Raw genomic sequence first — 288358 nt, 5'->3', positions numbered from 1 at the left:
GACTCTCTTTAGCTCATTAGCCCATATATTAATTGGGTTGGTGATTACTTGTGGGTTTAGTTTTCAAGATCTCTGTATATTCTGGATATTAGGTGGATGTGTAGCTGGCAATAATCTTCTGCCATTTTGCAAGTTCTTTTTAGCTTGTTGACTATGTTCTCTGCCATGCAGAAACTTTTCATTTGACGAAATCCCATTTATCATGTTTTCTTTCTTTATTTATTTTTTGTTGTTGTCATTGGTCATAGTGCTTGAACTCTGGGCCTGGGTGCTGTCCTTCAGCTCTTCAGCTCAAGGCAAGTGCTCTACTACTTGAGCCACAGAGCCACTTTCATGTCTTTCTTTGATTTGTTTTGACTGTGAATCTACAGTTAAAATTTTTGCCTGTGCCAAAAGTCCTAATGTTTCTTCTCCTACTTCCTGTAGTAGTTCCATAGTTTTGGGTTTTACATTGAAATCTTTAATTCATTTGAAATGACACTGGTGCAAAGTGATATACAGGGGTCCAATTCTGCATGTGGATATTTAGATTTCCCAGCACCACTTGTTGAAGAGGCTGTTTTACAGCCTATAGTATTGGCTCCCTTATCAAATACGAGATAGGTATTGATCTGCAAAATTGTCTTATCTGTCTCAGTGAAGAATAATTTTGGGAAATAAGTGGGTAATGTATTAAATTTATAGATTGCTTTGGGCACTTTTGTTAATTTCAAGATATTAATTCTCCCATTACAGGAGCATGAAAGTTCCTTCCGTTTCCTTATGAGTTCTTCAATTTCCCTTTTTGGAAATTGAAGAATTGGATAAATAAATTGGAATTGGATAAATTAATTCCTAGGTATTATGTTATGCAACTATTGGAAATGGAGTTGCTTTCCTAATTTTAGTTTCAATCTTCTCTTTTAGCATGTGGAAAAGCTACTAATTTCTACTATTTTGCCAACATTTTTAATAAGTTCTAGTAACTTGGGGGAGGAATTTATTGGGTTATTTAAAAATAAGATCATATCATCTGTAAATATGGATAGCTTTATTCTTCCTTTCCTATTTGGAGTCCTTTATTGCCTTTCTCTTCTTTATTGCTCATGGTTGGAATTCCAGTACAATAATGGAGAAGAGTGGAAAAAATGTCTTGTTAATGATTTTAGAAAAAAATTATATTTTTACCATGATATATAATGTTGGCTGTACATTTGTCATAAGCAGTCTTTATTACATTGAGGAATGTTCAATGAATTTTAGCTTCACCAGATCCCTTTAGTTTGGTGGCAGTGATAGAAGACAAATACTAAGCAAGCACTGAGGTATATTGCTAGACAGAATTTGACATTTCTTATCTACATGAGATATTCCCATGATTAGAAAATTGATTATACAGATATCTTATGGGGATTTGCACCTAAATTTTCCTGAGGTCAAAAGACGAAAACAAGTTATTCAATCCCCTTTTTTCCCCACTCAACACATATTTACTATGTTTAGAGCCTATCAAGAATACAGCAATGGATTTCAGAAAAAGAGTTAACGAAACATCTTCATCAGAGATGTCACAATTAATTAAACAAACCTAAAAATAAAACTGTCTTTGTAAGACATATGGATAACATAATGGATAAGAATTGATAAAATAAAGCCATGATATGTTTTGTACAGCTATTTATATATCTTTGTAGAGTAAGTAAAGAAAGTACAATATTTTAAAAATGTGATATTACTTGATTGTTTACCTTTTAATAGGATAATTGACCCAATTAAGTGAACTTTTTGTGTTTTTGTCTATGATAATTTATTCAAATATACATTTACTATTTTACTTATTCATTTGCTTTTGTTTATACTTTCCTGAGATTTTTATCTACAACAGTAATAGTAATAATAACAATATTATAGAAAGGATTGAAATCATATTAAGGAAAATTAAAAAATGAAAAAAATAAAAATCACTGATGAATTTTTTAATCTTAGTGAAATATAATCTAAAGTTCAAGAGGGTAAGGGGGAGGCTGGGAAGGGAGGTGAAGGGTAAACAAAGGAGGAGGCTGCAATGCTTGATAAGAAATATACTCATTTTCTTGCCCATGTAATTGTAACCCCTCTGTACAGTATGTTCACAATAAAAAATTTAAAAAAGAAATACTTGACCATGGCATTTAATAAATTAAATTATAATATATAAAATTATAATATAATATAAATTATAATAAATTAAAATACCTTTGTTTTTAAATCGTTAATTTGAAAGATCTACAAGTTATTGAACCATAAGGTTTTTAAGTTTTATTGTGTAATTAAAATAAAATACCACATATGCATTCATGAAATATTGTAAAACCCTATTAAATAATTGGCTGGCATTAAAAAAAATGTGTGACACAAGTGTAAATAAGTCTTGTTCAGAGCTTTAGGTAATGTTGGGATGGAAGTGAAGGGAGATGGTAAAGTAGGTTCAATATGGTCAAAATACTTTTTGCAAATATATGAAAACTGAACGATGAAGCTTGATGAGATTGATTTGGGAAGAAGGATGACAAAGAGTGGCAAAGTACTGAGTCTGATCAAAGGCACGTGTATCCATATATAAACATGTCCAAATGAAACTCAACTCCCTTGTACAACTAATTCATGATAATAAAATGTGGAAATAATCAAATGTTGTAACATAAAAACGTTAACAAATATACAAATATAGAACTTCTTAACCAAAAAGACTATTGTGCTGTCTTTTAATTGTATTTAAACAGGTATTAGAATATTATAAATACATTCCATATTGCTTATTTTTTGAACACCAAGGATATCTAATACTAATCTAATACTAAAATATCTTATGATAAGAAATGTTTGGGGTAAGCAACGTGGTTGATGAAGAAATAAAAACATGCATCATAAAATATTCCCTTGAAATTTTTACCTGTTTTGTCAGAAAGATATTATGCTCCATTTCCTTTGTAAAATATTGCCTACAGTTATTAATATACACATTTATAAAAATATAAAGTAAAAAAACAGTCATTTTGTACTTCAATAAATATTTATTGTACATTCATTTGGTACTGAGCTTTGTGACATAATGTGGAAATTGATGAATGAGCTATATTATCTCTATATCAATGGAATTTGCATTCCAGGGCAAAACAAATTTTAACAAATATTTACTCTCCTGTGCTTAAATGATATGTATGATAAATATGTGTGGTAAGTACCTTAATTGAAAGAAATACCATCAGAGGAGATGACTTCAAAAGTTAAGAAACAGAAATAGAATTTTTTAAAATATAATTTTAGCGTCATTATTTTTTCTTCTCTGGTTTTGTTATTAACTTTAAGTATTTGTACAAAGGAGTTACCATTTAACAAAGTAGTTTATGAATTTAATACATCTTGATCGATGTCACTTTTTTTCAACATTCTCACTCATCCCTCTCCTACATACTCTTTTCCTCAATCTTCTTAATTTTGTGAGATATACGTTGGATTTTGTCTGCATTTTCCCTCTGTTCTCTTCATCTGTCTACCTCTTTGTTCTTGACCCCATGCCATACCTTTAGAGTCCTCACTACCTAGTGTTTCATTTGCTGAATATTCATTTTAACTTTTAAAGAATTACAGTATTTGAGATCTCCACTGAATCTATCATATTTCAGTTAATACATATGTGTATACACTTGTATACAACCCAACATATTTACTTAAGCATTTGTAAGCTAAATCTAGCTCTGATATATAAAGAAAAACATGAAAACATGTATCCTTTGTCACTCTCGACCTTATTTACTTCACTTGACATATATTTTTTTTCTAAGATTGGAAAGAAGAATACAGGTTCCTAAAAATTTAAACTCATAGCTACCCTATGCTCCAGTAATTCCACTCCTGGACATTTACCAAAATATAACAAAGCAGAATACAGTAAAGCTACCAACACAGGCAAGCATTTTGCAGCTCTATTTACCATAATCAAATGCAGCTCTTTTCACCATAATCAAAGTGTGGAATAAGCCCTCAATGAATGAATAGATCAGGAAAATTGACTCAAATTCATTCTACTAATCCATTAGAAAGAATGATTGAGTATCATTTGTAATTAAACAGATCTTTGATTGCTAAAGTATACCCAGATATTATTATGAGATTTTTAATTATGCTTTCTATGGAGGTTCCTCAAAAGATTCCACATAAAGCTCCCTTATGACCAAGCAATCCCACTTTTGGGAATTTTCCTGAATGATCATAAACAAGACCATACTAAAGCTGCCAGTACAACTATGTTTAGTGCAGCATTATTTACCATAGCTAAGATATGGAACTAACCCTGATGTCCCTCAGTAAATGAATGGATCAAGAAAATGTGGTACATATAAGCAATGGAATTCTATGCCTCCATCAGAAAGAATGACATTGCCCCATTTGTTAGGAAACGGAAAGACTTGGGGAAAAAAATATCTTAAGTTAAGCAAGCCAGGCCCAAGGATACATAGGCCCCATGGTTGCCCTTGTTTGCAATGAATATTACATGTCTAGGACAAGCAGACGTCAAAGGCTATGTACATATGACCACATGAGATAATGTCAAGCAAAATGTATACCAAGACAGGGACACAGGTGTTTTTTTTTTTCTTTCTTGCTCTTGCTTTTAATGTACTTATAATGCACTACATGATTATTTTGTTTCTTTTGTATGTTCATCCCCCAAGGTATAACCTATGTTTTCACTGGGTTTGATGCCGATGTTCTGCATCTTTTTTTTGGGGGGGGGGAGGTCTGGTCGTGGGGCCTGTACTCTGGGCCTGGGCACTGTCCCTCAGTTCTTCATCTCAAGGCTAGTGCTCTATCATTTGAGCCGCAGCACCACTTCCAGCTTTTACCTTTTTGCTTATGTGGTGCTGAGGAATCGAACCCAGGGCCTCAGGTATGCAAGGCAAGCACTCTACCACTGAGCCACCTGTTCTACATCTTGTATATACATTTTTGTAATTTGGGCAAGGGAAGGTATATATCCGAATGCTTAAATGGGGATGCAGGTTGACCCATTGTGATGACGAGATGTACAGGACACTGTTGAAAATGAACTTTACAATGTCGGGGTTGGGGGACAAGAGGAATTGGGGAGGTGGGGAGGGAAGTGAAGTTAGGGAGAAAACAATGGAGGAGGTAAAAATGCTCGCTACAAAATGTACTCATTACCCTACTTATGTAACTGTAACCCCTCTAGACAATATTTTTTACATTAAAAATATTTATAATAAAAAAGAATAGCAATCATGTTTTTTTTTGTTTCTTTTTTGTCGGTTGTGATGCCTGAACTATGGGCCTGGGTGCTGTCCCTCAGCTCTTGAGCTCAAGTCCAGAATTTTACCACTTCAGCCACAGGTACCATTTCAGGCATTTTTATCCTTATGTGGTGCTGAGGAATAGAACCCAGGACCTCATGCATGCAAGGCAAGCACCCTACCAAATGAGCCACCTCCCAAGCCCAGCAATCATATTTTATTGAAGTTCTTTTTAGCTTTGAAAATAGAAAATAAACACAAATTATTTAATTATGTAATTGTGTCAAGTTGATTTCAGAAAAATAACACAGTCTTAGACATCAAATATTGTTAAATGCATGTGAATACAAAAAGTATAATCATCTCTTATTAATCAAAACTATATGATTTCATCACAAAACAATGAGAACTGATCATTTCTGTTCTTTCCTTTTTGCCAAATGGAGCTAACTCTAATATTTGGGAATATGTACAGCCAAATAAAATGAAATTCTTGCTTTAACCAAGATTATTTTTGCATATAATGCCTTGCCAAATGATTCAAATTTATATTAATATGTTATACCAAAATCTCAATTTTAATTTTGTTACCTTAATTTTTCACCAATATATAGCAAATAATCCTCTTGTTCAGAGCTGCAATATATTATATGACTTTTTAAATTTTTGTTAATTCAAAATAGGACTTTGCTTATTGTAACCATTTCTATACATGATAAAAGGTAATTTTTATCATATTCTTCCTCTCTATTACCATTTATTTTTTCTCACCATTTTTCTTCTCCAATATTTCTAATAAAGTCTTTTACTTTCAAGGAATGTGTCTTCATTTCCTCTTGATCACATAGTTAAGAGAATACACAAAATGCTTGTTTCCACTTAACATGATGATTATCAGTTCCATACACTTTCAAGAAAATAACAGTTTTCTTTTTTCTTTATGCTAGAATTTTGGTGAAATATTTATGCATCAATTAATCAGATAATTTTAACTTTGATTCTATTTGTCTGCCATATATTATTTATCAATTCACATATGCTGAAAAATCCTCATATTCCTTGTTTTTTGCTGTTGACAAAACCTATACAAATTTGTTACACTCACAGTCATTGGTTTAGATTTAATTTGTTGACAATATTATTGTTTGATCTGTCACTTACTAGACAAGTACTCTACCATAATTGTAATACACCAGGCCTTTTGCTTTCCTTTATTTGGGGATATAGTTTCACATTTTTACCGAGACTAGTCTTGGGGCATGAACCTCCACTACTATTGACTCTCACATTGCTGAAATTACAAATGTCTATTAAAATAACCAGCTTATTTGTTGAGAAAGATTCTCACTTATTTCTGTGAGGGAGAACTGTGACCTGTGATTCTCTCAACCTCCAAGCTAGGTTGATGCTTTTTTGAGAATGGCTCTTCCTACTTTTGCTTGGACCGATTTCTAATGTTTAATCCTGGTGCCTCCTTTTCTCCCAGAATAGCTAGCATTACAGGTATAAGCTACCTTTCCCAGCCACTTGGTGTATAAGCTATAAGTGGTTTCAAAGAATTTTACTGAGGATGTTTATTATTAGCATTGGTGTTTTATTTTATTTGTTGTTGTGGTATTCTTAATCAGATTTGCAATCAGAATTCAAAGAATGGGTTTGGATATGAATTTTTAAATTTTTATTCATGGAAATTGAATTACAAACATTGGTGTTCAGTATTATTTAAATATCTAGTGGATGTGAACTATACCAGTGGTCTTAAGTTATTCTTAGTTGAGAGTATACTAATGATTTATTGTCATTTCTCATTACAGTTATTTTGGTTTTTCTGTATAAGGTTTATTTAATTTTGATTGACTAATTTATAACAATTTTTTTTTGTTGGCCATGGGTCTTGAACTCTAGGTCTGGGTGTTGTCCCTGCTCTCTTCAGCTCAAGATGAGAGCTCTAAGGCTTGAACCACAGCACCACTTCCGGTTTTCTGGTTGTTAATTGGAGATAAGAGTCTCATAGACTTTTTCTGACTGGAATAGCTTTGAACCATGATCCTCAGATCTCAGCCTCCTGAGTAGCTGGGATCACAGGCATGAGCCACAGGCACCTCTCTGTAACAATTTTTAATTTATTGGACTACAATTTGTCAAAACATTTCCCAATCTTTCAAAATGTTTCTTTCTACTTTTTTGTGGGTCACCTACTCTACTACTTGAGCTATGTCCCCAGGGAGTCTCAATTTAGAAGTTTAAGCCCTCTATAGATTTAGGATCCTCTCAATTCGTCTGCATTTGTTGTACCTTTTATTTTCCATCTCTAATAATCTTAATTTAGCTCTTTACTTTCTTTTACTTGGTTTGTGTAAGGGACTGTCAGTGTTGTTTATTTTGCCAAATAATTATTCTCTGTTTCATTGATATGTTGTTCTTTAGTTGTCTATTGCATTGACTTTAAAATTAATAGTAAATATTTCTTTCCCTATAATAAGTGAAGGTTGGGTTATTTTTTTTTATTTTCTAAGTACTTGAGGTAAGCCATTAAGTTCCTTGTATCTGCTTAGCTTCTTTTTATTCTGTTTGTATATACATTGGTACTGAGAACTGAACTTGGCACAACTCACTGTATCTAGGATTGGTTGCTCATGGGGGATAGTGAAAGAAAGCACTAGAGGTCTGAATCACAGTTGCCAGAAATAATTAGTTTATTCTTTCAAGAAATAGAGATGGTTTTTGCTATATTACTTTCCTTCATTACTTCATTTAGTTACTTTGGCTTTACTGGAGTTTGAGCTCAGCATTCACATGTCCTAGGCAGACAATCTACCCTTTGAGCGTCTACAATGCCTGTCACCTTCTTGTGTTTAGATTATTTTATAGATAGGGTCTTTCTTTTTGCCTGGGCCAGCTTCAGACCACAGTCCTCCTACTTAAGGCCAGAAGTGTAACTAAATTAATAGTGTACACTAACATGCCTGGCTTATTGATTGAAACGCAACTTTGATAGCTTTGACCTAGACCTATCTTGAACTATGATCCTCCAGTTCACTGCCTCCTGAGTAGCTGGAATTTCAGATACAAGACATTGTGCTCTTCTCTTTCTCATTATATATTTATTTATTTAGGGTCCCATCATGGGGCTTGAACTCTGGGTCTGGGCGCTGTCCCTCAGCTCTTCATCTCAAGGCTAGCACTCTACCACTTGAACCACAGCGCCACTTCTGGCTTTTTTCTTTTTGATTATGTGGTGCTGAGGAATCGAACCCAGGGCCTCATGCATGCAAGGCAAGTGCTCTACCACTGAGCCACCTTCCCAACCCCCTCTCATTATTTTAAATACTGAATAAATTTTGCTGCAATATCAAATTATCCATAAAATCTACCCTGATAAATGTGTTTAACATGTAAAGTATAAACAAAAAAATCCACTCTCATTCTACTTACAATCTCCCCTACCCTAATATACATATTTTAAATACCACTTGTTTTCTTCTTTCCTATTATTATAACTTAAGTTTAATGTCTGATAGGCTAAAATATCCATTCAAAATTAACTACAACATAGTATAAAGACCAAAATGAATAAAAACAATGAAAGAAACTATAACATAAATGTTTCAATTTATTGCAATGTGCAATGATAACTTGCTCAATGATACAAAAACCAAAATAACATCACTAATGGGATTATATTATACTTCAAAGCCTATGAAAAGCAAAGAAAACAAACAACAAAATGAAGAAAAATCTCAGAGAATGGAGGAAATGTTTCCAAATTATGCATCTGATAAGGGGTTGAAAAATAAAATATATGAAGACTTCAATAGGATAAAAATAGTCTGAGGCTAGGCACAGTATATCGTATTTGTAATCCTAGTTACACAAGAGGTACAGGTTCGACAGATCAGTTTTAATACCAGACTGGCCAAAAGCTAGTTAGATTCCTCTATCTCAAAATTGGGATGAGCATAGTGATATGCACCTGCCCTAGGTATGTGGGAGGTCTAAGAGGGTAGCAGTGCAATATAGGTGGGCAAATCACACATGACACTACTGGAAAAATAACTAAAGCAAAAATGGCTAGGGGACATGGTTCAAACAATTATTGCCTGCTTAAAAAGCCAAGACCTTGAGTTCATGACCAACTGTTACTACTAATAATATTCTAATTAAAAGTGTTAATTTCACATGCATCAAAAGAAGATGAAAATGTATGTTAGTAAATGCTCTAAGAAAATATTATTTGGAAAAATTAAAATAAAAGCGAAATGAAAAATCAACTCATCCCAGAAGTAATGACTATTACAAGAAGAATAAAGATCATAAGTTCTGATAAAGATGTTAAGAAACAGGAATACTTGCACAATGTTGATGAACTAGAAAATTAGTATAGCACCTATAGAAGACAGTAAGAAAATGTCTCAAAAATCTTACAATCGAACTTACACAAGATTCATGATTCACACCCCTTGATACGTTTGCAAAAGAAACGAAATATGTATATCAAAGCGATATATGCTTTCCTTTGCTCATAAATGTCCAAAAATAAAAATATCAACAAGTAATTTGATAAATGTGGCACATAAACAAAATTAGAGACAACTTATCCATGCAAAAGCATAGAATTTTCACGTTTAGCAACTAGTAAGTCAACTATGGGTAGGCAGTGATAGAAAGAGTTTGATCAAAACCCCTTCTGCCCCTATCTTTTGGTTCATTTCACTTAGGATCATCTTATGTGGTCATATGTACATATCTTTTCTGCTTGTCTTAGACCTATACTAGTTATTGCAAATAAGGGAAACCATAGTACCTATGCTTCTTTGGGCCTGGCTTACTTTACTTAATAAAATATTTTACAATATTTCCATTTCTTAACAAATGGGACAGTGTCATATTTTGTTGTTGTTGTTTTTAATGTGCTTATAATGTACTGTGCGATTTTTTTCTTTCTTTTGTATGTTCTTCCCCCATCGTATAACCCCTGTTTCACTATATTTAATTGCAGTGCCCTGCATTAGGTACATACATTTTTCTAATTTGGGGAGGTGAAGGGAAATAACAAAATGCTGAAATAAGGATACAGATTGACCAATTGTAACAATGAGATGTACAAGACAGTATGTTGAAAATAAATTTTACAGCTTCTGGGAAGGGAGGTGATGGAGAAGATGGGAAGGTGGGGACCAAAGGGATGTCTGGGGAAATACAAAAGAAGGGGTAAATTTCCTTAATAAGAAATGTACTCATTACCTTATTCATATAACTGTAACACTTTTGTACAGTATCTTTACAATAATTTATATTTCTAAAAAAGAAAATTAAACATCTAATGAAAAAGTTTGATCAATGTGTAAAGATAAGATGAAGCCAGAAATTTTGCGATATTATTGTGACTTTAGATAACATTTTAGAAATACAGTAGGAAATATTTTATCTTCCCGCAAAGGAATGAAAAACATTTGTGGAGATAAAGGTGTTTAACCAGATTTCATTCATCAAACATTATATACTACTTCATTAATATGTATAGAGTTTTGTATTTAATATCAGTTAAAAACTTAAGACTTATTGCAGATTTTAAGCAGAGAAGTATCCAAAAACTGAAGAAAGTACTCAACATCAGACCTAGGGAAATGTAGGAAGGAATCTGGTGAAGATCTCAGAGTTAGCAAGTGGACCCTGGATCCCATCCACCTGCTGGGCAGCTCTGGAGGAGGAGTGGACTCAGCAAACACTGCCATTGCAACTGCCAGAAATCCTCACCACCTGGTAAACACCCCAAGTCACAGCTGGAGCCAACATAAGGTCCCATGCCAGCACTGCTGGCAGGATCCTCATGGACCCCTGCCACCTCTGCACACAGCCCACAGGACACCAACAGCTACATCCAATCCCTCCTCCCACTGGCTAAATAGCCTGCCAAATGGGCGCTCTGCTGGGTCCCACTCCCTCCATGCTTCCACTTGGGCCAACCCTGGGCTCCCACAGTAACTGCAGCATTACTATGTGGGCTCTGCCGACCCTACACAAGCCTGCTCCTTCACCACTGCTGCAAGCATAGTCCAGAGCTGCTTTGGACAGCACCACTTGTTGAACTAGGTGGCCCTGCCATGCTGCTGTTGACACAGCCCTCAGCCTTGGGCAGCCACCCCACCTACCACTGCCTCTGCAGCCCAGCACCACCACAACCCCCTGCAGCCCGCCCTCCCAAGCTCCACTGGGTGCTTCCAGCACCAGGACTGACCACCTGGCAGAGCAGAGCAAGATCCTTCAGCTGTTGCAGAAGCCAACCCTCCCACCTGGTCCTACCAATGCCCAGGCCCTCCCACTGAGAACCTGCCAACACCACCCTAGATGCCACAACACACACTCTGTGGTCCAGTGCACCAGCAGCTACAGATCTTGTGAGTAACTCAAATTGAGGCCACTCCCTGGAGGTGGCAATTCTCTGTCTGGTCCCAAAGACCTCTGACCCAAGTCCTCACCTAAAAGGGATGGATCACATCAGAAGTGAACACAGATCTAAGCTCTGTTCCTAAACCTTCTGTGGCAACCTGGGAAAGCCTGGAAACACAGTTTTACACCTGGGATAGCAGACTACAAATAGAAATCCCCCCAACTCCACACCATCAGGCCTGAGAATGGGATTCTAGGTAGCAGTAACCTTTCCTTGTCAAAAGGCCATCTGGATCCAACCAAGCCACAAGGAAAGCAGACCATTGCAAACCATGTAAAGTTTTATCAGGAATTGGCTTGAAGTACTACATGGAGACTCAAGCTCACCCAAATAAGCAGAAAAACTTGTTCTTTAGATTTTTTTTTTAGTTTTTTTAATATTTTATTGTTTGTTGTTTGTTTTTGTTTCTTTGTGATATTTTTATTGTGTTTTTTGGATTTGTTATTTTACTTAAATCTTCTATTTTTCACTGTTATTTAGTTCTTTCTTCCACTTTTCAACTTCTATCCTCATTGTACTATTACACTTTCAGAACTGACCTGCATAGCTCTATACACAAATTAAGGGTTCCCATGTTGTAAACATAATAATTATAGGAATTATCTTAGATTAATCAACTTTCAATAAAACTTTTTCTAATATCAGCAATTCTCCCATAAATATCTTCCTCAAGATTTCTAAGCTATTCGTTACATAATCTTTCTTCAAATTCGTTGCTACCCCTTATACTCTATTCTCTTCCTACTACACATACCTCTCCTCTAAGCTGTTCTTACGTCTCTACTCCCATTACACCCAATTTTTCTTCTTAAATTAAACCTATATCTTTCCAATCATAACTCTTCTCTTTTCCATTTTCTTTAGTCCATTGATCCCTAATAGTTGATATCTGAACCAACTTGCAGTTGGTTCAATTTGATTGCTTACAAGGTGCCCATCTTGTTAACCTTAAGGTGTATACTACTCCTCAGTCAAACCTAGACCGCCTCACAAGTTACAATTATATGTAGTTTCTACCCCAGAACCACAACATCCCTCTCCAAGCAAAGAAAATGATAACTAACTATGGAAACACCTATCCATAATTTTGAAACCCTAAGTTCTATTCATTTACATAGCACCGGGTTGGCTCCTGCCCTAAAAGGCTGTCCTATTGTTATATTGGAGCGGCTACTGTCTTCAGATGGGTAGACCTAACCACAGAAACACAAGAAACATGGACAATCAACTAACCCAAACTTCATCTCTATTGCTATAGAGCAGTCCCAGAATGACTTGGAGGATAATGCTCAAGATACTTCAAAAGACACTCCGGGAAGATGGCGGAGGAGAAGCTGGAATCTGAACAAGCTCTCGCATAGAAAGCAATTTTAGAGTTCTAGTGAACAGTCCTAAGCCAGAGAATCACACCAAGTGTGCAATCACAGGACAGAGAGTTAGACAAGAGAGGGGAAGCCAAGGAAACATATCAGCTGCCGCTACGGCGGCAGGGTCGTGGCGCCGACCACCGCCGCGGGGTCATACCTGAGACACAGTGAGTCCGGGACGAAGGAGCCAGACGCAGCAGACGAGCGGATTCTACTCAACACCAACAAGAACCGACAAGGAGCGGAAATTTTCATCCTGCTGTTTGCAGACCAGAGACGACCCGGGATCCAAGACTCGGCGTGAGTACAAGCCCGACATCCTCACTCCTTCTCAGGAAGCAGAGGAGGGAAGGCTACCCCTCCCGCCCCAGCACTGGTGATCTCCATCTTGGATACCGACAAAGCTCGGAGGAGCTGCTAGCTCCAGCTCAGGCCTTGGAATAAAACGAGTCATTTAGCAGGTCACAAGAACTTAACGGCGAAGTGACCTGCCAGACTCAGCACCATCCAGGGAAAAGTCACCCAGCTCAGGCGCCAGCCATAGGAGTGCCTTGCCTCACTGGGTAACCAGAGCCAGAGGCTGCCCCTCCCTCTAGCAGCCACCACAATCAATTGAAAAACAGAAACCCTGAGAATGGCTCCAGGCTGGGCGCTGTGAGCTTTATCACAAAATAGCCCCTGGGAAAAGCAACTGTTTGTTGAAAGGCCTCAACTCTACCCAGAACCTAGCCCCATCACCACATCCCCCTCTTTTGTGACTCTCAAAGCAGATCACCCTCCCAGAAAACTAACCTGGGAGGGGGATCTCAAAATCTTGGGTAAAGCAGAGCATTTTTCTGCCTCTTCCAACCAACCGACTTAAGAAACCAATCAAGCCACAGGACCTCAAGCTGACCAGAGACTCCAACAAGAGACTGGTTAGAGACAAAAGGGAGATACAGGATTCTTCCCACTCCTCCCCCTCCCCCCCCAAAAAAATCAAAAGACTTTTTTTTTTTTTTTTTTCTTCTTCTTTTCTTTTTTTTGCTTGTTTTTTGTTTTTTGCTACCTTATATATATATTTTTTCCCTTGTAAAACTTTCATTAATCTTTAATTTTTGCCTCTTCTGAAAAAATAATTGTTTTCCAGTAACTTTTTTTTTTCTCATCTTATAATTTTTATTTTAGGAATATGTGAATGAGCGTTTTCCTTTCTTTTCTTGTCTTCTTTCTCTTTTTCTTTCTTTCTTAATTATCTTTTTGTTTTTTGTCTAGCTCTACTGAACTTCTGATCTTTTCTTCTCCCTTTCCCATCCTTAAAGCTTGTCATATCTCCTCTATGTCCCTCCCCTTCTCGGAACATATTCACATTCCTCTCTAAATAGATGGTCTTTTAACTTCTATAATAACATTAATTTTTATGTTTCTATTTTTTTCTGGTCTCTCTCTCTCTCTACTTGCATCCTACCCAACCCATTTCCTGCATTGTGATTAGGACATAGTTAACTCTCCCTGTACCTCCCCACACCAATCTATTCCTATTTTTTACCCACATCTCTCCCTAATCCTAATAATTTCTGGTTTTCCAAATTCGTTTCTGCGGTTCGAAGTACTTTAACATATAGTTGTTTGATGTTGAATAGATGTATCTGTTGAACTAGATTGTATCTGTAGACTATTGACTGTACAAACGCAAACTTTGGTTGATGGTTGCCTTAAGATAGTGTTCTAGCATAAAACTGGTGCAATCTTCATCTCAAACGGGCCGAGTAAGCCGGAAAAACACAAGAAAAATGGCAAATTCGGTTATCTCAATTCCCAATCTTGATAATCAGGGATTAGAACAGATAAAGAATAATCCAGAGGAGAGTTCCCAAATAGCTCTACAAACACTAATAGCAAACATGATAAATGAGAAGTTTGACAATGTACAAAGGACTCTGTATGAGCGTGATAGGGAGAGAGAGGAGGCATCCCAGAAGTTTATACAGGAATATCATAAGCGTGAGGAAGCTACTCAAAAACTGATACAGGATTCGTGTGAACAACTTGAGAATGCTCAAAGAAAAAGGGAGGAATGGCGTGAGCAGGCAGAGAACACTCAAAGAGAACTGCAGGATTCCCACGAACGGGAAAAAAGAGAACTGCAAGAAACCCACAGACAGGAAGAAGCTAATCAAAGAGTAATTCAGGAATTGAGAGACCAGGTAGAGAATACACAAAGATCACTAAAGGCATTCATGGAATCCATTAACAAAGAGCTGAAGGAAGTCAGGGAGACCACAAAGGGAATGCTGAATGGAACCCAACAGAAGGAATGGGAGTCCAAAGAAACCATAACCAATCAACTAAGTGATTTGAGAACAAACACTGAACACCAAATTAAGAAAGTAAAGAAATTCATACAAGACCTAAAACAGAGCTTCAACAAAGAACTTGAAGCCATCAAAGCTGACCAATTAGAAGGAAAAGAGATAAAAAACAAAGTAGAGAGTCTTGACAGCAGGTTAGACCATGCAGAAGATCGAATCTCAGGGATTGAAGACAGCCTAGATATTATAGAGAAAGAACATACAACCATCCAAGACAAGTGCAAGAAATATGATAGGTCTATCCAACACCTGGAAGACACCATCAGAAGGCCCAATCTAAGGATAATGGGTGTAGAGGAGCACCTAGAAACAAAAGTTAATGGTCTAGGAAATTTGTTTAACAGGATCCTAGCAGAGAACTTCCCAAACATACAAAAAGATAGGCCTATTCAGATACAAGAAGCTTTTAGAACCCCAAATAGACCAGACCAGAATAGGACATCCCACCATCACATTATAATCCACACAGGATCAACCCAGACCAAGGAAAAGATCCTTAAAGCTGTCAGGGAGAAAAGGGTAATCACCTACAAAGGGAAACCAATTAGAATTACCTCAGATTTCTCAGCAGAGACAATCAAAGCAAGAAGAGCCTGGAATGACGTATGCCATGCCCTAAAAACAAATAATTATCAACCAAGAATACTGTACCCAGCTAAACTGTCCTTCATAACTGAAGGCCAAATAAAAACCTTCCATAGCAAAGAAAAATTGAAACAATACATCTCCACCAAACCAGCCCTGCAAAAGATTCTTAAAGATGTCCTACACATAGAAAACCAACAAGACCACAACAAAGGCCAAGAAACTGCACCCAAACTGAGAATCCAAGAACCTTAGGAAGAACCCAGTTTCCGCAGCCCCCAAGAAGGTGGATAACATGGCAGGAACTCCCAAATACCTCTCAGTACTATCTCTTAACGTTAACGGACTGAACTCTCCAATTAAGCGACATAGACTGTCTAGTTAGATTAAAAAACAATACCCTTCTATCTGCTGCCTGCAGGAGTCACATCTTGCCCATAAAAACAAACACATTTTCAAGGTTAAAGGCTGGAACAAAATCTACCAAGCAAACGGCCCTCATAAACAGGCGGGAGTTGCAATCCTAATATCAGATAGAATAGACTTCAAACTAAAATTCGTGAGAAGAGATAAAGAAGGTCGCTACATAGTAATTAAAGTATCTCTCCTTCAGGAGGATATTACAATTCTAAATATCTATTGCCAAACAATGGAGCACCCAAATTTATCAAAGAAACACTACTTTCCCTCAAATCCCATATAGATCCAAAGACATTAATTGTTGGGGATTTTAACACACCACTCTCCCCACTAGATAGATCAACTCGGCCAAAACTCAACAGAGAAACCGCAGATCTAAACAGCTGCATAGATCAACTAGACTTAACAGACATTTACCGAACATTTCACCCAGCAGCATCAGAATACACGTTCTTCTCAGCAGTACATGGAACGTTTTCTAAAATAGACCACATTTTAGGCCACAAAGCAAACTTGTCTAAACTCAGAAACATTGAAGTTATACCTTGCATTCTCTCTGACCACAAGGGAATAAAATTAGAACTCAACACCAAAAGCCACCAAAGAAAGTCCGGTATCACATGGAGGCTGAACAACACACTGCTGAATCATGAGTGGGTCATGGAAGAGATTAGAAAGGAAATTCAAATGTTCATGCTATTCAACAAAAATGAACACACAAATTACCAGCTCCTCTGGGACACAGCAAAGGCAGTATTCAGAGGCAAGTTTATAGCTCTGAGCTCCTACATCAACAAATTGGAGAGATCGGAAACTAGCAATTTAATGACACATCTAAACCTCCTTGAAAAAGAGCAGCAAGATAAACCCCAATCCAGTAGACGGAAAGAAATAATCAAAATTAAATCAGAATTAAATGAATTAGAATCCAAAAAAACTATAGAAAGAATCAACAAAACAAAGAGTTGGTTCTTCGAAAAACTTAACAAAATTGACAGACCCTTAGCAAATCTAATCAGAAAAAGGAGAGAACACACCCAAATTAATAAACTCAGAGATGAGAATGGAAACATCACCACAGAAACAACCAAGATTCAGAACATTATAAGGGAATACTTCTCAAAACTTTATGCTAATAAGTTTGAGAACTTGACAGAAATGGACCTTTTCCTAGCAAATATTGACATGCCAAAACTAAACCAAGATGAGTTAAACCAGCTTAACAGGCCCATATCAAGCATTGAAATAGAAACAGCAATAAGAGACCTCCCAGCTAAGAAAAGTCCAGGACCAGATGGTTTTACAGCAGAATTTTACAAGGCCTTCAAAGCAGAGCTCACACCAATACTCCTCCAACTCTTCAATGAAATTGAAAGAGAAAGCTCACTACCGAACACATTCTATGAAGCCATCATAACCCTCATCCCAAAACCAGGCAAGGACTCATCAAAGAAAGAGAACTATAGACCAATTTCTTTGATGAACATTGATGCAAAACTTCTCAACAAAATTTTGGCCAATCGACTTCAACAATTCATCCAAAAAATCATACACCATGATCAAACAGGATTCATTTCAGGGATGCAAAGCTGGTTCAATATACGCAAATCAATTAATATTATTCATCACATCAACAGGAGCAAGAATAAGAACCACATGGTTATCTCAATAGATGCAGAAAAAGCATTTGACAAGATCCAACACCCCTTTATGATGAAGGTTCTGGAAAAATTAGGAATCCATGGAACATTCCTCAATACAATAAAAGCTGTATATGACAAACCTACAGCCAGCATTATACTCAATGGTGAAAAACTAAAGCCATTTCCTCTTAACTCAGGAACGAGACAAGGATGCCCACTCTCTCCACTTCTCTTCAATCTAGTATTAGAATGCCTAGCTACAGCAATAAGACAAGATGCAGACATAAAGGGGATCCAAACAGGGAAAGAAGAAATAAAACTCTCCCTCTTTGCAGATGACATGATCTTGTATTTGAAGAATCCCATGGACTCCACTCCCAAATTACTCAAGCTGATTAAAAACTTTGGCAAAGTAGCAGGTTATAAAATTAACCCCCAAAAATCAATGGCTTTTCTATATGCCAACAATGAGAAAAGTGTGGCTGAAATTAGGAAAGCAATTCCATTTGTAATAGCCCCACAAAAAATAAGATACCTAGGAATTAACTTAACCAAAGAAGTTAAGGAACTCTATGATGAAAACTTTAAAATCTTGAAAAAGGAAATCAACACAGAACTTAGAAAATGGCAAAACCTCCCATGCTCCTGGATTGGAAAGATTAACATCGTGAAAATGGAAATACTTCCCAAGGCTATCTACAAATTCAACGCGATACCTATCAAAATTCCACCCTCATTCTTCAAGGAAATAGAGGAGGCAATCCAAAAATTCATATGGAACAATAAAAGACCCCGAATAGCAAAAACGCGCCTCAACGGAAAGAACACTGCTGGAGGAATATGAATACCAAATTTCAAACTCTACTATAAAGCCATAGTAATCAAAACAGCTTGGTATTGGCATAAGAACAGACCTCAGGACCAATGGAATAGAATTGAAAACCCAGAAATGAACCTACAGACCTATAGCCATCTAATCTTCGATAAGGAAGCTAAAACAATAGAATGGAAGAAAGACAGCCTCTTCAGTAAATGGTGCTGGCAAAATTGGTTAACTACATGTAGAAAACTAAAGCTAGATCCTTATATATCACCCTGCACCAGAATCAACTCCAAATGGATCAAAGACCTTGAACTCAAAGCAGACACTCTGAAAACATTACAGGATGGAATAGGAGAAACCTTAGGTCTCCTTGGCTCAGGCCGAAAGTTTCTGAATAGAGACCCAGAAGCACAACAAATCAAAGAAAGGTTGGACAAAGGGGATTGCATATGGTTGCAGATCTTCTGCAGGGCAAATGACATAGCTAGCAAGATCAATAGAAAGCACACCGATTGGGAGAAGATCTTTACTAGCCATACAACGGACAAGGGTCTCATATCTAAAATATACTTGGAACTCAAAAAATTAAACCACCCAGCAACAAATCCTCAAAGAAACAACTGCCCAATAAATAAGTGGGCGAAAGACTTAAAGAGAAGCTTCTCTGAAGAAGAAAGAAGGATGGCCAATAGACACATGAAGAAATGTTCAACATCCCTAGCCATAAAAGAAATGCAAATCAAAACAACATTGAGATATCACCTCACTCCAGTTAGAACAGCAAAAATCAAGAACTCTAACAACAACAGATGCTGGAGGGGATGTGGACAGAAAGGAACCTTACTTCATTGTTGGTGGGAATGTAAACTTGTTCAACCACTTTGGAAAGCAGTATGGAGGTTCCTCAAAAGACTTCACATAGATCTCCCCTATGATCCAGCAATCCCACTTTTGGGCATTTACCCAAATGTTTACAAACAAGACCACACTAAAGCTACCAGCACAACTATGTTTATGGCAGCATTATTTACCATAGCTAAGATCTGGAACCAACCCAGATGCCCCTCAGTAGATGAATGGATCAAGAAAATGTGTTATATATACACAATGGAATTCTATGCCTCCATCAGAAAGAATGACATTTCCCCATTTGTTAGGAAATGGAAAGGCTTGGAAAAAATTATATTAAGTGAAGTAAGCCAGGCCCAAAGAAGCATAGGTCCCATGGTTTCCCTTATTTGCAATATCTAGTATAGGTATGAGTCAAGCAGAAAAGGTCAGATAATGTGATGTTAGGAAAATGAACCCTTAAATATGTATTTTAATGTTTTCGTTTCTTTCTTGCATATGTTTCTAACGCATTTATAAGATTATTTCTTTGTTGCTTTGTATGTCCCTCCCCCACAGTGTAACCCCCGCTTTCACTATATTTGATGTCAGTATAACATGTGGAGGAGATGGGGGCAAACAAGTCATTTAAGGATTCAGGTGGACCTGCTGCAACAATGAGAAGTACAAAATGTCATGTCAAAACCAGGTTTACAATGTCGGTGGGGGGGGGAGGTGGGTATAATTGGGTGGGGGGAGGGGGGAGGCTGGGAAGGGAGGTGAAGGGTAAACAAAGGAGGAGGCTGCAATGCTTGGTAAGAAATGTATGCATTATCCTGCCCATGTAATTGTAGCCCCGCTGTACAGTATGTTCTCAAATAAAATAAAATAATATTTAAAAAAAAAACAAAAAAAAGATACTTCAAAAGCATGGCTGGTAAATATGCTGAATGAGAAGGTGGACACCTTGCATAGGGTTAGAAGAGAATGTGATGAGGCCAGCCAGAAACTAATAGGAAACTTCATGGCCTCTACAAACGAGATGAAGGAATTCCAACAGAAGGAGTCCAATGAAAAAAATAGAAACCCAGATAAAGGAGTTAAAGACAAGTCCAAAAACCAATTCCAGGAAGTAAGGCAATCTATTCAAGACTTAAAAGAAAACCTCAATAAAGACCTGGCCACCATTAAAAAAGACTAACAAGAAGGAAGGAAGGTAAACAGCAAAGTAAAAAGCCTTGACAAAAGAATGGAAAAAAATGGAAAAAAAGAATGGAGGATGCAGAAGACAGACTCTCTGAGGCAGAAGATAGAACTTCATAGAGAGAGAGTGCACAGATATTCATAACAAAACCAAGAAGCATGACATATCACGGCAAAAGCTACAAGATATAATCAGAAAGCCTAATTTGAGACTAATAGGTATTTATGAGGGCTTGGAGAGGGAAGCCAATGGATTAGGAAATATATTCAGCAGAATCCTAGCAGGGAACTTCTAAAAAATAAAAAAGAACCTGTTCATCAAGATACAAGAAGCTTTTAGAACCCCAAATAGACCAGACTAGAATAGGATATCCCACAGCCAAATTATAGTCATATCAGGAATAATAGAAACTGAGGAAAGAATTCTTAAAGTGTGGGGCACAAGGGCAGCAAAGATGGCACTGAGAGCAAGTTGAGAGGGCAGAACCCGAGTTTTTTATGATAAAATCTCATTGGATACCATGATCAGGTGAAGTGAAGTCAGTGCATGAACAGCTTGTGGACAGCAGGGATAGAAAGCTTAGGCGCATGATAAGGTGACCTTTATATTGATTGGTTGGTTCACTTTCCTCCCCTTTTATGCCGTGCATTTTTTGCTTTAAAAATGCTTGCTGTGTGATAATAAACGAGATCCTGCTTGACTTGACTCCCCGCTGTGTCTGACTGTCTCCCAGGCTAAGGGAGGCTGGGGAACAGACCAGTGGTGCACTTATCTTTCCTCGGAACCCATCCATCTTCTGCAGGAGAGATGAAGACCCAACTCTGGATCCCAACGTGGGGCACAAAAGGAAAATATACCAGCCAAGGCTAAGTGGTCTCTCAGGGTAAGTGAAACCCTTAGTATGGGTAATTCTATCTCACAGAAGGAGGACTTCGGAAGTGAGGAGGAAAAATAATGGGTCAAATTCGACTGAGAACGCACTGATCAGACAGAAGCATGCAAAGTGGAGGTTAAAATGAGGACGAGGTTTGCCCCCACCGACTCGGGTGCCCCTGATGGTCCTAGGCCCCCACCCTATGCCCCTGAAAGGGGGGAAGGTACGGCACCCTGCGCAGCCCTATGAAGAGACCTGCGAGACCTGGACCCCTACCGTCCCTCCACGGAGGGGCCAAGGACCTGGGAAGTAATCTATGTGGAAGCTTACCCTGTAAAGGAGGGACCACACAGGATCCCGGACCCTAGGCCACAGAATTGACGTCCACGAGCATATCTGGTCAATCTGGCATCAGGAGCTATCAGAACCTTGGAATGGTATGCATGGGAAGACAATGATCTTAAAGAGATCTGCAAGGCGGTGGTGGAGGATGGCCCAAACTCTCCTTGGGCCCAGACCCTATTACAGGACATTGCTTATCACACATGTGTCCCTAAGGACTGGCTGGATGTGGCCAAAGCCATCCTCACCAGTTCTCAGTGTATTAAATGATGTGCCTTCTTTAAGGAGGAATGCAGAGTGCAGGTGGAGAATACTGTCAGGCTCAAGGCTCAACCTGCGATACCTATTACTTATACTATGTTAACAGGGACAAGGGAAGGATACTCCACTGGCATCCAACAGGCGGCAATACCTGACCCGTACCATGACCAGGTGAGGCAGGCAGGGCTTGCCGCATAGTACAAACTGTATGAAGGGCCCACTGAGTCCCCCATAGCAAGAGTGAGACAAAAACCGGGTAAGCCTCTACCTGATTTTATAGACTGAGTCCAACAGAGTTTTCATCATAAGCTGCCAGCAGAGGACCTCAGGGATCAATTTGTAAAGCTACTGGTTTGGGAAGGTATGAATGCAGACCACCACACAGCCTGTGCAGGATTGAGAGCTAATTCCCTGAGCAGATGGGTGGTGGCTTTGCAGGATGTGGGAACGCAACAGCACCAGTCCCAATCACTAGCTTTAGCTTTACAAGCTCAGTCATCTGCAATGACTGAGGTTATCACCCAGGCACTGGCAGCCTAGGGCCAAGGAACCCCAAGACCATTGGGGAGAGGGACTTTTTTTTAAATGCGGACAGGAAGGGCACTTTAAGAGGGTCTGTCCACAACAATTTCCTCTCCAAGTGGTCTGGGGAGTCCAAACTGCCCCCTACACCCTGCCCCAGGTGCAGGAAGGGACACCATTGGAAAAAGGATTGTCAATCCAAATTTGATTTGGATGGGAAGCCTTTAAACTAGGGGAGGGGCCCCATTAACTCAAGGAGGAACCCCTCTGCTGTAAGGCCCATGCAACCCCTTGTCAGGACAACCCGGGTCCATTGGACCATCCCCCTGGTGGAAGGACTCCACCCTAAAATGAGTATTTTTATAGGTGGGAAGCACTTTCACTGCCTGATTGACACGGGGGCAGGTCAAACCATACACAGGGAGAAGGAGGTACCCTCAGACTGGAAGCTTGCACCTGGGCCCCCGATATTGGGGGTAGGGGGCAACTCCCATTCCAAAGAGATGGTCGCCCTTATGAAATGGACTAGCCCAGATGGAGAGCAGGGACAGATACACCCTTTAGTGGCAAAAAACCTCACTGCCAATTTACTAGGGCAAGACATGCTAGGACAAATGGATGCCGTGGTCGCTACAAACCATCGAGCATTCTGTGATGATATACTGGATGGAGAAGAAGCACAAAGGCTTAAATGGGATCTGGAAGGAGTTAAGGAAAATGATTTTTTAACTTGCATAATTACAGAGAGTAACATAAGGGACCCACTCGGGTGCATCCCCAATCCTAAAGACCACTGACCCCGGAGTACCTCCCATCAGGTGGAAGCTAGGAAGCCCTATCTGGGTGGAGCAGTGACCATTGACCAAACCTAAACTTGTAGCCCTCCACCTTTTGGTGGAGGAACAGATAAACCTTGGGCACATATGTCCCTCTATGAGTCCTTGGAACACACCTGTATTTGTTATCCATCCAGGGCCTGGCGTATGCTCCAAGACCTACGTAAGGTAAATGAAAGGATGGAGTTGGTAAGAACGCCCCTAAGAGGTATGGCATGGACTCCCGCTATACCTTCAGAATATACCTTGGTTGTGATTCCACTGCATCTGGATGACTGTGAATGGATCTTCAGGACATTCAAAAACTCTTTAATTTGTACATGCAAGCCCTTTTTTAAAGTACCCTTGCTACAACCATCAGGAGTAAATCCCAGAGGCCTCAAACCCAACGTCCTTTGGCAAACTGATGTTACTCATTTCCCAGCCTTTGGTAAGCTTAAATATATCTTTGTCTCTATAGATACCTACTCAGGAGCATGCTGGGCCACAGCACATACAGGAGAAAAAACTAAATATTCACAAGCACACTTTCTTCAAAGCTTTTTCACCTTGGGTCTACCAGCACAAGTTAAAATCGATAATGGACACTGATGTAATCCTGTTAAAATAACTTTTACATAGGACGGAAAAAGGATAACTAACTGGGAGGTGGGAAGGATGTGGGGGTTGCGGTTATATCAAAAAGGATAGAGCCCCAAAGATCTAACTCATGGCTCTCCGCATCCATTATGATAAGCTCAGTGCCGAAGATTACCCCCTACCTTAGGCAAACCTCGGAAAGAGGAGGTGCCAATTGGGCAAACCTCATAAGAGGTGCCCTGACCCAAACCTCAGCAAGGAGGTGAGTCTGCCATTAAAACAAAAAGGGGGAATCTGTGGGGAACATGAGCAGCAAAGATGGTGCTGAGAGGATGTTGAGTGGGCAGAGCCTGAGTAGTTTATGTTAAAATCTGATTGGATACCACAATCAGGCGTGATACCATGTCAGTTCACGAACAGCTCATGGACAACAGGGATAGAAAGCTTAGGCGCATGATAGGGTGACCTTTACAGTGAGTGGTTGGTTCCTTTTCCTCCCCTTTTATGCCGTGCATTTTTTTTTTTTTTTGCTTTAAAACTGCTTGCTGTAGGGCTGGGAAGGTGACTCAGTGATAGAGGGTTTGCCTTGCATACATTAGGCCCTGGGTTTGGTTCCTCAGAACCACATAAGAAAAAAGAAAAAAGCTGGAAGTGGCGCTGTGGCTCAAGTGGTAGAGCAATAGCCTTGAGCTGAAGAGCTAAATGACAGCACCCAGCCCCAGAGTTCAGGCCCCAAGACCGGACCACCCGCCAAAAAAAAGTGCTTGCTGTGTGATAATAAACGAGTTCCTCCTTGACTTGACTGCCTGCTTCTTCTGACTGTCTCCGTGGTTAAGGGAGGCTGGGGAATGGGTGAGCGTCACAATAACCTTTCCTCAGACACCGTCCATCTTCTCCGGGATGGATGAAGACCCAACATTAAAGCCGCCAGGAAGAAGAGATTAAGAAGGCCATTTCATACAGAGATCACTCCTTCAGGTAGCATAATACAATTCTAAATGTCGACTCACCAAGTAACAGAACACCCAAATTTACCCAAGAAACACTACTTTCCTTCAATTCACACATAGATACAAAGACAATATTTGTTGGAGACTTTAATACCTTAAAATCCCAGCTGGATAGATCAACCTGGAAAAAAAACTCAACAGAGAAACCTAAGATCAAAATATCTACATAGGTTAGCTAGAATTGAAAACATGTACTGAATATTTGACCTAGCAGAATGAGATTACGTGTTTTCTCAACAGCACGTGGAACATTCTCCAAAATAGTCCACATTTTAAGTCACAAAGCAAATTTATCCAATATCAGTAACATTGAAATTATGCCCTGCATACTCTCAGACCACAAGGGAATAAAATTAGTATTCAACACCAAAATTCACCAAAGAAAATCCTGTAATTCATGGAGCCTGAACAACATACTCTTGAACCACCAGTGGGTCATAGAAGAGACTAGAAAGGAAACGTGAATGTTCATGATAATTAACAAAAATGAGCACACAAAGCACCAGCTCCTCTGGGACACTTCAAAGGCAGTATTCAGAGGCAAATTTATAGCTCTAAGTTCTACAACAACAAATTGGAGAACTCTGAAACCAACAATTTAACAATGTACCTAAGGCTCCAATCCAGTAGACGGAAAGAAATAATTAAAATTAAATCCGAATTAAATGCATTAGAGTCCAAAAATTAAAAAAATAGAAAGCAACCACAAAACGAAGAGTTGGTTCTTTGAAAAAAATAACAAATTTGGCAAACCCTTAGCAAATCTTATCAGAAAAGAGACCAGAGGAAGATGGCAGATATATTGCCATCTCTCCAAGAAACCAGCTTTTGCCATGCAGGGAATAATTCACTATGGGAAAATGACCCCAAGTGTGCTCCAATAGTACAAAGTTTCAGCCTAGTGAGAAAAAATTCAGGCAATTTGCACCAGAATACAACATGAGTTGTGGCTGTACTATAGGTGGCAGCCTTAAGACCAGCTTGACAAGTCTGAAGCAAACAGCTGGAGACAGAGGGCCACATCTCTTTATCTCCAGCATGGACTGAACAATCAGGAACAGAACTCCATATCCTGCTGACCACTGGTAACTACTGCATTGCTGAGAATTGTCTTTTGTAATAATTAAAATGTGCCTATAAATCTACAAGTACACCCAATCGATAGTAAAAGACAAATAATTACAATTGTGAGTACAAAGGAGGATATTTTTAGGAGAGGATCACACAGGCTCAATAGCTATGTGCATATAAAATGATCCATATTAAAATGAACTCCAAGAAGTGGAAGTAAAAGGTTTTCATTGTACTCTTTCTGGTTCTCTTTCCCCCCTTGGTTTATTTCCTTTTATTGCTGTTTTTTATTTCTGTATCCTCTTTGTTGTAGATAAGTTTATTTGACTTGGGGATGGGAAGGTTAAGCACAGAAACAGTGGGGAAAAGGGTGAACAAATTCAGCAATGAAACCCACTAGACACGACGTTGGAAATGAACTATACAACTTGGGGGACAGGAAAAATTTGGTAGAGAATGAGGGAAGGTGTGACACTTTTCAAAAGGAAATGTACTCACTACCTTACTTATGTAACTGTAACCCTCTGTACATGACTTTTACAATAAAATTTCATGCATGATCACCAAATGAAACCAAACCGATGTTTGTGACTAAAAATAACAAAAATCCACTGGGACCTAGTTCAGAGAATCAGACATGAATACATTTGCTGAATAAACTACATTTAATTTCTGACAAAATTTAATAATAAAACTCAAGTATTATTATTAATAACATTCAGTTATTTACTATACTTTAAAAAGATTATACTTAAGGTTAACCATGCTAGAAAATGTACAAGTTTGTTTATACATAACAAACTTGTATAAATGTATGTGAAAGCATTTTTTCTTTTTTCTTTTTCTTTTTTGCCCTTCCTCGGGCTTGAACTTAGGGACTGGGCATTGTCCCTGAGCCTTTGTGCTCAAGGCTAGCACTGTAACAATTGAGCCACAGCATCACTTCTTGTTTTTCTGACTAGTTTTTTTGGAGATAAGATTCTCACAGACTTTTTTGACTGTACTCGCTTCAAACCATGATAAACTCATGAGTTGCTGACATTAAAGGCACGAGCCATCCACCCATATAAAAACATATTTTGAGGCAGACATAAAGGGGATCCAAATAGGGAAAGAAGAAATAAAACTCTCCCTCTTTGCAGATGACATGATCTTGTATTTAAAGAATCCCATAGACTCCACTCCCAAATTACTCAAGCTGATTCAAAACTTTGGCAAAGTAGCAGGTTATAAAATTAACCCCCCAAAATCAATGGCTTTTCTATATGCCAACAATGAGAAAAGTGTGGCTGAAATTAGGAAAGCAACTCCATTTGTAATAGCCCCACAAAAAATAAAATACCTAGGAATTAACTTAACCAAAGAAGTGAAGGAACTCTATGATGAAAACTTTAAAATCTTGAAAAAGGAAATCAACACAGAACTTAAAAAATGGCAAAACCTCCCATGCTCCTGGATTGGAAAGATTAACATCGTGAAAATGGAAATACTTCCCAAGGCTATCTACAAATTCAACGCGATACCTATCAAAATTCCACCCTCATTCTTCAAGGAAATAGAGGAGGCAATTCCAAAAATCATATGGAACAATAAAAGACCCCGAATAGCAAAAACGCTCCTCAACGGAAAGAACACTGCTGGAGGAATATCAATACCAAATTTCAAACTCTACTATAAAGCCATAGTAATCAAAACAGCTTGGTATTGGCATAAGAACAGACCTCAGGACCAATGGAATAGAATTGAAAACCCAGAAATGAACCTACAGACCTATAGCCATCTAATCTTCGATAAGGAAGCTAAAACAATAGAATGGAAGAAAGACAGCCTCTTCAGTAAATGGTGCTGGCAAAATTGGTTAACTACATGTAGAAAACTAAAGCTAGATCCTTATATATCACCCTGCACCAGAATCAACTCCAAATGGATCAAAGACCTTGAACTCAAAGCAGACACTCTGAAAACATTACAGGATGGAATAGGAGAAACCCTAGGTCTCCTTGGCTCAGGTCGAAATTTTCTGAATAGAGACCCGGAAGCACAACAAATCAAAGAAAGGTTGGACAAATGGGATTGCATAAGATTGCAGAGCTTCTGCAGGGCAAATGACATAGCTGGCAAGATCAATAGAAAGCCCACCGATTGGGAGAAGATCTTTACTAGCCATACAACGGACAAGGGTCTCATATCTAAAATATACTTGGAACTCAAAAAATTAAACCACCCAACAACAAATCCTCAAAGAAACAACTGCCCAATAAATAAGTGGGCGAAAGACTTAAAGAGAAGCTTCTCTGAAGAAGAAAGAAGGATGGCCAATAGACACATGAAGTAATGTTCAACATCCCTAGCCATAAAAGAAATGCAAATCAAAACAACATTGAGATATCACCTCACTCCAGTTAGAACAGCAAAAATCAAGAACTCTAACAACAACAGATGCTGGAGGGGATGTGGACAGAAAGGAACCTTACTTCATTGTTGGTGGGAATGTAAACTTGTTCAACCACTTTGGAAAGCAGTATGGAGGTTCCTCAAAAGACTTCACATAGATCTCCCCTATGATCCAGCAATCCCACTTTTGGGCATTTACCCAAATGTTTACAAACAAGACCACACTAAAGCTACCAGCACAACTATGTTTATGGCAGCATTATTTACCATAGCTAAGATATGGAACCAACCCAGATGCCCCTCAGTAGATGAATGGATCAAGAAAATGTGGTATATATACACAATGGAATTCTATGCCTCCATCAGAAAGAATGACATTTCCCCATTTGTTAGGAAATGGAAAGATTTGGAAAAAATTATATTAAGTGAAGTAAGCCAGGCCCAAAGAAGCATAGGTCCCATGGTTTCCCTTATTTACAATATCTAGTATAGGTATGAGTCAAGCGGAAAAGGTCAGATAATGTGATGTTAGGAAAATGAACCCTTAAATATGTATTTTAATGTTTCCATTTCTTTCATGCATGTGTTTCTAACGCATTTATAAGATTATTTCTTTGTTGCTTTGTATGTCCCTCCCCCACAGTGTAACCCCCGCTTTCACTATATTTGATGTCAGTATAACATGTGGAGGAGGTGGGGACAAACAAGTCGTTTAAGGATTCAGGTGGACCTTTTGCAACAATGAGAAGTACAAAATGTCATGTCAAAACCAGCTTTACAATGTCGGTGTGGGGGGGGAGGGGGATATAATTGGGTGGGGGGAGGGGGGTAAAATTGGGTGGGGGGAGGGGGGAGGCGGGGAAGGGAAGTGAAGGGTAAACCAAGGAGGAGGCTGCAATGCTTGGTAAGAAATGTATGCATTATCCTGCCCATGTAATTGTAGCCCCTCTGTACAGTATGTTCTCAAATAAAATAAAATACAATTAAAAAAAAATTGTTACTTATGACACCTGTGGTGATGTGCTTCAAGAGTGCTTGCCTGGAACTGAAGAATGCAGGGACAGAGCCAAAGCCCAAAGTTCAAGCTCTATGAAGACCAAAACAATTTATATATAAGTATAATGTATTTTATACATAATGTATAGTTAAAGTATTGTTTGATAGCATTATATAAGACATATATCTTTATGACTTAAAAATCTATAAAATTTTTAAAAGGAACTTCAAAACTATAACTGTAAAACTAACTATTGTTTTTCAAATTATTCTCTAAAATTAGTGTTATACTTGACTGTTACTCAGGCTGACAGCTAAATCTGGCCAACTTGTAAAACAGGTATAATGAGAAGGCTTGTCTATACACACAAAAAAATTTAAATATTAAAAAAAATTAATTTGTTTTAAAATATAAAGTCATAAATACTGTTTGAGAATGAATTCAGGTTTTATTATTCTACAGAAATATTAGCAATTATTCACTGCTTGTTTATGACAGGCTATCAATATATAATACATACAGGTACAAATTTATACACCATTTGGCTCTACTTCCTTAATACTGAGATTATTGACATGTGCTTCTATATTCAGACCTCAATATGATTTATTTCATTTACATAAGTAAAGTGGTACCTAAAATTTTGAACAAATTACCAGTAATTAGTATAAGATTAGACTTATAGAACATAACTTTACATAACATTTATTAAATACATTCTTTTTTGAGAAGAGCAATATAAAAGAGAACAGATTCATTTTGTCATTCTGATTTTTCCTCAGTTGGGTAAAATTGTTCCTAGGATGCATGAAAACTATATAGTAAATTTACATGTAACGACCATCAGAAATTTCTAAAAGCCAGTTATTGTCAAGGCCCATGTGAACTGTATTCATATTTCTAAATGAATGCCTACATTTTTACTGAAACTGAAAATAACCAACATATATAACTGACAATACTTAAAATATATACAATTGTACTTCAAACTCTACTACAAAGCCATAGTAATCAAAACAGCTTGGTACTGGCACAAGAACAGACCTCAGGACCAATGGAATAGAACTGAAGACCCAGAAATGAACTCACAGATCTATAGCCACCTAATCTTCGATGAGGGAGCAACAGAAATAGAATGGAAGAAAGAAAGCCTCTTCAGTAAATGGTGCTGGCAAAAATGGTTAAATATTTGTAGAAAACTAAAGCTAGATCTTTATATACCATCCTGCATCAGAATCAACTCCAAACGGATCAAAGATCTCGAAGTAAAAGCCAACACTCTGAAAACATTACAGGAAGGAATAGGAGAAATTTTAGGGCTCCTTGGCAGAGACTGAAATTATTTATTTATTTATTTATTTATTTATTTATTTATTTATTTATTTATTTATTTATTTATTTATATTGTGAAAATATTGTACAGAGGGGTTACAATTACATGGGCAAGATAATGAGTACATTTCTTATCAAGCATTGTAGCCTCCTCCTTTGTTTCCCCTTCCTATCCCTTCCCATCCTCCCCCCATACCCCCCATTCAATCCTCCCCCCCCACAACAAAGTTGTTAAGTTCATTTTCGACATGACAACGTGTACTTCTCATTGTTGCAATGGGTCCGCCTGCATTTTTATAGAGACCCAGAAACACAAGAATTCAAAGAATGGTTGGACAAATGGGATTGCATGAAACAGAAGAATTTTTGCATGGCAAAGGACATAGTAAGCAAGATCAATAGAAAGCTGACCAATTAGGAGAAAATCTTCACTAGCCATACAGTGGACAACGGTCTCATATCTAAAATATACTTAGAACTCAAAAAATTAAATCTCTCAAAAACAAATCCTTAAAGAAACAACTACTTGATTAATAAATGGGCTAGTGAAGTAAGCCAGGCCCAAAGAAACATAGGTCCCATGGTTTCCCTTATTTGCAATATCTAGTATAGGTATGAGTCAAGCGGAAAAGGTCAGATAATATGATGTTAGGAAAATGAACCCTTAAATATGTATTTTAATGTTTTCGTTTCTTTCATGCATGTGTTTCTAACGCATTTATAAGATTATTTCTTTGTTGCTTTGTATGTCCCTCCCCCACAGTGTAACCCCCCTTTCACTATATTTGATGTGAGTATAACATGTGGAGGAGATGGGGACAAACAAGTCGTTTAAGGATTCAGGTGGACCTGTTGCAACAATGAGAAGTACAAAATGTCATGTCAAAACCAGCTTTACAATGTCGGTGTGGGGGGGGGCGAGGGGGGTATGATTGGGTGGGGGGGAGGGGGGAGGCTGGGAAGGGAGGTGAAGGGTAAACAAAGGAGGAGGCTGCAATGCTTGGTAAGAAATGTATGCATTATCCTGCCCATGTAATTGTAACCCCTCTGTACAGTATGTTCTCAAATAAAATAAAATAAAATTTAAAAAAAAAAATAAAAATAAAAAATAAATGGGCTAAAGACTTAAACAGAGACTTCTCTGAGAAGGAAATAGGAATGGCTAATAGACACATGAAGAAATACTCAACTATTCTAGACATAAAAGAAATGCAAATCAAAACAACAATGTGATTCCACCTCACACCAGATAGAATAGCTATAATTAAGAAATCTAAGAAAAACAGATGCTTGAGGGGATGTGATCAAATGGGAACCCTACTGCATTTTTGGTGGAAGTGTAAACATATTTAACCACTTTGGAAAGCATTATGGAGGTTCCTCAAAGGACTATACACAGAGCTCCCTTATGACCCAGCAACCCCAATTTCATACCAATGCTACCAGCACAGCTATGTTTATTGCAGCATTATTCTCCATAGCTAAGATATAGATCCAACCCAGATGTCCCTCAGTACATGAATGGATCAAGAAAATGTGATACACACACACACACACACACACAAACACACACACACACACACACACACACACACACACACACAAAATGGAGTTCTATGCCTCCACCAGAAAGAATGACATCACCTCACTTGTTAGGAAATGGAAAGACTTGGAAAAAATTATATTGAGTGAAGTAAGCCAGGCTTAAAGAAACATAGGTCCCATGATTTCCCTTTATTTGCAATAACTAATATATGTCTAGGACAAGCAGAAAAGGTCAAAAGCTGTGTACATATGACCATATAAAATGATGTTAAGTGAAATGAACCCCAAGAATGGGACACAAATGTTTTTATTCTTTCTTGCTATTGTTTTTAACCTATTTAAAATGTACTATGTGATTTTTTTTTTGTTTCTCTTGTATGTTTTCCCCCAATGCCCTGTTTTCACTGTATTTGATGTAGGTGCCCTGCATCTTGTAGACACATTTAAAAAAAAAATTGGGTAGGGGCAGGTAAATAACAAAATGCTGAAACAAGGATACAGCTTGACACATTGTAAGAATGAGATGCACAATACACTAAGTTGAAAATGAACTTTACAACTTGGGGCAGGGAGTGAAGAGTTTGGAGAGGTGAGGAGGAAGGGACGGTAGGAAAAAAAAAACAAAGGAGGAGGTAACAATGCTCGTTAGAAAATGTACTCATTACCTTACTCATGTAACTGTAACTTCTCTGTACAGTATAACATAAAAAAGAAAAAAAAAAGAAGGATTTTGGAATTATGGTACTTTCATTAAACTATGGAATGAGAAGAACTTGTATAGATAAACAATCATGTTCAAATAATGATAAAGCTCTTCATAGCTGATTTGCTCTGTTCTTTTATTCTACAGTTTCAATCAACTTTAGCAGGTCTGATTTCTCCAGACCCCTAATACCAAGGATTAGTGCATACTTTCCTTTAATGGACAAGTAAACATTTGGATACTTAGTCACTTTTTTTGTCTTGTATAATAAAGAATGAAAAACAATAAATTTAGTTGGGGCTGGGAAGGTGGCTCAGTGGTAGAGTGCTTGCTTTGCATGCATGAGGCCATGGGTTTGATTCCTCAGCACCACATAAGCAGAAAAAGCTGGAAATGGCTCTGTGGCTCAAGCAGTAGAGCACTAGCCTTGAGTTGAAGAGTTGAGGGACAGTGCCCAGGCCCAGAATAAAGGCCCCACAACCAACAAATAAAACTAAAATAAAATAAAATAAACTTAGTTTGCATGTAACATGTTATTATAATATAGAATATACATTAAATATATTTATATACATATAAAAGATGCATATTATATGTATATATATGATACAATATTCATGCATACAATATGATATGTAGTATTTAATAAATATATAATTATATAAATATAATATGTTATATTATTTAGTATAATTATAATATATTATATTATACTATATATTTATAATTATAATTTAATATAATTATTATATAAGTATAATACATAATATTATATTCATAATATATTTTATTATAATATATAATACAATACACATATAATGAGTATATTATATATACAAAATATATGTATATAATATTATATATGTATATAATTATATAAATATTATATAGTAGTACTGTCATATGAAATATTTTAGAAGTAAAATAAATGTTAGTTAGAGAGAATTTTGGTTTATGTCCAACATAAAATTTCAAAAATCATGTCTCCATAATACTGTACAATACTGAGTAAACTGAAAATAAATGATTTTAGACCCAACACAGAATTTGTGTAACATGACAAACAAAAAGTTTTAGGAAAAATGACTATAGAGATTCAGTAATTATCTGGAAACTTAGAACAAAAAGGGTCAGAGCTATTAGCTGATAGGCACATTTATATAGGAATTTTTATGCATTGCTGAAAACTACATATACACTAACCTGTGAATTAGAAATTCTTGTGGGCCATATTATTAGATCTCTTATTGTCTTCTGGAGGTTTTTAACTGTCACTTGTTCAGATATTATATTCTTTGACTGCAGCATGACAATATTTGTGGTGGAGTTTAAGGGAAATTTTTAAGTTATAATGGGATTATTGCCAAAGAAAATGTTAGTATCATGGTCTCTTTCAATTGCTTTCATTTCCCAACCCCCGTGATAAGGCCGGTGTCTTCCTCTGCAACACACTCTTGCCGTAATATACTAACTTCCAACTTTCTCAGAATCAGTAGATACAATTGACACTGAAACTATGAGACAAAGCAAACTTTTCTTAATTCTTATTTAGATTTCTCAGACAGTTTACAATCTCCTAGTTTTAGAATATTTTCCCTATAATTTATTTAATATGAAGAAAATTTGAGACGTATTTCATTAACAAGAAAATGTATGCGCAATTATCACAAAAGAAAACTAGAGCTTGCAACATAACAAATGTCTTCTCTCCTGGGGAAGATTATATCTTCTGTGTCAAATAGGCAAAGTTTAAGCTCAATCTAGTCCTATTTGTACTTGCTGTCTCTCAATGGGGCCTGGGATTCAACGATAGTAGAGCTTTAAGGAATGGTAGAGACATTAAATATGGGTCAACAAGAAGTATTCTATTAATGTGATAACCAGTTTGGAAGTTATCATCCTGAGACTACAGAAACAAATAGAATACGTATATAAAATGGACATGTACTCATCAATTAAAAAATAATAATGTATCATTTACAGGGAAATGGACAGACATAGGAAAAAATTATATTCAGTGAATTGAGTTAGGTCCACAAAGTCAAGCAATGTCTGCTTTCTCTCAAATGTGGAAGCTAGATCTAAAATAGAAACCTGCATTATAACATGCATAGGAATTTATGCATTTGCACAAAAAACAAACTACCTAAAGGATGGTATACTTATGGGAGGAATACAAAGGTTTAAATCCTATGAACAGCTATTGTGCTATTTATAAAAATGATAACCAAGAAATGGAAACACATTTTGGAAGAGATAACAAAAAGATGGAGACACAAAATAGAGGAAGTGAGATTGAAAAAATTCAATGATTATATTCAATGTACATTTTTTTAAAAAAATGGAACTACCTTAGTTGAGGGCAGAGATGGAAGGGGGAAAATGGAGGAGAACTATGGAAGCAATGACATTGACCAAAAAACATTGTACTAATAACCTGACTTTTGGAATTTTAACTCTTTGTACAACCACTTAATAAAAAGAAAGGGAAAGAAACTATCAAAGCTAAATGAAGAGCTAAGTATATATAAAATTGTTATGGAGCAATAAATTTGTTATAAACCTCACAATTAAAATCTGCTATAAAATAATAGTGGATTAACGTTGAAGAACAACCAACCTGGGCTTTCTCTAAGAAAGAATAATTAGAGAAGTCAACATTAACTGGAGACTAAAACAACAATATTAGAACAAATTAAATCCTTTGGCATAGGCAAAGAAAATCAGAGACAAAGTATATAGTAAGCTGAAATTTATCGGCTCATGTTTTAGGGTCTTTCAAGAATGGCAGACTGCATCTGGTGAAGAACTTCTTGCTGCTATATCAAAACCTGGTCGAGGGCTGGGAAGGAGGCTCAGTGGTAGAGCGCTTGCCTTGCATGCCTGAGGCCCTGGGTTCGATTCCTCAGCACCACATAAGCAAAAAGAAAAAAGCCGGAAGTGGTGCTGTGGCTCAAGTGGTAGAGCGCTAGCCTTGAGCTGAAGAGCTGAGGGACAGAGCCCAGGCCCAGAGTTCAGGCCCCACTACCGGACCCCCCCCCCAAATAAAACTGGTTGAAACTATCACATTGATAAAGAGAAGAGACAAAGATAGAGAGAGAGGACAATAACTGCATTGAGGACAAACTCATCCTTCAATTGCACACCCATGTTTATTGCTATGTTATTCACAATGGCAAAGTTATAGAGACAACTTATATGTGCTACAACTGATGAATGGATCAAAATACTAATATATGAATATATTTCAAATGTATTAATTATACGTATATATACACATACACTTACATGAAATTATATTTTTCTAAGGCAAAAAATACTATATTTTTTTTAGGGAAAATGGAGGGACCAGGAAAATAAGTCATATTTGACTGAAGTAAGCCAGAATCAGGAAAGCAAAGAGTAACAGGCTTCCTCTATAAGTGGAAATATTCCTAAAATATAATTATATATGAAAGCATACAAAAAGTCACATGAATATATAGATGGTCATATACAGAAGTGATATTTTCCATGATGTAGCCTTCTGAATAATTAATAGACTAACACAATTAACAACAAGAATATGAAACATGTCTTGATATTGAATTGTGGAGACTAGTGAGAAGGGAATGAATAAATGAATAAAGAGAAAGGAATAAATAATATAGTCATAGTACTCAATGTACATATGTCAAAATAGAATGAAGAAACTTGATTAGATTAATAGAAGAACAGGCAAGTGGGAGATGGGGAGGATGATGCCTGGTGCACTGATGAAGATTCATTGTACTTATAACTGAACATACCAAATTTAAAGCCCTTTGCACAATTTTTGAAGGTAATAAAAAATAATTCACTATTGAGATAATGACTATATATTTATGGTAATAGAAAAGTCATGATTTAATCTGTTCTTGAAATTTTTACCACTCAGTATTATTGCATCTTGGATTAAATTTTCTAATGTACTATGAGCAGCACATTTAAATAATAAGTTTCTGACCCTAGAATAAAAAATCAATGTCTTTTTCACATACAAAGCACATTCATTACATCCATCTAATCTTAATGACTTAACTTGTCTCAGAAAAACTCAAAAATTATCTCATGTAAATAATACTTGACTGATAAAAAGTTACAGATACACATCCAGCTATGGTGCCATATAACCAAAATAATAAATATATATTTTCCAGAATTAAATAGTGAGACAAGTACAGAAAAATTCTACTCAGAAGGAAAGACAAAAGGAAAACAGAGAGGTAGCTTGTTTCAAGTAAAAAATTCAAACTGCAGGAAGAATGACACCACCCCATTTGTTAGGAAATGGAAAGACTTGGAAAAGATTATATTGGGTGAAGTAAGCTAGACCCAAGGAAACATAGGTCCCAGGATTTCTCTTGTTTGCAAAAACTAGTACATCTATAGGATAATATTACCAGACAAGTAGAAAAGTTCAAAAGCTAGGCACATATGACCATATAAGTTGGTGCTAAGCAAAATGAACCCCAAGATAGGGACACAAGAGTTTTTATTTTTGTTGTTGTTGTTTTTAATGTACTATGTGATTTCTTTTGTTTCTTTCCTATGTTCATCCCCCATGATATAACCCCTGTTTTCACTGTATTTGATTTCTGTATCTTGCATCTTATATACACATTTTTCTAATTTGGGGAAGGGAATAACAAAATGCTGAAACAAAGATACAGGTTGACCCATTGTAACAATGAGAGATACAAGACTCTATGTTAAAAATGAACTTTACAACTTTGGGAATGAGACGGAAGTGAGGAGTTCTGGAGGTAGGGAGGGAAGGGATTGTTGGGGAAAAACAAAGGAGGGAGTAACAATGCTTGAGAGGATACGTACTCATTGCCTTACTGTAACCCCTCTGTACAGTATCTTTAAAAATATATATATTAAATTTTTAAAAATCCAAAATGGAATACTATATTATGTCGTTAAGCTACAGGCAGATCTTTGACTCATTGTCCTTTATCTTGTGTATATTGATGCTGATATTGGATATCCTATGTCTCAGAAATTCTACTCTGGTGAATATAACTATGTTTGAGTCTATTGCTTACAACTTTATCAGTCTAGGGTTACAGAGTGGTCCACTGACAGTTATATATTCTGAGGGGCTGGCCAATTCATTTTCTGCATATGTTGTCCTGTAGGTAGATAACTCTGTATGGAAGCTAGATCATTAATACTCTACTAGTTATTGTTACAGCAATGCCACTTTATGCTGTCTCTTTCCTTGTACCACATCATCTGTGTGAAGACTGTCATGGTGCTACCACTAATCTACTATATACAGGCAAACAACAAAGAAATATATAATCTCAAGAAAAAAGAAACATCACTACTACATTCAGATATGATATAGACACTGTAGTTGTGAAAAAGAATATAAAATATCTATAACTAATATATCGGGGACATCACAGGAAAAGAAAGCAGGCAGTATAAATAATAAACATTGTCAGACTTATTAAGAGACTATTAAGGGGAAATATAGAAATCAACAAAACTGTAACATAAAGGAAGGCCATTTACACACTCATCAGTGGACAAAGAAAATATCAACAAACATAAAGATAAGCCAATAAAAACTTCTCAAAATAAAGTGCCAAAAGAAAAAAAAAACCAACAAATGAAAAAGAAAGTCAGAGAACTGAGAGACAAGCTCAGTGGTGTGATATATGCATAATTAAAATTACAAAAGTAGAAGAGAACTGATGAAAACTTTTGAAATAATAATGTCTGACATCTTTCAAAATTAATTAGGGCAAATCACAGTTTGAAGAAGTACAGATAACATCAAGCAGGATAATTAATGGGAAACTACCAGGCATATCATGTCCAATTTGAAGCAAAGGAAAGAATAAAAAAAAAAATCTACTCTTGAAAACAACAAGAATTACAGTGACTATTAATCAGAAAGTATTACGAAAGATCAGAATGAAAAAAATTCCAAATGATGGAAGAAAAATGGTCACTAAACTAAAATGGTACATTCAAAGAAAGAGAAATGGATAATCTGATACAAATAACATTAAAAATTGAATACCAGCCAATTTGCACTTCATGAAGTATTCAGAGGAGCACATAAATCAAAAGGAAACTTAGAGGTCCGCCAGGGAAAAATGGCCTCTTCCCTTTGCTTTCTCTGTGTGAGTACATGGCCCCTTCCCTAGAAGTTTCCACCTAGCACCTACATAAACCAGGTGACTGGTGTACCAGGGGCAGTGGGAGGTCCCCCAGGCTCTGAAGTCACTTCCTCCTTCTCTGAGGTCACTTGCTAACTACCCCAAGACACACCTCCTGGGGTTCATTTTAGTTCCCAAATAATGAGATCCCATCCATATCCACAATGGCCACTCCTCCTCTCTCCCCTCTCCCTACACAACTTCAGTCTCACCATGAGTTACTCTTTGCACATCTCCATCTTGTGCTGGGCTGGAAGGTTTAGTTCTTCGAGTAAACTCACCTCTGCCTGAACAATCACGTGGAGGTATCCTTTCTACAAACTTTACAGAAATAAAAAAGAAAATTTAAGCCGGATGCCAGTAGCTCCTGCCTGTAATCCAAGCTACTCAGGAGGCTGAGATCTGAGGATCATGGTTCAAAGCCAGCCTGGGAAGGAAAGTCCGTGAGGCTCTTATCTCCAATCAATCACTAGAAAACGGGAAGTGGCACTGTGGCTCAAGTGGTAGAGTGCTCTCCTTGAGCTGAAGAGCTGAGGGACAGTGCCCAGGCCGTGAGTTCAAGTCCCACGACTTGAAAAATAAAAAAAAAAAAATTTAGATCTTAAATAAAGAAAATAAGAGCATTAGGGAAGAATATGAATAAACTATATTATTTTGCTTCTTAGATATTGTAAAAAATACTTCTTAACATACTCATGATTGCAATAGAGACAAGAAGAAGAATTAGATCTATTCAATTATTAACTAACTGCACTATATATGAGATAATATAGTGACATTTAAAAAGTAGAATTCAGTTACTAGATATAGATATACTACATAGTATATTCATAAATATTACATAGTCTATATATCTCTATAGTATATATAAACTATATATAATACAGTGTATACTATATATACTACATAATACTGTATGTAGAATACATACTATATAGAGAGTATAGATTATATGTATAGACTATATATACTATAAATACACACTATATTATATTGTGTAAACATATAGTATATTTACTATATATACTTTATATCTCTATGAAGTTTGTCTATATATACTATAAGTATGGTACCATTTACCATCGTAATAAGATTGTCATTTGACTAAATTACCATCTGCATTGCTAAATTTATATATTAATATGGCTAGTTATTTTATAAAAAACAAGACTAAATATAATATATATACTATGTATATGATGTATAGATAGTCTATTTATATTGTATACTTTAAGGCAAGCATTATTTTAATGAAGTTTAATACACATGATAAGAGATGAACTAGATTAAAACCAGATACATGCTGAGTGGGAAGAAAAGAAAAAAAACCAAATGCATTGTACAGAAAATATATACAAATATGTTATATTTTATTTTCTCTGTACCAAGAATCAAATGATCATTATTGTAAAGAAATTAGAAATTTTTAGTCCACCAATTTAAAGGTTGATAGAGAAGAAAAAAATGTCTATGTATATGTTACTATAAGAATACTGTATTCAAAAGCCAGGGCATGATTCATCAAAAATCTTAGGTTCTCAGGAGGCTCAGATTTGAGGATTGTGATTCAATGTCAGCTTGAGCAGAAAAGTCTTTGTAACTCTTATTTCTAATTAACCAACAAAATCCAGATGTAGAGCTGTGCTGAAGCTGTGTCAAGTGGTAGAGTGCCAACAATGAGTGGAATAAGCTAATGGGCTCCTCTTCTGAGTTCAAGCTCCAGTACCAGTTAAATATCTAGCTAGCTAGCTAGCTAGCTGTTTGTCTGTCTGTCTATAAATCTATGTATGTGCATATATATAGGCATGCATAAGTATATATATATATATATATATATATATATATATATATATATATATATACACTATGCTGCATGTATAAAATATAAAGAGGCACTGGGAAGGTGGCTCAGTGGTAGAGCGCTTGCCTTGTATGCATGAGGCCCTGGGTTCGATTCCTCAGCACCACATAAGCAGAAAAAAAAGCCAGAAGTGGTGCTGTGGTTCAAGTGGTAGAGCGCTAGCCTTGAGCTGAAGAGCTGAGGCACAGCACCCAGGCTCAGAGTTCAGGCCCTCGACCGGACCCCAAAAATAAAATAAAATAAAATAAAATATAGAGACTATATATTTATAGTCTCTATATATGTATGTGTATATCTATTGCATGTGTGTGTGTGTGTGTGTGTGTGTGTGTGTGTGTGTGCACTGTAAACCCAGACTCATGTACTAAAATATTGGAAATAGTTACATTACAGCAAACCTAATAAACAGAATGATTAGATAACTTCATTAAATTGAAACAAAGCCAATCTCAGAATAAGGAATACTCCTTAATAAAAGTGACAACACATAATGACAAGGAACTACATTTCCAAGAAAGTATAATCATTTTAGATATGTATTTAATTAAAAACTATGAATTAAAACACATTAAGAAAAATTCTACATTTGGGATTAGAAATAACTTATCATGATTGAAAATTCTATGACTCAGGAAAGATAAAGTATTAAAATAAGTTGATAAGCTAATAAATGAATCAGCATAAATGGTACTATTTACCAACTTGATAAGATTGGTATTTGTCTAAAATACTATATGTAATTGCTAAATCTGTATGTTAACGTGGCTAGTTATATTATGACAAACGAGTATAAACTTTGCTATGAATGATATTTTTAAGATGTTCCTAGCTTATGTATCAATGGACTTTGGAGTAAATAACCTTATTCTTCATAAAGTATATGCCCTCAAGCACGGTGCTGTTGGTTCATGGCTATAATACTCACTATTCAGAAACCTCAGATCTGAAGATCATGGTGCAAAGCCAACCCAGTCAGGAAAGTCTATAAGACACTTATCTCCAATTCATCATGAAAAACCTGCAAGTGAAACTGTGGCTCAATTTGTAGAGTGTTGGCAAAAAAAAAATCCCTCAGGGACTACACCCTGGCCCTGAGTTCAAGCCCCCAAAGGGCATTCTCTCTCTCTAACTCTCTCTCAGACACACACATATACACATTCATAGATACACAGGTGCATTTATATTTTTGTCCACAAATATAACTTTGAAAGCTTTAAAAAAAGATGGAATAAGATATTCTAATGAATAATTATTGATACTACTTTTAATTCAAGACTATATCATCAGTTTTCTTCAGAATTTCCTGAAAGAGTCCATGGCATGTTATACCCTTGTAATTTACTAATCTGTATTAACCCTGCTTCTAGTAAAGCATTTCTTCCAACTAGGCTTCACTTTACTTATGCAGTTCCACCACTTCTCAGTTCACACAAAATTTGGCTTTTTTAATAGATTAATCTAGTGATTAAGACAGATCTTTCATGACCTAATCCTCTCTGGAAATGCTGCCACAGATCTAACCAGAAGTGTGATTTACTAATCACCTCAGCATTTCTCAGCCTAATCAAGTTGCCAATCGAGATCAACCATGTTAACAATTAAAGGAGAAAAACTGCAAGTTTTCTCACTAAGATTAACAAGTTAAGGGTCTTCTATGACTTGACCCATCACTTTTCCTTAACCTTGTATAAGAAAGTCTCCCATGAGAAATAAAATATTAGAAAAAGTAATAAAAAATCTATAGGTTGGAAAAGAAGTAAGAATAGTGGCTCCTTACAGATGATATATTGTCTATATAGAATAGCCCAAATAATTTCCCATATTCCAAAGAATTGACAAAATAATTTACAGAATTGTTAAGGGAATATTCAGGTTCCAGAAAATAATGACAATAGTTCACACGTATTTGGTGACATTTTTTATCGTTTGCTTTGCTTGCTAATGGATACTTATTTTGTTTCCATTTTCAGGATACTAGGAATAAGTGTTATTTTTTCTCTCTCTCAAATATAGCAGTCTTTTTTAAAATATGTTTTTATTGTAAAAATACTGTATAGAAGGGTTACAGTTACATGAGCAAGGTAATGAGTACATTTTCTATCAAGCATTGTTACCTCTTCCTTTGTTTCTCCCCTATCATCCCTTCCTAACACCTCCACAAATACTCTCTTCCCTCTCCCCCTCCCCACCTAAATTGTGAAGTTCGTTTTTAACATAGTGTCTTGTACATCTCATTGTTACAATGGGTAAACCTGTATCCTCACTTAAGCATTTTGTTTTTTTCTCCTTTCCCCTCCCAAGCTAGATATGTATATATACAAGATACAGGGCACTGACATCAAATACAGTGAAAATAGGGTTATAATGCGGGGGAGGAACATACAAAGAAAGTAAAAAAAAAAATCACATGGTACATGATAAATATGTTAGAAACAAGGGCGAGGAAGAAAAAAATGTATTTATGTCCCTATCTTGGGGTTCATTTCATTTAATATCATCTTATCTGGTCATATGTGCATAGCTTTTGATCTTTTCTGCATATTTCAGACATATACAAGTTGTTGCAAATAAGGAAAACCATAGGACTTATGTTTTTTGGGTCTGGCTTACTTCACTTAATGTAATTTTTTCCAAGTCTTTCCATTTCCTAACAAATCAGGAGATATCATTCTTTCTGATGGAGACATAGAATTCCATTATATATATATATATATATATATATATATATATATAATTTTCTTGATCCATTCATCTACCGAGGAGCATCAGGGTTGGTTCCATATCTTAGCTTCAAATTTAGCAGTCGTATTGTGGCACTTGACATTTGCTTTTTGTTTTTTAAGAAAATCTCAGCTCTCTGATCAGGGAGTCCCAAGAGATTTCAGGTGTCATTCTTTTGTCTAAAGGTGTTTATGGATGTTTGGAGATTAAATTTCTTGATTTTTATATATTGGTTAGCTACTGTCAGGTCAGTCAAACGTGGTCCAATCTATTCTTTCTACTAGGTGTTCATTCATCTCATATCCAAGCATGTTATTCATCACACACTGCTCAGAATCCATCTGTACTGGCTAGGATATAGCAAGAATTGGATCTTTTGCCAAATTAACTGATCATTTGTCATTCACACCATGAAGCTCATGATGTTTGTGGACTTGGGCTACTTTATGCATGAGACACTACACTACAAAAGGTACTTCTGCCTTACATCCCTACAACACCTTTCAGTTACCTGTGATTTTTAAATAAATTCATATTGTTCAAATGACAATGACAATATTTTATCATATATACATATGTATGGTAACGTGTACATATGTATAACGTGTACATATGTATATATATATATATATATATATATATATATATATATATATATATAATACACTTTCTCCTAGTCTTGGCTTTTGTCTAATATTACTTTTTAATTTGGTTTCTTTATTCTACCTATTATTTTAAAGTCTAGGTACAGAGGGGTTGCAGTTACCTAAGTCAGGTTATGAGTACATTTCTTTTTGAACATTGTCACCTCTTCCATTGTTTGCTTCCACTTTTTCCTTCTTGATCCCCCCACATAAGATGTATGGATCATTTTCAACACAGTGCATAGTGCGTATGATTGCTTCATTTGTTCACCTTCTATCCCAGCATTTCTGTGTCCCCCTTTGCCCTCCTCAAGAAAAACTTTCATAGTAGACAAAAGGAACAGAAAGGCATGAATGTGGCTTAGTGTTAGATTGTTTGCCTAGAATGTATGAAGCCCTGGATTTTATTCCTCAGTACTACATAAATAGAAAAAGCCGATGTGGCGCTATGGCTCATGTGGTTGAATGATAGGAGCAAATGAAGCTCAGGGCCAGGGCCTAGAACCTGAGATCAAGCACAAAGACTGGAAATTTTTTTTAAAAAGGTACAGAAATCATAGCTATAAAGGAGGGAGATAAAACAAAAATGTCTTGTTTCAAATTCTTGGAGTTCATTTTGATAAACATCATTTTTAATTTAATTTTTATTTATATTTTATTGTGAAAATACTGTACAGAGGGGTTACAATTACATGGGCAAGATAATGAGTACATTTCTTATCAAGAATTGTAGCCTCCTCCTTTGTTTCCCCTTCCCATCCCTTCCCATCCTCCCCCCATCCCCCCAATCCTCCCCGCCCTCACCCACCAAAGTTATAAACTTCGTTTTCGACTTAACAACTTGTACTTCTCATTGTTGCAACGAGTCCACCTGTATCCTTATTTAAACGACTTGTTTGTCCCCTTCCCCTCCACAAATTATACCAGCATCAAATACAGTGAAAGCAGGGGTTATAATGTGGGGGAGGGACATAAAAAGCAACAAAGAAATTAGGTTACAAATGCATTAGAAACAATTGCATGAAAGAAAAAAAAACATTTGAATACATAACTTAGGGATCATTTCCCTAACATCACCTCATCTGACCTTTTCTACTTGAATCAGACATATACTAGATATTGCAAATAAGGGAAACCATGGGACCAAACTTTCTTTGGGCTTGGCTTACTTCACTTAATATAATTTTTTCCAAGTCTTTCCATTTCCTAACAAATGGGACAATGTTATTCTTTCTGATGGAAGCATAGAATTCCATTGTGTATATATACCACATTTTCTTGATCCATTCATCTACTGAGGGGCATCTGGGTGGGTTTCATATCTCACCTATAGTAAATACTGCTGCAATAAACATAGTCCTGCTGGTAGCTTTAGTGTGGTCTTGTTTGTAAACATTTGGGTAAATGCCCAAAAGTGGGATTGCTGGGTCATATGGGAGCTCTATGTGGAGTTTTTTGAGGAACCTCCATACTACCTTCCAAAGTGGTTGAACGAGTTTACACTCCCACTGACAATGAAGTAAGGTGCCCTTCTGTCCACATCCCCTCCAGCATCTATTGTTATTAGAGTTCTTGAATTTTGCCATTCTAACTGGGATGAGGTGATATCTTAATGTTGTTTTGATTTGAATCTCTTTTGTGGTTAGGGAGGTTGAGCATTTCTTCATGTGTCAATTGGTCATCCTTCTTTCCTCTTCAGAGAAGTTTCTCTTTAATTTTAGCCCATTTATTTATTGGGCAGTTGTTTCTTTGAGGATTTGTTGTTGGGGGATTTAAATTTTTGAGTTCCAAGTATATTTTAGATATGAGACCCTTGTCCGTTTTATGGCTACTGAAGATCTTCTCCCAGTCCCTGGCCTTTCTATTGATATTGCTAGCTATGTCCTTTGCCATGCAGAAGCTCTGCAGCTTCATGCAATCCCATTTTTCCAACCTTTCTTTGATTTCTTGTGTTTCTGGGTCTCTATTAAGAAAATTTTGGCCTACGCCAAGGAGAACTAGGGTTTCTCCTGTTCCATTTTGTAATGTTTTCAGAGTGTCTGCTTAGACTCCGAGGTCTTTGATCCATTTGGAGTTGATTCTGGTACAGTGTAATATATAAGGATCTAGCTTTAGTTTTCTACAAGTAGTTAACCAATTTTGCAAGCACCATTTACTGAAAAGCCTGCCTTTCTTCCATTCTATTTTTTTAGCTCCCTTATCGAAGATTAGATGGCCTTTCTTCCATTCTATTTTTTTAGCTCCCTTATCGAAGATTAGATGGCTATAGGTCTTGTAGGTTCATTTCTGGGTTTTCAATTCTATTCCATTTGTCCTGAGGTCTGTTCTTGTGCCAGTACCAAGCTGTTTTGATTACTATGACTTTATATTAGAGTTTGAAATTTGGTATTGATATTCCTCCAGCAGTGTTTGTTTTCCATTGAGGAGCATTTTTGCTATTCGGGGTCTTTTATTGTTTCATATGATTTTTTGGATTGTGTCTTCTATTTCCTTGAAATATGAGGTTGGAATTTTGATAGGTATCACGCTGAATTTGTACATAGCCTTGGGAAGTACTGCCATTTTCACAATGTTGATTTTTCCAATCCAGGAGCACGGGAGTTTTTGCCATTTTCTAAGTTCTGTTTTGATATCCTTTTTCACGTTTTTAAAGTTTTCATCATAAAGGTCCTTCACTTCTTTGGTTAAGTTAATTCCTATGTATCTTATTTTTTGTGGGGCTATTACAAATGGAGTTGCTTTCCTAATTTCAGCCACACTTTTTTCATTGTTGACATACGGAAAAGACATTGATTTTTGGGCGTTAATTTTATACCCAGCTACATTGCCAAAGTTTTGAATCAGCTTGAGTAATTTGGGACTGGAGTCTATGGGATTCATTAAACACAAGATCATATCATCTGCAAAGAGGGAGAGTTTTATTTCTTCTTTCCCTATTTGGATTCCCTTTATGTTACCATCTTTTCTTATTGCTGTAGCTAGGCATTCTAATACTAGATTGAAGAGGAGTGGAGAGAGTGGACATCCTTGTCTTGTTCCTACGTTAAGAGGAAATGGCTTTAGTTTTTCAACATTAAGTATAATGCTGGCTGTAGGTTTGCATATACAGCCTTTATTGTATTGAGGAATGTTCCATGGATTATTAATTTTTCCAAAACCTTCAAATAAAGTGTTGTTGGATCTTGTCGAATGCTTTTTCTGCATCGATTGAGATAACCATGTGCTTCTTATCCTTGCTCCTGTTGATGTGATGAATAATATTGATTTGTGTATATTAAACCAGATTTGAATCCCTGAAATGAATCCTGTTTGATCGTGGTGTATGATTTTTTGGATGAATTGTTGAAGTTGATTGGCCAAAATTTTGTTGAGAGAAGAATTATGCTGTAAAACCAGCTGGTCCTGGACTTTTATTAGATGGGAGATCTCTTATTGCTGTTTCTATTTCAATGCTTAATATGGGCCTGTTAAGATGGTTTAACTCATCTTGGTTTAGTTTTGGCATGTCCATATTTGCTAGGAAAAGGTCCATTTCTTCCAAGATCTCAAATGTATTCGCATAAAGTTTTGAGAAGTATTCCCTTATAATGTTCTGAATCTTGTTTGTTTCTGTGCTAATGTTTCCATTCTCATTTCTGAGTTTATTTATTTGGGTGTGTTCTCTTCTTTTTCTGATAAGATTTGCCAAGGGTCTGTCAATTTTGTTAATTTTTTCGAAGAACCAACTCTTTGTTTTCTTGATTCTTTCTATAGTTTTTTTTCGATTCTAATTCATTCAATTCTGATTTAATTTTAATTAATTCTTTCTGTCTACTGGATTGGGGTTTATCTTGCTGCTCTTTTTCAAGGAGGTTGAGATGTCTCATTAAATTGTAAGTTTTAGATCTCTGCAATTTGTTGGTGTAGGAACTCAGAGCTATAAACTTGCCTATGAGTACTGCCTTTACTCTGTCCCAGAGGAGCTGGTAATTTGTGTGCTCATTTTTGTTGAATAGCGTGAACATTTGAATTTCCTTTCTAATCTCTTCCATGACCCACTCATGATTCAGCAGTGTGTTGTTCAGCCTCCATGTGTTACCTGACTTTCTTTGGTTGCTTTTAGTGTTGAGTTCTAATTTTATTCCCTTGTGGTCAGAGAAAATGCATGGTACAAGTTCAATGTTTCTGAATTTGGACAAGTTTGCTTTGTAGCCTAAAATGTGGTCTATTTTAGAAAATGTTCCATGTGCTGCTGAGGAAAACGTGTATTCTGATGCTGCTGTGTGAAATATTTGGTAGATGTCTGTTAAATATAGTTGATCTATGCAGTTGTTTAGCTCTGTGATTTCTCTGTTGAGTTTTTGCCAAGTTGATCTATCTAGTGGGGAGAGTGGTGTGTTAAAATCCCCAACAATTAATGTCTTTGGATCTATGTGGGATTTGAGGGAACGTATTGTTTCTTGGGTAAATTTGGGTGCTCCATAGTTTGGCAAACAGATATTTAGAATTTTAATATCCTCCTGAAGGAGAGATACCTTAATTAGTATGTAGCGACCTTCTTTATATCTTGTCATGAATTTTAATTTAAAGTCTATTTTATCTGATATTAGGATTGCAACTCCCTGCCTGTTTATGGGGGCTATTTGCTTGGTAGATTTTGTTCCAGCTTTTAACATTGAAAATGTGTTTGTTTTTACGGGCAAGATGTGACTCTTGAAGGCAGCAGATAGAAGTATCTTGCTTTTTAATCCAACTAGACAGTCCATGTAGCTTAGTTGGAGAATTAAGTCTGTTAAATTTGAGAGATAGGACTGAGAGGTATTTGGAAGTTCCTGCCATCTTATCCACCTTCTTGGGGGCTGCAAAAATTGGATTCTTCCTATGGTTCTTGGATTCTCAGTTTGGGTGCAGTTTCTTGGCCTTTATTGTGGTCTTGTTGGTTTTCTATGTGTAGGACATCTTTAAGAATCTTTTGTAGGGCTGGTTTGGTAGAGATGTATTGTTTCAATTTTTCTTTGCTTTGGAAGATTTTTATTTGACCTTTGGTAATGAAGGAGACTTTAGCTGGGTACAGTGTTCTTGGTTGATTGTTTTGTCTTTAGAGCATTCCGGGCTCTTCTTGCTTTGATTGTCTCTGCTGATAAATCTGAGGTGATTCTAATTGGTTTCCCTTTATAGGTGATTAATCTTTTCTCCTTGACAGCTTTAAGGATCTTTTCCTTGTTCTGAATTGATCTTGTGTGGATTATAATGAGACAGTGGGACTTCCTATTCTGGTCAGGTCTATTTGGAGTTCTAAAAGCTTCTTGTATCTGAATAGGCCTATGTTTTTGCGTGTTTGTGAAGTTCTCTGCTAGGTTCCTGTTAAACACATTTCCTAGACGATTAACTTCTGTTTCTAGGTGCTCCTCTACACCCATTATCCTCAGATTAGGCCTTCTGATGGTGTCTTCCAAACACCAGTTTTGTGCTAGAATATTATCTTAAGGCAAGCATCAACCAAAGTCTGTATTTGCATAGTCAATATTCTGCAGATACATTCTAGTTCAACAGATACATCTATTCAACATCAAACAACTATATATTAATGGGCTATGAACCGTAAAGAAGAATTTGTCAAGCCAGAAATTATTAGGTTTAGGGAGAGATGTGGGTCAAAAATAGGAATAGAGTGATGTGGGAAGGCACAGGGAGAGTTAACATAATTAAGTTCTAATCTCAAACAGGAAATAGGTTGGATAGGATGAAAGTAGAGAGAGAGAAAAAAAGAAGAAAGCAGAAGGGAAAAAAAGAGTCCAGAAAAAAATAGAAAAGTAAAAATTAAAAATATGCAGAAGCGAAAACGAAATATGCAGAGAAGAACATGGATATAGTGAGAGAAGTGGTGGGGTATAAAGGAGATGTGAAAAACTTAAAAATAAAAATACTTAAAATATTATATAGGTATAAAGAGGTAGTACTGATATTAAGGGATTTGAGTTTAAGAGGTTTTGAATTGAGTAATAATTTTGTTGATTAAGTGTGTACACAATGTGGGATAAGGTCTAATAATCGACTACGGGTATATCTGAGGATGCACAGGTCAACAATTAAGTCACATAAAGAAGAACAAAAGAGAAGAAAAGGTGAAAAGAATAAGAAATAAAGAAAAAAGATCAGAAGTTCAATAGAGCTAAACGAAAAACAAAAAGAAAATTTTTCAAAGTAAAAAAAGAAAGAAAAATGCACACACACACATAGCACTAAGATAAAAATTATAAGAAGCAAAAAAAGTTACTAGAATACAATTTTTTTCAAAAATGGTTAAAATTAAAAAAAGTTTTAGAAAAAAAAACTTTTTATAAAAGGTACAAAAAAAAAGAGAAAAAAAATGTCTTTGATTTTTTTGGGAGGGGTGGGAAAAATCCTGTATCTCCCTTGTGTCTGTAACCAGCCTCTTGTTGGAGTCTCTGGTCTGCTTGTGGTGTTTGATTTTCCTGTGGCTTGCTTGGTTTCTTAAGTCAGTTAGTTTGAACAGGCAGAAAAATGCTCTGCTTTACCCAGGATTTTGTGATCCTCTTCCCAGGTTAGTTCAATGGGAGGGAGATCTGCTTTGAGTATCACAGAAGTGGGAGATGGCTTTTTCCTCAAGTTTGGAGATTCTGTGATGAGGCTAGGTACTGGGTAGAGTTGAGGCCTTTCAGCAAACAGTAGCTTTTCTCGGGGGCTAGCTTCTAAGATACTCACAGAGCCCAGCCTGGAGCCACCCTCAGGGTTTATGTTTACTGAATTTTATTTGATTGTCAAGGCTGCTAAAGAAAGGGGCAGCCTCTGGCTCTGATTACCCAGTGAAGAAAGCCACTCCTGGGGCTGGCACCCGAGCTGGGTGACTTTTCCCTGGATGGAACTGAGTCTGGGTGGACAAGTTAGGTTCTTGTGACCTCTAACTGACTCTAGTTTTCTTCCAAGGCCTGAGTTGGAGCTAGCACCTCCGCCGAGCTTTGTCAGTATCCAGGATGGAGATATCCAGTACTAAGGAGGGGTCACCTTCCCTCCTCTGCTCCCTGGGAAGGAGTGAGGACGTTTGGCTTCTACTCACGCCGAGTCTTGGTTCCTGGGTCGTCTCTGGTCTGCAAACTGCAGGATGAAGATGTCTGCTCCTTGTTGGTTCTTGCTGGTGTTGATTAGGATCCACTTGCCCGCCCTGTCTGGCTCCTTCATCCCTGACTCTCTGTGTTGCAGGTATACTGCCACCACTGCTGCCGCAGCAGTGGCTGCTGGGAAGTGCTCAGATCTTTCTCCTTGCCTGGATTTTCCCTCTCTGGCCTAACGCTCTGTCCTATGATGGCACATTTGGTGTGATTCTCTGGCTTAGGGCTGTTCACTGGAACTCTAAAACTGCTTTTTATGTGAGAGCTTGTTTAGCCTCCAGCTTCTCCTCTGCCATCCTTCATTCCACCAATAAACATCATTTTTGTGATCATATGTGCACATATCTAGTAAACATTTGAGATTCTCTCCTAAGAATATATACCTTTAGTCTCACCATGTGAATGTCTAGAGTTTTGTATAATTCATCATGTCCAAGTGTATTTTTTTTTTACCATCTCCTGTTTCCACTTGTAGATTTACAGGTAACATTCTAGTTACAACAAATAAGGGAAACCATGCAACCTTTGTTTCTTTGGGTATGACTTACTTCACTTAACATTTTTGCTAAGTCCTTCCATTCCCTTATTTATGGTACAATATCATTCTTTCTTAGCATAGAACTGAATGGTCAATAGACAGATGAAAAAGCGTTCAACATATCTGTCCATAAACGAAACAAAATGCTGAAACAAGGACACAAGATAACCCACTGTAACAATGATACTAACAAGACGCTATGTTGAAAATTAACTTTACAATTTTGGGGAGGGAAGGAGTAGGGAAAGTGAGGGTGAGAAGGGATAGTAGGAGAAAAACAAAGGAGAGGGTGACAATGGTAGACAAAAACTGTACTCATTACCTTACTGATGTAACTGTAACATCCCTGTACAACATCTTTACAAGAAAATTTTAAAAAGAAAGTCAAATCAAACCACATTTAGATTCCACCTCAGCCCAGTTAGAATGGCTACTATCAAGAAAAATAAAATAGCAGATGCTTGTGAGGATGAGACCAAAAAGGAATACTATGACTCAATTGATGTGAACATAAACTTGTTCATCCATTCTGGAAAACAGTATCGAAGTTCCTCAAAGAAATTTAACTGTGCTTCCCTACGAGCCAGGAATCCCACTCCTGGGCATTTATCCAGTAGACCACAAACAAGGCCACACTAAAGCTACCAGCGCAACCATGTTCATTTTTACCATAGCCAAGATATGGAATCCACCCTGATGCCCTTCAGCAGACAAATTGATCCTATAAGAATCTTAACAATGTTTTGTTCAGATGCTTTTAATTTTAATGAAATATATTTTTCAATATTTTCTCTGTTCCAAGTACATTTGGCTTCAATAAACTAATGGAGATATTCTACTAGAGTAATATTTTGCCATTGTGTTTTGAAATTTTATCTTTTTAAAAAATTAGGAAAATTAGTTGTAAATACTTGAATATATTTTGACCAAAAAATACCCTGCTATATTACACTATTTTATCTTATAGCCTGCTTTATAACAATTGTTATGTTTCATTTTAATATTTTATCTTCAATTCTGTGACATCTTAGTTTGTTTATGTCTGTTATTAGAAGTTGACACTGATTTATCTTATAAATATGGAGTAGTTCGACTCTCATATGTGGAAAAATCATGCAATATTTGACCGGATATATCAGTAATTTTAAAATCCACTTCTGAAAGTTTGTTATTCTTTAAAAAAGTGTTCAGTAAAATTAGCTATAGCCTTGTTTTATTTCTGATCTTAGGGGAAATGTTTTTAGCATTTTTTGTTCTTTCTTGACTCCCATAACCTTTCTAATCTCTCTCATCACCAGTGGTGCCTTCTGCTTGTGAGCATTACAGTTTTAATTCCTTGTTTATATTCATGACTTTTATTGTGTAGAGTGGAATTCTGTGTATTCTTAATTTGTAGTTAATGATAACTTATTATATATGTGAAATAACTAAAAGAATTGATTTTACCTGTCATATTAACAAGAAATGTTATTTGTTGTAATAAATACTTAATTAGCTAGACTTGTTCATATCTCATCTGTATATATGTAACAAAACATCACATTTTAGTCTGTAATATGTATACAATTATTTGTGAATTTCCAACAAAACAAATCTTGCAGAAAAGATAGTTCCAGCTTCTTTTAATACATTATGAATTCAAATCCATAGTCAATTTCATATTCAGTTTCTTCCTCTATCTCTTCTTCGTATCTTTCTGTCATTCAACATACTTCTCCAGCAATAATTACACTATTAAAACAAACATCTGGCATTCATTGAACTCATATGTGCCATGTAGTGAGTAAAATACATGTACACATATTATACTTTATCCATTCAATAATTTTAGAGATTACGTAACACATCTACAAGATTAGGAGCCATATCATTCCTGGCTAGAGCTATATACTCTAGGAGACCATTGATGCCTACTGGGAGAAATGTAGTGGAGCATTCATGTTACTCTTTCATATATTTGTGTATGTAGAGTCTGCTAAAGCCTGATATAGCAGATACCACTTCCATTTGAAGAAATAATACTTCAGTTGCATAAGTTTTTGTCCTAGGTAATTCCTTAATGGTGAGCAGCTCGGGTTTAATGGTAAATCAATAGTCCATGGTTAAGTAGTATTACTGAAGCTAAATAAAAAAAAAAAAAAAAACGTCTCTCAGGAGCTGGGAAGCTGGCTCAGTGTTAGAGTGATTGCCTTGCATGCATGAGGCCCTAGGTTTGATTCCTCAGCACCACATAAGCAGAAAAAGCTGGAAGTGGTCTTGTAGCTCATGGTAGAGAACCAGCCTTGAGCTGAAGAGCTCAGGGGAAATATCCAGGCCCAGAGTTCAGGCCCCATGACTGACAAAATACAAACAAAAATAACATGTCTTTCATAATGAATGTAACTATCTGCAGGATATGGCATGTTTTTCCCTTAAGCTCCAAAGTGGTGCACAATAATTTATTTATACAGGCCTCCCTAAGTCTCTAAAGAAAATCTCTATATAACAGTGACATTTTCAGCACAATTGAGTCTGCTATATCATGTGGCTCAAAAGACAGAGTGGCTTTCACAAAAGCTGGGGCTTGTTGTAGATTCATCTCTTTCCTGCCCGACACAGAAAATTAGAAGGTTTTCAGGCCACTTGGTAAACCAGTCAAGGTAATGCACAGGAATGTGGAATAAGTTGCCTATAAATTCCAAAGGGGCCCACTAAGTATCCTGCCACTTTTGGATTGTGAGAATGGTCAGATGCAACATTTAACCCATTTATCTTAATCAAAATATATTGTTATGCCTCACACTACTGGATCCCAGCAGTTTTCACAGCAGCAGAGGTCTTCTATTTTCATAGATTTTCTTTCCTGTCTCTCATAAGAAAATTAAAATAGATAAATGTTGTGCTTATAGATCCTGCTGGTATAATGCCATCAGTATAAAGAACCAATGTGCAATTTTGTGGAAGAAAAAAGTGATCAAGTTTTCTGTAAAATAAATTTATATAGGAGTAAATAGTAAATATGCTCCCTATTTTGAACTGTGATATTTTTGTATCAACTGAAATAAACTACTTGTAATAGTTTTTACTAATAGTCATGAAGAAGACATCATTTTCCAGATCAATAGGTACATTACAAGTATCAAGGGATATGTAAATGCATTCAGTGAATGAAAGCATTTCTGGTGTAACAGCTGTAACAGCCATCAGCATCAGATTAAAAGTACAACCTCTAATCTACTTTAATTATTTGAGCTCTGCATTGCACACTGGCAAAATAAGGCACGTTGAATTGAAGTATGGTGATTATAACCATTCCTATATATTTTATATCACTGATGGTGACATTGATTGTTATAGTCTCGCTGGAAACATGGTATGGTTTTCTGTTTCCTATTCTAAGTACAGACATTTCTGTTGATTTACATTTGACCTTTTCAACCATAAAAGCTCTCACTCTACCTGATAGGGCTCCATGATATTATCCTTTCATATATATTTAAATATATCTATAAAAGTCATGGATTCCTGAATTGAGGGAGGACATCACAGGATAATTTTGGAGACTTTCTAGACCATGTGAGGTACATTCTGAGTTACCTCACTATTGCTATATGACATTCATATGCCCTTACTTTGAATAGTGCAAAAGAGTAAAGTTATCAGTGTCATTGTGTAGTAATCTCCCTCCTCCCCAAAATTGTGATTGTTGTCCTTTCTTCAAGTCAAACATATCCATCAAAGCGATTGTAGCATCCTTTGGGTACAAAATTTGCCAACTAAGTTTAACTACATAAATTCTTCACAAGATAATAGGGTATTTCCTCAAATGGACCTAGAATTTTCTTCTTTCAAAAAGTATTGAATCTATAAATTTCTACTGTGGGATATGAGGAATAAGCCACAAGTTGTGTCTCTTGACGTGATTCAACATAGATTTTGATTCACTTTAAATAGTTCTATTCTTAAGTAGATCAAGTAATAACCAAGAAGGCTTTGTGCCTACCAAACATTAAAATATCCATGGCGAATAAATCAACTTCGTAATTCTATCTCTTTAATTCTGACTATTTTGAACACACCTTTGAGTCGGCTATCTCGTATGACATCCATACCTACTTTGATATTGAAAATAAATTTGCCGCTGGTCTTCCAGGATTCAATTGAACAATTTGTTTTTATTTCATCTTTTAAAAATATTTTTTTATTTTCTTTAAGTAGTTTACAAAGGAACTGTCATTCACAGAAGTAGTTTATGAATAATGTGCATCTTGATCAATGTCATTCTTTCAACATTCTCATCCATCTTTCCAATCCACCCCTTCCCTTACTTAATTTTAGGTTATGTATTGATTTTTTTTTTACAATTTAACAAATTAGTTTATATTTACAATGCATTTTTATCCATGTCACCACTTCAGCATGTTCACCGCTGGACTTCACCCCTTCCTTTATATTTCTGAATTCTGCAGTATATAAAATAAATCCCAAAGAGCAAAAGCAATCCTCAGCAGGAAGAATAGTTTTGGTGGAATATCAATATCAAACTTCAAACTCTATTACAAAACCATATTTAAAAAACAGCTTGGTCCTGAAGACCAAAGGGACAGAATACCCAGAAATGAACCACAGACCTATAGCCATCTAATATCTGATATGGGAGCAAATCATAGGTTGGAAGAAAAACAGCCTCTTCAACACATGTTCCTTGGGAATGCAATACACCTTTAATTCAGTAAGATTGCATTTTTACTTAATTGGAACATGATGGGATTTGAGTGCGCTAGTAAGTCTAGAAATAGACAGGTATATTGAATATGGATTCTGGGGGAAATCAGGACTATCATACATGAAATCTTCAGAATAACCATTGCAAATTGATCAGGCAATATAGGGTTAAACTCCTTGGATGAGATCTTGGAAGTGGCTCTATTCACAAATAAAACTGATTACAATTTATAGAATCAATGAAACAGCTCCAGGCTATGAATGATGATGTAATCTCAGGACACTTCAAATGTGATAAACATAAACATCTGCTAAGCTGGAAAAAAATCGAATGATATAACAAGAGATTTAAGGTATTAGCTCATATTACTATGTAACTATGGAGACTGGCAACTGTGAGCAAAGAGAAGACCTAGGAAAGAAAGGAAAAGAAAGAAATCCTGTTGCTGGAGACTAATAACAGTTTACTGGCAGAATTTCCTTTTTCATTTGGACATAATCTTTGATTTACAGTTTATTTTATTTTGTCTAAGTTCTTTATCATGCATTCATGTACATTTCTGTTCTTTGTATTCTTGCAAGGGGCTTTGTAGAGAAGGCTGATGAACGCTGAGGCCTAATTAAATTATTCTTCACTCCTTGAGTTTCCCCCAACCACCCCCAAAAGCAATGATCTTCAATACAGTAATAATTGTATAATGTGTCTTATTGAAAGCATGCATTTTTAAAATGTAAGGTCTTAATGTAGAACAAAACAAATATACACAATTGATTACTGATCTGTACTACACAACACATATATTTCTGTGGCAGTACCAACTCTGAGATGAATGTATTTTTTAAGGAAATTACTTACATTCAGATACAAGGAGCAAAAATTTAAAACTAATTCATCTATAATGTCTTACAGGGTTTATATTTAGAAGAGTGTTACAAACTCTGACTTCTGCTCAGCATCTCTTCTATCATCTGCAGTATCATTAGATATGTTCACATCACCCTGTGAGATACAAACTTGCTTCTTTGTGTCACAGCATCAGATAAGTTCTTCACATAGGTAACAAAAATGCTTCTGTGAGTAATTTTTTCATCTTATTAACAATATGAAGGTGAGATCATATGATAATGGAAACAAATGATAAAAACATTCAACAACATCAAATGCCTATTTATATTAATATACTCAGAAACGTAAAAATAGAGATAAATATTTTCAAATCGATACAGTGAATGATTACAATAAAACACTGAATAACTAAAATGCCCTTACACAAAAACTGACAGATAAAATATTGAATCTTTCTTTCTTTTTTTATTTATTTCATTTTTTTTGTTAGTTGTGGGGCTTGAACTCTGGGCCTGGGCACTCTCCCTGGGCTCTTCAGCTCAAGGGTAGTGCTCTACCACTTAAACCACAGCACCACTTCCAAAATATTTAATCTTAATACCTGCATTTCCATTGTATTTAAGGACAACAACTGAATATTAGTTCTCACCATTTTCATGCAACATTTATCTGGGAGTGTTAGGTAGAACATTCTCACAATGAAGATAAATATAATTCATACCAATTGGAAAGTGAAAAAAACTGTTGTACATTCAGATGTCATAATTTTTACATAGAACTAGGCAGCCTATTAAAATTATGTAGAACTAATAACTTACTCAATAAAGTGACAGGACCAGTAGTCATCAAACAAAATTTAAATTTTTTCTGTGCACTAATAATGAAGATGAAAAATTGGAAGCTAAATTTCAAAAAATAATTTAGGTAAAATCTCACATATATACAAAATGCATATTCTAAATATTAAAAAATAGTGAAAAATCAAATAACTGAGTAAACAAAAACAAATTCTGAGACTTACTACATGTGCCTCTTTTCTACACATTGTTTTACAGGCTGAATTCAATTTCTATGAAAATCTCAGCAAGATACTTATAATAGATAAAAGCTAATTCTAAAGTATATACAAAAGATATAAACCATGAAATACAAAAAGAATTTTAAGAAAACATGATAATATAGGAGGAATCAACAGCCACATGTTCATCTTTATTTTGTAGAAGCAACAGTAATTAAGACAGAGTGGTGTTGGTAAAGTGATACATTCATAGATCAATAGAAAGGAAGACAGAAATTGATTCACACACAAACTCACTCAATTTATATTAATAAAGTTGCAAAAATACTCACTGGAGGAAGAACTCCCTTTTCAACAAATAATATTACAATAATTAGACATCTACAAGTTGAAAAGAAAAATTTAATAAGAAAAGCTTAAAAAGAAAACAAAATAGAAAATACAACAGTAATTAGGTGAAAATGTGTTTTGTGTTACCTATATAGCATTATAATAAAAACTCAGCCTAAACGAACTTTACAACTTTGGTGGGGGGGGTGTGGAGGATTGGGTGGGGGGACGGGGGGAGGATTGGAAGGGATGAGAAGGGGAAACAAAGGAGGAGGCTACAATGCTTGATAAGAAATGTATTCATTATCTTGCCCATGTAATTGTATCCCTCTGTACAGTATTTTCACAATAAAAAATAAATAAAAATTAAAAAAACAGCCTATTATTGAAGATGTTAAACCTAAATATTCCAAATTTATAATATGAATTAGATGAAGGTGGAACTGTTTTTTTATCATGTATATACATGAAGAACATGAGGATATTTGTCTATTAAAAAAATCTTAGAAGGGGCTGGGAAGGTGGCTCAGGCATAGAGCACTTGCCTTGCATGCATAAGGCCCTGGGTTCAATTCCTCAGCACCACACAAGCAAAAAGAAAAAAAGCCGGAAGTGCTGCTGTGGCTCAAGTGGAAGTGCGCTAGCCTTGGGCTGAAGAGCTGAGGGACAGTGCCCAGGCCCAGAGTTCAGGCCCGACGACCAGACCCCCCCCAAAAAAAAATCTTAGAAGGTAATTAGTAAATATCTCATTTGTTTTTAAGCTAAGAAATATTTCTCATTAGATGAAAGGTTCTACTAAACCTTAAGATAAATAGGATTGCATTAAATGTATATATAAAACTTCATGAGCCAGCGTTGGCGGGTCATACCTGTAATCCTAGCTACTCAAGAGGCTGAGATCTGTGGATCACAGTTCAAAGCCAGCCCGGCAGGAAAGTCCATGAGACTCTTATCTTAAATAAATCACTAGACAATCGGAAGTGGTGCTGTGGCTCAAGCAGGAGAGCACTCGCCTTGAGCTGAAGAGCACCAGGACAGCATCCAAGCCCAGAATTCAAACCTCTTGACCAAAATAAATAAATAAATAAATAAAACCAGGATGTTGACATTGATTAATATAAAATATTTGTACATGTTTATATAACCTTTGACTGTCTTTTTATTATAGTAATAAATGGTCGATTCTAGTGACTCTAGAGGTTTTTCTTTTTTTATTGTGAAAATACTTTAAAGAGGGGTTACAATTACATGGGCAAGATAATGAGGACATTTCTTATCAAGCATTGTGGACTCCTCCTTTGTTTCCTCTTCCCATCCCTTCCCATCCTCCCCCCGCCCCCCCCACCTAAAACTCCCCGTCCCCCCCACAAAATTTGTAAAGTTCGTTTTTGACATAACGACTTATACATCTTAACGTTGCAATGGGTCCAACAGTATCCCTATTTAAATGATTTGTTTTTTCCCTTCCTACCCACAAATTATACCGACATCAAATACAGTGAAAGCAGAGGTTATACTGTGGGGGAGGGACATACAAAGCAACAAAGAAATAATCTTATAAATCTGTTAGAAACAATCGCATGAAAGAAAAAAAATTTGAATATATATCTTAGGGTTCATTTCCCTAACATCACCTTATCTGACCTTTTCTGCGTGACTCAGACCTATACAAGGAATTAACTTAACCAAAGAAGTGAAGGACCTCTATGATGAAAAGTTTAAAAACTTGAAAAAGGAAATCAAAACAGAACGTAGAAAGTGGCAAAAACTCCCATGCTCCTGGATTAGAAAGATCAACATTGTAAAAATGGCAATACTGTCCAAGTCTATCTACAAATTTAATGAGATACCTATCAAAATTCCAACCTAATTCTTCAAGGGAATAGAAGACACAATCCAAAAATTCATATGGAGCAATAAAAGACCCCGAATAGCAAAAACGCTCCTCAACAGAAAGAACACTGCTGGAGGAATATCAATACCAAATTTCAAACTCTACTATAAAGCCAGAGTAATCAAAACAGCTAGGTACTGGCACAAGAACAGACCTCAGGACCGATGGAATAGACTTGAAAACCCAGAAATGAACCTACAGACCTATAGCCAGCTAATCGTCAATAAGGGAGCTAAAAAATAGAATGGAAGAAAGACAGCCTCTTCAGTAAATGGTGCTGGCAAAATTGGTTAACTACTTGTAGAAAAATAAAGCTAGATCCTTATATATCACCCTGCACCAGAATGAACTCCAAATGGATCAAAGACCTCAGAGTCAAAGCAGACACTCTGATAATATTACAGGATGGAATAGGAGAAACCCTAGGTCTCCTTAGCACAGGCTGAAATTTTCTTAATAGAGACCCAGAAACAACATAAATCAAAGAAATGTTGGACAAATGGGATTGCATGAAGTTGCAGAGCTTCTGCATGGCAAAGGACATAGCTAGCAAGATCAATAGAAAGCCCATGGATTGGGAGAAGATCTTCAGTAGCCATACAACGGACAAGGATCTCATATCTAAAATATACCTGGAACTCAAAAAATTAAATCCCCCAACAACAAATCCTCAAAGAAACAACTGCCCAATAAATAAGTGGGCTAAAGACTTAAAGAGAAACTTCTCTGAAGAGGAAAGAAGGATGGCCAATAGACACATGAAAAAATGCTCAACCTCCCTAGCCATAAAAGAAATGCAAATCAAAACAACATTGACATACCACCTCACTCCAGTTAGAATGGCAAAAATCAAGAACTCTAATAACAACAGTTGCTGGAGGGGATGTGGACAGAAGGGAACATTCCTGCATTTTTGGTGGGAGTGTAAACTTGTTCAACCACTTTGGAAAGCAGTATGGAGGTACGTCAAAAGACTGCACATAGAGCTCCCATATGACCCAGCAGTCCCACTTTTGGTCATTTACCCAAATGTTCACACACACAACCACACAAAAGCTACCAGCACGACTATGTTCATGGCAACATTATTCACTGTAGTTAAGATAGGGTACCAACCCAGATGCCCCTCAGTTGATGAATGGATCAAGAAAATGTTGTATATATACATAATGGAATTCTATGCCTACATCAGAAGAATGACATTGCCCCATTTTTAGGAAATGGAAAGGCTTGGAAAAACTTATATTAAGTGAAGTAAGCCAGTCCCAAAAAACATAGAGATTTTACTTTCTGAAGTAGAAATATTATTTAAAATAGCTAACAAAATTTGATACATGGAGTCCTCTTATACATTTAAAAATAATTATTCCTTAACTTATATTCTACAAATATCATGAGTTGTTGTAGTAGACTGTTTGCTACATTAATTTTTTTTTAAATAAAGAATCTTCTTTAATCCACAGTGCATATGTACCTACTAATCGTCAGAGAAGTGTCTGACTGTTGCTACACTACTACTTTTAAAAGATGATTAGGTATTTTGTCCAGGTTGGACAGCATGCAAAAAATAGACATAAACATTCACAATATCATTTCTCATATAATTTTCAACCTCATTATTGTAAACAACTACAAAGGAGGTGTATGCAGAACATGGAAGAGTTAATTTGGTTTTTTGCATTCCTTTTTGTCACAATGTGAATTTATGATTGATTGTTTTATTAATAACAATAAAAATAAGAGTATGATATATTCCTGATAGTCTGCATTGGGCATACAGCTGGCAGAATGTAAGTCAATGTGAATCAAACATTTCTGCATAAACATATATGTAGCAGAAATATTCATAATACCAAGCTAAATAATCAGCCTAAGTGCTCAATAACTTATGAAAGCAAAAACAAGTTAAAAAATTATACAGGGCATGGTGGCTCACTCTTGTAAACCTATCTATTTAGGAGGGTGAGATCTGACAATTGTGGTTTGAAGGCAGCAGGAGTAGGAAAGCCCATGAGACTCTTACTAAATAAGTCAGAAATACAACTGTGGCTCAAGTGGTAGAGTGCTAGCCTAGAGCATACCAAAGTTTATGGACGGATCCTCAGGATAAGCACAAAACAAAAGAAAAGTGAAATCATAGAAACAGCCCAGATGACTGCCAACATATCAATGAACAAGAACGTGTTGTCTATTTATCATCTGTTTGTAATTTTGTTTGGTCATCAAGAAAACTAGAATTATAATTTTAAAATAATTATTTTTCATATAGACAGACCACAGACAAAAAATACTGCATTCTGTCTAAACACACATATGTTATATGACTATCTATCTATCTATCTGAAATATATATGAAATCAAGTTGGCTATAGTATAATATGTACCAGAGTGAAACACCATGATGTAAACCCTATGACTAAATAGCAGAGAGTTAAAAAATTAATCCTAGGCATATACTAATCATTACAAATGAAGGAAACCATGGAGCATATGTTTCTTTGGGTCTGGCTTACTTCACCTATTATGATTATTTCCAGTGTTTCTATTTCTTTATGAATAGGGCAATGTCCTTATTTCTGATGGAAATAGAATTCCATTGTGTATATATACCACATTGTCTTGATCCATTCAGCTATTGAGGGGCATCTGGGTTGATTCTCTACTTTAGCTATGACAAATAACACATCAATATGAACATAGTTGTGTTTGTAACTTTAGTGCAGCCTTAAATTAGGCCTTTTGATTGTGTCTTGTTTTTCTTGTAGGGATATAACTTGTTTCTTGGTTTTGTTGTGAATATTTTTTTGCCATTTCTCTATAAGTCAAGTCTATCTTCAATTCCAGAGATTCTACCTTCTGCACTGTATATTCTATTGTCAATACTTACTAAATTTGTTTTAATTTCCCTTCCTTATAATTGGTCATTTTTATGGCTTCAATTTCTTTGTTGAAGCCTTATTTTAGATCTTGTATAGATTTGTTTACTATTTTGACCTGATTTTCAGTGTTCTCTCAACTTTTTTACATGAGTGGGTGTATTTTCACTAGACTCTGATTTCTTCTGTTGGAATTCATTCAGCTTTATGTGGATTCCATTAATTCCTCTACTAATAATAGGTTAGCCTCATCATGCTCACACATAGCTATGTGCCGAATTTCAAATTTTTCATTCAGCATGTATACCCATATTGTTTCCAGAGCACTTTGAGAAATATCCTCTAGGTTTTTCATTGACTGTTCTGTTGCCTACTTATTTTGAGTGTGAGTTGAAGTTACTTAATTAGCCATTTTTCTTGTGTTTCTATGGCTTGTTCTGCACATTTGGAAACAAAAGCAAATCCAATACCACACCAGAGCACAAGACAAGAACCATTACAGAGCCCTGTACTTGCAGAAGTTAAAGCTTTACTCTACCTCTTCTTTTTGGACACAAAAGTAGATCCAATACTACTACAGAACACAGTTTTAAGACAAAGATGAACCCTGATCCCTGTAATTGTGCTGACTTCAGAGGTTCAAAATCATAGATAGGTATTCCCCTATCCCTCTCTCCTTTTCTTCTTTAGGGGAGGGGTATTGTGATTCAGAAGTGGGGATTAAATATGGTTGTAATCAGTGTCATCAGCTTTAAAGCAATCTGAACTGAAAGGATAACATGATGAGCTACTTTGACAGATACAGTCTATTTCAAAGACAAACAATTTAGGGATCAATCGACTAAAGAAAACAAAGAAGGAGTGAAAGACCAGAAATAAGGGAAAATGGTTTAAGGTTAAATTAGAAGAAAGATTAAGAGATATAATGAAAAGTAGAGAAGAAAATAACAATAGAGGAATATAGAGAAGGAAAGGAAAAGAAGGAAACTAAGACCTAAATTCATATATAGAAAGAAGAATAAAAAGAAATAAATTTAAAATATATGTATAAAATAATAATACTAAAATTAAAAATGGTATGAGAAATACAAAAAAATGAGTAACAAAAATATAGCCTGAATACAGGGTGCACACAATTAAGAAGAAAGCCTAGTAATCACTGTAGGTTGTACATCTGGGAATAAACAGAAAAGCAATGAAAAAGGGAAAAAAGGAAGGAAAAAGAGGGAAAAATTAAAAATATAAATTTTTTAATAATAAAATTATAATTAGAAAAAAATTCTTCAAATTATTTGGGAGACCTTTCCACAATCCGTTCTCTTGATGGAGGCCTTTGATTTTCTTGTGGTGGTCAGTTTTCCTTGTGGCTTAGTTGGCTTCTAAAATCAGTTCGTTTGAGCAAGCAGAAAAAAAGTTCTTCCTGACAAACTTGGAGTCTTTTTGTCCCTCCTCTCAACCTAACTTATTAGGGAGGAGATCTGTTTTGTGTGGTATCACAGGAAGGAATTGGCTGGTTACTATAGATTGAACACTCTGCAAGTGAGCTTGAGTGTGGGTGGGATTGTGGCATTTCTGGAATCAGTGGCTTTTCCCAGAGGGGCTAGCTCCTAAGACTATCCTTTGGCCCAGGCTGGAGATTCGCTCAGCTTTTACAGCCTACCCAGTTTTTTTCTTTCTTTTGCCAGTGGGATTTTACAGTTTTTACTTTGTAATTCCCACAACTGGCTAAGCTGCAGGCTAGACTGCTATGTGACTGGAATATGTTTGTTGCAGAGGTATGAGGCCGCCTCTCCCTGTGCCTGCTGTAGTAAAGTTGTCCCTCCCTGGGAGGAGCTTCCTCCTCCTGAGCAGGGCTATCTTCCCCTGGGTAAAGCTGTCTTTCACTGGTCAGATTATAGTGCGATGTTGAAAAATGATGCCATAATCACTGCCTCTGACTCCTGTGTTGGCTGCTAAGTGCTCTGGCCTATAGTAATTTTTAATATATGTTTTTATCTTGAAAAATCACTGAAATATATTTTAGTTGTAAGCACTATTTTTGTTTTTTAAATTGTTTTCAGTATATTCATTTGAATTTGCTTTATGCATCATTCTTTTAGAACTAACAAAGATAATTTCACTTTTTTTTCATTCTGAAGGCTTCTTAATTCTTTTTTTTTGATAAAATCTTCAGTAAAACACTACATTAAAATGATCACACTAGAAATTCTTGTATTCCAAAGAATATCACATAGTTTTTTTCAAATGGAAGTATCATGAAAAATATATACATAATTAACGATTTTGTTTTGAAAGAATACTTATTCTGGTTGTTTATTTTTCAAAAGTGCCCATTCACAGTTTCCATAAGTTTTGTTCTATACTTAGTTTGGTGATCACATATGTGGAATGACTTTGTAAAATTCTGTTCTCTGTCTATTAAGATCATAATAGGTTTTGTCTATTTCTTTTTATGATGCATAAATAGATTTTTGAGATGCTAAACTGATTTTTTGCCTGAGATAAATATTATTTTGTTATGAAACAGAATTTGCTTTTTTTTAATTCCTAGATTCCATTTAGAAATATGCTTGATTTACTTCAATTTGGAGTAATTTACAAAAACTTAAGGGAAAGATTACAGTGACTAAGTTCATTCAGGAAATACCCAGGCAAATTAAGGTCCAAGAGGGCCAGTGAGGGAATGCTGCATGCGAAGTTCAAAGTGCTTACTTGGTAGTAATGTAGCCTAGAAATAAATCCCTATAACACACACTCTCTCTCTCACATATGCACACAAGCACACACATACACACACATACAAACTATGTCTTTGTGTATAAGTGATGAAGGTACATGGAGAATGCAAGTAGTAGATTCTTTCTTGGCATACATGCTCTATGAACTTACCTAACAAAGTCCCTTGAAAAGGTCTTAACTGGATCTAGAGTTCAGTTGAAAAAGCAGAAATTGTAAAGCTTGAAAATATACCATCGAACCATTCTTAGAACCAGAACATTTCACTTCACTTTTGATAAATAATTTTCATGGGCATAACATCTTATAGAGAATTTATTTATATTTTGAATCATTCCATTGTAGTTCTGAATCTTATTTCTCTGAAATATTGAGAAACGGTGATATATGTGTTATGTTTTATAAGCTTCTTCTTCCTTTGTGTTTTAAAATTTTTTACTGTTTTTATTTAATTTAATTTAATTTTATTTGTGAACATACTGTACAGAGGAGTTACAATTACATAGGCAGGATAATGCGTACATTTCTTACCAAGCATTGCAGCCTCCTCCTTTGTTTACCCTTCACATCCCTTCCCAGCCTCCCCCTCCCCCCCAATCCCAATCCTTCTCCTTCTACCCCCTTCCCCCCCCCCCCACCGACATTGTAAAGCTCGTTTTGGACATGACAACATGTACTTCTCATTGTTGCAACAGGTCCTTATCCTTAAACAACTGTATCCTTAAACAACTGGTTTTTCCCCATCTCCTCCACAAGTTATACTGACATCAAATATAGTGAAAGCAGGGGTTATACTGTGGGGGAGGGACATACAAAGCAACAAAGAGATAATCTTATAAATGCGTTAGAAACACATGCATGAAAGAAAAAAACATTAAAATACACATCTAAGGGTTCATTTTCCTGACATCACATTATCTGACCTTTTCCGCTTGACTCATACATATACTAGATTTATTGTTTTTGTTTGTTTGTTTGTTTGTTTTCTGGTCGTGGGGCCTGAACTCTGGGCCTGGGTGCTGTTTCTCAGCTCTTCAGCTCAAGGCTAGCACCTTACCACTTGAACTATAGCACCACTTCCAGTTTTCTCTGTTTATGTGGTGCTGAGGAATTAAACCCAGGGCTTCATGCATGCAAGGCAAGCACTCTACCACTGAAGCAACTTCCCTGAATTCTTTGTCTCAAGTCAAGGGCTCTACCACTTGATCCACAGTGCTACTTTTGGCTTTTTTTTTTTTTTAGTAGTTTATTGGCAATAAGAGTCTCACAGACTTTCCTGCCTGGGCTGGCTTCAAACTGTGATTCTCAGATCTCAGCCTCCTGAATAGATAGGATTATAGGTATGAGCCACCAGTGCTTGGCTACTCTCTGCTTTTTAATGAAAATTTGACTCATCTGCATAGATGTGATTTTGATGCTTTTGTTCTCAAGACAGCATGGTTTCTCTAACACATATGTTGATGTTATATGTTGATAGCAAAGATTTCTTTGTCAAATGGTGTATAGAAAATTGGGTACTTACCTGTAGAGCACTAAAAATAAATCCTTGTCATCCCTGTGCTAATACCAGTTTGAATGGACCAGGTTGAATACTCGAGCATATACCAGACAATAAGTTCATAAATGGAGCTGTGTAGGTCAGTAAATAATAATAATGATTAATAAATGGAATTGTGTCAAACTAAAAACCTTTCTCACAACAAAGGAAACAGAATATACAAGGAGTTCAAAAGCTAAACTTCTGAAACTTAAAAAAATACAGTCCATTAATTGGCCTAAAACTGGATTGAAAATTCTCAAATAAACAAAGGCTAATAAATACAGGTAAATTTGACAAGAACTTCTTATCAAAAAGGGAATGAATATCAAGAAGAGTTTGAGATTTATTTCATTCTAGTCAAAATGGCCATATCAAGAATACATGCAACAAATAGGATAAGTGGAGTATTGAAAAATTCCAGGTTGTTGTATTTGTTCCACCATCAGTATCACTTTTGGGTAATAAGCGATTTTGCCTTTACTGGCTGACCCTATTTGGTAAACAATATTTTTTTCCTAGATAATGTAGAATTATTTTTTTTTCTTTATTCCTTTTGTGCTGGTTCTGGGGTTTGAACCAGATTTGGGATAATAATAGCTAGCATATCCAATGAAATTTTGATTTTTCCTTACTAATATAAAGTAGTTTGCATGTATAAATAACAGAAATATTCAAAGCAAAAAATGGTCTGTAATTGAATTAATTTTCTATATTTTACTCACACTGTAATATACATATATTTACGAATTCAAATATATTGACAATTGTGTAATTCATGTAAGAAAAGTAATATTAACCTGCAAATGTGTTACAAACAATGGCACCTGGGGCATCTACCTGTTAGACAAGTGTTTTTCTGAAAGTGATGAGTTATGAAAACATCCCCTCTGAAAAGAAGGATGAATAGCCTAAATGTTCATATTCTCAAGTAAAATTCTGGATAATTTTCCAGAATTTTTACCTTAGAATTTTGTACATCATACTAGATCTATACTGTCATTTATATTTTCTCTCTCTAGGTAAAATAACAAGAAGCATTATTTTGAGGTCATTTCAAATTATTTCTATAAAGCAACTGTCCTATCACACTTATACAAGATTTCTGTCATCACTGCCACAAGTTATATATTTCAAGTTATAGAGTTCATTTCCAAAATAGCGTCTAGTGGGTTTCATTGATGAATTAGTTCACCCCTTGTCCCACTGTTTATGGACTTCCCCTTCCCCTACCCAGTCCAGATATACTTATATACAAGACAAAGGATACAGAAATAAAAAAACCCGTAACAGAGGGAATAAAAAAATATAAAAAGGAAAGAAGAACAGAAAAAGAACCAAAAGCAAGTACAAAAAAATCTTATTTCAATTTCTTGGAGTTCACTTCGATAAGCATAATTTTCTATGATCATATGCCCATAGCTATTGAGCCCTTGTGTTCCTCTCCTAAGAATATTCTCCTTTGTTCTCACTGTGTGAATGTCTAGAGACTTATGTAATTTACCCTGTCCCAGTGTATTATTTTTTATCATCCAGTGGGTTTACTTTTTGATTTATAGGCACATTCTAGTTACTACAAATGAGGGAAACCATGCTGTCTATATTTCTCTAGGTCTGGCTTAATTTGCTTAACATTTTTTCTAGTCTTTCCATTTCCTTACAAATGGGGCAATGCCATTCCTTCTGATGGAAGCAAAGAATTTAATTATATATAAATTCCACATTTTCTTGATTCATCCACTGAGGGGGATCTGTGTTGATTTTCTTCTGTAAAATCTGAATCCAAGTTACCAATTCAGCATGTGTCAAAAATTTCAGGAGAAAATAGTAACGTGTGAGAAAGTCTTTTAAGTTAGTAGGAGAGTTGATTAAGAAGTAGTGGATGGGCCGGGCGCTGGTGGCTCACGCCTGTAATCCTAGCTACTCAGGAGGCTGAGATCTGAGGATCGTGGTTCAAAGCCAGCCCGGGCAGGAGAGACCGTGAGACTCCTATCTCCAATAAACCACTAGAAAACCGGAAGTGGCGCTGTAGCTCAAGTGGTAGAGCGCTCGCCTTGAGCTGAAGAGCTGAGGGACAGCGCCCAGGCCCAGAGTTCAAGCCCCACGGCCGACAAAAAAAAAAAAAAAAAGAAGTAGTGGATGGATAATTACTTGGAAGCATAAAGGACTCACTAAAGGTCTGCATTCTTTAATCATTTATTGTGTACGCAGGGTCAATTTAACAAAATCATAATGCTATTAAATGAGTATAAAAATGAGAGAAAGCAATGAAGTCAGAGAAGATAAAATATTTAGAAGAACGTAAGTAATTATAAATACTGTCAGTTATAAAGAAAGATAAGATATATAAAGGAGTTAAATCAAAATACAAAACTAACATTCATAAAATGAAATTTGACAATGCTATTGAAGAATTGGTGGACTTGAGCTATTTAATGGAGTTATATAAAAAGGAGCAAAGGGTCACAAGTTTGCAACATATTATTGAGATGATGGGAAAATTTTATCCAATAAAATTTGAGTTTGAATTTTTTGTGTTGGGAAAATTAAGAAATTGAAAATTTGACATATTTGAGAGATCATCAACATATATTGATTGTCTTGGAGCAAATGATAATCACATAGAAACTAAAACACTTAAAAAATAGAATTACCAGAAGATATGTAGATGATGGTAATTGGTGTATTCTGTTGACTTGAGAGGACTAAAGAGAAAGAATAGATTGTAAACTGTAATGATCAGCAAGGGCAAATTATACCATTTAAAGGTTAGTGGTATAGAGACTCTGGGAAATAAAAATATAGAATTCAAAAAATCGTGATTTAAATGGTTGTATATTGGATAAAATATCCTCAGGTGATATCCACTTTCCTCTTGGAATAGGAAAGCGTAAAATTTGAAAAAGAAAAACAAATCAATTTAAGAACCTGTCATTGCAGCTTATATCTCTAAACCTAGCAAATGGGGAGACTGAGACCTGCAAGATATTCAAGACCAGCCCTAACAAAACAAATCAACCAATGAAAACTTAGATGTAGATGTACATGGCTCTCATCCCAGCTATGTGAGATGTAATGAAAATATGGCTTAAGATTTTCTGGGTATAAACATGAGAACAGTATTTGAAAAATAGCAATAAAAGAAAAGAGCTGGAAACATGGCTTAACCTGAAGCTGAGATATGCTAGTACCTACTTCTTAAGAAGAGGCTTAGATTTTAAAATGCATTACCATACTTTCCTATAAAGAGATTATTAATAACTCAGATTTTTAAGATTAGTTTAATGTGACACACAATACAATGAAAATGATTACTATATGAAAACTGGGAACTCTTGCTGTAACTACATTACAGAAGGAGAGAACACTGAGGTATGTCATGTATGGTGGAATTCTCAGCAGTAGCTCTAGGTTTTGAAAATAACTATTTTGTCAGTGATGATTTCCTGTTACAAGCTCAAAATATTCCACTTCTACTTGTACATGCAATATTAACCAGTTATTTTGTTTCAGCTTGTTTATAAATCATTATTAATAAAGAAAAAAGTATTCTTTTCAATTGTCTTTAGGTTTACAATTTTGAATTACATGGAAAAGATTAACGGAGATTATACAGCAATGACTTGGTGGTGGGATGATTGCCTAACCTGGGTTCAGGCCCTGGGCTCAAGCAACAATAATTCAATGTATGTACTATACACACACACACACACACACACACACACACACACACACACACACACACCAACACACATACACACACAAATGAAAACATTATTGTTAATTTTTCCATTTATTTAATGATGTATTTCAAAATTTGAAACAGCTATCCAAATCTAGTAAGCAATATTGTATCTTAAATAAGTACTTATAACATGTAAATTTTCATGTTTTCTTGCCCTATGTAATTTTCCAACCTCCAAATTTATTTATTTATTTTTGGTCTGAGCAACCATGGTGGTTTCAAACTTGTCATAAATTGTTTCCTGTTTATACTATGGAAAATAAGTTATTCCATTGGACTTTGAATAAGAAGCAAAGCTTATTCAAAATAATGTAGCAGCATCAAAAGTACCAAATATATCATTTAAGATCTCTAAACACATTTGAATTTCTAGGAGTACAGAAATCCTGAATTTTTACTAAATTCTTGAAACAAATTTTGTAGTGTGCATGAAGTTACTCAGCATGAGTATCAACATGGTTTCCAACAATCCATTGTATTTACATAAATACCCTACTACTTCAGGCTAAACAAGATACCTGAGTTAAATTATTTGCTTTGAACAAACTGAAAATTAAGAAGTTGATAAATTAGCCTGAAGTAAAAAAAATAAGTCTATAATAGATATCACTCAGATTGGTTAATTTTTGAGGTGATAAACTTTTCCTTCTTTTTCTAGATCAGAAAATGTATCACATGTTCTTTAATGTGAATAATAATTAAAGTTACTTCTAGTTTTGTATTCATTATACTTATTGGCAAGGACCTGAGATAAATCCGTTATTAAGTGTAGGTTTGAAATAATCAATATTGACCATTAAGAGTTATTAAATATTTGTATTTTTGTTCTGATACATATTGAGCAAGGTCATCTTACTGTAAACTATATATTATATTTTCCACATGTGCTATAATCTCAATCATTATAAAGATCATTTTAGACTGAAATAATTGTATTGTGATCACATAAATTATATTTTCATTAAAAGAATGAACTATCATTTTATTTTGGGGCCATACTTTGACACTGTATCCCCAGCAAAAATTACTTCTCCCATATTTGAAATTTTAGTGCTACAAATGCATATACCAGATTCTCATAATTTTGAATAGCACAATTTGTATCTTTGCTTCATTTGTTACACCTAACATGATCTATTCTGCTTTTCTCCATTCTCATCATAATTAAGCTTACCTAAATGGTTTATAATGCATGTATATTTGTATCTGATATATAAATGAAAATATTATATGAGTTTTCCATGCATCATCCATTGTGAATTGCCTTTATTTTATTATGATGTAGTTTCCCAGACTTTTTCACTTATATTGAAACCATTATTAATTTATAGTCACATATTTATTTTTTTAACTTATGACTGAAATTGGCTTATTTGGATACCAAGTTTTCAATCTTGTGAATACTTTATTTAGTATGCCATTCTTTGTATTTACTATTACTGTGCTTATTGGTTCTTCTTAAAATTGTTTTAGTTTACTTTTTGTCTGAGACTAGGACTTAAACTTAGGATCTGATGTTTTCTCTCATTGGTTGGCACTTATAAATCTCAATCAGGATAAATTTTAATATTATATTATTAATTTTGTTTCTACATGTTTTATGTGTATTTGACTGGTAGATTGCCTTTAAGAAATATAGTTTTTCTTCCTTTTTTAACCATTTAAAGCTTTTAGTATGAATTTTACTTTTTCAAATATTCATAAAATTGTCCCAAGCTTATTAATACAGTCCACTTTTTAATTTGAAAATTTGTATATATGTGTGAATATGTGTGATTTTTATCTTTGTTCCCAAAGTGGTTAATGCAATAAAATCATAAACTTTACAGTTAACAAAAGTTTCAGTGTGATGAATCTGAAGATAGTATGCACAATTATTTGTGCTATGAGCTTTCTTGTACAGAACTACTCAATGAAATTTAACTTAAAACAAAATATCTTAAACTGACATAAACTGGATGTACATTTTGTGTAAAATTCAAATATATAAATTAAATTTTAAAGCAAAACAAAATGGCAATCATGAAAAATCAAGGAAGAATGTGGGTAAAAAAAATGAGTTCCTAGTTTGTTGAAGGGAATATTGTTTAGCGTAATCACTATGGAAAACCACATGGAGTTTTCATGAAAACTGAAACTTATATAATGCTGCTATACCACTCTTGGCATATACCCAATGGACTACAAATCAGCATGTAATAGACATAGTTCAAACCTGTTATTACAGAAGACTTATTCACAATAATCTAGCTATGGAATCAGCCTTGATACCTATCAACTGATAAGTAGGTTAAGAAAATATAATATGAATACAAAATGGAACATAATTAAGCCATAAATAAAAAGTATATATTTTCGTTCTGGTTTTTTTTTTTTTTTTGGTCATGGGGCTTGAACTCTGGGCTTGGGTGCTGTCCCTGTGCTCTTCAGCTCAAGGCTAGCACTCTACCATTTGAGCCACAGCACCACTTCTGGGTTTTTTGGTGGTTAATTGGAGGTAAGAGTCTCAATGACTTTCCTGCCCGGGCTGGCTTTGAACTGTGATCCTTAGATCTGCGCCTCCTGAGTAGCTAGGATTACAGGTGTGAGCCACCAGTGCCCAGATAGAATTATGTATTTCATTCAAAAAACTGCAAAGAAAAACCCTGGTGATCATCAAATTAAATGAAACAGCAAATGGAGTCAGATTCAGAAAGACAAACATAGTGTGGTTCTCTTTTCATATACAGAAGGTATATCTAAAAAGTCAGTTTATGAACATAAAGGGGATTCTTGGGATGAGGAGAAGAAAAAGGGAAAGAGGAAAAAGGGAGATGTGTGGGTGAAAATGATCAGTATATTTTATGTATATGTGATAAATATCATAAGGGAGCCCATGTTTAAATTACTTAAAAAATGTAAAGGGAATTAAAAAGTAATAGATGGAGTTGTGCATTATATGTACATATGGAAAAGCCACAATTAATCCAGAATATTTCAATAGATGTTAACAAAATTCAGTAAAACTTTTGTCATTCTTGTGTAATTTCTTTTATATAATTTAAATAAAAGATCATATGTAGAGCCAGGCACTGGTGGCTCACGCCTATAATGCTAGCTTCTCAAGAGGTTGAGATCTGAGGATCGTGGTTCAATGCCAGCCAGGGCAGAACATTCTGTGCGACTCTTATCTCTGATAACCACCAGAAAACTGGAAGTGGCTCAAGTGGTAGAGTGTTTGCCTTGAGCTGAAGAGCTGAGGGAGAGTGCCCAGGTCCAGAGTTCAAGCCCCATGACCGACCAAAAAACCACCACCAACGAAAACAAAGATTATATGTAGAATACCAAGGAAGAGAAGTAGATATCTTTGATTTTGCTAATTCCTATCACTCTTTTAAAATTTTTATTATCTTTAAGTGTTCTAGAAAGGAATTCGCATTCTTCAATGCGTATATAATGTGTATACAATGAATCATAATCATAATCAAGTGTTTGTGTAATCGTAATCGTAATCAAGTGTGTGTGTGTGTGTGTGTATGTGTAAGAAAGAGTATATGCTTTAGTTTAAATTCTATTTGTTGCTGTTGTTGATAGTGGTGGCTGGTTGATTTTTTTTTTTTTTTTGTCGGTCGTGGGCCTTGAACTCTGGGCCTGGGCACTGTCCCTCAGCTCTTCAGCTGAAGGCGAGCGCTCTACCACTTGAGCTATAGCGCCACTTCCTGATGATTTTTTTTTTTTGAGAAAGGCTATTATTATGTTGTCCAGGATGTGCTCAAGGTCATATACTAAAGTGATCATCCTGTTTAGCTTCTCAAATTTCGATGAGTATAGATGGATATTATCATTCTTCAGTTTTCAATATTGCTGAGTGTGAAAAGGAAAGAAATAAAAATGGTTTATTGTATTTTATAAACTTCACAATTTTGAGAGACTATATTTGCCAATTTCCATAAATACTAGTGGTTTTTGTGTATATTGCATATATTTAAATAGAAAATATTCCATAAAATTCAAAAAACTATATTTCTATCTCAGCAAAAATACTTATTTAAAATTCCATTGAATAATGAAGAAACTTCAGGACTGGATAAGCATTTTATTTTATGAAATTGCTATATCTTAACTTGGATTCCTTCAATGTTGGCTTTATTCTCAACAGATTCTTGCACAATGTAATTCCTAACAACTTTTCTAAAATCATCCTTACTTTCTTACATGAATCTTAGAAAATGTCTGTAGATTATCAGTGCATTATGTTGGTTCTACTAATGAAATTATCCTACTAGTAGTTATTGTCATCAGATGCATATGAGATAAATTAAGCCAAAGAATATATCTTCAGCTTTTATGCTGAGGGCTATAAAAGTGCTCCTGGGACCATATTTGCTGAAATGAGGGTTTATTGAAAAATCAAAGTTCGTAGCACAGATTTATTTCCACATAATGGAGTAGAAAATAATAGCTGAAATACAAAAATGAATAAAAAGACAACCAAGTATCCAGAGGACTTCAAAGTGTATTTTAATTTTTTATATTTAAAATTTGAACTTTAGTAAGAACAATTGTACAATGAAGTAATTCCTTCTTCCAACTTATTTGAATTACCTGATAATTCTGATAGCTCTAAATCTTTGTGCCCTGTCAAAAAAGTGATCTTCCTGTGATATAATTCTTTGGAATTATATCACTAAAATTAATACATTAATACATTAATTTGTGTGTTTATCTATTTATATATTTGTTTCTTTGTTTGCCAGTAGTGAGGACTGAACTCAAAGTCTCCCATCATCTCTCTTCCTGATGGCTGACATTCAAACACTTGAGAGACTTCCAGCTCTTTGCTGAAGACTGAAAAGTTCGAAATGGGGCTTCAAAACTTGAACCTCCAGGTTTTAGCCTCCTGAATAAACTAGGAAAGCACATGGCTTTAACCTTTATTAGTTTAACTCTTTGTTTAGTTTAACTAATATTGATTTAATCATTCTTTATTTTGAGAGATGTAATTCATACTTATATTTTTGTTTTATATTTGCATATTTTTTGTTTTCCTGAGACGTATTGAAGACTGAGTCCTCCAGAGAAGACTGCTCACTGGGAAGAGCCACATGTCTAAAGCAGAAGAGATATACTTGTCAGCGATTGAACAGATCGCATTAGAAAATGTCTCTTTATCCTTTCTGTTATAATACAGGAACTTTCCAAATGAGTTGCAGCTTTAAGGCAACTATTCTTGGCAAAAACAACAACAACAAAAGCAACAAATAATAAAAAGGTCTATTAAGACAAGTGTTGGATATTTCCAGAGTAAATTAGTAAAGTATTTTTAGTAATTTAACATGTCTGTGGTTAATCCACTCATTTTACATACCATAATTAAAAGAAATAGCTTGCTTCTTGAGTCTTTTAGAAATTAGTGGAACAAAATTCATTTGAACGTTTTTGAAATATAAAACATAAACAAGAAGCAAACTTATACTAGAACGTTGATTGGGGAAAGACTTACTAGAGAATAACCGAATTTATGGTGACAAATATGTTCATAATTATACATAACCATTATTGTGACCCACTATATCAGCACAGTATTTAAGATAAACCTAGTCACAATAAAAACAACAAAAATACAAAATTACAAAAACATATCTCAGTTGAATAATTACAAGTTTAACTGAAAAGGAATTTAAGGTATTGAAAATAATCATACAAAAATTTATTTTATGGTGTATTACTATTGCAAAATTGCAGTGTAATAATGAACATTGACGTATCTGACTTACTTCAAGGGTTCCAATTTTATATCTGAAACATCTTTAACACCTAAGTAGTATATGAATTTATACTGCCAAAAAATACTTTCATGTAATTATATGTAATTCCTATTATTCATACTGAAATACTTTTTACTAAAAATTTTACAATGCTTCTTCTGATTCTTTTAGTGCAGAGTAAAACTGAAGCAAAATAAATTTCTACCCGTATATTCTTTCTTTTCTTTTCTTTTTTTTTTTTCCAGGGCTGAGCACTGAACCTAGAGCCTTGCGCAAGCCTGGTAGGCGCCCTTCCGCTGGGCTAAACCCCCAGCCCCCGCATATTCTTTTTTTAAATATATATTTATATTGTAAAAATAATGTACAGAGGGATTACATTTACATGAGTAGGATATAAAATAATTTCTTATCTAGCGTTGTTACCTCCTCTTTTGTTTTTCTCCTACCATACCTTCCCACCCCACATCCCAAGAAGGATAAAAACACTTGTGTCCCTACCTTGGGGTTCATTTTGCTTGGCATCATCTTATATGGTCAAATATACATAGTTTTGTGCTTCTCTGCTTGTCCTAGATATATTCTAGTTATTGCAAATAAGGGAAACCATGGGTCCTATGTTTCTTTCGGTTTGGCTTATTCAACTTAGTATAATTTTTTCAGTCTTTCCATTTCCTAACAAATGGGGCAGTGCCATTCTTTCTGATGGAGGCATAGAATTCCATTGAGTATATATGTATATATCACATTTTTTTCATCCATTCATCTACTGAGGGGCATCTGGGTTGTTCCATATCTTAGCTATGTTAAATAATGCTGCAATAAACATAGTTGTGTTGTTAGCTTTAGTATGGTCTTGTTTGTGATCATTTGGGTAAATGCCCAAAAGTGGGATTGCTGGGTCATAGGGGAGCTCTATGTGGAGCATTTCTTCAGTTTTCTATTGGCCATTCGTATTTCCTCTTCACAGAAGTCTCTCTAAGTTTTTATTCCATTTATTAATTGGGCAGTTGTTTTTTTGAGGATTTGTTGTTGGGAGATTTAATTTTTTGAGTTCTAAGTATATTTTAGATATAAGACTCTTGTCCATTGTATGGCTAGTGAAGACCTTCTTCCAGTTTGTGGGCTTTCTATTGATCTTGCTAGCTATGTCTTCTGCCATGCAGAAGTTCTGCAGCTTCATGCAATCCCATATGTCCAACCTTTCTTTGATTTGTTGTGTTTCTGGGTCTCTATTAAGAAAATTTCAGCCTGTGTCAAGGAGCCCTAGAGTTTCTCCTATTCCTGCCTGTAATGTTTTCAGGGTATTTGCTTTGACTTCGATATTTGATCCATTTGCAATTGATTCTGGTGAAGGTGATAAATATGGATTTAGCTTCAGTTTTCTACAAGTTTTTAATCAATTTTGCCAGCACCATTTACTGAAAAGGCTGTCTTTCTTCCATCTTAACTTTTTAGCTACCTTGTCGAAGATTAGGTGGGTCTTGGTTTGTGGGTTGATTTCTGGGGCTTCAGTTCTATTCCATTGGTCCTCCAATCGGTTCTTGTGTCAGTACCAAGTTGTTTTGATTACTATGCTTTTGTGGTAGACTTTGAAATTTGGAATTTATTCCTCCAGCACTGTTCTTTCTGCTAAGTATTGTTTTTTGCTATTTGGTTTTATTTTATAGTTCCATATGAATTTTTGATTACTTCTATTTATTCAAGAATGAGGTTGGGTTATTTATAGGTATTTCATTGAATTTGTAGATATGCTTTGGCACTATTTCAGCTTTCATGATGTTAATACTCCCTATCCAGTAGCATGGGAGGTTTTGCCACTTGCTTAGTTCTGTTTTAATTTCCTTTCTCAGGTTTGTAAAATTTTCATCATAAAGTTCCTTCACCTTTTTAGGTAACTCCTAAGTATTTTATGTTTTTGTGGGTCTATTACAAAAGGGATTGCTTTCCTAATTTCAGCCATGCTGTTCTCGTTATTGGCATAGAGGAAAGCCATTGATTTCTGAGGTTTAATATTATACCCTGCTACTTTGTCAAAGTTTCTAATCAGCTCAAGGAACTTGGTACTAGAGTCCATGGTGTGCTTTAAATATAAAATCATGTAATCTGCAAAGAGGGAAAGTTTTACTTCATTTTTACCAATTTGATCCCCTTTAGGTCTCTGTCTTGTCTTATTGCCCTAGCTAGACATACTACTACTAAATTGAAGAGGAGTGAAGAGAATGGACATCCTTGTCTCATTCCTGAATTTAGAAGAAATGGCTTTAGTTTTTTGCCATTAAGTTTAATGCTGGCTGTAGCTTTGTCACATACAACCTTTATTACATTGAGGAATATTCCATGGATTCCTAGTTTTTCCAGAGCTTTCATCATAAAGGGGTGTTGGAACTTGTCGCTTCTTTTTTTGCATCTACTGAGATAATCATGTGGTTCTTATCCTTGCCCTTGTTGATGTGCTGCATTATATTAATTGATTTGCATTTATTGAACCAGGTTTGCATCCCTGAAATGTATCTTGTTTGATCGTGGTATTTGATTTTATTGATGAGCTGTTGACGTCTATTGGCCAAAATTTTGTTGAGCAGTTTTGCATGGACGTTCATCAAATAAATGGGGCTATAGTTCTTTTTGTTTGATGAGTCCCTACCTGGTTTGGGTGAGCATTATGATGGCTTCATAGAAAGAGTTTGGCTGTGAACTTTCACTTTCTAGTTCATTGAAGAGTTGCAGGACTCTTGGTGTGTGTTCTGATTTGAAGGACTTGTAGAATTCAGCTGAAAATCCATCTGGTCCTGGCCTTTTCTTGGGTGGGATGGCTTTTATTTCTGTTTCTATCTCTATGATTCATATGGGTATATTAATTTGGTTTAAATCATCTTGGTTTAGTTTGGTCATGTCAATATTTGGTAGAAATCAGTCCATATATTTCAGATTCTCAAACTTATTACCATAATGCTTTGAGAAGTATCCTGTTATAATGTTCTGAACCTTGGTTGTTTCTGTAGTGATGTTTCTATTCTCATTTCTGAGTTTGATTACTTGGGTTTGTTCTCTTTTTTCTGATAAGAGTTGTTCAGGGTCTGTCAATTTTGTTAATTTTTTGAAGAACCAAATCTTTGTTTTCTTGATTCTTTCTATTGTTTTTATTTGGATTCTAATTTAATTAATTCTGATTTAATTTTAATTATTTCTTTCCATCTATTGGATTGGGGTTTAGTTTGTTGTTCTTTTACAAGGAGCTTCAGGTGCCTTATTAAATTGTTGGTTTCAGGTCTTTCCAATTTGTTAATGTATGAACTGAGACCTATAAACTTGCCTCTGAGAATTGCCTTTGCTGTGTCCCAAGAGGATCGGATAGTTTGTGTGTTCATTTTTGTTAAATAAGCTGAACCTTTAAATTTCTTTTCTAATCTCTTCCATGATCCATTTGTTGTTCAACAGTGTGTTGTCCAGCCTGTATGTGTTACAGGATTACGTTTGGTGGCTTTTGGTGTCAAATTCGAATTTTATTTCATTGTGGTCTGGTCTGAGAGAATGCAGGGAATAATTTCAATGTTTCTGAATTTGGACAAGTTTGCTTTGTGACCTAGAATGGAGAATTTTCCATGTGCTGCTGAGAAAAAAAATGTAATCTGATGCTGCTGGATGAAATATTCGGTAGATATCTGTTAGGCCTAGTTGATCTATGCAGTTGTTAAAATCTGAGGTTTCTGTTTTGAGATTTTACTAGTTTCATCTATCCAGCAGGGATAGTGGTGTGTTAAAATCCCCAACAATTATTGTTTTTGGATCTATGCATTATTTGATAAAAAGAAATGTTTCTTAGATAAATTTGAGTGCTCCTTTATTTGGTGAGTGGATATGTAAAATCGTTATATCCTCCTCAAGAGGCATAACTGAATTAGTATATAGTGACTTTCTTTATCTCTTCTCATTGATTTTAATTTGAAGTCTATTTTTTCTGATATTAGGATTGCAACTCCCTCCTGTTTATGGGGGCCATTAGATTTGATTCTAGCCTTTCACTTTTAGAATATGTTTATTTTTGTGGGTAACATGTGTCTCTTGAAGACAGCAGATAGAAGGATCTTGCTTTTTGATCTAACTAGACAATCTATGTCACTAAATTGGAATTAAGTCCTTTACTATTGATAGTTAAGACTCACAGGTGTTTTTCTGTCCCACCTTTTTTTATCCGTTTTTTGGGGGGAAGCTCTGCCTTGGTTGCACTTGCCGATATTCTATTCTTGTTGGTTTTCTTTTCTTTATTTGTCAGTTATGGGTCTTGAGCTCTGGGCATGGGCACTGTCCCTCAGCTCTTCAGCTCAATTCTAGCGCTCTACCACTTAAGCCACAGGACCACTTCTGGTTTTCTAAGTGGTTTATTAGAGATAAGAGTCTCTGCCTTTCCTGTCTCGGCTGTCTTTGAACCAGGATCCTCATATCTCAGCCTCCTGAGTAGCTACAATTACAGGCATGAGTCACTGGCTCCTTGCTTCTTACTGGTTTTCTATGTGTAGAACATCTTTGAGGATTTTTTTGTACAGCTGGTTCTCTATCAATTTTTCCTTGCTGTGCAATTATTTTATTTGTCCTTCTACTATGAATGATAGCCTACCTGGGTAGCTTATTCATGGTGGATAATTATTTGTCTTTAGGGCATGGAATACCACTTTCTAGGCCATCCTTGCTTTTATGGTCTCTGCTGAGAAGTCTCAGGTACTTCTGAATGGCTTCCATTTATATGCGATTGCTATTTTCTCCATAGCAGATTTAAGATTTTTTTTCCTTATTAGCTATTGATCCTGTATGGACTATAATATAGCAATTTGATGACCTATTCTGGTCTGGTCTATTTGTGGTTCTGATATCTTCTTTTATCTGTATGGGCTTGTCTTTTTGCATATTTGGGAAGTTCTCTGCTAGGATTCTGCTGAATATATTTTCTAATCCAATGGCTTCCATCTCCAGGTCCTCCTGTATACCTATTAGTCTCAAATTAGGCTTTCTGAATGTATCCTGTATTTCCTGCAGTGATCTATCATGCTTCTTGGTTTTGTTATGAATATCTGAGTGCTCTTCCTCTATAGAGTCTAAACTGTCTTCCACCTCAGAGATTCTCTCTCCTCCATTCTGCTTTCAAGGCTTTTTAATTTGGTGTTTATTTCGGTTCCTTCTTACTGGTCTTTCTTAATGGTGACCAGCTTTTTATTGTGGTTTTCTTTTAAGTCTTGGATAGATAGCCTTACCTCCTGGAGTTGTTTTTCAGACTTCTCTTTCCACTCCTTTGTCTGGTTTTCTATCTATTCATTGGACTCTTTCTCCTTCTGTTGGAGTTCCTGTATCCTTTTATTTATGGAGGCCATGAAGTCATTAGCTTTTACTTGGCCTTGTCAAATTCTCTTCTAGCCCTATGCAGGGAATCCAAATTTTCATTCAGCATATTTACCAGCCATGCTTTTAAAATCTCTTGAGCATTATCCTTTATGTCATTCAGGGACTGCTCTGTAGCATGTTTGTGTGGAGGTGATGTTGGGGTTAGTTGATTAGCAATGTTTCTTGTGTTTCTACAGTGAGTTCTACCCATTTGGAGACAAGAACCACTCAGGTACAATAGGACAGTCTTTTAGGGCTGGAGCCAACCTGGTGTCATGTAGAAGTATAGATCTTATGGTTTCAGAATTATGAGTAGATATTTCCCTATTTAGCTCTCTTTTTCTTTGCTTGGAGAGGGCTGTTTTGGTTCTGGGGTAGAGATTACATATAGCTGTAAGATGTGAGATAGACTGGGTTTAGATGATAAGTAGTCTGCACCTTCAGTTAACAAGATAGTCTCCTTGTTCTCAGTCAAAATGGAACTAAGTGTAAGTTGGGTCACATATAAACTGTTAGGGATTACCGGACTGGAGAAGATGGAGAAGAGAAGGGTTAGGATTAGAGAGATATGGGAATCATAACAAGTGTGCCATCACAGTACACAGAGTTTGGCCAGAGTGGGAAAATCCAGGCATGGAGACAGATCTGAGCACGTGCCAGTAGCCACAGCTGCAGTGACAGTGGTGGCAGCTGCGGCGGCAGCAGTGGTAGCTACAGAGGCCATACCTGCCATAGCAACAGAGAGAGTCTGGGACAAAGGCATCAGACTCAGCAGCTAAGCGTATTCTACTCTCCACCAGCAAGAACTGACAAGGAGAAGATATCTTCACCCTCCAGATCACAGACCAGAGATGGCCCAGGAACCAAGACTCTGGCATGAGTAGAACCCTGACATCCTCACTCCTTCTCAGGGAGCAGAGGATGGAAGGCTGCCCCTCCCCCAATACCAGAGATCTCCATCTTTGATACTGACAAAGGCAGAGCAGCTACCTCCAACTCAGGCTTTAGAAAAAAACAAGAGAGTAATTTAGCAGGTCAAAGGAACCTGACCTGACCTGCCAGGCTCAGGTCCACCCAGGGGAAAGTCACCCCACCCCAGAGGAGTGGCTTTCTTCACTGGGTAAACAGAGCCAGAGGCTTCCCCTCCCTACAGCTGCCTAGACAATCAATTGAAATTCAGTAAACATGAGCCCTGAGAATGGCTTCAGGCTGGGCTCTGTGAGTGTCTCAGAAGGTAGCCCCTCAGTGAAAAGCTACTGTTTGCTGAAAGGCCTCAATTCTGCCCAGAACCTAGCCTCAATACAGCATCTCCAAACTATAGGAAACAGCCATCTCCCTCTTTTGTGATACTCAAAGCAGATCTCCCTCCCACTGAACTAGCCTTGGAAGAGGATCACTAAATCCTGGGTAAAGCAGAGCATTTTTTCTACCTACCTAAACAAACTGACTTAAGAAACCAATCAAGCCACAAGAAAACCAAACACCACAAGCAGACCAGAGAATCGACCAAGAGACTGGCTATGGACACAAGGGAGATACAGGATCTTCCCATCTACCCCCTCCCCCCAAAAAAATCAAAGAACTCTTTTTTTGCATCTTTTAAAAAATTTTTAATTAAAATATTTTTCTATTAATTTTTTAGAACAGCAAAAATCAAGAACTCTAATAACAACAGATGCTGGAGGGGATGTGGACAGAAAGGAACCTTACTTCATTGTTGGTGGGAATGTAAACTTGTTCAACCACTTTGGAAAGCAGTATGGAGGTTCCTCAAAAGACTTCACATAGATCTCCCCTATGATCCAGCAATCCCACTTTTGGGCATTTACCCAAATGTTTACAAACAAGACCACACTAAAGCTACCAGCACAACTATGTTTATGGCAGCATTATTTACCATAGCTAAGATATGGAACCAACCCAGATGCCCCTCAGTAGATGAATGGATCAAGAAAATGTGGTATATATACACAATGGAATTCTATGCCTCCATCAGAAAGAATGACATTTCCCCATTTGTTAGGAAATGGAAAGGTTTGGAAAAAATTATATTAAGTGAAGTAAGCCAGGCCCAAAGAAGCATAGGTCCCATGGTTTCCCTTATTTGCAATATCTAGTATAGGTATGAGTCAAGCGGAAAAGGCCAGATAATGTGATGTTAGGAAAATGAACCCTTAAATATGTATTTTAATGTTTTCGTTTCTTTCATGCATGTATTTCTAATGCATTTATAAGATTATTCCTTTATTGCTTTGTATGTCCCTCCCCCACAGTGTAACCCCCGCTTTCACTATATTTGATATCAGTATATCATGTGGAGGAGATGGGGACAAACAAATCGTTTAAGGATTCAGGTGGACCTGTTGCAACAATGAGAAGTACAAAATGTCATGTCAAAACCAGCTTTACAATTTCGGTGTGGGGGGGGGAGGGGGGTATAATTGGGTGGGGGGAGGGGGGTAAAATTGGGTGGGGGGAGGGGGGAGGCAGGGAAGGGAAGTGAAGGGTAAACAAAGGAGGAGGCGGCAATGCTTGGTAAGAAATGTATGCATTATTCTGCCCATGTAATTGTAGCCCCTCTGTACAGTATGTTCTCAAATAAAATAAAATACAATTTAAAAAAAAAAAATGAAAAAAAAAAAATTTTTAATTAAAATATTTTTCTATTAATTTTTTTCCTCTTATTTTTATTTTAGGTGTATATGTGTTTGTGTGCTTTAAAAAATCTCTACTGATGTTTTGCTCCTTTTTTTTTTCTTTCTTTCTCATTCTTTTTACTTTTTCTTCCTTTTGCCTTTTTTGTGTGACTTTTTTTACGTGCTGTTCTGCTCATCCTCAGATATACCAGTTGTCGATTATTTGAGCTCATCCCCCATTGTGTACACACTTAATCCAGAAAGTTATTACACAATTCAAAACCTCTTAGGCTTAAATTGCTTCATAGCAGTATTATTTCTTTATACCTATATAATATTTTAAGTATTTTTATTTTTTAGTTTTTCATATCTCATTTCTATTCCTTCCCTTCTCTCATGCTGTCCCCATTCTTCTCTCAATATTACTTTTTGAAACCTGCATAATTTTCTAGTGTTTCATTTTTTAAATTTCAATTTTTGTTTTTCCATTTTTTCTTGTCTCTCTTTTTTCATTTTTTCTTCTCTTTCTTCTATCATTCTGTCCAATCCATTTCCCTCTTTGAGATTAGGACTTGGTTAATTTCACTCTCCTTTTACCTTTCCACATCCCTCTAATCCTATTTTTCCCTAAATTTTCCCTAATCCTAATAATTTCTGGTTTGCCAATTTCTTCTTTGCTGACCTTACCCCATTAATACATAGTTGTTTGATGTTGAATAGACTGCATCTGTTGAACTAGATTGTATCTGCAGACATTTGACTGTGCAATTACAGGACTTTGGTTGATTCTTGCCTTAAAATAGTGATCTAGAACAAAACTGGAATTACTTTCATATCAAATGGTCAGCACAAGCCGGAAAAACACAGGAAAAATGGCAAGTCCAGCTATCTCAACTCCCATTCATGATAATCAGGTGACAGGACAGTTAATGAATAATCCAGAGGAGAGTTCCCAAAAAGATCTATGAACACTACTGGTAAACATGGTGAGAGAAAAAATTGAAAACTTGCAAAAGACTCAGTGTGAGCATGATAGGGAGAGAGAGGAGGCAAACCAAAAATTAATGCAGGAAGCTCATCAGTGTGAATAAGCTACTCAAAGATTGATATAGGAATTGCGTGAGCAGGCTGAGAATAGTCAAAGAGACAGGAATTGTGTGAGCTGGCTGAAAACAGACAAAGAGAAAGTCAGGAATGGCGTGAGCAGGCTGAGAACAGTCAAAGAGAACTACAGGAATTATGTGAATGTGAGGAAGCTAATCAAAGAGTAATACAGAAAATGCGAAAGCAGGATGAGAATAGACAAAGTTCAATAGAGGCATTCATGGAATCCATAAACAGACACTTTAAAGAAGTCAGGGAGACCAAAAAGGGAGCCCAACAGATGGGATGGGAATCCAGAGAAACCAAAACCAATCAACTCAGTGATTTGAGAATAAACACTGAACACCAAAGTAAGGAGGCAAAGAAGTTCATACAAGATCGAAAACAAAGCTCCAACCAAGAATTTGAAGCCATCAAAGCTGACCAATTAGAAGAGAAAGAAATAAAAAAACAAAGTAGAATGTCTTGACAGTAGGTTAGACTGTGCAGAAGATTGAATCTCGGGGAGTGAAGACATCCTAGACATTATAAAGAAAGACCATACAGTGATCCAAGACAAATCCAAGAAATATGATAGATCTATTCAACAATTGGAAGACAAAATCAGAAGGCCTAATCTGAGGATAAAGGGTGTAGAGGAGCACCTAGAGACAGAGGTTAATAGTCCATGAAATTGTTTAACAGGATTCTAGCAGAGAACTTCCCAAACATGCAAAAAGATAGGCCTACTCTGATACAAGAAGCTTTTAGAACCACAAACAGACCAGACCAGAACAGGACATCGCACTGTCACATTATAATCTGCACAGGATCAATTTAGACCAAGGAAATGATCCTTAAAGCTGTCATGGAGAAAAGATCAGTCACGTATAAAGGAAAACCAATTAGAATCAACTCAGATTTCTCAGCAGAGACAATTAAAGCCAGAACAGCCTGGAATGATGTATGCTATGCCCTAAAGACAAACAAATATCAATCAACAATACTGTACCCAGCTAAAATCTCCTTCATAACCGAAGGTCAAATAAAAACATTCCAGAACAAAGAAAAACTGAAACAATGTATCTCCACCAAACCAGCCCTACAAAAGATGTCCTACACATAGAAAACCAACGAGACCACAATAAAGGCCAAGAAACCGACCCAAACTGAGAATCCAAGAACAATAGGAAGAACATAGTTGCCGCAGCCCCTGAGAAGGTGGATAAAATGGCAGGAACTCCCAAATACCTCTTAGTCCTATCTCTCAACATTAATGGGTTTAACTCTCCAATTAAGCGACATAGACTCTCTAGTTTGATTAAAAAGCAAGATCCTTCTATCTGCTGCCTTCAGGAGTCACATCTTGCCCATAAAAACAAACACATTTTGAAAGTGAAAGGCTGGAACAAAATAAACCAAGCAAACAGCCTCCATAAACAGGCAGGAGTTGCAATCCTAATATCAGATAAAATAGACTTCAAATTAAAATTCGTGAGAAGAGATAAAGAAGGTCGCTACATACTAATTAAGGGATCTCTGCTTCAGGAGGATACTAAAATTCTAAATCTCTATTCTCCAAACAACGGAACACCCAAATTTATCCAAGAAACACTACTTTCTCTCAAATCTCACATAGATCCAAAGTAAATAATTGTTGGGGACTTTAACACACCACTATCCCCACTAGATAGATCAACCTGGCAAAAACTCAACAGAGAAACCACAGATCTAAATAACTGCATAGAACAACTAGATTTAACTGATATCTACAGAGTATTTCACCCAGTAGCATCAGAATACACTTTTTTCTCAGCAGCACACGGAACATTTTCCAAAATAGATAACATTTTAGATCACAAAGGAAATTTGTCCAAATTCAGAAACATTGAAATTATACCTTGCATTCTCTCAGACCACAAGGGAATAAAATTAGAACTCAACACCAAAAGTCACCAAAGAAAGCCCTGTAACACTGGAAGCTGAACAACACACTGTTGAATCACGAGTGGGTCATGGAAGAGATTAGAAAGGAAATTCAAATGTTCATGATATTCAATAGAAATGAACCCACAATTTACTAGCTCCTCTGGGACACAGCAAAGGCAGAACTCAGAGGCAAGTTTATAGCTCTGAGTTTCTACATCAACAATTTGGAAAGATCTGAACTCAGAAATTTAATGAGATATCAGAACCTCTATGAAAAAGGGTAGCAAGCTAACCTCCATCCAGTAGACGGAAAGAAATGATTAAAATGAAATCAGAATTAAATGAATTAGAATGCAAAAAAACATAGAAAGAATCAACAAAACAAAGAGTTGGTCTTTGAAAAAATTAACAAAATTGACAGACTCTTATCAAATCTTATTAGAAAAAGAAGAGAACACACCCAAGTGAACAAACTCAGAAATGAGAATGGAAACATCACTTCAGAAACAACCAAGATTCAGAACATTATAAGGGAATACTTCTCAAAACTTTCAGCTAATAAATTTGAGAACCAGGCAGAATTGGACCTTTTCCTAGCAAATATCGACATGCTGAAACTAAACCAAGATGAGTTAAACCAACTTAACAGACTCAGGTCAAGCATTAAAATAGAAACAGCAATAAGAGACCTCTCATCTAAGAAAAGCCCAGGACCAGATGTATTTACAGCAGAATTCTACAAGGCATTCAATGTAGAACCCACAGTAATATATTTCCAAATCTCCAATGACATTGAACAAGAAAGTTCACTACGGAACTATTTCTATGAAGCCATCATAACCCTCATCCCAAAACCAGGCAGGCACTCATCAGAGAAAGAGAAATATAGATGCATTTCTTTGATGAACATTGATGCATAACTTCTCAACAAAATTTTGTCCAATCGACTTCAACAATTCTTCCAAAAAATCGTGCACCATGTTCAAACAAGATTCATTTCAGGATGCAAAGCTGGTTCAATATACCCAAATCAATTAATATAATTCATCATATCAAAAAGAGCAAGGATAAGAATCGCATGCTTATATCAATAGATGTAAAAAAGCATTTAACAAGATCCAACACCCCTTCATGATGAAGGTTCTGGAAAAATTATTCCTCAATACAATAAAGGCTGTATATGACAAACCTACAGCCAGCATTATACTTAATGGTGAAAAACTAAAGCCATTTCCTCTTAACTCAGGAATGAGACAATGATGGTCCACTCTCTCCATTTCTCTTCAATTTAGTATTAGATTGCTATCTCTAGCTACAGTAATAACACAAGATGCAAACACAAAAGAGATCCAAATAGAGAAAGATGAAGTAAAACTCTCCCTCTTTGCAGATGACATTATCTTGTATTTACAGAATCCTTTGGACAACACTCCCAAATTACTTGAGCTGATTCAAAACTTTCACAAAGTATCAGAGTATAAAATGAACCCTCATAAATTCAATGGCTTTTCTGTATGCCAACAATGAGAAGAGTGCATCTGAAATCAGGAAAGTAATTCCATTCCAAATAGTCCCACAAAAAAATAAAATACCTGGCAATTCACTTAACCAAAGAAGTGAAGAACCTCTATGATGAAAACCTTAAAAATCTGAAAAAGGAAATCAAAACAGAACTTAATAAGTGGTAAATCCTCTCATGCTCTTGGATTGGAAGGATCAACATCGTGAAAATATCAATATTTCCCACCTCTCTCTTCAAATTCAATGGAATACTTATCAATATTTCAACCTCATTCTTCAAGGAAATAGAAGAGGCAATCTAAAAATTCATAGGGATCAATAAAAGAGTCCGAATAGCAAAAATAATCCTTAACAGAAAAACAGTGCTGGAGAAATATCAATACCAAATTTCAAACTCTACTACAAAGCCATAATAATCAACACTGCTTGGTACTGGCACAAGAACAGACCTGAGGACCAATAGTATAGAATGGAAAACATTTTCTTAATAGAGACCCAGAAACACAACAAATCAAAGAAAGGTTGGACAAATGGAATTGCATGAAATTGCAGAGCTTCTGCATGGCCAAGAACAAAGGCAGCAAGATCAATAGAAAGCCTATGGAATCGGAGAAGATCTCCACTAGGCATACAAGGGACAAGGGTCTTATATCTAGAATGTACCTGGAAGTCAAAAATTAAATCCCACAACAACAAATCCTCAAAGAAACAACTGTCCTCTGAAGAGGAATGAAGAATGGTCAATAGACACATGAAGAAATGATCAACCTCTCTAGCCATAAAAAAATGCAAATCAAAACATCACTGAGATACCACATCACCCCAGTTAGAATAGTTATAATCAAGATCTGTAATAACAACAGGAGCTGCAGGGGTTGTGACCAGAAGGGAACCCTATTACATTGTTGGTGGGAGTGTAAACTTGTCCAACCACTTTAGAAAGTAGTATGAAGGTTCCACAAAGACTCCACATAGAGCCTCCCTATGACCCAGCAATCCCACTTTTGGGCATTTACCCAAATGATCACAAACAAAACAACACAAAAGGTAACAGCGCAACTATGTTTATTGCAGCATTATTTACCATATCTGAGATATGGAAACAACCAAGCTGCCTCTCAGTAGATGAATGAATCAAGAAAATGTGTCATATATACCCAATGGAATTCTATGCCTTCATCAGAAAGAATAACATGTCCCTATTGGTTAGGAGATGGAAAGACTTGGAAAAAAAATCATTTTAAGTGAAATAATCCAGGCCCAAAGAAACATAGGTCAAATGTTTTCCCTTTTTTTTCAATAGCTAATATATGTCTGAGACAAACAGAAATGGTCAGATATGTTGATATTAGGCGAAAAGAACCCCAAGATAAAGACTCAATTGGTTTATTTTCTTGCTATTATTTCTAACATATTTATAAGATGAATTTTTGTTGCGTTATATGTCCCTCCCCCACAGTATAACCCCTGCTTTCATTGCTTTTGATGTTGGTATAATTTGTGGAGGGGAAGGGAGAAAACAAATAGTTTAAAAAGGGATACAGGTGGACCCATTGCAACAATGAGATGTACAAGTCGTTATGTTGAAAAATGAACTTTACAACTTTGACGGGGGAGGGAGGGCTGTGGGTAGGGGATTGTGGGTGGAGATGGGAAGAGATGCAATACAGTTTTAATTTATTTTCACTTCCATTTGCTGTCACCTATTAATTGAGGAATCGAACCCAGGGACTCATGCATTCAAGGCAAGCATTCTACCACTGAGCCACCTTCCAAGCCCTAATTTTATACTTTATAGTATTAACAGTACCAAATTATTATGGTTTTGCGTTTTGACATTTCTATTTACATGTGCCATACATAAAAGCTACAAAATTTTGTTCAGAATAATTGACTTTCCCACAATAATGAAGATATTCATGAACTAGCTAAAAATTTGCAAAGATAAACAGAAAATCTTGCTAGACTTCATTGTAAGGAATATATATGCATTCTAGCAATATAACTTCAAATGGATCTTCAGAACAGAGAAGCCCTCTTTCCTGTAATAAGCCAAAGAGTGTACCAGGTACTGAACAGCCTTAACTCAAACCAAAAAGAGGCGATGCATAGGATGTCTGCAATGCAGTTCTTTTGACCAAATATTGCTTTCTCTGGGCAGTTGATAGTGACCTCTTTTTTTGTTTTAAAAGAACACTGCATTTGTTTTAACACGCTAGTTTATTTTACAGCCTGAAGCAACAAAGAAAACCCATCAAATGTTACTGTTAGATGGTTCTGATAGGGTGTATTATAAAAAGACACTGGTAAACTGATTAAATATTCCTTCTCCAACTACATGGCTGGTTATTCTCGTGGTTTTTTTGTCTGTTTTTTAAAAATCCATTGCCTTCATTTAACTGTCCCATTCTGTTTCTTCAAACAAAAAAATGTTTATAAAGGAGAAGATTATCCAAACAAAGAAATACTCCCACCCAATTTGGTTCCTTGGAACAAAGAGGCCTTATAAGGGGAAAATATCTGCTGTTGCAATATTTTGTGTTTTTACTCCTACTCAACCCACAGTTTCAACTTCTTATAATTTCTCCAGTGTAATGTGAGAAGAGGTTAGATTTTTCAACTATTGAACTTAATGTTTGCACAACATGTTTACAAAGTATTAGTGTTTCCTCTATTTTACATTTTGGTTAAAAACATACAAAATAAACATAAAAATAAAACTAAACAAATCAAACCATCTTGTATGCACACTAAGACAAATGGAAGTATTAGCATGATACAGTATTCATTTTGTAACATCAAAAGCTGAATATAATTCACTTAAATCATAAGTGTTAAGGTTGAAATATAGACATACAAATCATATCAAGGCTTCATGAACTGAGAGCTTTCCATTAACATTTAAAAGGATATGTACTGTTTTGCAAGCAAAACAGTAAATGTGAAAAACATGGGGAGCAAAGATGGAACTGAGAGGGAGTTGATTGGGCAGAGCAGGATTTGCTTTAAGTTCAGTGCATAACCAGCCCGTGGAAGCTTATGTGCATGATAGGGTGTGACCTTGACAGTGATTGGTTCCTCTTCCTCCCCTCCCATGCCACCTGCTCTTTTTTGTTTTAAAAAGGGCTTGCTCTGTGTTAATAAAGGAGTTTTCCTGCTTTTCTTGACTTCCTGCTGAGTCTGATTGTCTCCGAGGCTAAGGGAGGCTGGGGAACAGGTGAGCGGCTGCACTTGGCTTTCCTCCATCGTCTTTCTTGGGACAGTCGAAGACCCGACAAATATTAACTTGAGCACTGATATTTAGTATTCCTACATAGGATTTCAAGTACAGGTAGCTGAGGATGTTGTATATAAGCTTCATAATTTATTTTCTTTCAGTTTTAAGCTTCTTTTCTCCCTCCGGCAAAAATGGCATCCAGAGCCAGCAATTGCAGTTCTCCAGCAAGTTGTAGTTCTTATCAGTACAATTTCTGTCAAATTACAACAGTCTAACCATATCTCCAACAAGTTTCCAAGGATGTTCCAGGCTATTTTTATAGCAATCCTCAAAAATGCAAATATTTCTCTTCCACATGTCTTTCTCTGTGTCCATATAAGTGACCAGGGTTGGAAATTCAATCACTTCCTTTCAGAAGTTAGGATTTTTTTTTCACCCAAGGCTCATCTCATTCATCTGTCAAAACCCTGCAGTTCTTGTATTTGGAGAACACTGTCTTGTCCCCGAAAATAAAAATTGAGCATGGAGAAATTCACTATTCACCATAGTCAAAGTATGGAATAAACCCAGGCGCCTCTTAATGCATGATTGAATGAAGAAATTGTGGTTATATAAATTATGTAATTTTAAATAATACAGTAGAAACAATGATATTACATCATTTGCAAAGAAATGAAAGGACCTGGAAAAAAAACATGTTTTGTGAAGTAAGTCAAGCTCTGAGAGACAAACGCTTATTAAAATTAAAAGAAGACTCTTACAGACTTATCTGCCCAGACCGTGATCCTTAGGTCTCAGCCTCCTGAGTAGATAGGATTACAGGAGTGAGCCTCCAGTGCCCAGCTTGGTTAGATGTTTTCTAATTTAACAAATTGAAATGGTTCTGCCTTGGGTTAAAATGATACACTGTAACAGCTTCCTCTTGTAAATCTAAATGATTGTTGTATATCTTTGACTTTCTTATCTATTGACTTTCTTCAATAATTTCAATTCCTACAAAGTTGAATAAATCTAAAACATCTAGTTCACTAATCAATCCTCAAAGGATGGTTAGAATCTGTAAGATTCATTACTGTTCACTCCTATCAGAGTGAAATTAGAGTGTATCTAGCCATTGTTATTTTCACATCAGTGTTGATGTTAGCAACACAGAAACAGACTTCCTTGTAGAGCAGCAGAGAAGGCTGTTTTGTTTTCTTTTTCTATGCAGTCTTCAATAAGCTTTTGCACATTACAGATAGATCATATATAGACAATAATGTGTAGTGTTCTGTAAAGTTCTCTTCCCTCTGGTTTTAACATGTCAGTCTCAGAATCATCTTCTGGATACCTTCCTCAAATTCATCAGTAACACAATTTAAAGATTCTCTATATTTCCAACGCATGTGTGTCATTTGTATTCCACTTCAGCTCTGGAGAAATTCTGTCTCTTATTCTGTTTTCATCCTTATTTCCTGACTGTATTCGTTTCTCCTTATGTATTTTCTATTTCAAAATGTTGGTTAGAAGTCTGTCCAGTTACTTGTTATACTTGTTATCTGACAGAAAACCATTTCTGATCACTTGCTATTCTATATTTTTTACTTTGGATTTCCTGAAGCCTACTAAAATAAGGATGCATTTCCCTACAACCACACTTCCTTGTATGCAGTTTCATAGCACACAGGGAATCTGAGCAGTGGAGATCTTGGCTGTTGGTTGGCATTTTGTTGACCCAACCAGAATGTGGTCTCCATCTACACTCTCTTACCCTTGCAGGCATAGTCTGATCCCAGAAGTCACTGAAGGGGCCAATGTTAGCAATATTGGCTATGAGTCATGGTACCACTTCTAGAATTTACCTGGCCAAATGAGGACACCAAATCTGAAAACGGGCATGGTAGAGGGCACAGATTAGGTCAGGTCCAAAGTATGTTAGCAAGGTTCCCACACAGATACAAGAAGGTGCATCTAGGCAAGAAGGAGTGTCGCTACCGCCTCGACCAGCAAGGAGACGTGACACCGGACTCTTCTCTCTGCCGTTTATTCAGGACCTTTTTTTAATCTTGTGACCCCAACCCCGGGGAGAATTCCCCACAGCCTTAAGTACCCGCTGGGTAGCCAATCCTGATACGCCACGTGGGAACCACCAATAGGTTCAGGTGCGCGGAAGCAAGCCAGATTCTTTGCCTTAGCCATATCAGGAGTTGTTTACCACGAGAGCACTCGCCATCGGGAAGGCGGAGGGCGGAAACCGGCACCATCTTCCAGGTGCGGCCTCTCGCAGCTCTCTACAGTTCCCCCTTTTTTGTTTAAAGAACACAGATGAGAACAGAGGTCTGATCCCTGTTGTGCAATTGCAAGGACTGCATACAAGCCTTCTCCCAGAGGGCGCCTTCTCTAGGGATGACTCAGCCTGTCCATTGATTCGTTTTTCACAAGGACGGGAAAAGGCGAATCGAACCCGTGTGCAATCAAACATGCTCTCCTTGAGGGCAAAACTCATGCCTCTCGACTGCAGTACTTTGGCTTTGCAATCTGTGTCCATTGTTTTAGGGTGGCAAGCCACGCTTAGGGGGACTGACCTGCTCCAATGACTGTAAAGGCTTGGATAATCACGGCTGCACTGCGACGCTGAGAACCTCTAATTTGGCAAATGCACCACAGACATACCAAGGAGGCTAACACCAGAAGGCCTATCAGGGCTCCCAAACCCGCCCCCTCCTTGAGATGAATCATAGCAGCGGAGATCCATGAAGATAACCCCTCCGCCAATCCGGCATCCACTCGGGTCGAGTTCACCATGACGATGGCAACCCTGAGCTGTTCCATCAGGCTGTCGAACTCCCCAGTTCAATTACCTGAAAGATAACTAAACAACTGTTTAGACAAATTTGCAGCGTTTTTTGAATAGGTTTTTTCCTGGGCCTGAACTCTGGGCCTGGGCGCTGTCCCTCAGCTCTTCAGCTCAAGGCCAGCACTCTACCACTTGAGTCACAGCGTCACTTCCGGCTTTTTTCATTTTGCTTATGTGGTACTGAGGAATTGAACCCAGGGCCTCATGCATGCAAGGCAAGCGCTCTACCACTGAGCCACCTTCCCAGCCCCATTCTTCTGGGTTAATTGCACCACAGCAGCAGCTAATCCAGCATTAGTTAGTGGTCCGCCCAGCTCTCTGCAAACTTTCATCCATGCTTCTAATACCCTGTTCTTATATGGGGTTATGGCGGCTCTGCATTCCTTAGTGCACTGCTCGTAAACAAGCTGTTTAATTAATGGCATGGCTGCGTCTGGGTCACCAAAAATTCTGCCAGCAGCCTCGACCACACGGGCAACAAAGTCCAAAAACGGCTCCATAGAGCCCTGCAGGATTTTGGTGAGATTGCCACTCACCTCGCCTTTATTTGGTAAGGCCTTCCATGCTTTTATGCCAATTTTATTGATTTGTTCATAAACTTGAACCGGGTAGCCTATCTGCTGATTGGCGAATCTCCCCTGTCCAAGCAGCATATCTCTGTCCCAAGCTGGGTTTCCCGCAGCCTGATTGGCCGCAGCCTCTTCACTAGCAAATTCAATCAAAAAGGCCTTCCAATCTAAATACTGACCTGGGCTCAAACAAGCTCGTGCGAGCCCACTCCAATCACCGGGTGTTATGCAGTGTCTGTTTAGGGCCTCCACCTGGGCTACTACAGTAAAGGAGGCTGTGATTCCGTATGTCCACACAGACTCAGCTAAAGATTTTATAACCTTAAAATCTAAGGGTTCATGATACCGCTGTCCCTGTGGATCCTGAAATATTGGACAGGCTAGATGTAACTCGGTTCTGACCGCTTTCCACACGCCTGGTCTGAAAGAACAGCCCGGGCTGCCACTTCCGGGGTCCTCCGCATAGAGCGGAGGGGCCGAAGGTGTGGGGCGGTGCACGGAGGGCGTGCATTCGTCTTTATCTGGGTCCTCTCTCTCCTTCCCTTTCCTCCTCTTTCTTATCTTTGTTTTTTCTATTTGTTCTATGAGTGATTGTAGTTCCTCTGAGTCTGTAGACTCAGAGGTCTCTAGTTCGGCAAAATCGGGGTATAACCCCCCCTGCTCTCCTCCTTTTCGCTGTCTGCCCTTTCCGGTCTTTCTTCTTGCAGCATTTCTAGGGCGGCCTGACCATTCTCTACCGCCTCACTGCAACGCTGGTCCTCGAGACAGCCTCTTATCAGTTTCCATATTGGTCTCACTCCACTCTTAAGTGTTCCTTGTTCAGAGGCAAAATCTAGGTCCCTCCCTAGTTTCTCCCAAGAGGCCACCGTGAGGCTTCCGGAGACAGTGAACCACGGGGCAACGATGTCACATTCATTCAAAAATCTCTCTAAAGTACTCTTTTTTATTTTTAACTTTTTTGAGTGCAGTAGCTCATTGAGAGCCAAAAAAATTGGGTGGGAAGAAGAAGCGCCCATGTTTTAAACATTTAAAGCTGGTAAACAAACTTTTACTTATACTTTTGGCTACTCTATTGACTAGCCCCGGGTTCTCACTCTCTCTTTATCTACCGAGAAGAGCAAAAATCCCCCCGCTCTTGTGGCGGATTCCCCTTTTACCTGGGAACTTACTCCCCGCTCTTGTGGCGGATTCCCCTTTTACCTGGGAACTTACTTCCTGCTCTTGTGGCGGATTCCCCTTTTACCTGGGGACTTACCCCCGCTTTTGTCGCGGATTCCCCTTTTACCTGGGGACTTACCGGTGCACCACCCTGACCGCAGAGAGTTCTGAGTCCTCGTTGGGGTTATGGCTGAGTCCCCGTACGGGCCGCCACGTGTCGCTACCGCCTCGACCAGCAAGGAAGACGCGACACCGGACTCTTCTCTCTGCCGTTTATTCAGGACCTTTTTTTAATCTTGTGACCCCAACCCCGGGGAGAATTCCCCACAGCCTTAAGTACCCACTGGGTAGCCAACCCTGATATGCCACGTGGGAACCACCAATAGGTTCAGGTGCGCGGAAGCAAGCCAGATTCTTTGCCTTAGCCATATCAGGAGTTGTTTACCACGAGAGCACTCGCCATCGGGAAGGCGGAGGGCGGAAACCGGCACCATCTTCCAGGTGCGGCCTCTCGCAGCTCTCTACAAAGGAGGGTGCCTTGTGTCTCCTGATCACTTGGTGTTCACCTGTGAGACCAAAACCATTATGCTCCACACAGTTGCCTCTTTACGGCCATATCTAAGAAGGGAACCCTTCTAAAAGAACGTAGTGTCCAAACAAGTGTCATAAACATTTGTCAAATTGTTTTAGTAGTTTCATAGTTTCCTGTCAATTGATTGTTTAGATTTTTACTAAGATAAGATTCAAGGTTTCATTGTTTTGTATCTGAATAATCAGTTTTCTTAGCATTATTTACAGAAAAGATAATCTTCACGTATTGGGAAATATTATTTTTATCATATTCTGTGACCTTTAAAATTTATTATTATTAATATTAAAACTATTATGCCAGCACAATAATCTTCTCTGGCTTCCTATAGCTATTGAGAATTTGTTTATGTACATATATTTATTCAATTTGTTGTTTTTGTAGGACAATGAGTCCTGCAGAGTCATATTCCATCATCTTCTCCTTATCATTTATTCTTGGAGGGCTCTACTTTGTGTACATGCATATCTGATTTTCTTTCCCTTAAACTTTATTACAGGTGCATTTTTCAAAACTTTATAAACTCATGTCTCATATTATTCAACAAGCAGAGTAGATATTTTAAGTACAAATTCTTCCTCAATACAATAATTTTCAGCCACTGAAAACCACTTCTGCTCTTGAACAATATGAGACATAAAATATAAAATCTAATAAATACCAACTTTTATATCTTTCTTTCACATTTTTCATCAGATTTCAATTTTTCCCATTACATCACTAGTGTTCATTTGCAATACTCCATTGGAACACATATGTTTTTAATAAATTAAATAAATATAATAGATATTAATAAATAATAAAATTAAAATTATTTGCCCTTATTTAACAAATTTAGAGCTTTTCTTATTTGTCCATATTTAAGTGTATTCATGGCAATGTGTAAGCTGTCAAATGGCAGGGATTGTGGAAGAAAAGTATTCAAATTTCTAGTTTTAGATAACGCTTGTCAGCTGAAATATTTCCCCATAGACTATGCTTCTTGTTTCCATATACTTATTGCACATCATGTATCTAAAGCCATAATAGTCTTAAATATACCTAGTTTTGTAAAAAGTAACAATCATATATGTGCTGTACAGACTTAGATATATTAGTAAATACTAACTATATTTCACTATCCTCTCTCAGGAGACTATAATACAGAAATACCAAGGATAATTAAAATTTTATGGTTTTTTATTATGCATTTGTTTTTGTCAGTCGTTGGGCTTGAACTCTGGGCCTGGGAGCTGTGCCTGCTCTCCACTTCTGGTTTTCCAGTAGTTAATTGGAGATAGGAGTTTCATGGGCTTTCCTGCCTGCCTGAGCTGGCTTGGAACTGCTATCCTCAGATTTCAGCCACCTGAGTAGCTAGGATTACAGGCTTGAGTCACCAGTGCCTGGTCTTATTTTTGGTATTTTTAAAGTTCATGAATAATGGGATTAATCAAACCCAAATATCTTAGTATGCATATATTCAAATGGTTTCACTGTGGTCTTCTGAATCCCAGTGCACAATTTGAAAGTCTCAGTAATATAACACAGGATAAATTGTGAGATTTCATGATAGAAAATATTGTATGTCATAGGAAATGAGATCTTACTGTTCTCTCTGAATGGTAAAAAGATATTTTTGGAGAGTTCCGGGAAGATGGCGGAGGAGAAGCTGAAGTCTAAACAAGCTCTTGCATAGAAAGCAGTTTTAGAGTTCCAGTGAAGAGTCCTAGGCCAGAGAATCACACCAAGTGTGCCATCACAGGACAGAGAGTTAGGCCAGAGAGGGAAAATCCAGGCAAGGAGACACATCTGAGCTCTTGCCAGCAGCTGCCGCCGTGGCGGCAGCGGTGGCAGCGGCGGCGATCACAGGCACCATACCTGAGCCACAGAGATTCTGGGACGAAGGAGCCAGACACAGAGGGCGAGCGGATTCTACTCAACACCAACAAGAACCTTCAAGGAGCAGACATCTTCATCCTGCAGTTCACAGACCAGAGACGACCCAGGAATCAAGACTCGGTGTGAGTCGAAGCCTGACATCCTCACTCCTTCTCAGGGAGCAGAGGAGGGAAGGCCACACCTCGCCCACCCCCAGTACCGGAGATCTCCATCTTGGATACCAACAAATCTCAGCAGAGCTGCTAATTCCAACTCAAGCCTTGGAATAAAACAAGTCATTTAGCAGATCACAAGAACTTAATGGTGGCGTGACCTGCCAGACTCAGCTCCACCCAGGGAAAAGTCACCCAGCTCGGGCGCCAGCCCTAGGAGTGGCTTTCTTCACTGGGTAATCAGAGCCAGAGGATGCCCCTCCCTCTAGCAGCCTCGACAATCAATTGAAATTCAGTAAACAGAAACCCTGAGAAGGGCTCCAGGCTGGGCTCTGTGATTTTTTCAAAAACTAGCTAGCCCCCAGGAAAAGCTACTGTTTGTTGAAAGGCCTCAACTCTACCCAGAACCTAGCCTCATCACGACACCCCCCTCTTTTTTGATACTCAAAGCAGATCTGCCTCCCATTCAACTAGCCTGGGAGGAGGATCGCAAAATCCTGGGTAAAGCAGAGCATTTTTGTGCCTGTTCGAACAAACTGACTTAAGAAACCAACCAAGCCACAGGACCACAAGCAGACCAGAGATTCCAACAAGAGGCTGGTTACATACATAAGGGAGATACAAGATTTTTCCCACCCGTCCCAAAAAAATCAAAGAACTTTTCTTCTTCTTCTTCTTCTTCTTCTTCTTCTTCTTCTTCTTCTTCTTCTTCTTCTTCTTCTTCTTCTTCTTCTTCTTCTTCTTCTTCTTCTTCTTCTTTTTTTGTTGGTACCTTATATAAAAAAATGTTTTTCTTTTCTAAAATTTTTTTAATCTTTAATTTTTGCCTTTTTTGAAAAAAAAATTGTTTTCCAGTAATTTTTTTTCCTCTTATAATTTTTATTTTAGGGATACATGAGTGTGAGTTTTTCTTTCTTCTTTTTGTTTTCTTTTTCTTTTTTCTTTTTTAATTATATTTTTATTTTTTTTTAGCTCTACTGAACTTCTGATCTTTTTTTCTTCCTTTCTTATCCTTTTCACCTTTTCCTCTCTTTTGATCTTCTTTATGTGACTTTATTCTTGTCCTGCACATCCTCAGATAAACCCTTAGTTGATGATTAGACTCTATCCCCAATTGTGTACACACTTAATCCAAAAATTTATTACTCAAGTCACAACCTCTGAGACTTAAATTCCGTAATAGCAGTACTACCTCTTTCTACCTATATAATATTTTAAGCATTTTTATTTTTAATTTTTCACATCTCCTTTATATACCTCCCCTTCTCTCAATGTATTCACGTTCTTCTCTAAATAGATTGTAATGGTTTATACATAATTTTATTAATTTTTACATTTCTATTTTTTCTGGTCTCTTTCTTTTTCCCTTTCCCTTTCTTCTTTTTTTCTCTCTCTCTACTTTCATCATACCCATCCTATTTCCTGCTTTGAGATTAGGACTTAGTTAACTCTCCCTGTGCCTCCCCACATCAATCTATTCCTATTTTTTACCCACATTTCTCCCTAACTCGAATAATTTCTGGTTTTTCAAATTCTTCTTTGCGGTTCGTAGCCCATTAACAAATAGTTGTTTGATGTTGAATAGATGTATCTGTTGAACTAGATTGTATCTGTAGATTATTGACTGTGCAAATTCAGACTTCGGGTTATACTTGCATTAAGATAGTGTTCTAGCACAAAACTGGTGCTATTTTCAACTTAAATGGGCAGAGTAAGCCGGAAAAACACAATAATCAGGGGACAGAACAGATAATGAATAATCCAGAGAACAGTTCCCAAATAGCTCTACAAACACTGCTGGCAAACATGATAAATGAAAAGATTGAAAACATAAAAAGGACTATGTATGAGCATGATAGGGAGAGAGAGGAGGCATCCCAAAATTTTATACAGGAATATCATAAGCGTGAGGAAGCTATGCAAAAACTGATACAGGATTTGCGTGAGCAGCTTGAGATTACTCAAAGAGAAAGGCAGGAATGGCGTGAGCACGCTGAGAACACTCAAAGGGAACTGCAGGAATCATACGAATGGGAGGAAGCTAATCAAAGAGTAATACAGGAATTGAGAGAGAAGGAAGAGAATACACAAAGATCACTAAAGGCATTCATGGAATCCATTAACAAAGAGCTGAAGGAAGTCAGGGAGACCACAAAGGGAATGCTGAATGGAACCAAACAGAAAGAATGGGAGTCCAAGGAAACAATAACAAATCAACTAAGTGATTTGAGAATAAACACTGAACACCAAAGTAAGGAGGCAAAGAAGTTCATACAAGATCTAAAACAAAGCTTCAACAAAGAATTTGAAGCCATCAAAGCTAACCAAGTAGAAGGAAATGAGATTAAAAAAAAAACAAAGAAGAAAGTCTTGACAGCAGGTTAGACCATGCAGAAGATCGAATCTCAGGGATTGAAGACAGCCTAGATATTATAGAGAAAGAACATACAACCATCCAAGACAAATGAAGACCAGAATAGGACATCCGACTGTCACATTATAATCCACACAGGATCAACTCAGACAAGGAAAAGATCCTTAAAGCTGTGAAGGAGAAAAGATTAATGACCTAAAAAGGAAAAAAAAAAAATTAGAATCACCTCAGATTTCTCAGCAGAGTCAATCAAAGCAAGAAGAGCCTGGAATGATGTATGCCATGCCTTAAAAACAAACAACTATCAACCAAGAATACTGTACCCAGCTAAATTCTCCTTCATAACTGAAGGCCAAATAAAAACCTTCCATAGCAAAGAAAAATGGAAACAATACATCTCCACCAAACCAGCCCTACAAAAGATTCTTAAAGATGTCCTACACATAGAAAACCAACAAGACTGCAACAAAGGCCAAGAAACTGCACCCAAACTGAGAATCCAAGAACCATAGGAAGAACACAGTTTTCACAGCACCCAAGAAGATGGATAACATGGCAGGAACTCCCAAATACCTCTCAGTCCTATCGCTTAACGTTAACGGACTGAACTCTCCAATTAAGCAACATAAACTGTCTAGTTGGATTAAAACCAAGACCCTTATATCTGCTGCCTGCAGGAGTCACATCTTTCCCGTAAAAGCAAACACTTTTTCAATGTTAAAGGCTGGAAAAAAATCTACCAATCAAACGGCCCTGATAAACATGCGCAAGTTGCAATCCTAATATCAGATAAAATAGACTTCAAATTAAAATTAGTGAGAAGAGATAAAGAAGCTTGCTACATAGTAATTAAGGGATCTCACCTTTAGCAGGATATTACAATTCTTATTATCTATTCGCCAAACAATGGATCACCCAAATTTATCAAAGAGACACTACTTTCCCTCATATCCCATATAGATCCAAAGACATTAATTGTTGGGGATTTTAACACACCACTCTCCCCACTAGATAGATCAACTCGGCAAAAAATCAACAGAGAAACCAAAGATCTAAATAGCTGCATAGATCAACTAGATTTAACAGACATCTACCGAACATTTCACCCAGCAGCATCAGAATACACGTTTTCCTCAGCAGGACATGGAACATTTTCTAAAATAGACCACATTTTAGGCCACAAAGCAAACTTGTCTAAATTCAGAAACATTGAAGTTATTCCTTGCATTCTCTCTGACCACAAGGGAATAAAATTAGAACTCAACACCAAAAGCAACCAAAGAAAGTCCAATATCACATGGAGGCTGAACAACACACTGCTGAATCACGAGCGGGTCATGGAAGACACTAGAAAGGAAATTCAAATGTTCATGCTATTCAACCAAAATAAACACACAAATTACCAGCTCCTCTGAGACACAGCAAAGGAAGTAGTCAGAGGCAAGTTTATAGCTATGAGCTCCTACATCAACAAATTGAAGAGATCTGAAACCAACAATTTAATGAGACATCTGAACCTCCTTGAAAAAGAGCAGCAAGATGAACCCCAATCCAGTAGACAGAAAGAAATAATTAAAATTAAATCAGAATTAAATGAATTAGAATCCAAAAAAAAACTATAGAAAGAATCATGAAAACAAAGAGTTGGTTCTTCGAAAAAATTAACAAAATTGACAGACTCTTAGCAAATCTTTTCAGAAAAAGAAGAGAACACACCCAAATAAATAAACTCAGAGATGAAAATGGAAACATCACCACAGAAACAACCAAGATTCAAAACATTATAAGGGAATATTTCTCAAAACTTTATGCTAATAAGTTTGAGAACTTGACAGAAATGGACCTTTTCCTAGCAAATTTTGACATGCCAAAACTAAACCAAGATTAGTTAAACCATCTTAACTGGCCCATTTCAAGCATTGAAATAGAAACAGCAATAAGAGACCTCCCAGCTAAGAAAAGTCAAGGACTAGATGGTTTTACAGCGGAATTTTACAAGGCCTTCAAAGCAGAGCTCACACAAATACTCCTCCAACTCTTCAATGAAATTGAAAGAGGAAGTTCACTACCAAACACATTGTATGAATCCATCATAACCCTCATCCCAAAACCAGGCAGGGACTCTTCAAAGAAAGAGAACTATAGACACATTTCTTTGATGAAAATTGATGCAAAACTTCTCAAACTTAACCAAAGAAGTGAAGGACCTCTATGATGAAAACTTTAAAATCTTGAAAAAAGGAATTAAAACAGAACTTAGAAAATGGCAAAACCTCCCATGCTCCTGGATTGGAAAGATTCCCATCCTGAAAATGGCACTATTTCCCAAGGCTATCTACAAATTCAACGCGATATCTATCGAAATTCCCACCTCATTCTTCAAGGAAATAGAAGAGGCAATCCAAAAATTCATATGGAACAATAAAAGACCCCGAATAGCAAAAACGCTCCTCAATGGAAAGAACACTGCTGGAGGAATATCAATACCAAATTTCAAACTCTACTATAAAGCCATAGTAATCAAAACAGCTTGGTATTGGCATAAGAACAGACCTTAGGACCAATGGAATAGAATTGAAAACCCAGAAATGAACCTACAGACCTATAGCCATCTAATCTGTGATAAGAGAGCTAAAACAATAGAATGGAAGAAAACAGCCTCTTCAGTAAATGGTGCTGGCAAAATTGGTTAACTACTTGTAGAAAACTAAAGCTAGATCCTTATCTATCACCCTGCACCAGAATCAAATACAAATGGATCAAAGACCTCGAAGTCAAAGTAGACACTCTGAAATCATTACAGGATGGAATAGGAGAAACCCTAGCTCTCCTTGTCTCAGGCCGAAATTTTCTGAATAGAGAGCCATAAACACAACAAATCAAAGAAAGGTTGGACAAATGGGATTGCATGAAGTTGCAGAGCTTCTGCATGGCAAAGGACATAGCTAGCAAGTTCAATAGAAAGCCCACGGATTGGGAGAATATCTTCACTAGCCATACAACAGACAAGGGTCTCATATCTAAAATATACTTGGAACTCAAAAAATTAAATCCCCCAACAACAAATCCTCAAAGAAACTACTGCCCAATAAATAAGTGGTCTGAAGTCTTAAAGAGAAACTTCTCTGAAGAAGAAAGAAGCATGGCCAATAGACACATGAAGAAATGCTCAACATCCCTAGCCATAAAAAAAAATGGAAATCAAACAACGTTGAGATACCACCTCACTCCAGTTAGAATGGCAAAAATCAAGAATTCTTAAAACAACAGATGTTGGAGGGGATGTGGACAGAAGGGAACCTTACTTCATTGTTGGTGGGAATGTAAACTTGTTCAACTACTTTGGAAAACTAATGGATGTTCCTCAAAAGACTTCACATAGCGCTTCCCTATGATCCAGCAATCCCACTTTTGGGCATTTACCCAAATGTTTACCAACAAGACCACACTAAAGCTACCAGCACAGCTATGTTTTTTGCAGCATTATTTACCATAGCTAAGATATGGAACCAACCCAGATGCCCCTTCATAGATGAATGGATCAAGAAAATGTGGTAAATATACACAACAGAATTCTATGCCTCCATCAGAAACAATGACATTGCCCCATTTGTTATGAAATGGAAAAACTTGGAAAAAAGTATATTAAGTGAGGTAAGCCAGGCCCAAAGAAACACAGGTCCCATGGTTTCCCTTATTTGCAATATCTAATATATGTATGAGTTAAGCGGAAAAGGTCAGTTAATGTGATGTTAGGAAAATGAACCCTTAGATATGTATTTTAATGTTTTTTTCTTTCATGCATTTGTTTCAAACGCATTTATAAGATTATCTCTTTGTTGCTTTGTATGTCCCTCCCCCACAGTATAACCCCTGCCTTCACTATATTTGATGTCAATATAACTTGTGGAGGAGATGGGGCAAAACAAGTCGTTTAAGGATACAGATGGACCTGTTGCAACAATGAGAAGTACAAATTGTCATGTCGAAAATGAACTTTATAACGTTGGTGCTGGGGTTTGGGGCTGGATTGGGTGGGGGGTGGGGGGGAGGCTGGGAAGGGATGTGAAGGGTAAACAAAGGAGGAGGCTGCAATGCTTGATAAGAAATTTACACATTATCCTGCCCATGTAATTGTAACCCCTGTGTACAGTATGTTCACAAAATAAAATAAAATAAAATAAAAGATATTTTTGGACAAATATTAAATTATTAAAAATTTTCTCTGAAAGGAAACTTATCTCATAATTTAAAAATTCTATTTATCCAACATTAAATAAGGAAGAATATAATTATGTATTTAAAAACTTCAAATATGACTCTTTGAATCATATCTACCTAAACATATATATATATATATATTTATTATACACAAACATACAGATATATCTTAAGTTTTTTTCTGGAGAGAAAGTAAGGAGGGATGAGTAAGAGGAGGGAGAAAGCAAAGGAGACATGGAAAATTTGTTTTTTGTCTTATTGTTAATACAGTTGTTAAACCATTATATCTTCTGTTTATTATGAATTAACCAAGCTACTTTTTCCTGTGCCTAACATTGTATCATGTTGGTTAGAATCAGCTGGGATTTCTGAAGTGTGAGAAAGTGCCTTAAATAAATTTAGCAAGTTTGCGCATGAGTAAGTACTTTTGCGGGGGTGGGGGGGAGAATTGGAGAGAATTGGAAAGGACAAATTGTCCATGGAATTAAAGAATCTAGGCACAGCTATTGTTATAATGAAAAGATAACAAGATGTTTCTAGTTAGTCGTTTTCTAATGTTTAGTTTCAAATCACTAGAGCTACTCTAGGACAATAAGTGTTTCGCTAATACAAAATACAGTGTTAAACTTTGATAAGGGTTAAATGGCTCAAGAACACAAGAGTAAATATTCTATGATGTGCTAAAAAAAGAAAATGGAAGTCTACATCTTAAGTTATGGGGAGGCAATCAAATACTTGATGCTTCTTATCATACAGAGACTAGAAAATTGGATAAAGTATTTGATTGGCCTGCTATAAAATGGAATTTTATCTCAAAATTAGCTCACAATTACATCCTCTCTCCTTTATTAGTAACCTAATGAAGTATTTAAAAGATAACAGCTCCACATTCTCTTTAGAGCTAAAAGAGAAATAATCCATATGCCTTCTTGAGAAAATACTAAGGGCAAATACATATAGGCAAATATAAGTAGTTATAGAAAAATTCTCTAAGTTAATGTCCCTATCCTGGCACATAAAATAAAATTTGAATACAAACTCAGTTTAATTTGAATGGCTCATGTATAGGGTAACTATTAAACTATATGTTGTACTTATCTTCATAATTCATTTTTATCTAGTAACTATAGTGTTCCTAGGCATACTGTATACTTCAACCTGAGTGATTTGTTGAAAATTGTGCCCAAGAACTAAGCAGACACAATGAAAATCCTCCTTAGAACATTAGTTTCAACACATAATAAAAGACAATCTTTGATTGTGGAGATTGATGAACTATAATATAATAGATTTTATGGGAAAAAATTCCTCCAAATTAGTATAATTCAGAGAAAAAAATCAAGAGTGTGCAAAAACCTACTGGAAGCCATCTGTTTTCTTGGATCCAGTCATTCCAGTCATACATGGAGTCAAACATATTGTACAGAAAAATTTGTATAGTTTCTTTTAAATTCTTTCCCCTCCTTTCTGTCTTCTATTTTATATACTAGTAAGGTTATAAGTGCATACTTGATTAAAGTGATCTCTTGCCTTTTTGCTTGCCTTTAAGTATGGACACTGAAATTGGAAATAATTTACTGAAAGTTTAGATGAGGTCCAAATCATTCTTCCCATTTGCTAATGATTAGGGTACTACTTTTCCATTGATATTATCTTTCTACCAAAAAATATAGCTTATGTCAAAAAGACCACTACACAATCTGTCTACAGTCTCATTCAATAAATCTTTATTCAAATGTACCATGAAGCCTAATGTTTACTACGCTCTGACATTGCTTTCCTATGTTATGTGGTTTTGTATTGGTTTCCCTTAACCCTTCTGCTATCTTTGTATTTATGCTGTTTAAAAGTCTATCCATAATTTAAATCAAAACAATACAGAGAATAGTTGTTTCTTTGCTAAAATTTGACGTAAGAGATTTATTTTTGGCCAAAGAATATAAAAATTCCTTACTTCTATCGATATAATTACATAAGAAAGTCACAGTAGATACTAAATGGCCTTTTCTGCATTTTCAGTATTCTGTATAAAGTAAGAAAATGTTGTATTTTATTTTATTGTAAATGATGTACAGAGGGTTACAGTTACATAAGCAAGGAAATGTGTACATTTCTTTTCAAACAGTGTTATCGCCTGTTGTTTTCTACTGATTTTTTTCTCCCAGCTCCACTTCTCCCCAAGTTTTAAAGCTCATTTCCAACTTAATGTCTAGTGAGTATCACTCTTGAATTATTTCAACCTTTGTCCCATCATTTCTGTGAATCCTCTTCCTTTCCCCAAATCAGATGAACTTATATACTAAACAAAGGGTACCAAAATGAAAACAGTGATAAAGATCAGATTTAACTGAAGAAAATAAATTAATGAACAGTATTAATATGTATTAAACCCGATGGCTTGCTCCATATCTAAATGAAAAAGAAGAAAGGAAAATCCTTTGCCAAAATGTACTCATTATTTGAGTAAGGTAATCTTGTTGAGCATTGTTACTTCCTTTTGTAGGCAATTTCAATAAATTATATACTCTGAATTAAAATTTGTCACTTCTGATTTCATTTTAGGATTGCCTAACTTCTTATTTTATTGTCATGTCTTGATTCATAATGGCTCACTTGGTCATTAAAATTTATTGGTCACACAAAGTTGTTAGAATATTTTCTTAAATGTCTTCTTTGCACAAATTCTACCCTTTTCCAGTATTTTTGAAAATAGTGTTTTTGAAAATATATTATTGCAGAATTCATAGTATTAAGGACTATGTACACCCTTTACATTCTGTTTCATAATGACAAAAGATAACCAAAGATATGTAACTTGTTCATTATCTTTTATAGACATTTGTGTGTGTGTGTATGTGTGTGTGTGTGTGTGTGTGCATGTGTAAATGTTTTGGTATCTAGGAATATGTTAGACTTTTTCAAATATAATTAGAACCATGTGTTTCTGTAAGACTTCTTTGTAGATTCTTCTCTAGGATCTCTTTATTGTTTCAACTTCCTTATGCAATTTCTTTCAGCAACAGAAAATTTGCCAGAAGTGTGTATTTTCTTTCAGTAATATTATTAAAGTAAGCTTCTTTACTTTCATTTTATTCTTTCTTTCTTTGTAAATACAAAGCCAAAGTGAGTCAACTTAAGTTCACACAACATTCTATAGAGCTTTCTCAAGGAATTCCAAATACAAACTGTTGACATTTTATTTTTATAGGAATAAAGCTAAAGAATAAAAAAGAAGGGGTGTCACATCTTCTTCATTGCCTACAGTTTAATTTTCTCTCTTTAATCAGTGTGTTCTTGGTGCTACAGGTACTTAACAATTTAGATTTTAATGTTCCCTTTTTGTATGGCATAATTTTTTTTTTATAATTAGTGTTCTGGTCAATGGGACCTTCCTCTCATCACAAATATGTCACATAATTCAGGCAAAAGTCTTTTTAAAAATATAAAATAATATTTTTCTGTGACTCTGTGACTATTTTCCAAAATACTATATTTGTTTGTCAAAATGTATATATCCTTTCATTTTCTCAAATAATATGCATAAATTTCATTATAGTATATTTATACTCTCAATCATTTCTAATCATTCAAACCATACATGTACTGGAGTTTCTTATTCTGATTTCTTTAAAGTTAGACTTTTCTTGTTTTTCTCTGATTTGATGAAAAATTGTTATTGTGCTCTGAATATTGTGACTTAGTATGCAGCACAGTAAATCTTATATATCATCAAGATTTTATCATATTTATTTTATGATGAAAGTCTGACTTATTATGAACACTTTAATTCAATGACATTTTAGTATATAGAGTATTTGTGATGCTCTTCTGTTTTCCCTCCTTTCTTTCCCTCCTTTCTTCCTTTTTTCTCCTTTCCTTCCTTCTTTCCTTCCTCCCCTCTTCCCTTTGCTTCCTTCTTTTCTTTTTGTTCTTTTCCCCCTTCTTTCTGTGCTGATATAGGACTCAGGGCCTTATCTTTCTCTTGATTCTCTTCCTCATGAGTAACACTTCACCACTGAGCCATGTCTCTATATTCTACTTATTTTTCAAAGTCAATCGAAAGTATAGGTGAATTTTCATGTTACATTTTTGTTTTTCTTAAGTTTTGAGAATAAGGAAATTTTGGAAGTGGTTCATTCAGTTGTATGATAAAGAATTCCCTTCAGCAGGAGATCATCACTATCTTTGCTACTTGTTTGGAAAATGTCCATACTTTACTCATTTTTGGAGTGTAATATACCCTCTGACACCATAGAGAAAAGATGTATGTCAAAATTTCCAGTTTGGTATGCACTGATATTATACTAACAGGATACAAGATCCATGCCTTAAATCAGTTAACTGAAATTGTTTGGGATTGGAGTACAGACTATGATCCTAAGGTTAGAGAATAAGAAGGCCTTCTCTAACTGCATCTGCCATAAGTGCAACTGTTTCTTTCATTAAGAAGAAAAGCAGAATCTTGAGATTACCAGATAAGTATTAAGAAATCAGAAAGTATGGTTCATCTTGTAAGAGAACTCAACACTTCTCAGACTATTCCAGTTTGTATAATATTTAAATATATGAATGAACTTGCCTTCTGTTCATGCTGATTGGAACATTAGGAGATCAACAATAACAAAAACAAGTAGTTTTTCCTATATACCAATAAGGAACTCACTGAGAAAGTTTTAAAGAACATAATCTCACGATTGTTTCAAAAATAAATTCTCTAGAAAGAAACCTAATCAAGAATGTGGAAGAATTTACAATTAAAATAACAAAATATTGAGGGAAGAAATGACACACAAATTAGAAGATAGAAAGATCACTCAAGTCGAGGTATCTGCAGAAATAATAGTGAAAAATGAGTATACTAACAAATTGATATACACAATAAAAACCATAACATATTCAATACCATAAAAGTTCCAAGGATATTCTTCCCAGAAATAGTTAATTAAATGAATCCTAAAATTCATATAAAAGCACCCAAATAATCAAAGCAATATTGATCAAATGAATTTATAGCAAACGTCAACTAACACTGCAGAGCCATAGTAAATCAGACTTGCATAAAAATAGCACAAAAAACAATGGAACAGAATAAAAAAATCAGAAATAAATCCACATAGGTACAATCATCTGGATTTTGACATAGAAGCCCAATATGTGTATTAGAGAGAGATAATACCCCTTCAAGAAAAAGTGTTGGGAAAATTAGACATGTAGTAGACTGAAAATAAATCTTGCTTCTTTCCTTACTCAAATATGAATTTTAAATTGGCCATAGATCTTAATGTAAGAAATAAATTTTTGAAACTACGGAAACAATAAAGAAAACCCTACAATATGCCTCAATGTTAATATTTAACAGAGGAATGTAGTTGTCATGGGGTTCAGTCATGAGAATGTAACACTAATGAATGACATCAGTACCCTTATAAGTCGAAATGCATAAGGAGATTTTTCATGACATGTAACGATACAAAATGCAACTATATACAAACTAAACACAGTGCTCTCATCACACAGTGGATTTACTCATGTCTTTATAAAACTACCAAATAATAAGTTCGTTTTCATTTTGAAAGCAAGGCTATAGCATGGATTTAATAATGATACACACACACACACACACATATGAAACTCTATTCAATAGCAATAAAAATGATACATTTTGTAGATGAAAATAATATTGCAAAGAATAATTCTGTGGGGCACACAGGCAGCAAAGATGGCACTGAGAGGAAGTTGAGTGGGCAGAGCTCGATTTGTTTACCTTCAGTGTGCTAACAGCTTGTGGAAGCTTAGGTGCATGATAGGGTGTGACCTTTACAGTGATTGGTTGGTTCCATTTTCTCCCCTCCCACGCAGTCTTTTGCTTTAAAAAGGACTTGCTCTGTGTTAATAAACGAGTTCCTGCTTGACTTGACTCCCTGCTGCCTCTGATTGTCTCCTGGGCTGAGGGAGGCTGGGGCCTCCCTTAGCTTTCGTTGGACCCCGTCCATCTTCCGTGGGATGACCCGATACTATTCCACATCATTTGCGATGAATATTGCCAAACAGTAAAAAGCAAGCAATGTAAGTGAAGATGTTTAACATGTAAATTTGAACATTGTGAAAATACAAACACCAACATAATAGAAAAGAATATAAAGTTCTTCAAACACCGAAAATAAAACTATCATATCATGAAATAATATCACTACTGGAATTTAAATTAATATTTAAAGGAATTTAATTTAATATTTCAAAAATATATGTATTCTAATAATTGCTGCAGAATTTTCAGAGTAACCAACTATAGAATCAACCATATTTTTCATTAATAGGTAAAAAATATTGCATTGGCCCAGAATAGAATAATATCCAGCCTTACACAAATAAATGATAATAGTAAAAGCAAAACAATAAGAAAGTTTTGTCATTTGCAACAGCATGAATTAACCTGGAAGATATTAACTTAAAGAAAGAATATCACTCATGTGTGGTGTCTAAATTAGTTAAATTCACAGAAGCAGATATGAGAACTCTCATCTCCAAAGACTTATAAGGAGTGAAAGAATTCAACTAATTGTCAAAAGACACAAAATTAAATTTATAGGAACAATAAATCAAAGGCTTGTTATATTTCATGATGACTAAAACAATTTGTTATAATTTCAAAGATAAAAAATAGAATTTATGTATGACATATTTAATAGTTCAACTTAGTGTACATACTATGGCACATATTACACACAAAAATATTAACAAGTTTGTTAATGAAAAATAAATGAAAGCCTAGTTCTGATTGTTCACACCTGTACCTCTAGTAATCAAGAGGGTGAAAATCTGAGGGTCATTGTTCAAAGCCAGAGCAGGCAGGAAAGTTTGTGAACCTCTTACATCTAATTAAGACCTCCCCAAAAAACTGGGCGCCAGTGGCTAACACCTGTAATCCTAGCTACTCTGGAGGCTGATATCTGAGGATCATGGTTCAAAGCCAGCCCAGGCAGGAAAGTCCGTGAGACTCTTATCTCCAACAGTTTAAAGTACCACATACACTTTTTACTTCCTATTTCACACTGATACAGATAACCAAAGATATGTAACTTGTTCATTGTCTTTTATAGGCATTTATGTGTGTGTGAGTGTGTAAATGTTTTCGTGTCTAGGAATATGTTAGACTTTTTCAAATACAATTAGAGCTATGTGTTTCTCTAAGACTTCTTTGTAAATTCTTTTCTAGGCTCTTTTACACATAGACAAATAACAGCTGTTGATCTCTTTCTCTGTTATAAAAATATTAAATGGCAGGATAATGGTGGCTCACCCCTATAATCCTAGCTATTCAGGGTGGCTGAGATCTGAAAATCAGTGTTCAAAGCCAGCCTGGGCGTGAAAGTCCGTGAGAATCTTATCTCCAATAAACCACCAGAAAACTGGAAGTGGCTCTGTGGCTCAAGTGGTAGAGTGCTAGCCTTGATCTGAAGAGCTGAGGGACAGCGCCCAGACCCAGAGCTCAAGCTAACCCTAAACACAAAAGCTCAAGGACATAACCCAGTCCCTGAGTAAAAGCCCCAGAACCAGCACATGCATACACACGCGCGCGCGCGCGCCACACACACACACACACACACACACACACACACACACACACACACACACACACACACATCATTCATTCATTCATTCCTTTAAACAGTTTAACTTGTAGCCTGAGTAACTTAAAATCTCTTACAAATGATTACATTAACTGATTTTTGCTGATTTCATCTATTTCTTTAAGCAGATTATTTCAACTAAGTCTGAGAGAATTGAAATGCCTAATCTCAGAGAAATCAAATAAAAGCAGTTAAAATTAAATTTCCAATCAAGACTTAAGTTACTGTCTGTTCTATGGGCTGGAAATCTAAGAGGAATTTGTTAACAAGTTTGTTTTCTATGGCATCGATACTTTTTCTTATAGATGTTTGGCCTCTTCCTTAGTATTTTTTGACTTTCTGTTTGTATGTGCATATGGAGTTATACTCACATAGGATTAAGACCTATACATAAAACCTCATTTCACATTAATGGTCTCTTTAGTGGCCAGTCTTCAAATGTAATAAATGCAATTACATTGTGAGATACTGAGTGTATAGGGTATTATCATAGGGATATTTGGAACACAACTCAATTTGTCAGTTTGATAGATAGATAGATAGATAGATATCTATGTAGGTAAATATGTATCCATCTATGTACATATGTACATCTATCTATCTATCTATGAATATCTGAACTGTTTGCATAATGTGGCTACTGTGAGTAATGATGCAACAAACAGCAGTATACAAGTATCTCTATCATATTCAGTCCTTGTGTGTTTTGGGGGCTTGAACTCGGGGCCTCGGCACTATCCCTGAGATTTTTGTGCTCAAGGCTAATGCTCCACTACTTGAGACAGAGCTTCACTTCTGGCTTTTTAGTGGTTATTTGGAAATTAAGAGTCCCATAGACTTTCTTCCTTGGCCTGTGTTTGAACCATGATCCTCATATCTCAGACTCCTGAGTAGCAAGGATTACATGTGTGAGCACTCAGCACCCAATATCTATATTGCATTCTTAATTATACTTCTTAGGATATGTTTCCAGTTTAAAAACATCATGTTAGTTCTATTTTTATTTTATTAAGTATACTCTATATGATTTCCTCAATTGTTTTAACACTTTTCATGCTCAACAATAGAGTTTGAGTGTTCTGTTTCTTTTTTCACCTGGACCAGCATTCATTAGTATTTGTATTCTTGATACTAACCATTCGGACTATGGATTAAATAATATCAACATTATTTCTATGTTTTTCATGCTAGGGTTGGGTGAACATTTGCATACACTTATTTTCTTTCTTCTTACTATGTGATTATATGAAATATCTTGGAAATGTGATAATCTATTTGAAACTGATGGAAAATACACAAAAAGAAATTGGAAGGGAATTACCACTTCAAAAAAGAAATAAGGAAATAGAAAATAGTAAAGGAGGAAATGCAAGTCAAATTAGGTTTGACACATACCGAAAATAATTAACAGAATGGTAATAATTATCCATTCTCTGACAGTTACTGTGAAAGTGTATGAATGTTAGTCCATATTCAAAAGTCATGTATTAGCCGAATTAATGAACTATCAGGAACTAAATTAAGTTTGTATCTGAAGAACATGATTTATTTTAGCTGTAAGGTGAAATTAGACAAAAGCAAGAGTTATTCACTGCAAACAATAAGCTATTGATTACAAGGTGGTTATACTGTATAAATCATAGAGATTGCAAGTAAAGAAACTGTGTTGGAACTAAACTATGCAACTTTGGGGGGGAAAAAGGTTGGAAGGTGAATACTGAGAAAGAATCAGCTACAGGGTGACACTTCAAAAAGAAATGTGGTGAGTGCATGACTCATGTAACCACTCTGAATATCACCTTTACAATAAAAATTTAAAAAATTAAAAAGCTGGTACATAATTTAATAATAAAAAGTTAGTTTACAGGAAGAAATAATAATTATAAATATATCTGCATGAAATTAAACATTATAAACCTATGAAGGAAATATCAATATAATTGAAAGCTAACATGATAGCAGATTTCAAGTCTTCATTTTTAAATGTTTGTCAACCTTATTGATTATAATCAGAGAAGAAACAGTACAATAGTGCAATAGTACTAATTGTAGTTGTAGCACAGGTAAATTCTTCAGCTTTTAAAGTTTGGACCTGAAAATTTCCTCCCCTTCAGGCTCCAGACCATGTTCTAAAAGCTTGGTTTCCAGCTAATGATACTGGACATGACCAAAACCTAAGAATAAATAGTATTTGGAGGAATTAGGTGAGGCTCTTGAAGATTGCTCTTTTCATAGGTTCATCACACACACACACACACACACACACACACACACACACACACACACACACACACACACACACGCACAAACCCCTAAAATTTGAAGTAATATAAAATATCTTTCCTGGTTAGGATAAAATTGAACTAGAAGGTAATTGTCAAGGAAAACTAACACTCACACACTTTGGAAACTATAATATACGATTTTAATTAACCTATGGATCATAAAACAAAACAGAAATTATAATGTATATTGGAAAATATTTTGAAAAAGTTAAATAAAGCAAAGAAAAATATTATTTTTGTGGAATTAAATTACATAGCAATTCACATGCTTGTGTTAGTTGGTGAAACAAATAAATTGTAACGTACAGTAAACATTCTGATGGAATTCAATGTTCTGGTTTCTGTAAATTTGAACAAAATTTATTTAGCAATTAACACTTTAACCATTTAAGTATGTATTCTCATTAATATTTAGAATGATGAGAAGGGACAGGGAAACTACATAGGACAAGACACAAAGAAATACAAAAATGGACATTAAAATACATATATAAAGTAATGTCCCATATATTCAAGTCTATCTTGAAAAGGTAAGAAGATAATCAGATATCTAATTTTATTGATTTCAAAATCCTTTACAAGATACACTAAAAACAAGGTACTCAAGGAATAATAGACAAGTCATTGCAATTTCCCTCAAAATATGAACATGAAATTATTTTTGAGTATATACTATATACCCCAGTTAAACTGATACTCCACATATCAACCGTTTCACGAAGGCTTTCAGAACTTTTCAGAATAAAGGAATTAAACCACCAAATGTTTATTGGCTTGTGAAGAATAGTATCTAGTACACTTCTCTCTGCATACACTCTTATCATATGCAAGTCACAAAGTATCGTAGACAGTTACTTTATTCTGTTAAAAGCCCAGGATATTGCAATTATTCTAACAAGTATCTAACTCAGTATACAATAATTTTATAGTTTAAGGTTATAAAATAAGGTCCTTTTCAGCAAAGAAAATAAGGGCTTTCTGTGTCAGTCTCTTGTCCAATTTGGAATCTTATATCACAAATGAAAAAAATATTTTATGTATTTCTGTTATATGAAAATATTTTTATAAGAACATGACCTTTATATTTTTGGGTCCTGATTTAATAACTGGGAGTAATTTCTTTTTAATATAAATCTCCATTTATATATCCAACAGGTATGAGTATGACCACATTTGACACAAAAATATGTTTTCATTTTGTCATGTACTCAGGGCAAGTCACATATCATTTGTTTAAGGCTCATAGTTTATTTAGCAAACTCAATTGATTTATGTTCAGTTCCATATAAGTCTGCTGGTTAATAGGGTTACATCTCAAGTCTGATTTGTGTTTTTGCTTTATATAACTAGAGTTTCCTTCAACTTAATCGCACCTGTCTTGGGACCATAAATGTGGTCATTAAGATCACCTATTTTATAAATGTTATTGTTTTGGGCATCAGAGTTTTTTATTTAGCTAAGAATTTATAATGGGTTTATATTATTTAAAATATTTTTCAGTACTCTCAGTCTTTTGAGATCAGAAACTTGTTTATTTTTAAATCACTAAATTATGATATTTTGCCTAAACTTTTTTTTATTTTTAAAATAAACTAGCAGACCTATCTTGAGCCCAGGTGCTTCTTCAAATAGCATTTCCAAACTCAGCCAGGAATAAAATATCATCATAATTCTATTCTGTGTTTTAGCCTCTTCTTCCTGGGTTATGGATCCAAATGGCTCATTGTTTTCTTTTTATATTGAATATTTTGCATAAATATTTTATAATTGAATACCATGTTTTTTATTTGAATATAAATATTTCATAACTGAATACCGTGTTTCTCAGTTCTTAATATTCAATATCGCTTCTCTTCCTACTATATCACTATCTTGGTTTATGTATGAAGGTATTTCAAACCTAGTACAAACTCATGTGAGTTAAAGTAGAATTAAGGCACACAGGATCAAACAATCCCTAACCTTCAGAGTAATCATGGAAAAACAAATATATTTCAAATCTGAAACAACCAAATAACTATGCATACAGTAACAACTTTTTAAACAAGATTGTAAACAAGGAAACAGTAAAGTCACCAGGATAACCATGTTCACTCCAGCACTATTTACCATAGTCATGGTATGGAATAGGCCCAGATGCCCATCAATGGAAGAATGGATCCAGAAAATATGATATATATATATGCACACACAATGAAATTGTACTCACTAATTTAATTTATATAATTTGTAAAGGAATGGAAAGACCAGAAAAAGTATATTAAGTGAATAATGTCAGAACCAGAGAGACAAGTTGTGAATATTTCTTATATATGTGGAAGCTATATTTAGATAATAAACATATGAATAAATAGGTTGGTTGATATTGAAGTGTATACAAATGTATTAACTGAAATATGGTAGATTAAAAGGAGAATTCAAATAGGGTTAATTTCTTAGAAAAGTAAATTCAAAGTTCAACAAAATAAGCACCAGGGAATTGGACTCGTAAGGCATATGTGGGACCAAGGAGCATGGGGTAAAGGAACAAAGTGAAGAGACAGAGAATGCAGTCAAGAGTTCAATGTATATCCTACAAAACTAAGAAGAGTAAATGTTGGGGCGTGTAGTGGAGGGATAGGTAAAAATTTTAAAAGGAGTGATATTGAGCAAGTTGAATTATATTCATAATCTGCTTTTAAATGGTAAGTATTTTGTACACTACTTAAAGGAAAATTTATAAAATAACATGTTTCCATTGTGTAGTCTTATGTTATTAAGTGTTCTCAATGTCTTCTCCTTGGAGAAACAACATAGACAAAGAGAATGGAGGTCTCTTTGATACTATATCAGTGAGCATAAATGTGTGTGTGTGTGTGTGTGTGTGTGTGTGTGTGTGTGTGTGTGTGTGTGTAAAATGTGCATGTTGGTTGTAATGAGTATACAAACCTGAGTTTCTAGGAAATTCTGTTAGGATCTTACACTGTGTAGTATATTTTTATTCTTCATAAAGATATTCTTACTGTCATTTAAATATTTATTATTGTAAAGATGATATACAAAGACATTACAGTTACATCAGTCAGGTAATGAGTACATTTCCTTTTGAACAGTGTTACTCCCTCCCTCATTCTATTCTAGTTTTTCTCCTCCCGACTTCCCTCCCCACAAAGTTGTAAAATTCATATTGGAAATGAACCATTTATTTAAGATAAGAAAGTTAAGTACATTTCTCAGAAAAGCTTCAGACTCCTGGTCTCAAGGTTTTCAGATTCAGCCTCCCAAATAATCAGAACTACAGGTACATACTGGGCTCTGATGGAAAAGCTCAAATCTACACTTGAATTCATTCAACTGAATGAAAGTCCAGATTACTTAGGAAAATCTTCTTTACTTACATTAAATTATGTATCATATACAAATTATTATCACAGCAAGACATGATTTGTTCTTGGACAACTCTACCTAAGACTAGCCAAATAAGCACATGTAAGTGATCAGCACTTTCTAGTGACCATTGTATTATGTCCCTCAATGAACTAAGCACAGTTCCCACTATCAATTCTGATCTGCTTAAGGGATTGGTCACAGAGGTCTTCAAGATAATACTGTTCCCTTCCCCAAAGTTAATTTTCCTTAATAGTAATGGTGAATGGTGTGTCTTTTGGGCCTCCTCAAGTTTGGAAAATAAGGTCTTTATGACAAAGCCACTCTAATATGCGAATTCACCGTCATACTTGAATTCATTTCTCCACACTAAACCACGGTAGGTCTAGAATTTCTGATTGGTTCATTGAGGAGCACCTTTTCCTTCATGTTTTAGTAAAATATAAATGCAATAGCACTTTCTACTTTCTACCTCTTTCAATTGTAGCAGTAAATTGTAGAATTATTCCTTACTGATACGCATCAATAACTTCATCTTGATTCAACTTAATTCTTCTACCAGTGTTTGAATCCACTGGTATCTGTTATCATACATTTTTGTCTACATTTCTGTCTGTATAAACTAGAAAATTTGAGAACTTATTTTGTAATACCTTAGTTTGTGTTTTATGCAAATAATGCATTTCTTCTCGGTCAAATTTGTAACCTCATATTTAGCACCTTCTGAAAAGTTGAATCTAACTAAATACACAAAAGCAATTGAAGTAGCATGTATATATTTTCTGGAGCACCAAAATTTGTGGCAAGCCAATTATTTCTGGATCAGCCAACACAGATTTTTCTGGAAACACAGAATTACATCCTTAGACATTGGGGAGTGGATGAGAACTTACTTCCATTGGTTAAAAAAAGACTCATCAAGATTGAAAGTCAGTATTTTCAGATTCATAAGGTTTTTAGTATACATCTCCATTCCAATTTTCATGATTTCATTTCTTCCATATCAATGTCCTTATTTTAAAAGCCGATCTAAAAAGTTGGTAGTTCCATAAACAATGTAGTTCAAGCTAGTCACAGGATGATACTGGGGTTTGACTTTCCAATTTACATTATAATTAGGCAGTCACAAAATGATACTTGAGATTGATTTTCAGCAGTTTCAGCCCTGCTTTTATAGGGAATAATTTCTCCTTCATGGCAAAGGCAAAATATTTCAAATTATCTATATTGCCTTGAGCTAGGATTTTGGATACCTTAGCTCATCCTGTTCTTATTCAACTTTATCTAACAAAATGAAGGACAAGCAGCCAATATGATTACTTGTATCAGTTTGATGAAAAATGTTCAATATTATTTTATACACTGCCACAAAGACTCTTGATTCTCAAAAAGGTATCTGAAGATGATATTTGGCAAACATCTATTGACAGTTCACCGTGTGAACTGTCACAGATCTAGTCGGTCCTGAAAATCTAATTATTATCGTGCTTACAGGTAGTCAAATTAGAGGGTCCCTTCCAGAGACCCTAGAACAATGTAGATGATTTAATCAAATCTCTTGAGAATTATTCTGAATATCAAAATCAATACTAATCTTCACAGCACCCCAATATTACATAAACACATTGCTTTCTGTATACATGTGTGTATGGTGAATCATATTGTAATGGTTTAGTATCATCATTATAGAAGTAGACAGAAGCAGACAAATTCCAAGATTTGCAGAAATACCCAGCCATCTCTATACCCAGGGGACCTGATTTTGAATTTGAGACTGAATTTAAATGCTTAAAACTTAAAAAAAAATACTATGGACAGACCAGGAGACCTGACAGCACAGAGGATACAATACTTCTCAATGAATTAAAAAGCAAGAAAAATGTGAATGTCTCAATTACGAGGAAATTAGGCAAGAAGGATTTATTTCTTAACTCAGAGGATAGTCAACTTCTTATTTTGTTCAAGTCTTTTTCTCATTGGATGTGGCCCATACATATTAAAGAAGCTAATAAAAGTTTTCATTTATTGATTACATTATTATTCCCCTTCAACATGCATCAATGAAACACGTGAAATAAGGTTCAATTTAATGTTTGAGTGCTTGATAACAATTAAATACTCTAAATTAACTATCGCAAATATGTTATATGATTTAAATGTCAGACCAAGTTGCCGCTGGAAGTGATTTAAAAAATTCAATAGAGCATTGTAGACAGAGGCCTGATTATTTGAACAATATAGGTTATTTTATGCATGCAACACCAACTCATTTTAGAAATTTTAAAACAAAAATAAAAATATTTGCATTTTACTAAATTGTGAGTATCATTACCTCATATAAATTTGTGAAAACTTTGCCTTTACTAGTGTGTTTTTGCATACTTATCTATCTTTACATGTATTTTAAAATTTCTGTATTTGTAGTTTATTTTTGCTAAACTATAATACAGTGGTAGAAAATGTTAAAGTTGAAAATACAAAGATAAAAGCATTTTTACCACACTCAATCATTGGATTAAAAAAAAACTCATCATACTCTTGTGAAATGATTCCACACATGATTTTTTTCTTCTTTTTTCCTTCTTTCAATTTATTATTATATTTAAGTAGTTGTCATTCAGACCTTGGCATTTTCCAGTCTTAAAAAAAATAAATGTTTACCAAGGCCAATAACAGCCATAAGAATTCATTAAAGAAAGAATTTCTTGCTAATTCATTAGAGACAATTTCAAAAGGGTACAGGTAGCATAATTTACTATTTAAATGTATTTGCCAAGACACTTTCCTTTATTATTTGATTTTTTTCTAGGCATAGTATAGAGGAGAGAGAACACATACTAGAAAATGCTTTTATAAAAGTTTGTGGGGAATACCTGACAGTACTGTGCTGTTTTGGTCCAGTATTTAAAAAATGAGATAAAAAACATTTTTGCACTTCTGGGATGTTCATGTTTGCAATTACTTGTTAAATAGAATCATATCATGCTCTGCTGTCCTATGTATGATTAAACAGATATTGTCTACATACTTACCTATAAATGTGAATTCAAAGGAAAGTTGTTGAAGTTCTACTGTGGTGAAAAAAATCACCAATAAAATCTTCAATATATCCTTAAGAATATTTCAGAGGCAGTAATTATCATTCTTATATTTTCATTAAGTTGTAGAAATGATGAAATCTAAGTAGATTCGTACATGATAGCCATGAATGATTGCAACCCTGTAGTGCTCGTTTATACTGTCTCTCTCTTTAACTTTCTCTTCTGCCTTATCTTCTTTTCATCTTTCTTTTTTCTTTAACATATAGTAATAACTGAATAAAATGTATAATGAGCTGTGAAAGCTCCAAAATCAACTAGATGATTGAAACTTAATATGAACTCCAGATGAACTATGGGAAATAATTTTGTAGATTATAATAACATTAAGTGTTTTTACTGCTGTTAAATATTCTGTGAACTTCTGTTTCTCTTCCATTTCCAATACTGTAATCAAAATGACAGTGCTATTGTGATGTAATAAAGTTAATATATAATAAATATTGATCATCCAGTTTGATTATTGAATACTTGAATTGGAATGTCAGTGGGTTATATTTATTTTTTCTATGGAACTCTTAAGCTAAATAAGGGTGTCCAAAACCACTTAAGAACTCATTGCTAAAACTGTATTTGTTGCTTACTCTTCTAGATAATGTTAGGGATCTATGGTGCTATATATCCACGTTTTATGTGGGAACTTGGGCTGGATTCAGAGCTTTTGTTCTCAGAGCTAACATTATATTTGACCCACACTTTAATTCTGGAATTTTGCTGGCTAATTAAAGAGTAATCTCATGGATTTTTCTGTCTGGGTAACTTTGAATTCTGTTCCTTCAGGTCTCAGCTTCCTGAGTAGACTATATGTTGAGCCACCAGCACTGAACTGGTATTATATATTCTGAGAGAGTACCTTCATAATCTGTATGTTCACCAATAGAGTAGTTATTGTTATTTATGAATGTTTTAGTTAATTATTAGAAGTGAATTAATAAAATAATAATTTAATAAAAAGTGGTTAGATCTTACTACTTTTTCAAGGTAAAAAGAAATGTGACTTAATTTTAACAGTATATTTCATTTTTCCCAATGTAATCCAACTATTCTTGGCCATTCAATCAGTATAAATCTGGTAATGTTATGATACTTTATGTTTAAAGTGCAAGATACTTAGTTCTAATAATGTTTTAGCCAGTTTTCTAAAAATAGGGGCCTAGGTAAGTGTCATAGTTATATATAGAAGGCTAGTCACACATTTCCTTCAAATGTAAGTTTCCAAGTGAATGACTATATATTAAATAGGTACTGCTTTTCACTGTTAGTTTTAACTAACAATAATAATCAGTTTTTTAAATTGTGAAAATAATATACATAGGGGTTACAATTCCATGGGCAAGGTAATGAGTACAATTCTTATCAAGTATTGTTGCCTCCTCCTTTGTTTCCCCTTCCCAACCCTTCCCACTCCCTCCCCTGACTCCCCCTCTGGCCAAAGTTGTAAAGTTCATTTTTCAACATAACGACTTGTACAACTCATTGTTGCAATAGGTCGACCTGTATCCCTATTTAAACGATTTGTTTTTTCCCTTCCCCTCCACAAATCATACCAACATCAAATACAATGCAAGCAGGGTTATACCGTGGGAGAGGGACACACAAAGCAACAAAGAAATCATCTTATAAATATGTTAGAAACAATTGCAAGAAAGAAAAAAATAACATTTGAATACTTATCTTGGGGTTCATTTCACCTAACACCAACTTATTTGATCTTTTCTGCTTGTCTCCCCTCAGTAGATGAATGGATCAGGAAAATGTGCTATATATACACAATGGAATTCTATGCCTCCATCAGAAAGAATGACATTGCCCCTTTGTTAGGAAATGGAAAGACTTAGAAAAAATTATATTAAGTGAAGTAAGCCAGGCCCAAAGAAACATAGGTCCCATGGTTTCCCTTATTTGCAATAACTAGTATATGTCTGAGAAAAAGAGACAGTTTTTTGAGTTATGCCCAAATTTCTGAAAACACGATATCTAGCAACTAGTATTTTACTTTTGCATTTCTTTCTTCCCTTACTAAGAAATCATTAAAGAGTTATATACAAATTAATTGCTTTGAAAGATTATTCCAAAAAAAGCAGTGAGAGAGTATAAAGGGAATTCAAGACCAATCCTATTATAACTGCTGAAATTCACAACTTCAATAAGTGGCAACATGGTATAGACTCATCTGTATTCTTGTGGGTGTGGAAATGGTGAGAATATTGGGCTATTTATATATTAGTATTGTTGAATGTTGATAATATCTAGAAAACATTAAATATTTACCATTTATAGTTTGTACAAATAAGACTTTGGTCACTTGAAAAGTTTTTGAGGAGTCAGAAGTTGATGTAGCACACTGTACTAATGTCATGCCTCAATGGTTCTGGGCAGAGTGTTGCCAGAAAAAATTCTTTAAGCATGGATATTCACACATAATTCATATAGATCTATATGAAAATGTTATAAATAAGTTTGTTGTTATATTATACACTGATAGCAGTCATTGCTCAGGCACCTGTGGAAGCAACAATAAGTGGAACAACCAGATATTTTCTCCTTTTCTTCATATCACAGTTTTCCTTAAAAAACCCTACTACTAGATAAGAAATTAATAATTAGGATAATTATATCTAATAACTTTTTCAGAATCAAAACAGAAGGCCTTGTCAGCAGTATTTTCAGCTTAAGATGATATTAAAATCAACAAATGATATTACCTATTCTTTTTATTATTCATTTTTATTGTAAAAATACTGTACAGAGGGCTTACAGTTACATGAGCAAGATAATGAGTACACTTCCTATCAAGCATTGTGCCTCCTCCTTTGTTTTTCCCCTACCTTCCCTTCCTCCCACCTCCACAACTACACTCCCCCCAACACCTAAATTGTAATGTTAGTTATTTTAACATAGTGTCTTGTACATCTCATTGTTACAATGGGTCAATCTGTATCTCTATTTAAGCATTTTGTTTTATCCTTTCCCCTCCCCAAATTAGAGAAGTGTATATACAAGATGCAGGACACCAACATCAAATACAGTGAAAATAGGGGTTATACCGTCGGGAAGGAACATACAAAGAAACAAACAAAATAGTACATTATAAATACATTAGAAACAATAGCAAGGAAGAAAAAACCATTTGTGTCCCTGTCTTGGGGTTTATTTCACTTAACATCTTCTTATCTGGTATATATACAAAGCTTTTCACCTTTTCTGCTTGTCGCAGACATACACTAGTTATTGCAAATAAGGGAAATCATGGGACCTATATTTCTTTAGGCCGGTTTACTTCACTTAATATAAGTTTTTTCCAAGCCTTTCCATTTCCTAACAAATGGGGCTATGTCATTCTTTTTGATGGAGGCATACAATTCCCATATACCATATTTTCTTGATCCATTCATCTACTGAGGAGCATCTGGGTTGGTTCCATATCTTAACTATGGTAAATAATGCTGCAATAAACATAAGGTGGGAGAAGATGTTCACTAGCCATACAATGGATTAGGATCTCATATCTAAAATATACTTGATATTATCTATTCTTTGATTTGATTGTTATCTGGACAAATGTAAACTAAAGTTTATTTACAGCCTAGAAGGTCACCCATTACAATATAATTTATTTTGTCATTCCCCAAATTGAATTTCTCTCTCTCTAAATTGTTTTTTGTTCTGTCTCTGACTAGTCTTGCACCATTTATTTTCAACTGGGAAGGTAATCTTTAAGTCTGCACTTAAACATGTACTTTTGACAATCAGTGATAAATTTTAAACAGTTTTAACACATAATTTTCCTTTACTTTCTTGGAACTATATTTTAAAGAATGTGCAAATTCCAAATATTTATTCTTAAAACTCTCTTTCCCTTGAAAAAACAGGTGCTATGACTTGACATTTGATTACTTAAAATCTTTCACAGCATTCATCCACAGAGATGTAGTAGTAGCTTGTGGCATCTCTGGTTGCTCAGACTATCCAGTTGTGATTCCTGTGATGCTTTGCCATCTGTCTGTGCCAAATCCATTTGCCCTTACCCCATGGAAAATGACCTCCTCCGCTCTGGGCAAATTTAACTAAACCAGTGACTCTCTTTTTCTGTACTTGGCAGGATTATAGCAGTAGCTGGCAAAAGTCCACAGCTAAGAGTAACTCCCAAGTGAGACTATGGCTGTTGAATTTTTAAAAAGAATTCTGAATAACCTGAATATGAGTCTTACAGAGATGCCTCCAGTGTTTACACTTTATAATTAGAAGTTTCTTGGCGGTAGATGTAGCGTTGGTGGTCAGGATCCAACACAGAGAGATATTTGCTGGTTTCTAAGTACTCCCCATGATTTAGAACGTTGGAGTACTTTGGCCATTTCTTTCTTTGTATATTTTTCCTGGAAGGTGGATGGTAGCATGCACAGTGGAATTTGATACTCGGTACTTTCTAATAAATTAACAGTTCACTGTCATTTGAGTTTGAAAGATCATTATTTTATTTCATCTATTGGATTGTTTTAGTGTCACATTTATGATTTTAGTTGCAGTTCATTTTACTGCGTTAGAACATAGGTATAACAAAAGACATGAGATATTTATAAAGATTATAAGGAATATCAAAACATTTTTGTCAACTGAGCATTGTTTGGTGAGGATTTATTTACTCATTTGATAATTAATATTTGCTAGATTTTGGTATTGCCTCTATTCTCCATGTGTAAATATCTGAGTAGTGTATTTCATGCCATATCTCCTTTTTTTATTTAACTCGTATGGATTTTGTAACCTCAATTATGTGGCTTAATTGTTCTAACAGGATATAAAATATCATTGTTTTTTTCTTGGAAATCAATTCACCTTTGTCATATTTCTGATAAAAATAAGCCTCATATTCGACATACTGCTTGGATAATATCCCGTGATATTTTGCTGTAATTTTCCCAACTCTTTCTTTTGCCAAACATGTTTACTACATGGAACATCCTGAATAACCCTTAGAAATAGCACACATTTTTAACTGATTTATGGGTTGTTGTTGTTGTTTTATTTTTGGTCGGTCTTGGGCTTAAACTCTGGAGTTGGGCTCTGTCCCTGAGCTCTTCAGCTCAAGGTGAGCGCTCTACCGCTTGAGCCACAACACCACTTCTGCTTTTTTTAGTGGTTTATTGGAAACAAGAGTCTCATGGACTTTCCTGCCCGGGCTGGCTTTGAACCATGATCCTCAGATCTCAGCCTCCTGAGTAGCTAGGATTACAGGCATGAGCCACTGCCCCCAGGCTTGATTAATGTTTTTGACAGGAAAACAACTTCTTTTCTAGACTTAATTGTACAAGCATTGCTACATGTTTTCTGCATGATGAGCACAGCACTAGTTGCTGGACTGTAACAAACAAGGTGACTTAGGAGTGTGAATTCCACATTGGTGCCCTTAGGGAATTTTATTTATAAGAAATAAAACTAAAACTCCTCTTAGTCTTTTTCTGTATTGTGAGCTATCTCCTTTTACTCCCTTCTCCATGAGCATAAGGGGAAAAAAAGCATTTGGTTTAAAAGAAGCAAGGAAGAATAAGGAATGTACAAGGTGCCTACAGAAAAAGGACAGATTCATGATTTTTATTAACTGAAAATAATAAAGTATCTAAGAACCTGAGTCATCCAGAAATGATTTGTAAACCACAGATGCTCAAATATGAGTATACAAGTAAATATTTCCAACTTTCTTTCTACTGTTACTCATGTGGCAAGTCTATTCAGGACTATCTTCATTCTTCTTTCAGTATATTTAAACACGTTTCATTTAACACTTTGTTCAGTTCTCATTTTAATATGAATGACATTTGAATTTGAATTTCATGCTAGGTGTCCATCCTAACTTCAGACAAATGAGGTAATATTCCACTCCAATAATAATTTCAGTTATCTTCATTTCATAAGAATTATTTTACATTTGAAAATACAGGATTTGATGGCAAGTCAGAAATGTCCCTAGTGCACTTTGAACTCAAATTGTTTTTTTTTCTCATTATGATTATGAAATCTCATTAATAGTTGTTACAAACATGAGAGTGTTATTAAATGAGTTTCAGCAAAAATTGTATATGTTTTTAACACTTGCAAATTCTATCGTACATATTTTTCATTTTGATTCAAATTTGTTTTAACTCTTTAATATTATTTTGATGAAGTCATAGTATATAAAGGGCTGATTGGAAAACTTAAATCTTCTGAAAATTACAAATTTGAATTCAGATTGTTTTCTTATACATTCAGCATCAATATTCTCAGTTCTTAGATTGAGTTGGGTGCATGCCCAGCACTGTCTTTTATTATCTTAAGTTGAAAGCAATTTTGTATCACTAAAACATACATTAGGGAAAAATAACTAAAGCCTCAAAAGGTTTAAGAATCAAAGGAGGAGGTAACAATGCTTGATAGGAAATGTACTCATTACCTTGCTTATGTAACTGTAACCCCTCTGTACAGTATTTTTACAATTAAAAAATGTGTTAAAAAAAGAATATGCTTGACTTAGTAAAGCATGTAAAAAGTAAGTACAAGAACCTGAATTCTAATGTCAGGAATGAAAAATATCAATATTCAACAGAGAAAAGTCATATTTTTGTACACTATTATTTCTAGACATGTTAAATTCTAGATATTTTAACTTCTTTGTATTTTAGAAGAAAAAGTGTTTTTCATAACTACTCAAACAAGCAGTAATAATACCATTCTTTTTGTTTAGTATAGAAGTAGTGAGAGTTTTTTTATATACCCATGGCCTTTGGTATGAAGATCATTAAATGTCGCTGATTTTCACCAACTCAGAACAAACCAGCACTGTCATCTTTAGGAGAATATTTTACAGAAATGGTTGATATTCATAGCACAAAGTGACATTTCTATATACAAATACTAATGTTTTCATTGTTGGACAAGAAATGCATTAGGTACAGTATTAAATTGGTAAAGCTGGTATTTAGAGCTTGCTATTTTGCATTTCTTTGTCTATTTCATATTAGCTCAGAGTACCAAAAGAGTGATGAGCATAGTTCATTGGAGGTTAAATAATTTGCAGGAGGATTCATACCAAAAAAGGAACTCTGGATATACAAATAGTTTATCCTAAAAGGATGTCACTATTTTGCATCTAAAACATGAGGTTTTTCATTCTTAACTGGCATCTTTGGCTGAGAGAGCACACAAGTGTTTGGTAGAAAAAATTATGGTATGAATACATCACATGCTCTTAAGAATCATGCTTCCCCCAAGGCAATAAAAGACATAAAATATATTTATTAGACCTTTACAATAAATAGACAATACTGATGAACTAAATATCAAGGATGAAAAGATAAACAATAGTGTATTTCCACAATTAAGGATTTCAAAATACAGAGGAAAAGAAGAGATGTGAAAAGAAAATTATACTCTTAGCTATTTTAAAAGTTTAGTAAATAAATAATAACGGGAAAATGAATTCCAAATGAAAAATAAGAACATATATTTTAGAAGTTATAATTAGATTTTGTTGATAGGTAATGTAGAAATGACCCAAAGTATTCCTCTATGTGAGTCAAAATATTGTTAATGAATATTAAAACACAGTGCTTGGTCAATCCATTTAGACTCTAGGGAGTATATGGAAATAAATGTAGGTTTACACACACACACGCCCGCACACACACACACACACACACACACACACACACACACACACACACACACACACACACACACACACACACACACACACAAAGTTATATCTCTTTCATTTGTTGTGCTTCTGGATCTTTACTCTGAAAGTTCTGCCCTAGGCTGAGGAGTCATTGTTTCATACTCCTTCCTTTAATAGTTTTATGATTTCAGGTCTGCTGAACAGCAACTCTGTATTTTCAAATATTTTGTAAAGTCCCATTTTACCCAGCATTTCTGTTAGTTTCTAGTATATATACATGAGTGTGTGTTGATTTGTTAAGTGGTAGTGGTCATGTTCACCATTAGCTTCTTCAAATATGATGTTATTTAAAATTGACTCAAGGCTTTGCATTCTATAAAAATATTAATAGAATAGCTGAAAAAAACAGCAGAAATACAGAATGATGCAATATATGAAGAAGATATTTTAGGACAAGCATACAGTAATTGCTCTCTATATCTGAAGTACTCTACTTACTAGGGCTAACATATTCGCCTAAAGGTAGAAAGTTCATATGCTGAATATGAACAAGTGAAAATATTTCATTTTTCCAATACTAATCTTATGATACCATATTTTGAAGTTGAGGAACTTAAAGTATTAGGAAGGTAAGTTGTCAGAAGTTACACAGAAAATGAATGAAAATGTTAACATAGAGAATATCTCCTTAGTACTGTTGTTATTTCTTTTGAGATGTCTATTTTGTTGAAATATAGGATGCAATCATTGAGTGAGAAAACTGAGCTAAGTTGGCCTTTATTGTATGCTTTATCTCTCTAAACATTCAATTATGTTTCTGTTTACTTAAGGTCCAAATAAGAAAAAAAATTCTCTATTATTATTAATTTCTGCCTTCTCTAATGTTTGAATTTTTCTAGAAATTGCTTCTTTAAAAAGTTCTAGGAGGCCATTAGAAGATGGCAAAGATCTAGCTGGGTTATATGTGAGCTCTCTCCAAGAAACCAGCTTTTGGAGGTCAGGGAATAGTTAACTAAGGGAAAATAAGACCAAGTGAGCCACAATAGTACAGAGATTCTGCATAGTGAGAAAAACTTCAGGCAGTTTGCACAAGAAGTCAGGTTTGAGCACAAGCAACTGAGGAGGCCAACGGGAGCTGCCATGTGACCTGCCAGAGAAGGCCGAAGCAAGCAGGCTGGCGACAGAGGGCCGCATCTCTTTATCCACCTCCAGCACGGACTAGACAATCAGGTGCGGAATTCCACATACCACCAGCTGACCACCAGCACAGATCAGGATGGTCTGAAAAGCCAAGGGAAACCCTTAGTATCCCCACTCCTTCCCACAGAACAGTTCAGGGAAGGCAGCTCTTCCATCTCCAACACCAGAGAATGATGCCATATTGGATACTGGCATAGACTCTGCCATAACAGCTAGCAAATAACTCAGGACACAAAAGCAGCAGGCAGCACCAGGGCAAGGAATTGGACCTGTGAGAGTCGGCTCTGCCCAAGGGAAGACTGTCCCGCCCAGGGGAAGACTGTTCCACCCAGAAAGGCAGATCAACCTTGACTCCCTTGTGAGCCCAGAAAGGCAGCCATGATCCCCTGCAGGCAGTAAAGAAATTCCAACCATACCTCAGCCCAACTGGCAACTCATCCAACTGCAGGAATCTCATTAAAATTCATTAAAAATAATAAATAAAAACTGGAGAGGCTACAAAAGTCGAGGGGATACAGGTCAGTGGCCCAAAGTGGGCTTCCTAATTTGGGAAAACACTGACTACAGATATGTCAAAATCCCAACAATGCCCAAACTCAGTCCCAGCAGCATCAAATTGCAGTCTCCAGGCACCTCCTCCTGGCAGCAAAAAGAAAAAGAAGATCGTGCCTTTTAGTTTGGGGATGAAGGTCCCAAACACCCAACCCTGTTAAGCAGAAATTTTCTGCACACACAAACAAGCTGATTTGAGAAAATAACCAAACAACTTGGAAAACCGACCACTACAAGCAAATCAAAGATGCCATCAAGGGACTGGAATGCAGACTTAGGAGAGACATAAGATATAAATAGATATAAATAGAAAATTTTTTTCCTCTTTTAATTTTTCCACAGACATTTTTTTTTTCCATTTTTTAACTTCTTTAATTTTTTTTGTTCCTTCTCTTTTATTTTTTGCAGCTAGTCTAGTTTAACTCTGCTACCTTTTTTTTTCTGCCAGTTTTTTAAACTGTTTTACTTTTTAGTTTATATATATATATATATATATATATATATATATATATATATATATATCTTTTTGGAACAATCCCGTTTTGTTTTTGTTTTTTTCTTTCCTCATTGCTGTTCTGTTCACAACTGGATACACACCCTAAGGTGACCACTATACTTCCACTCTAAGTGTGTATAGATTTAACTTAGAGTATAAATTGTTCACCCAATTCCTTACTGCACAATATTAGTTTTCTTTTTATTTATTATCAATCATGGGGCTTGAACTCTGGGCTTGGGCACTGTCCCTGCGCTCTTCAGCTCAAAGCGAGCACTCTACCACTTGAGCTACAGCACCACTTCCAGTTTTCTAGTCGTTTATTGGAGATAGGAGTCTCACAGTCTTTCCTGCCTGGGTTAGCTTTGAACCGTGATCCTCAGATCTCAGCCTCCTGAGTAGCTACGATTACAGGTGTGAGCCACCGGTGCCCTGCAGAGTATTCTTAATTTTAGTATTATTAATCCATATGTACATATTTGTACCATTTTTTATTTGTATGTATATATTTTTCCTTCTTTCCTATTAGATTTTATTTTTATTCTTTGTTGTTTTTTTGTTGTTTTTTGTCTTTTGTTTTTTCTTATTTTCTTTTGTTTTAATTTTTCTTATTTGGAAGTTAGGTTATAACTTTCCTCCCTTTGTTCTTTCTTTTGCTACATCCTTCTAATCTGATTTTTCTCCTCCTATATTTCATTTTATATCTTAATCTTTCCCCTAACTACACCTCACCCATTTACAATTATTTCTGCTCTTTCATTCCCTCTTTGTTTCTTTACTTTTTTGATTCCCAAGTGTGAAATATTGAAGTAGACTGTATCTATAGTCACTGAGACTGTGCCAAAATGGCTCAAGATGTAATCCCTTCAACCCAAACTATCCTAAACCTTATACCAAAGCTACTCATTAATTACAACTGTTTATAATCCCCATTTCTGAAACACAATACCCCTCCCCCGACAAAGATAACCAGAAGTAAATATGGGAAAGGGAATACCTATTTATGATTGGGAACCTTTAAAAGTAGTGCAAAGTTACTGCCCTTGTGTGGATTTTGTCTTAAAACTGTGCTCGGTGCTGGTATCAGGCCTACTTATATATCCAATAGAGGAGAGATAGAGTCAAATATCTATTTGGATTGTGTACCTCCAAAGCCTGTACAACCACAGGGCTCTGAGTTGTTGCTTATGCTAAAATTGTGTGCAGGTGAGGGACTGAAAATACTCTCCAAAAAAAGGAGAGATATAGGGAAAAATCTATCTTTGAGTGGGGAAATGGAAATATTTTCAATTCCAAAAAGGAGAAATAGAGTGAAAATACCCTTTTTGAGTGTGAACGTCCAATTCCTGTGTAACTACAGAGCTCTGGGTGGTGACACATGCCTTAGGATTGTGATTTAGTGTGTAATTGATATAATCTCACCCCCAAAAAAGGTGAGATACTGTGAAAACTCATGATTGTAAACCCCCAAAGTCTGGGTTACTACCATGCTCTGGGTAAGTTAGAGTCTTATCTGTGAGTTCTATTATTTAATAGGTTATAACCACACTCCCAAAAAGGTGAGATAGAGTGAAAATAACCATCATTGATTGTAAACTCCTAAATCTGTGTAACTGCAGGGTTCTGGGTAGGTGTTTCTCTTAGAATTGTGCTCTGGTGTGTTATAGGATATACACTCACACCCAAAAAGGTTGAGGTAGAGTGAAACACCCATCGTTAATTAGAAACGTCAAAAATCTGTGCAACTACGGGGCTCTGGGTTGGTACTTGTGTTCTAGTGAGGAACTGGATTTGTTTTCACTCCCAAATGGGCAGAACAAGCCACAGAAATACAAGAAAAAGGGCAAGTGAAGGAATTTCAACTCCCACACAGACAACAGAGCAGCTAATAAAATATCCAGAGGACACCTCTCATAATGTTTTACAAACACAACCAGTAAACATGCTGAATGAAAAAATTGAAAGCCTACCTGAGGCTATGCGTGAAATTGATTAGGTAAAATATGATTAAATAGACAAATTCATGGAATCCACAACCAGAAAGCTCAATAAATTCCAACAAAAAGAAAGGGAGTCCAGTGAAAGTATATCCACTCAACTAAGGGATTTGAGAGTGAACATGAAAAACCAAATCAAGTAGGCAAGGAAATCCTTACAAGATTTAAAACAAAGCTTCAACGAAGAAATTAAAGCCATTAAAACTGAGCAATTAGAAAGAAGGGAAATATAAAACAAAATAGTAAGTCTGCGCAGTAGTGTAGATCATGCAGAATTCCATATCTCTGGGATAGAAGACAGCTTAGACATTGTAGAGAAAGAACATAAAAGTATTCAAAACAAATCAAAAAAATATGATAGATCTATTCAACATATGGAAGATACCATCAGAAGGACTAATTTAAAGCTAATGGGTATAAAAAAGAGCCTAGAAACAAACCAAATATCTAGGAATTTTATTTAACAGAATCATTGGAAAGATCATCCCACACATGCAATAAGATAGGCCCATTCAGATACAAGAAGTCTTTAGAATCACAAATAGACCAGACCAGAACAGGAACTCCCACCACAACATTGTAATACACGCAGGACCAATAGAAACCATGGAAAAGATCCTTACAGTTTTCAGGGAGAAAAGATCAATCACCTATAAAGGAACACCAATAAAGATAACTACAGATTTTTCAGCAGAGACTATGGAAGGAAGAAGAGCCTGGAATGAAATATGCCATGCCAACCAATAATACTGTACCCAGCTAACTCTCCTTCATAAATGAGGGTAAAATAAAAACCTTCCACAGCAAAGAAAACCTGAAACACTCTATTTCCATCAAGCCAGAAGTACAAAAGATACTTATAGAGAACCAACTAGAACCTGCTTTCTAAGCAGGTTCTCTACCATGTGAATCATGCCTCCAGTCTATTTGTTCTGGTTATTTTTGAGGTAGGGTCTCACCTTTTGCTCAGGCTAGCCTGCACCCACGATATACTCAATCTCAGCATGCCATAACTGGGATGCACAATGTCCACTTGTTGGTTGATACAAGTTTTCACAAACTCATGCTAGCCTTGAACTAGGATTCTACTGTCATCAGTTTCTTGTGGAGCTGGGATTACAGGCAACTTTGGAAAATTATGACTCAGCTCTTGAAATATATTCCCTTCCTATTGTTCTCTCTTCTTCTGAGGCCTCAATTATGTTCAAGTTAGAAGAATTAGCATGTTCACACAGATCTTGGATGTTCTTTTCTGCTTTTGTTACACTTTTGTCTTTGTGTTCCAATTTGGCCAATTCTAAATCACAAATCAATTGAAAGACACAAATTCAAAGAACTTAAAACATTCAATAAATATATTTTAATAGTTAAAAACAAAAAATCAAAGATTTGATCTTGAAATAAACCACAGTTAAAAGAAATAAGTGAAAAAAGCAGAACAATAAGGATACCAAATTAGTTAGATTATTATAGTAACAAAGCAGATGTCTCCAAAACCATGAAAGCCAAAAGATAATGGAATGGAATCTTTCATCTGTTGAAGAAGTAAATTGTTAACCAAGAAGTCATTCCTAGTGAAAACTTCTTTCAACCTTAGAGAAATAAAGTATTATAAGACAAAAAAGTTAATGAGCATTGTGAACAGAAATAATGTACTAGTAATGCTAAAGAAAGCAACAAGAAACCTGCACATAACCTTTCTGTCCATAGCCATGGACCTCAGTTAGAAGAGGCTCCCCAGGGAAGAACAATGGAAGGGAGGACAGTGATCCAATAAACTGATATGTTGAACTGAAACAGGAAATTATTTGGGCTCAGCCACCTTACTTTGCTTTGATGCCACTTGTAATAACTAACTGCTAGTCATGCTTTTGTAACTTGCTTCTTCGTCAATTAAGAAACTGCCACTAACCACCTCGAGTGCTCCCCCCCCAAACCTCCCCCATTGACCTTGCCTTTAAATATCTTGAGCTATTTGACTTCATTGCTGGCCTTCATATTCTTGGTATAGTGGAGGTCAGCTGTCATGGCTAATAAAGGATTCCTAGCCTGTAAAAAAAAAAAAGAAATGCTCAACTTTTCTAGCCATAAAAGAAATGCAAATCAAAACGACATTAAGATTCCACCTTACCCCGTCAATATAATAAAAAAAGATTTAATATAATATAATAATTAATATAATAATAATAATTAATATAATAAAAAGATTTAATACTTCAGATGCTGGAGGAGATGTGGCTAAAAGTGAATACTCCTGCATTGCTGGTGGGAGTCTAAATTTGTCCAACCACTCTGGAAAGCAGTATGCATGTTTCTTAAAAAACTACACATATAAATCCCCTATGACCCAGCAATTCTACTTTGGGGCATTTACCCAAATGAAAATAAATAAGGTCATACTAAAGCTACCAACACAACTATGCTCATTGCAACATTATTCACCATAGCTAAGATGTGGAACCAACCCCAGAAGCCAGATGCCCCTCAGTAGCTGAGTGGATCAAGAAAATGTGATTCATACATATATATATATATATATATATATATATATATATTAGGAAAGACTTGGAAAAAATCATATCAAGTGAAGTAATCCAGTGCCAAAGAAATTTAGGTACCATAGTTTCCCTTATTTACAATACTTCTATACATATAGCATAATATTATTAGGTAAGTTGAAAAGCTCAAAAGCCATGTACATATGACCATATAAGATGATGCTAAGTGAAATGAGCCCCAAGTTATGGACACAAGAGGTCTGTATCTATTGTTATTGTTTTAAATGTACTGTGTGATTTTATTTTTTGTTGTGGTTTCCTTTGTATATTCTTTCCCTATGGTATATCCCTTCATCACTGTACTTGAGACCATTGCATCAAGGATACCCACAGGACAGTATATTGGAAACAAACTTTACAGTTTTGGGTGGGGGTGGGGGGAATTGAGTGGGGTGAGGAGGAGTTTGGGATGTGAGGGAGGGAGGGGATATTGGGACAACATCAAGGAAGGGAAGGGGTAACAATGATTGACAAGTAATGTACTCATTTCCTTACACATTTAACTGTATCCCTTCTGTACAGAATCTTTACAATAAAATTTAAAAAATAAATAAAAGTAATTTCGAATATTATATACAAGTGTGGAAATTTCATAATGAAATACAATTATTTGTGTATGTAATACACAATTACATTAAGTAAATTACATTAAGGAAATTAAGTAAACTACAACTACAGTCAACTCTAGTGAACAGAAGTTAGTGGAAGAGAAAGGATTATAAAAATAAAAGAAAAAAATAATACATGCAATAATGATGGATATGCTCTCAGATCATACTGGATGGATCCATGAGGAACTAAACTAACAGCAAGGGATGGGGAAGGAATCCTTGAAAGATAAAGTTTTTGAGTTAGCTTGGGGAAACAGAAGTAAGGAAATGAATCTCTTAGCTGTTCTTTTCTATGATTATTGATGGTAAGACAACATAAATTGTGATAATGAAGTTTTATTAGCATTATGAATAATTTTTATAGTTTTAACGATACTGTGACCTTTTGACATTCAGGAGGAATTTTCTCTTGCAGACTTTTTCTTTTGAGAAGAGACAGCTACAAAAAAAGGCGGGATACATTATTTTCCCTTCCCCTAGATTATTTCAGATCAGAGGTAAGTCAAGTAAGCTCTGGTAAAAATATTTCGTTTGAGGAAGTCCTTTCTTAAGAAGAAAAAGACGACTTGGCTATATTTCAAAATGTTTATTTCCCATGGTTTAAAGTATGAGATAATTTTCCTCTGACCTGTACTGTGGAAATAGTATGAAACTTCATTATATAAAATTCATGAATATATGCTTCTCAAAGCCCACTCAAGGCTATGATTCCACAAATTTACATATTTCAAGACAATATATGAAATACAAAAAATTCTGGTAACTTTGGAATCTAAGTGTTCCTTAAATTATTGTTTCTATGCAGAAATTGGCTTTATGTAAACTTTTATGTCTCTTATTGAGTACTCTGTCTTGGTTTATAGTTGGAATTTTGTTCACTAACTGCATCTGTCTGATAGATCAACGAAAAGTCAGAAGTCAGTGTTTAAATAATTAAATAATTTTGTTTTGACAATGACAGTTAAATTTCTTATTTTTTATGTTGGACTAGGAACTAGAATTCTGCCCATACATGTTTAATGCAATTTGCATAATAGAGACAAGAAGTTTTTAAAACATTCATTGTGAATTTTAAATGAATATTAATTATATAAACCTCATTTTCTTATGACTAAGAGGATTGTAGAAATATCTCATTTTTTAATATAAGACTCTATTTTCCCCACATTTTATGGTCTCTAAAGCTAAAATGGATTTTTAAGTCAGTGCATCATGCAATTTTCAACCACAAAGCATTCTTCAATGTAAGCTTACATACTTATTCAAAGCTGTCAATGTAAGCTTACATACTTATTCAAAGCTGTCAATATTGCCATCAATTTAAATTCTATTCATCATTGGTGTTATATATTTTGAGTTTCAATGTCATTTCAAGGTGTTAAATAAATCAAATACTGCAAAACATTGAAACAATAATTTTATTTTCCAAAAGGCATAAAGAACATTGATGAATTTATTAATTTTTAAATATATTTGAAGAATGGACTAAAGCTCTCTAACTGTTTGCAAAGTGACAACCAAAAAGTGACTATTCCAATAAACGTGTGGTTGTGCTTTATTTTGTCAATTATACATATACAAATATAATAATCATCAGAAAGTATACCTCAGGGCAAGGAAGTTCCTGAACAAAATGTGTGGGTATTTTATAGCCTTATAAGAATTTTTAACTTTTGGGAAATTAATGGGGTCATGTAAGATAAGATCTTTGTGAATGAAGATTTAGAGGAATGTGTAAAAATTGTAAGTAATGTATTTATTATGCAGTTAGTATATGGGAGGATTGTTCATGTTGTTTTTGTACCATTTATTCCCATTCAAAACTGAGGACCATCTCTTTATGATCTTTCAGGTTATACGTTATATGAAGTAGCAATATTGTTAGGCAGTGTTACCTCACTTCTATAATCCTAGCTCCTCAGGAGGCTAAGATTTGAGGATTACAATTTGAGGCCCGCCTGACCAGAAAGTCCTTGACATTCTTATTTCCAATTAACTGTCAGAAAGCCAGAAGTGGAACTGTGGCTCAAGTGATAGAACTTTAACCTTCACTTTTTAGCTCAGGGACAGTGCTTAGATCCTGAGGACCGGTAAATACACAAAAAAATATACCAAATGCTATTCTATGACTCTTAAGAATTTGTTTTATTGAATAAGATCTGCTTCCTGACTCTCATTTCACCATAATCATTTATTTAATGCTGATAAATTTATGATAATAACAAGCTAAAACCTTACCCATATTATTGAAAAAAAGAAATAATCATTTGTATTTTAGTGATACTAAATATGCCATTGCAACAATGAGATGTACAAGATGTTATGTCAAAAAACGAACTTTACAACTTTGGTGGGGGTGGGGGGCAGAGGGGAGATGGGAAGGCAGGTATGGTAAGGGGAAACAAAGGAGGAGGTAACAAGGCTTTATAAAAACCTTGCTCATGTAATTGTAACCCCTCTGTACGGTATTTTCACAATAAAAACTTAATAATAAATAAATGTTATAGCAAAAATGTACAACAAAAACCATTCATTAATATCTTCAACTTACAAGGCTGCATTCCTTCTTGGAATGTTATCCCTTACATAATGGTGACTACACTTCTTTCTTCCACAAAGCAGCCTCAGGAAGAATGAAAGGTCAGTATAAGGTGTATAAGTGAGGTGAGTGTGAGATTTATTATTAATTTACTGTGGATTGAATCTAATCTAAGAAAGCACAGTCTTATTATATAATACCAGAACAAGAGTAGATATTAATTAAAAGCCTTGGGAAAAGAAAGCATACGTATTCATAGAAACACACAAATATTGTTTAATCAAATGTCTGGACACCCAGTGGCACAGTTAATTTGATACAAACATATTTTCTTTCAGACAATATTGTACTCTATACATTAATTAATACCTCTATTCCAGTAAAAGGAATAACAAAGTTAGTTGTCTGCTAAATTTAATTCATCACATATCTTAATGTCCAGTTTAGGGATTGATAGCTAACACTATGAAATATGCATGGGTATGAAAGTACATAGATCCAAGATTCTACCATTGTTTTGTTACTACAATTTCCCTGAAGTTGTAATTTTGTTTTCTAAAGGTTAGTGGTATTTCAGTAAAATTTTAACTGATGTCATTTATATCTATAAAATCAGCGATGAAAAATAAATTGAAAAAAATTAAAATGAAAAGAAATTGGTGAAAACATTTTTGCATGACTAATGATCATTATAAAAATGATTTTGCACTTGGATTCATGTATTGCATAAATTTGTTCCATTATGAAACACTCCTGTTGCTAGTCAAATAATCTAAGTGACATGAACAATTATAAAATTGTTTTCTATACTTTATACTCTTTGTTACCTTAATTTTGTTATATGTTCCTTGAGTATGGACTGGACTGGTATAATATTTTATGATCTCAGAAAAAAAAACACAAATGGAATTAAAACTACTAAATGTCAGTGTCAGTTCTATCAGTGTCACTTTTTATGTAAAATTATTTATTTTAATGTCACTTTATTCATCACATTTTATTAGCATCAAATAATTGGACAAGAGGTTTCTTTTTAACATGTCAGTGTATAAAGACAAGCAACCTTGATCACTCTCCTTCATTCCTCTTTCTTGTCCTTCCAGATAATATCAACAAGCTTTATTTCTGATGTCTTGAGAGATGGCTTTGGAAAGAAAAATTAATCTCAGTATTTTTAAAAAAGTTTTTGGATATAAAATTCCATTTCATCCATTAGATGTCTGGTTTAGGCACCATGTAGAAAAAGAAGAAAATAAGATTTTGTAAATACAGATATTATGGAAATATTTGTACTGTGAAATACAAAAGTGTTTAGCAATGATCAAATCAAATTTATTAGTTCTTCTTATGCTGCCACTATATAGGTAAAACAAAGATTATTATATTGTTCATACTTTTACATAATGAATTGTTGTAAGTTCACATACCAGTGATAAGTATAAGGCAAAATAACTATTTTTCCCTTCTTAAAACTTTCAAAAGTTGGAGCTGGGAAGGTGACTCAGTGATAGAGCGCTTGCCTTGCATGCATGAGGTCCTGAGTTCGATTCCTCGGCACCACATAAGCAAAAAGAAAAGACCCAGAAGTGGCGCTGTGGCTCAAGTGGTAGAGCACTAGCCTTGAGCTGAAGAGCTGATGGACAGCGCCCAGGCCCAGAGTTTAGGCCCCACAACTGTACCCCCCCAAAAAAAAACTTTCAAAAGTTATTCATTATATGATTCGATTAAAATATATACCTATATTGATATTGCTTGTGAGTTTTAAGACACATTTATTCACATAAGAAAATAATATGGTTAGTAGGAACAAAAGATTTTAAATAAATACATATTCAATTATATCATAGAAAGTAGTATCTACGCATTTCACATTATTTCTAAGTAGTTATAACATTGTGCTGGATTGTAGAGATTTTAATAAATCTTACTTTTAATAATGTAAAAATATTAAAATATCAAAAATTGAAAACATTATAAAGTTCAGATTGTGTAAAATCTCATTTTAATGCTTCTACTTAAATTATAAGCTATGTACAATTTATATAAAACATTGTTTCTCCTCTTCAAAATACACTTTGTTGCTAAAAATAACAGTGAGGCCAGATATTGGTGACTTAAAAATATAACCTTAGCTATTTAAAACGCTAAGACCTTGAGTATTAAGTTATGGACCCAGACTGGACAGAAAAGCCCAGGAGACTATCTGCATTTAACCAGAAGGAATGACAACTTCGGAAGCATGGCTCAAATGGTAGAGCACCAGCCATGAAGAAGAAAGCTAAGCAAGAGTACATAGCCCAGTGTTTAACCCAAAGCCTCATAATGAACAAATAAATAAGCAAACCAATAATAATAAATTTCTCAAAGGAGTACAGACAGCCAATAGTGCTTACTATTGTTATGTATGAATTATTGTCTGAATACCTTCAAAGTACATTGTTAGAACAACCGGAAGAATGAATTTCTGTCCTCGTAAAACACCAATTTTTACATCTTGTAAAAAATTTGAGTATGCAGCTCCAAGGAGTTATATTTGAAACAGATAGTGAGAACTTACCTAATATCAGTTTTACTGGGACTTAGATAATATATTTCTTTGGTTTATTAGCAATTAAGTCTTTGCCAGTATCCAGAATAGAGTATGATAATAGTGTAACTATATGCTGAAGATCATGATTTATCAATGAAGTCAAGATTATTTTATACAAAAAGGAATTGTTGGGCTGGGAAACTGGCTCAGTGATAGAGTGCTTGCCTTGCATGCATGAAGCCCTGGGTTCAATTGCTCAGCAGCACATAAGCAGAAAAAAAGCCAGAAGTGGTTTTATGGCTCAAGTGGTAGTATTTTAGTTATGAGCTGAAGAGCTTAGGGAGAGCACCCAGGCCCAGTGTTCAAGCCCTATGACCAACAAAAGAAAAAAGAAAAAGGAATGGTTTATTATTTCCTTATAACCCATACATCAGTAAACTGTATAGTTTATGCTTCCTTTTAAAAGGCTATATTTCACTTTATATTGACAACTCCTACATGTAATTTGAGAAATATATTTTGAACTTAAAAACAAAAACAGGAAAAGGTTTCTAATTTTCTGCCATGCCTATCAACAACTCTGTATGTAGTCTTACTGCATCTTGTGCCAACAAATGAATCTACATAACAAACATACAAGTTTCTAGATCATTCTGTTCAGTAAGACCATGAACATGTCTGAGTACAAAAATTAAAAATATTTAATTGAAATCTGTTCAACATAACTAAACCATATAAACTTATATTGGTCCATTAACTGAGAGCGCAGGTATTATTTTATTGAATTTGTAGTGTGTAATATATATGCTGTACATTTCTGTGTACTAACTGAAAAAAATATTTGTAAAGAGTAGAAATATGGAACAGGAATTATAACTGGGATATATTGTAAATTTGTCAAGCTTTCATTTATTTACTGTTATTTTAAAGGGGATGTACACAGGGGTTACTGCTTCATAGAGGAGAAAATAATACATTTCTCTTTGAACTATGTCACCCTGCCCTTGCTCTCTCAGAGATTTCTCCTCCCATTCCCACTTACAAGATGTATAGTTCATTTTCAACATTCTACTGATTATCACTGCTGCATTTTTTCACCTATGCCTGACCAATTCTTTTTTGATTCTTTCTTTTTTTTATTGTGAAAATACCGTACAGAGGGGTTACAATTAGATGGGCAAGATAATGAGTACATTTCTTATCACGCATTGTAGCCTCCTCCTTTGTTTCCCCTTCCTATCCTGCCCCCGCCCCCCTACCCAATCTTCCTCCCCTCCTCATCCCCCCACCAAAGTTGTAAAGTTCATATTCGACATAACGACTTGTACATCTCATTGTTGCAATGGGTCCACCTGTAACCCTATTTAAACGATTTGATTTTTTTTTCCTTTCCCCTCCACAAATTATACCGCCATCAAATACAGTGAAAGCAGGGGTTATACCGTGGGGGAGGGACACACAAAGAAAAAAAGAAATAATCTTATAAATGTGTTAGAAACAATTGTATGAAAGAAAAAAAAAACATTTGAATACATATCTTAGGATAAATTTCCCTAACATCAACTTATCTGACCTTTTCTGCTTGACTCAGACATATACTAGTTATTGCCAATCATGGAAACCAGGGCGTTTTTAATCAAGAATTGTGGCCTCCTCCTTTGTTTCCCCTTACCATCCATTTCCATTTCCCACCACCCTCCACCCCGCTGCTACTCTCTCGCCAGCACCAAAGTTGTAAAGTTCATTTTCGACATAACATCTTTTATATCCCATTGTTGCAATGGCTCCACCTGTATCCCTATTTAAAAAATTTGTTTTCCTTTCTTCCCCTCCACAAATTATACCAACATCAAATACAGTGAAAACAGGGGTCATACTGTGGGGGAGGGACATACAAAGCAATAAATAAATATCTTACAAATATGTTAGAAACAATCGTAAGAAATGAAAAAAAAATTGAATCCTTATCTTGGGGTTCATTTCGCTTAACATCAAATTCTCTGACCATTTCTGCTTGTCTCAGACATGTACTAGTTATTGCAAATAAGGGAAACCATGGGACCTATGTTTCTTTGGGCTTGGCTTACTTCACTCAATATAATTTTTTCCAAGTCGTTCTATTTCCTAACAAATGGGCAATGTCATTCTTTCTGATGGAATTCCATTGTGTATATATACCACATTTTCTTTTTTTTTAATATTATTTTATTTTATTTGAGAACATATTGTACAGAGGGGCTACAATTACATGGACAGGATAATGCATACATTTCTTACCAAGCATTGCAGCCTCCTCCTTTGTTTACCCTTCACCTCCCTTCCCAGCCTCCCCCCTCCCCCCACCCAATTATACCCCCCTCACCCCCCCACCGACATTGTAAACCTGGTTTTGACATGACATTTTGTACTTCTCATTGTTGCAACAGGTCCACCTGAATCCTTAAACGACTTGTTTGCCCCCATCTCCTCCACATGTTATACTGACATCAAATATAGTGAAAGCGGGGGTTACACTGTGGGGGAGGGACATACAAAGCAACAAAGAAATAATCTTATAAATGCGTTAGAAACATATGCATGAAAGAAACGAAAACATTAAAATACATATTTAAGGGTTCATTTTCCTAACATCACATTATCTGACCTTTTCTGCTTGACTCATACCTATACTAGATATTGCAAATAAGGGAAACCATGGGACCTATGCTTCTTTGGGCCTGGCTTACTTCACTTAATATAATTTTTTCCAAGCCTTTCCATTTCCTAACAAATGGGGAAATGTCATTCTTTCTGATGGAGGCATAGAATTCCATTGTGTATATATACCACATTTTCTTGATCCATTAATCTACTGAGGGGCATCTGGGTTGGTTCCATATCTTAGCTATGGTAAATAATGCTGCAATAAACATAGTTGTGCTGGTAGCTTTAGTGTGGTCTTGTTTGTAAACATTTGGGTAAATGCCCAAAAGTGGGATTGCTGGATCATAGGGGAGATCTATGTGAAGTCTTTTGAGGAACCTCCATACTGCTTTCCAAAGTGGTTGAACAAGTTTACATTCCCACCAACAATGAAGTAAGGTTCCTTTCTGTCCACATCCCCTCCAGCATCTGTTGTTGTTAGAGTTCTTGATTTTTGCTGTTCTACCTGGAGTGAGGTGATATCTCAATGTTGTTTTGATTTGCAATTCTTTTATGGCTAGGGATGTTGAACATTTCTTCATGTGTCTATTGGCCATCCTTCTTTCTTCTTCAGAGAAGCTTCTCTTTAAGTCTTTCGCCCACTTATTTATTGGGCAGTTGTTTCTTTTAGGATTTGTTGTTGGGTGGTTTAATTTTTTGTGTTCCAAGTATATTTTAGATATGAGACCCTTGTCCGTTGTATGGCTAGTAAAGATCTTCTCCCAATCGGTGGGCTTTCTATTGATCTTGCTAGCTATGTCATTTGCCCTGCAGAAGCTCTGCAACCTTATGCAATCCCATTTGTCCAACCTTTCTTTGATTTGTTGTGCTTCCGGGTCTCTATTCAGAAAATTTCGGCCTGAGCCAAGGAGACCTAAGGTTTCTCCTGTTCCATCCTGTAATGTTTTCAGAGTGTCTGCTTTGAGTTCAAGATCTTTGATCCATTTGGGGTTGATTCTGGTGCAGGGTGATATATAAGGATCTAGCTTTAGTTTTCTACATGTAGTTAACCAATTTTGCCAGCACCATTTACTGAAGAGGCTGTCTTTCTTCCATTCTATTGTTTTAGCTTCCTTATCGAAGATTAGATGGCTATAGGTCTGTAGGTTCATTTCTGGGTTTTCAATTCTATTCCATTGGTCCTGAGGTCTGTTCTTATGCCAATACCAAGCTGTTTTGATTACTATGGCTTTATAGTAGAGTTTGAAATTTGGTATTCACATTCCTCCAGCAGTGTTCTTTCCGTTGAGGCGCATTTTTGCTCTTCGGGGTCTTTTATTGTTCCATATGAATTTTTGGATTGCCTCCTCTATTTCCTTGAAGAATGAAGGTGGAATTTTGATAGGTATCGCGTTGAATTTGTAGATAGCCTTGGGAAGTATTGCCATTTTCACGATGTTAATCTTGCCAATCCAGGAGCATGGGAGGTTTTGCCATTTTTTAAGTTCTGTGTTGATTTCCTTTTTCAAGATTTTAAAGTTTTCATCATAGAGGTCCTTCACTTCTTTGGTTAAGTTAATTCCTAGGTATTTTATTTTTTGTGGGGCTATTACAAATGGAGTTGCTTTCCTAATTTCAGCCACACTTTTCTCATTGTTGGCATATAGAAAAGCCATTGATTTTTGGGGGTTAATTTTATAACCTGCTACTTTGCCAGAGTTTGAATCAGCTTGAGTAATTTGGGAGTGGAGTCCATGGGATTCTTTAAATACAAGATCATGTCATCTGCAAAGAGGGAGAGTTTTATTTCTTCTTTCCCTATTTGGATCCCCTTTATGTCTGCATCTTGTCTTATTGCTGTAGCTAGGCATTCTAATACTAGATTGAAGAGAAGTGGAGAGAGTGGGCATCCTTGTCTCGTTCCTGGGTTAAGAGGAAATGGCTTTAGTTTTTCACCATTGAGTATAATGCTGGCTGTAGGTTTGTCATATACAGCCTTTATTGTATTGAGGAATGTTCCATGGATTCCTAATTTTTCCAGAACTTTCATCATAAAGGGGTGTTGGATCTTGTCAAATGCTTTTTCTGCATCTATTGAGATAACCATGTGGTTCTTATTCTTGCACCTGTTGATGTGATGAATAATATTAATTGATTTGCGTATATTGAACCAGCTTTGCATCCCTAAAATGAATCCTGTTTGATCATGGTGTATGATTTTTTGGATGAATTGTTGAAGTAGATTGGCCAAAATTTTGTTGAGAAGTTTTCCATCAATGTTCATCAAAGAAATGAGTCTATAGTTCTCTTTCTTTGATGAGTCCTTGCCTGGTTTTGGGATGAGGGTTATGATGGCTTCATAGAATGTGTTCGGTAGTGAGCTTTCTCTTTCAATTTCATTGAAGAGTTGGAGGAGTATTGGTGTGAGCTCTGCTTTGAAGGCCTTGTAAAATTCTGCTGTAAAACCATCTGGTCCTGGACTTTTCTTAGCTGAGAGGTCTCTTATTGCTGTTTCTATTTCAATGCTTGATATGGGCCTGTTAAGCTGGTTTAACTCATCTTGGTTTAGTTTTGGCATGTCAATATTTGCTAGGAAAAGGTCCATTTCTGTCAAGTTCTCAAACTTATTAGCATAAAGTTTTGAGAAGTATTCCCTTAGAATGTTCTGAATCTTCGTTGTTTCTGTGGTGATGTTTCCATTCTCATCTCTGAGTTTATTAATTTGGGTGTGTTCTCTCCTTTTTCTGATTAGATTTGCTAAGGGTCTGTCAATTTTGTTAATTTTTTCGAAGAACCAACTCTTTGTTTTGTTGATTCTTTCTATAGTTTTTTTGTATTCTAATTTATTTAATTCTGATTTAATTTTGATTATTTCTTTCCGTCTACTGGAATGGGGTTTATCTTGCTGCTCTTTTTCAAGGAGGTTTAGATGTGTCATTAAATTGTTAGTTTCCGATCTCTCCAATTTGTTGATGTAGGAGCTCAGAGCTATAAACTTGCCTCTGAGTACTGCCTTTGCTGTGTCCCAGAGGAGCTGGTAATTTGTGTGTTCATTTTTTGTTGAATAGCATGAACATTTGAATTTCCTTTCTAATCTCTTCCATGACCCACTCATGATTCAGCAGTGTGTTGTTCAGCCTCCATGTGATACCGGACTTTCTTTGGTGGCTTTTGGTGTTGAGTTCTAATTTTATTCCCTTGTGGTCAGAGAGAATGCAAGGTATAACTTCAATGTTTCTGAATTTAGACAAGTTTGCTTTGTGGCCTAAAATGTGGTCTATTTTAGAAAACGTTCCATGTGCTGCTGAGAAGAACGTGTATTCTGATGCTGCTGGGTGAAATGTTCGGTAAAAGTCTGTTAAGTATAGTTGATCTATGCAGCTCTTTAGATCTGGGGTTTCTCTGTTGAGTTTTTGCCGAGTTGATCTATCTAGTGGGGAGAGTGGTGTGTTAAAATCCCTAACAATTAATGTCTTTGGCTCTATACGGGATTTGAGGGACAGTAGTGTTTCTTTGATAAATTTGGGTGCTCCATTGTTTGGCGAATAGATATTTAGAATTGTAATATCCTCCTGAAGGAGAGATCCTTTAATTATTATGTAGCGACCTTCTTTATCTCTTCTCACGAATTTTAGTTTGAAGTCTATTTTAACTGATATTAGGATTGCAACTCCCGCCTGTTTATGAGGGCCATTTGCTTGGTAGATTTTGTTCCAGCCTTTAACATTGAAGATGTGTTTGTTTTTACGGGCAAGATGTGACTCCTGCAGGCAGCAGATAGAAGGGTCTTGTTTTTTAATCCAACTAGACAGTCTATGTCGCTTAATTGGAGAGTTCAGTCCGTTAACGTTAAGAGATAGTACTGAGAGGTATTTGGGAGTTCCTTCCATGTTATCCACCTTCTTGGGGGCTGCGAAAACTGGGTTCTTCCTAAGGTTCTTGGATTCTCAGTTTGGGTGCAGTTTCTTGGCCTTTGTTGTGGTCTTGTTGGTTTTCTATGTGTAGGACATCTTTAAGAATCTTTTGTAGGGCTTGTTTGGTGGAGATGTATTGTTTCAATTTTTCTTTTTATGGAAGGTTTTTATTTGGCCGTCAGTTATGAAGGAGAATTTAGCTGGGTACAGTATTCTTGGTTGATAATTATTTGTTTTTAGGGCATGGCATACGTCATTCCAGGCTCTTCTTGCTTTGATTGTCTCTGCTGAGAAATCTGAGCTAATTCTAATTGGTTTCCCTTTGTAAGTGATTACCCTTTTCTCCCTGACAGCTTTAAGGATCTTTTCCTTGGTATGGGTTGATCCTGTGTGGATTATAATGTGACATTGGGATGTCCTATTCTGGTCTGGTCTATTTGGGGTTCTAAAAGCTTCTTGTATCTGAGTAGGCCTCTCTTTTTGTATGTTTGGGAAGTTCTCTGCTAGGATCCTGTTAAACAAATTTCCTAGACCATTAACTTCTGTTTCTAGGTGCTCCTCTACACCCTTTATCCTTAGATTGGGCCTTCTGATGGTGTCTTCCAGGTGTTGGATAGACCTATCATATTTCTTGGACTTGTCTTGGATGGTTGTATGTTCTTTCTCTGTAATATCTAGGCTGTCTTCAATCCCTGAGATTCGATCTTCTGCATGGTCTAACCTGCTGTCAAGACTCTCTACTTTGTTTTTTTATCTCTTTTCCTTCTAATTGGTCAGCTTTGATGGCTTCAAGTTCTTTGTTGAACCTCTGTTTTAGGTCTTGTATGAATTTCTTTACTTCCTTAATTTGGTGTTCAGTGTTTGTTCTCAAATCACTTAGTTGATTGGTTATGGTTTCTTTGGACTCCCATTCCTTCTGTTGGGTTCCATTCAGCATTCCCTTTGTGGTCTCCCTGACTTCCTTCAGCTCTTTGTTAATGGATTCCATGAATGCCTTTAGTGATCTTTGTGTATTCTCTACCTGATCTCTCAATTCCTGAATTACTCTTTGATTAGCTTCTTCCTGTCTGTGGGTTTCTTGCAGTTCTCTTTCTTCCTGTTCGTGGGAATCCTGCAGTTCTCTTTGAGTGTTCTCTGCCTGCTCACGCCATTCCTCCCTTTCTCTTTGAGCATTCTCAAGTTGTTCACGCAAATCCTGTATCAGTTTTTTAGTAGCTTCCTCACGCTTATGATATTCCTGTATAAACTTCTGGGATGCCTCCTCTCTCTCCCTATCACGCTCATACAGAGTCCTTTGTACATTGTCAAACTTCTCATTTATCATGTTTGCTATTAGTGTTTGTAGAGCTATTTGGGAACTCTCCTCTGGATTATTCTTTATCTGTTCTAATCCCTGATTATCAAGATTGGGAATTGAGATAACCGAATTTGCCATTTTTCTTGTGTTTTTCCGGCTTACTCGGCCCGTTTGAGATGAAGATTGCACCAGTTTTATGCTAGAACACTATCTTAAGGCAACCATCAACCAAAGTTTGCGTTTGTACAGTCAATAGTCTACAGATACAATCTAGTTCAACAGATACATCTATTCAACATCAAACAACTATATGTTAAAGTACTTCGAACCGCAGAAACGAATTTGGAAAACCAGAAATTATTAGGATTAGGGAGAGATGTGGGTAAAAAATAGGAATAGATTGGTGTGGGGAGGCACAGGGAGAGTTAACTATGTCCTAATCACAATGCAGGAAATGGGTTGGGTAGGATGCAAGTAGAGAGAGAGAGAGACCAGAAAAAAATAGAAACGTAAAAATTAATGTTATTATAGATGTTAAAAGACCGTCTATTTAGAGAGGAATGTGAATATGTTCCGAGAAGGGGAGGGACATAGAGGAGATGTGAAAAGCTTTAAGGATGGGAAAGGGAGAAGAAAAGATCAGAAGTTCAGTAGAGCTAGACAAAAAACAAAAAGATAATTAAGAAAGAAAGAAAAAGAGAAAGAAGACAAGAAAAGAAAGGAAAACGCTCATTCACATATTCCTAAAATAAAAATTATAAGATGAGAAAAAAAAAAGTTACTGGAAAACAATTATTTTTTTCAGAAGAGGCAAAAATTAAAGATTAATAAAAGTTTTAGAAGGGAAAAATATATATATAAGGTAGCAAAAAACAAAAAACAAGCAAAAAAAAGGAAAGAAGAAGAAAAAAAAAAGTCTTTTGATTTTTTTGGGGGGGAGGGGGAGGAGTGGGAAGAATCCTGTATCTCCCTTTTGTCCCTAACCAGTCTCTTGTTGGAGTCTCTGGTCAGCTTGAGGTCCTGTGGCTTGATTGGTTTCTTAAGTCGGTTGGTTGGAAGAGGCAGAAAAATGCTCTGCTTTACCCAAGATTTTGAGATCCCCCTCCCAGGTTAGTTTTCTGGGAGGGTGATCTGCTTTGAGAGTCACAAAAGAGGGGGATGTGGTGATGGGGCTAGGTTCTGGGTAGAGTTGAGGCCTTTCAACAAACAGTAGCTTTTCCCTGGGGCTATTTTGTGATAAAGCTCACAGAGCCCAGCCTGGAGCCATTCTCAGGGTTTCTGTTTTTCAATTGATTGTGGTGGCTGCTAGAGGGAGGGGCAGCCTCTGGCTCTGGTTACCCAGTGAGGCAAGGCACTCCTATGGCTGGCGCCTGAGCTGGGTGACTTTTCCCTGGATGGTGCTGAGTCTGGCAGGTCACTTCGCCTTTAAGTTCTTGTGACCTGCTAAATGACTCATTTTATTCCAAGGCCTGAGCTGGAGCTAGCAGCTCCTCCGAGCTTTGTCGGTATCCAAGATGGAGATCACCGGTGCTGGGGGGGGAGGGGTAGCCTTCCCTCCTCTGCTTCCTGAGAAGGAGTGAGGATGTCGGGCTTGTACTCACGCCGAGTCTTGGATCCTGGGTCGTCTCTGGTCTGCAAACAGCAGGATGAAGATTTCCGCTCCTTGTCGGTTCTTGTTGGTGTTGAGTAGAATCCACTCGTCCGCTGCATCTGGCTCTTTCGTCCCAGGCTCTCTGTGTCTCAGGTATGACCCCGCGGCGGTGGTCGCCGCCGCGATCCTGCCGCCGTAGCGGCAGCTGATATGTTTCCTTGGCTTCCCCTCTCTTGTCTAACTCTCTGTCCTGTGATGGCACACTTGGTGTGATTCTCTGGCTTAGGACTGTTCACTAGAACTCTAAAATTGCTTTCTATGCGAGAGCTTGTTCAGATTCCAGCTTCTCCTCTGCCATCTTCCCAGAACTCGACGACATTTTCTTGATGCATTCATCTACTGAGGGGCATATGGGTTGGTTCCATATCTTAGCTATGGTAAATAATGCTGCAATAAACATAGTTGTTCTGGTACTATGGACAAGGGTCTCATATCTAAAATATAAGTGGAACTCAAAAAAATTAAATCCCCCAACCACAAATCCTCAAAGAAACAACTGCCCAATAAATAACTGGGCTAATACTTAAAGAGAAACTTCTCTGAAGAGGAAAGAATGATGGCCAATAGACACATGAAAAAATGCTCCACATCCCTAGCCATAAAAGAAATGCAAATCAAAACATCGTTGAGACACTACCACACCCCAGTTAGAATGGCAAAAATCAATAACTCTAATAGGAACAGTTGCTTGAGGGGATATGGACAGAAGGGAATCTTACAGCATTGTTGGTGGGAGTGTACTCTTGTTCAACCACTCTGGAAAGTAGTATAGAGGTTCCTCAAAAGACTCCACATTGAGCTCCCCTATGACCCAGCAATCCCACTTTTGGGCACTTATCCGAATGATCACAAACAATACTATACTAAAGCTACCAGCACAACTATGTTTATTGCAGCCTTATTTATCATAGCTAAGATATGCCTGACCAATTATTTGCAACCCCGTGCCCTCCAAAAGACAGGTAAATGAAAGAATGAAACACAAGGAAAAGGAGACAAAAACAGCAACAACTACAAATAATCTTTTTTCCATTCCCTGGAGTTCCTTTTAATAGATATTACATAATATGATAAGATGCACATAGCTATTTTCTTGCAGGGATGTGGCAAAAAGGTAACTCTACTACATTGTTGGTAGGAATGTAAAGTTGTTCAACTATTCAAGGAAGTAGTATGGAAGTTCATCAAAGACTAAACATAGAAATTCCTATTATTTAATAATTGCACTCCTGGACTTTTACCCAATAGAACACAAACAAGGACACATTAAAGCTACCAGCACAGTCATGTTCATTGCAGCATTGCTTACTACAACCAAGATATGGAATGAATCCAGAATACCTTTAGTGGAAAATGGATTATTTAAACTTGGTATACACATCTCAGAAAGATGGCATGGTCAACAAGGACTCTACACAGCTGTCTCTGAAAAAACAGATCTTTAGAATTTTACTGAATAGTCAGTACTCAGAGTTACACCAAGTGAGCTACAATTGTACAGAGAATTTTCCAGAGAAGATAATCACAGGCAGCCTTCTTAATAATACAAATTTAAACACAAACCAGTGGCAGCAGCAACGACCACAGGTCTGATCAGAGAGACCCTGGACAAAGGAACCAGAGCCAGGATGTTCATGACTTTTCACCAACCTCCAGTGTGAACTGGATTACTAAGAGCAGAAAACCACATCTTGTTGGCCACACTGCACAGAGGAAAGTCAACACATTGCAGGTGGCCTGAAATTCCAAGGGAAAGTGTGAATACCCCATAAGAGCTATCCTTACTGCTGCCCAGGGAATAGCTTCTACAAAAAAGCCCTCACACATACCCAAGAGAAACGACATCTGTGATACTGGCATTGAGCCTGCCAGAGCAGCTAACAGAAAGGTAGCAACGGGGCACCATTTTTTCAACAAGGAAAAGGTACCTGACCAGTGAGAGACAGCTCTGCCCCGGGGAAGGATGCCCCCCAAATAGGAGGGAGCTCCTTCCAAGGGAGACATCTTTAATAGGGTATGCACAATGAGAGGCAGCCCCGTACCTCTGCAACAATCAAAGATATTCCAGTCAAATAGCTTTACCTGCACCTTATGAGTCTACAGTAATTAAAATGCCAAAAGTCTATAAAATCTCAATGAATAAGAGAAAAACAAAACTGGTTAATGTGTAAAAGACAAGAATTGCTGCAGGCTGGGTCAAAAGAGAAACTCAGATGCTAGCCCTTCTGGGAAAAGCCAATGATTATAGACACACCATTATCCACTCATATTCAAGCTCACTTTCAGGGACTCAAAACTATAGAAACCAGCCACTTCCTTCCTGTTTTACACATGAAGCAGATCTCCTCTTCTACCAATTTAGTTTGGAAAGAGAGACAGAAAGACTTTAAATTTGTAAGGCAGAACTTTTTTCCAACCCCCTCAAAAGAACTGATGTGAGAAGTCAACTAAACCACAAGAAAAACTGATCAATGCAAGGAAATAAAAGGCTCCATCAAGAGACAGGAGAGCAGACATATGGGAGACACAAGGTTGCCCAAATAAATTCAAGAATATTTTCATTTATTTTTTCTATTTTTAAAATTTCTACTTTATTTTATTATTGTTGTATATTCCCCTTTTCACATTTTATGTCTTCATTACTTTTTTTTTAATTTTTTTTGTTTTTCTTTTTTGTTTTGTTTTGTTTTTTTAATCCAGAAATGTATAGTCTACTGTGGTAACTGGGCTTCCTCACTAATTTATGCATACTAAATTCAAGCTATAGTTTGTCTATTCAGTTTTCTATTTTTCAATCTTAGTGTTTTTAGTTTTAGTATTATTACATTGTACATGTATATTTTTTAATTAATTAAGTTGTTTTCTTTTCTCTGAATGTAGGTCTTAGTTTTATTCCTTCTGTTACTCTCCTTCTCTATATTCCTCTTTTATTTTTTTATTGTGAAAATACCATACAGAGGTTTACAATTACATGGGCAAGATAGTGAGTACATTTCTTATCAAGCATTATTGCCTCTTCCTTTGTTTCCCCATATCATCCCTTCGTCTCTCCCACTCCCACATTCCCTCTTATTTTCTTTTCCTATTTTTGACCCCTAGTTGTATGTCTTTGATATAGATTGCATCTCTATCCATTTTGACTGTCAAAGTAGCTCATGATGTTTACCTTTCAGTTTAGATTGCTTTAGAATTCATGACAGATTTTTTTTACTGATTAAACTATATATAATCCATCCTCCAGATTTAGAATACTCCTCATCGAACAAAGAAAAGTCAAGATTTTGAACCTCTGAAGTTGGCGCAATTATAGGCTGCAGGCGGTTTCTGTTTTAATACTGTGTTCTGTGGTGGTATCAGATCTTTTGTAACCAAAGGAGACGTAGAGTGTGAGGTAGTGTGATTGTGAACCTCTAATGTCTGTGCAACTACAGATATCTGGATTGGTTATTCTCTGATAATTATATTGTCGTGTGGTAATGGATTTGATTTCATTTCCAAATAGGCAGTACAAGCCATAGAAATACAAGAAAAATGTCAAATCAATGAAACTCAACTCCCACTCGAAATAAGCAAGTAACAGAGAAATCAATGAAAAACGTACAGAACAGTTCAGAAAATGTTTGATAAACTATACTGGTAAACATGCTGAATGAAAAGATTGAGAGACTGCACATGGCTATGTATGAGCACGATTAGACTAATCAAAGAATGACAGAGGAATGCACGAATTCCACAAATAGAAATCTGAATGAATTCCAACAGAAGATAAGGCAATCCAAAGAATATAGCCATTCAGCTAAAGAATAGAGAGGAAACACTGAAAAGCAAATCAAGGAAGGATTCCATACAAGATCTAAAACAAAGCTTAAACAAAAATTGAAACCATAAAACATGATCAACTAGGAGGAAAGAAAATAGAAAACATAGAAAATCTTGGTGGCAGATTAGACAATACAGCAGTTTGAATTTCTGGAACTGAAGATTGTCTAGAGTTTATTGAGAAAGAACAATTATTCAAAACCAATCCCAGAGGGGGAATATAAACAATCAAAACAAGGGCTATAAGACAAAATAGGAAGGAGTAATTTATGGTGAGTATGTATTGAGGAGGGAAATAAGGAAGCTAAAGGAATAAGAAATACAGTTAACAAAATCCTAGCCTAGAACTTCCCAAACATCAAAAAGGATAGGCTTTTTCAGATACAAGAAACCTTTAGAACCCCAAACAGATTATATCAGTAAAGGAAATCCCACTGTAACATTGTAATCTGGACAGGATCTAATAGACACCAAGGAAAAATATCTTAAAAGCTGTCTGGGAGAAGAGATCAATCACCTATAAAGGAAAACCAATCAGAATAACCACAGATTTCTCAGCAGAGACAATGAAAGCAAGAAGAGTGTAGAATGAAATATGTCATGCCCTAAAGAAAAACAACTATAAACCAAGGATTGTGTACCCAACTAAACTCTCCTTTATAATGGAGGGACAAATAAAAACCTCCACAAAACCAGCAACACCAAAGATACTTAAAAGATGTCCTACACACAGAAAACCAAAAAGAACACGTTATAGGTAGAGAAACAGCTCCTAAGAAGAGAATCAGATAATCATAAGAATTGGGGATGGACAGACCCTAAGAAGGTGGAAAACATGGCAGAAACTACCAAACACCTCTCAATCCTAACTCTTAGTATTAATGGACTTAACGCTCCAGTTAAATGACATAGATATTTTAGTTGATAATATTCATCTATATGCTATCAAGAGACACAAAAACAAACATATTCTTAAAGTGAAATAAAAATTTATCAATAAATGACCCACATAAATTGGCTGGAATTGAAATCATAACAAGATAAAATAAACTTCAACATAAAAAATTAATTAACATAGAATTAAAAAATTAAAATGGACTTCAAATAAATGAGAAGAGACCAAAGAAGGATATTTCACACTAATAAAGTGATTTCTCTTATAGGAGGATATAACCATTCTAAATATCGATTTACCAAATGTTGGAAAACTAAAATCAAACAAACACTACTCACTCTAAAATCATACATAGACCCAAACATAATGATTGTTGGTGCCTTTAACATACCAGTCATCTCTGGATAGATCAACATGGAAAAAATTTAACAGAGAAACTAGACAGACATTTAAAGTATATTTCACCCAACATCATTAAATATGCATTCTTCCCACAAACACATGGATCATTCTCCAACATAGACCACATTTTAGGTCACAAAGAAAATCTGTGCAAATTCAGAAATATTTGAACTTATTCCCTGCATTCTCTCTGACCACAATGGAATAAAATTAGAACCCAAAGTTGAAAACGAACTTTAAAACTTTGGTGGGGGGGAGGAATGGGTGGGGGAAGTGGGGGGAGGCTGGGAAGGGATGGGAAGGGGAAACAAAGGAGGAGGCTACAATGCTTGATAAGAAATATACTCATTATCTTGCCCATCTAATTGTAACCCCTCTGTCCAGTATTTTCACAATAAAAAATAAAAATTAAAAAAGAAAATTCTGTAACTCATGGGGTCTGACAAAGACCTGGTTTAATCACAATAGTTCATTGAAGAAATCATAAATCCTTTAGGACACAGGAAAATTTATAACTCTAAGTGCCTACATCAACAAATTGGAAAAATCTCAAAGTAACAATTTAATGTTGTCCCTTAAGCTCATAGAAAATGTGCACAAGCCAAACCCAAGTCCAGTAGACAGAAACTAATAGAAAATTAAATCAGAATTAAATAAGTCAGAGTCTAAACAATCCATCAAAAAGATCAAAAAACAGTCATTCCTTAGAAAAATATTAACAAAATTGACTGCTCCTTAGCAAAACTTAACAAAAAAAAAGAAACTCATCCAAATAAATAAAATCAGAGATTAAAATGGGAGTAACTCAAAAAAAAAAAAAAGAAGTTTCATGGCATTGTAAGCAAATATTTTGCAAACCTCTAGAGTAACAAATCTGATAATGTGAAAGAAATGGGAGAATTTCTAGCAAATATTGATATAATAAAAATAAACCAAGAAGATTTAGCCAACTACATAGACCGATATCAAACACTGAAATAGAAACAGCACTAACAGACCTCCCATCCAAGAAAAGCCCAGGACCAGTTGGATTCACAGCTGAATTCTACAAGGCCTTTAAAGCAGAACTCACACCAACACTCCTCAAACTTATCAATGTAATTTAAAGTGAAAGTGCACAATCAAATTCATTCTATGAAATCAGCATAACCCTCATCTCAAAAGCAGATGGACTCGTCAAAGAGAACTATCTACCCATTTGTTTGATGAATATTGATGTAAAACTTTTCAATAAAATTCTAGCTAATTAACTTCACCAACTAATCAAAAAAGTCACACACTATGACCAAATGGGATTCATTGTAAGGATAAAAATTGGTTTAGTATATGCACGTCAATTAATATAATTTAACATAAACAAGGACAGGAGCCACATGGTTATCTTAATAGATGTAAAAAAAAGCATTTGACAAGATCCATCACTACTTTATGATGAAAGCTCTGGAAAAACTAAGAATCCATGGAACATTCCTCAATATAATAAAGGCTGTGAATGTCAAACTTACAGCCACCATTATACTTAATGGTGAAAGTATAAAACCAATTCTTTTAAAATTAGAAAGAAGGCCAGGCACTCCACTCTCTCCACTCCTCTTCAATATAGTATTGGAATTCCTAGCCAAGAAATAAGGCAAGCGAAAACCATAAAGAGGATCCAAATTGGGAAAGAAGTGAAACTCTCACTTTTTGCAGATGACAAGATCCTGTATTTTAAGAACTCCAGAGGCTCCACTCCCAAGTTATTCGAACTGATCTGAAATTTTGACAAAGTTACAGGGAATAAAATTAACTCACAAAATCAGTAGTTTTTCTGTGTGCCAACAATAAGAAGAGTGAGGCTGAAATCTGGAAAGCAACTCCTTTAGTAGTATCTTCAAAAAATCCTTAGGACTTAAACAAATAGGTAGAGGACCACTGTACTGAAAGCTTCAAATACCTGAAATAAAAGAAAATAAAGCAGATTTAACGAAGTGGAAAAAAATCTCATGCTCCTGAATTGGGAAGATTAACATAATAAAAATGGCTATACTGCCAAAACTTATCTACAAATTCAATGCAATATCCATAAATATCCCAACAACATTCTTTTTTATATAATATTTTTATTATGTATATTGTATATACTGTACAGATGGGTTACAGTTACAGGAGCAAGGTAATGAGTACATTTCTTATCAAACATTGTTGTCTCATTCTTTAGTGAAATAGGGGCAATCCAAAAATTCGTGTGGAGTAATAGAAAACTGAATAGCAAAAACAATCTTTGGCAGGAAAAACAATACTAGCAGAATATCAGTACCAAGCTACACACTCTGTTATAACGCTGGATTTATTAAAAAAAATTACCAAAAAACTACAAAAAACAGCTTGGTACCGGCACATGAACCTGTCTGAGAACCAATGGAATAGAATTAAAGACATGATCTTACAGACCCATTGCCACCTAATCTTTGATAACAGAGACTAAATCATCAAATTGAATAAAGACAGCCTCTTCAACATTTTGTGCTGGCAGAACTGGCTATCCAAATGTAGAAAACTGAACTTAGAGCCTTATATATCACTCTGCCCCAGAATCAACTCCAAATGTATCAAAGACCTCTAAGTAAGAACAGATACCCTGAAAATATTACAGGGAGGTAAAAGGAATACACTAGGGTTTCTTTGCACACATTGAAACTTCCTAAATAAATATCCAGAAATGCAACAAATCTAAGAAAGGTTGGATAAATTGCATTGAATAAAACTGCAGAGCTTTTGTATGGCAACAGACATAGCTAGCAATATAAATAGAAAGCTATAATGACTAGAAAAGATCTTCACTAGCTATATAATGGGCAAAGGCCTTGTATCAAAAATATACTTAGAGCTCAAAAAATTAAACCTCCTCTAAAACAAATATTCAAAGAAACAACCACCCCACTCATAAGTGGGCTATAGAATTTAGACACATGAAATATTCAAAATCTCTTGCCATAGAAGAAATGAAAATCAAAACAATACTGAAACTGCAGCTCATCCCAGTTTGAATGGCAATTATCAAGAAAATACCTAACAATAGATTCTCATAGGGATGTGGCCAAAAGAGAATACTACTACACTGTTGGTGGGAATACTAACTGGTTCACCCAATCCGGAAAGCAGTATGGAGGCTCCTCAAAAGACTAAATATAGAATTCCCCTATAATCCAGCAATCTTACTCCTAGGTATTTACCCCAATGAACACAAACAAGGCCACACTAAAGCTACTGGCACAACTATGTTTATTGCAGCATTATTTACCATAGCTAAGATACAGAACCAACCCAGACACCTCTCAGTAGATGGATGGATCAAGAAAATGTGGTATATATACACAATGGAATTCTATGCCTCCATCAGAAAGAATGACATTGTCCAATTCATGAAGTAATGGAAAAACTTGGACAAAATCATATTTATGAAGTAAGCCAGACCCAAAGAAACAAAGGCTCCATGATTTTCCTCATTTGTAATTATTAGTATATATCTAGGATAGTCCTAGAAGAAAATCACCATAGCTCAATATCTATCTATCTATCTATCTATCTATCTATCTATCTATCTATCTATCTATCTATCTATCTATCTATCTATCTATCTATCTATCTATATCATATAAATGAAGTTAATGGAAATGAACTTCAAGATATAGAAACAAGAGTATTTTGGGATTTTTTTTAATGTAATGTGTAAAATTATTCCTTTTTTTGTTTCCTTCCCCACCTTTGGTTTATTCCCTGTTGTCAAGGTTTTCTTTTTTTTTTTTTTTCATTGTTTTTTGTTGTTTTGGTGCCCTGTGTCTTGTATATATATTTTTCTGACTTGGGGAAAGGAAGGGCAATAACAAAATGCTGAGACAAAAATAAAGGCTGAACCAATGCAACAGCAACACTCAGTAGACACTATATTGGAAATGAACTTTACAACTTGGGCTTTGGGTTGGGAGTAATGGGGGAAAGATAGTGGGAGAAAAATGAGAGGGGTTAACAACGTTTGACAAGAAATGTATTCATCACCTTACTTGTATAACAGTAATCCCTCTGTATATCACTTTTACAGTAAAATAAAATTAAAATATAAAAGAAAAGAAAAAATGTGAGTATATATACACAATAGAATTTTACTCATCCATCAGAATGTATGATGCTGTACCATTCATCAGGAAATGGAAAGACTTGGAAGAAATTCTATAAGAAATCATACCCAAAGAAATGTAGGCTGCATTGTTTTCCTCATTTTTGGTAACTAGAATATGACTATATCTACAAGTAAACTCAATGGATGGTGAAAGAAAAAAAATACACTTGCACAAGGAAAATTATATAGGTCTTTTGAATTCCATAAAAAATAATACCAAAGGAAGATATTCTTAGGAACTTTGTTTTGCATTCTCTTTTTAATGACAATGCCAAAAAGAAATCTTTTAAAAGCAGGTATTCCAAGGGCCCAGAAATAGGTTGTTGAGCCTAGTTGTGATGACAAAGATCAGAATACTTTAAAAAATGTGAGGAATTTTCATTTTCTCATGTTCTGTCTCCTCTGTTGAATATCTGCTGTACCTTCTGGTTAGTATAAACCTCTAAATTTGGTACTACTTCTTGGCCTACTTTTTCAAAATTAACTTCTACCATTATCAACTACCCCATAGTATTATGATTACTTTTGTTCTATAAGATTAAATTCAGCAAATAAAAGTAACAGGAAGTTAGCAAAGATAATTTCACACATGATTAGAAGCAGCATATGCAATTCAATTTAGTTCTTCATGAGATTACACATTTACATTCAGTGATAAAAATTTCAATTCTCTCAGCTATGTTCTGTGACTAGTTTCATACATGTTCTTAATTTTCTGACTTGTGATTTATATGTAGGTCATGTATTTTTTTTTTTCTTAGAGGCCCTCGGTATCACTATTTTACTTGACTGTGATTCATTTAATCATAGAAATGCAAGGAACAGCTGTCACAAATTTAAGTCTGAAAATAATCGTTCCTTCCTATGGAAGAGGTTTTTTAACCAGTGTTAAATTTTTTGCGTAGTGTCAGAGTAAACACATTGTGTATTGTGAAACTTGAGGCACCAATCTTTATATATTTATCAGTGAATCAAAACAGTTAAAATATAGCTGTTATAAGGAAAATATGAAATTATTATTGCTCAGTAAATAGATCTCTCCTAAGGATTTTGTCATCAATATTTTTACAAGCATCAAAATACTCATGAAAGTGACTTTCATCTTCAGTTTACAAATAAGAATAGTAGGGCCTAAGAAATATTTCTATAAATTTTGCTATTAAGTAACTAAGAAAGTATGTATTCCAGAATTATCACAACTGAAATGCAATATTTTTAATTTTTTCAGAGCATGATTTGAGACTCAGATTAATAATAGTAATGTATTAATATTATTAACACATCAATATTAACATGGTCAATAGTATTTCTACGTAACTTTATGTAATGTTGTATTCTTTTGTTTCCAATAATGCTTGCTAGAGACAATGAAATGAAATAATTGAAAATATAAAAAAATTTAAAAATACAATTCCTAGTTTATTTATTTATAATACAAATGTTTAAGACAATTACGGTTTCCCCACAAACAAAACAGGATAGTAAAATTCTGAGGCACTCTATAATATACAAAATTGATTGGCCATTCAAAGCACTCAGTATATTCTGCTAAGTAAATAATATCAAAATTGAGAAGATTAAAATTAGCATATATGTTATGTATATAGACATGTATAAAATATCTGCAACATGTGAATGAGAAAGAATAGAACATATTTAATTTATTCAAGAAACTAATGCATACACAAGGCCCTTTAAGATGAAAAATGAACCTGTGAAACCTTTCCCAAAATGCATCATATCTGAGACCATTCAACAAACCTGAGTAAATTCAAAATGATTAAGATAACTCCCTACATTGTATCTGATCTCAATGGAGATAACCTAGATCTCAAAAGCAAAAGATACTACTACTGAAAAAAAATCAAAACATTGAGACTGAACAACAAAAATATTGTTGAATAACAGATGGGTTATATAAGAAATGAAGGAAGAAATTAGAAAGTTTCTAAAATTCAATGAAAATAAAACATATCTGAAATTTTGGCATACAGCAAAAGCAGTGTTGACAGGAAATGTCATACCTCTAAAATCATAAATGAATAAAAAATAGCTCAAATATTTTACTTCATGATTCAAAGGAAGCTTCTAAAAAACAAGAACAAACCAAACTACTAAGGAGAAAGAAATAGTAAACATTAAATAATTATTCACAGAAACAAGGAAACAAGAAGCTGGTTCTTTGAAAACAATTATAAAATTGATAGATCCTTTAATCAGCCAGACAGATTTTAATCCATTGATTATGGATTATGGTAAAAGCATACATTAGGCAATTTCATTATTTCTAAAAAGCACAATTAAATGTAATTTCCAAATCCCTTGAAAACAGTAAATTTCAGTTCATCAATATATTTGAAAGGCACTTATGACTTAGCTTTTCATTTGTTCATTGTTCATCTGAAACAGCTTTTCATATACTGTAGTTTCTTGAATAAATTAACCATGTTCATCTTTCATTAACTTGTTGCTGATATTTCCTTTTTAAGCCACACTTAAAGAAAGAGTATATATAGTATATTAACACATTGGTATAACCCATTTTTTAAATTAAATTACTGTTTTTGTTAAACACATTTTCATACCTGGAATCACACACACACACACACACACACACACACACACACACACACACACACACACACACACATATTTTTTAGTGGGTCATGAGGTTTGAAGGTTGGGCCTGAGTGCTTTCCCTGAGCTCTTTAGCTCAAGGCTAGTTCTCTACTAAGTGAGTCATAGCACCACTTCCAGTTTTTTGGTGGTTAATTGCAATGGGGGGGGGGCTCACGGACTTTTCTGCCTGGGAATCATGATCCTCAGATCTCAGCCTCCTGAGTAGCTAGTATTACAAGCCAGTGCCTGGCCTACACATATGTGTTTTAATTGTGACAACTGAATTTTGCTTCACATACCCAATGACATGATTTGTTTGATCAATTAGTCGTTATTTGATGGTAGGCAGATCGCATTTCACAGTCTTTTGTAAACATGATCCAATGCTCAGGATCTAACAGAATTAAATAGCCACTTACAATATAATTTTAAATAGGATATGATTAATGGCAACTGAAGACAGTGTGCTATGCCAACCATTAGGTGTATTTAATTTTCATATTTGGTTATATTAGAGGCTAGTTATATTTCTGGTAAATACTGACAAAGATACTGAATATATTGGATCAAGTAGTAGAAAGAATGCCTCGTTTCTAAATTTACTGAAGAATCTTATTTGGTTGAATGACTCAATCAAGACAGTAGCTTTAAAGATAAATAAATACACAGAATAGAATACAATCACATTTGTATTATATATTTTTTTTCAAAATTCAGAGATATTGCAATTTGAGTGCTTTGGTGGCATAAGTTGCCATAACTTGTTTTAAACATTAAATAAATATATCAAAGTGCCCAGATCAATGACTCCACAACAATTAAACTGATAGGACAGCATCTGGTAGTCCTGTAACTTGTCTATTATTTTCTGGTATAACTATGCTAATAATGTATAGAAGTGACTTGGTATTTTCTAACTTTACAGATCCATTATTAATATAATTCATGCAGTAGTGTGAAGTTCTGTAGAAAAAATATTATTAAAGTCTCTTCAAAATATAACAACAGCCAAAAGTTGGTATAACTCAAAATAAGTAAGGCAGTGGAGGTATATTTATGTGGTGTGAATGCAAGAGGTTACTCTTTCTCACTTGTAAATGGAAAGGCAAAGACATTTTCTAGGTTAGCAGTTGTTATTGTTGATCTGGTGAAGTAAACTTATAGCAACTAAAAATGAAACTATCATAGATATTACTTTTACATTCAGTCTAGAATAGTTCAATTTTTTCCAGAATAACTTTTCACCAATTCAGTAGGGAGGTGGGCTAATTGAGATTGCCTCCATATCTGTAAGTTTAAATTATTTCTTTGTTTCAGTGATGTTTGAAATTCTTTCAGTTATTTTATGTTTAGCATCTCAGTTCAGGGCTAGAAAGCAGCTCCAGGTGCTTCTATGTGTGCCATTTAAAATAGTAACCTTGGGGCTGGGAAGGTGGCTCAGTGGTAGAGTGCTTGCCTTGCATGCATGAGGCCCTGGGTTCGATTCCTCAGCACCACATAAGCAGAAAAAGCCAGAAGTGGTGCTGTGGTTCAAGTGGTAGAGTGCTTGCCTTGAGCTGAAGAGCTGAGGGACCGTGCACAGACCTAGAGTTCAAGTCCAGGACTGGCAAAAAATAAAAATAAAAAATTAAAATAAAATAAAATAGTAACCTTAATTCAACTGGTCAGATGATTGAAAAGAAAACTTCTGTTCAGTAGAATGTCATATAATTTATAACGACATTCTACCACCAAGAAAAATGAGCAAATTTGTAAATCTTTAAGTGTAGAATGAATAATGATTATCTTCCAAATGGTACAATGCAGAAAAGAGGAACAATAATTGAAGAAGCAGGGTCAAAGTTGCCTAAGCTAATTGATCAAGCTTCACACTGAAGTGATATACAAACATATTTACACATACTCTTTATTTTTAAAATCAAACTATATCATTTCTATCTTGCTCCACAAAAAATACCAATCTAAGAAAAAATTACAGGAAACCTCCAAGTGAAGGAGATTCTAGGAAGTGTCAAAGAATCAAGAATATCAAGAAAGTAAAATCCATAAAACAGTACCATAGTCAAGAGATATATAAGGGAACATGACCTCTGAATGTAGTGTGGGTTCCCTGGTTGAAGACTGGATCAGAAAAAAATGATTTTAGGCAAGAATTGCAGATAGAAAATTCTTCTATCAATAATGTATCCGTATTGTTCATTGATAATGCTTCAAAAATATTTACAAATGTACAAATGGTAACTGGATAAAACACAAAGACTCAGTGCATACTCTCTGTTAAGTCTCTGTGTTAATTATAGTTCTCCAAAATAACACAATAGATAAGATACGTAAGAGTGAGCCATTGGAGTGTGTGTGTGTGTGTGTGTGTGTGTGTGTGTGTGTGTGTGTGTGTGTGTGTGTGCATGTGTGTGTGTGTGTGTGTGTGTGTGTGTGTGTGTGTGTGTGAGATAATGAATGAGCATAATTTCCTACACCAATAGTCCATTATATTTTTTTGTAGAAACATATTTTAGGGACTTTTATCTAATTATAATTGAAATGTTTTTATGCTATTAGTCCTAAGAATTATTTGGTCTATTTGGGTTTTAGTTGTCTTTTAAGGTGTATAGTGTTCTATCCTTTTTTTCTGACTTGTAAATTGCTCTTACAATTGTTGATTGTTCCCTTTGCTTTGCACAAATATTTCCCCCTTTAATATAATTTATTTAATTTTGCATAGCCTGAGTTGTTAGGTAATATCTGAAGAATTATTTTGCAAGGCCAATGATGAAAATATAACCAGACTTTTATACTTGTATTTAAAGGAAAAAATTTCCAAATATTAATTATCACAAAGTAAAACATTGACCAGACACAGTTGAACACAATTCTTTCTTGTCTCTTAATAGTACACGTATGATTCACTATCAGAAATCATTGCATTTTGAAATCTATATAGCAGAAAAATATTATTTATAAGCAGATGTAGAGCTACCAAGTTAAGTATGAGTAAATAGTATATTCTAGTTTTAAGATAGACTGCATACAAAGGGGGAACCAATGGAACAGCGATATACACAAGACAATATGTTGGAAATTATCTGTACAATTTTGCAGGGAGGCATTAGGGGGAGAGAAAGTAAGAGAAAAATGAGGGAAGGGGTAACGAGTGTGACAAGAAATATACTTATTAACTTATGTAACTGTAACCCTTTTGCACATCACCTTGACAATAAAAACATTTTTTAAGATTAAAAAATAAAAAAAAATTATCCTTCTGCTTCAGTCTTATATATTCACTTTATATATATGCATCTTCAAGGGTGAGGCAAAGGGAGATTCTTCTTCAACTGTAGTGCTGTGATTATAGGAATATTACACAATGATGAACTTTTTATCTACCTAAATCTTTGATTATTATAGCAAAAAGCAGGAGTATCGTTTAGATAATGTTCTTCTTCATTTGAAATAGGAAAAAAAAACTTTGAAAATCTGAGCAAGAGAAAGATTTAGTAAAAATAAAATAATGTTTTAAACATGTTCATCAGTGATTTTAATTTTTAATGAGATTAAATGGCAGAAGTTTACAGGTGACATGCATAACATGGTATCATGTCATTTGTGACATGATACTATAATATTTGGCTAATTCTAACCATAGCTTATTCTGTATTGGAAAACATGTTTGAAATCGCATATGAGAGATCTCAATAGTAATTTATTAAATAAAGTTCATAAGGGTAAATTCTTCATTATAAATATGTTTTTTAAATAATCACGTCTTTACGCATAGAGATGTTTATTTATAGGTTATTATCCATGTAAGAAAATAGCTACAAGGCAGAATGACTTAAAATTTATGAGTTACATCCAATCAAATGGCATTAAAAACAAAAATTTGAATTAGGGACACTTCATCATTTAATTAGTCAAACTTAACACTCTATCTAGCAATTATGTTAATGTAAGGAGATTCTACCAAAAAGTTTTAAACAACTTTTATGAAATCATTTTATGAAATTATGAAATATTTATTTCTATATTAATGATTAAAATATGATCACATTTGACAGTATAATTTTTATTACTTTTTTCCAGGCCTGGGGCTTGAACTCAGTGTCTGGGCAATGTCCTTAAGCTTCTTTTTCTCAAGCATAGTATTCTAGTACTTGAGCCACAGAGCCACTTCGGGCTTTTTCTCTTTATGTGGTACTGAGGAATTGAATCTACAGCTTCATGCACTCTAGGCAAACACTCTACCACTAAACTATGTTCCCAGCTGGTATACTCTTTAAAAACAGATGATATGACCAATGATGGTGAATGGAAGGAAAATAAATTCATTTGAATTTTTTTCCATGATTGTTGTTGGTATATTTAACTGAAATTATTTTCTTACTTCTGTACCAAAACTTTTCAAGAGCTAGTCTTGCTACTTATCCTTTTTATATACTATTAGTTGTAAACTTTTAAAGTCATTATATTGTCTTTAAATAGTTGTATAAAAGAGTGGTCATTTAACATAGCACTTTATAATAACAATATATCTTGACAAATACCACCCCTTTCAGCATTCTCACCCATCCCTCCCCTATGAACCCCTTTCCTAACTCTCCTTAACTTTGTAGGAAATATATTGGATTCTTGACTACATTCTCCCCCTCTTCTCTTCATTTGTCTAATCCTTTCTCCTTGACCACATCCCTTCTGAGTACCAAAATATTATTTTATTTTGCTGAAATTTGACTTTGCCTTTCTAAAGTATTACATACACTATTTCAGTTCTCCCTTGAATCTACCATGTTTCAGGTAATACATTTGCATACACTTGCATGCCACCTAACAAGCTATATCTAGCTTCCACATATGAAGAAACTGTGTAATCTTAGTTTCTTCAGGTCTGACTTACTTCAGTTAACATATTTTTCCCATGTCTTTCCTTTGATAACAAATGGTACAATATCATTCTTTTTAATGAATGAATAATATTCCATTGTATGTCATCTATCTGTCTGTCTGTCTGTCTGTCTGTCTGTCTGTCTGTCTGTCTGTCTGTCTGTCTGCCTGTCTGTCTATCTATCTATCTATCTATCTATGTCTGTCTGTCTGTCTGTCTGTCTGTCTGTCTGTCTGTCTGTCTGCCTGTCTGTCTGTCTGTCTATCTATCTATCTATCATCTATCTACCTATATCTGTCAATCTATATAATTTTTATATCTGTTTGTCGATGGCATGGCATCTGGGATGATTCCATACCTTAGATGCAGCAAATAGTTCTGCAATCATTATGATTATGCTGGTGGACTTATTGTATCCTGATTTGAAATATTGAATTACACATATTTATAAAGTAAGGAATTTTTTTGCAAGATTCAGGAAAGGTTCAAACTTTGTGTATGTATAAACTTATTGCATTGAAAAACTATGATTTCACTGCCATTATGACAAAAGGAAAATTATTTCTTTCAGATAAATTCTTTAAAATTTATCCTTTTCTTGTTGGTTGTTTTGCTTCAACTCTGGGCCTGGACACTGTCCTGAGCTCTTCAGGTCAAGGATAACACTCTACCACTTGATCCACAGCTCCACTTCCAGATTTCTGGTGGTTAATTAGAGATAAGTGTCTCATGAACATTCCTGCCCAGCCTGGCTTTGAACTGTGATACTCAGATGTCAGCCTACTGAATAGCTAGGATTACAGGAGTGAGCCACCAGCACCCAGCAAAATTCATACTTTTTTTTAAGAACATTTCTGGCTGATCACACTACACATTACATACTTTTCAATTAAACAAAATATGGTTTGGTTTCAGATCCTTTGAGTTGAGAACACTATTCTTTTATTTTGCATTTATTTATTTATATTCATTACTATATTCTGATTATAATTTAAGCATGCACTGGCATTGTTAAAGCAAACTAGAAAATACTATGCAAAGTAAATTCATTTACACTTAACCCATGCAACTAGATATACCATGACATTTTTAGGAATAGTGATTAATATTCTCTTTTGCTTCAGTTAAAAATACTTTCCACAGCCAAATAGGTTAATTTGGATTGTCTCTGATTCCTAGAAGTATTTAATATGTCTAGTACTTAACTTCTGTTGTAGCATATTAATTAGCAATAGTCCCTACTAAAGAGTAAGTTCAGAGATATAAAAAAGATTTATCAATGATTTCCTTCAAAATAAATATCTCAGGATTTCTAAAAAAATGTGTTCTTACAGTTAAATTACATATTTTAAGGTTTTGTTTTGAATGTCAAATTAAGCATGGCTTGACAATTAGAGAAATTTAAAAAATGCATAGAAGGGGTAGAGGAATATGGTGGAGGTGCAACTGGAGTATGATGTCTCTCTTCAAGAAACCAGTTTTAACAGTGAGAAGACCATGACTAGAAGTCACACCAAGTGAGCCATAATAGTTTAGAAATTATGGCCAGAGAGGAAAAGTCAGGCAACCTGGATAGGAAGACAGATTTGAGTACCCGCTGGTAGTAGAGGCTGTCATAGTTGCATAACAGAGCCAGGACAATGGCACCAGAGACACAGTATGTGCAGCTTTTGAATCACCTACAGCTTGAACTGGATGACTTGGAGCAGAAACCTGTATCCTGCTGGCCACAGATGGACGCAGATCGTGAACAGTCCAAAAACCCAGGGAAAGCATGAGTACCCCACAGAAAAGCGTCTGGAAGGTAGCCCTCCTCCCCCTACCTGAGAATAACATTATCTTTCATACTGGCATAGAGCCTGCCAGGGCAGCTAGCAGATAACTCAGGCCAGAGAAGCAGTGATTGTGGCACCATTTTTCAACAAGGCAAAGGAATCTGACCAGTGAGAATCAGCTCTACCCAGAAGAAGTTTGTCCTACCCAGGAGGAGAAAGCTCCTGTAAGGGAACTACACACACACAGGGAGAGGTAGAAACACTCCTTTGCAGCGAACAATGACATTTCATTCATATACCAGCTAAACCTGAAGCTTAGCAAGTTGCAGGAATTGAAAAGCTAAAGTCCTTAAAAATCTCACTGGAAAAATAAGTAAATTAAAAAAAATGGGTAGATTATAAACGCTGAGAGCAGCTCTAAACTGAGACAAAATAGTTTCAGATGTAGCCCCTCCAGAAAAAAACACTGATTCCAGACACACCACAATCCCACGCATATTCTAGGTCACTTGCAGAGACTCAAGCCACCTCCTTTATGTGTTAACACAAAGCAGATCACTTTGCTACCAAATTATTCTGGGAGGAGGGACACAAAGTCTCCATGTTTGCAAGGCAGAATATTTTTCTGCCCACTCAAACAAACTGATTTGATAAACCAACTAAGCCACAAGGATAACTGACCACCACAAGAAAATCAAAAGCTTCATCAAGAGACTGGATAATGGGCATAGGGGAGACACAAGATCTCCAAATAAATTGAAGTAATTTTTGGTAATTACTCACACACACACACACACACACACACACACACACACACACACACACACACATGATATTTGTTTTTCAATTTTTCCTGTTGTTTTTATTCTTCATTGCTGTTCTGTTCATTCCTTGATACATTGCCTATGGTGATTACTAGGCTTCCTCTTTAATTGTGTGCATATTAATTCAGATTATATTTTATTACTTAATTGTCTTTCTCAATCTTAGTATTTCGGGTTTTAGTATTATTACTCTAGATATATATTTTTTTTTATTTCTTTCTTTACAGAAAGGCTTGACAGTAGACTAGATGATGCAAAAGATTGAATCTTTGGAAGTGAAGCTAGTCTAGATTTTATAAAGTACAGATATCCAAATCAAATCCAAAACACAAGACAAATTCCAACAAGAGATACAATACACAATCAGAAGGCCTTAATTAAGGCTAAGTACTGATGAGGACCTAGAGAAGGAAGCTAAAGGAGTAGAAATACATTGAACAGAATCCTAGCAGAAAACTTCCTGAACACACAAAAGGATAGGCCCATTCAAATTCAGGAAGATACCATGTGGGAAATGAACTTTACACCCTGGTGGGAGGGAGAGGAAAGTCAGTGATGGGAGGGAAAGTGGGAGAGAATAAGAGTAATAATGTTCAAGAAGTGTTCATTACACCACGTATATAACCCTTAAATTTTTTAAAGAATAGATATGAGGTACAGATGAATAGAAATAATAAAAATATTTCTATACTTTAATCTTGAAATGAGGTTGTGAAAATTTGCCTGCAATATTATTAATTGCTTATTGCTTTCTCATAATCTGTATTATGTATATCAACCACATTGTATATTGAATTTTAACCTAAAGGTTAACTAAATACTTCTTATTTCTAATAAGAAAAATTGGTTGAAACAAAAGTGAATTCTACTTCCATATTTCTTATTCCTGGGGTTTCTGGACTTCTGTTTTATTATATTATAATCATACTTTTTGTATTTCAGGCAACATAAAATACTTAGCATTCTGTTAAATCATTTCTTAAGAAAATTGTGAAAAAATGTGATGATTCAAAGTGTGAAAAATACACCAACAAAGAATAAACTTTTATTCTTGGAAAATGCTTCAGAAATAACATCTAAGTTATAGGTCTAAAAATGAAATAGCTAAGATTGCATTAAGAAAATAAAGGACTACAGGAATAAAAGAGATTAAAATCTCATTTGACATAATAAAATATAAAAGCAACTCACATGCAAATCACAGCTTCATGCACATGTAAAATGACAGTATAAATGTATATTTGAAAAATAATATAGATAAGCCAGACATTGGTGGCTCATGCTTGTAATCCTAGCTACTCAGGAGGCTAAGATCTGAGGATTGTTGTTCAAAATCAGACCGGGCAGGAAAGTCTATGAGAATCTAAAAAAAAAAATTGTGAAATACCACACAGAGGGGTTACAATTCCATGAGAAAGGTAATGAGTACATTTTTTATCAAGCATTGTTGCCTCCTCCTTTGTTTCTCCTTCCTATCCCTTCCCATCTTTCCCCCATCTACCCCATCCCCCCTTCCACCCCTCTCCTCGCCCCAAGCCAAAGTTGTAAAGTTCGTTTTTCAACACAAGGTCTTGTACATTTATTGCAAATAATCCACCAAAAGACTGGAAGCAACACTGTGGCTCAAGTGATAGAGCTCTCACCTTAACCTGAAGAGCTGAGGCACAATGCCCAGGCCCAGAGTTCAAGCCCATGACCAACAAAAAAAAAATAATAATACAGACAAGCAAAAAGCAATTACTAACTTTAACATTAACAAAACTTCTAAAGAAAGGAAATACCAACATGAATTTGTATGTAATGAACAATGCTTACACAGATATGAAGTGAAAAACTGAATACTGAATATTCTATTATAAAATTTACAATGTTTAATAGATGATTAGATAAAGAAGGAAGTAATATTTTCAGAATATTGACATTTACTTTTATTTTTATTTTTTTCATAAAGAGGACAGGGCCAGATGCCAGTGGCTCAAGCTCTCAGTCCTAGCTACTCAAGAGGCTGACATCTGGAAATGAAAGTTCACAACCAGCCCAGTTAGGAAAGTCTATAAGACTCTTATACTCTCATTTATAGTTACCAAGCAAACTTTATATGTAAAACACAAAATAAAAAGTTAAATAATTTATGTCAGAAGCTACATGATTTATTATTGAAAGGTAGTTAAGAATATAAACAACTTCTCTCATTTCTCAAACTGTTATAATTAAGGTAAATGCTATTTATTTTTTAGATATGTGCAGTTGTACTAAGAAGTAATAAGAAATATTATAGAAAAATGCGGGATTTCCTTTATTCACTTATTCCAATGGAAACTGTTTTGGTTTTCAATGGAAACCAAAGTACAACACATTTTAATGTTTTGGTTGTTGATACAGTCAACATAGAAACAACCCAATCATCACAAAACACTTTTTACTTATTTCTCTTTTTGCCTTCTTACTCATTCCCCCTCTTTCTTAACAGCAAACAACTAATAATCTGTTAACGTTTTACAATCTTCTTTGCAGAATACATTATATATTTACATGAGAATTGCCTTCTTTCAAATTTTCTGGGTATTCTTTGATTTATTCCTGGTCTTTTGTAGCATAGCTTTTAAAATACTTAAATATTTTCTCATGGTTTTCCTTTTCAGACATACTTCAAATAAAATCTATGTATGGCTTTCCCTTAGTTACTTATTAATGATATATTTCAATATCATGAACTATATTGTTAGGCCTATTTATAAACCATTCTTCATTCTGTAGATCTTAATTTTAAACTACTTTATTTCCAATTAGAAGTATTGTTGGATAGCACTGTATATTATGGATTGATATGAATGTATCCACTGAAATAATGGAACTGTTGTTCTCCATAGCCTCATTAAAGAATTTGTTTTTTTTTTTAAGAAGTGGTGTTGTATTTTTGTTTCATTGTTCTGCTCCTCAATTTAACTGTCCAACATATAACAACAGCATAAGTATCCACATGGTGAATAACTGATCATAAATCATTTTCTTATGAGGAACTGACAATCACAGATAAATAAAAAATGTTATGAAATGCAATCAACCGGTAGTAAAATGTATGTGTGAAAAAACTGAAACTTTCACACATCTTCTTTGTGAACTTTGACAGTGTGTGCAGCAGCATGCATTTCTATGATTCAATCAAATTTTTATTCCTGGAATTGGGAACTGCTTTCTATGCGTTCTGATCTATGTTGTATAGACCAAAGACTTCCTATTATTCTCGTAGTATTTTTCTTTACCTCAAATAAATGAGTTAAAGAATAACACAAACAAGTTTTTTTCATGATGATCATCTAAAAGTGAATCTGGTTACCTGAGCTTTTGATTAAATTCATGCTGTGTTCTTTCTTCCTACACAGAAAAGTGATTGTATCTTTTAGGATTCAGTTGTTTTCCTGAGTTGCCTAATATGAAAAAGCCTGAGATTATTTACCCCATGAGCACACTGATTTGATACAGGGAACCTGGAAAATGTCTGAATAAATTGATAGCTTTTGTGAAGAAACTTAACATTTAAAAAACATCAAATAGGTAATTTTCAAAGAGCTGGGAACCAAGAAAACATTTAAAAATACATCTAAATAAATATTGCTTCAATTTTCTATATGTTCTCATAAAATTTTGTATCAACAGAGATATTGCCAATAGCTATGTACATGTGACCATATAAGAAGATGCCTAGCTGAATGAACCACAAGATAGGGACTCAAGAGGTTTAATGTTTGTTGCTGTTGTTTTTAATGCACTTATAATGTACTATGTGATTTTTTGTCTCTTTTGTATATTCTTCCCTCATGGTATAACCTCTGTTTTTGATTCTGGTGCCCTGCATCTTGTATATACATTTTTCTTATATAGGGAGGGGAAGAGAAATAACAAAATGCTGAAATAAGGATACAGATTGACCCATTGTAACAACGAGATGTACAAGACACTATGTTGAAAACGAACTTTACATCTTTGGGTTGGGGGGCGAGGAGTTGTGGAGGTGGGGCGGGAAGGGATATGTAGGGGAAAACCAAGGAGGGGGGTAATAATGCTTGAAAGGAAATGTATTCATCACCTTACTCATGTAACTGTAACCCCTCTGTACAATATCTTTACAATAAAACATAAATTAAAAGTCTCTATTCATTATAAACTCATCAATGACAAAATGACTATTGAAAGTAGAGGAGTATGAAATCACAGAAAGAGAGTAGATGTCTTCTTTCTCTACTGACACAGATGTGATACCTCACATGTCCAAGTATTTGTCTGTACTAATACTACCTCTAATTTGGACAGCATAATGTATGCAAGACACTGTTCACTGAGGTAGTACAACATGCTAGGCACACAATTTTCCCCCAAATGATTGGTCTGCTTCTGAACCCAACACTGGGAAGGCAGATTCTAAAGATGTCTATCCCCAGGTCTTATAACAGATAGAACCTCTCGAACAGCTCCAGTGCTGATGGAAGATATGTGGTCACAGACTATAATAATTTTATTCCACACAATATTATTGATACTAGTCACCATGCTCTTAAACAATTTTTGTCTTAGTAATAGGCAGCCTTTGAAAGTATGGGTTAACTCAATGTTGTACTGGTGTTGATGTGGTCCAGGCTTAATATTATACAAAGATTTTGAGTTAGTGGTCACAATTATTACATAGGAACATGAAAATATTCCATTCATGGTAACTCTGCATTGTATATTTCTAGCAATTCATACATTTGCCATAGGTTATCCAAATTATTGATATATAAATACTCATAATATTCAATTGAGGTCTTCTATATTTCTGTGCTATCAGTTGTAATATCATCTCATTTATTTATAATTATATTCATGTCGTCACACTATTTTCAGCTAATTATTTGTTCAATTTATTTTCTAAAAAATCAGTAATTGACAATGTCTTATTGCTTTTAGTTGTTACCTTATTTAGGCCTGCTTTGATCATTGTTATTACCTCTTTCTGATATTTGGTCTTAATATTTTTTTCAATATTGCAGGGCAAATTTAGATTGTACATTTCATCTTTTTTGACTTAAAGTAAATGATAGTGTCTGAAAATTTCCTTCTTATAATTGCTTTTGCTGATACCTTACAGTTTCATGTGTTGTACTGTTGTGTTCACTTTGAGAGACTGAGAGACAAAAAAATTAATCAACAGAATATTTATAAATACCTATATTTCTTTTTTTAATTCTGAAAATACTGTACAGAGGAGTGATAATTACATGGGCAAGATAATGAGTACATTTCTTATCAAGCATTGTAGCCTCCTCCTTTGTTTCCCCTTCCCATTCCTTCCTATCCTCCTCCACCACCCATTTCCCTGCAACCGGCAACAGCCCCCACATTAAAGTTGTAAAGTTCATTTTCGACATAACGACTTGTACATATCATTGTAGCAATGGCTCCACCTGTATCCCTATTTAAGCAATTTGTTTTTCCCTTTCCCCTCCACAAATTATACCGACATCAAATACAGTGAAAGAAGGGGTTAAACTGTGGGGGAAGGACATACAAAGCAACAAAGAAATAATCTTATAAATGTGTTAGAAACAATCACATGAAAGAAAAAAAATCATTTGAATACATATCTTAGGGTTCATTTCGCTAACATCACTTTATCTGATCTTTTCTGCTTGACTCAGCCATATTCTAGATATTGCAAATAATGGAAACCATGGGACCTATGTTTCTTTGGACCTATTTTACTTCACTTAATATAATTTTTTCCAATCCTTTCCTTTTCCTAACAAATGGGGCAATGTCATTCTTTCTGATGGGGGCATAGAATTCCCTTGTGTATACATACCACATTTTCTTGATCCATTCAACTACTGAGGGGCATCTGGGATGGTTCCATATCTTACCTATAGTAAATAAAGCTGCAATAAACATAGTCGTGCTGGTAGCTTTAGTGTGGTCTTGTTTGTAAACATTTGGGTAAATGCCCAAAAGTGGGATTGCTGGGTCATAGGGGAGCTCTCTGTGGAGTCTTTTGAGGAACCTCCATACTGCTTTCCAAAGTAGTTGAACAAGTTTACACTCAAACAATGCAGTAAGGTTCCCTTCTGTCCACATCCCCTCCAGCATGTGTTGTTATTAGAGTTATTGATTTTTGCCATTCTAACTGGGGTGAGGTGGTATCTTAATGTTGTTTTGATTTGAATTTCTTTTATGGCTAGGGAGGTTGAGCATTTCTGCATATGTCTATGGGCTATCCTTCTTTCCTCTTCAGGAATTTTCTCTTTAAGTCTTTAGCCCACTTATTTATTGGGCAGTTGTTTCTTTGAGGATTTGTTGTTGGGGGATTTAATTTTTTGAGTTCCAAGTATATTTTAGATATGAGAACCTTGTCCTTTGTATGCCTAGTGGAGATCTCCCAATCCGTGGGCTTTCTATTGATCTTGCTAGCTATGTCCTTTGCCATGCAGAAACTCTGCAATTTCATACAATCCCATTTGTCTAACATTTCTTTGATTTGTTGTGTTTCTGGGTCCCTATTAAGAAAATTTCAGCCTGCGCCAAGGAGACCTAGGGTTTCTCCTATTCCATCCTTTAATGGTTTCAGAGTGTCTGCTTTGACTCCGAGGTCTTCGATCCAGTTGGAGTTGATTCTGGTGAAGGGTGATATATAAGGATCTAGCTTTAGTGTTCTACAAGTAGTTAACCAATTTTGACAGCACCATTTACTGAAGAGGCTGTCTTTCTTCCATTCTAATTTTATAGATCCCTTATCAAAGATTAGATGGCCATAGGTCTGTAGGTTCATATCTGGGTTTTCAATTCTATTGCATTGGTCTTGAGGTCTGTTCTTGTGCCAGCACCAACCTGTTTTGATTACTATGGCTTTATAGTAGAGTTTAAAATTTGATATTGATATTCTTCCAGCAGTGTTCTTTCTGTTGAGGATCGCTTTTGCTATTTGGGGTCCTTTATTGTTCCATATGAATTTTTGGATTGCCTCTCCTATTTCTGTGAAGAATGAGGTTGGAATTTTGATATGTATCGCATTGAATTTGTAGATAGCCTTGGGAAGCATTGCTATTTTCACGATGTTGATCTTTCCAATCCAGGAGCATAGGAGTTTTTGCCCCTTTCTTTTTTTTAATGTTTATTTATTTTTATTGTGAAAATACTGTACAGAGGGGTTACAATTTCATGGGCAAGATAATGAGTACATTTCTTATCAAGCATTGTAGCCTCCTCCTTTGTTTCCACTTCCCATCCCTTCCAATCCTCCCCCTATCCCCCAGGCCAATCCTTCCCGCCCCCCCCACCAAAGTTGTAATGTTCGTTTTTGACATAACGACTTGTACTTCTCATTGTTGCAACAGGTACACCTGTATCCTTATTTTACCGCCTAGTTTTTCCCCTTCCCCTTCACAAATTATACTGGCATCAAATAAAGTAAAAGCAGGTGTTATACTGTGGGGGAGGGACATACAAAGCAAAAAGAAATAATTTTATAAATGCATTAGAAACAATCCCATGAAAGAAAAAAAAACATTTGAATATATATCTTATGGTTCATTTCGCTAACATCACCTTATCTGACCTTTTCTGCTTGACTCAGACATATACTAGATATTGCAAATAAGGGAAACCATGGGACCTATGTTTCTTTGGGCCTGGCTTACTTCACTTAATATAATTGTTTTCCAATCCTTTCCATTTCCTAACAAATGGGGCAATGTCATTCTTTCTGATAGAGGCATAGAATTCCATTGTGTATATATACAACATTTTCTTGATCCAGGATGGATTAAGAGAAACCCTAGGTCTCCTTGTTAGGAATTTTGATGTCATAAAACTACCATAAAATCATTGTGCTGGTTCCTCAAAAGGCAAACATATACCTACTTTATGAACTCACCATGCCAAACTTGGGCATATATTTAATTTAGAGAAGAACAGAAATTCGAGAAAAGGACTCTGAAAAGAGTGAAAGTGAACAAAGTTTTAAGTAGGGCAGGAGCAATATAATAAAGGCTTAAATAGCAAAATTAATTCAATAAATTATAGGAATAAAAAAAGGAATCAAAACCCATCTTTTTAACATTAACAAATTTAGACCTCACCTAAAGATTTTATACAGCAAATAGTGCACTGGATCTTCCTTCTTTCCTTCTTTCCTTCCTTCCTTCCTTCTTCCTTTTTGCCTTCCTTCTTGAATTCATGCCTTTCTGCCTTGCTGCCTTCTTTCTTTTTTTTTTTTTTTTTTTTGGTCGGTCATGGGGCTTGAACTCTGGGCTTGGGCGCTGTCCCTCAGCTCTTCAGCTCAAGGCGAGCGCTCTACCACTTGAGCTAGAGCACCACTTCCGATTTTCTGGTATTTTATTGGAGATAGGAGTCTCACGGTCTCTCCTGCCCGGGCTGGCTTTGAACCACGATCCTCAGATCTCAGCCTCCTGAGTAGCTAGGATTACAGGGGTGAGCCACCAGCGCCCGGCTGCCTTCTTTCTTACCTTCCTTCCTTTTCCTCCTCCTCCTCCTCCTCCTCCTCCTCCTCCTCCTCCTCCTCCTCCTCCTCCTCCTCCTCCTCCTCCTCCTCCTTCTTCTTCTTCTTCTTTTCTTCTTCTTCATCTTCGCTAAATCATTGAAGCAACTATAAAATGCAAATTTATGTGAAAATAATAAAATGTAGGTTATTATTCACTTATTCCAAAAAAGAAGTCTTTAAATGTAAGAAAATAAACTGAAGTTGAAAAAATGCTACATTGAAATGCTTTTTATGCCATACATATATCAAAATTATATATATATATATATATATATATATATATATCACTCTCTACATTGTTACAAATGAAGTTTAGTCTTATTTCAGTGTTACAAATTTCTTGGATTTTTACATGATAATAATGTATGAAAATAATTGAAAATTCATATAATTAAAGCTAAATTAGAGTAAAATTATATAGCACTATCATCATATATGAATGAATGATGACCTTGATGAAAAATTCAGTCGATTTTTAACAAAAACAAATGAAGACAATGAAAATTGTTATCATCTAAATTGTGTAAAATCCCAAAGTTAATATAATAAAGCCATAATAATCAATGCAAATGCATTTGGAGACAGAATAAGGAAAAAATTTAACTAATGTTAAATTATATCATAATGATGGATTGCTAAAACATGAGACTAACATATTTCTGAGATGAGAGAGAAACTTGAGGGACTATGCTAAGACAGAGAAGGTCATGAGAGGTCATAACAAGATAGTTGCCATCTTCAAATTAAGTAGAAGATCCCTTGGTGAGATAAATCAAATTTGTTGATATGGAGATTAAACATTTCTAGTTAAACTTCTAAGAGAAAATGAATTTTTGTTGTTTACAAAAATTGTATAAAAAAGTTATTGTGGATTTACATCAGCATCAACATATGATTACTTAGATTTTTTTATACTTCTGAATATTTTTGTAGTCCTCAAATAGAACTGTTTACTATAGCATATTCTACTATTTTATTTTCACTTCTTTGTTATCTATAAAATATTTCATCATTTTGCTTTTAATATGGAAAGCATCTGTTTATTTTTGAGTGGCAGACATATATAATATAGGCTTACATATTTACATGATTATACATCATTTTATTTATAGAATTCCAAATGTTTTTCTTAGTGAGTGAACATCTCAAAATATAAATTTTTATGTCAAAATATTTATGTTAGTTAAGTATAAATAATTTCTGAAACAAAAAGAGAAACTGTTACCAGTAAGACTTTGCAAAAAATAAGAACAGTTTCTCCAGAGAGAAGAAAAATCTTGCAAATCACATTCTTAGACCTAAAGAAAGAAAGGAAACATGTTATAAAAGAAATAAGTAAATGTAAAATGAAAATGTAGTTCTCTAGTTTTCAAGTTGTACAAAATAATGCCATCAATTAAATGTTGAATGATTATACCTTACTCTACCTTAAATACATAAGATGAGTGACAGAAATATTATAAAACAAAATTAGTGATGATGATTATTTTGTCATAAAATACTTATAATATATGCAAGTATACTGTTACTTGGAATAGATGTCTTGAAAGAGGATATATATTACCATTTTCTTAGACTGCTTGCTTGAGTGGTAAGTCATTGCTTTAGTCATGTCTCCATCCTAACATATTGTTGTTTAAATAGAGATTAAACAGACTAGAAGATCTAGAAATAAACCCATATATTTTCAATCATCTGATATTTGACAAAGTAACAAAAACATACATTGGAAAAAAAGACAACATATTCAAAAACTGGTGTTGGGAATACAGGATATCCATATGTACAAATACTAAAAATGGATCCCTATTTGTCACCTTGCACAAATATCAACTCGAAATTGATCAAAGACCACAACATCAGACCTGAAATTATTGCAAGTTCGAGAAAGAGAAACATTAGAGTTCATTAATATAGGCTGGAACTCTTTTAACAGCATCCTGGGGCCACAGGAAATAAGAGACAGCCTTGACATACAGGTTTATATCAAGCTTAAACATTGCTGCACAGTAAAGACTATAGTTACTAAATGGAAAGACAGTCAATAGATTTGGAGATCATTACCACTGATACATACATGGAACAAATGCCTAATATCAAAAATATACATGGAGCTCAATAATTAATCTGCCTCATAAATTAATAACACAATTAGTATCTGGGCAAAAGAGCTAAATCGAAACTCCTCAGAAGAAGAAGTAAGAATAGACAATAAACATATGAGGAAATGTTAAACATTCATGGCCATAAAGGAAATGCAATCAAAACAACATTGAGATTTCCATAATACTCTGTAAGATTGGCCACCATTAAAAATTCTAACAATAATATGTCATTTGCACGGAAATGAATGGAACAAGGACAAATCATGTTAAGTGAAGAAAGCTAGTCTCAGAGGAACAAATGGATCTTTTAGTTCTTTAAAATACAGTTTTATGTAGAAGATATATCAGAAAAACTAGGCATGATGACACATACTCATATGATGTGTTTGCATACAAAATATCTAAAGGAGGATGTATTTAGGGGAAGAACCCAAAGGTGTAACTCTTCTGATCTATTGTACTCTTTATCAAAATAATATGAGGAAGTGAAAACATGTTGCCAGAGAAGGAAAGAGGGACACAGAAATGAAGGGAGGGAGAGTGAAAAAATTTGGTCACTGTATTCAACGTACACTTTGTAAAAATTAACTATATAACTTGTGTTAAGAAGGAAAAGGGAAAATGGAGGGAGAACAAAGGAAGAGGTGACATTAGCCAAGGAGCATGGTTCTCATAACTGGACTTATAGAATTGTCACTCCTTTGTATAATTACTTAATTATAAGAATAAAAAATAATTTGTCCAAATACTTTAAAATGAAAAAAAAATGGGGATATATGTCATGACAATACTAAGGAAAGGCAAGCAAATGTAATCAATTTCATTCAAAGATAAATTCAGAGCAATGGAAATCATCATTATTACAGTCAACTCTACAAAAATATATGCGCCTAAAAATAAAGCATGGAGCTATATGAGGCAAAAGCTGATGGAACTTACAGTAGAAATAAATGAAACAGCTCTGACAATTAGAATTCCTCATTGCTCCATTAGGAATGAACAAATACAGTGATAAAAAGTCATTAATAAGTAGTCAAAATGAACATCATTAATAATAACTGGATCTAGTGTATAGGGAGGTATTCCTTTAGCATCAAAAGAATAAACATTTTTTTCTGTAACTCATTTGGAGCATTTACTAAAAATTGACCAATGTTGAGCTATAAAATATACTTTAACGATTATAAAAGTCAAAAAATACTACAAAACATTTTCTTATATCATGGTGCAATTAAGTTAAAATGAATGAGAAAAAGCCACAGAACTGAAATATTTAGTTACATCATGTTTCAAAATAATATATATGTAAAATTAATCTATAGAAGTTAAATCATTCTGAAAAAATAAACATATTTTAGTAAAATTGGTAGTATACAGGGAAAATAGTTGAGATAAAATATATAACAATGAATATATACACATTATATATATATATATATATATATATATATATATATCAGCAAGAATGCCACAAATTTTAAAATATTTATTTGTAGAGCAATAAAATTGAATCTTTGAGTTAACAGTTTAAAATTACTGATAATATGAATTACAATATCGTTAACTATGTTTAATCTTCATATGTTTGCAAGAGAACATTACAAAAAGACCTAAATTTTCACAAATTTAACAACTTATATTTAGCTGGACAATTCCTTGCAGAATGCAGTGTACCAAAATGCACCAATAGACTGAATTGTACTCGCTATATTAAGAATTGAATAAATAGTTGCTAGCTTTTGAAACAAAGCACTATTGAATGATGGGTCCTCTAGTTGATTCTATCTTATGTTTAAGTAATTCATTTTATTCAATTTTTGCAACTGCTTCCATAAAATAGAAATAGAAGCAATGTTTTTCTATAAGTATAAAAATAGGCAAAGATTATTTGTTGTGTTTCTGGGTCTCTAGTACAAAAATTTCAGCCTGTGCCAAAGAGATCTAAGGTTTCTCCAATTCAGTCCTGTAATGTAATCAGGGTGTCTGCTTTGATTCCAACATCTTTGATCCATTTGGAGTTGATTCTCATGCAGAGTGATATATAAAAACTAGAATGGAAGAAAGACAACCTCTTCAGTAAATAGTGCTGGCAAAATTGGTTAATCACTTGTAGAAAACTAGAGCTAAATCCATTTTTATCACCCTGCACCAGAATCAACTCCAAATGGATCAAAGGCCTCGGAGTCAAAGCAGACACACTGAAAACATTACAGGATGGAATAGGAGGAACCCTAGGCCTCCTTGGTACAGGCCGAAATTTTCTAAATAGAGACCCGGAAACACAACAAATCAAAGGTTGGACAAATGAAATTGCATGAAGTTGCAGAGCTTTTGCATGGCAAAGAACATAGCTAGTAAGATAAATATAAATGCCACAGATTGAGAAATCTTCACTAGCCATACAATGGACAAGAGTCTCATATCTAAAATATACCTGGAACTCAAAAAATTAAATCCCCAACAACAAATCCTCAAATAAATAAGTGGGCTAAAAACTTAAAGAGAAACTTCTCTGAAGAGGAAATAAGAATGGCCAATAGATACATGAAGAAATGCTCAACCTCTCTAGCCATAAAAGAGATGTAAATCAAAACAATATTGAACTGTCACCTCATTCCAATTAGAATGGCTGTAATCAAGAACTGTAATAACAACAGATACTGGAAGGGATGTGGCCAGAAAGGAACCCTACTGCATTGGATAGCAGTATGGATGTTCCTCAAAAGAGCTCCCTTATGACTCAGCAATCCCACTTTTGGGCACTTACCTGAATCATCACAAACAAACCATACTAAAGCTACCAGCACAACTATGTTTATTGCAGCATTATTTACCATAGCTAAGATATGGAACCAACCCAGATCCCCCTCAGTAGATGTATGGATCAACAAAATGTGGTATAAATACACAATGGAATTTTATGCCTCCATCAGAAAGAATGACATTGCCCCATTTGTTAGGAAATGGAAAGACTTGGAAAATTATATTAAGTGAAGTAAGCCAGGCACAAAGAAATATTGGTCCCATGATTTCTCTTGTTTGCAATAACTTGCATATGTCTGAGACAAGCAGAAAATGTCAAGTAAGTTGATGTTAGGTGAAATGAACCCTAAGATAAGTAGACAAGTGTTTTTTTTTTTCTTTCATGCGATTGTTTCTAACATATTTATAAGATGATTTCTTTGCTGCTTTGTATGTCACTCCCCCATGGTATAACCCCTGGTCTCACTGTATTTTATGTTGGTAGAATTTGATGTTGGTATACTTTGTGGAGGGGAAGGGGAAAAACAAATCACTTAAATAGGGATACAGGTGGACCCATTGCGACAATGAGATGTACAAGTCATTATGTTGAAAAATGAACTTTACAACTTTGGTGGGGTGGGTAGGGGGGTGAAGAGTGGTAGCGGGGGTGGGGGGGATGCGTGGGAGATGGGAAGGGATGGGAAAGGAAAACAAAGGAGGAGGCAACAAAGCTTGATAAGAAATGTACTCATTATCTTGCCCATGTAATTGTAACCCCTCTGTGTGATATTTTCACAATAAAAAATAAATAAATAAGGATACAGTTTGACCCATTGCAACAACCAGATGTACAAGATGTTATGTTGAAAAACAAACTTTACAATTTAGGCAGGGGATGGGGGAGTGTAGTTGTGGAGATGGGAGGGAAGTGATGGTAGGGGAAAAACAAAAGAGGAGGCAATAATGGATAAGAAATGTACTCACCACCTTTTTTTAATAGGGATACAGGTTGACACATTACAACAATGAGATGTACAAGGCCCTATGTTGAAAAATGAACTTTATAATTTAGGTGGGGGTGGGGGTAGGAGTGGTGGAATGTAGTTGTGGAGATAGGAGGGAATGGATGTTAGGGGAAAAACAAAGGAGGGGACAACAATTCTGAATTAAGTAATGTACTCATTACCTTGCTCATGTAATTGTAACCCCTCTGTACAGTATTTTCACAATAAAAACCTTATTTAAAGGTTGTTTTTTAAAAAAAAAATCTAGCTTTAGTTTTCTACAGGTGATCAACCAATTTTGCCAGCACCATTTACTGGAGAGTCTGTCTTTCTTCCATTCTACAAACTGATTTTCGAAACCATCTAAACCACAAGGGAAAATGACCACTACAAGGAAATCAAAGGAGCCAAAAAGAGGAGACATAAGGGAGTCATAAGATACCCCAAATAAATTGAAGAATTTTATTTCTAATTTTATTTATTCTATTTATTTATTTTTCTTTTTCTATTTTTATTTTTCTTTTCTTTTCCGTCTTTCTTTTTCTCTTCCCACTTTGTTTTTTTTTTTCTTCCTCATTGCTGTTCTGTATATTCCTAGACACAGAGCCCATGGTGATTACTAAGCTGCCTCCTTAATTGTCTGCATACTTAATTCAGAGTATAAGTTGATTACTCAATCCTCTATAGCAATGATCACATGTATGATCCAGTTGCCCTAGATGATAAATCTATTTCTGAGCTATAAAATACTTATAGATATTTTTCTTCTTTCTCAGGGGAGAAAGTATATTTGAATTTTTAAGTACTTTTGAAATATTAAAGGTTTTGGCATTAATAGAGATGGACTAAATTCATAAGGAGAGAAATATATAATTTGACTTTAGGATGTCCCCTAATATCTGCTTGTTGAAGACTCGGTTCTTTCATTAATATTATAGAAAATAGTAGAATCTGTAAGATTTGGGAAATTTCTGCTTACCAGTGGCTTATGTTAGCAACCTCCTACTTCGGAGGCTCAGATACTAGCATCACAGTGTGAAGCCAAACTTTACAGACAATTTCAAGTGGCTCTTATACTCAGTTAAACAGCAAAATGTCAGAAGAGTCTTGGCTCAAGTGATATAGAGACAGCTGTGGGCAAAAAAGCTGAGTGAGAGCATAAGGCTCTGAGTTTAAGCACAGACACAAACATGAAGAAAAGTGGAAGAGAAGGGAAGGGAAGGGAAGAGACAGGAAAGGAAGAGAAGGGGAGGAAAGAGGAGAGATGGAAAGAGAAAGGAGAAAAAGGAAGGGAAGAGAAGGGGATGACAGGGAAAGGAATGGAAAGACAGAGAGAAAGAGAAAATGAACAAAAAAGAAAATTAAAGAAAATATTTGTGGTCCAGTGAGAGGTTCTTAATTCTATGGACTATCCTCAAGGGGAATGGAGTGAGTCCAGTCATTATTTTTTTCTTGGATTACTTTCAACCATGAAGTAAGCAGCTGAGAAGACCATATGCTTTCTGAAATGAAATTCTGCCTTAAACTAGGTCCAAAATTAACCTATCAAATATGAAATAAAACCTCCAAATCCAGGAGCCAGAACAAATCTTGTACTTTTAAGGTGATTATTTCATACATTCTTTTATTGTAATAGAAGCTTTTGTAACAAAGTCTATGACTTTTCTTGCTATAAAGGTTTCTATATCTCTTCTATAGGTTTGTTTATATTGACTCAGAATCTCACTGCTTTCACTAAGGTGCTAGTAAAATGTTGACTTCAATTCAGGCTCTGTGTAGTATATTTTCTACCTTACATGAGACTAGTAAACTGAAAAAGTCTAAATTGGGAGGATTTTAATCTTCCCATATAGTAAGTTGGGGCAGGTATGGGGTGGAGAGAAATTGTGAATGATGAGAGGGATAATGTTGATCAAGATGCAATGTACTCACAAACTTACATACTACAAGTATAGAGCTTTACCCCTTGAGCTATAGCTCCACTTCTGTTTCTTGGGTGGTTAATTAGAGATACGGATCTCATGGTCTTACCTACCAGGTCTAACTTCAAACTGAGATCCTCAGATGTTAGCTTTTTGATGAGCTAGTCTTATAGGTTTGAACTACTTATGTCCTAATTGGTACAATTTTTCAGTATTACCTCAATTCTAGGGTGACAGGAAGATCTAATCTCAAAATTTTTATTTCCATGCTGTCAATTTAAGGCTCCAGTGACTTGTGCTTTATATGTTAAGTATTCTCAGTTTCTGTGTCTCAGTGGATAAACAAATCTCTGTACATCTGGTTTGCTGTTTACATCTATTCTCTGGCAAAGCCTTAAACAGGTAACTATCTCTTTGTCACAGAATAAAATTATAAACTGTATTCATTAAAAGCAGAAGCAAGAAGACCCCTAATTTTACTAAAATATTTTGGAGATAATATTCATTAGACATTATATTATCTTCTTAAAATGACCTACAGTTTTGAATATTTTTACTAAATTTTTTGTAAGTTTAATATCAATAGGTATATTTGAAGGATCTGAGGCATGTTCTAGACCCCAAGATATTACATGATGTCAATATTGTATAAGAAGTGAACTTTAAGCTTTGTAGACATTCAGAAAAATTAAAATAATAACAGTAAAAAACAAACAAAAATACTTTTTGAGAGATTCTATATCAGATTCTACTATTATATATGCACATGTAAGAAAGCTCAGTTCATATTCATTCCAACAAAAAATAACAAGCTTTGGAACTAGGATAAATTTCAAAGACTTAAATGGTATTTAGAGAATATAGTCTGCTGAAGTTTCCCTATAACTTGAAGATGGCTGCCCAGAAGTGTCAAGAATATGACATTTTACATCAAGGTGGTAAGAAGAGATTGATTTCCTCATAAAAGTACATGCTGTAATTTTTTTCCTCTTAAAAGTTGGTTGCTGGTGCCTAGGATTTTGAGATATGAGAATCACAGTTGGAAGATAGCCCGGGAATAAAAGTCCATGAGAATATTATATCCAATAAGTTGCAAAACAACAATAAAAACAGAAGTAGAGCTGTGATTCAAGTGGTAGAAAGCTAGCCTTAAGCAAAAAAGCTCAGGGACAGCATCCAGGTCCTCAGTTTTGAGTTCAAGCCCTAGGACTAGAACACACATATACACATACACACACACACACACACACACATACTAAGTTCACTGAATTGATAAAAATGCTATATATGAACATCCCAGTGCTAATTGAGGTATTATGAGGTCATTAGTCAGACTTAGGATGCATGCTAACCCTTGGAAGTGAAGACACATTACATTAAGGGAGATTACAAAACACATACTTCAAATAGGTAAGAGAAATTTTAGATCACCTTTGGATATATTCATAATTTTCTTTATCTCTTTCATCCACAAATTATGTTTCTTTATTTATTTTGATTTGAAGCACTAGCTGTACTTATACAATTATCAAACTTGTTGTAAAAGCATGTGATATTTTCATGTACTCTATGACTTAAAATCTTAATAAAATATAGACACAATTCATTATAAATTATTACCATATTCTAAAACCAGTTTCAATCATATAAGCTCTTCACAGTAATTTTAAAGACAAGTTTTATGTCTTGAATTAGACAGTAATTTTATTTCTCTAAAGTATAACAAAAATTTGAATACAAAGCAATATTTAAACCATTCAATAATTCATAAAAATTGAGTGTTCAAATATTTGCTTCTTAAGATTGCAGATTGCTGTCATTAATTTCCTATGTCTTTCAGCACAAAGATATTTGTGAAGTGTATGTAATTTTTAAGTTTTAGCATGTCATTATCACTATTATATGTGTTTTAGCAATTTTAGAGCTTATTATGGTAACTAATTACAATTAAAATATGTAAATTAAAGAATTATTGCTGGTGCTGGGCACTGGTGGCTCACGCCTGTAATCCTAGCTACTCAGGAGGCTGAGATCTGAGGATCGCGGTTCAAAGCCAGCCCGGGCAGGAGAGACCGTGAGACTCCTATCTCCAATAAACCACCAGAAAACCGGAAGTGGCGCTGTAGCTCAAGTGGTAAGCGCTCGCCTTGAGCTGAAGAGCTGAGGGACAGCACCCAGGCCCAGCGTTCAAGCCCCAGGAATGAAAAAAAAAAAAAAAAAAAAAAAGAATCATTGCTGGTAATGTGTTTTTAAAAATCTTTTTTGAAATTATTGAAGATTAAACTCAGAACTTTGTGGTTGCTGTACATGCACTCCACTACTTGACTCATGGTCACGTTAATAGTTCTTGAGTTTAGTTTTCAGACAGGTTCTTGTGTTTCCCTGTGGTCCAGGTTCATTGTGCAATCTTCTTCCCTCTATTGAGTAACTGTGACTAAAGTCACACATCATTATTTCTAGCTTGGTCTTGAAATAGGGTCTTGCTCATTATAGTCTAGCCTAGCTATGAATTAATGTCTTTGAATCTTTTCTTCTGAGTAGTTGAGATTTTATACATGTATCACCATGCTTGACTAAATCTGGTATTTCTTTTTTACAAATAATTTATTGTAAAGGTGATGTACAAAGGGTTTAGTTATGAGTCAGGTACATTTCATTTTGAACAAGGTCATGCCCTCCCTCATTCTCTACCAGTTTTCCCCCTCCCTACTTCACTTCTCCCAAAGTTGTATAGTTCATTTCCAACATACTGTCTACTGGGTTTTGCTGTTGAATTTGTTCAACTTTTCTCCCACCATTTCTTTGTTTTCCCTTTTCCTCCCCAAATCAGATAAACTTATATATAGGACAAAGTGTACAGAAATAAAAAAAAAAAGCTACAGAATGGAATAAACCAAAGGAAAAAAAAGAAAGAAGAAAAAAAGAGCCACAGACAGTACCAAAAAACCCTCTTGCTTCCATTTCTTAGAGTTCATTTCGCTAAGCATCATTTTATATGATTATATGCACAGGAATGTTGATCCCTTGTGATCCTCTCCTAAGAATATCCTCCCTTACTCTTTGTGTGAATGTTTAGACTGCTGTTTAATTAATCATGTTCAGGTGTAATTGTCTTGCCCACTATTGATTTATTTGTAGGTTTATAGGCACATTTTAATTACTACAAATGAGGGAAACTATGCAACATATGTTTTTTTGGGTCTGACTTACTTCACTTAGTATTATTTTCTACAAGTATTTCCATTTCCTTATGAATGGAGCAATGCCATTCTTTCTGATGTAAGCATAGAGTTCCCTTGTGTACATATGCCAAATTTCTTGATTCATTCATCCACTGAGGGGCATCTGTGTTGATTCCATTTATTGGGTATGCTATACAATACTTCAATGTGTATGGTTGTGCTGATAGCTTCAGTATAGCCTGGTTTATGGTCAATAAGATGGATGCCCAGAAGTTGGATGGCCAGGTCAAAAGGAAGCTCTTTGTTTAGTCTTTTGAGGTACCTCCATATTGCTTTCCAGAGTGATTGAACAAATTTGCATTCAATATTCAGTACTACATAAATATCAGTGTTAGTTATATAAGGGATGCAATAAAAATAATATTATTTTTCTCTTTAGTAAAATAGCCATTGAATTGCATGTTGCAATTCATGCATAATCAGCACTATGATGGTGAATATTGGTTGGCAGCTTGATTGGATTGAGCATCACCTAGATTATTGAAGCATAGCTCTTGGTGTTTCTGTGAAAGCCATTTTCAGAGAGAAATTCTTAACTAAAGAGTAAACTGTGTTTAAGTGTGGGCATCACCATCTTTTAATTTTTTTGGGGGGGGTCCGGTCGTGTGGCCTGAACTCTGGGCCCGGGCGCTGTCCCTCAGCTCTTCAGCTCAAGGCTAACACACTACCACTTGAGCCACAGCACCACTTCTGGCTTTAGATTTAATTTTTTAATTTTTTTTTGAGCATCACCATCTTAAAGATTGGAAACCATTATACAAAGAAGGAGAAAAAGAAGGCTAACAAAGGATTCTCTCTTTTCCGCAATAAAAGTTGAAAAATAAGGCTAACACAAGTGTTCTCTCTTTTCCTTTTTCCTGGCTTCCATTATATGAGTTGCTCTTTTCTTTCACATCCTGACTGATACCTCTGAATCAGTAAGTCATATCTTTCCCCGATAATATTTTGCTCTTTTATTTTGTCCCAACAAGAAACTAACATTGAGACTGACAAATTTTAATGAATATTCAGTCCCCAGTAAACAAAACAAGATGATTTAAATTGTAACGAAGTTAAAATATTGTAAGTATCACTTTCATTATGATACTGATTTTCCAGAACAATTGAAAATTAAAGCATATTGTTGAAGATAGAAAAAAATCAAGTCTAATATTCAAATTTTTCTTTTACTCCTCTCCGATATAATAATCTCTTTTTAATCTACAATATGTGTTTATGTGCATGTGTGTGTATGTGTAAGTGTCTGCATTTTGGTGTGTTGGTAACAATGGTCACTCAAAACTACCAGTTGATCTAAAAATGTCCAACAAGACAGTTTCATGATGTCTGCTATTTATTTGCAATTCTTTAAAGCACAATTATGAAGGAGAAATAATTTAAAGAGTATACTTTAATAATTTAAGTATCATTATAGTGATAAATACTCTAAAATAAAGCAATGGTAAATGTTTTTGACTCTTTTTTAATATACATTTTAAATTGTAAAAATACTGTACAGAGGGTTCACAGTTATATGAGTAAAGTGAGTACTTTTCCTATTGAGCATTGTTACCCCCTCCTTTGTTTTTCCCCTACTGCCCTTTCCTGCCCCACCTAGCCAACTTCTCCCCCCCTCCAAAGCTGTAAAGTTCTTTTTCAACATAGTGTCTTGTACATCCTATTGTTACAATGTGTCAACCTGTATCCGTATTTCAGCATTTTGCTATTTCCCCTCCCCTCCCTAAATTAGAAAAATGTATATACAAGATGCAGGGCACCAGAATCAAATACAGTGAAAACAGTGGTTATACCATGGGGAAAGAACATACAAAAGAAACAAAAACATCACATAGTACATTATAAATATGTGAAAAACAATAGCAACAAAGATAACACCTTTTGTGTCCCTATCTTGGGGTTCATTTCACTTAGGATCATCTTATATGGTCATATATACATAGCTTTTGAACTTTTCTGCTTGTCCCAGATATATACAATTTATTGCAAATATGAGGAACCAGGGGACCTATGTTCCTTTGGGCCTGGCTCACTTCACTTAATATAATTTTTCCAAGTCTTTCCATTTCCTAACAAATGAGGTGATGTCATTCTTAAATTGCAGAGTTTCTGCATGGCACAGGACATACCTAGCATGATCAATAGAAAGCCCATGGATTGGGAGAAAATCTTCACTAGCCATACAATGGACAAGGGTTTCGTATCTAAAATATACTTTGAACTCAAAAAAAATCAAAACCCCCAACAACAAATCCTCAAATAAATGAGATGTACAAGTCGTTTTGTCATAAAACGAACTTTACAACTTTGGCTGGGGGGGGGGGGCAAATGGGGGGGGGATGGGAAGAGATAGAAAGGGGAAACAAAGGAGGAGGCAACAATGCTTGATAAGAAATGTACTCATTATCTTGCCCATGTAACTGTAACTCCTCTGTATGTTATTTTCACAATAAAAACAAACAAACAAACAAAAAATCCAAATGCCTGATTAATAAATGGGCTAAAGACTTAAAGAGAAACTTCTCTGAAGAGGAAATAAAAATGTCCAGTAGACACATAAAGAAATGTTCGACTTCTCTAGCCATAAAAGAAATGCAAATCGAAACAACATTGAGATTCCACCTTAGTCCAGTTAGAATGGCTATAATCAAAAAATTTAATAACAACAGATTCTGGAGGGGATGCGGACTATAAATTTGTTTAACCACTTTGGAAAGCAGTATGGAAGTTCTTCAAAATACTACACATAAAGTTCGCCCTATGACCCAGCAATCCCACTTTGGGGCACTTACTCACAAACAAAGCCATACTAAAGCTACCAGCATGACTTTTTTTTTTGGTCGGTTGTGGGGCTTGAACTCTGGTCCTGAGAGTTATCCCTCAGCTCTTCAGAACAAGGCTATCACTCTACCCCTTGAATCACAGCTTCACTTCTGGTTTTCTGGTGGTTAATTGGAGATTAGAGTCTCACAGTCTTTCCTGCCCAGGCTGGCTTTGAACCTTGATCCTCAGATCTCAGCCTCCTGAGCAGCAAGGCGTGAGCCACCAGTGCCCAGCTCCAGCACATCTATGTTTATCTCAGCATTATTCACCATAGCCAGATGTCTCTCAGTTGATGAAGGTATCAAGAAAATATGGCAAATAGATAGATAGATAGATAGATAGATAGATAGATAGATAGATAGATAGATAGATAGATAGATAGATAGATAGATAGATAGATAGATAGATAGATAGATAGATAGATAGATAGATAGATATAGATGTAGATATGTGCCTCCCTCTTAATGTTGAAATCACTTCTTGATAGTGGTAAGGTAGGAACCAGGAATATAACACATAAACCTTGGTGGGGGCATTCTAGAGCCAAATTGTACATATTGTATTTCCTGGTGTTTTGTCACAGAAAAATTAACAAAATTTTATTTTAATCTTGTCATGTTTAGTTTATAATCAGAGTAATAAAAAGTCCTTGAACAAATTTGTTTTGATTAGTTAAGTGACACATTCACTATGAACTAGGACAAATCATAAGAACATTTGACAGGTGTGGTAATACATGGTTGTAAACTCAGCCATAATAGAGGCATAAGCAGGAGGATAACTATCTACAAGCTTACATAGTGAAAATCATGCTACTATACTTGAAATATAACCAAAAGCAAATATACTGGTGGCACAGATCTAGAAGTGAGACACTTGTCCTAACAAGTGTGATATTTCATGCCCCTAAATAGTAAAGAGGAGGAGGAAATGTGGACAGTTCTATAAATTATTACTGAAGTTGATAATTAATATTATACAACATGAAATGCCTCTGGGTGGTTTAGACTTAGCATATGATGTAAACTCACCTCTATCTTCAAAAAATTCTTCTATGCACTCATAAAAATTAATATATTCAATGGAATATATGTACTGTATTTTCATTATGCATTCATAAGTTGTTGAGAACTTTAGCTGATTTGTGTAGATATGGAATAAACATAACTGTACAGTAAATTACTTGTATACTGACTCATATTCTTCCAGATATCTGTCTAAGAGTAGTATTGCATAACCATAAGGCAGCAGTTTTTACTCAGAAAAAAATTAAGAAAATAAAGAAATAAAAGTAAAATTATGTCATTTGCAGAAAATCAATGTGAGATGCCACTGAGATAACCCTAGATCAAAGAGCAGATCATAACATTTTCTTATTCACTTATGAAACCTCGACCTGAAACAATGATGATGATGATGATGATGATGATGATAATGATGATGATTAGGAAAGAATTGGAAAGAAAAGTGTTCTGAGGCTAAGAGAGGAATTATATGTTTTATATTTTTTTTCTTTTACAAATAAGCGAAATATATATGCATACACATGCATATATATATATATATATATATATATATATATATACTTGTATATGTATATGTGCAGCATAAATGGGAAGAACATACCAGGGAACAGAAATAGAGAAGGGGGAAATATTGTTGAAACATTTCTTAATCCCTGTGTGGAAATATTAAAATGGAAATGAAACAAACTTGCATAATTAATGTATGGTGATTAAAAACAGAAAATCACAATAATGAAGAAAAGTTGATATATGGGAAAATACATTGTGAAAGATTCCTGTTAAAAGTTAGGATCTAGATATTCTCACTTATTATATAGTAAATACTAAACTTTGTTACCTTTTTTGCATTTCCCCAAGAGTGAAGTAAATAAATGCAATATTTAGTTGGGCTTTAGAAATGCAAGCCAGGAGGTCTTAAGGATAAAAGATTGAAAGTTGGAACAAGCGCAACCTCTAAAGAGCTAACTAAAATTATGTACAAGTCTTTCTCAAAATATTCTCATATTTGATACAATCCACAATGTTGAATACTTTATATATTAAAATTCAGCCATCATAACTAATGAAATATACCAATGGGCAAGGGCAGAACTGTTCAAAATGGTTTGCTTTATATAAACAATCATACCAAAGACATAATCTGCCCTAATTCTTCTGTCCACACAGAAGTCATCATGTAACTTCAAACAACAGGTAGAGCAAGCCTCCTTTATATTTTAAACCTGACTTCTCACTGTTCAATGTTATCTCACTTCATAAATGTATAATTCTATGCCATTTGAACATCAGAGTAGAAATTGCATCTTCTTTTTCCTGATGCTTGGCAGATTTGGGGGGTTAGGTGTCCTTGTGAAATTTTATTTTCCTAGTATCTTTATTTCTGTTATTCTAAAAACCACATTTTCAAGAATACATAAAACAAAAATAGTTAAGCTTCATTTCATGGTATAACACAACCAATGGACAGCACATATTTTAATTCTTCTACTGTCATTTTTATGTAGAACATCTTGGCTCTTATTAGTGACCCTCAAGTAGCCAAAGAAAATTAGATTATTTCAGCTTTAAAATATTTTAATATATGCCTAGGATAATCCTAGCAGAAGAGGAGAATAGTTCAATATGTATGTACATATGACCCTATAAGATGATGCTAAGAAAAATGAACTCCAAGACATGGACACAAGGGATTTAATTTTTTCGTTGCTTTTTTAAATGTATTATGTGAATTCTTGTTTCTTTTGTATTTTTTCCCTGTGGTTTATCTGCTGTTGTCACTGTATTTCATTTTGTTACCCTGGATTATATATACATTTGTGTGAATCAGGGAAGGGGAACAACGAAACGGTGACAAAGGACAAAGTTAGAACCTATGAAACAACAATACTCAAAGGAAAGTATACTGGAAATGTTCTGTACAACTGAAAGGGGAGTTCGGGGAAGGGAAGAGGGATAAAAATGAGGGAAGAGGTAACAAGTTCAACAAGAAATGAACTTAATACTTTGGTTATGTAACTGTAGTGACTCTGTACATACCCTGGATAATAAAATTAAAAAAAAGAAATCTCAAAGCATTCTCTCACTATCACTAACAAATGTCTAAGATATTAATGTAAGATACTTGCTAATTTTCAAGAATTTTTAAGTTCATGATACAAATACACAAATTGAAGTTTTAAAGGTAAGCCACATTTTTATTCTCCACAATATTTTTTTTTTGTAAATTGTATTATCTTTAAGTAGGTGTCTGAAGAGGTTCCAATTAAACATGTCAGTTTGTGAGTACAATGCATCTTGATCAATGTCATTTCTTTCATAATTTCTCCAATTCCTCCCAGCTCCATCCTTTTACTCAATTTTGCTAGTTCTATTATCACAAATATACATTGAATACTGTGAATACATTCAACCACCCTTCCTCTCTTCATTTGTCTATCTCTCCTCTGGACCTCACTCACCTGATACCACAAGTTGCAGTATGTACCATTGCCAAGTAATAGATATACCCTAGTTGCCCTTCAATGGATAAATGGGTGAAGAAAATGTGAAATAATGTATACAGTGTAATTTTACTTTTTTATCAGGAAAAATAATATATATCATTCATAGAAAAAGATTGGTCTTAGAAAAAACTTATGTTAAGTAAAGTAAATAAAGCCCAGGCAGACAGAGCACTCATGTTTTCTCTCAATTATCGAAATTAGGTTTAAATTTTAAATGCATATGTAAACATGTACATAGTCATATGAATGTATACATAAATATTTCAAATAAAGTATTGTATATGCAAGGGAGAATAAGTGAGAAAACTCTTTGAGCTGTAATTTCAGAATAAAACTATTTTTACACCACTCTCCCTGCTGGATCGATCAATCCAGCAAAACCTCAATCGTTGTCCTACATATTTTATATACATTTTTTTTTAAATTTGGGGAGTGGAAGGGAAATTAAAAATTGCTGAAATAACGATACAGGATGACCCATTGTAACAATGAGACATACAAGACAGTATGTTGAAAAAGAACTTTACAACTTTGCCGGGGGTGGGGGGGGGGTTGTGGGCGGCAGGAAGTGGAAGGTGAGGGAGGACTTAGGGGAGGTGGGGAGGAAAGGGATGGTAGGGAAAACATAGACGGGGTTAACAATGTTCAATAGGAAATTGACTCTCTACCTTGTTCATGTAACTATAACCCCTCTGTACAGTATCTTTACAATAATATATATATATATATATATATATATATATATATATATATATATATATATATATATAAAGAAAAAAACTCAACAGAGAAACCTTGGATCTAAACAACTGCATCAACCAACTTCACTAATCAGGCATCTACAGAATATTTCACCCAGCAGCAACCAAATACTCATTCTTCTCAGAAGCACATGGAACATTCTCCAAAGTAGACCACATTCTAGGCCACAAAGAAAATCTGCCCAAATTCAGAAACATTGAAATTATGCATTCTCTCAGACCACAAGGGAATAAAATTCAAATTCAACATGAAAACCCACCAAAGGAAATCCTGTAATAAATGGAGGCTGAACAACACACTGTTGAACCACCAGAGGGTCATGAAAGAGATTAGAAAGGAAATTCAAATGCTAATGACATTTAACAAAATGAACATACAAAGTACCATCTTCTCTGGAACACAACAAAAGCAGTTATGAAAGGGAAATTTATAGCTCTGAGTTCCTATGTCAACAAATTTGAGGGATTTCAAATCAACAACTTAATGATGTACCTGAAGTTTCCTGAAAAAGAACAACAAGCCAAACCCCAATCCTGTAGATGAAAACAAATAATTAAAATTAAATCAGAATTTGGCTCGGAAGGTGGCTCAGTGTTAGATTGCTTGCCTTGCATGCATGAGGCCATGGGTTTGATTCCTCAGCTCCACATAAGCTGAAAAAGCCAGAAGTGGCACTGGTTCGAGTGGTAGAGCTCTAGCCTTGAACTGAAGAGCACCCAGACCCAGAGTTCAGGCTCCACGGCTGACCAAATAATAAATAAATAAATAAATCAGAATTAAATCTATGCTGATTTCCCAGTTCAACTTCCTCTGTTTTTTTTTTTTTTTATCTCTTACCTTTACTCTGTTGTGTTCTGTCATCAACCATTTTTCCATCCATCTCTTCATCCATATTTACAAAGCATGTACTAATACAATTCCAGTCCAGTAAATAATGGATTTTTGTTGAGGTACTTTTTTGTATTTATGAATCTCTTTTTCAACAGTAACATCTCCCTTAATATAGGATATTATGATAGCATAAATTGCTTCCTTAACCCCCACTAACTGCTTCAGTGGAGATGATCGTTCCTCATCCTCATCCTTTCTTCCAACTACAGAGATGCTTCTACTACCATATTAACACTCAAGGAAAGCAACTTGGCCCTGAGTTCAGGAGCCATGACCAAATTAACCCACAAAAAACCAGCAACAACACCAACAACAATTTAAAAAAAAAACTACTATAGAACCTTGATGAATGAAATCAAATAGGCTCAAATAAATTAAAAGTTGTCTAATATCCATGATTTGGAAGAATTAATCTTGTTGGAAGAAATGTCTATGAACGATCTACAGATTAAGTATAAGCTTTTCCATTACACACACACACACACACACACACACACACACACACACACACACACACACACAGAGATAGATAGATAGATAGATGATAGATAGATAGATAGATAGATAGATAGATAGATAGATAGATAGATAGTTAGATAGATAGATAGATAGATAGACAGACAGACAGACAGACAGACAGACAGACAGACAGACAGACAGACAGACAGACAGACAGATAGATAGATAGATAGATAGATAGATAGATAGATAGATAGATAGATAGATAGATAGATAGATAGATAGATAGATATAGATTGCTGCTAGTCCTGTGTATTGAACTCAGGGCTTGGGCTCTGTCCCTGAGCATTTTTGTTCAAGTTAGTGCTCTATAACTTGGGCCACAACACCACTTTTGTTTTTGTTTTGGTTGGTTTTTTTTTTTTTTAGTAGTTTATTGGGGATAAGAGTTTCAGAAACTTTTATGCCTGTGCTGTCTTTGAACCATGATCCTTAGATCTTAGTTTCTTGACTTGTTAGATTACAAATTTGAGCTACCAGAGCCTGGCTACATTAGTATATTTTTTACAGAAAAAGAAAGCTCATACTAAATTTTTTGTAGAACAAGAGGGTATAGAAATAAGCTTTAGCAGGAACTGAGTTGGAAATACCTGACTCTTTTGAAATTATATTTCAAATTTATAGTGTTTGTAAAGTAATAAAAATAACATAGATAAATTGAATACAAATCAAAATTCGAAATTAAACCCAAGCACATAGAAGCTATTATTAGTAAGAGGGTCAATGATATATAATGGATGCAAGAATGTTAGCTTCTTCAATAAACCATGTTGAGGAAACTGAATATCTACAAGCATAGATATGAAACAGAAAAAAATTATCACCTATACGGAGAAATCATTCTAAAATACATTAGCCTTAATTTTTAGACCTCAAACAGTAAAACTAGAACAAAAAATAAAAAAGCCATTTTGAGAGTAGTCTTGTCAGTGATTATTTTCTGGATGTGGTCTCAAAAGGACAAGCAGCAAAAGCAAAAATATACAAGTGAGAATACACCAAGATAAATACTGTATAGCAAATGGAAAAGTCAGCTAAATGAAAAGGCAACCTAATAATGGAAGAACATATTTTACAAATGATGTATCTACTAAGAGATTCATGTCTAAAATACACAAGAACCTTATACTATTGAATAGAAAAAAGATATTACTATAAGAGATGTTAAGATGAAAACAGTATTTATGAAGTCATGAGTGGTTAAAGAAAATGTGGATTATACTTTCAATGAAATTCTCTTCATCCTTTACTCAAGTCAATTCTACACTATGTGAAAAGACAACATGGATATTTTAAAAGAATTCATGCTCTGGTTAATTATATAGTAACAGAAAAACTAATGATATTCATTGTTTCCACTTATAAAAAAATGTATACTCAATCTATATAGTATCAGAGAGAAAATGTTCTTTGCCAGAGACTAGGGAATTGAGAATTTTGAATTTACTAAATAGTGGCCCTACAGTTTTCATTTAGCAAGATAAATAAGCTCTAGAGAGCTACTATAGAATATTGTACACAGTATCAAAACACTAAAAATTTTTAGATTAAAAATTTTGGAGGTCCTAGAAGATGGTGGAGGAGAGGGTAAGCAAGTTCTCCCACAGAAACCAGTGTTAGTATTCCAGTGGAAAATCTAAAGCTGGAGAGACACACCAAGTGTATCATCATAGTACAGAAAGTCTTGCCAGAGAGGAAAAACTCAGGCAGCTTAGGTAAGGACAAAGATTTGAGCAACCCCAGGTTGTGGCCACAGCCATGGGGGCAGGTGTGGTCACTTGCCGCCATATTCAACACAGAGAGCCTGGGTCAAAGGTGCCAGAGCAGATTCTACTCATTGCTAGCAAGAACTGATAAGGAGACTACAGACAGTCGCAGACCATTCACACAGATGACCCAGACACCAAGGGACAGGCATGAGAAACCCAAGACATCCTCACTCCTTCTCAGGGAACGGCAGTGGGAAGGTAGGCTGTCCCTCACCACCGGACAAAACTCCATCTTTGATAGTGACACATACCGAGCCAGAGTAGCTAATTCGATTTGACCTGTTGCAGGGCTCAGCTCTGCCCCTCCAAAGCAGATGCAGCTCCACATGGGCCAGATAGACTCTTTAGCGGTTAAACAGAGCCAGAGGGTACCCTACCCAGCTGCTGCACAGGAAGAAACTACACCCCTTGAGCAATTGGAAAATTAGTACACATAAATCCAGAGATTGCTCCAGGAGGGTCTGAGTCAGTGTCTTAGGAGCTAGCCCATCAGGGTAAAGCTTCTGATCTCTGACAGGCCCCCAACCTACAACCTAGAACCAGTCACAGCAACTCCAACCTACAGGAAGCAGCCACTACTGTGAGCCTTAAAAGTACTAAACTAGCCTGGGAGGAAGGACATAAACTCCCAGGTGAAGCAGAGCTTCCTTCAGCCTGCTCAAACAATCTGATTTAAGAAACTAACCAAGCCACAGGACAACTAAACACCACAAGCAAACCAGAGACTCCACCACCAATAGACTGGCTACATACACAGGGGAGACACAAGAACCAACCCCACACTACCCCCAAAAAGAAAAAATAAAAACTTCTTTTTTGAAGAACTTTTTCTACTTAAATATTTTTTAACTGTTGTCTATTTTTCTCATTTTTATTTTTGTTTCTTTTTCTTTGTCGTTATTTTTGTTGTTGTTTCTATTTTGTTTTTTTTTATTCTTGTAATATTCTCTTTATACTCTTTTCCCTTTTGGTTCTTTTAGGTTTTAGATCTTTTTCAGTTCATTTGTTTTTTTGCATTACTTAATTATTACTTACTTCAAATATTAGACCTTATCTTTCATTGTGTGCATATTTAATTCAGATATTGATTACTCAATTCACAAACTTCCAGCCTAAACTCCATTAACTGAAGAACTATTTCTTTATACTTATATAATTTTAAGTGTTTCATTTTAAATTTTTATTGTTATTTTTCCTTTTTGTTATCTCTCTTCTCCTTTCCTTCTATACATGCTCTTTCACTGAATCACTCTCTCACTTTGCCTCTATACCTTCAGCTAATCATATTTTCCCCTCACAATTCTCCTTAAACCTATTACTTTCCCTTTGGCTGACCCCTTACTTGATTTTTCTTAGTCCATTGATCCCCAGCTGTTTGTGGTTGAACTAGATTGTACCTGTTGAATTAGATTTTATCTGTACCCATTTTGACTGGATCAAACAATCTGTGCAACTACAGGGCTCTGTTTGATACTTGCCTTAAAATAATGTTCTATCTCAGAATTGGTTGGCTATCATACCCAAATGGGCAGAACAAGACAAAACACAAGAAAAAAGGCAAGTACAGGGTATTTCAACTCCCACTCATGAAAATCAGGCAACAGAGCAGTCAATGAATAATTCAGAGGAGAGTTCCCAAAATGCCCTACAAATATTGGTAAACATGCTGAATAAAAAGTTGGAAAGCCAGCAAAAGTCTGTGAGTGTGATAGGAAAATGTGTGAGAGTGATGAAACTAACCAAAGATTGATACAACAATATCACAAGCATGATGAAGCTAAACAAAGATTACTACAGGAATATTGCAATAGTGATGAGGCTAACCAAAGATTAACATAGGTATTGCATGAGCAGCATGAGAATAGACAAAGATTAAGTGAGGCATTTCTGGAATCTACACACAGACAGCTGGAGGAAGACAGGGATGCCACAAAGGGAGTGCTGAATGAAGCCCAACAGACGGAGAGGGAGTCCAATGAAATCATAACCAATCAACTAAGTGATTTGAGAATGAACACTGAAAACCAAATTAAGGAAGTGAAGAAGTCCATACAAGATCGAAAACAAAGATCCAACAAAGACTTTGAAGCCATCAAATTTAACTATTAGAAGGAAAAGAAGTAAAAAAAAAAATAGTAGAAAGTCCTGACAATAGGTTAGACCATGCAGAAGATCGAATCTCTGGGATCGGAGACAGTCTAGATTATAAAGAACAAACAACTATTCAAGACAAACCCAAGAAATATGATAGATCTATTCAACATTTGGAAGGCACCATCAGAAGGCCTAATCTGAGGATAATGGGTGTAGAAGAGCAACTAGAAACAGAAGTTAATGGTCTAGGAAATTTATTTAACATGATCCTAGCAGAGAACTTCCCAATCCTGCAAAAAGATAGACTTATTCAGATACAAGAAGCTTTTAGAACCCCAAATAGACCAGACCAGAACAGGACATCCCACCGTCACATTATAATCTGCACAGGATCAATTCAGACCAAAGAGAAGATACTTAAACTGTCAAGGAGATATGATTAATCACCTATGAAAGGAAACCAATCAGAATAACTTCAAATTTCTCAGCAGAGATAATTAAAGCAAGAAGAGCAGAGCCTCAAATGATGTATGCCATGTCCCAAAGACTTACAAGTATTAACCAAGAATACTGTACCCAGAAAAACTCTCTTTCATAATAGAAGGTCAAATAAAAACCTTCACAACAAAGAAAAATTGAAACAATGTATCTCCACCAAACCATCTATACAAAAGTTACTTAAAGATGTCATACACATACAAAAACAACAAGAGCACAATAAAGGCTAAGAAACAGTCCCCAAACAGACAATCCAAGAAGCCTAGAGATTAGGAAAAAATCAAATGTTCAAGATATTTAACAAAAATGAACACACAAACTCTCAGCTTTTCTAGGACATAGAAAAGGCAGTACTCAGTGGCAAGTTTATAGATCTGAGTTCCTACATTAACAAATTGGAGAGATCTGAATCCAACTATTTAATGAGGCACCAAAATCTCCTTGAAAAAGAGCAACAAACTAAAACCCAATCCAGGAGATGGCAAGAAATAATTAAAAATACATCAGAATTAAAAGAATTAAAGTCCAAAAACCTATAGAAAGAGTCAAGAAACAAAGAGTTGTTTCTTTGAAGTAATTAATAAAATTGGCAGACCTTTAGTAAATATTATGAGAAAAAAAGAGAACACACCCAAATAAACAAACTCAGCGATGAAAATGGAAACATCACCACAGGGGAACAAAAAAAAAAACAAGATTCAGAATATAATAAATGGATACTTCTCAATCTTAGGTTAATAAGCTTGAGAATCTGAAAAATACGGATGAATTTCTAGCAAATATCTATATGCCCAAATGAAACCAAGCTGATTTAAACCAATTTAATAGACCCATATCAAGCATTGAAATGGAAAGAGCAATAGGAGACTTCCCACCCAAGAAATGTCCAGGACTGGATGGATTTACACCTGAATTCTACAAGGCCTTCAAAGCAGAACTCACAGCAATACTCCTCCACCTCTTCAATAAAATTGTAAAGGGAAATTCTCGACCAAACTCTTACTATGAAGCCACCATAACCCTCATCCCAAATCCAGGCACGGACTCATCAAACAAAGAGAACTACAGACCCAATCCTTTGATGATATTCCATGCAAAACTTCTCACCAAAATTTTGGCCAACCAACTTCAACAACTCATCAAAAAATTATACAACACAAGCAAACAGGATTCATTTCAGGGAGGCAAAGCTGGGCCCATATATGGAAATTAATCAATATAATTCATCACATCAACAAGAGCAATGATAAGAACCACATGATTATCTCAAAAGATGCAGAAAAGGCATTTGCCAAGATCCAACACCCCTTTATGATGACAGCTCTGGAAAAACTACGAATAAATTGAGTATTCCTCAATATGATAAAGATTGTGTATGACAAACCTACAGCCATCTTATACTTAATGGCAAAAAGCTAAAGCCATTTCATCTAAATTCAGGAATGAGACAAGGATGTCTGCTCTCTCCATTCCTCTTCAACTTAGTATTAGAATATCTAGCTAGGGCAATATGACAAGATGCAAACATAAAGGAGATACAAATAAGGAAAGATGAAGTCAAACTCTTCTTCCTTGCAGATGACATAATCTTGTATTTAAAAAAAAACTTGGATTATACTCCCAAGTTACTGGAGTTGACTGGAAACTTTGGCAAAGTAGCAGGGTACAAAATTAACCCTCAGAAATCAATGGTTTTCCTGTACGCCAAAAACAAGAAGAGCATGACTGAAATTAGGAAAGCAACCCCTTTTGTAATAGCCCCACGAAAACATAAAATACCTAGAAGTAAACTAAAGAAGCGAAGGACCTCTCTGATGAAAACTTTAAAAACCTGAAAAAGGAAATTGAAGTTGAACTAAGAAAGTGGAAATACCTCTTGTGATCCTGGATTGGGAGGATTAACATCGTGAAAATGGCAATACTGCCAAGGCTATACACAAATTCATGTGACACATATCAATATCCTAAGCTCATTCTTCAATGAAATAGAAGAAGTAATCCAAAAATTCATATGGAATAATAAAGGTCTCAAATAGCAAAATTAGTTCTTAGCAGAAATAACGGCACTTGAGGAATATCAATTCCAAATTTCAATCTCTACTATAAAACCTTAGTAATCAAAACAGCTTGGTACTTACACAAGAAACAAACTGAGGACCAAACTGAAGACCCAGAAATGAATCCACAGACCTATAGCCTAATCTTTGACAAGGAAGCTAAAAAAATATAATGGAAGAAAAATAGCCTTTTCAGTAAATGGTGCTGGTAAAATTAAACACCTGTAGAAAACTAAAGCTAGATCGGTTCATCACCCTGCACCAAAATCCATTCAAAATGGTTCAAAGACCTCAAAGTCAAAAGCAGACACCATAAAAATATTACAAGAAGGAATAGAAGAGACTATAGGGCTCCTTAGCACAGGCCAAAACTGTAGAGACCCAGAAACACAACAAATCAAAGAGAGGTTGTACAAATGTGATTGCATGAAACTGCAGAGCTTTTCATGGCAAAGTACATAGCTAGAAAGATCAATAGAAAGCCTATGGACTGGGAGAAGATTTTCATAAGCCATGCAACAGACAAGGGTCTCATATCTAAAATATACTTAGAACTGAAAAATTAAATCCCCCTATAACAAATCCTCAAAGAAAGAACTGCCCAATAAATAAGTGCCGTAACTTCTTAAATAGAAACTTCTCTGAAGAGGAAATAAGAATGGCCATCAAACACATGGAGAAATGTTCATCTTCCCTAGTCATAAGCTCCCCTATGACCCACTTTTGGGCATTTACCCAAATGTTTACAAACAAGACCACATTAAAGCTACCAGCACAACTATGTTTATTGCAGCATGATTTACTATAGGTAAGATATGGAACCAACCCAGATGCCCCTCAGTAGATGAATGGATCAAGAAAATGTGGTATATATACACAATGGAATTCTATGCCTCCATCAGAAAGAATGACATTGCCCCATTTGTTAGGAAATGGAGACTTGGAAAAAAATATATTAACTGTAGTAAGCCAAGCTCAAAGAAACATTGGTCATATGGTTTCCCTTATTTGCAATATCTAGTATATGTCTGAGTCAAGCAGAAAAGGTCAGATAAGGTGATGTTAGCGAAATGAACCCTAAGATATGTATTCAAAAGTTTTTTTTTTCTTTCATGCGATTGTTTCTAACACATTTATAAGATTATTTCTTTGTTGCTTTGTATGTCCCTCCCCCACAGTATAACCCCTGCTTTCACTGTATTTGATGTCGGTATAATTTGTGGAAGGGAAGGAGAAAATTAAGTCGGTTAAATAAGGATACAGGTGGACCCGTTGCAACAATGAGAAGTACAAGTTGTTATGTCGAAAACGAACTTTACAACTTTGGTGGGGGGGGGCGGGGAGAATCAGGTGGGAGAGCGGGGGGCAGCTGGGAAGGAATGGGAAGGGGAAACAAAGGAGGAGGCTACAATGCTTGATAAGAAATGTACTCATTATCTTGCCCATGTAATTGAAAACCCTCTGTACAGTATTTTCACAATAAAAAAATTAAAAAAGTAATGCAAATCAAGACAACATTGAGATTCCACCTCACTCCAGTTAGAATGGCTATAATTAAGAAATCTATTAACAGATGCTGGAGGGAATGTGGCCAAAAGGGAATACCTCTACATTGTTGGTGGGAATGTGAACTTGTTCGACCACTTTGGAAAGCAATATGGAGGTTTCTCAAAAGACTCCACAAAGAGCCCCCTCTATGCTCCCAGCAATTCTTCTCTTGGGCATTTCCCCAAACAATCACAAACAAGGTCATACTAAAGCTATCAGCACAGCTATGTTTATTGCAGCATCATGTACCATAGCTAAGATATAGGACCAACCCAGATGACCCTCAGTAGATGAGTGGATCAAGAAAATGTGGTCAATGTATGTATGTATGTATGTATGTATGTATGTATGTATGTATCTATCTATCTATCTATCTATCCATCTACCTATCTATCTATCTATCTAAATGGAATTCTTTGCCTCCATCAGAAAGAATGGCATTGCCCCATTTGTTAGGAAATGGAAAGGCTTGGAGAAAATTATATTAAATGAAGTAAGCCCATGGTTTCCCTTATTTGCAATAACTAGTTCATGTCTAAGACAAGCAAAAAGGTCAAAAATTATGTACATATGACCATATAAGTTGATCTTAAGTGAAATGGACCCCAAGACAGGGATTCAAGTGTTTTTTTTTTTCTTGCTTGCTATTTTTATTTTCATACTTATAATGCACTATGTGTTTCTTTTGTAAGTTCTTCCCCCATGGTATAACCCCTGTTTTCACTGTATCTGATTTCCATGTCCTGCATCTTGTATATATATATTTATAGTCTGGGGAGGGGAAGGGATATAACAAAATGCTTCAATAAGGATACATGTTGACCCATTGTACCAGTGAGATGTAAAAGACACTACGTTGAAAATGAACTTTACAATTTCATGAGTGGAGGGAGGATTTGGGGAGGTGGGGACAGAAGGGATGGTAGGGGGAAAAAAAAGGAGGAGGTAAAAATACTTGATAGGAAATGTACTCATTACCCTATTCATGTAACTATAACCACTCTGTACAGTACTTTTACAATAAAAATATGTTTTAAAATTGTTTATACAGTAAAGGAAGTACATTTACATTTCTGTATTGTGTTTAGGCTTTGTATTATTTTTAAAATATGACTGGAAAAAATAGCTAAATGTATGTTTAACACTACCTCAAACAGTATAGCTGTGAGTGGTGTCTGACGATCAGAACTGACAGTTTTTATGCTTTCAGAACAAGGGCACCAGTACGAAGAATAGTAATGGAATTATTAAGAAAATCATTGAATAATTTAAAAGCGTTTTTGCTCAGATACACCTTTGTAAATGTACTTATTTAAATATCATATAAAATAAATAACTCAAGAAAGTCTATTTTTGTTTTACTTTCCTTATTTTGTCTGTGCTTGAGAATATTTTTTCCTTATGTGTGTCTATTTCTACTGGAAATAATGAAACAACAAATATAGACCAGCATGCTCTTCATCAGATAGAAAACTATGAACTACACTTACTTTCTTGTATTTGTGCTCATTTAAATGATATAGAATTTCACATGAGCACTCATTATATACATACATATAGTACGTGTGTGTGTAGATAAATTTGTTGTGAATATTTTTCTGAATCTAGTCCCGGAATAAAAAAGCTGCTTTGAATGTTCAGATGACATCTCAACCAGCTGTAATTAAAACAAATTAGAATACTGTTAATATAGAAGTAATGCTTAAAATGAGTCCTACATTTGATTTCTGAAAATACATTCATCTTGTGTGAATAGCAAAAGAAACCAAAACTAGACTCATCAGAAATATTTCTCCAAGAATGTCACCTTCACTTTCACTGATTCAAATTAAAAACACTTTACTACTAAACTCTTTATCATTTAAGATAATTCATTACAGGATGTATTACTGTCTACAGATGCTTAACAAACAATCTCCCCTAACATTGCTTGTTTTCGCAAATGTAGCTAGAAAAAAAAGATACTACAAAGCAAATACTGGGAATATAATATGATTTTCGCTATGTAAAACCAAAAGTTTCAGAATCTACTCACATTAAAATTTAACTGTTAAATCATTATCATTGATATATAATCAAAAATATTTTGTGTAGTGCTATCACCTTACTTAATATTTTGCTTTACATATGTTTGATACACAATGCTAGAAATAATTCCACTGCCCTAAGAGGCAAACAACTTACATGTTCAGTCTGTACCTTGATATGCTATCAGCATACATGTTATTTGCTTACATTATTACAAAATGAAAGCAAGTGGGGTAACACTCCTCTAAACTGCTTTTAGTGGTTGCTACCTTTTATTGTTCACACCTTCTGTAATCCCCTCCCATTGCTCATACATTAGAAGGAATGTGAAAATAATTTCTAGAATCTAATGAAAAAAAAAATAACCCTACTACAAACTTTGGGATAAAACAAAGACAATGCTCTATATTAAGATAATGTTAAGTAAAATAAGCTATCAGTTATCATCATATATGCCATTTCTGTATTTGTATATGAAGGGCAATTTCATAATTTATATCAAAAATTTTAATAATCCTTCTTGGACTTCACTTAAAATTTTAAGAACTCATTTGATGTAACTATCAGTGAAATCATATTGGTTAACTACAGAATAATCAATACTAATGGAAATTTAGGAACTTTTCCAAAATTTAATGGAACACCTTAAATATATAGAGTATGCTAGCCACACATGTGATAAAAAAATTTTTCTACCTCAGTAAAGTATTATTATGGGCAATATAATGATTGATCTTAAAAAGACTTTATTGTTCTACAAAATAATTTGTCATTCAATGGCAAGCCATGAGACATTACTGGAAATAAACAGTGTTTGAAAAACTAAAAATTAAAATATGTATTTACATATCTACAATAAATTATCCAGAGGAAAGTACCATGCACAATATGATATATCATTGAAATAAAGATTCTATTAATTTTGACAAGATTCAGATTTCAGTCATGTGTTAGTCAATGTCACTTGAAGAATTTTGTGACTACGATTCTATGTTGTAAAATGAGAATTAACTACAGATTTATTATAGATGACCTTTGTAATTAGTAAGAAATTTTAAAATTTATTGCAAATTTTCTTGAAATAATATCAAAAATTTCTTAGATTTTTAAATAATATGCTTTCAAATATTAAACTATGATAGAAGATAGAAGATGATGGATAAATTTCACCTAGCACTCTACTATATTTCTACCAGACTCACCAAAAACAATTGGTATGCAGCCATTTAGAGAGATGAGATAGTATTCAAAAATACCATCTACAGAGAGATACTTTATCTATTATAAGATATTATGTCTATTATATGCTAAAAAATAAGAGATTGATTTTTTAAAATATCTGGTGTCATAGAACACTATTATGTTTCCTATATTTTCTACAATATCATACTGATTTAACTTGGGCAAAATTGAGATTGAGAAAGATTTTCAGCTTTTATTGGCGTTGGTAAAAAGGGTATTTATGTATAGTTCTGACATCATGAGGAGATGTAATTAGGAGAGAAACATAAACTTACATAAATAAAATTGCAAATATGCTGTTTCTCTTTTCTCTTTGTGATAATCACTACACTTTGAGCACTGAAGTACTTAACTCTCTTTAATATGTAAAACTTTTACGCCATCTAAGACTTTCTCTCTGGTCCATTTTCACATAATCTGAAATACTCCCTGCATTTATTTTTGCTAAATGTTAAGGTTGGTAAAAGCTCAATGTCTACTCATGGTAATAAATGTGAATGCTAAGTACAAGCTTTCAGTATGGGAATTTAATTCTTACAGGGAGGGGCCTTAAGGTTAGAGTGTAACAGTTTATCCTTGTAAACATTGGAACACGCAAGGTATAAAACTCTTTTGTTTATATAATCTTTTCATCCATATTGTGCAATACTAATACTGAGGTTTAAACTCAGAGCTTCACATTCCTTAGGTCTGCACTCAATCACATGAGCCATACTTTCAACCTCACATTTTGTTGGTTAATAAGATAGTCAGTTACTAGGTTGAGGGAGGGAAGTTTCATTATCTGTTATAATCAAGCAATTGCATCATAATTAACATGTTTCTGGAATTCTGTTATTTTTATTTCACTTATAAAAAGAGGAAGATGACAAGAAGGAAAATTGAGATATTTATGAGATATTCCTCGAAGTTGCATTTATTACTTCTTGCTACGTTCCATTTGCATGAATTCAACATTTTAGTATTATTCCCTAACTTCAAAAGAAAATGAAATTCTGATTAGTCTACCTGAATAAAATGAACAGATAAGTATAGTGAGCAATAATTTCAGTCAATCACATTCATTAATTAGTTAAATCGCAAATGTTTAGGAGTACAATATTATTACAGATGACTATTTTAAACACTGAGAAGACCAGTTAAGCTATACATTCATGAATAATTTGGCTGAAATAACAAAAATGCTCCATCACCAAAGAATACCTCCATTTCTTTATCTTTGAAATTCACCTTTGCGCCATTATCTGCTGCAGGATGTTATTTATTGCAGAAATCAAACATTTTTTCTTTGCTCTGAAGTAGTTATATCATTATATGAACTCCTTTATAATAAATACATTTTTCTATATGCTTTGTAAAAGAGGCAAGGAATATATTTTCTTCCTCTCATAATTTTCTGTGCAAACACACTACAATAATCTTCAATTTTCTGCACACATGAAATATTATTGAAATCACCTCACTTACTGCCTATCTTTGAGGAATGAGATTTAAAGATTCCTCCCTTTTTACAGCTCTATTAGAGTAATACTTATAATAATCAAAAGTCTAAAAAGAAACAATTAACTAAACAAATAGGATTTGACAATCACACAGATTAACTGATGGTTCTAATCATTCCTTGGCCTATTATTAGCAAAATATAATGTAATGTTACCATTTTAATCATTTAAAATATTTTTAAAACTTATATAGTATATATTTTGTGAGTGGTTTGGCATGTCTCCTAAGATAACATACCTTCACTTTTATTAATGTATGTGTTATTTAGGTGAATCACTGTTATTCATTTTCTCGAGTTCTATTTATTCAATATAATATTCACTTATACTAATTTAGTATAAAATGATTTTTTAAACCTAGATATGATTGTTTTACATTTATTTTGGAGTTTTAAGGAAATATTTTTGTGACTCATATGAGTATAGACACTTATTTTTGGAGTCATTTTGATGTTTCCATAATGAACTATAACTTTTCCACTGATATTTTTCATGAATACACAGTTAAGAAGAAAATTAACAAAATACACATCTAATACATTATGTGTTTATATGCATAGTGTTGCTCAGACCATCTTCTCCTTTCTATGCTTTTTAATGTTGGGATGCTATGAGGAATGGGTCGAATTTAGTAGCGTAAGCATTCAAATTCTACTAACCTGGTTTCCTCAGGAAATCCTTTCTTTTTTTATTGATCCTCTTTTGTTTTAAATTGAGTAATAATCTGAACAGAAATTTTCACTTTTAGTACACAATGGTAGCATATTCTTTATTGTCTAGTATTTCTATTACTATGTAATGACTGTTTTTTTCTGAATCTTTCAAATTTTTTTTTAATATTATTTTATTTTATTTGAGAACATACTGTACAGAGGGGCTACAATTACATGGACAGGATAATGCATACATTTCTTACCAAGCATTGCAGCCTCCTCCTTTGTTTACCCTTCACCTCCCTTCCCAGCCTCCCCCCTCCCCCCACCCAATTATACCCCCCTCACCCCCCCACCGACATTGTAAACCTGGTTTTGACATGACATTTTGTACTTCTCATTGTTGCAACAGGTCCACCTGAATCCTTAAACGACTTGTTTGCCCCCATCTCCGACACATCAAATATAGTGAAAGCGGGGGTTACACTGTGGGGGAGGGACATACAAAGCAACAAAGAAATAATCTTATAAATGCGTTAGAAACATATGCATGAAAGAAACAAAAACATTAAAATACATATTTAAGGGTTCATTTTCCTAACATCACATTATCTGACCTTTTCTGCTTGACTCATACCTATACTAGATATTGCAAATAAGGGAAACCATGGGACCTATGCTTCTTTGGGCCTGGCTTACTTCACTTAATATAATTTTTTCAAAGCCTTTCCATTTCCTAACAAATGGGGAAATGTCATTCTTTCTGATGGAGGCATAGGATTCCATTGTGTATATATACCACATTTTCTTGATCCATTCATCTACTGAGGGGCATCTGGGTTGGTTCCATATCTTAGCTATGGTAAATAATGCTGCAATAAACATAGTTGTGCTGGTAGCTTTAGTGTGGTCTTGTTTGTAAACATTTGGGTAAATGCCCAAAAGTGGGATTGCTGGATCATAGGGGAGATCTATGTGAAGTCTTCTGAGGAACCTCCATACTGCTTTCCAAAGTGGTTGAACAAGTTTACATTCCCAACAACAATGAAGTAAGGTTCCTTTCTGTCCACATCCCCTCCAGCATCTGTTGTTGTTAGAGTTCTTGATTTTTGCTGTTCTAACTGGAGTGAGGTGATATCTCAATGTTGTTTTGATTTGCATTTCTTTTATGGCTAGGGATGTTGAACATTTCTTCATGTGTCTATTGGCCATCCTTCTTTCTTCTTCAGAGAAGCTTCTCTTTAAGTCTTTCGCCCACTTATTTATTGGGCAGTTGTTTCTTTGAGGATTTGTTGCTGGGTGGTTTAATTTTTTGAGTTCCAAGTATATTTTAGATATGAGACCCTTGTCCGTTGTATGGCTAGTAAAGATCTTCTCCCAATCGGTGGGCTTTCTATTGATCTTGCTAGCTATGTCATTTGCCCTGCAGAAGCTCTGCAACCGTATGCAATCCCATTTGTCCAACCTTTCTTTGATTTGTTGTGCTTCCGGGTCTCTATTCAGAAAATTTCGGCCTGAGCCAAGGAGACCTAAGGTTTCTCCTATTCCATCCTGTAATGTTTTCAGAGTGTCTGCTTTGAGTTCAAGGTCTTTGATCCATTTGGAGTTGATTCTGGTGCAGGGTGATATATAAGGATCTAGCTTTAGTTTTCTACATGTAGTTAACCAATTTTGCCAGCACCATTTACTGAAGAGGCTGTCTTTCTTCCATTCTATTGTTTTAGCTTCCTGAATCTTTCAAAATTTTACTCATAGTACAATACCCAAAACATCTATGCATCAGTGAAAAGAGAAAGTTTTGAGGAATTACTGACAATTTTTCTTCTCTCTTATGCTTTTTCTTAAGATACAATATCATCTTATATGTTCTATATAATCCAGGGCAGTATTCTATTGACCATAGCTTCAGAACTTAAAGTTAAGTTAAGGAGGGGTCTTTGGTGTATAGTACCAGAAAATTCTATTCTGAATTTGTGAGAGAAATTTCAACGTTAAGAAAATTTATGATAGAAGTGTTAAATATTTAAATTTATGATCAAGAAAATTGTATTTATTTTATTTTATTTTTATTTATTTTATTGTGAAAATACTGTACAGAGGGGTTACAATTACATGAGCAAGATAATGAGTACATTTCTTATCAAGCATTGTAGCCTCCTCCTTTTTTTCCCCATCCAGCCCTCCTCCCCTCCCCCCAGCAAAGTTGTAAAGTTCGTTTTCGACATAAAGACTTGTACGTCTCATTGTTGCCATGGGTCCACCTGCAGGCAAATGTGCCACATCTCCACCAGTATCTATTATTGTCAGTTTTCTTAATAATGGTCATTCTGTCTGGGATGGGGTGGAATCTTAATATTGTATTGATTTTCATTTCTTTTATTGTCAGATATGTTAAATATTTCTTCACGTGTCTATTGGTCCTTCTTTTTATGAGATGTCTTTCTTAAAATTTTAAGCCAACTTATTGTTTGAGTTGCTTCTTTCAGGGTTTATTTTGGTGAGTTTTTTTTGAGCTCTAAATATATATTAGATATGAAGCATTTGTCTGATGCATAGTTTGTAACAATATCCCATGTTGTGGTATCACTACTGAATATCACTGTTGCATTGCTTCACCATTTTTCCCACTGTTTCTGTGATTCCCCTTCCCTTCCCAAAATAGATAAACTTATATACAAGACAAAGGGGACAAAAGTAAAAACCAAACAACTACAACAACAACAAAAACAGTGACAAAAGGGAATAAACAAAAGGAAAAAATAAAGAAAAAAGAAATAACTGCAAACAATCAATTAAAAAATCTTATTTCAATGTCTTATAGTTCATTTTGATAAGCATCAACTTATCTTATTAACTATGTCCTTTGCTGCCACGCCGACCCCAGTAGAGTCTGCTTAGCATGGGAAACCATCTATCAGACCATGATAGGGGCTTCGAGACCTATCTCTGAGTTTTGGGACTTCACCGAAGTCTACCTCAGAGAATGGGGCTTTACGGAAACCTATCTCCAAGTTTTGGGACTTCACCGAAGTCTACCTCGGAGAATAGGGCTTCTAAGAGGCCTATTCCTGGGGAAAGGCTGGAAAAACCCCTGGGAAAAGATGTGTTTCTGTCTTTCTTCTCCTCATAAGAGTGCCTATCAATCTTTTACTGTTTCTGCTGTTCATTGTACTTACTCATTGTCAACGTTCCCTTATTCAAAGCTCTTTCTTAAGAGTGTTGACGACTCCAATATCTGATGAGTGTCTTAAAAATATGACTAACTCACCAGAGTTAAGTGCTACCCTGAAACCCCTGTTATGAAGGCTAGTAGACAAGTTATAAGTAAATATAAAAGTATTGGGGGTTTCACAAAGTCACTCCAGCAGAAGGAATTGTAAGAAATTTACAAGAAGCTGTAGGCGCGGCTAGAACAGAAGGAATGCATGGCAATTGCTGAGATAACTACTTAGGAGAAAGAACTTCCTGGTACTCTCATTTACTAAGAGACTTGCTAGATCTAGGCCTCCGTGACCTTACTATTAAAGAAGGAACAGGAAAAATCTTATGGGATAATTAAGGCCTCTATAGAAATAAGGTAATTGTGAGATGGTGACAAGCGTCGAAACCCATTATATTTCTTAGAGATAAGCCGGAAACAAGTGCCTTTCAGGCGACCAGCTGGTGACCACTAAGAATGAAGCCCTGCAGCAAGATTGTGTAAACTTTTGCCCTTTCAGGCGACCAGCTGGTGACCATCCAAGAAGGAAGCCTTGCAGCAAGATTGTGTAACCTTTTGCCCCTTTTCTTATGAAGACTTCTGTTATAAAAGTTTGTTATCCTCTGCATTAAATCGCACTCAGCACTCAGCATCCACTCCTAATGTGTGTGAGTTGTCTGTTTGCCATCTCCCCATCCTTTTCCAGGTTCCTCCCCTAGGTATCCTCCGTCGTCCCGATAGAACCCGGTCCGCGGCACTTTGCCATACAGAATTTCTGCAGTTTGATGCAATCTATTACACTGCGTTTGGGAATATAAACTTGTTCAACCACTTTGGAAAGCAGTATGGAGGTTCCTCAAAAGACTAACATAGAGCTGCCCTAAGATAACAGCAATTCCATTCCTTGGCTTTTGTCCAATGGAAAAAAAAATGATATGCTAAAGCTACCAGCACAACCATGTCCATTGCAGGCTGGTTAACCATAGTCAAGGTATTGAATCAACCCATATGCCCCTCAGTGGAGAAATGAATTAACAAAACATGGCATATATACACAATGGAATTCTATGCTTCCATCAGGAAGAATGATATTGTACCATTTGTAATAAATGGAAATAATTGGGGAAAAAAACCTTAAATGAAGTAAGCTCGACCCAAAGAAACATAAGTTGCATCTGTTCCCTCATTTGTGGTAATATGGATGTGGCTGTAAATCTACAAGTGAAGTTTCTGGATGGTAAAAGACAAAAACAAAGTACACAGGGACAAGATAAATTATAAAGGTCTCTAGATATTCACACAGAGATCAGAGGAGGATATTCTTGGAGTGGATCACAAAAGTTCAATAGTTATGTCCATAAGATCAGAAAAAAATAATATTTATTTAAATGAACTCCAAGAAATGGAGAAAAGTTTTTTTTTTTACTTTCTGTATTGCTGTTTTTCTTGTCTTTATCTTTTGTCTTGTTTGTAATTTCACCTGGGTTTAGGAATGCAAAGGAAGAAAGGGAAGGCCAAAGGATAAACAAATGCAATAGCGGTACTCAATAGACATTATGTTGAAAATGAACTCTACAACTTTTTGTTAGGGATGCTATTGAAAAACTAGGAGAGAGCATGGGAAGGGGTCACATTGTTTCAAAAACATTTACTCTTTATCTGACTTACATAACTGTAACCCCTCTGTGCATCACTTTTATAATAACCATATATATATACAGATACATATATAACACCAAACACTTATATTTAAAATGAAGATTATATCAGTTTTATATATTTATGTTAAAAACTGTTTAGGCATCTAAAACATAATCTCTTGTCTCTATATGTGGCATGTATTTTAAGGTTATATATTTATTTTATATCTCTTCTGAAATCAGATTCTTGTTTAAATTGTTTCTGAAAACAGTTAGACAATATTAGCAATGATTTATCTGGTTGTAAATTTTAACTTGTATAGTAATCTTTTATATATTTTTGACATCTTTTACATATAGGTATTTTTATTGTTAAATTTGAAACTACTGTTACAACATTGTTCTTTATTTCATTTTGTTTTCAAAATTGTTTCCATAAACTTTCCCAGAAATTGTATTTTCAATTTACTATTTAAATTGAGAACTTAACTAAGAGAAAAATATTCCAAAATAAAACTATAAATATCAATAATGAGGGAATAGAGGGAAATGTGATTAATGTAGTTTGATTTAATGATTATATAATAGAATTATAAACTATTTTTATTCATATTGATAACTTAAGATCCTTTATCAAAGTATATTATTATTAATATTAAACTTTGAATGTATTTGTGACTTTACATAAATGTAAAGTAAAAATAAGAATTTATATGAATAAAATGCACTGCGGGAATTAATAAGCTATTTTTTTTCTTTGTTAAGAATATTTTAGGTCTTAAAAATACTATGTGTACTTTCACTTTTAATTTCATTGAAGAGTTGGTGGTGTATTGTCGTGAGTTCTGCTTTGAAGGCCTTGTAGAATTTAGCTGTGAACGCATTTGGTCCTGGGCTTTATTTGGATGGGAGGTCTCTTATTGCTGTTTCTATTTCCATGGGTCTGTTAAGTTGGTATAAATCATCTTAGTTTAGTTTGGCCATATCAATATTTGCTAGAAATTTTTCTATTTCTTCCAGATTCTGAAACTTCTGAAGTGTTCCCTTATAATGTTCTGAATCTTGGTTGTTGCTGTGATGTTTCCAGTTTCAACTCTGAGTTTATTTATTTGGGTGTGTACTTTTCTCTGTTTCTGATAAAATGTGATAAAGGACTACCAATGTTCTTAATTTTTGAAGAATGAACTCTTGGTTATATTGATTCTTTCTATTTTTTGGGGACTCATTCATTTTTGTATATATATTTTATTGTAAATATACTGTACAGAAGGGATACAATTACATGAGTACGGTAATGAGCACATCTATGGAGCAGTGTTACCTCCTCCTTTGTTTTTCCCGTACCATCCCTTCCCTCCCCACCTCCCCAACTCCTCCCTCCCTCCCACCGAAGTTGTAATTATATTAAGTGAAGTAAGCCAGTCCCAAAGAAACATAGGCCCCATGGTTTCCCTTATTTGCAATAACTAGTATATGTCTAGGACAAGCAGAAAAGGTGAAAAGCTATGTACATATGACCATGTAAGATGATGCTAAGCTAAAGGAACCCCAAGATAGGGATACAAGTGGTTTCCTCTTTCTTGCTGTTGTTTTTAATGTATCTATAATGTACTATGTGATTTTTTTATTTCATTTGTATATTCTTCCCCATGGTATAATCCCTGTTTTCACTGTATTTGATTCCAGTGCATTGAATCTTGTTTATACATTTTTTTTCTATTTTGGGGAGAAGGAGGGAAATAACAATATGCTGAAATAAGGTTACAAATTGACCCATTGTAATGATGAGATGTACAAGACACTATGTTGAAAATAAATCATTTCTGAATTCTTTTTATTTTATTGATTCATAAGATGAATATATATGTGTGATACCATGTGATTGTTATATGGATACTTTATGTAAAGTTTCATTGAGATCTGACATATTTAGATTCAATCATTTAAATATTACACACACACACACACACACACACACACACACACACACACACATAGAGAGAGAGAGAGAGAAGTAGGTAGATAGATAAAATTTTGAAGATAAAATTCATCAGAAACAGAATATTATCGTGATTTCCAAAATTAAACAGATGTAATTATGGGTGGCGTTGGCTCATGCCTGTAATGCTAATTATGCAGGAGGCTGAGATGTTGGGATAGCAGTGTGATGCCAGCCCAGGCAGCCTGTGATACTGTTATCTCCAATTAACAAACAAAAGGGTTGGAAGTGGATCTTTGGCTCAAGTAGTTCAGTGCTAGCCTTTACAAAAAAATGATTAGGGACAGTCCCCAGGCCCAGAGCCAGCATACACACACACACACACACACACACACACACACACACACACACACACACACACACACACACACACACACACACTTGAAAACAAGAAAAATATTTTTTTAATTTTTTAATCGCTCTTTCCTTCCATTTCTTTTCCATATATTGCCATCATAAAATATAGAGTTATATAGAAGTACTGAGACATAGTAATACCTAAGTGATAACTTACTAATAGAAGAATCTCTGAAGTTGGAAGAAAGGATGAGGATGAGCAATGGTTATCTCCACTGAGGCAGTTAGTGGGGGTTAAAGTGGCAATTTATGCTATCATAATATCCTATATTAAGGGAGATGTTACTGTTGGAGAAAAGATTCATAAATACAAAAAACGTAGATCAACAAATATCCATTATTTATTGGACTGGAATTGTATTAGTACATGCTTTGTAAATATGGATGAAGAGATGGATGGAAAAATAGATGATGATAGAGCACAAGAGAGTAAAGATAAGGGATAAAAAGCCAGAGGAAGTTGAACTGGGAAATGGGCATAGATTTAATTCTGATTTATTTATTTTTTATTCTTAGTCAGTCGTGGAGCCAGAATTCTGGGTCTGGGCTCTTCAGTTCAAAGCTAGCTCTCTACCACTCGAGCCAGTGCCACTTCTGGCTTTTTCAGTTTATGTGTTGCTGAGGAATCGAACCCAAGGCCTCATGCATGCAAGACAAGCACTCTACCACTGAGCCACCTTCTGAGCCCAATTCTGATTTAATTTTAATTATTTGTTTCCATCTACAGGAATGGGGTTCAGGTACATCATTAAATTGTTGGTTTGAAATCTCTCCAATTTGTTGACATAGGAACTCAGAGCTATAAGTTTCCCTCTGATTACTGCCTTTATTGTTTCCCAGAGGAGCTGGTACTTTGTATGTTCTTTTGTGTTAAATACCATGAACACTTGAATTTCCTTTCTAATTTCAACCGTGTGTTGCTCAGTCACCATGTGTTACAGGATTTTCTTTGGTCGCTTTTGGTGTTGAATTCAAATTTTATTCCCTTGTGATCTGAGAGAATGCAGGGCATAATTTCAATGTTTATGTAATTGGACAGATTTTTTTTTTTTTGTCAGTCATGGGTCTTGAACTCTGGGCTTGGGTGCTGTCCTTGTGCTCTTCAGCTCGAGGCGAGCGCTCTACCACTTGAGCCACAGCAACACTTCCGGTATTCTAGGGGTTTATTGGAGACAAGAGTCTCACAAACTTTCCTGCCCAGGCTGGCTTTGAACCAACCGCCATTCTCAGATCTCAGCCTCCTGAGTAGCTAGGATTATAGTCATGAGCGGTGCCCGGCTTGGACAGATTTTCTTTGTGACTTAACATGTGGTCTGTTTTGGAGAATGTTCCATCCTTTTTCCTTTTTCCCTCTATCTCTTTTCCTTCCTCTCTTCCTTAATTCCTTCTATCCATCCTTTTTTCCCTTTTCTATTTTTTAAACAAGTTTTTATTGTGAAAATACTGTAAAGAGAGGTTACAGTTACACGATCAATGTAATGAGTACATTGCTTATCCAGCTTTATTGCCTCCTCCTTTAATTTTCCCCTACTATCCCTTCCCTCCCACCCCCCCTCCACCCATGCCTCCCTGCCCGCCCTAAATTGTAAAGTTCGTTTTTCGACATAGCATCTTGTACATCTTATTGTTGCAATGGGTCAACATGTATCCCTATTTAAACAATTTGTTTTTTTCCCTTCCTCTCCTCAAATTATACCAACATCAAATACAGTGAAATTAGGAGTTATGTCGTGGGGGAGAGACATACAAAGCAACAAAAAAAAATCACATGGCACCTTATGAATATGTTAGAAAGAATAGCAAGAAAGAAAAAAGAAAACTACTTGTGTCCCTATCTTGGGTTTATTTCACTTTACATCATCTTATCTGACCTTTTCTGCTTATCCCAGACATATACTAGTTATTGCAAATAAGGAAAACCATGAGACTTATGTTTCTTTGGGCCTGGCTTACTTCACTTAATATATTTTTTTCCACGTCTTTCCATTTCTATTTCTTTTGTGCTGAGAGTCAATGTAGAAGCTTGAGTGTGTTAGGCAAGCATTTTCCCCTCAGTTATACTCCGAGTGCTGATGCCCAGATTTTGTTTTGTAAATCTTATTCTGCATTTAAAGGAACGAAGATATGTTACAAATATAGCATTCAAAAACTTATTAAGGGAAACGTAGAAGACTATATATGATGTAAGATATAATGGGAATTAGTCAAATACACAAAAACAAACTTTGAAAAATATACCACTGAAAAATTCTAATAATACTTTGAGCATTAAACAAATGGTGAGAGTAACAAATTACCTCCTATTGGATATGAAAGGAATCCATGAACATACTGTAAAAATGATGACTCAATAATGGCTGAATGAAATAAAATAGGGACCCAAATTGCATAAGAACTCCAGCAAGTAATAAATGTTTAAACAATAATATAAATAGAAAATAATTATTAAATTGTATCATAGAGTTTATTAGTAAAGATATTATTATGATTTTACTTTGAAATTATAATACGTACATAGTATACACATACTTGGAAAAATTTTTCCTTTGGAAATATCTTAAATATACAGGCATATTGTTACATTTAGGCTGAAGATACTTGGAAACTAGCCTGAATACACAATGATAAAATCGTTACAGTTGCTGAGATTGTTTTGTCTTGGGAGCTGTCTGTTTGCACTTTTCTCTCAAAAAATAAGTCTGTGCAGTGAAAGAGGGAGAATGGGGAGAGGAAGGAGAGATGGAGATAGAGAAGTAGAGGAGAGAAAATATTGGAGTAAATATAAGAATATATTTACATTTGAAAGTAAAAGACACAATAGTTCTTTGAAGTGTAATTGTAATTTTTCTCCAACACTGAAAGTATTTAAAAATACAGCTACAAAATTGGAAAGATCCTGTACTGGTCAAGATAAACTATGACAACTCTGTCTAGACATTATCTATGTATCTATGTATCTATGTATCTATGTATCTTATCTATCTATCTATCTACCTATCAAATTAAAATCCAATTACTTAAGATAGAAATGTAAACAGAAATAGATATATAATTCATTGAAGGTGAAACTTTGCTCAAGAATTCTGACAGCAAATTTTTGTTGTTTCTGAGTACTGGCTTTGCCTCAAATAAGCCCAGACAGAAGAACATATAACAGATAATGAAAATGGAAACTGGAAGAATAGTATCCATGTCTATACAGAGGATCAAGTAATAAAAGAACTATATTTCGTCCAGATGGTGCAGAAATTTCCATGTTTCTTCTTCACCTTTGCCTTTTTCCATTCCTGGCACATCTGAAGGTTTGCTCCAGACATTGAGTAATGTGTTATTAACAAATGTAGGGCAAAGTAAAAAAATACACTACAAAAAACCAAACACTGATTGAAGGCTCACCTCTGTGACTAATGAAATAAAAATTTAAACTCCTATTATGCACAAATCTCATTTATGTATATTTCTGATTGTTTTTGTATATCTGCAAAGCAGAATTTCCTCCAGGCATACAAAACTACACAGCAGCACTAGGAACAAACACTGACAGAAACATGCCTTTTGCACATACAAACTTTGAAGATTAGCTTATGGGAATTAGAAAATCCCTTAATGGCAAAAGCTATTAAACTGAATTAAGATGTAGTCCACTAACCAATTCCCAATCCACCACTGAGGTACGTATTTGTCATTAAACTACAAACATCATACAAAGCTTTGAAGCCTAAACTGATATTTGTCCTAGCACCCACAGGAGGTGGGTGCCACAGACCATGAATTCATATTTAACTAGGTTAAATTGCTTACTAAATCAAACAAAACAAAAATTCAACATGTTCTATAATAATTTAATAGGTCAATCTCATAAATGCAGTGGTGGCAATATTCAAGATATTATCCAGTAAAAGTACATTAAATAGAGCACAAAGTCGCACACATATTAGACTGAAGATAATAGATGTCTATACTTAGATAAAATTGATATTGTGATTGTAATAAAATTATTTTCATGCAATTCCCCATCTTCTTTTAGAACAAAAAATAACTGTTCTAGAAGAGAAAAAGACGATTTTATATAGATGGAATAAAAATATTTTAAAATTTAATCAAATACTTATCATAAAATTTATCATTTTGAAGCACATATCCAATTATCAGTCTTTAATCTATCTTCAGAATTGAATTATTTAATTGCATGTAATTATCAAGATTCATAATGATTTTCACTGTTTCCAATAAAGCTTCTTACTGATTAAACACACGCAGTTCCCACATCTGATAGTCTAGCCCGATTTTTTAAAATACTTTCACTATCAAATAGTAGATTTTATAGACACTACATAGAAGTAAAATATCAGTACATATTTTGCTAATATTTTCTTATATTTTCATTGTCTCTTATTATTTGATGGTGTTATTTGAAGTACCTGTATTTTAAATATTGGTGAAACTCATTTTTCCTCTTTTTAATTATCCTTTACATATGACATCAAAATTATTCTAAACAGATTCTGTATTCTGTTTTCTTAAGTACTGTTGGCATGTTCGCTGTTCATTTAAGTCAAACATCCCTTTGGACTTAATTTTTATCTGCAGTGCCTTTAAAGTCCAATCGTTTTTATTCATGTATAATATTTTTCATGTAGATATCTATTTTCTCCTCATCAGCTATTGGAAAAAAACTATCATTTCCCTAGTCAATTGACAACATCAAACTGAAAATTGATAATAATATTGTTTACTTCCTAGACTCTCAATTCTATCCCATTGATCATTTTTGTTTCATTTAAATTTCTCTTACATTGAAATAAGTTTTGAAGTTGGACATTATACACTAATTTGTACTTCCATTTTCAAGACAGTGTGCCCATTCAATTTAATATGCATGTCTAAGACATTTAAATTAGTTAAACAGTAAAGTTGATGTTTTTCAGCACAAAATATTCACCTGAGTTTTTTATTAGTTGTTCTAAATTGTACAATATATTAGAATTCATTATGGCAATTTTTATCTGCAGTGCCGAGAATCAGTCACCCAGGGTCATTATGACATTTTACACATGCGTATGAAGTATTTTGTTTCTATTTATCCCTTTCTTACTAATCATTCCATATCCCCAACTTATTCCATTCTCTAATAGTCTCCATTGTTTTGTGTATGGGTTTCACAAATGATTGAAAACACGTGATACTTATTTTCATGAGATTGATTTTTTCACTTTATGATAATCAAACGTTCCACCCATTTCTTGCAAGTGACATGATTTTGCTTGTTTTAATGGCTGAATAATACTCCATAATACATATCTGCATATTTTAATTAAATTTTTCATTGAGAGACACCTATGCTAATTTTTTTCTTGATTATTATGACTAATGACACAAACATATTGGTATGCAGTAGCATCTGTTGTGCACAGAATTTCAATTTTCCTAATCTATTCTATTCCTTTTTCATATTTGTTTTATTCAGATTTTCACCCTTAATATATCACATATATCAATATACATATGTATGTATACACACACACACACACACACACACACACACATATATATATATATATATATATATATATATATATATATATATATATATGCTTCACTCATTTTTATTGTCTAAGTTTTTTGCTATTGGATCTTCCTGGTTAATTTTTCATTTCAGTTATTATATTGTCCAGTTCTGATTTTTGCTTAGTTAAGTTTTTAAAACTTACTACATTTCTGCTGATATCTGCATCTTATCAGTTATTGTTCTTCATTCATTGTTTTTATACTTCAGATTGAATTTCAGTTGACCTATCATTAAACTTGCAAATCTTTTTGTCTGCCCGATTAAATTTGCTGTTGAATAGTAGTGCTTATTTCTGATTTCAGCCACTTTACTTTGCATATGAATTTCTGTTTATTTCTATTTATAGTTTTATAGTTATTCTTTTATTCTGACAAAGATTTCTTTTTTAAAAATTTTTATTTATTTTTTATTGTGAAAATACTGTACAGAGGGGTTACAATTACATGGGCAAGATAATGAGTACATTTCTTATCAAGCATTGTAGCCTCCCCTTCCCATCCTGCCCCATCCTCCTCCCATTCCCCCACCCAATCCTCCCCGCCCCCCCACCAAAGTTGTAAAGTTCTTTTTCGACATAACAACTTGTACTTCTCATTGTTGCAACGGGTCCATCTGTATCCTTGTTTAAACGACTTGTTTTTCCCCTTCCCCTCCACAAATTATACCGATATCAAATACAGTGAAAGAAGGGTTATACTGTGGGGGAGGGACATACAAAGCAACAAAGAAATAATCTTATAAATGCGTTAGAAACAATCTCATGAAAGAAAAAAAAATTTGAATAAATATCTTAGGGTTTATTTCCCTAACATCACCTTATCTGACCTTTTCTGCTTCAGTACTTTTTCCATCTTAACGATGCTATGAAAATTGATTTAAATTATTTTTCCAAAACATCCTATATCTAAACTCAGGGATCATTTTATTTGACCTCTTTCCCTGTGAATGAGCAGCACCTTGCTATTTCAATGTATGTCTTCTATATTTTATCATTAAATATGAAACATTTTGTATTTTGATGATAAAATTCAAACCATTTTCCTTCAAGGTGCAAGGCTTGCTTTTACATGTTGAGAAATGTTATAATGCAGTTCTTTAGAATGTTTTAAATATTTTTGAAAGATTTTGTATCCCTTTATTTTTGGTTATATCTTTCTCTTTTTTGTTATCTCAGAAGTTAATTGACAAAGTTTTTCTTAAATGCCTAGGGCAAAGAACAGATACTCAAATAATATATTTTTCTTATTTTGCAAGATGATAGTGTTCACCATTGCTTTATGTTTATTAGTTCACGTAACTCACTGCTTTATCTTTCTGTCATCTATCCACCTGTTTTAACCTAGATGTCTGCTCAGAAAAAAATATACAAAATATATATGAAAACATTATATATAGTATTTATGTATACATAGTATATATGTATATGCATATATATACATGACATATATGAATACATAGAATACATGAGTACATAGGTATAGAATATTGGGTGACTTTTTATTATGGCTGTTCAAAGTAAATGATTTGTGTGTGTGAATGTGTGTGTGTGTGTGTGTGTGTGTGTGTGTGTGTGTGTGTGTGTGTGTGCTGATACTTGGATTTGAATTCAATGCCTCTTTCTTTTGCTTAGGTTTTTTTTTTGTGTAAAGATGGCACTGTACCACTTGAGTAATAATACCTTTACTTCGGTCTTTTTTCTGGTCAAATGGAAATAAGAGTCTCAGAAATTAGTCTTCCCTGGGTGATTATAAATGTTAGTCCTCAGATCTTATCCTCATATGTAGCTAGTCTTTTAGTCATGAGCCACAGATGTTCATCAGTACATGATTCTTTATCATCTTCTGCTTACTATTAAGATTAACCAGCTATAATTTTGTATTTTATTTTTATTTATATACTTATTTGACTCCAATTGTTATAAATTCTCTTTTTTCTTCAGATTTTCTATTTTTACTTGGTCTCTCAAATTCATAATTGGATATGGTAGCATTTTATAACATCTGTTTTAAAATTCCTGCCAGATAATTCAAACATTTGAAACATACCATTTTAAAATAATATTGTTTTTTCTCATCCCTAGCCATAAAAGAAATGCAAATCAAAACAACATTGAGATATCACCTCACTCCAGTTAGAACGGCAAAAATCATGAACTCTAACAACAGCAGATGCTGGAGGGGATGTGGACAGAAAGGAACTTTACTTCATTGTTGGTGGGAATGTAAACTTGTTCAACCACTTTGGAAAGCAGTATGGAGGTTCCTCAAAAGACTTCACATAGAACTCCCCTATGACCCAGCAATCCCACTTTTGGGCATTTACCCAAATGTTTACAAACAAGACCACACTAATGCTACCAGCACAACTATGTTTATTGCAGCATTAATTACCATAGCTAAGATATGGAACCAACCCAGATGCCCCTCAGTAGATGAATGGATCAAGAAAATGTGGTATATATACACAATGGAATTCTATGCCTCCATCAGAAAGAATGACATTGCCCCATTTGTTAGGAAATGGAAAAACTTGGAAAAAATTATATTAAGTGAAGTAAGCCAGGCCCAAAGAAACATAGGTCCCATGGTTTCCCTTATTTGTAATATCTAGTATATGTATGAGTCAAGCGGAAAAGGTCAGATAACGTGATGTCAGGAAAATGAACACTTAGATGTGTATTTTAATGTTTTTTTCTTTCATGCATGTGTTTCTAATGCATTTATAAGATTATCTCTTTGCTATATTTGATGTCAGTATAACTTGTGGAGGAGATGGGGAAAAACCAGTTGTTTAAGGATACAGGTGGACCTGTTGCAACAATGAGAAGTGCAAGTTGTCATGTCCAAAATGAGCTTTACAATGTTGGTGCGGGGGGGGGGGGGGGAGGGGGGAAGGAGAAGGCTGGGGATTGGGGGGAGGGGGGAGGCTGGGAAGTGATGTGAAGGGTAAACAAAGGAGGAGGCTGCAGTTCTTGGTAAGAAATGTACGCATTATCCTGCCCATGCAATTGTAACCCCTCTGTACAGTATGTTCACAAATAAAATAAAATTAAATTAAAAAAATAAAATATTATTTTTTTTCTTAGTCATACTGTGATTTTTTTATGATAGATGAGTTTATATCCTGGAAATTCTGTTTATTATTTTAAGGAATGCTGGGTTCCATTTAGTTTATTTTTAATTTGGACGGATTTTTAGGTTTACTATAAAGTTCTGTGCCAAATTTCAGGGTTGTGTCAAAATCATAATTTAATTTTCAGAGCCTATTTGGTGCTCTTTTTCTGTGTGATAGTTTGATAGCGTAGTTCATACTACCTTTTCTCAGCTGATACTATGTTATAGGTAGGTGACAGATGTTTCAATTGAGCATAATGTAGGTGGTTGTCTAGAGAAGAATAGGCAGTTTCTATGTAAAAGAAAATATTGTTTCAGGGTTAAACTGATTTCATGATAACTCAGTCTTTTCTTCACATTTAACCCTACAACTTTCTTTGGCCTTCTTCATTACTTGTTCACTCTCAGGGTTGGCAGAAAAATTAAAACTTTTTATATCAACAAATTTAGGCAGGGTTCCTGGTTGTTACCCTCCTCCCCATTCTGTTTCAGTTCACTTGGTATTAAATCCAAAGAGTTACTGACATCCACGAGTATTATCTACTTCTTAGTTAAAAATATTCCACCTTTTATGACACAATTTTAAGATAACTTTACTTTTAAAATTTAGTATCAATATTAATATATAACTTATTATTAGTGTTGTTATTTGTGCCTCAGAGAATTGATCACAAGGTCTGGTACTTGATAAACAAAAGTACTTTACTGCTTGAACTATGCTCCTGCCTCACTGTATTTATTTTATTGTAAGAGAAGCTCTCCCTGTGTTGGCCAAGGATTTCAATTTATGACCCTGCAGTTACTCTTTCTGAGTAGCTTGGATTATAGCTTGTGTCATCTGGAAATGCTTGGAAGTTTCTATGCACACATTGTAACTGATTGAGAAAATTATTTACTCAGTGTTCCAAATTTAATTGTAATTTAGTATTTAGGCATAGAAAATACTTTCCTTTCCTTTTCATTTATCTGTGCTTCCTTTATCCATCCTTCATAATTTTCTGAGTATATTTCTCCTATTTGGTAAATTTTATTCCTTTTAAAAATAATTATTATAGCCAAGAGAGTTTAAGGAAATCTTTTCCAGATATTCTTTTTGTTTGGTAAAAATCTAATACCTTTATTTTTAATTTGATCCTATAGTTTTAACAATTCCTTACAATTATTGATAAAGTTTTAAGCTTGTTTATGTATGTAGTATTGTCATCTGTAGTAAGGATGACTTTATTTCACCATAAGTAAAGAAGAATCTATGGTTTTCTTTCCCTGAAATTTTTATTCAATTAGATGTTTAAATGTTTATGATATCATCTCTTATTCATTTACTCTGAAATTTCTATTTACTTTTTCTTAACATCTACTCCTCTCCTGTTAAGAACTTCTTTTTCTGAAAAGAAGATATTTTCTCTGACGATATAATGTGCAATGTAGGTTCTTCGATGTATATGCTGCAAACATTTGGTCACATATATGTAAGCTCTTTTGTTCTTACATTGACCCTTACAACATGTATCATTGATCTATAAAAAATTAAATAAGACATTCTTACCTATATTAATTCAAAATAAGTATTCACACATATATTAATAATTTATTAATTTATTAATATTATCAAATAATTTATTAATTTCATCAAATATTAATTTTATAAACTGAACTATTAGTATTACACTATAATATATTTTTTTAAATTTCATATGTGCATATAATATAGTTCAGTCATGTTTTCTTCCTCACTCTTTTTGTATTCCCTCAAATTTCCCCCTGTTTTTGACCCAAATACCTTCTTAAGTTCATATCCTATTTTTTAGATATAGAGCCTGCAAATGATTGTAAACATGTCTCTCTTATAAAATGATCCCAGTTTTACTAACTTTTGTGCGAATGAAGTTATTCATTACTATTTTACAAGAGAATGGAACTGATATTTGAACTCAGGGCCTTATGCCTGTAAGGCAGGCACTTTAACTTTTGAGTCACTTGTTGAACCCGCTTTGAGATTGGTTATTTTTTAGATAGGTACTTGCTTATAGCTTGGGATGGTCTAGGCAGTAATAATCCTTTGTGTGCTTCCTTGACTTGCTGAGAAGAAAAGCACATGTAAACACACTCAGCTATTGGTACAGATGAAATCTCACAATTTTTTTTTTACAATTTTGTTTTATTTCTGACTTAGCATATATCAACTATACAAGAGTGTTTTCTTTCTACTATGTGCACAGTGGACTTCAGACATTGTACCTCTGCTTACACTCCCATTGCTCCCTTCTTCACTCCCTGGTTTTTAAACAACATTTGATGGTTTCATTATGCTATCTTCATAAATGTATGTAAAATACCAGTATTTCCTTCACTTCTCAGTAACTTTTCCTTTCCTTCTCCATCCTAATGATCCCTGCCATTTAACCTTTTAAAGTCCTGTTTTATCATCATCTTCATCTTCATCATCATCATCAACAACAACAATAACAACAATAACAACAGCAACACCTCATCATTTTAGGTATAGGTCGTTGAAAAGATGTCCAACAGCTTTAAGTATAAAGAAAACCCAAATCAAAATCATATTAAATTAGGCACCAACGACTCAGGTCTGGTATCTTAGATACTTAGGAGGCTGAGAATAGGAGGATTGTAGTCTAAGGCCACCATGGACAACAAAGTTATATAACACAGTTATATAAAATAAGTTTATAACTTTGTTATCCATACTGTAGCTAAGCACAGTGACATTCACCTTTCATTAAAACACATGTGGCAGACTGTGATTGGGAAGATCACTGTACCAGACCAGGTTGGTCAAAAAACTTCATAAGACTTCAACACCACACAGGAGAAGTTAGATGACTGATGCATTATCATGACACCAGTAAACCTACAGTAATTGGATAATGGCTCAGGAACACACCAAGAAAGGAATGGAGACCCTATCCTAAAAATAACTAGTAAATCAGGGATAAAAGTATGTGTCAGCGGTATTGAATCAGTCTGGCAAACTCAAATTCAGCTGATACTATTGCCAAAAAAAGTTCACAAAACTGCTTTCTTTTAATACAAGGTGGCCTCAAACTTCTGGTATCCACCTCCTACAAAGCTAAGATGAGACATTTCACTATGCTTTTCTCCATTTTCCTTAATAGCTGAACAAATACTGCATTATTGTAAAGATACTTGTTCATTCCATAGCGTGGCTATTGTGAATAATATTTCAATCAACATGAGTGTACTTATATATCAATTCATATTTACCTTTCTTAAGGAATTTTCTTAAATCGTTCAGGAAATAAAAGCAAAAGTTAACAGGTGGATGCTTGTCATATAAAAACATTTATATGCAAAGGAGACGAATTAAATTACTTGACAATTAAATTACTAATCCATTTGACAATGGATTAGTATCCAGAATATATGACTCCATAAAAGAAATACTGAAAGAGTAAATAATATGGTTTTCCAATGGGTAAGTGACTTGAACAGAGAATTTTGCAGTTATATGACTCAATAAACATCTGAAGAATTGTTCAAATCCTTAGCTACAAAAGAAATCAAATCAAAATATGACTGAGATTCTATCACAAAAAAATCACTGAGGTCCTAGTCGGAATGATTATCATTAAGAAAATAAAAAGAACAAATTGGCAGAAGGATGTTGGTTCTTTGGCTGCCATGTGGAAGACGGACGGGGTGCAAGGAAAGGTTAGTGCGCCGCTCGCCTGTTCCCCAGCCTCCCTTAGCATCAGAGACATTCAGACACAGTGGGGAGTCAAGTCGAGCAAAAAAAAAATTTTGGTTATTATCACACAGCAAGCATTTTAAAAGCAAAAAACCGAACGGCATGGAAGGAAAGGAAAAGGAACAAACTAATCACTGTAAAGGTCACCCTATTATACGCCTAAGCTTTCTATACTTTCCCTCCTGTCCAAGAGCTGTTCATGCACTGACGTCACTTCTCTTGATTGTGGTATCCAGTCAGATTTTAGCATAAACAACTCGGGCTTTGCCCACTCAACTTCCTCTCAGCAAGATCTTTGCTGCCCATGTGCCCCACAGAAGGAGCTAAATAGAGACTTCTCAGGAGGAGTGAAAATGACCAATAGACATGTGAAGAAATGCTCAACATCCCTGGGTATATAGAAATGCAAAACAGAACAGTACAGAGATTTAACAAACATCTACAGAATATTTCACCCAGCAGCTTCAGAATACACGTTTTTCTCAGTAGCACATGGAACATTTTCCAAAATAGACCACATTTTAGGTCACAAAGCAATCTTGTCCAAATTCAAAACCATTGAAACTACACCTTGCATTCTCTCAGACCACAAGGGAATAAAATTATAACTTAACACCAAAAGCCACCAAAGAAGTCTTGTAACACACGGAGGTTAAACCACACACTGTTGAATCACCAGTGAGTCATGGAATAGATTAGAAAGAAAATTCAAGTGTTGATGATATTCAATAAAAATTACCAGCTACTCTAGAACACATCAAAGGCAGTACTCAGAGGCAAGTTTATAGCTCTGAGTTCCTACATCAACAAATTGGAGAGATCTGAAACCTACAATTTATTGAGACATCTGAAGCTCCTTGAAAAAGGGCAGCAGATAAACCCCAATCCAGTAGATGGAAAGAAATAACTAAAATTAAATCAGAATTAAACAAATTAGAATCCAAAAACCATAGAAAGAATCAACAAAACAAAGAGTTGGTTCTTGGAAAAAATTAACAAAATTGACAAACCCTTATCAAATACTATCAGAAAAATATGAGAACACACCCATATAAACAAACTCAGAGATGAGAATTGAAATATCACAACAGAAAAAACCAAGATTCAGAATATTATAAAGGAATATTTCTCAAACCTTTATGCTAATAAATTTCAGAACCTTGAAGAAATGCACCTTTTCCTAGCAAATATCAACATGGCGAAATTAAACCAAGATGAGCTCAACCAACTTAATAGGCCCATATCAAGCAATGAAATAGAAACACCACTAAGAGACCTCTCATCCAAGAAAAGCCCAGGACTGGATAGATTTACACTGGAATTCGACAAGGCCCTCAAAACAGAGATCACACCAATATTTCTCCAACTCTTTAATGAAATTGAAAGAGAAAGTTCACTACCAAACTTTTTCTATGAAGCCATGATAATACTCATCCCCAAACCAGACAAGGACTCATCTAGGAAAGAGAACTATTGACCAATTTCTATGATGAACATCGATGCAAAACTTCTCAATGAAATTTTGGCCAATCAACTTCAAGAACTCACATAAAAAATCATACACCACAATCAAACAGGATTCATTCCAGGAATGCAAAGCTAGTTCAATATACACAAATCAACTAATATAATTCATCACATCAAAAAGAGCAAGGATAAGAACCACATGGTTATCTCAATAGATGCAGAAAAAGTATTTGAACAGATCCATAGACTTTTATGTTGAAGGCTCTGGAAAAACCAGGAATCCATGGAACATTCTTCAATGCAATAAAGTCTGTATATGACAAACCTACAGCCAGCATTATACTCAATGGTGAAAAACTAAAGCCATTTCATCTAAACTCAGGAATGAGACAAGGATGTCCACTCTCTCCACTTCTCTTCAATTTAGTATTAGAATACCTAGCTAAAGCATTAAGAAAAGATGCAAGCATAAAAGGAATCCAAAGAGGGAAAGATGCAGTAAAACTCTCCCCCTTTGAAGATGACATGATCTTGTATTTAAAGAGTACCACTGATTCCACTCCCAAATTACTCGAGCAGATTTGAACTTTCAGCAAAGTAGTGGGATAAAATTAACCCCTCCAAAATCAATAGCTTTTCTGTATGCCAACAATGAGAATAGTGCAACTGAAATAATGAAAGCAATCCCACTCCTAATAGCCCCATAAAATATAAAATACCTAGAACTTAACCAAAGAAGTGAAGGACCTCTATGATGAAAATTTTAAAACCGGAAAGAGGAAATCAAAACAGAACTTAGAAAGTGGAAAACCCTCCCATGCTGCTGGATTGGAAGGATCAACATCATGAAAATGCTAATACTTCCCAAAGCTATCTACAAATTCAATGCAATACCTATCAATATTCTAACCTCATTCTTCAAGGAAATAGAAGAGGTAATCCAAAAATTCATATGGAAGAATAAAAGACCCCGAATAGCAAAAAACATCCTTAATAGAAAGAACAGTGCCGTCGGAATATCAATACCAAATTTAAAACTCTACTATAAAGCCATAGTAATCAAAAAAGTTTGGTACTGGCACAAGAGCAGACCTCAGGACCAATGGAATAGAATTAAAAACCCAGAAATGAACCCACAGACCTCTAGCCATCTAATCTTTGATAAGGAAGCTAAAAAAATAGAATGTAAGAAAGACAGCCTCTTCAGTAAATGGTGCTGGCAAAACTGGTTAATCACTTGTTGAAAACTAAACTAGATCTCTATATACCACCCTGCACCAAATCAAATACAAATGGATCAAAGACCTCGGAATCAAAGCAATCACCCTGAAAACATTACAGGTTGGAATAGGAGAAACGATGCGTCTCCTTGGCACAGGCCAAAATTTTCTTAGAAGAGACCCAGAAACACAACAAATCAAAGAATGGTTGGACAAATGAGATTGCATGAAATTTCAGAGCTTCTGTATAGCAAAGATATAGCTAGCAAGATCAATAGAAATCCCATGGATTGGGAGAACATTTTCATTAGCCATGCAATGGACAAGGGTCTCATATCTAAAATATACCTAGAACTCAAAAAATTAAATCCCCCAAAAACAAATCCTCAAAGAAACAACTGCCCAATAAATAACTGGGCTAAAGACTTACATAGAAACTTCTCTGATGAGTAAAGAAGGATGGCCAATAAACACATGAAGAAATGCTCAACCTCCCTAGCCATAAAAGAAATGCAAATCAAAACAACATTGAAATACCACCTCACCCCAGTTACAATGGCTATAATCAAGAACTCTAATAACAACGATGCTGGAGAGGATGTTGACAGAAGGGAACGTTACTGCATTGTTGGTGGGAATGTAAACTTGTTCAACTACTTTGGAAAGTAGTATGTTTGTTCCTCAAATCTCCACATAGAGCTTCCCTATGACCCAGCAATCCCATTTCGGGGCATTTACCTGAATGATCACAAACAAGACTCTTCTAAAGCTACCAGAACAATTATGTTTATTGCAGCATTATTTACCATAGCTAAGATATGGAAACAAACCAGAGGCCCCTCAGTAGATGAATAGATCAAGAAAATGTGATATATTTACACAATGGAATTCTATGCCTTCCTCAGAAAGAATAACATTGCCCCATTTGTTAGAAAATGGAAAGACTTGGAAGAGATCATATTAAGTGAAGTAAGCCAGGCCCAAAGAAACGTAGTTCCCATGGTTTCCCTTAATTTCAAGAACTAGTATATGTCTGAGACAAGTAGAAACAGTCAGATAAGTTGATTTTAGGCTAAATGAACCCCAAGATAAGGACTCAAACTGTTTCTCTTTCTTGTTCTAGTTTCTAACATATTTATAAGATGATTTTTTGTTGCTTTGTATTCCTCCCCCCATTGTATAACCTCTGTTTTCACTGTATTTAATGTTGGTATAACTTGTGGAGGGGAAGGGAAAAAAACAATTTGTTTAAATAAGGATACAGGTGGACCCATTGCAACAATGCGATGTGCAAAACGTTATGTCGAAAAATGAACTTTACAATTTTGGGGGGGAGTGTGAGGAGGTGTGGGAGCTGGTGGGATAGGGTGGGGACAGGGAGGGCATGGGAAGGGATAGTAAGGGGAAACAAAGGAGGAGGCAACAGTGCTTGGTCAGAAATGTACTCACTCCCTTGCTCATGTAATTGTAACCACTCTGTACGGTATTTTCCCAATAAAAAAATAAAGTAAAATAAAAAGAAAAAAATCTAAAAAAAAGAAAATTCAATATATATGCATAATATAATTTTACTCAACCTTGGTGAAGAATAATATTACATAATTTGCAAAATCTTAAATGGGAGCTGGGAAAGTGGCTCAGTAGTAGAGTGCTTGCCTTCCATGCATGAACCTCTGGGTTCAATTCCTCAGCACCACATAAACAGAAAAAGCTGGAAGTGGCACTATGGCTTAAGTGATAGAGCGCTAGCTTTGAGCTGAAGGGCTGAGGGACAGTGTGCAGGCACACAGTTCAGTCCCAGCGAACGACCAAAAAAAATTTAGATGGACCCTTAAAATATAGGAAAAATAGAACATGCTCAGACAAATGTATATTTTTCTCTCATATGTAGAAGTTAGCTCAAAACTATAACACATAGTAATATATATGAAAATATATTCACATATACACAAGAAAATTGACTAAAGTATATGCACTCATGGGAGAATACCAATGGTATAATTCCTTGAAACAACTAACATAGTTTAACAAAAATAATACCAATAGTTAGAATATATACTACCAGGGACTGGGGAATGTTCAGATCTTGAGAAAACAGACAAACAGAAATAGGAATGATGATTAATTCAGTCATATTAGTCAATGTACTTATGTTGCATTTGGTCAGGGTTACTAGAGGTGATGCATAATATTGAGATAGAAGGGGGTAGAGAATGATGTAAGAAATAGTATGTATCAAGGTTCAGTGTGCCCAAACACTGATATGGCGAATTGACAAATCTATGTATAACTACTTAAAGATATAAAAATAAGTAAATTTTTAAAAAAACAAATTGAACATATATCTAAATTTGATAGCTAACTCTGTTCAAAATTTAAAGTCTAGACAGGAATCTTTGTCACCCTGAGCTAAGCCAAAATTTATGGTAATTATAGCAAAATCACAATTATAAAATGGACATCACTAGATTCAAAATTTTATGCATTGTTGATCATCATGACAATGTAAACAATATATATCAAATTTTTGTAAATCATATATCTGATAATAGATTTATCCAGAATATATAAATAACTAATCCTAAATAAGAGGGCAAAAAGCTTACTTGAAAACTAGAACAACAAATGTAATTATGGTTTCTTTTAAGTAGAAAAAAGTCAACATTTTTAACCATCAGGGAAATGCAAATTAAGCAACAATAAAACACCACTTTACAAACACTAGGGTTATAATAAATTAGACAAAAAATGAAAATATTAAAAAGAATATATTCAAATAGGATCCACTGCTTGTGGGGATTTAAAAAGCCACAGTCACTTTTGTAAAAATTTTGTTTCTCATATGTTAATCAGAGAATTGCTATATGACCTGATAGTCTACTTCTAAGTCTGTATGTGCAAGAGAACTAAAATAAACACCTACACAAAAATTTCATTCATTCATAATTATTCTTAGCATCACCATTTCTTAAAGATAATTTTTAGTAAATTGTCAAACAGCTATTAAAAACTGAATAAAATATCATAGATGGTGAACTTATCCAACAGATATGCAGATATAGATACAAAACACTTGAACATAGTATACATATGAACCTTAAAGGCATTGGTTTAAGGAAAAGAAGGCATTCTGGTGCCCAAATCTCATGCATGTAATCTTAGCAAATCAAGATCTGAAATCCAAAGATTGCAGTTCAAATCTAGCCTAAGAAGGAAAGTTTGTGAGACTCTTATCTCCAATCAACTACTAAAAGCCAGAAATGGAACTGTGGTTCATGTAATAGAGTGCTAACCTTAAGCAAGAGTCCTGGGACAGTGCTAAGACCCTGAGATCAAGTCCCAGGACTGACATAATAGAAAGAAGGAATCAGTAATTATATAAACACAATTTTCTGAAGTGTAATGAATGAACCCGAAGTTTGCAACATAATTTAGACTGTATAAATGATTCTTAAATAGATGATAGGTTACTGAAGAATAGAGTTTCACTGTCCTTGGGCACATGTCTTCATTTCCTTTAATCTTTATTTAGTCTGACTGATAAGTAGAATTTTGGATGGCTGATTTTTATGTTCAATAATAATTTGTTTTGTGTATTGGTTTCACAGATGTTTGAAGATGTGATACTTGTCATCATGAGATTCGCTTATTTCATTTTATTATAAAAGTTCAATACTATTCTATAATAACTGCCATACATAATTCTTGAATAACAGCAATAATTAAATAGTTAAAATTCCACAGGTGATATCTTTGGGAGATGCTCAATGAAATGAGACTTGGTAATAAATACAAATGTAGGCACTTAAAATATATGGAGTAGGGATCAAAGTCTACAGATTTGGCTGCCCATTATTTAAGTATTCTGGCATAATATAAAAGGATAATGAGCAACATTTGTCTTTTAACAAGCACTTAATGGTCAAGTACAGAGTTCTTGAATTGGTAATGAAGAAATAAACCCTATCATCACTAATGGAAGGTCAGTTATAATTGAGAAGTAGTCTGAAAACCTAATTGTGAGAGTTACAGAACATAAGAGATATTAGAGTGCTAACGCCATAGCCCTTTGTATTAAGCCATGGGGAAAATTGAAATTTGAAAAGCCCAGTAATGGCTCCTAAGTTGTTAAAGAGTAAGAGTAGTGTTCATGATTACCTTAATCATGTATAAATTCAGAGGGGTGACCAAGAGATCTTAATCACCAAGCAGTTATAGAGGTGGTCATTATAAACAAGAATTGATAGAGAAAAATGTACATGCATACATGGGTAAATAAATAAGAATGTTTTGGAGTGTGTGTGTGTGTGTGTGTGTGTGTGTGTGTGTGCGCGCGCGCGTGTGTGTGTGCGTGTGTGCGCGCGCGCGCGCGCGTGTGTGTGTGTGTGTGTGTGTGTGTGTGTGTGTGTGTGTGTGTGTATGTATGGGGGATATGAATGAATGAGGAGGAAGTTAAGTTAAAGACAGTCCATAAGAAGTCATGAATTCTTGCTAATTTTCCACTTTTAAACATATTTATATTTAGTAGAGGATGTTATCGACATTAGAAAGCAAAGAGGAGGTTAAGTAACAGAGGGTGGACTGATTGCTTAACATTCTACATGATGTATGACATCTGCCTCATAAAATGCTGACTGGTCTTCAAAGGTGCAATTGAATTTGCAGCTTACAGGTAAAATGGTACTGAAAAGGGTAGGGTAAGGGCAAGGGGAGGATGTTAGAAGAATCAGGAGGAAAAGACAGGGCAAATACAGTCATGACATCAACATATCATACAAATTTAAGAAAAGTGAAGGGGAGGTAGGTTGAGAGGGATGGGTAAGAATGCTGAAAAGGGTAATGTTGATCAAGATACATTTTATTCATAAATTTTGTTAAATGACAAGTACTTTTTACAAAAAAAGTACATCATTTTTTTCCTGTATGCATTGCATTTGCTAAATCATACACCTCTATATAAAGTGGTATAGTGACCATTCCTCTCCATGACCACAATTGTAATAGTGGGCTTGTTTTCAAAAGGTGACTCAGTAAAATGTCCAATTGAAATTGGGTAATGATGACAGTCAAGATTCATTGGACTTCTTGTGGCCTAAATTAGATGCAAGTCACCATAATGAAAGGGGAATTCAATCCTTAGGGAAAAAATGATTTTATAAAACACAGCTGAAGATTAACCCATATATGACCAAAATTATCTATGTACACATCTTTCTTGGATTTCAAAACCTAAATGAATTTATGGAAATGACAAAAATAAGAATAGTATGGAAATAAAGAATTGAAACATTATGAGAATAGAGATTGCAATTATTTAAATTTCAATTGAACTATCAAGTAAACCGCAAAGATATGCCAATGTAATAACAGATGAGAAAATTTTGTAAAAGTTGGAAGAGATTGAAAACTAGATAAAGATTCCTCAGTTGATGAGTGTATTACAGTTTTCACAGTAGTACACTATTGCTATGTTAATGAATTTGGTTTGTGACTTACCTAACCCCTAGAATTTGACAGGCTGGGACAACTTGGATTTGTGGCTACAGCACCTGTATTCTTCCCTCATTGGGAGTGGTACTACAGGCAAAGTTATGGATGGAACTGATGGACCTATATACAACTTTCTACATTCCTTGTAATCTTGCACATATGCAACAGCGGATAGGTAAACTGCTGCTCTACATTCTGAAAGAGGTAAACACAGTGACAGCCCTACCAAGAATTTAAGTTAATCAAGAAGACATTTCTTTCCAGAAATCAGTCAACATGAAATGGATAACACCTGGAGTTTAGTACTGTTCTTTCTCCCAGTAGCTGGAACACATTGCTTTAATCCAGATCCTGGGGCAGATAAAAGGGAATGAAAATGATAATAAAAATTCCAAAAACTCTGGAATAGAGTAAGAGTAGATCTAAGAGGAGAATTCATAGGTATACATGAACATATTAAAACAAAGATCACAAATTAATACCCTAATGATGTACCTGCAACTCCATGACAAACAAAAATAGTCTTAAAACCTACAAACAGCATAAGGAGCATGATCATAAAGACTGGGGTACAAATCATGGCAATAGAAACTAAAAAGCCTCTAGGAAAAATTAAACAAAAGTAGGTTCTTTGAAATTATCAATCACCAGTGTCCGTGTAAAACATGTGTGTGTGTTGTATGTATGTGTGTTGTGTGTGTGTGAGTGTGTGTGTACAGAGACAGACAGACAGAGATAGAGGTAGAGATAGAGATAGAGATAGAGACAGAGATAGAGATAGAGATAGAGACAAAGACAAAGAGGAGCATCCCTGACATCTGGAAACTGGCCTGACACACTTAGAACTTAGTGCCTTCAGAAGTCTGTGCATGCCATCTATACTAGGCTATGTTGTTGTCTTGTTAGGCATATGTGACAAACAAGTTCCTTTAAAAAAGGTCCAGAAAATTTCATTCATAATAAAATTAGGGAAAGTATAACTATATTTCATGTTTCTCAGCCCAGACAAAATGTATGTCATTGTGGATATCCTCAGAATGCTAAAATTACCAAACATCCTCGTATTAGCTAAAATACATAACAGCTGCTTCTGTGTCAGTTCTAGCTGTGTACTCACTTTTCTCTCCTTAAAGATAGGCTTTATTAAGTTATAAATTCTAAAGATTATCTTCAAACTACTGAAACCAGTGAATACAGTGTAACTTCCATTGTTTGAACATTTTCTAATCCTATAACCCAAATCCAAATTCCATGAAGAAGCCTTTCAGCCTTTAAGGCACCCTCTTATACACATATTAAACTTAGCCTGTAGTTTACAGTTTTCATTATAATAAGATATAAATTCAAGTTAAGTTACTTGATCATATATATATACACACCTCTGTGATGTGCTTCAGCTGGAAATCGTTATCTATAACTATAAATACTGAAACAAACAACAGCATGATATATAATAGATATTAGATAGAAAGATACAAATAGATATATAAATAATAGAAATACATATATAGCTATTTGTTTGAAATTAAGTAAATGACATATTCTGTACTGCTTAAAACCACCCGAAATTTTTGTTTTGTAAATTGTTAATACAGATAAGAATAGTGAATGTCTGTAATATTCATTTCTGACCTTGATCTCAAATATTAGAGTGATCCAGAAATCTGACTAATATATTTAAATCATTGTGCATTTGACTCAAGTTCATATTTTCACAAAATGTTTAAAATTTCTTTACTTTTTCAACATTGTTCATTAAATAGAAAAGACAAATCAAGCATGGTGCACATCTGTAGTAATTACACCCAGGAGGCTGGGGCAGGAGGATAGCCAGCTCAATGCCAATTTGGATTATACTGCAAATTCTTATCTCACAACAGCAGCAGGAGCAACAACAAAATATGTTCTTTTTAACTTGGTCATATTTATTAGTATTTGTAGTCAGTATACTTTTTAAAATGGCAATACAAAACAAAGCTTTGAGATAAAATAAAGTCTTGTGAATTTATTGTACTGAAAAACTCTGAGTATTACAGAGATCTAATTGAAACAGACATACATGAAATAAGCACTTTGACTCAAGTAATGGAAAAGAATCAGGAATGTTTGTTTAGGTGCATAGTGCTATTTTGGTTTATCCTTTATCTCTTCATTAAAACTGTCAAGAATGGTATTTTAAAAAAAATTATATTTTTAAAATGTCCATTTTTTTGGGGGGGTCCGGTCGTGGGGCCTGAACTCTGGGCCTGGGCGCTGTCCCTCAGTTCTTCAGCTCAAGGCTAGCACTCTACCACTTGAGCCACAGCGCCACTTCCGGCTTTTTTCTTTTTGCTTATGTGGGGCTGAGGAATTGAACCCAGGGCCTCGAGCATGCAAGGCAAGCGCTCTACCACTGAGCCACCTTCCCAGCCCCTAAAATGTCCATTTTTAAATAAAAAAATTAATAAATGTATTCTAAACTAATTGATTTATTTTGCCAATTGTCAATGCATTAATCTTTTCTCTAAAAAACTGGCAGTTGTGCTGTGGAATGTCTTGAAGAATCTTACGCTAACTTATTGACTGTGTTACAAAAAATAGCAAAAGGTAAATGGAACCAGTGTATTTATACTAAGAAACAAAATGAAAATAAATTTCAAATTTCAAAATTTCAAAATTTTCATAGACATTCAATAATACTAAATAAAAAACTGATTTCTATATGGCATAGCTTGGAATTTGTTCTGATAAATTATTCATTTTTCATATAATGTAATGTCAAATGAGGTTACATTTTTGTAGTGTGATATCTATTATTTATGCAAGTTGAAGTGGAATATTGCATATTTTCAAAACAGTAGGGATTTCTGATTATGATAACAAATATGGGGATGGTAATTCTATGGGAGTAAATTCTTGAGAAGACTTGAGATTGTAAAGTGAAAATACAAAGACTTTAAGAAAGGTGAAGGTGTGCTGTAGGAGAAAGCACAGACCATTGTGAGAAAAAATGAAAATTTAGAGATGCAACTTGCAAAATTTTCTTAGTTCAAAGTTTTTTTCCGTGTCTTACGATTGCCTGTCATTAAGAAATAAAAAAGGAATCTTGGATGCAGCTTAATGAAAGTACCTGTTACTGAAAAGTCTTTTAGAGTTTACAGCTTACATAGATAAAACCCACTTTTCAGTTGGTTATGTACAAATAAGCAATTGTCATATTTAAAATGTACATTTTTTACTAAGCAAAATATGATTCTATTATCAATGTATCCTTAGTAGTTTAAAGTTGAAAAAGTATTTTGTTAATCACAAATATATTTGATTTATCCTCACTGAGAGTTAGAAAACTACAAAATATTCTAAAGTTAGAGCACAAACCTAGGACAACAAAAATTTACTGTTTTTTCTTTTTTTTTGCCTTACATTGTTTTGTGTCAGTAATTGGGGTTGAATTTAGGGCCACAAAATGTAGGAGAACTTGCTGGTTCACAGCTGGCATTCTACCACTTGAAGCTTACCTCTACCCTCATTAACTCATGTTGAGGTTTTAAAGATTTTTGTGCTTGTGCTGAATTCGAACAGTGTTGTAATATACATTTATGCATGTAATTTAATATAGCCAATAACACAGAAGTCTTCAGAAAGCTTGCACATGGAACAAACTAGATTGTAAGAGCTTTCTTTGGATTTTAACATGATATATAAAATATGGCACCATTCATGCCATATCTCTGAAACTTATACAGCAACCAGTACATAAGACAGTGCTTAGTGTTTCTGTAAGGAAGCAAAGTGGCAAGGGGGGGCTCCATCTTGTTGATATGACCTCTGTGAAGAAGTGACTTTTTTCATTAGTTAACATTTGTAGCACATGCTCATATGTTTCTCTTTTATTTTATTAATGTACTGAATTTCATTGATTACTTTTTGTCAGGTCATTACTGATCAGGATAAAAATTAAAAATAGAAAACATCATCTTAACCATTTCTATATCCACAGTTCAAGTATATATATATATTCACAGTGCTGTGCAGTCAGTCTTCAAAATGTTTCATCTTGCAAAATTGAATATATGTGCCTTAGCATATTTCCATTTTGTCTATCCCAGCTTACAGCAACTACTTATCTAGTTTCTATTTCTGTAAGTCTGACATTTCATTTGTTTTGTTCTTTTATTAAATTTCTTCATTGTTATTGTATAGTTGATGTACAAAGGGGTTACAGTTACATAAATCAGATAAAGAATACTTTTCTTTTGAACAGGGATACGCACTAGACACTATTTTGAAAATAAATTATATAACATGTGGGTGGAAATGGGAGGGAAAGATGGGGAGAGAACAAGGGAAGGCTGATGTGGCTCAAAAAGTTAAAAATAATGAGTAGTTCATATGGGTGGAATCATAATGGTTTTTTGGTTTCATGCCGGTGAATGTAACTTCATAGAACTTTTTTAGTGTTCATTTTGTACAATGGTGTAGAGTTTTCTTCCCTTTCAGGGAAGAAAATGTTTCATCATAAGGATATTCCACATATGCAATTTTCTTTTTTTTTTTTTTTTTTGGTCGGTAGTGGGACTTGAACTCTGGGCCTGGGAGCTGTCCCTCAGCTCTTCAGCTCAAGGCGAGCGCTCTACCACTTGAGCTACAGCGCCACTTCCGGTTTTCTTGTGGTTTATTGGAGATAGGAGTCTCACAGTCTCTCCTGCCCGGGCTGGCTTTGAACCGCGATCCTCAGATCTCAGCCTCCTGAGTAGCTAGGATTACAGGCTTGAGCCACCAGCGCCCGGCTGCAATTTTCTTTTTATAATTTTTTTTAATTTTTTATTTTTTATTCTGAAAATACTGTACAGAGGGGTTACAATTACATGGGCAAAATAGTGAATACATTTCTTATCAAGCATTGTAGCCTCCTCCTTTGTTTCCCCTGTAGCCTCCTCCTTTGTTTCCCCTTCCCATACCTTCTCATCCTCCCCCCATCCCCCCACCTAATCCTCCCCCCACCCCACCAAAATTGTAAAGTTCGTTTTCAACATGACAACTTGTACTTCTCAATGTTGCAATGGGTCCATCTGTATCCTTATTTAAACGACTTGTTTTTCACCTTCCCCTCCACAAATTATACCGACATCAAATACAGTGAAAGCAGGGGTTATACTGTGGGGGAGAGACATACAAAGCAACAAAGAAATAATCTTATAAATGCGTTAGAAACAATTGCATGAAAGAAAAAAAAACATTTGAATACATATCTTAGGGTTCATTTTCCTAACATTACCTTATCTGACCTTTTCCGCTTGCCTTATACATATACTAGATATTGCAAATAAGGGAAACCATGGGACCTATGTTTCTTTGGGCTTGGCTTACTTATTTTCTTGTTTATAACCTGTATATTTTTTTTACTCCTTCATGCATCAACAAGCAATTACATTGTTTCTGAATATTGCTTCTTGCAAATACTAGTGACATAAGCACTTTCTTTCAAAAAGTGCATTCAATATTTTTTCAACAGTCCTGGGGCTTGAATTTAGGGCATATGTGCTGTCCTTGAGCTTTTTGCTAAAAGCAAGTACTTTTTTTCCAGTCCAGGAGCTTGAAACTCAGGCCTGGGTACACTCCCTGAGCCTCTCTGTGCTCAAGACAAGTACTGTACCACAAGTCACAGCACCACTTCCAACCTTTTCTGGTTATATGGTACTGAGGAATCCAACCAAAGGCTCCATGAAGTTTAGGAAAGCAATCTATTACTAAGTCACATCCCCAGTCTCAAGGCTAGTATAGTACTCTTGAGACACAGACCCACTTCTAACTTTTGAGAATTTTATTGGAGATAAGAGTCTCGTGGCCTTTCCTGTTTGGGATAATCAGATTTCAGCCTCCAGAATAGCAAGGATTATAGGCCTAAGTGAGCATACCTGGATCAATCACTTTTTTAAATTCCTTCTTACCTTGCTTTATTTTTCTTTTTTTGTATGTTTTTATTGTAAAAATACTGTGCAGAGGGGTTACAGTTACATGACCAAGGTAATGAGTCAATTTCTTATCCAGCATTGTTACCCCCTCCTTTATTTTTCCCCTACCATCCCTTCCATCCTGACCTATGCAACTCCTTCCTTCCTTGCCCTTATTCCCATCCCCTCAAAGATATAAAATCATTTTCAACATACTCTCTTGTATATCTCATTGTTACAATGGGTCATCCTGTATTATTTAATATATCTATATTTATATATATATAAGTTTTTTATTATGAAAATACCATACAGAGGAGTTACAATTACATGAGCAAGGTAATGAGTATATTTCTTATCAAGCATTGCTGACTCCTCCTTTGTTTCCCTTTACCAACCCTGCCTTCCCATCTCCCATCTCTCCCCTCTTCTATTCACCCATCCTGTATTCTTATTTCAGCTTTTTGTTATTTCCCTTCCCTTCCCCAAATTAGAAAAATGTATATGCAAGATGCAGGTAACTGGAATAAAATACAGTGACAATAGGGGTTGTACCATGGGGAAGAACATACAAAGAAACAAAAAATCGCATAGTACATTATAAGTACATTAAAAAGAACAACTAGAAAGATAAAATCCGTTCTGTCCCTATCTTGTGGTTCATTTCGCTAAGCATTGGGTTATATGCTCATTCATATATAGCCATTGAGCTCTTCTGCTTGTCCTAGACATATACTAGTTATTGCAGAAGAGGGAAACATGGGACCTATGTTTCTTTGAGTCTGGCTTACTTCAATTAATAATTTTTTTTCCAAGTCATTCCATTTCCTAACAAATGGAGCAATGTCGTTCTTTCTAATGGAGACATAGAATTCCATTATATACATGTGTGTGTGTGTGTGTGTGTGTGTGTGTATATTTGTGTATATATATGTATATACACACACATGTGTGTATACACACACACATATATACACACATGTATATATATAATATAGATAGATAGATAGATACACCACATTTTCTTGATCCATTAATCTACTGAGGGACATCTGGGTTGGTTCCATATCTTAGCTATGGTGAATAATGCTGCAATAAGAAAACTTATGCTGGTAGCTTTAGTATGACCTTGTTTGTGATTTTTTGGGTAAGTGCCCAAAAGTGGGATTGCTAGGTCATAGGGGAGCTCTATGTGGAGCCTTTGAGGAACCTCCATATTGCTTTCCAAAATGGTTGAACAAGATTACACTCCCACCATAAATGCAGTAGCATTCCCTTTTGGCCACATCCCCTCCAGAATCTGTTACTATTAGATTTCTTGATTATAGCCATTCTAACTGGGGTGAGGTGGAATCTCAATGCTGTTTTGATTTGCATTAATTATATAGCTAGAGAAGTTGAGCATTTCTTCATGTGCCTATTGGTCATACTTATTTCCTCTTCAGAGAAGTCTCTCTTTAAGCCTTTAGTGCACTTATTAATTGGTTGGTTGGTTCTTTGAGGATTTGTTGTTGGAGGATTTAACTTTTTGAGTTCTAACTATATTTTAGATATGAGATCATTGTCCCTTGTAGGTTTAGTGAAGATCTTCTCCCAGTCCGTGGGCTTTCTATTGATCTTGCTAGCTATGTCCTTTGCCATGCAGAAGCTCTACAGTTTTGTGCAATTCCATTTATCCAACCTTTCTTTGATTAGTTGTGTTTCTGGTTCTCTATTAAGAAAAATTTCGGCCTGTTCCAAGCAGCCCTAAAATTTCTACTGTTCCTTCCTGGAAGGAACCATTTCAGGGTGTCTGCTTTGTCTTAGAGGTCTTTGATCCATTTGGAGTTGATTCTGGTTCAGGGTGAAATATGTGAATTTAGCTTTAGTATTCTACACGTCTTTAACCAATTTTGCAAGCACCATTTACTGAAGAGTCTGTCTTTCTTCCATTATATTTTTTAGCTCCCTATTGAAGATTAGGTGGCTCTAGGTCTGTGGGGTCATTTCTGGCTCTTCAGTTCTATTACATTGGTCCTCAGATATGTTCTTGTGCCAGTACCAAGGTGTTTTGATTACTATGGCTTTAAAATAGAGTTTGAAGTTTGGTATTGACAGCACTATTCTTTCTGCTTAGGATTGTTTTTGCTATTTAGGGCCTTTTATTGTACCATATGAATTTTTGGATTTCTTGTTCTATTTTGTTGAAGGATGATGTTGGGGTATTGATAGGTCTCACACTGAATTTGTAGATAGCCTTTGGCAGTATTGCTATTTTCACGATGTTAATCCTCCTAATGCAGGAGCATGGGAGATTTGTTCACTTCCTTACTTCTACTTTAATTTCCCTTTTCAAGTTTTTAAAGTTTTCATCATAGAGGTCTTTAATCTTCATAGTTAATTTCTATGCATTTTATTTTTTGTGGGGCTATTACAAAAGGAGACACTTACCCTGATTTCACCCATGATCTCATTATTGGTACTAGTAAAGCCATTGATTCTTGCTTGATATCATGCTCATTTGTCAAAGTTTTGAATCAGCTCATGTAACTTGGGAGTGGAGTCCGTGGGGTTAAATACTAGATCATGTCATCTGCAAAAAGGGAGAGTTTTACTTCATCTCTCCCTATTTAGATCCCCTTTATGTTTGAATCTAGTCTTATTGCTCTTGCTAGGCATTCTAATACTAAATTGAAAAGAAGTGGAGAGAGTTGACATCCTTGGTCTTGAATTTAGAGGTAATGGCTTTAGCTTTTTGCCATTAAGGATAATGCTGGCTGTAGGTTTGTCATACATAGCCTTTATTATATTAAGGGAAGTTCCATGGATTCCTAGTTTTTCCAGAGCTTTTATCATAAAGGGGTGTTAAATCTTTTCAAATGCTTTTTCTGCATCTATTGAGATAATCATGTGGTTCTTATCCTTGCTCTTGTTGATGTGATGAATTATATAAATTTGCCTGTATGGATCCAGCTTTGCATCCCTGAAATGAATCCTGTTTGATTGTGTTGTACATTTCTGTTTATGATTTCTTGAAGCCAATTGCCAAAATTTTGTAGAGAAATTGTGAATTGATGTTCATCAAAGAAATGGATTTATAGTTTTCTTTCTTTGATGAGTCCCTACTGGTTTGGGGATGAGGGTAATGATGACTTTATAGAAAGAGTTTGGTAGTAAACTTTCATTTCAATTTCATTGAAGTGGTGGAGGAGTATTGGTGTGAGTTCTGCTTTGAAGGGCTTGTAAAATTCAGGTTTAAATACAGCCAGTCCTGGACTTTTCTTGGATGGGAAATCTCTTAATGTTATTTCTATTTCCATTTCTATTTCTATTTCTATTTCTGTTAAGTTGGTTAAACTCATTTTGATTTAGTTCGGTCATGTCAATATTTACTAGAAATTTGTCCATTTTTTTCCAGATTCTGAAGCTTATTAGCAAAATGTTTTGAGAAATAGTCCCTTAAAATGTTTTGTATCTTGCTTGTTTCTGTAAGGATGTTAAGATTTTCATCTCTGAGTTAGTTTATATGAGTGTGCTCTCTTCTTGTTCTGAAAAGATTTGCTAAGGGTCTGTTAATTTTGTTAATTCTTTAGAAGAACCAATTTTTATTTTGTAGATATTTTCTATGTTTTGTTTGGACTCTAATTCATTTAATCGTTTAATTCTGAATTAATTTTAATTATTTCTTTCCATCTGCTAGATTAAGGTTCATCTTGTTGCTCTTTTTCAAGGAGCTTCTGGTGTGTCCTTATATTGCTGGTTTCAGATCTCTCCAATTTGTTGATATAGGAATTCAGAGTTATACACTTTCTCTGAGTACTGCCTTTGCTGTTTCCCCGACAGCCTGGTGATTTGTGCACTCTTTTTTTTGTTAAATATCATGAACACTTGAATTTCCTTTCCAATCTCTTTTATGATCCACTGCTGGTTCTAGAGTGGGTTGATCAACCTCCATGTACTACAGGATTTTCTTTGGTAGCTTTTGGTGTCAAATTCTAATTTTATTCCCTTGTGGTCTGAGAGAATGCAGGGTATAATTTCAATGCTTCTCAATTTGGAAAAATTTGCTTGGTGACCTAAAATATAACCTATTTTGAATAATGTTCCTTGTGCTGCTGAGAAGAACGTGTACTCTGATGCTGCTGTGTGAAATATTTGGTAGATGTCTGTTAAGTCTAGTTGATCTATGCAGTTATTTAGGTCTAAGGGTTCTCTCTTGAGTTTTTTCTGGGATGAACTAACCAGCAGAGATAGTGGTGTGTTAAAGACCCAACAATTATTGTCTTTGGATCTCTGGATGGCTTGAGGGAAAGTAGTGTTTCTTGGATAAATTTGGGTGTTCCGTCATTTGGGGGATAGATGTTTACAACTGAAATACCCTCCTGAAGGAGAGATCCCTTATTTAATATACAATGACTTTATGTATTCTAATTTTAATCTGAAGTCTATTTTATCTGATATTAGGATTGCAACTTCGGCCTGTTCCTGGGTCTTGTTGCTTGGTAGATTTTATTCTAGCTTTTCACTTTCAGAATGTTTGTTTTTGTGGGTAAGGTGTATCTCTTGAAGGCAGCAGAAAGAAGGATCTTGCTTTTTTATCCAACTGCACTCCACTTTTTCTGAGGCTATGCCAACTGGGTTCTTCCTCTGCTTCTTTTTTTTTAAAAATTTTTATTATAAAAATACTTACTGAGGAGTTACAATTACATGGGCAAGATAATGATTATATTTCTTATCAAACATTTTTGATTCCTCCTTTATTTCCACTTCCTATCCCTTCCCATATCCCGCCCTCCGCGCTCCCATATCCCTCCCCCTCCTTCCCCCACCCCCTGCCAAAGGTGTAAAGTTCGTTTTTCAACATAACGATTTGTACATCTCATTGTTGCAATGGATCCACCTGTATCCCTATTTAAACAATTTGTTTTCTTCCCTTCCCCTCCACAAATTATAGCAACATCAAATACAGTGAAAGCAGGGGTTATATTGTGGAGGAGGGACATACAAACAATAAAGAAATCATCTTATAAATATGTTAGAAACAATCACATGAAAGTAAAAATCATTTGAATACTTATCTTGGGGTTCATTTCACCTAACATCAACATATCTGACCTTTTCTGCTTGTCTCTGACATATACTAGTTATTACAAATAAGGGAAAACATGGGGCCTATGTTTCTTTGGGCCTGGCTTACTTCACTTAATGTAATTTTTTTCCAAATCTTTCCCATTCCTAACAAATGGGACGATGTCATTCTTTCTGATTGATGCATAGAATTCCATTATATGTATGTATGTATGTATGTATGTGTATATATATATATATATATATATATATACCACATTTTATTGATCCATTCATCTACTGAGTGGCCATCTGGGTTGGTTCCATATCTTAGCTATGGTAAATAATGCTGCAATAAACATAGTCGTGCTGGTAGCTTTAGTATGGTCTTGTTTATGAACATTTGGGTAAATGCCCAAAAGTGGGATTGCTGGGTCATAGGGGAGCTCTATGTGGAGTCTTTTGAGGAACCTCCATACTGCTTTCCAAAGTGGTTGAACAAGATTACACTCCCACCAACAATGCAGTAAGGTTCCTTTCTGTCCACAGCCCTTCCAGCATCTTTTGTTATTATAGTTCTTGATTATAGCCACTATAACTGGCAAATTTCTCTGCTTCTTGGAATCTATTTTTGGGGGCTGTTTCTTGGCCTTTATTTTGCTCTTCTTGGTTTTCTATGTGTAGGACATCTTTATCTATCTTTGTAAAGATGATTTGGTGGAGATATGTTGTTGCAATTTTTCTTTGTTGTAGAAGGTTTTTATTTGACCTTCCATTATGAAGGAGAGTTTTGCCTGGTTCGGTATTCTTGGTTTATACTTGTTTGTCTTTAGGTTGTGGCATACATCATTCCAGGCTCTTCTTGCTTTAATTGTCTCTGCTGAATAATCTGAAGTTATTCTAATTGGTTTCCCTTTATAGGTGATTGATCTTTTCTCCTTGACAGCTTTAAGGATCTTTTCCTTGGTCTGGATTGATCCTGTGTGGATTAATGTGACAGTGGGATGTCCTGTTCTGGTCTTGTGTATTTGGTGTTCTAAAAGCTTCTTGTATCGGATTGGCCTATCTTTTTGCATGTTTGGGAAGTTCTCTGCTAGGATCCTCTTAACTAAGTTCCCTAGATCATTAACTTCTGTCTCTAGGAGTTCCTCTATACCCATTATTCTCAAATTAGGCCTTCTGATGGTATCTTCTATCTGATGAATAGATCTATCATATTTCTTGGATTTGTCTTGGATAGTTGTCTGTTCTTTCTCTACAATGTCGAGGCTGTCATCAATCCCCACGTTTCAAACTGCATGGTCTAACCTACTGTCAAGACTTTCTACTTTGTTTTATATTTCTTTTCCTTCTAATTGGTGGGCTTTAATGGCTTCAAATTCTTGGTTGGAGCTTTGTTTTAGATCTTCTATGGACTTTTTTACTTCCTTAATTTGGTGTTCAGTGCTCATTCTCAAATCCCTTAGTTGATTTTTTATGGTTACATTGGACTCCCTTTCCTTCTGTTGGGCTTCATTCAGCATTCCCTTTTTGTGGCAAAAAAAAGGACCAAAGGAAAAATAGTATAAAAAGGATATATAAAAAAGAAACAACAAAAAAACCCTAAAATAAAATGAAAAAATAGACAACAGTCCAAAAAATTAGGTAAAAAAAGTTCTTTTTTTTATTTTTTAAACGGGGGGTGGTGGCGGATCTTGTGTCTCCCCTGTGTCTGTAACCAGTCTCTTGGAAGTATAGTCTCTCATTTGCTTGTGCTGTTTGGTTGTCCTGTGGCTTGGTTGATCTATTGTTTGTTTGAGCAGGCTAAAAGAATCTCTTGAATGATAGAGGTGATGATTAAAGTTGGTAAGTAGTTAAGTTGGCCATTATTTAAATAAGGTCAAGATTAATACACTGATATAAAGCCTGCATCTCATTCTTTATGTCTATGAAATTGTCTATGCACTATTGTTTGTCAATTTTTTAATATGTGATTCCCAAGGATGTGAGCTGTCTTGGATACAGAGCCATTCAGTTAAAAATCCACGGTTTCAAGGTTTATCCTAAAGTGCTATATCCAGTTAAAAATTAATTACACTGTGTAATCTGTTGATATTTGAAAAAGCCCATCATGTCAATAAATTAACTATTATTGAGTTTCATCATTACAGATTTTATCCTCTGAAGCATTGTCTCAGACCCACAGATAAAGAATTCTTACAAGCATTGTTTGGTCAAATCTAACTTCTATTCTTAACAAGCTCCAGGTAAGACCTGTTTAAAAACTATTTCTATTGATCTCCTTGTTGAGTCAATTGAACTATATGGGCAAAACTCATTTGATCTAAGGATTGTTGGTTGAATCCAGCCTGGGTAGAAAAGTCCATGTGAGCATTTACCCAAATGTTTACAAACAAGACCACACTAAAGCTACCAGCACAACTATGTTTATTGCAGCATTATTTACCATAGCTAAGATATGGAACCAACCCAGATGCCCTTCAGTAGATGAATGGATCAAGAAAATGTCGTATATATACACAATGGAATTCTATGCCTCCATCAGAAAGAATGACATTGCCCCATTTGTTAGGAACTGGAAAAACTTGGAAAAAAACATATTAAGTGAAGTAAGCCAGGCACAAAGAAACACAGGTCCCATGGTTTCACTTATTTGCAATATCTAGTATATGTATGAGTCAAGCGGAACAAGTCAGATAATGTGATGTTAGGAAAATGAATCCTTAGATAGGTATTTTAATGTTTTTTTTTCTTTCATGCATGTGTTTCTAACGCATTTATAAGTTTATTTCTTTGTTGCTTTGTATGTCCCTCCCCCACATTATAACCTCCGCATTCAATATATTTGATGTCAGTACAACTTATGGAGGAGATGGGGAAAAACAAGTCATTTAAGGATTCAGGTGGACCTGTTGCAACAATGAGAAGTACAAATTGTCATGTCAAAAAGGAGCTTTACAATGTCGGTGGGGGGGAGCGGGGGGGGGGGGGAAAGGATTGGGTGGGGGGGAGTGGGGAGGCTGGGAAGGGAGCTGAAGGGTAAACAAAGGAGGAGGCTGCAATTCTTGGTAAGAAATGTATGCATTATCTTGCCCATGTAATTGTAACCCCTCTGTACAGTATGTTCACAAATAAAATAAAATACAAAATAAAAAGTTATGAAGAGCTCCAAAAAAAAGAAAAAGAAAAAGAAAAGTCCCTGTGAGACACTTATCTCTAAATATCCATCAGAATGCTTGATGTGGCACTCTGGCTCAAGTGGTAGAGTGCTAGCCTTGAGCAAAAGATCTCAAGGGCTATTCCCAGGACCTGAGTTCAAGCCCTGTGTCTGACAAAAGAAATCCCAGTGGAAACAGACACCCCTGGGACAAAACTTGTCTTGGCTATGAAAGTCTATCCTGAGCAGATGACAAGAGATGTTTTCACATATTAAATGAAATCAAATTGTGCTTGTCCTTTCAAAATTAACCAGAGCTGGGAGATCAAAAGAAAATAGTTAACAAGTGTTCCCATCTAATCTTTATACCTGCCTTCCTACTAACTGGACAACAATTTATGTTCTTGCGTTTGTCACCTGCTTTTTCTATTTATAGTAAGTCTTGTACTGATGACAATTTGCCTTTGCACCTTCCTGGGGCTCCCATCCATGCTATATAGTCCAGACATCCAGAGCCTAGACATCTGTAATCTAGTTACAAGAAATGATTAAGGACCTCCACAGCTCCCTTGACCACTCTAATCCAGCCCCAGCTTCTAACTGGTTATTCTTACCCAGTCCAACATGCCTTCCCCTACCCAGTACCAGGAACCCTAGATACTCCCTTCCTGCCTCCAGTTCAGTTATATGGAAAGTCGTCCTTTCCTGTAATAGACCACAACTGGGGTTGTGTCCCAAATGAAACTTCTCTTGACTTGTGATGAGGGTATACTCCCTGTGTCATTCATATAAACCTGTCCTGACAACGTTTGAGCCTGTTTCCTCATCTTCACCCTATTTCAGGAACATAACAATAGATGATAGGAATGGCTCCAAATGTCATCTATGTAGAATTCCTTCTACTAGGACTTTTAACAGTCATTCTCTTATTCCTCCTTGGGCCCAGTTTTCTTAACCCTTTTCAAAACTTTCTCTTTAACAGGATCAGAGACCTCACTCAGGATACTACCTGGGAGCAATTCATGCCACCTTATTGCCGCAGAAAATCAGAGGCTTCACTTAGACTGGCTTGCCCTGACTAGCACAGACCTAGACCCTGAAGACCCTAGCCCCAGTGACTCTTTGATGTCCCTATGTCAGCAGGAAGTAGTCAAAAAAGACCACATCATTCCTCAAATTTTTACACCCCTTCAGAGTTTCAAACGATACGAATCTCTTTTGATCTCATAATTTCATGTTGCTTCCATGGCCCACTGACCACCCTCTTCTGGGGACCTCTCTTAGTTCTCAGGAACATTTCACCCCTGAACTTATCTGAAAGTGGAGGACTATCTGAATGTTCAGGACTGCCAGCATCAGGTTGATACCCATACCATAAGACCCCAAATGGGACTCTTTGCACCATAAATCCCAAACAAGACAGTTCAGACAATAAATCCCCAATAAAACAGGAAACATAATTTCCAAATAAAAGTATAACTTCTTTCCCTGTCTTTTCTTCTAGTCCAAGTTTTATCCATCCAAAAGACCCTATATGAAAGACTTGTCTGTCCCTTCTTAGTCTGCTTTCTGTATGCAAAGACAGAATATGAAAGATTGACCCCCACCCCTATTTTCTCAGGTCCATAAGGGTCTCAGACAAGTTAGATATATGCAGACTGTTTAAAGCAGGCAGGCAAATTCACATTTTCCTAATTTACAGACCTTAATATAAGGAATATAATAAGGGATAAAAATTTTGTTTCAGCTCACAACTTTAGAGTTTTCAAAATATCCTGGTGCAGATGGCAGAGTGGAGAAGAGTCTCACATATCAATCTGGTGAGTAAATAGAGAAATAGAGACAATGACTTTGCTAGCTGGCTCACCCTTTTCCATAAGTATTATACTTAGACTGCTAAGTTTGTGTCCAATTCAGAATTCAGGTTATTTCTTCTTCCTTTAGTAATGATTTCTAGAAATCCTCACATATTCACACAGAAATTTTTTGGGTTTTTTTGTTTTTGTTTTCTGTCCCACCTCTCAGCCAAACATACAAACAAACTCAGAGTGAAGGGTTGGAAAATGATCTACTAATCAAATACCCCCAGTAAGAAAGCAGGTGTAGCAATCCTGATATCTGACAAAATAAACTTTTCATTAAAATCAATACAAAAAGACAAGGATGGACACTACATATTAATACAGGGAACAATCCAAGAGGAGGATCAATTTATATTCCCCAAACATTGGTGCACCCAAAGCAAATACTCTCAAACTTACCGAATAAAATAGATCCCAATACGATAATACTAGCAGACTTTCACACGCCACTCTCACCAAAGGACAGGTCTACCAACCAGGGGATTGGCAAAGAAACTACCGAATAAAGTGGAACTAACTGACATCTACCCTAAAACCTGACATTTCACCCTAAAACAACACAGTACACATTCTCCTCAGCAGCTCATGGAACTTTCTCCAAAATAGACCATATCATAGTTCATGCAAGGAACTTAAGCAAATAAAAGGGGACTGACATAATCCCCTGTATCCTATCTGACCTGAATCAAGCTAGTTCTCAATAACAAAGCATACCAGAGAAATTACTCAAATACATGGAAATTGAACAGCATGCTTCTAAGCAATGCCTGGTTAACGGAAGAGGTTAAAGAAGAAATTAAAAATTCCTACAACTCAATGAAAATGACACATCACAAAAGAAACGTGTGGGACACAGCAAAAGCAGTCCTGAGGGGCAAATTTATTGTCTTCAGTGCCCACATCAAGAAAATAGAGACAGACCAAGCAAATAATCTCATGTTGCAATTAAAACAGCTAGAAAAACATGACAAAATGGAGCCTAAAGTTACTAGATTGAACCAGATAACTAAAATAAGAGCAGAGATTAATGAAATAGAGAATAGGAGAATCATAGCCAAAATTAACCAAACTAAAAGCTGGTTCTTTGAAAAAATAAATTAAATTGATGGACCATTGGCAAGATTAATTTAAAAAAGAAGAGAGGAAACCCATATTAACAAGATTAAGGATGCCACGGGAAAAATCACATGTACCCAAGATATCCAAACAATTTTAGTGGACTATTTTCAAAAGTTATACTATCTAAAGAAAGAAAATCTGGCAGAAATGGATGCAGTATTAGAGAAATACAAGTTGCCCAAACTGAGCAAAGAAGAAGGAAATCAAATAAATAAGCCAATATCCTAAACGAGATACAGTAAGCAATCAGAAGTCATCCAACAAAGAAAAGTCCAGGACCAGATGGATTCACAACAGAATTCTATAAGACTTTTAAAGAAGAACTAATACCCATACTCCTCAAGCTCTTCAGAGAAATAGAGAAGGAGGGAGCTATCCCAAACTCATTCTATGATGCCAATATCACACTCAACCCCAAACCACGCAAAGACCCAAACAAAAAAGAGAATTACAGGCCAATTTCCTTGATTAACACAGATGAAAAGATCCTTAACAAAATTCTAGCTAACAGAATCCAGAAATACATTTAAAAAATCATACACTACAACCAGGTAGGCTTCATCCCAGGGATGCAGGGATGGTTTAACATATGTAAGTCAATAAATATAATACAACACATCAACAGAGCCAAAGTCAAGAATCACCTGATTATCTCCACAGACACAGAAAAGGCCTTTGATAAAATACAACATTCATTCATGTTTAAAGCTCTGGAGAAAATAGGAATAGAAGGAACATTTCTTAAAACAGTAAAAGCCATTTATGACAGATCAATAGCCAATATTATACTTAATGGGGAAAAGCTACAACCAATTCTCCTAAAATCAGGAACAAGGCAAGGATGCCCACTGTGTCTCCACTCCTCTTCAATATATTCCTGGAACCCTTAACCAGGGCAATAAGGCAAGAAAAAGACATTAAAGGGATCCGCATAGGGAAAGAATTTAAACTATCCCTTTTTGCAGATGACATGATATTATACCTTCATGATCCCAAAAACTCCATCCTCCAACTCTTAGAAATCATAAATCACTTCGGCAAAGTAGCAGGATACAAAATCACCTCAAAAAATAGGTCGCCTTCCTGTACATTGACAATGTACAAGCAGAAAGGGAAATAAAGGGAGCAATCCCATTCACAATAACCTCCCTCAAAATAAAATATTTAGGAATTAACCTAACCAAAGATGTTAAAGAACTATTTAATGAATACTAGAAAATTAAAGAAAGAAATTACAGAAGACACTAGGAAACGGAAAGACCTCCCATACTCTTGGATAGGCTTCCTTAATATAGTGAAAATGGCAATAGTGCCAAAATTAATACACAAATTCAACGCAATTCCTATAAAAATCCCAAAGATGTACATCTCTGAAATACAGAAAACAGTCCAAAAATTCATATGGAACAACAAAAGATCTAGAATATCCAAACCAATTCTAGGTAATAAAGACATCATCGGAGGGATATCCATGCTGAACTTCAGACTCTACTATAGAGCCATAATAACAAAGACATCATGGTACTGGCACAAAAAAAGACCTGAAGAACAATGGAATAGAATAGAAGATCCAGAAATAAATCCACATGCCTACAGTCAGCTGATATTTGACAAAGGAGCCAAAGACATACAATGGAAGAAACACAGCCTCTTTAACCACTGTTGCTGGGAAAACTGAGAAGCCACATGCAGAAGATTAAAAGTGGACCCCAGCCTATCACCATGCACCAACATCAACTCAAAATGGATTAAATACCTCAACATCAGAACTGAATCTCTGAAACTACTGAAGGATAGAGTAGGAAAGACATTTGAATTTATAGGAACAGGAAGAAACTTCCTGAACAGAGTCCCAGGTTCACAACAAATTGGAGATAGACTGGACAAATGGGACTATCTTAAAATAGAAAGCTTCTGCACAGCTAAAGCTATAACAACCAAGCTCAAAAGACAACCGACTAAGTGGGAAAAATATTTACCAGCAATATATCAGACAAAGCTTATATCCAGCATATACAGGGAACTCAAGAAACAAATCCCTCCCAATCCTAACAAACCAATTACTAAATGGGCAAGGGAACTAAAGAGAGAGTTCTCAGATGAAGAGATAAAAATGGCAAAGAAACACATGAGGAAATGTTCACCATCCCTGGTTGTGAAGGAAATGCTAATAAAGACAACCCTGAGATACCACCTTACCCCAGTTAGAATGTCCCACATCTTCAAGTCAGCCAACGACAAATACTGGAGGGGGTGCAGAGAAAGAGGAACCCTATTACACTGCTGGTGGGAATGTACACTTGTATACCACTTTGGAAAGCAGTCTGGAGGGTCCTCAGAAAACTAAACATTGATCTCTCTTATGACCCAGTCATACCATTTCTAGGCATCTACCCTGAACAACAGGAACCAGTATACAAGGACCCATGCACCTCCATGTTTATTGCAGCACTGTTCACAATAGCCAGGATATGAAACAACCCAGATGTCCCATCATAGATGAATGGATACAAAAGTTTTGGTATCTATACACAATGGAATATTATGCAGCCATTAGAAATGACAAAATAATGTCATTTGCAGGGAAATGGATGGAAATAGAAGAAATCATGTTGAGCGAGGTAAGCCAAGTGCAAAGAGACAAACAGTACATGGTCTCCCTGATTACTGGATGTTAAATCCAAATATTAGGTGATACAACAAAATTAGCAGGACTTTAGAAACAAAGGATTTCCACTCATCTGGTCTAACCACTACTAAATAACCCCATGCTGCTGATCACATGTATGGTATATGTGTGTACACCAGAGGGGAACAAGTAAATGACATAGAACTAGAGGGAATCAGGGAAAAACATATAACAGTGGGACACATCAGCTGCACTGGACATTGACCAAAATGAACTAAGCAACTCAATGGCAGGGATGGGAGGGAGGAAACAAGTGGGAAAGAGGGAACAGTTGATGCTATGGAAAACAAAACAAATGTACATATCTCCCAATGTGGAAGAAATAACTGCATCGCAAAGCTCATAGAACTCATAAATGTTATAGACCGTGATAGACAATTTGCTCCAGGAAAGTTAGAATGTGTTTGTGACTTTAACTGAGCATCACTATCCCACAATACTGTAAAATTTGGGAAATTATGTACCCACTTAATCACAATAAAAAATGTGAAAAAAATTTGTGTTGTAACACTTCGTGAATAATATAAAATGAACTATAGCATTTCCATGTAATTGTTTGCTTTGCTCTGTCTATACAATTATAAAAGACTTATATGCCATAAAATGTCAGCTTCTTCATTTGCTAGAGCTTTTTTTTAAAAAAAAAGTTAAGTAAGATTTATTTAGTTTCTCACTTAAGATGGCAAAGGGACTCCTTTTTCTAAGGAAAAGTGTACTGATAACAAAAATGGTCTCAGAAAAGTCCCCTTTCCACTCACTGTGTATCCTCACTTCATGTTTCTCCCAGTATCAATCTCAGCTTCCTTTGTTTCTATGTTACTGGGGATTGAACCCAAGGTCTTGTCCATGTTTTCCTGGCATATGTAAAGGGTCCTTGAAAAATAAAACTTCAAATCTGAAGACCAGAAACTGAAAGCATTTCAGTCTCCAAAATTTGCATGAAGACACAAAATGGGGGGTAATAACTTCAGAGCTTTAGAAAAAGACATTTGCATTTACAAAATATATTTGATTCAGGTATGTTACCTATTAGCTAACAGTAACCATGTAGAGGGGGAAAAGATTAATTCTAAAATGCTATAATATTTTTGCTACCTATATAGTAAATACTAATAGCAATTTTACTAATCCTTGTGTCTAGAAATTCTTATATGCTAGTAAACTATTCCCATTCATTTAAAATCATCTTTTTACCTTGCTTCTTCTTGGCTATGAAACTAGGAATTTATTGTTTTCAGAAGAATGAAATAACATTTCATTCATGAATGACTTTTTTCTTATAAATTACATTCTCTGATTTTCTTGTCATCTTGCTTCAAGGAAATCCACGTGTTCAGTATGCTTGCTCACAGTTTGGCCCATACCAAATGGTTGTTTAGTCCAAATATCGGAGGAGCAAACTGAGCTGAAACTTCTGTAGATTGTATGGTTAAGCGGCCAAGACCAGTAGGCAGTCGAAGAGATGAGCACACCTCCTGAGCTCCCGAGTCTGTTGTGAGGGGAGGACAGCTGATGACAGGATATGCAGTGTTTTCAGACATTACTGGGCCCAAGCCATTGCTTCTGCCTGCCACAGCCACAGACACAGTAGGAATGCCATCTCCTTCATACTCTGCCTTAATCCTCAGTGTTTCATCTGGTCCTTTATGAGTAGATGTTACCCGAAGTTCACATGGAATTCCAAAATTTCCACAAGCTTTTCAAAATTTTCTCACAATGACTGAGATCAGAAATTGAACCCATCAATACTACAACTCTGCACTGACTGTCTGATTTCAGGAGTAACTCTACTCTCTCTGAGACCCATTCAAAATTTTCCTTTACCATCTGAATTCCCTCAGGAGTTACAAGTTTGAGGTCACTATAAGACTGTTTGTCTTTCTGCTGGCTCCAATCTCCTGATGGCCAGAGTCTCCAGGAGTCATTATCAATAACGTCAGCCAGAACAATCTTTTTACTGGTTATATCAACATGAAATTCAATCTTCATATCAACCAGTGTACAGTTCTGGGCCAACCACGATTTCTCCAGTATTTCAAAAATAGCTTGTGTAGCATGACTCATGATATCCACTTCAGTCTGGCCTGTATCAAGTCCAGCAAGGCAAAACGTTGCTGCTATTAGCTTTTTCTCAGACCACTGCGGATCATTGTTGGCATCATCCTTGAAAAACATCTCCACTTTTGGGGGAGAAAACTTATATTCTTCCTTGACACCAGAATTTCTTTTGAGAAAGGAGCCAGTTTGCTGTTCTCTTGCACACCCACTCAATTGGAATCACTGCACACTGAGGTGCAAAAAACGCTGTCTCCAATGTTTTCCAGGGAAAACAGTTTTAATACCTGCTTCCTGTAACAACTAAAAAATACAACTGGTAATATTATTGGAGATTGCAGCTTTTCCTTCCCAGTGATTCTTTATAGCTGCATTTCCTGCTGTAATCTGGTCCTTGGATTGCAAGGGGACTTTTCCTGGGTTATTTACCAATTCATAGACTTCTTTTGTTTTCCTCTCATAAAGTTTTTTTTTTTTTTTTTTTTTTTTTTACCAATGGTGAGCAACTCAACAGTCTCCATTGTCCTGAGCGGGCTGGAGTCTCTGAGCAGAGTCGCCAGGATCTGTAAAAGTGCGGTTTTACAGTCAGAGAGGTTTAAGAACGCTGAAGGGAAGTGCTGGCTACAGACACGCCTTGGGCCTTGCTCAGTAGACTCGCATGGCTCCACATGCACTCTGGTAGCAGGGCTGCACGTGGAGGGTCTCCGGTGACACCACCACAGAGAGGGAGGGCTTCCCAGGGGAGTTCTGCCAGAGCTTTTAGGAAAGCCTTAGAAATAGTAGACACATTCACTTCAATAATAATGCATGATAGTTTAGTATGATCATACAGAAACATGAGCATCAAATATTTTTCCTACTAAGGGTCTTTTCAAGTTCGTATTTGTTTAAACACTAATAAACATGTTTGCTTCTTTCAGAAATGTGTTTGTACATTGTTTTGATTCACTTTCAAATGGTATGCCTCCAACATCTGAAAAATGGACATTAAAAGGCTTCATTATTATTTACATATTTTTCTGTAATAAAATAGTATGAGTGCAGTAAGGAATTCTGGAAACAGAAAGATATAAAACAACATTACAACGACTATACATTGTATGTGACAAAACACAGATTTAAGGTGGGCACAACATTGACAAAGCATCGGTTGTACTGCATCCGCCTCTTGGCCCGGCCAGTCTTCTTCTTCTCCTATTTGGCCACCTTGGGAGCCTGACCTCTCACTTTTCCAGTACAGGCCAAGGATCCATGGACTTTATCTCCAAGCAGGCCGTCGACTATCTGTAGGGTAGCCAGGGCCTCCACCCCACACTGGCCGAGGGTAACGTCATCCCCCAGTGGCATCCCTGCCAGGAGCAGGACTTGATCTTCTGGGACGATAGCCCCAAGGGAGGCCACATGAGCCTTGATCTGAGTGATCGTCTCCTGGCAGGTCACCTCAAGGGTGTAGAGCTCCTAGGCGCCGACAGACAACTTCATATTGGCAACAGAACCCTGGGACCAGCAACCACTACCGTGAAGATGGAGTCAAGAAAGACATAACATAATAAAATGTTCACTGATAATATATGACAAATACATAGTATACATATAAGTAAATATCCAAAATATAATTGTCATTTCATAATATTACATGGATAATATGTTATACATGTGGATGGCAGTCTTAGACAATTATAAAAGGGAAAGAAAATTTTCCCATCCTCTACACTGAAGTCACATTTAAATTGACTTTTACATGTTTTAGCTACTATTTTTTTTTTGAAACACATGTAAGTTCAGCTATTTGGAGTAACAATGATTAAAATTCTTTATGAAAATAAGCAATTATGGTTTTAATATCCTACTTAAGTAATGAAATTTCAGATTATAAAATGCCATCGAGCCATGATTAGTTGTATGTTCTGGAACTCACAAAACTCAGGGATGTTAGGAGCACCCAAGCCAACTCTTTTGAAAATCACCACTCCGAAAACCCAGCTGCTGACCAGGCAGGATGTCCTCAGTGTGTGTGAAGCTGTTTTTTAGCAGTCAGGATGTGCATCAGGAGCATTGCAAGAGAGAGGCAAAGAGTCTCTGAAACATTAATACCAGATAGGTTGTGAGAGTTAGTAAGCTTAAACTATTTAGTTTAGATCAACATTATCAGAAAGATATGCTGTTAGCCAAATATGAAAGGTAACACTAAACAAAAAACTCACAGGGTCATAAAGTTAGAAATATGCAGGAAAAATATAATGAGTCAGTATATCAGCTACACTAGTTTCAATAACAAAATACCATGAGTTAGGTAGCCTCAAAATAGAAAGTTATAAGACAGACACTGGTGGCTCATGCCTATAATCCTAGATCAACAGTAATCTGAAATCTGAGGAATGAGGTTCAGGCCAGTGAGGAAAGTTTGTTTATTCTTATCTCCAATTAACCACTAAAAAGATGGGAAGTGAAGGTGGGGCTCAAAAACTAGTATTTTAGCATTGAACACAAAAGGCTCAGATACAATGCCTATGCCTTGAGTTCAGGCCTAAGGACTGCCAGAAAAAGAAAAAGAGTAGAGTATTATTTTCTCACAGTTAGGGAAGCTAGAAGCTCAAGATCAAGATGCCACCAGTATTTGAACCTAAAGAAGAGGATAAATCTGTTTTATTTAATAGTTTGACAATTTTTATATTAATCATCCAAAAGGACTCTCATGGGAACATTCAGAATAAAGCTTAAAAATATGGTCTCTAGTTGAACTATTAAATGAACCATCAAAGTCCATTTGCTTAAAAATGCATAAGAATTTCAAGTTGTAAATATCAGAGCATTAAATGAAACATAAGCCCTTTATGTTACTGCACAGATTAAATGCTAATGGAAACATCATTGCTTGATTTATCTAAATGTGTATTTAATGTGCTATTGGCAAGTTCTATTGAATATATTAAAATATGCCATGAATGACTTTGATTTATGTATTTTTCTCTTTCTTTTTTGTGAACATACTGTACAGAGGGGATACAATTACATGGGCAAGATAATGAGTACATTTCTTATCAAGCATTGCAACCTCCTCCTTTGTTTACCCTTCATATCCCTTTCCAGCCTACCCCGCCCCTCCCACCCAATCCCCCCACCCCAGCGCCCCCCCCCCACCAAAGTTGTACAGTTCATTTTGGACATGACAACTTGTATTTCTCATTGTTGCAACGGGTCCAAATGAATCCTTAAACGACTTGTTTTTCCCCATCTCCTCCACAAAGTATACATACATCAAATACAGTGAACACAGGGGTTATACTGTGGGGGAGGGACATACAAAGAAACAAAGAAATAATCTTATAATTGCGTTAGAAACAAATGCATGAAAGAAAAAAAAACATTTAAAATACATATCTTAGGGTTCATTTTCCCAATATCACCTTATTTGACCTTTTCTGCTTGACTCATACATATACTAGATATTACAAATAAGGGAAATCATGGGACCTATGTTTCTTTGGGCTTGGCTTACTTCACTTAATATAATTTTTTCTGTCTTTCCATTTCCTAACAAATGTGGCAATGTCATTCTTTCTGATGGAGGCATAGAATTCCATTGTGTATATATACCACATTTTCTTCATCCATTCATCTACTGAGGGGCATCTGGGTTGGTTTCCTATCTTAGCTATGGTAAATAATGCTGCAATAAACATAGTTGTGCTGGTAGCTTTAGTGTGGTCTTGTTTGTAAACATTTGGGTAAATGCCCATAAGTGGGATTTCTGGGTCATAGGGGAGGTCCATGTGGAGTCTTTTGAGGAGCCTCCATACTACTTGCCAAAGTGGTTGAACAAGTTTACACTCCCACCAACAATGAAGTAAGGTTCCCTTCTGTCCACATCCACTCCAGCATCTGTTGTTATTAGAGTTCTTGATTTTTGCCATTCTAACTGGTTATCTCAATGTTATTTTGATTTGCATTTCTTTTATGGCTAGGGAGGTTGAGCATTTCTTCATGTGTCTATTGGCCATCTTTTTTTCTTCACAGAAGTTTCTCTTTAAGTCTTTAGCCCACTTATTTATTGGGCAGTTTTTTCTTTGAGGATTTGTTGTTGGGGGATTTAATTTTTTTGACTTCCATGTATATTTTAGATATGAGACCCTTGTCCGTTGTATGGCTAGTGAAGATCTTCTCCCAATCCATGGGCTTTCTATTGATCTTGCTAGCTATGTCCTTTGCCATGCAGAAGCTCTGCAACTTCATGCAATCCCATTTGTCCAACCTTTCTTTGATTTGTTGTGTTTCTGGGTCTCTATTCAGAAAATTTCGGCCTGCGCCAAGGAGACCTAGGGTTTCTCCTATTCCATCCTGTTATGTTTTCAGAGTGGCTGCCTTGACTCCGAGGTCTTTGATCCATTTAGAGTTGATTCTGGTGCAAGGTGATATATAAGGGTCTAGCTTTAGTTTTCTACAAGTAGTTAACCAATTTTGCCAGCAACATTTACTGAAGAGGCTGTCTTTCTTCCATTCTATTGTTTTAGCTCCCTTATCAAAGATTAGATGGCTATAGGTCTGTAGATTCATTTCTGGGTTTTCAATTCTATTCCACTGGTCCTGAGGTCTGTTCTTGTGCCAGTTCCAAGCTGTTTTGATTAGTATGGCTTTATAGTAGAGTTTGAAATTTGGTATTGATATTCCTCCAGCAGTGTTCTTTCCATTGAGGCACGTTTTTGCTATTCGGGGTCTTTTATTGTTCCATATGAATTTTTGGATTGTCTCTTCTATTTCCTTGAAGAATGAGGTTGGAATTTTGATAGGTATCTCATTGCATTTGTAGATAGCCTTGGGAAGTATTTCCATTTTCAAGATGTTAATCTTTCCAATCCAGGAGCATGGGAGTTTTTCCCATTTTCTAAGTTCTGTTTTGATTTCCTTTTTCAAGTTTTTAAAATTTTCATCATAGAGGTCCTTCACTTCTTTGGTTAAGTTGATTCCTAGGTATTTTAGTTTTTGTGGGGCTATTACAAATGGAGTTGCTTTCCTAATTTCAGTCCCATTTTTCTCATTGTTGGCATACAGAAAAGCCATTGATTTTGGGGGGTTAATTTTATACACTGGTACTTTGCCAAAGTTTTGAATCAGCTTGAGTAATTTGGGAGTGGAGTCTATGGGATTCTTTAAATACAAGATCATGTCATCTGCAAAGAGGGAGACTTTTATTTCTTCTTTCCCTATTTGGATCCCCTTTATGTCTGCATCTTGTCTTACTGCTGTAGTGAGGCATTCTAATACTAGGTTGAAAAGAAGTGGAGAGAGTGGACATTCTTTTCTTGTTCCTGAGTTAAGAGGAAATGGCTTTAGTTTTTCACCATTGAGTATAATGCTGGCTGTAGGTTTGTCATATACAGCTTTTATTGTATTGAGGAATATTCCATGGATTCCTAATTTTTCCAAAACCTTCATCATAAAGGGGTGGTGGATCTTGTCCTATGCTTTTTCTGCATCTATTGAGATAACCATGTGGTTCTTATCCTTGCTCCTGTTGATGTGATGAATAATATTAATTGATTTGGTTTCCCTTATTTGTAATAACTAGTACTTGTGTAGGACAAGCAGAAAAGGTCAAAAGCTACGTACATATGACTATATAAGATGATTTGATGCAAAACCAACCCCAAGATAGGGACACAAATATCTTTCTTTCTTGCTATTGTTTCTAACGTATTTATAATGTACTATGTGCATTTTTTGTTTTTTTGTATGTTCCTCCCACAACGTATAATCCCTGTTTTCACTGTATTTGATGTCGGTGCCCTGCATCTTGTATATACACTTCTCTAATTCGGAGAAGGAAAGGGAAAAAACAAAATTCATAAATAAGGATACAAGTTGACCCATTGTAACATTTAGTTGTACAAAACACTATGTTGAAAACGAAGTTTACAACTTCAGCGGAGGGAGGGTGGGCAGCGGGGGAGGAGGGAGGGGGGATATAGTTGTGGAGTTGGGAAGGAAGGAAAAACATTTAAAAAAAGAAAAGAAAAAAATGAAAATCAGTGCATCCACAATGGAAATCATTATATATATATATATATATATATATATATATATATATATATATATATATATACCTATATATGCATTTAATTTAAAATTTAGCTGGAAAGGTGGCTCAGTGGTACAGTGCTTGCTATGCATACATGAGGCCCTGAGTACGATTTCTCACCACCACATAAACAGGAAAAGCCAGAAGTGGTGCTATGGCTCAAGTAGTAAAGCGAAAGCCTTGAGCTAAAGACCTGAGGGACAGAACCCAGACCCAGAGTTCAGGCCTCATGACTGACTAAAAAACAAAAACAAAAACAAAAATAGTTAAAAACAGAACTTCCATAGAATCAAATAATAACACTTGTTATTATATACAGACAAAGGATAAACAAATGCAGCAATGGTATTCACTAGGTATTATGTTGAAAGTGAACTATGTACTGTGTGCAGTTCTTTTTCTTTCATTTTCTTTCCCACCCAATATATGTTATGATCCATGTTGGACTACTGGCCTAAATTTGTCTAACTTTGTTTTAGGCACCTTAAATATTACATAGTATTAAAAAATGAATCAATTTGAGCAGAATGGTTTACCTATAGTAAGGTTAGCTCATTCTTGATCTACTTTCTTTATCTTATTATTACAGATTAGTTTCCTTAGCCAAATTGGTTTTATGTAGTTTTCTTAAGGAATATATACACATATATAGAGATAGCTACAGATATATAGATAGATCGATAGATGGATAGATAGCTACAGATAGATAGATAGATAGATAGATAGATAGATAGATAGATAGATAGATAGATAGATAGATAGATAGATAGATAGATAATATAGTGTATGTTATTAAAAGTTTTGGATGAAAAATTATTTATGGTTTTTATTTTTTATTTTATTTAATTCATAGGATTATTAGTAAATTCTAATTGGAATTTCTCTCTCTTTCTATGTGTGTGTGTGTGTAAGTGTGTATGTGTAGGGGGGGTACTGGTCTTGGGTCTTGAACTCAGGGCCTAGGAGCTATCCCAGAGTTTTTATGATCAAGGATAGAGATTTACCACTTTGAGCCATTTCTGGCTTTTTGGTAGTTAATTGGTGATAAGACTCGAAGAACTTTCCTGCCTGGCCTTTTTTTGAACCATGATCCTCATTTATCAGCAGCTGGGATAACAGGCATGAGCCACAGACAACAGGCTTTAGAATTTCTTTTTTATTTATATTTTTATTAGCAGATATTAGTTGTACAAGCAAAGGTTTCATTGTCATAATTGCACACATGTATACAATCTTATAATGTTATTATGTTTTCTGCTTTCCTGATTAGTCTGATAAAAAGTGTGTGGAATTTATTAATATTTTCAAAGAAACAGATTTTGATTTTGTTAACTTTTTTTTCTAATTTTGATTTTCTACTTATATTCTCTAATTGTGTGCATTTATTGTCCTCACATTCCAGTGCTGCTATTTTTTTATTCTCTATTTTGCTAAGGTTGCATCTTAGAATACTTTCAAAATTGCACTTAAGACAATAATTGTACCTACAACTTCTCCTTTTATTGTACCCAACAAGTTTTGATTATTTTTTTTTTATTCAGTAGAATTTTGGCTCTGAGGGACACTCACTAGAGCCATTCCTCTAAACCCTCAAATTTTAAAAATATTTTTCAGATAAGGTCTTGGAATAAGGCATGGGTGTCTCTATATCTCTCTTCAGGTATCTGGAATTACACACATGACACCATTCCTAACTTCTTCTTTGAGATAGATTATCTGTAACTCCTAAATTTTTGCCCAGACTCACCTTGGACTATGACCTTCCTATTTCTACATCCCAAATAACTAAACTGAAGTTTTAAGGCACCATGTGAAGCCTAGACAAAAATATTTTAAATTATAGGCAAGTGCTCTACCACTGAGCCATCTTCCCAGCCTTATTTTTAATTATGTAGTATCTTAACTGATATAGTTTTTCTTAATATGCAATGCAATCTCTCAATATTTTAAAAATCTTTATCTTTCTTTATACCAAATAATTTCCTTTCGATTTTGATCAGCTTGTAAACATATTATTATGCCTTCTCTTTTAATTTTTTTTAATTTGGTTTTATGCCATAATAGGGCCTCTTTTAGTAAATGTCATCTGTGATCTGGAAGAGAATATACATTCTGCTTCTGTTGTTAAATAGTATGTTCTATAAATACCAACTAGATATATTGATTAATGGTGCTGTTACATTCAATTTTGTCTGTACTATATTTGTATCTGCTGAAATTTTTAATTACTGATTGGGGAATATTGAAGTCTCTAACTACAATCATGAACTGAAGCTATTTCATCTTATATGTCAGTCAGTTTTCCCAAAGATATGCTGTCACATGATTTTTAGAGACACATTAATGTCTGTTGTATCTTCTTGGATAATTGACTCCTTTATCACTATGTAATGTCTTTCTTTGTTCTTTTTATTTCACCCATTTCCTATGACATAAATATAGCTAGGGCAGATAAATTTTGTTACATATTGGCATTATATGACATCCTCCATTGATTCATGTTCTTTTCTTGTCCTTCACTATATATATGCCCGTGTGTGTGTGTGTGTGTGTGTGTGTGTGTGTGTGTGTGTTATTGCAATCAGCTCCTTGTTTTGTGGTTATTTTTATTATAAATTGATAAATGAGAATTGTGAATATATAAATATATGCCATAAAATGGTGTTATATTACATGTATACAATATGTAATGATAAAATAAAGCTAAAGTAAAATGACACATCATCAAATACCACTTTTACATTGTGGATACTTGAAGTTCATTCTCAAGAATCATAAAGGATACAATGTATTTTTTTGTACAAGATACAAGGCTTGAACTCAGGCCCCAGGTGTTGTTCCTGAGTTTTTTCCCCTCCAAACTAGCATGATATAACTAGAGCTTCAGCTCCACTTATGGCTTTTTGATGGTTAATTGGAAATAAGAATCTCATGGACTTTTCTACACCAGTTGGCTTCTGTGATGCTCAGATCTCAGCAAACTGAGTAGCTAAGATTACAAGCATGATCCACCTGTATTCGGCTACAATGCATTCTTATTAAGAATAATTATCAGTAGTGCATTATATCTTTAAAAATTTCTAGGGCTGGGAAGGTGGCTCAGTGGTAGAGTGCTTGCCTTGCATGCATAAGGCCCTGCGTTTGATTCCTCAGTGCTACATAAGCAGAAAAAGCCATAAGTGTTGCTGTGGCTCAAGTGGTAGAGCACTAGCCTTGGGCTGAAGAGCAGAGAGATTGTGCTCAGGCCTAGAGTTTAGGCCCCATGACTGACAAAATAAATCTATTATTATTGCTAACTTTCTACCTTTTGTAAATATCTCCCCATTCTTCCCACAAAAGTTTTGTAACAATTGCTTATGAGTTTACTTATTTATACATTCCTAATGTGAGTTTGCCCAAACAGGGCATTAATTTTTCTGTACCTGGTTTATTTCACATAGACGAATGTCCTCAAATATTATGATGCTATCACAAATTATGCAATTGTGTGTGTGCGCGCTGTTACTGGGGTTGAACTCAGAGACTTACACTGTAGCTCAGCATTTTAAATCATGGCTGACAGTGTACCACTTGAGCTTTACTACAAGTTCTAGCTTTTTGTTAGTTAATTTGAGGTAAATCTCACAAGGACTGTTCTGATCTGTCTGGTTTAGAAACTTTATCCTCAGATACCAGCCTCTTGAGTAGCTAGGATTATAGGCATAAGTTCAGTACCTAGAGATATAATTTCATTTTTAAGGTTATATTATTTTCTTTTTGTTACATGCACTACATTTACTTTAGCCACTAAACCACTGGTGGACACTTAGACTGATTCACAACTTAGCTACTGTGAATAATGTTTAAAGGAACATGGGAACATAAATTATTTTTTGGAGCATGGTGATTCGAAAACTTTGGATATATGGGGGGGTGGGGGGTATGATTGGGTGGGGGGAGGGGGGAGGCTGGGAAGGGAGGTGAAGGGTAAACAAAGGAGGAGGCTGCAATGCTTGGTAAGAAATGTATGCATTATCCTGCCCATGTAATTGTAACGCCTCTGTACAGTATGTTCTCAAATAAAATACAATAAAATTAAAAAAATATTAACACCCCCCAAAAAAACCAAATCCTTAAAGAAACAACAACCCTGTTAATAAGTGGGATTTAGCCCACTTCTACAAAGAAGAAATAAGAATGGTCAATAGACACATGAAGAAATGTTCAATATCTCTGGTCATAAAAGAAATGCATATCAAAACAGCATTGAGATTCCACCTTACCCCAGTTAGAATAGCCATTATCAAGAAAAATAATAATAAATGCTGGTGGGGATGTGGCCAAAAGGGAATGTTATGCTGTTGGTAGGAATGTAAATTTGTTCACCCACTCTGCAAAGCAGTATCAATATTCCTCAAATGACTAAACATTGAGCTCACCAATCCCACTCCTATGCATTTATCCAAATGACCACAAACCAACCTGCAGTACAGCCACCAGCACAACCATGTTCATTGCAGCATTGTTTACCATAGCTAAGATGTGGAATAAATAACATTAATGAAGGACTTCCATAATTAGTGTTACATTCATGATGGACTGAGTAGGCTCAGATTGCCTATTTTATATGAATTAAAGGATTTTGTGAAAACAAAAAAAAAAGAAAACTTTGGATATAATTGAATTGGGGTTTCTGTTTAATATGACACTTTTGCTTTCACTTTTAAGGAACCATATACAGAATTTCCTAATGAATATAATAATTTCCTTCCTAACTTCAGTGTTCAAGGTTTCTCTTCTGTGCCTCCTCATCAGTACTTCTTATCCTTGGTCTTTTTGATAAAGCCGCTATGACTAAAATATGACAATATCTCATTGTGGACTTGTTTTATTTTTCTTTCATTGGTTCATATGTTTGCTTTCAAATGAGTTGACAAGCATATTCTTTGACTATTGTATTTAGATCACTCATACTTTAAGTGACTATAGATAAAGCTACCTACTACCTCCCCTAGTTGTTATTCTTTTCTTATTTATATTTATCTCAATTTTCTCCTTTCTTTTTCTACATCATTTCTTATTGATTCGTCATTTTATGAGAATCTATATTCTGTTCTCCTTTAACTTATCAAATGCACACATTGTTAAATTATTAAATGTTACTTTTGTCTTATATTTAAAACATACTTTTAACAACTGCCCAATTAACAAATGGGCTAAAGACTTAAAGAGGGACTTCTCTGAAGAGGAAATAAGAATGGTCAATAGACACATGAAGAAATGCTCAACCTCTACAGCCACAAAAGAAATGCAAATAAATACAATGCTGAGATTCCACCTTACCCCAGTTAGAATGGCTATAGTCAAGAAATCTTAACAATAGATGCTGGAGGGGATGTGGCCAAAAGGGAACCCTACTGCATTGTTGGTTGGAATGTAAAGTTGTTCAACCGCTCTGGAAAGCAGTATGGAGGATCCTCAAAAGACTCCACATAGAACTCCCTTATGACCCAGCAATCCTACTTTTGGGCATTTACCTGAATGATCACAAATAAGGTCTTACCAAAGCTACCAGCTCAACTATGTTTATTGCAGCATTATTTACTATAGCTAAGATATGAAACCAACCCAGATGCCCCTCAGTAGATGAATGGATCAAGAAAATATGGTGTATATATTCTATGCCTCCATCAAAAACTGACATTGCCACTTTTGTTAGGAAATGGATAGACTTGGAAAAAATCATATTAAGTGAAATAAGCCAGACCCAAAGAAACATATGTCCCATGGCTTCCCTTGTTTGCAATGACTAGTACATGTCTAGTACAAGTAGAGTAGGTCAAAGGCTATATACATAGGACCATATGAGATAATGTTAAGCAAAATGTATGCCAAGACAGGGACACAAGAGGTTTATTTTTTGTTGTTGTTTTGTTTTTGTTTTCTTTTGCTTGCTAGTGCTTTTAATGTACTTACAATACATTACATGATTCTTTTGTTTCTATTGTATGTTTTCCCTCCATGGTATAATCCCTGTTTTCACTGGATTTCATGCTGGTGCTCTGCATATATATATATATATATATATATATATATATATATATATATATATATATACATATACATATATATTTGTAATTTGGGTAAGGGAAAGGATATTGCAGAATGCTTAAATGAGGATGCAGGACCCATTGTGACGAGATGTACAAGACACTATATTGAAAACAAACTGTACAATATCGGTGAGGGGGAGGAGTTGGGAGGGGGAGGGAAGTGATGTTGGGGGAAAATAAAGAAGGAGGTAGCAATGCTCGCTATGAAATGTACTCACTACCTTACTCATGTAACTGTAACCACTCTGTACAACATTTTTACAAAACATTAAATAAAACAAAAAAAAACTTTTGCAATTAATATATACACATTCAAGTTACATAAGACCATTTAATTAATTATGAATGTACATTATAAAATATTATTTATAATTCCTCAAAAATTTAGTGGCCTCAGATTTCTGGAGTAGTAATCTTAAGAATACATTTCTACTTTAGTCTTCAATTTAGTAGGTAAGGGGAGAAGGGTCACGATTTGGATAACTGCTTTTTTTTTTTTTTTTTGCTTTCAAGTCAGTGTTTGTTGTTTCATCACAGGAAAGAGAACATGCTTATCTTTGCATAACACATTTCATTTAATACAATGTTTCCCAGTTCTATTATTTTTAATAAGTTTTTTTATTGTGAAAATACTGTACAGAGGGGTCACAGTTACATGAGCAAGTTAATGAGTATATTTCTTATCAAGTATTGTTGCCTCCTCTGCTCACATTGTTATATGTTACCAAGTTATCTTCCATTTTCAGTGGCCTACTGGTTTTTAGAATTCCCCAGGTCTCACTAGTTCTCTGAGTCAGACAAGACACAAAACCATTCCTTAATTAAGCCTTTTAAAGAAGAAGAATGCTGCATTATTTTTTTTATTTTTTTTTTCCTCTCCTTTCTTAGGATGAGCATGATAAGCTATGGCCTAGAGTGGGGGCTATTCAGAAGCAGAAATGGGAACATCACAATTTAAGACTAGCTCTGGAAAAATATGAGATATCCTCTGAACCAACTCTGCTTAAACCAATTTTGCTTGTGTATGCATACAGGTCATCTCAGCTTGAAGGTTGTAATGCAAGGTTGTCATCAGCAAAAAATGTGACATACTATCCAAAAATTAAGGCAAAAAAATACAGATTTATGTATGGGGTTGAGTGAGAGGTAGATGTCTTAAATGGTAGGGTGTCTGAGTTCAAACCTCTGAGTTAAAATGTCAGTACTAACAAAAGGAGAGAGACACACACAGAGAAAGAGACAGAGAAAAAGAGAGAGAGTTTGCTGCATTGTTATCTGTGCATGATAGTATTTTTTATATGACCAGCAATCCAGCCATCTCTCTTTGGTTTTCAGTGGCTCCAGGATACCTAGAGTATTCTGGGTTATGTAAGTGGTATGTGACAATTGAGACAAAAACCATTCCCTTTGCGTAGAACTTTGACAATCTAAAATACTATATTCATTCTCAAACTATGTTCTCTCAATAAAGATGACAGAATATCCTAATCTTTCCTCACTGACTTGGGTGTGAAGGACTATAATAAGAAACTACCACAAATTTTCACATAGGATTTTGTGTGTCTGGTTTCACTCCTATCTAGGATATAGGAAAGTCTTAATTGGTTTCTGATTTCAAAAAGGGAATCGATTGATGTACTATTTTTATGTCTGTGTCTTCATGGGGAAAGTATGATTAATTCTACTTCACTGTTTTATCATTTTGCTACAATCCTTTATTTTTGAAAAATTATTTTCCTCAATGTAGAATGATAAGTTGGCTGCATTTTTCTTTCATCATTTTGCAAATGTCTTTCATTTGGCTTTTATGGGTTTGGGTGAGAAATAATTTCATTTAAGTGTGGATTACTTATACATAGTGGTTCAATTTTTTCTTTCCATTTTAAGTAATTTTTTAATCTTTCAATAATTTTTATGTGATAGTAATAAAAACGGCTTGGTACTGGCAAAAAAGACCTGAGGACAAATAAAAAAAATACCCGCATCTCTAATAGGTTAAAATAAAAAAAAAAAAGAAACATGAAGAGAAAAGTGAAAGAGGCCTGTGTAATCCTCAGCTGTACAGATTTTGCTTAAACCTTGGCAAATAAGCCAAATATTAAAGACTAGAATTGAGTTGCTTGAACACTTCCAGCTCCAAGAAATTCCAGGAAGTGTATTATTTCTAGTATCGCAACAAAGAACAAGTGCAAAAATTTGCTTCTATTTGTTTAAAAAATAAGAAAATGAAAGTAAATGCTAGCCAACAGTTTCAATGCTAATTTTATTACTTATATGTAATAGTTTTGTAATGCCTTATAAATTATGATTATTAAAGGTCTTCTAACCACAAAAAAAACAATAGAAGACCAAGCAATGAACCTACGGAAACATAGCCACATAATATTTGATAAGTGAGCCAAAAACACAGGCTGGAAGAAAAACAGTCACTTCAACGAGTGGTGCTGGCAAAATTTGCTATCCACATAAAGAAAAAAGAAAATAGTCCTTATATATCCCCTGAACCAGAATCAATTCTAAATGGATAAAAGACCTCACTGTAAGGTCAGATATCACTAGAATATTGCAGAAAGGGGTAGGGAAAACACTATGGCTCCTAGCTTGGATAGAAATTTTTAAGTAAAGAGCCAGAAGTACAATAAATCCAAGAAAGACTAAATTAATGAGATTCCATCAAACAGAAAAGTTTCTGCTAGACAAAGGACATAGCTAGCAATGTAAATACAAAGCTTACAGAATAGAAGATTTTCACCAGTTATGCTTCAGACAAGGGTCTCATACCTAAAATATATTGAGAACTCAAAAATGAAACCCTCCCAAAATAAACTCTGAAGGATGTGACAACCTAATTTAAAAATGGGCTAAGGACTTAAAGGCTTTTCAGAAGTTAGAATGGCCAATAGACACATGAAGAGGTATTCAACATCTCTGGACATAAAAGAAATGCAGGTCAAAACAACATTGAGATTTCACCTCAGCCCAGTTAGAATGACTATTATCAAGAAAACTAACAATAACAAAAGGGAATTCTACCACACTATTAATGGAAATGTAAACTTATTCAAGCACTTTCAAAAGCAGTATGGAAGTTCATCCAAAGACTAAACATAGAGCTTCTGTATATCCCAGCAAATCCACTCCTGGGCATTTATCCAATAAAACACATTTCAGGCCACACTTAAGCTGCTAGCATGACCATGTTCATTGAAGCACTGTTTAACATAACCAAGATATAGAATCAACCAGATGCCCCTCAGTGGATGAATTGAATCAACATAATATGGTATATATATCCAATGGAATTCTATTCATCCATTAGAAAGGATTATATTGTAGCATTCATAAGGAAATGAAAGACTTAGAAAAAATTATTTTAAATGAAGTAAACCAGATCCAAAGAAACATGGGTTGCATGGTTTCACTCATTTGTGGTAACTGGAATGTACCTATATATCTACAAGTAAATACACTGGATGGTAAAAGAAAAAAGTACTCTGGGTTATGATAGATTACTCAAGTCTCTAGACTAAAGGAGGTTATTCTTAGAAATGTATCACATAGGTGCAATAACTGTGTGCATCGGACCGTGAAAAGCAATATTTTTTTAAATGAACTCCAGGAAATGGAAACAAAAGTTTTTTTTTTTCTCTCTTTGTTGCTTTTTTTCATTTCCTTTTGTCTTGTTTGTTCATTCATCTGTCTTTGGGTAAGGGGAACGCAGAAATGATGTGACAAAGGGTGAATAAAGGTAGCAGCAATACTACCTAAATTTTATGTTGAAAATTAACTACACAACTTTTGGGTGGGGATGGGAGGAAAAAAATGAGAAAGAGTGAGGGAGTGGGTGATATTGTCCAAAAAGAAATGTACGCTTTACCTAACTTATGTAACTGTAATTCCTCTGTACATCACCTTTACAATAACACTAAATGTTTAAAAAATAATAGTTTGTATGTAACATAGCTAGGTGTAGATGTCATTGAGAATACCTAGCTTTTAATAGTTTATATCAAAATGTGGTAAAAACTAGCTACTATTGCTTTGGATATTCTTTATATGAAATTTCCCACTTTGCCTGTGGGAAATATTTCTCTTTCTCAGAATAAATAATTTTAAATGATCCTTCTTCAAGTTTACTAAATTTCTCTTCTCCATTTCTAAATCTGCTATTCAATTCCTTTAGAGAATTTTTACTTTTATATGTTGTACTTTTTTTAACTACAGAATTTTTAGTTTTTAATGATAAACCTATTTTTTTCTACTACTTATTTGGTGAAAAATTTTTGTCTGCTAGTATTCTTTTTTATATATCATTTTTTCTGAGATGATGTACAGAGGAGTTGCAGTTACATAAGATAAGGTTTTCATGTCTTTTCAAACAGTTTTACACCTCTCTTATTTTTTCCCACTTTCCCTCCCTCACCTACTTCCCTCCTCCAAATTGTAAGGTTCACTGCTGACATAGGGTTTTGTTAGTATGGATTTCAACCACTGAGTTACCCCTACAGGCCATTGTGAGTATCATTACATTCTTTTGTCCCTTTGGAGGGATATTTTTAAAAATTTCTTTGAATATATTAAAATAACATATTCAATATTTTGTATATTAAATGTGATGCTTATTTTTCTTCTGGGAAATAACGTGTTTAAAATAATTTTCTTGCATGTTAGACATGTAATTTATTTTATTTTAAATCCATAACATTATATCAAACTATGGTAAAAAACTAGCTACTATTGCTTTGGATATTCTTTATATGAAATTTCCCACTTTGCCTGTGGGAAATATTTCTCTTTCCCAGAATAAATAATTTTAAATGCTCCTTCTCACAACTGATCATTTTGAAAAATAGTGTAGCAACTTTACAAATCTTATCTTCTCTTCATATCAAGGTTTTTTGCTGCTTTTATTTGCCTATCTCTTGGCTTTGTGAACTAACAGTATGGATTTCATTAAAGTCTCTGTGTAGCTAACTTAGTCAGACAATAATGAAAATAATTTTTAATGTCTCAGACCAGTCATACTCTGATTCCCTGATGAAGTTTTCTGTCTATGATTTTGAACATACCTTCAACACTCAGCCAGTCATTTAAAAAAACGTACCTTTCCCTTTATTATATGATTATGCAGAACCTGAAGATCACTCTTCTGGAATTTTCATTTTTTTTTCCTGTACATACTAACTGTTCCCATGCACAGCCCACTTGATTCCAAGGAATACATCAAATTTATCCAAATCCTTATGAACATTTTGTATCCCATACTTTGCTTTTAGGCTTTTTGACCAGCCTATTTTATGTTCCAGCGGTTATCACTACGTGAAGTAGTTATTACCTAAAGGAATTACATCAATGATTTTGCATATTTACCTCTTAGGAGAAGATTTTCATCAGTAGGTGAGCTCTAGTTAGGTTCTGTTTAAATTCAAAGAAATTATAATTTGGAACCATCACAAGGGAAAAAAACAATATTTCTCTCAAATATTAATGAAAGTCTGACCCTGCTGTCTCCCACAAAGTGTCTATATGAATGATATATCTTGCTTCCATGGAATGGTGTGGTGAAGATAGTGTGAGTCAAGATGCCATAAAATTAAAATTCAACTTATTTTAAAATTTTATTTTATTTTATTGTAAAGTTGATGTTCAGAGGTGTTAGTTGCACAAGTAAGGTAATGTGTACATTTCTTGTCAAATATTGTTACTCTCTCCCTCATTTTCTCCTGCTTTCCCTCTCCCTCATCTCCCCTTCCCCCAAATTATAAAGTTCATTTCCAACATAGTATCTTGTGAGTATTGCTGTTGAATTGGTTCGCCCATTGACGTTTGTCTCACCATATTGTTATTTTTTCTCTTCCCTAAATCAGATAGATATATACAGAAGACACAGGATACCAAAATCAAAAACACTGACAACAGAGAATAAACCAAAAGGGGGAAAATAGAAAGAAAAAAAAGTAACTTCACACAGTTCTGAAAATGGCAATTCCAAAAAGTTTGAAAAGAGGAAAATTGGACTATTATTTACCAGTGTACTAAATAAGTTAAGAAAAATTTTGAGAGGATTATATTTGTAATTTTCACTGATATCAACTTGATAATTATTAATATGCTTTCCTTAGGTGGCAAAGTGACCCATGAGAAGGGAAAAGCAAGTATAAAATAAATAATAAATACTTTAAGATTAAATGCATAATGAGAAAAATAGTTTTGGAAAGTTAAAATGGTTTGAGGGTGATTGCAAGACAATCTTTTGAAATAAAGTATTATTCATCCCTATGCCATCTAATATTAATATTTAATACCTAAATAATCTTAAGAAGCAATGTCTGTCGTTCTGAAAATAAATAAGGCTTTAAGATAGTACAAAAACTCTATGATATGTAATATAGCAAATTTTCTTTTTATCAATTCAAATCTGATTGATCAATAGCAATATCTGGCCTACAGCCATTGGTCTTGGCATTAGTCAGAATAATATAAATTATTTTGCAAATATAATCTTTTGGTTCATAAAATCTCCAGTGGATTGATTCAATAAATTTATTAGTTACACATTTCTAGTGTTACTTTTCCTTGTCCATTGTTGTTTCAATGTCATATGAGGTTTTAAAAATTCAAACAAGAATGTAAAACATGGCCCCAAGGGTGCTCTGGAAATAAGGAATTTAATAAATATCCCATTCCTCTTTTTTGTTTATAATTATCTGTTTAAAATTTTGTATTGTTAAATTCTCTCAAATACATACGTTTGTTACAAATATTTTTGGTTTGCATGGCCATATTCTGATATGTGTATACAAGTTATTATAACAATTAAAGACAATGAAAATCTATCTGTATCATTTAATTGACAGAGAATATATTTTATACTAAATATATTAATCATAGTTTAAAAAGTTAAGGTCTGGGTTTTTGTTACACTTGTTCCTATTTTTTATCATGCATTTTTAGGTATAGATATATGTGTAACTAATTTGTCTCATACATAAAAATCATTTCATAAATTATCTCAAATTTCAATCCCTGCAATTTCAAGAAAGTCTATAAGAAATGTCTATAGCTTATGTTTTCTTCTATTTACTTAATTTTCAACATTAGTACATATGTAATATAGATTCCAAATTGATAATCAGTAAAACTGTTAAAAATGAGATAACACCTTTATATTGTTTATTCCTTATTGTTTGATAATTTTAATAATATATGTTAATATTTTCTCTTCTACTGAAAAGTTGAGGTTTGAAAATTAGATCATATGTTGTAAGGAAAACTGACAGATTGATAACCTCAACCTCAGTTTCAGCTATGGTGCATTTATTTATTCTTCCTAAGAAAAATAGGTGTGCTGTTTTCATATTGTTCCTATTTTTAGTGACTACATTCAATTCTTTCTTCAAAAATCACTCCAAGTTTTGCTCAAGCTTACCTTCTCCATAAAGTTCTCTATGGCCACATGAACTCAAAACAAGAACGTCTTTACTTTTTAATTATACTTTTGAGTATTTTGTTCAGCAGCTACTTTTGAAGCTTAATATTATGCAGCAACTTTGATGGTATTTGAGAATGAGATTAAAATGTAGATCACTGGACTTTGAATAAGCACATTGCTCTTTTTAATGAGGCTACATCTTTCAATTAATTTAAGATCTATATAGAATGAAAACCAGCTTCTATGAAGGAGTGGGAATATACTCCAACAGAATAGCCCCAGGGGACCTTCAAACTACATTTGCACCCTCAGCCTGCCTAGGGTTCCTGCCATCTGGCCCTGCATTACCTATTTGCATTTACAAGCTTCTATACCTTGTTAGCCAGTATGTATTATCTCTCTCTTTCTGTTTTAATTGAAATTATATATAGGTATAAAATATACAGGTATACATATAGGTTATATAGGTATATACATTTTATATATAGGTATATAAATGCATAAAACTTGAAAATATTTATTCTTAAATAAATTTATTATTACTTAGACAATAAGCGTATGTTACATTTGTTACAAATATATATTTTTCCACTTGAAATTATTTAATAACATTTTAACAATTATTTGAAGACTTATCTGCCTCTATAATTCATTCAATTTCATTTTTCCATGAAATCTAATACAGTGATTTGTACAAAGTAGTAAATGAACTTATTTAAATTTTATAAAACATCATATAGAAATGTTTATTTTTTTCTTTTTGGTCTAGGGTCCTAATCTAGAACCTTGTGAATGCTAGATAATTACACTAATGATAAATTTCATATCCATCTCATGATCTTTTAATGGCACTCTGAATTTTGAGAAAATTAAATCACTGATAAGAGTAATCCCCTTAAAGTTCCTTGATCTTGGTAGCCACTGATTGGATTTGGAGAAACTAAATTATGATTGTTCTGACTTAACCAATAGATTAATCACTTGATAGAGTCATTGTATCAAAGGTAGACCTACTTGGAGAAGTAACCTAATAATGGGGGCAAGAACTGGAAAGAAATTCCAAGTTCGCAGCCTAATCCTTCTCTCTTCCTATCTACATAGTTGTCATAACAGATCAAAGCTTTTTATGTTTTTTACTTTTCTTCCGTGACCTTGGTAAATTCATCATTATTCTGAAAGTAATGAAGCTAGTCAGTCATGGGCTGAAAATTCTAAAACTATGAGCCAAAATTTTTCTTTTGTCTATTAAATTATTTTTGTCGAATATGTCTTCTTAAGCAGGCTGCCTGATTTTTTTTCTCTCTGAGCAAAAATATCTCTACTATCATGTATCTCTTGGTGTGATTCTCTAGCCATGGACTTTGCAGTGGAAATGAATGCTACAACTTAGGATGAAGGGAAGTGGAGGGAAGGGGAAGTGGGCAAAAAAAAAGGGAGGGGTAACAGTATTTTACACAAAATGTACTAATTACCTTACTTATTTAACTGTAACAGCTCTGACAATCCCCTTACAGTAAAATAGAATAAAATCTAAAACAAACATGCAATAAATTGTTTTTTCAGATATTTTGCATAGACACAAGAAGTTTGAAGAGGGGAGTTGCTAGGTATATTCCTGAATGTCATCACTTTCCCCAAGCACTTGCCATAATCTATGTGGAAGTATATATCAATTTGTAATTTTTCCTTAGGTATATTTTATCTGTACTTATATGTATACACATTTATTATGCAAAATGCTTAGTGATGACAAATAACACTATTTCAATTAAAAGACTTGTGTACTTTGTAAGCTACCATCTCACAGATGATAGTAATTTAAATCCAAATTTAAATGTTTAATGTAAAATCTAGATATAGCTTTCTTTTTGTAACAGAATGTGAGTAGGAATAATATATCTGGAATAATGGGGTTTATATTTGAGCTTTCCAGTATAGTAGGGCAATATTTCCATTGTTTCACTCTGGTATATATGGTTCCAAAAATAAGAAGACAATTTTCTTGTGCCCTTATAAGCATGAGGTAGTAAATTTAATCACAAACAACAAATTCTTGTGCCCAATTATGCATCTCCAACAATTGTGTTCATATTAGATTACTGCATACAACAGCACTTATGCCATATTGAGGCCACAAATTTAAAAAGAATATTTTGTCAAGAAGAACTTTTTAAAAATATTTTCATAATATTAATTACAAAGGTAAATGACCAATAAAATATTGTTATTGAGAAATTATATCTATTTTGCCTTGGCCTATGAGACTACCCACAAGATTTTCCATCATCTCTATCACTGTATCCAAAAGTAATTATCTGATTTGTTTTTCATTCCATATTTCCAGTTAATTTAAATGGAATAAACAGTTAATTATAGTACTAAAATGCTTCTCTCCTCATTAAAAAATATAATAAGTAGATCCACTTTATTTTTCGTCAAATTTAATTTTCATAATAAAGGTTTGAAAATGTCATCCTTAAATATTCTTCTAAAGCTATATAAATAATTTTCATGACTAATTTGTATATGCAAAGATTATAATGTACTAATAGTTCTCACAGTTTACTGCATAAAGACAAGTCAGATTCCATGCCAAGTATGTAGAAACTAATATAAATATTAAGAAATTTCATATAAAACTAAGTTTATTATATTTCAGATTACTTTTTAATTATAGGATTGTAGAATTTCAAGCCTCATAATACTTTTATTTGATTACAACAATTATGTCATACTTTATTGTTTTTTTGTAGGGGGGTCCAGTCATGGAGCCTGAACTCTGGGCCTGGGCGTTGTCCCTCAGCTCTTCAGCTCAAGGCTAGCGCTCTTCCACTTGAGCCACAGTGCCACTTCCGGCTTTTTTTCTTTTTGCTTATGTGGTGCTGGGGAATAGAACCCAGGGCCTCATGCATGCAAAGCAAGTCCTACCACTGAGCCACCTTCCCAGCCCTTATGTCATACTTTAAACTACTGTTTTTACTTTTATGCACTCAGGCAGTTTTGAGATAATTCGAACATTACATAAGCTGTTTAATTAATGATGTGTTTTGCTATGATAACAACTTGGAGTGTAGTCTTCTTTCTTCAAGAATATGACACCAAATCAGTTCCAACCTGTGAGTTACTGAACTCAACTGGACTTCAAAATACAAAATTCAAGAGTTTGGCAGGTACTTTGAGCACTGAGACTATGGTAGACTCTATTCTTTCAGCTGTATTTCAAAAGACTGACAGCATATGCTGTGACAAAGCTATCAACTGTACTATCAACTGATTGATTCCCCAAAGAATGACAACTCAGAATGTGACAGGGCCTGACACTGTTAACACTTTAGGAAAACTCTCAAACTTACTCGGCTCATCTGGAACTAATTTCTAGCATGAAATGTTCTTAGGTAACAATGTAAATTACCAACTGTTTTTGGACACAATACCTTTGAAGAATTTCTTTTATGAAACTAAATTTCAGAGTGATTGAACATGTTTCCACACCTACCAACAATGTAGTAGCAGTCCTTTAGGCTACATCTCTGACAACATCTCTTACTAGATTTCTTGATAATGGTCGTTCTAACAGGAGTGAGGTGGAATCTCAATGTGGTTTTGATTTACATTTCTTCTATAGCCAGAAATGGTGACCTTTACTTCATGTTTCTATTGGACATTCTTTTTTTTTTTTTTTCGGTCATGGGGCTTGAACTCTGGGCCTGAACGCTGTCCTTCAGCTCTTCAGCTCAAGTCTAGTGCTCTACCACTTGGTCCACATTGCCACTACTGGTTTTCTGAATGGTTTATTGGAGATGAGTTTCATGACTTTCTGTTCATCTTGCTTGCTATGTCCTTTGCCATGCAGAAGCTATGCAGTTTCATACAATACCATTTTACCTTATCTGCAATAACTAGCAGAAGTCTAGGACAAGCAGAAGAGGTAAAAAAATTATGTACATATGACCATATAACCTGATGCTAAGAGAAATGAACCCCAAGATAAGGACACAAGAGATTTTATCTTTCTTGTTGTTCTTTAATGTACTTACAATGTACTATGTATTTTTTTTTGTTTCTTTGTATGTTCTTCCCCCATGGTACAACTCCTGTTGTCAGTGTATTGGATTCTGGTGTCCTGCATCTTGTATATACATTTTTCTAATTTGGGGAGGGGAAGAGAAATAACAAAATGTTGAAATAAGGATACAGGATGACCCATTGTAACAATGAGATGTGCAAGACAGTATGTTGAAAATGAACTTTACAACTTTGAGGGGGAGAAGAAAAGGAGGAGGTGGGGAGGTGGGGAGGAAAGAGATGGAAGGGGAAATATAAAGGAGGGGGTAACAATGTTTGATAGGAAAAGGACTCATTATCTTGCTCATGTAACAGTAACTCCTCTGTACAGTATCTTCACAATAATATATATACATATATATGTGTGTGTGTGTGTGTGTGTGTGTGTGTGTGTGTGTGTGTGTGTGTAAAGAATCTCATGGACTTTGAACCCGGATCCTCAGATCTCAGCCTCCTGAGTAGCTAGGATTACAGGCGTGAGCCAGTGGCACCCGGCTATTGGACATTCTTATTGCCTCTTCAGAGAAGTTTTCCTTTAAGCCATTAACCCACTTGTTAATGGGTTGGTTGTTTCTTTGGGTAATTTATTTATTTATTTTTATTTTTTATTTTATTATAAAGGCAATCTACAGAGAGGTTACAGTTACACAAGTAAGGTGTGGATACATTTCTTTTTGAAGAGTTTCACCTCCTCATTTTTTCCCATTCCCCACCCTTGGCTCCACTTCACCCCAAATTGTAAAGTTCATTTCCAATATAGTATCACT

At 35.1% G+C, this 288358-nt stretch overlaps 1 pseudogene; it reads right to left on the bottom strand.

The window, feature by feature from the left end:
* Positions 1-263148: 263148 nt before the first annotated feature.
* Positions 263149-264394, bottom strand: LOC138839800 (bifunctional phosphoribosylaminoimidazole carboxylase/phosphoribosylaminoimidazole succinocarboxamide synthetase pseudogene; annotated as a pseudogene).
* Between the last annotated feature and the right edge of the window lie 23964 nt (positions 264395-288358).

This window comes from Dipodomys merriami, unplaced genomic scaffold (genome assembly GCF_024711535.1).
Source record: "Dipodomys merriami isolate MVZ:Mamm:240054 unplaced genomic scaffold, mDipMer1.0.p SCAF_3, whole genome shotgun sequence".
Classification (NCBI taxonomy): Eukaryota; Metazoa; Chordata; class Mammalia; order Rodentia; family Heteromyidae; genus Dipodomys; species Dipodomys merriami.
The sequence above is the reverse complement of the archived record's forward strand: the minus strand, read 5'-3'. Positions and strand labels throughout refer to the sequence as shown.